The sequence below is a fragment of the Cotesia typhae genome, unplaced genomic scaffold (assembly GCF_013202065.1).
Source record: "Cotesia typhae breed Kobodo isofemale line unplaced genomic scaffold, CoteBio_Ctyphae scaffold_45, whole genome shotgun sequence".
NCBI classification, from domain to species: Eukaryota; Metazoa; Arthropoda; class Insecta; order Hymenoptera; family Braconidae; genus Cotesia; species Cotesia typhae.
Window position 1 is genome coordinate 1,735,245 of NW_027423777.1, and position 241,734 is coordinate 1,976,978.

Consider the following 241,734-nt stretch of genomic DNA (forward strand, 5'->3'; position numbering starts at 1 on the left):
CATGATTAGTTGGTGAGAAAAACTTAAAACAATTTAGGCTGAAGGAAATTTGTAATTATCGTCGGAAAAAGTAACCCCTCTGACGGTACAGACTCCCACTCAAAGTGATCTCACCCCTCTGCCTACGCCTCTCTGGTTGCCCCGGCAACTTGGCTTGGGGTTGGCTACTAGGTCTCGTATTCGCCGCCCTTGTACCCCTGCTAGATCTCAGAGCTAGTGAGAGAGTGGAAGACTGCCTTACAGCATCACGAGGGCGATACTCCTCGACCGTAAGAGCAACAAAGAGAATGAACTCCCTCGGTAAAGATACTTCAACGCAAGCCAAGCGGATTAATGTATTTCGAATAATTCATAGGACCCTGTACATACTTCGTTGTATGTCCCGTATACTGTATATATACGTTTATTACCGGCACCAGCCAATTTATGCTTAACCTCCTCTTCTGAGAGTGTCACGCATTATAAAAAATCCACCTTCTATGAAAAGGTTGTTATGCTAGTTGAATTTTAAGTGGTTAATACATATATCTATACTTGATAATTTTCCATTTTAAAATTCCCATGAAAGCAAATTTCAATTCACCGTGATATGATGCATGGAGTTGTCGTGAATTATCGCAGTCACTAATTTTTATTTGAATCCTCTTTTGGAGTACTTGAAGATAAGCAGTATGAGACTTATTTGAATAAGTAACTTTTTTGTGCTCCGTGCAAGCCTAATATGTCAGAAAGCTTTCGCTGTAACGACGTAGAGATCAGATAATGAGGCAATTAGCGGGGAAAATCATCTTTCCATGTTGCAACAAATCCTTCCGATTAAAGCATGTGTAAATTCAGTTAATTCAATGCAATTTAAATTAATAACAAATTAAGAATATAAGATTCATACTGGTAAGATTAACATAGACTATTTAGTTTATGTAACATAACTTGAAAAGAAAATATAGTTTTATTATAAACTATGAAACGGGTTTCCATATTAGATGATAGACTATGTCGACAGTTTTTGAGAGGGAAAGGTTGAAAAAGCTTGTCAAGTTACTAATTCTCGAGATATCCGGTAAATATGTTTGCGTTATATCAACACGAGCCAAATCCTTGTACGTCATTCCCGTTCCTCGTTAATAAATTTAAAAGCTGGGTAAAGCAAACACGTGTCAAGAGATTATTTATAATTTATATATTGTGAAAGTTACGTGTATGCCTATCTACATACATCAGAAAACAACAAAAGTACATTAATAAGTAATATAACTATGTTCGATAACAGCATTAAAATATTTATATAAAACCGCATTGGACTTGAATAGGTCAGTTAAAAGTTTCAATCTATTCTTTAGTTCTATTTTTTCACCCTCTATGAATATTTGAACTATAAGCTAGAGAATATATACTTAATAAAGCTTTTTTTAACTAAACACCATCGAAAGACACATCAGTTTTAGAGATAAATATCAAAAAACGGTCACGCTGATAAAGAGGGAATTGAATCGACAAACTGTGAGTAGAATGATACTACTAAGATGGTGTTATTTTGAGTTGAGTAACATAGCTTCCTCTCTTACAATAAGACCTGGAAAACGCATTGGGTCCTTGTCTTGTCACAGTTTGTCCTCTGTGTAGATCATCAATGCAGCTGTCTTGCTTGCACGTTTGCAAAGGATTCTGGTTGGTACCACTTTGGTATATCTGGCGTCGCCTCTTCCCCAACACCCGCGGGCATCCCATGCCAACCAGCGAGACTGGGAGCCGCTTTTGCTTAGTGCGCGTCGGGCGGTGGTACATCAAAGCCTCCTAGTTCCCGCTCCGGCCTTTGACGGTTACGTCGCAGCCGTTCGCTCAGTCGTCGTTCGGTAGCGCGAGTGCCCACCACTGCACGCGACGTATCAGTGTCATTTTAGGACGTTATTTTGGTGCCGCGAGTCTAAAATACCCCTCCGGATGCATTGGACAAAACAGTTAACCAGCGTTTCGCTGGGCTCTAAATCCAGGATTTATTGTCCAGCTGTTACATGGACTACTGGTAAACAAACCTACTGCAGTGTGAGTCCGTTGCTGCGATTATGTCGCCTCGTAGTAGTGGCAAGAGTGCGCGTGGCAAAGTCGTTAGAAAAGGGCGGAAAGTGTGTAGTGGCGGTACTACTACGGTGGTGCCGCGACTAGGTGAACGAACGACAGCACCTACCCAAGAGCGGGAGCGAAGAAACGGAGAGACGATGAGAACGGACAAAAAGCCCGTCGCCGTAGTAGTTCTCGAGACAGGTCGATGCACCGCGACGCGCACGCGCCAGTCCCCAGATTCCAAGGCACTTGGCAGCGCCCTGATGCTACGATTTATGGATAAACCTCCAACGTCCATTGCTGACGCTGATGCTGATGCCGCTACTGAGACGAATAATCGAGATGTAGACAAACATCTTGATTACAACGATAATAATGACTCAGACGAAAAAAACTACCAAGTAGTTGAGGATAAAAAATTAAAATATCCCAGGACAATTAACAAATCCGAAGATACGTTTAACTACGATGATAAAAAAATATTCGACTCACCAATTTCTCTAGAGTCATTCAATTCATCTAAGTATTCAGCATCTGAAGCATCGTCGATTTCTGTGAATATTGACTGTCTAGAGAAATCAGCATCAAACTGTTGTCCAATTACGAGCATTACGCATACGCCTCTCGAGACATTGAAGAATGCTTTAGAAGGTTATGACCATAGTCGTATTTATTTAGCTCATGTATCTTTTTTGGATTGGCGAGATCTGCCGGGTAAACGTGCTTGCAGTGAGAGAGTATGGGTGGTTGGTGCTGCCGATCACGGTGGTCGTCATCGAACAAGATTGCTAGTAGCTGGTCGTTATTGGAGGCCAAAGTGTTTGACTAATGTTAATATGGTTACTCAACCAGTTGTTTATGCAGGTGGTGGTAGTGGATCGTTAACAGTAGATCTCTTTTTATGGTGGTTTCATCGCGAATTCGCTACCACTGCTATCGCTATGCATCCTGATGGCGCTATTCTAGTTGCTGAGTCCGCTGATTACCTCCCGCCGGAGATAGAATGCGTCTCAGCTGATGGATTGATAAGACTATTCATCGTTCCTAAAAACTACTTAGAGCCAAAGATTGTCGCTAATGAACTAAGGATCCGTCTGGCAGCAGGATTGCTTACTAGTATCAGAATAGATCTTAATAGTAACAGAAAAAATTTAACGGAACGCGTGTGTGGATTTACACTGAAAGAAGCGTTTGCTGAAATGCATCGGGCGTGGCTTAACATACGATCGGAGACATTTGCCAGGTGTTGGAAGCTTTTACATAAACAGTCAGATGCAACACCACCTCCTTCAGGCCCATCACTATCTACGCAACTTCATCGAGTTAGCGATCACACAGAAGATCGTCTGATGATTGCTGAGCTAAGGGGACTAGCTGTTGAAGCCGGTCTGGAGGTCGGAGATTCGGAACTTGAGCGGTGGATACTTGACGAAGAGAGTGAGTTTGCTAAACGGGTCAAGAAGAATGAACTCGATGAAGAGCAGACAAATAACAAGGAGACTGTAGCCGCTGTACCAGCAAACGATGAGTACGATGACGAAGAACCAGTAGATAAAGACAAGTACGATAGAGTAGATGAAGAACCACCCACCTCTGAAGAAACCGTCCAGCTCCTATCCCGAGTTCTCTTGTGGATGGAAAGAGAACCACTCGACCCAGGTCTCTTACTTGCGGTTAGGTCGATGCGAGATACTGCCGCCGTAATGGTAAGCATGTATGTAGATGATGGTCTATACCACCTTGACATATGCGCTCGTTGTAACCGTTTCTTGTGATCGATTTACCGGGCCCTCTTGTCTTGTCTTGTCTTCCCTAGTTCTGTACTACCTTTCATCGTACTTGCCGTATAAATTGGGCTAATTTAGCACTCTGGCTCATTCAGGGGGTGCCAACATCTCACGATCATGTCAACGAAAGAGACTCTCGAAGCAACTGGGACTGGCGAAATCACCCGCCGCTATTACCCCTCTTTCCTCCTTGTTTTCAGTAACTGTTTTCAGAACTTACGGGAACCCATATTATACTCAAGAGCCTTGAAGTAGAGGGCGTAACCAAGCTTTCGTAAATTGATCCTTCACTCATTTTTCTTGCGCGACCCTTATCCTGCAGTCTTTTCCAGCGTTGCTCATATTTCAGCGAAATCAAATACTCGACTAACTTTTATCTTTTTTAAATCAATCAAAAATTTTACTGATTTTTAATTTTGAACATTTTATCTGTTTTAGGCGAGCAAGATGGGACTTGCCGGCACGCATCCAAGTGGCTTACCCTTCTTTTGCGGAAACGGTGACCACTTAACGCAACCACCGCCAGCACACATGGGGATTCCACCTTATGGAGCGTTAGACGCGGGGAAGGCGGCTGCGGCTGCCGGTGAGTACTGGCCAGCACCCCAACACGGTCCATCCTCACACCCTGCACACTGGAAACGACTTCTTGCAGCAGCAGCCTCCACAGGTCAGCCACGCTTCCAACCGCCCAATCGTTTTGTTTCATATTTTGTGTTATTATTTTATGTTTCCCACACTAAAACAACCACTGCTTTCATCAACACACATCATCATTCATTCATTCATTCATTCACTCATTTTTTTTCGATAATACCGAAAATTTTTGTTTGTTTTAAAGAAAGATTATTTTTGGGTGGTGGTGGCTGAGGTGGAGGTTGTGTGTCCTATTCGAGCCTTCCTTTCCTCTCCTAAATTAATGCGAATTCGCGTGGTGTTTATCGGATAAAATAAACGATTTCTCAAGTAGACAAAATCTTTTGAACGTCAGGCAAGAAATATCCCTCAACTGTGTTTTCAATGTAAATTCAACAACTATGATATCTCTTGATGTTCATCAGCTCGTCGAGAATGAAATCAAACGTTATGGAAATTTCGCTTTATTCTCCGCTTACCTGTCTCTTCTACTCCAGTAAAAGCTTTTAAGTGCTTGTAAATATTGATGTATTTTAACATTTTTTTTTTTTTTTTTTTTTTTTTTTATATAACGTCCTAATTGAAAGAATATTCCATATCGAGTCAAGTAGCGAAAACGTCGTCAAAAGGAAATATTTCATGAGAGAAAATAAAAACCGAGGTTATAAGTTGATATCTGTTGTGTATGTTTAGTATACGTGAATGTATACTAAATAAAAAAAGGAAACGAACGAGAAACTGACAGAAGGGAGAATACTTGCAAACTGGCCTCAAGTATAAGAACAAGAGACTTCACCATTAGGCTAATCAGTCAGGCATGCAGTTTTTTTCCGGCGTCAGGTCAACGAGTTTCAATGCTTTATTTATACATATTCCTTTTTCATTCTTTTCCCTCTTGTTATCTCTCTGCACTCCACTTTGCTGGAGTAGGGTAGTTTCATCTCATCTACGCTCCAAAGTATGTTCAGTTCTTTAGTAAATGTATTAATATACATATATAGACAATTTCAAATAATTAAGTTATGAACATTTATACTATATTTTACCCAAATCATTAAGCTTCGCGGATATCATTTCACGAAATTAATTTACTCTCTTTGACGGCACAAGATTTGGGTCACGAGAGTTTATATTTATAAAGACGAACTTTTTCCACTCGGTACTTACAGATTGAAATCCTGACTGGAAGTAAATCAAGATTGGAACAGTGATTACGCACGAAAATAATACGCGCTAGCGCGTTAATTTCAAGAGTGAAGAAATCAAGACGTAAATTTAGAAAATAGTAGAGATGAAAAAATGAGAGCAAAATGATCTAGCTTACAACTAGAGCCATGTCGTATTATATAGTATATGTAGATAGGATTGATAACGTTTATGCGAGACTACGAGCTCATACAAGCTGCGATGGAGTTCTTTGTCTTGCAAACAAGGGAAGGTTTCTCCCCTTGTCAACCCTCTTTAGCCGACCATCATATACATATCCCCGACGTCAGAAATTCTCACAATATCTTTCCCTCTCACTCCGGATCTCATTTAGTTGGAAATGTCTCTTTCTCACGGAACTACGGCGTTATAACTCACCTTTTCCATTGTCCTTTCTCAAGTTTTTACTTTTTTCCCTGGCCTTATTCCAATTCTACATTACCTGCCTTTGCTTTACCCCTTGAGTCACTCGGAATACTTCTAATTAGCCAGCAATTTTCGATATCCGTTTATTTCCAACCACTGAAGTGCCTGCATTGATTCCCTTAATTTCAGCATCCTTCTCCAGCTTTTCATTACTATTGGCTTACAATACTCCTTTCCACTTCACACACTGCTATAAAAAACAAAAAACCTGAATCTAGGCATAATTAACATGTCGTAGAGCGAGAAAGTCTGCGTTATAATTTTCTTCGGATCCTTTGTTACCTTCAACGATTTCATTTTATTTTTAGAATCCTTTAGCTTTGACTTGCTCCTTTTCTTTGGATTGTGATTTTCCGTTTTCAGAGCTGTAGCTTGATCGTACGCGTACGTAAATGCAAAGAACAGGGCAGAGGAATCTGCAGAGATGGAGAATCGGGGAGTTGCCTCGTGGCACTCCTTGCACCGCACAATTACAGGGCAACTAATTCCACTTGGCTAGTCCAGTTAAATAGCATGCCGAATGCAAATAACGAGCAAGAGGCATTACACAGACACTTTAGCTCAAGGCGTATCTGAGCTTCGTTATAACAACACTAAAGTCCTCCAAGACTTGCTGAAACAAAGCTCTACTCCACATTGCACACTACACATTAGAACCGCAGCTAATTTACAACCATTGAAAATTGAAAATCAGTTATCGAACTATTGTTTGTGCTTGCTAATGATTAATTATTTTCACGATTACCATCAACTGGATTTTATTTTAACGATGATTTACAAGCTCTGCCTCTTGAAACAGGTTTTGAAGCTGTGCAAAAACGGCGCGTGTGCGTGTTGACTTACCAGAACTTAAGTCTAATTACTCAAGTATTTTTACGTGGGTTTTTGTCGTTTTATTATTATTATTTTTTTTTTATTGTTAATCTGTTCGACATCCGTCCGCTGATCGTCTGTATTATCTTATCCGCTGTATCGTATATCAGAGTTAGGTGTAGCCAGTACACCAGTGCTGTACAGCAGTAGCCGTTTTACACAGCGGGATTCATTATCACCCTTACTCTTGCGGGACCACGGGACGTCGGGTAGCCACGTGTCTGCAAGTTGTGTTCTCCGTCTGAAATATACCTTCAACTAATGCAATTACCGTGTATCAATGTACAAATACACAAGATAACATGAATACATGTATATGTCCGATATGATATGATGTGGTTATAATCTAACCCACTAGAGCTTATCTAGTTAATAGCTTGCTCGAAAAATATCCGGGAATGCCGTGTGAAATAAAGGAGTTTGACACATTACGCAAATTCAAATTACGGAGCGTAAAACTCTCTCGCTTAGATTTCGCAGCGATTGTTGATTCATTTTATAACAATAAATAATGGATACTTAAGGGATAATAAGTATAATATAAAATAAAATAGTCCAAGTTTACTGTGACTCGAACAGTGTCGTTGGGTTCCGCTCGATTGAATCGATAAAACACAGAGTTAATGCAATTATCGCGTACGTATAGATATCCGTACAGCGATCGCGGTTAATTTTTTAAAATATAACAGCCTGGATATTTATGTACTCTAAGCAAAGGCTAATGGCATGTACAAGATGATGGAGAAAAAGAGAGACGGATAAGAGTAGATGGGTGCGCCTGAGAAGGCTACGGTAAATTATCTACATCCACGTCCAGTATGCGGAGAGCAATAACTTACTGATTAATGAGTTCCAAATAAAGTCTAAGGTGGTTAACGCACTGGTAATAGCCGGTGTTGTTACCTGTTCTTTTAATTCACACTTGGTGATTCTTATAATGACGATGATGATGATGATGATAATAATAATGATGAGCAATGCTTAGCTAAGTCAGTTGATAAATATCTTGTGGTGAAAAGTCTTCTTGATCATTGATCCTAACGCTCGATTAGACTCGTCTAACTAGAGGTATGATTGAAGAAATTTTCCGGAATGGGGACCATTAATGCTACTGCTTCCTCTGGCTAAAGTTAACGACGGGATCTAATAAAACGCAAGTGGAAAAGGAGCCGGAGCTGGAACAGGAGGATGGTTAAAACGGGCCAAAGGATCAAGGATCCAAGTTAGAGTACGGAATGAAACGGAAAATGGTTTAAAAGGTAAAAAACCTGACAAAGAGTAAACGATTGCTCGCCGGAATCTCGATCGTTCGATTCCTGGAGCTGCTCACGGGAATAAAACAGTAATTTTCCGGGTGGTGAAACCTCGATAATGGGGCTCCAGACTGCCGAGTCGACTGGAAAGTGATTAAGCACACATGACAGAGTCTGGCGGACTTGCCAAGATATTACCAACGAATACAGCTACCCCTTCATCTCCCGTCTTGTTCATCGTTCTTCGTTCATCATCTGGCTCTCATCTACTCTCGTTCACTTACCAGCTTTTACTTTCCCGATTCCCCGGCTTGATTCAGTACTTTATTTCTATTCACACACTTGTCGCTAAATTTGAGCACTAATCCCTATTATTACGGCGGTAAATAATTGGCCAGATTACGGAAAAACATGCATAGACTACCCACACGTTGTCCGTCATCTTCATACAAATTTCTGGGCAGCGATAACGACACTCGTTAACTCTTGACGAAGCCAATTTCAACAAAACTACTGCAAGCCCTCAATGTTCTGGATTCTTTGACACAATACCCGCACCGATATCAATATACAGACACGTCAAGCGACGTCTAAACAGATAACATTTCAAAGTTACCATTTCTAATAGTAATGATGAAATCATTATTAGTCAAAAAAGCTGTATAAACATTAACCAAACGAATTTTTAGCGTTTACATTCGGTCATACGATTTCACAATATTTATTTATCAAATCGAGCGTTAACCCCTATATATCTACGAGCAAATAACAGTCACTCATCTTTTCATTTGATCCGACAAATTTTCTTTGATGTTCTCACAATATTTGCACTAAATTTTCCGTTGCACCAACTCGCTTTCTCTTCCATACCTGTAAAAAAAAAACTTGATTTCATCCACATTTTTTAACTGGAGTCATAAGTCAATATTTTTTATTTAGCGTGTTAGTTTTTAATTTTTTATTTTATTTCCGCAGGTTTGACGAGGGCGCCGATGTATCCGTTCTCGACGGGCCAGTATCCGTACCCTATGTTAAGTCCAGATATGACGCAAGTTGCATCGTGGTAAGTGTGATAGTCAATAATCCAATAGCAATTTTTATCATTTTTAACCTTCAAAGTTCATAATCTCTACACTTATAACCTTTCTGATCTTATCAGCTATACATACATCCGGAGAAAAAATAAAAATAAATATTTACTAGCTCTGAAAATCAGGCAGAAGTGTCCCTAAGCAAAAACTGGTTGGTCATCTTGTCTGACCATCCTTTCAGTTCCAGTCTATTAGCTCGTGTACACCCTCTTGGCTAAATTCACTTATAAACCTTAGTCCCTCCTTGTTATTTGGTTTCTGCCTGAACCACCCCAAATTGAGATTTTCCACGGATGATTAGTCCTCCGTCCTCAATTACCGTTCCCTCCATTTTTCTTCTCCTGCTCCATCTATCCATAGTTAATAGTTTATAAATTGTCGATAACATACAAGTTACTCCCCTTCCTCTAGAAGTAAAAAAAAAAAAGAAAAAAATAACAATAAACTAACCTTAATTAAAATATTCAACAGGCATACGCCAAGCATGTATCCTATATCTCCAGCAAGCGCAGGGTTTAGAAGTCCGTATCCTACAAGTTTACCAATCACAAGTTCCAGCTTACCCAGGTATGTGCTAATTTAATTAAACCTACTGTTTAGCGATATAATTAATTCCACTATGGTATTATTTGCAGTGATCTTTATCGGTTTTCACCAACGGGCCTTATGCCTCCTCATCCAGGACTGAGTCCGCACGCACACGCACTAGCGTCTCACGCGTTAGTATCTACAGCGCCTAAAGCGGATCACTCTACCTTGGATCATAATCACAGGTAGCTTATAATTATTAATTATAATTATTATTTACATTAACATTGTATCATTATAATAACGACAAACTATTCTTTCAACGCATTTAAATTTAGTATCCGTGACGGTAAATATTATATCGTGCATAACCGAACGTTACAATGGCTCCATCCCCGAAGAAAAGGTCAAGTGCGATATGAATATGATAAAAAAAGTGACCGATAAATCAAAACTTAATTATTAACCGTCGATCCAGTCGCAAATGATAAAGAAGATAAAGTAGTTACAAAAGAGTGCCGCAGGGGGTAGCACGTCCTAAAGCAATAGCTTCCCTATCACAAAAGTTATCGAATAGTCGACTTGGTTGGTTCTCTTCTCTTGTCGCATTTCAACAGAGCGACTGCGCTGTTTCCGCGTATTGATCATTACCCTCTTAACAGATTTATAATTTGTATTAGTACTTAATCTACGTTATTGGTTTGTATTTATTCCCGAGGCACTTAAGACATCGCAATGTGTGCTCGTTGCCAGAGTTACCATTGTCTTTGGGTAGATACCTCACACATATATGACTCCTCATACTCAATGCGGATCTGTGTCTATAGATGCGACACAGACAGAGACAGATACAGAGACGTAGACATAGACTCATCGTATATATATATAATATGACATTTCCGTTGAAAATTACGAGTTTGCTATTATTATGATTGTCGAATCGGAAAGAGGGGTGGTCTCCCAAAGGCTCAAGGCCTTGTATTACAATGTAGTTGCATTTATCACTTCAAGTAGTAACGTTCGTCTCTCAATATCGTATTCACATTGTTTAAATATTAATCGGCGAATAAATATCGTAATTTCATTACTCCCGTTAATTGATTATTCATTTTCATCGTGTTTGGTGCGACTGAGTCAATGACCTACGGTATAGTTTCCCGACCTGAGCGTACCGGTAGAGGACTAATTGCGTCTTACCATTATCCACTTGGTCTACAGACAACCTGGACTCGTGTGATTAGTACATCAAAGAGTGATTTGTTTCTTTTATAAGTTAAGATTCAGTGAACAGGACGACATTTGCATCGTAGCTTAGCGACAGTAGCGCCACAGCCCGCCAAAAAAATGCTATTTTCACCCCCAACGAGAATTATACATTGGATATATACAATATAGACTATAGGACTGAGAGAGTCGTATAGCGAGAGATGTAGCTGTAGAGAGCCATGAATTGCAATGATGGGCCGTGCACCCGCACCGTCCACCCCCTAACCCCCCAACCCACGGATAATCAATCGTAACACCGCTGGGTTATTCGTGCTACGACGACTCACAAAAGACTTTTCTTTACCATTAACATTTTAATCCGACACAACAATAACTTATTAGTGTGAAAATAAATTTGGGTAGTTTCATTTACAATTGATAGTGTAACGCCGTAATCATATGTATAGATTTGTCGGTAGATATTTATGGTGCGATATTGTATAAATATTTGGATATTTATGGCAGTCGAGTGCAGATTTGTCAGTAAAGAGCTCGGATAGTAATAAGCAAATGTGATAGTTTTTGTTGATAATTATTTATTTATTTGGATTTGGCTGAAAAGATATATATATATATATATATATATATATATATATATATATATATATATATATATATATATGTATGTTTATAGACTTAGACATCTTTTATGATAATGATGATATATATATATTTTGTCGATATATTTTTGTGATATTGTGATATTTATTTAGTTAAAAATAAGGTTTTTAACAAATAACAATTGCCAAATTTAGTCTGTGATTTATTTTAAAAAGTATTTAAGTGGTCAATTAGTGATAAATATATGTATATACCTATATTGTAGATAAATAGTGAATAAAATGGCAATGGAGTCGGAGTGTTTAGAGCCCCTGAATTTGGTAATAAAAAAAGATAACAATAGTAGTAGTAATAGCACTACCAGTAGCGAATCAGTTTTAGAGCCGGACGATTTGTCATTATCAAGCACAACTACCACGGGTACAGTTACGGCAAATAAAAAGGAGGATATTGTTATTGACGGCGATGATAACAAAGTTGTAGATGATGCCAAAGTATTGATGCAAACAGATCCAGAAAACATGGCGATTGAACAGTTGACGAACGGGAACAAAAAGATAACCGACAGTAATCTCGCGATAGCTGACCATAAATTATTGACGGCGTTGCATATGAGTAATCTGATGCAGCTTAATCTCGGGAATTTGAGAGAAACGACACCGGAGTCGCAGGTTCAGGTTCCTCCGCCGTATGGAACTCAATATTATTTTATGCAACTTCTAGCGATGGTAGAAGCACAGCAACTGATGTGCCAACAAATGAACTGGTCTTTGCCTCAGCATTTGGTCAGGAGTCCCATGAGATTACCTACCCAGGCCTATTTTGATAACCCCGCGGTTAATTTGAGCGAACAACTGACCTCTAATTCGTTGTACGCGGCTAATGTTAAGCATGAAAGTGACGTCAAAACGGCTAGCAAACGGTACGATTTTTTCCAGGTTCGAAGTTTTGATTTTAAAAAGATTTTTTATTATTCCAGGTCTTCAATGGATCAAAAAAACTCGTCGTCTTTGTCTTCGGATATCACAAAAGCTCAAGATACTGGACAACAAAACAATCAAGGTTAGTTTTCTTTCTAATGATGCGCGCGCATCTCGTATGCCGCCATTTTAGTTTCTTACGCGTCGCCATCTTGTTAAACAAAAACTTTCGATGTTTTTCTTTGTTTTTCTTCATTTTACAGCTGAGTTAATAATTTTTTCATCAATTATGCAATGAACTAGAAAAAAATGATCGATTTTGCTTACAGATAAGAAGAAACCCCATATAAAGAAGCCTTTAAACGCTTTTATGCTGTATATGAAAGAGATGAGAGCGAAAGTGGTGGCAGAGTGTACCTTAAAAGAGAGTGCTGCAATAAACCAAATTTTAGGAAGACGGGTAAGAAATATTATTTATTAAAAAACAAATAATTGGTGATTAATTAAAACTTGATAATTTACAGTCGATAAAATGACTTGATTTTGTTTTTAAAAATTAGACTTTCAAATGATAAATAATTTTCTTGCATGAAAAACGCTTTCGAAAAAAAAGAAAAGCTTTACTCAATTATTAACAAAAAAGCAGAGAAAACATTATTAGTACAAATAGAGCATTGTAGGTGGGATCTATGGAATATATTATAAATAAATCGTTTAAATCGCGAGGGCGTTGAGGGTGGGCGAGGGTGGTAATTAGGAAAGTAAGTTAGAGTACCTCGTATGAAGCTAGTGAGCACGGTGCACGCTAAAAAAATAAAGATAAAAATAAATAAAAAAAATCTGAGACTTTGAATGACTATTCGATTTGGGGCATATGACACGCAGTGGCATTCGCTAAGCCGTGAGGAGCAGGCGCGGTATTATGAGGCGGCCAGGCAGGAGCGCCATCTCCATCAGCAGCGCTACCCCGGCTGGAGTGCCAGGGATAACTACGGATACGGCAGCAAGAAGAAGAAGAGGAAGAAAGAACGCTCCGCAGATCCCACCGGAGGTACCACTTTCCAGTGCTAGAACAGCAGGCCCTTAATTAATGATAATAATAATAATAATAATAATAATAATCATAATAATCATAATAAGAATAATAATAATAATTAACTATTATTTATAAATAGTAACCTCAATGGTATTTTATTGAAACGATCAAAGTCTCTGCGTTTCTTTTTTGTTATTTTTTTTTTCTTTCTTATACATATGTATTTACATATATGTATATATGTATGTATGTTTTTTTTTTTTTTTTTTTTTTTTTTCGTTTTTTTTTCCTATTCTCTTTGATCAGCGGATTATTTATATTGTTTTTATTGGATTGGATTGTCTGTGGGAATTGTGGAATGTGGCAGCATTTAATAATAATAATAATAACCATAATAATATTAATATTATTAATAATAATGATAATAATGTTGATTATTTAAAATGAATATAATAAACCCGCGAATGCAATAATTATCTCTGGCCAACTCCCTGAAGCGGTTTTGATTTTATGATAAATTTTGTTAAGGACGTTCATGCGTGGGATTAACAGATTTAAATTTTTAAATGTTTCTGATTTATCACTTATTTTTAAAGTAATGACTTCGTTCAAGTTTATTACTCTGATAAAAAAATCAACTTGATCCAAGAGAGAAAATTTTAAACTCAAAACATCATTCTGAAGAATTTTATTATTTTGAATCAAGAAAAAAAATTGAATTTTACTTTATTCAAAAATTTTTCTACTTGATTCAAAATAATTAAATTCTTTAAAATGATGTTAGTATTTAGTGTTTTTCCCTTGAATCAAGTACATTTCTTCTTTAATAAGAAGATTCAGGTGATTTTCTTCTTTAATAAGAATTTTTATAAAAAAAAAATTAAAAGAAATAAAACTTTAAATTTTAAACTCTTTAGCAGTAAATTTTAACGCATTTATTGGTTTTGTTCATGTTTCTTAAGTTTTTAGCAGTTTTTATGCAAAAAATTAAAAGTAGATATATTCTTCCTCAAAAATTTAAATGAAAATGAGTAAATTTGAACGCATCCAACGTAAAAAAGAACTCGAATTGTTCTAAGAATTGAATTGTCAAATAATTGGCAGGCGCCCAACGTAAGAACGTCCTTAACTGAGAAAAAAAGGGGTAATAACGGAAATTACTGTTTTATTTATAATTGTAATTGGAATTAAAAAATAACGGGCGGGGAGCATAGGCTGTTCTTCTAGCACTTTAAACGGAAAGTAGGACCCCCACCAATGTTATTGTCGAATGCTTTTTTAAATCCTTAGTTTGATTCTAATAATGAGTAATTGCTCGAGGGTGGCGGAGTAGATAGTACTTAAACCTAAAATAAATAAAATAAATAATTTTACATATTACAATACTTGATAATATAAATTAATAAAATGAAAAAAAAAAATAAAAAGTGTTAATTTGAAAATCGTTAGCCGCATAAACAATAAGTGTAATTGATTCCAATTGGTTCTCTCGGTAGTGGCACGCGCTAGGGCGAGAGGAACAGGCCAAGTATTACGAATTGGCGCGACGTGAGAGACAGTTGCACATGCAGCTGTACCCTGACTGGTCTTCCCGCGCAAATACCAACCGAACTAAGAAGAGGAAGCGCAAACAAGACACAAACAGTGATCCTGGAGGTACCCACATACCTCACTCCACACATTCTTACAAAATAACCCACCACACCCACCACCCACCCCTTAATTTATTATTATTATTATTATTATTAATACATATACCATATATCATATATCATATCTTATCTATATTATCATATTATTATAATATTTTATTTAAATTATTATATTATATATAAATATACTATTGCTACACTACATAATGTTGCATGTTTTCCCCATTTCGGGGCTAAAGGTCAATTGTATCACACATACGTACATACATATATGTATTTTTATTATCATAGATACTCTTATTGTTATTATATTGTTATTACTTCAACCTAGCTTAATACTTTTCATTTTTATCATCAAAAATCCTGTTTGTTTTGTTAGAATTCGATAGCAAAAATTTAAAATGAAAATGGGCGCCAATTCCGGGCCACAGAGAGAGAGAGAGAGAGAGAGAGAGAGAGAGAGAGAGAGAGAGAGAGAGAGACGTGATGACGCCCAAACATCAATCTGACCCAACATGTGAAGCTAATTTTTTTTGAATCACTGAAACCTAATTCAACAAATAGGACCATGATAAAAACGAAAAAACTGAGCTAGATTGTGGGAAAAAAAAAAAAAAAAAAAAAAAAAAACGAATTATCTGAGGAACAATCTTAGCGAACATTAACATTATTAATTATTATTAATATTAATATTATTAATATCACAACAAACATACGTTGAGAAACAACAGAAAACGCTTTTAAGATTCTTCAGATTCGTCTGTTGTTTGTCAACGAGAACATACATATATTAATAACGAACAACCACGACAACAAACTTTGGGGACGCTGGCCATCTTGCATTTACAGGGACCTAATTTATCCGCAATCAGACAATCCTAAAGCGTTTTTTATTTATCTATTTTTCACGTCTTTTTTATAATCCTGTTGAATTTTTTATATATCCTTTGATCGTTTCAATGTTTATACCCTTTTTTTACGTCCTTTTTATTTATTATTTTAACAAAATTATTATTTACATTTACCTTCAATTATTATTTACACCCGTTAAATATATCCCAGCTAAATTTTCGTTCACTGTTTACCTACGACGCTTTTATCCAATTATTATATCCACGCTTACTATCGCGAACAGAGTAGTTATAAAATTCAAATTTATTATTTATTCATTAAGTATAAAATACATTGCATGCGCTTTATTTACTTTTTTGGGAATGCTTTCTGTAGCTACTGACCAACTGATTGGGCGCCAAATTGGCCTCAATTTTATCAGTAGTTAAGAAAGCAGCCTCAACAAGAGCTTTACAAATAGTTATCGATATTTCCGTAGGGTCTTGGTAGTGCATGTCATTTCTTATTATAAATAATAATTATTTGAAATAACGTCTGAACTTAAAAGCTCTGCTTTGTTCGACGAATTTACACCTACAGCGAACGAAAATTTATGTTGCTTCTTACCGATTACTTATCAGGCACTATTGTGACTACTTTGTACTAATATATCTTTGATTTGTAGGTAATAATATGAAAAAATGTCGCGCGAGGTATGGATTAGATCAACAAAGTCAATGGTGCAAACCTTGCAGGTATGTTTTTGACCATTTTTTATTTCATTAATCGTTAGTTATTATAATATATGTTTAATCTAAGTTTATTGCAGTTAATTACATTTAGGGTAATACAGTTTTGTCGGTTATTCCATCTTAAATCCGACGTCATCCATGATAAAATAATTCTAATGATTCTTATTGTCACATTTAAACGTTTTGCTTTATAAAAATATTATTTATTTTAGTATAATATAACCGTCAGAAAATGTGTCTTCCAAGAAGAAATAACTTTAATAATTGCTTGTAAATACCTATTATACATAGTTTGTAGTTTAATTTTCGTGTGAAAAATATACACAAAAAAAAAATTAACTTGATTCAAAATTCTTGAACCAACAATATAATTTTGAAGAGGGTAATTGTCTTGAATTAAGTAAAATTTCAAATCAAGAAAAATTTTTTTAAATCAAGAATTTTTATACTCAAATCAAGAATATTGAGCTCTTCAAAAATATATACTTGATTCAAGAACATTTTTTTTTCTGTGTAGTAAATATTAAACGCGAGGGGTTGGATAATAAAAAAAAAAAAAAAAAATCCGATACCTCTCACGCTTAAATATTTCGCGTTACTAAAACCATAAGGGTGTATCTCAAAATGGCATTGCAGAACCAAAAAGGCGTTTAAAAAAATTTTTTTTTCCTCCAATCAATATAAAAATAGTAAAAACATGAAAATCTATGAAGAAAACAAAAACGAAATTTTTTATGAGTGAATTTAGCAGATATCTGATAATTTTTTAATAATTTACAAACAATTTATTCGTTACAGAAGAAATAGTATAAAAAATGCGTATGGAAATTTTTACAATGTTTTTCTATGCAATTTAAAAAATTTTTTTTACAACCATTAAGTTAAAATTAATCTAAAAATTCTCAAATTATCTGTCTGCTACCTATTTTTTCAATTTATAATTAATTATAGATCAGAGTAAATAATAAATGTTACGGAAGATAAAAAATATCACACTACAACTTAATTTGAAAAAATATTTATTTAAGTAAAAAAGAAAAATTTTGAATTTATTTTTGATCTACTCTCAAGTTTCTTATAATTTTAATAACTCTAAAATTTATCATTAAAAATATAAATAATTCAAAAATGAAAAAAATACGATTTTTTTCTTACTCTGACATATAATTTATAATAAACCGAAAAAATAGGATACGCCCTTATGACTTAAAAAAATTTTTTTCTTAAAACCATAAGGGCGTATATTAAAAAATTTTTTTTTTCGTTTTTTCCATAAATTTTAATTTTTTTACTATTTTTACATCGATTGGAGCAAAAAAAAATTTTTTTATACGCCCTTATGGTTTTAATAACGCGATTTGCACTATTCCAATCGATTTTCACACGGAAAAATTATTAGAACCAGCAACGGTAATTGTATTGTTTATTAAAATTAGTGCCCTAAAAACTCCGCATCTCCCAACTGGGTTTTAACGACGTCATTAAGCTCATTAAAGGGGTGAAGAAATGAGTAGCCAAAATTAAAAAAAAACTTTCTTCTGGGAGACATATTTTCTGATAATTAAAACAAATGATGAATAAATTAGAGATAATAGATGTTATTATGAATTTTTTTGGAATTGTGGGTGACTTTGCGGGACTTAAGGTGGGAACAATAAATAAATAATATTTTGCGAGCGCCCCTTTAATGGCTGGTGGTTGGTTTTGGCAGCCCAGTGGAGCATGGAGCGGGGATGGGCATCCACGCGAGCATAATCCATCACGGTGTGGGAAATAGCGCGGGGACAGGGGTCGGGGCTGGAGGTGGTGGTAATGTTGGGTCAGCAAGTGCCCCAACAAACACAAACACTGCCTCCAATGCCTCCTCGCCTCAGCAAGAACCCACTTATGTTAATCTCTAGTCAAGCCTATCGCCTCCCTACTACTGCAACACTTCTTCTTAAACAGTGGTCAGTCCCGACTTAAACCAACGGACTTGTTTTCTCTTAATGCCGTTTTTATAATTAACAAATTTTAATTAATAATTCGCTAAAATAATTACCAAATTCGGCCATTTTGTTTAAACTGGCATTAAGTGACGATCCAAGTTCCGATGCTCGCATTGTTTCTCATTGTTGTGGCTCTTTACAGCTTATTGTTGTTATTTATTATTATTATTATTATTATTATTGTCATTATTATTATTATTATTATTATTACTATTTTTATTATTATGATTATTATTATTGTTATCTTTATTTGTCCTCGTTTAGTTGAAGATTTTATTTTTTCACTCAGTGTCGCCCTCAGCATGGCTAATCTGTTATATATGTATCACATTTTTTAAAATATTATATTTATATGTATGACAGATTTTATCGGTTTAATCAAACAGTTTGATAGATTTTATATTTATTATTATTTAATTTTCGCATGGCAATTATTATTACTATATAATATATACAATTTATGTGTATCAATATTTATTCGATCTGTGCTTTGGAAGTTCACTTTTAAATCGCTAGATGCTGATGCAGCTAATTTCCAATCCAGCTATTCGTCGAACTTTACACTTTTACTTTACTCACAATTTTTAAAAGCTGAACTTTCAAATCGTGTATTGCGTTAAATATTGTTTTCAAATTTAAAAACTAAAAAACCTACTTAAATATTTTGAATTTGTGCTTTGAAAGTTCACCTTTAAAATTTACTCAATTAATAATTTGAAATTTGTAGTTTTTCCCGCGAAAAAATTGAACTTTCAAATCACGTGTTGCATAAAATACGCAAAAGTTCCAAATAATTTTTTTAGGTTAAACAATGATTCGATAGATGGCGGCAAAAAAAAATTGAATTCAGCGCCGTCTATCGAGTCCTGTAACTATTTTTTGGAACTTTTGTAAAACTAGCCGGGTATTTAGTGGCTATTGTTAATGCCATTGTTTTTCGAGCGCGTTGACTTGAAAAAATTTTTAAAATATTTACTAAAATATAAAATAGTAAAATTAAATGCTCTGTAAATAAAAACTAAGAGATGAATAATGAGAGCCAATGGCAGAGCGGTAATGTCTCGACTGTAGAACTGAATAAAATTTGTGGGTTCATAACCTCAACATAAATCCAGTCCAGTCCATTCCTTAGCAACAAAATAAGTTTATTAATTTTTGAAATGGATTTTTGGTGTTTATTTTATTTTATTTAAATGTTACATGCTTGCAAAATATTTTTCAATAATTAATTTATAATTTAATTTAATTGATTTTATTGAGCATGGCATTGCGCAGCGAGTGGACACAATAATATTTTTAATTATCTTATCGTATATCAACGCATGATATTATTTTTAGATAGTTGTGAGGTGGTAAAAAATTAAAATAAATTTGTTTTTTAATTTAATTTTAATGTTAACAAAAACAAATCACTTTAAGATTCTAAAAATTTTATTTGCTTCCAGGCGTAAGAAGAAATGTATCAGATACATGGGTGAGGGAGGAGATGGTGACGTTGAAGGTGACGGCGACGGTGAAGATGATCACTCGGAAGACAACTTAGGGAGCGTCGGAGAAGCGGGGACTCCTGAAGATGACGAATCGCTGAGTAGTCCTGGTGGATTGTCCGCGTTATCCAGTTTGGCGAGTCCTTCGTTGGTGCTGCCATCACCGGCGAGCTTGGCAAGTCCGTGTCCGTGTCCGCTGACGCCTCCAGTGGCGCCCCAGTCGTCGATTTCGATGAATCAAAACCCAGTGCCGGTCCCGCACCGCAATCCAGTGGGAACTAACCCACATGATATAAACAATCCACTCAGCGTTAATCAATTAACTGGTCAGTGTATAAAGAGTGAAGTTAATCAGGCGCCCTCGGGTCCTTCTAATCCGGCGATCAGTGTTACGTAGCCCTGGATGGCCCCATGTGACAAGACTCTTCTACGATTCGGTGTCATCGGGGTTTATATTTTTAAATTTACTCGAAATGTAATGATAAAGATTAATATTGTTCTCTACTTGTCTCAGTACTGAGCTTTTCTTCTTTTAATTTCTCTCCTGAAGCTATGTTTAAAACAATCTTCTTTATTCGATTTCTTCGAATTGAAATTTTATTGTTTTCTAAAGATTAATTTTTAATCTTAAATTTTTTTTTTGTTTATTTAAAAACAATTAAATTCTAATTAAAAAAAAATTTTTTTTTTACGTTTTAAAATTTTTTTAAGTGCACAGCTTGATAGTGAAACAAGTAGATCACAAAATAATTATTATAAAAAAAAATTATAAATAATTTTACTATCCGGAATTTTTAAAAAGTCCGGAAAGAAAAATGAACGTACCAGTTAATTATATAAATATAGATATATAATTAATAAGTAAAATAATACAGGTTAAGTTAGATAATAAAAACTGTAAAAAAAAATACTCAGGACCAAGTGTCTAGCTGTATAATCCACCTCTCGACGCCTCGTGCAATTAATATTTAAAAAATGACAGTGACTGATTTTATTAAAGACAACTTGAGGTTGATTTTTACAGCTTGTAGTCCTTGTTATGTTGTGATGCCAATGACTGATTGAGGTCATGTTCCTGTGCCAGGTACTATATTCTATTGAATTTATAAATTGAATTTAAAATTATAATTATTAGAGATAATTATTATTAATAATAATAATAATATTATTATTAATATTGTAATTAATAATAATAATTTTTATTTAATATAACATAAGTTAAGAATTATTTTAAGTTAAGTAAGGTTAAGGAATACACGTGTCAAAATACCTTTTTCTGTATGTAATTTGTTATTTTTTTAAAAGTCTATACAGCGATTTTTAATTAGCTCGTAAGACAATTATTAATTTTTTATTTTATCACGTCGTTTATTTTTTTTTAAGTACCGAGTCCTTTGCCTACAAAAGAAAATGATGATGATATTGCGTAAAGAAGAAAACAATTGTAATAAGGCTTTTTATACTGACTATTTGATCTCCAGTTTTAAATAATTTTAAATTATAAATTCTAAGTGCATTTTGTTTGGATATTTGAATTAAATTTATAAATTTTATTTGTTCATTGTAATCGGAAGAAATTTCTATTATAGTTTTTAACCGTTGCTGAATTATGTTTGCAAAAAAATTATGATTTTGTGTAATAGATTTGCTAATTGTTATTTTTTTTAATTTTAGTTCATGAAAATTATGGTAATAAAAAAAAAAAAAGAATTGGATATTAAAATGTAAATGGTTTCATTTGTTGAATATTGGCGACTGGTTTTCGCGATTTGCTTCGTGCAATTATTATTAATTAATTTTTTATGAATTTTTTAGACTTTTATTGATTAACTTGTGTCAAAATAACCTAATTGTCTGGTTATCTGTCAAATTTTTACTACAGTAGTATATTTTAACCCTAAAAATTTTAATTTAGCCTGTGATTTTAAATCATAAAAAATTTATATTTTGTATTTTTGTTCCGTCATAACCTTTTTATCTGAAGTAAATGTCTAAACAATCGAATTAACCTCAAAATTAATGAGAAAAATTTCGGTTATTTTGACTTGAGTGGAAATAATTTAAAATATTCCCTCCATTTCCTCATAAAGTTTTTTTGTAATAATACTTGAAAAAAACAATCAATTTTTCCCAGCTAAATAACCTAAAAACAAACAAAAAAAAAATTGCATTAAAGCGCAATTAACCAAACAACCAAAAAGGCAATAGAATAAAACCGATTACATAAAAAGAAGAATATAAAACAGGCAATGTAAATAAAAATACGTTTAAGATGCATTTATTGATGATGGGGAAAGTGCAATGGGGAATTTTATTAAAACAATTGTATACGGTAAAATACAAAAAATAATCAGATGACTGATAACCTAAAAATGTGTCACAATAAACCGAAAATCTAATAATATAAACGTGCCATAACATCATGCCAATATTACTGATAATAATTAAACTAAACAATTAAATTTGTTTTTTAAAATACAAATATCTTTGTCTGTCAGACTTAGCATTTATCAAAAAAAAAAAAAAAAAAAAAAAAACCCCGAGGTGTGTATTTTATTTTTTTATAATTATAATTATAATCATTAATTGTAACGCCAATATTTTTAAATGTTTATACTTGACAATTGATGTAATAGAGGCCAAAATACTAGATAATAAATTGTTTTAAATTTATTTCTTCTAAAACCTTAAAATAAATTTATTGATAAAGATATTAATGCACACTCCGGTGAGCATCCGTATAAATTTTTTTATATAAAATAAAATAATTATTCAAAGTACTGACAGACGGGAAGAAATAATGATAAATAATAACAAAGAAGACTATTATGAAACAAACTAAATGTACTGATGTGTGTATGGATGCCCGCTAAAACTCTGTGATGCCAGTGACATTAGGCCGGAATTAAATTCCTCATAAATAATAAAACTTTAATTAATATAATACTAATTAATAACAATAATAATAATTAATATGAGTACTGAGACGATAATTAACCGCGGCCGTCACTTTAACAATGTAAACAATATAATAAGTGAGGTTAGAACGTAATCTATTGGTTGCGTTTTTATCCCGAATAAAATGGCCTAGTGTAGTTTCAAGCGGAGGAAAATGAAACTAAAAGTAAAATAAAAAATGATATATTGTAAAACACGAGCCGTGTTATAATTTAGTGCCTCGAAACCCGAGACGGACATGAATGATGATAGTGTCTGGCTCTGGTGTTTAGAGAGCGCTTTGTATTATATTGTAAAGTATATGATGTAATGAGACAGTTATACTGCGTTGTACAGTGTTTTTTAAGTATCTAGTTTATAGTGTGTAATTGAGAAATTAAGAAGACAACTGCTAAAAAAATAATAAATAAAATAATAAAAATAAAACTATTAAAAACACACATTGTATTTACAATTAAATAAGTGATCTGTATCAAAAACACTAAATGAAGATAAATTCATTCTCATATAGCCTGTAATCCTACTTATGTAGATGCTAAAAAAGTGATTTGTGTCATAAATCTATTAATAAAATTAGAAATTTCAGATTATTGTACATTTTTAAAACGATTACTTTATTATTTTTATTCATTCATTTATTTCTTCATTCAAAAAATCCATAGAATAGAATTTTGTTATAATTCTACAAGCCAAAAATATTTTTTCTGCTGTTAAAAAATTTATTTGGATTAAAACTAATAAAAAATACCATAATTTTATTAAAATATTTTTTTATTATCCAAAAAAAAAAAAAAAAATCCAGTACAAGAGATAATTACAATAATGACTTGCCGCCCAACAATTAAAATTATTGTTCCAATTACTTCGAAAAGAATGAAATGCTCTTTATATTCACAGCATTAATGGTATAGACACAAGGAACTCTATAATTACAATTACCAACAAAAATGCTCGCCAACCTCATTATACTCTCACACTTGGCTACACAAGCGCCACCTCCCCCGGCTTGGTCCTTCCTCCCGCCATTATCATTATCATCTACGTCATCAAGATAATAAGACCTGCCGAATTTGTCACACTCACTTGGATCGAACATGTAGAATTTACCATAGTGCTGCATAACCGCAACTGCTAAATTGCTGGTGTGAAGAATACCCGCGCAGTGGTTTCTGAAGAAAACTCCAAGTGCTTGAGCCAAGTCATGCACCACTAGAATTCCCGCCGTCTCGTTGCTGCTAACACTGATGCTCACTCTAAAATCTCCTATAACGAAGCTATCTAACAATTCTTTAGCCAAAAGATTTCTCTTCTCAGATTCGGCATTTCTGATCCTCGCAGAATCTCGGTGCAGAACATCACCATACTTGACAATCGCGTCGACAAGTTCTGGCGTCCAAGTGCTTGGAACATGAAGAACTGCCACTGCGTTTGCAACTGCAGCAATCGCAGTACTCTGGCGCCCTCTGTACTTTAAATCAAACTTATAACTGTTCATGTGAATGCTTCCTTTCAAGACACTGAGGTCTTTGTCTACAAAGAAAAATTCACTGGCAACTTTGACATCAACAGTCTGCTTTGTCCCTTCGTCTACAAACGCTTGAAATCCCACCGGACCGGGAAGAGTTTCAACAATCAATGTATTGACAATCACTCGAAAGATTTCAAAGCTTCTAAACTTGTCTTCTTCATCAATATTCTCCAGAATAACATCGTAGAGAGGTTCTAAGCACGCAAACCACATCACGCAAGCAAATCCTTCTTCGGAAAGCCCAAAAGTCTTCAAGCCTTGGTTGTTTCTGGCTCTAGGGTCCCAGAGAAAGTAGACGCCATGTTCCATCCAGATGGAAACCATGTAGCTGCCTACAACGAGGATTCCTGCACTGTTGTCTTCCCAAAACTGTTGGACCCCTTCTTGAAGCAACGGAGGCGCTGCTTGAGGAGGCAACTCTCGGGTTTTCTTCTTTCCTCTAGCAGACTTTGGCTTCTTGGTCTTCTTCCCTTTAACTTCAGGCTCAGGAGGCTTGACCGCCACCAATCCTGTAACTGCAACATCTACATCAGCCGTCAAAGCGTTGACACCAATGTGAAACACTCTGACAACGTCTCCAGGCTTCACTTTGTCCTTGGTGATCTTCAGTGATTCTCGATAGAGCTTGTTCCCAATCACCAAGATTTCATCAAGAGTCTTCTTGGTCCAGGTCAGCGAGTTCTTTACAACGGCCATTGCAAGCGCTACCACGCAATTGGAAGCGGTTTGGCGGTTCCGGAGCGACGGAGGAAAGATATCGGAAGATTGGTTGATTCCTGCTTGAAGAATAGCTCTCGCTGGAGGGAGTTCCCGGTACGCATTCAGAGCTGGAAGATTGGAAGGACGTACCACTGAACTAGGGTCATGTTTCCAAGGCGGAAACTTGTTCCAATCAACCACATCTATCGCGTGGATTTCGTAGTCTTCCTCTGCGTCAACAAGTCCAGAGAAGTAAACAGCCAACTGTTCGGTTGTCTTGAATCTTAAGACCTTCACTTGATCGCCAGAATCAGCTGGGAACTTTGAACTCGGTAGAACAGCGAAGAAATCTTTAGACTTCCAGATTCCGATGTTGACGTCTCCGAGTGTCAAAGCTCCGGAACTGAAGTTTTGGAAGAAGCTTTCCAAGCCTTCCTTCAAAGTCAACAAGGTGGAAGAAACTTTTCCAGACTCAACGCAGTCGCGTATCGTCAAATCTAGTCGTCGGTTGGACAAGAAGAATTCAGGAATCACTTGATTTACTCTAGGGTTGACAACAGTACCAAGACACTCTACTGTTTTGGTGTGAAGTTTATCAGCAGTCACTACCACTTCGTCGATGATTTCCTTGTTCCATTGCTTTGGCTCGTAGACTTTCGAAAATATCACTGCCATCGCAGCCAGAGCTGCCGTTTGGTTTCCGCGGTTTTCTTGAAGAAACTTTTCGTCGTTAAGCGACACACTCCCTAGAAGCTGCCAAACACCTTGAGAGACCTTGGGGAAGTTGTACCAAAGCTCCTCATCAGACGTGGTCGGCTTAGGACGTTCATTTTCGGCGACCCGTGTTTCATACTCGCTTTCTAGGTTCACAGAATCCAGAACAACATTCCCAGCTTGGTCAAATATCGGCTGAATGTTTGCCACCAGGGCTGCGATGTTCATGAACCAGAAGACCGTGGGATTTTCCTTAGTTTCTTGATCCAAACGTGGGTTGAACGTGAAGAAAACGTCACCCTCTTTCCAAATCGGCACCATAACCCCATCTTGCCGAAGAATCCCCGCAGAGTTCTTGGCTAAGAACCCCTGGAGCATGGTAACCAAGTTCTCCAAGGTCCCAGTAACGTTTTCTTCCGCTTCGACACTAATTCTATTGACACCAATATCAAACTCTTCAATTTCACTAGGCAGGAGGTAAACTCTATCCTCCTCTGGCAAGTTTTCAACGTTGTTTTCTGCAACCTTGACTCCTAACTTGACAATATCATCAACGACTTCTCTGGTCCATAAGAAAGGACTGTACAGCTTGGTCATTCCTAGTGTCACCAAAGCAACAGCAGCTTGGGATTTGTCATCCAGATCAACAGATCCGTACAAACAAGCACTGTCTTCATCAAGTTCCACGAAATCACCCAAAGAAGGCTTCGTAGGCTTCTGCTTGTCTGCTTCTATTTCTTCGGGAGTCATAGTCTCACTTATCTCCCCAACTTGGAATGAATGAATGAAAAACTCTCCAGAGCCTTCTGCATTTGCATGAATTCTCCGAGCTATTTCTTCAGGATCAACTGCACGAACAACACAAGCAGCTTCTTCTTCCTCAGAATTTTTTTCTCCAAGTGGTCCACGAGGATTTGCATCGAAACAATAGTAAGTAGTTTCCGTTCCAGCTTCCTTGCCCTTTGTCTTCGGAAGAACTTGATCGTGCTTCCATATTGCGACCACTAGATCCCCGAATTCTACAATACCGTACTGGTGCTCAGTGAAGAACTTGGTGATTCCTTCTGCCAAGGCAGAAAATTCAGAATTACCAACTACGACTGCTTCACCAATATCAAACTTGACTCTCCTCTGGTTGACATAGACTTTGCGTTTCAAGTTTCTTAAAGAAATTTCCTGTTCTTCCTCTTCTTCTTCTTCAGGTACACACCACTTGAAAAAAGCGTCACCATCTCTCACCACCTGATCAACAACAATCTTAGTCCAGTCCTGAGGCGCCATCTCTTGAGCAGTAACCAAAGCAACGACAGGGATCGCGATTCCTTGCATACCAGCGCTTTCAAAATCCTCGTCTTCATTAGAAATAGTTCCCTGAAGAACCCAAGTCTTTCCCGCTTCCCCAGGCTCAAACTCCCTCCATTTTCTCGTCCCAGGAACATCATCAACGACACTTACGCTGTTTATGATAAACCGGTCGTTTTTATTCTCTACTTTGTCGATAAAATTATCAGCTAACAAATCAACTGTAGGGAATCTTATAGCACAGCATTTTCCACTTTTTTTAACCTCCGTATCTTTCTTCTGCTTACGCTTAGGCTCTTCTCTGACCCGATCGCCATTTGCATCACACTGCCGAGGATCGAAGGAATAATAGCAGCCATTTTGCGTCCAAACCGCCATGGCCATTGAGGAACATTGTACAACGCCATCTGTGTTCACCAGGAAGAACTCCAGCAACGCTTGCTTCAAATTTAGGACATCAGGAACCTTGGACGCCAGAGTACCGGTGACAGTCATCAAATCTACGTCGACAAAATGGCTTCTTCCTTCGATTTGTATCTTCCGATCGTTGAAATCGATCGTACGCCTCGCAGAGTTAAGAATCTTAACCTCCAAGTACAAGGCGTCACCTAGCGATAGAATTTCGTCCAGTTTAGGACGTAGCCATGTTCTCACGGGAGTTATTTTCTTGATCGCTAAAGCAGAAATACAATTGGCGACATTTTGCGCACCTTTTCCTTTGTATACTTCCGCAGATTCATGCGTCCAGCCGTCCAGAATGGCTCGATCTTGCGATAACTCGCGAAATGTAGACGGAACATTAACCTCAATGTCATAGTAATCATAGCCCGTATCAAAGTTATTCTGATCAATCAACGGATCTTGGGCAAAAGTCGTCTCGATATTGTAATTCGATATCGTTATTGCCAACGGCTCTTTATTAACGACATCTTTCTTTTTTACCTTAAACCTATCCATCAATTTCTTCTCCCCTTTCGTATTACTCAAGCGGACATTTTTATTAACCGTTAATAGACCTCTATCTTCAGGCAATGAACGATTTATCAGATTAATCTTAACTACAGTTATTTTATCCACAGAGTAACGTGAGTAGTTGTGATTTAGATTCGTTAAAAACAATTCAACGAGGTCATTAATGTCCTTTGAAATGATTAAGCACGCTTCTTTTTGCCGGCCATTTTCGTCACAAGATGTCGGACTAAAGTACCAGAACTTCCCCTCCACAGTGTGCCGCCATATTGCGACCGCTGCGCCAAAACTCGTCAGAACTCCCGCTTCGTGATCTTGGAAGAACTTTTTTATCCCGTCACCAATCAAAGGACACCCGGCAGACTCGGTGAAGAAATTGCCGCACACTTTGTTTGGCTCGCAAAGAATATTGCACTTGTAGTCGTCAATAAAAAACTCCGGGTACACCATCTGTGTCGTCATCAAGGTATCTTTTACCTTGTTACGCCATTGGCTCAGGCGGAACAGTCTGTCGCCATTTTCCAGCACTTTGTTCACATGATCCACCGTCCAGTTTTTGGGGTTAACTAGGCGGCTAAAAACAATGGCGACAACACAACACGTGGTTCCTTGCTGTCCACGGCTTGCAAATTTAAATCGCTTGTCAAAAATTGAATAATTACCTCGCAATATTGCCATTTTTGAAGAAATAACCTGGAAATTATTCCACTTATGCGGATATTTCTTCTTTTTGAAATTTTGTTTTTCTTCTAAAATTTTAAACTCCATAGCACTTTAAATTTATCAGAAAAATTTTTATCGGGAAGAAATGAGGTTAGGTAACAAAAAAACATCGAAAAAAATTGTCATTAATAATTTACTTATTACAGCTTTGTAGATAAACCATAAAATAATATTTACATAAATAATAAGTTTAAGAAGATGATGAAAAATATTTATATAAAACAATTTTTTTTTGTTATGATATAATTAAATAATATTATTCTGTCATTTTAACTAAGCTCATTTTAACTAACTATTTTTAATTTATTTACAGTATTAACTAATTATAATTATGTATCTAATTATACTAGTCTAAACAGATCATTATAACAAGTTTAGCAAAAAATATCTACACGTAAAAATATAATTCGTATATTTTTATACATATATATGTTTATAGTATATATTTATATTTATTTATTTATTTATTAATTAATTATTATGTATATATTCATATTCACACACTAACAAGTGTGCGTATAAACAATATCATTGTTTTCAGGTTATGAACATCAATGAAGCCGTTAGCTTCAATAAAACATTTTTTAAAAATGTGTGATTATGATTAAAGCTGACAATTAGTTTTTTCACACATTTTTTTCTAAAAACAAAAACAATTACGTAATGTATAAATACATTAAAATTTAATATTGTTCAAACGTATCTTCATTTTAACATGATTTATAATTTTTAGTTTGAAATCAGCGTACATAACAGTCTCATTGATACAATTAATTCCACAGTAATTATTTATTATTTTGACTATTCTATTATTTACTATACAGTAAATTTATTATTATTAAAAAAAACAAATTGTGACAAGCAGTTTTCATTTCTTCATTTTGGCTAGAGTGGATTGTATTGCTGTTATGAAAAATATATATGCTAGTCTATTTCTTATATATATATATATATATATATATATATATATATATATATATATATATATATATATATATATATGTATGTATGTATATTTTTATTTAATACAGCATGTTTTTATATTTCCATAAGTAGATGTACACATAAATTGTGCTAATTACGGCAGATTATTTTTTTTTTTGTTAATTATAACCTTTTTTTCACAGTCTGCGTTTTTATTTGAACAATGCACAATTTTTTCTAACCTTCAAATTTTTTAGAACAAACTTTTTAACCTAAAATTCTTTGTCGATGGCTATTCCGATGGTTTTTTGACACCAAAATTTTTAAAAAATTATTTTAAATTAAATTTTTTTAATTTTTGAACAGTAATCATTGTTTGTTTGTCAGAAAACCTGCAGAATTTACATAACCTATTATCATAAAAAATTGTTTCAAAACATAGTCTTCAGCTTAATATTTCAACTTACTATAAATAATATCATTTATTTATTAAATATTATCAGAAATATGGATTGAAGGTTAAAAGATAGACTGCAGATCGTTTTTACTATTTTTTTTTTTTTTATAAATTCGACAAAAATATTAATAAGCATTAACAGTAACGGAAGATTAGAATTTTAATTTAATTTAAAACTTATTAATTAATGCCTTGTCATGTTTTGCATCAATTGTTGATCAATTAAAATTTATCAATTAATAAATATTAAATATTTCCAAGAGAACTCTCTATTTTAATTAAAAAAAAAAAAAAAAAAAAAAAAAATCTAATATTTAGTGCTAATTTAAAATCTGATTCTACTTTGAGCTCTCCAATTGTTTGTGTTATTGGTCCCACAAAAAATTCCACGATCTAAATAAAGATTTCTAATTAGGATAGGTTCAGTTCTTTAAACCCCGATCACCAATTATTATCATCGTCATTGAAAGAAGAATTTTAAATGACCGAGGAACATCTGTGTGGGTCTAGAGGAGTGTGGAACAAATTTTTTAATTTTACTTTAAGCAGACTTATCGAGAATTAAAACTGTACGATTATGTTATGTGTTAAGTGTAAATTTTATAAAACAAGTATAACTTTACACGATATATAAACGGAAAAAATTTATCAAACAATTAAAGTGATAGTAGAGTTCCTGGAAAATTACCATAATATAACGATAAACTTTATATATTTATGCTTTAAAATTATTATCATTCGTTTATTTATGTTTATAGTTTATAATTTTAACTATCATATTACAAAACCACAAGAACTCATACGAGATTTGTCCGTCGTTTTTTTTTTTTAACCGGCACTTTCCTACTTAACGTAAACCAAAATGATATTGGTAATTTTAATAATAATAATAATAATAATAATAATAATAATAATAATAATAATAATAATAATAATAATTATAATTATATACATTAAAAAATATTACCCCTTTTCTAAACGTAAGTAGCTTCGTAATTATTTAATTTACGAGTATTAACTATCACGGTTGGGATGCTTGGCAAGAAACCTTCTTGGCCAGGGCAAAGGCCAATCGTATTGTCTGGGTACTGTTCCACCAACATTCTTTTCGAAATATCTGAACAATCGGAACCACCATAACCGCGCCAAGAAATTATTTGGTCCGTATTGCTGGAATAAAAAATATTTTTTATTATTCAATTATGAAAAGAAGAAAACTTGATTAGAGAAAATCATTTTAAAAAATTGATTTTTTTTTTCTTTAGTAGAAAAAAAATTTTTCTTGATTTCAGTCAATTTTACTTAATTCAAGAATTTTTAAAATGAACCAAATTTTACTGAAAAAAAAATTATAATTTTTTAATATCACGGAAAGAACAAGATAACACTGAATATCATCTCAGATTATACTTAGTGAAATAAAATTTTAGATAGTAGCTAGTACTATCCAGATTACAATGAGTATAATCCAGATATCACCCAGTATAATCTGGATTATACTAGCTACTATCTAAAAAAAAATTTTTTACCTAAAATATCACTGAGCATAATCTGGGATGATAACCATTATTTTTATAAAAAAAATTGAAATTTTTGATATTGTTTGTTTTTACATGTACACGAAAAGAACAAGATTACACTGGATATCATCCTAGATTATACTGAGTGAAAAATTTTTTTAGATAGTAGCTAGTATAATCCAGATTACTATGAGTATAATCCAGATTATAATGAGTATAATCCAGATTATAATGAGTATAATCCAGATATCACGCAGTATAATCTAGATTATAATTAGTATAATCCAGATATCACGTAGTATAATCTAGATTTTTCTAGCTACTATCTGAAATTGTTTTCACCACAGATATCACTGAGTATAATCTGGGATGATATCCAGTGTCATCTTGTTCTTTTCCTGTAGAGTATAGAATAAAAATTATTAAATCGCTCTATGGATAGAAAAATTTTATTTATACAAATTTTTAGGATTAATATCATAAATTTGCTATGAAATGAAATAATTAAAAAGAAATATTTATTAATAAGAAATTTAAAAAACAAAAACTTGGTGACTATAAAATTTAACAATTACCAAATAAATAAATAAATACCTTTAATTGAGCGTTATTAGCTAATGTGTGATAAATATACCACAAACGTGTTGTAACCCAATATGCAATAATAACGTCAACGGTGTAATGACAGTGGGCAACTAAAACCATAGCAACACCAACGAATGCCGTAATTCCAGCAATCCAGTGTAATGGTTGAAATTTTTTTGGTGAGTCTAAAAATGAGAATTATTGAATTAAAAAATGAGAATTAATTTAAAATTAATAAAAATAATTGTAAGAACTTACATTCTTGAATAATCAGGTAACAAAGTACAAGAACAACGGTGTGACCGCTGAAAATAAAGTCACCGCAATAAGTATGTTTGCCATTTATCGACAATCCAAACCCAGATATCAGCTGTAATACACGTTTCGTGATAATAAGCGGCGTTGTGTGATTCAACTTGGGACTGCAGTAATATGTTTTGCTGGACATTGGCAGGACTGTCACATAAAATGTTATACTTCTCATCATATACAGCATACCCATCAGTATAAATATTCGTCTGACAACAATAAATCTGTAAAAAGTGTTCTTATTATATTAAATTGAATTAACTGAAATCGATAGTTTTTAAATAGGCTACACAAGCATTTACTTAGCGCTTGTGCTTATAAGTTTTCTATGACATCCATCATAGTAGGTAAACAATGAAAACATCTACAAATTTTTAACTAGGTCGTACATCAATTTAAAATGAATCTTTGAATATATCAGTCAATTCAAATATTACTTTTACAATTGATCAGATAAAAATTATCACAACTGTAATCAAAAATATTCATTTCATTGCGTGAAATGTTGACGTTATCAAACAATTTAAAATATTTTTTTTTTCTCTTGTACTGACATTGAAAGTATTTGCATAAAGGTATCAAAGTAACCTGATAATTATATTTAATTGTGAAAAGGCAACCTTCAATTAAAAAGTTAACAATAATAAATTAAATTGTTTAAGTTTTAAAATGAATTGAGTAAGAAAAAATATTTTTAATGTAATTTAGTTGTTTAGACCATTCTTAATTTTTTTGACTGTATTTTGATTGTATTTTGATTATACATTGATAAAAAAATTAATTTGATAAAAGAGAAAAAATCTTAAACTAAAAAATTGTTCTTCCCTCAATTAAATTTTACTATATTTAAAAATTTTTTTGCTTAATTACACGGAAATAATAAGATGACACTGGATATATTTCCAGATTATACTCAGTGATATCTGTAGTGAAAAAAAATTTCAGATAGTAGCTAGTATAATCCAGATTATACTGCGTGATATCTAGATTTTACTAGCTACTATCTTGATTATACTGATTGTAATCTGGATTACATTCATTATAATCTGGATTATATTCATTATAATCTGGATTATACTAATTGTAATCTGGATTATACTAATTGTAATCTGGATTATACTCATTGTAATCTGGATTATACTAGTTACTATCTAAAAAATTTTTTACTCAGTATAATCTGGGATGATAACCAGTGTCATCTTGTTATTTCTGTGTAAATGATCCTTCGGACATTTTTTTTTTTTCATTAATTAATCTAAAACCAGAAAAATATTTTCAAAAATTTGTATTCATAATTTTAAAAATTTTCTAAAGATATTTTTTTTTTTTTAATTTTTTTATAATTATATTTTTACTAAGAAAAATTTTAAAAATTTTCAGATGTCTGCTAATTTAATTTTCATTCAAATAAATATGGTAAAATTCTTTAAAATGATTTTCTGGGTTCAAGATTTTTTTCTCTTGAGTAAACTTAATTTTTTTATCAATGTAAGCTCTTGTATTATTAATGAGGATAAATATAAACTTCTACTTAAAATGTAAAAAAAAAAAAAAAAAAATTACCTATGCTTATGGAATATTACTAATAACACAGCAGAATTAGATACAATAACAATTAAAACTTCCGAAACATCAAGTGCCCAATTTTGCACTTCAATATTATCTAATACAATATCCGGTAATGGACCATACACATTACGATCTGGTACGCGTTCGTGTAACATTGCAAGTGATGTTGTTGTTAGTATAAAATTAAAAACCATAAATAAAAATGCTGAAACAAAAGAAGAAAACAATTAATTATCGAAAATAAATCATTATTATCTTTTAAATGATAAATAAAAATGAAAACTCACCAAGAACGGTTTTCCATTTTTCTTTGGGAAATCGCGGCTCTTCTCTCAACGGCGGAGGAATATCAATCTTGACAATTCCGCTGCCATTTTGTAAGCCACCGGTACGCGTACTAATATTATCTATTTTATCATTATCATCTTCGTAATAATCACCACTGGAACCGACGGCGCCCCACCGGTCTTTACTCTTAGCAGGCGCTCCTGGCAAAAGCGGTTGTCGCTGATAAACATCACTGGACTGTGCCATTCCACTGGTACTTCCATCAACTGCAACTTCAACGTCCCTGTCGTGATTCTGCTCACCGTTGCTGCTTAATGGTCGATCAAAACTACCGTAATCACTGTGTAGACTCGTTGCTTTATGGTCCAATACCATCCTGGAACATTATTTTATAATTATTGTTATTTTTTTTATGTTTACGACTGTATTATTATTTTTAATTATCAGTTTTATTTGAGTTATATGTAAACACCGCTACCTTGAAAATGATATCTTTCATTTTAATTAGTTTAGTTTTTTCATACGTTTTTTTTAATTTTTTAAGTTTAAAAACGTTTTATATTACCAGTAAATTGAACTAATTGTAATTCGTCTTTTTTCAAGACAAAATGGCGGTCAATTTTAAAATGACCGCGTGTAATTTAAAATTTTTCAGCCTCTCCAGAGAAATAATTGAAAATTTAAAACAAAATTTCCATAAAACGATGCTTTAAAGAAAAAATAGCCACAAAATTAATAGAAACTGAGTTACTTCTTTTTCCCCGATAAAATGGCGGTCACATCTAAAATGGCTGCCTGAAGTTTTGAAGAAGTAAAGAATTTTTATCTCTCAAAATAAATAATTGCAATAAAATTTTCATAAAAAATAGCTTCTAAGTTCATAAGAATTGAGTAATTATTTATTGTAAGTCAAAACGGCGGTCAATTTTAAAATGGCGGCGCGCAATTTCAAATATTTTATAAATTTTAACTTAAAAAAATAATTAGTTACAATTAAACTATAAAATACTTTTTTACAGGAAAAATAACTGCTAAGTTTATAAAAATTGAGTAACTTTTCTTCTTAAGACAAAATGGCGGTCAATTTTAATTTTGAAATGGTGACCATTTTGAAAAACAGCCGCGCGCAATTTAAAACTTTTTAAAACAAGTAATTGCGAACAAACAATATAATTTCCATAAAAAATACTTTGTGCAGTAAAAATAGACTATAATTATCCTAGTTAACGGGAAAAGTGAACCGGAAGCGATTATCGATTAAGATTCGTTCTAATTTTAAAATAACTATAAAATCTCAACACACTGTAGATTGTCGCACAAAAATAATTCAAATTGTAATAAATAATAAGTAACAGTACATTTTACGAAATATGAATGAAGACTTATTTAAAAGTAGGCAGGAAGACGTTTTGCGGTAAATTAAAGTAGCTGTTTTCTATATTTAAGAGAGTTATTTACCAAGTATGTGGACATGCACATTGTTGTGGGCAACACATGCTACTTATTTCAATGCACTCATTATTTTTTTTGTTATAGCTTATTCTGCAGGCGAATTTGTGCACTGGAGTTAAATATACTCTTGTCTTCATGGTTATTTTTTTACAAACTTCTTGTTTAAACTAACAAACTCCAATTCGAGGTAAAATTTATTTTTTTACATAAATGGATACAACAACCTGTTTTTATCAACATAACTTAAATTATACGAACTTATCAGCTCGGACATTGAATACAACAAAAATGAGTCAACACCGGTGAGATAACGACCGCTTAAAAATTTATATTTTCACGATATAGTATCAATATAGATACGAGGATAAATTTAATTTAAGTTAATTTATATTTGTGTAGATTTTAGATTGTTGATGCAATGTTTTGTTGAGTACAGGTGAATTATGTAACAATTATCACGGCGTAACGACTTATAGAGTCATGGATGTTGTAACGTCTATTTAAAAGTTTTAAATACAATAACTAAGTAATTCATGTCTGTTAACTTATAAACGAATAATATTTAATTTTACTAGTGACAATTGATACCCATTACTCATAAATTCATAACTCATAATTTATAATAAAAATAATATATAGGCATATGGCGAGAGGCGTGTATTTGTGCTAATGTAACTGTTATTTATGAGACAATATATACATACATATGCGAGTATTGAGAATTTGCCAGAAGAAAAAAGAAAAAATACATAATATATGAATTATTTTAACGCAGATGGTTAATACAAATACTTGCTCTAGGACAAATTAATAATTATCAAGGATTTATTGAAATTATAATTATTCTATTATTAGTCAAGTTTTTTAAATTTCAAGAACGCAATTGTTTCTTTACAATTTAATAATTCATTTTACTGTTACAAATTTTTTAAATTTTTTAAAGAATTTTAAAGTTTTTTTTTTTTATTTTAAGTTTCCCGCTAATTTAAGAATTTTAAATTTACCGCTAAAAAAATTGAAAATTTTCAAAAATCGCGAAGTTAATGTTTTGATCGCGGTTGGTGTCATTTGAAAGGGCTTGACCAAACTTAGATTTTGAATACAATTTGGACCGATTCCGACCGGTAGATTTTGAGGAATCTTAAAAAAACTACAAAAAAAAATTTTTTCAAATCAAGTTTTTTTTTAATAACTTTTAAACGGCTCGATCGATCAATTCCAAAAACTAATCAGCTTTTAACATCGAAAAACCACGTCGATCGCCACCAAGCCGGTCAAAATCGGTTGATTCGTTCGTGAATTATCGTTGACGAAAGAAATCGAATAAAAGCGTTTTTTTCGAATTTCACCGAAATTTCCGATCTTATTAATTTGTGTTTAAAAATGTATCATAGAATTTGAAAAACTGCGTCGGATGCCGCCAACCGCGTGAAAATCGGTTCATAGATTCAAAAGTTATTGTGGTTTGAAAATTCAAAAAATAGTGTTTTATTAAACTTGTATCAGACTTTTGAGCTCGGAGAACTCAAAACTACATGAAAATTATATTTTTGAGCTCGGAGAGTTCAAAAACAGAATAAGCGCAATTTTGAGGGCTTAATTACGAAAGTAGCGGGAAGTTGCAGGGATGGTTTTCAATATCAACCGTTGTCCTAATTTTTTAATTCTATTTTCGCGAATTTTTTTGACAGGAATTTGGGGATCGGATTTTTTTTATTTTATTAAGGGTACATTAAAGATTATTACCCTAAATTTCTACTAAAAAATATTTAATTATTACAAAGTTATCAACAATCTCGTAAAGCAATAGAAAAAATTTTCCCCTCCATAATCGGTTCGAGAACTCAAGAACGGATTATCTGAAAATCAAAACCTAAATTGCTTTTTAATCAGTAAGAATCTAGTTATTGTCGCACGTACGTAATTTAAAAAGTTTTTATTTTAAAGATTTTTTTTAGCCGGGTTAAAACAAAAAAAAAAACAGTAAAAATAGTGAGAAAATTTTCAGTCACCATTTTTTTAAAAATGAAAATTTATAAAATTCCGTACGTGCGACGATAACTACATCCTTACTGATTAAAAAGGAATTTGGATTTTTATTTTCAGAAGATCCGTTTTCGAGTTATCGAACCGACCATGGAGGGGAAGATTTTTTCTAGTGCTCCACGAGATTGTTTATAACTTTGTAATAATTAAATATTTTTCAATAAAAATTTAGGGTCATAATCTTTAATATACCCTTGATGAAATAAAAAAAATTTGATCCCTAAATTCTTTTATTTTCCCTGTCAAAAAAATTCCCGAAAATCACCTCTTTTTTTCTATCTTGTACCAAAAATTTAAGGATTGTTTTTTTGATGATATTCTATTTATATTTGAGAGTAAAAATTAACAAATTTACTAAGATCAGGATTTTTTTTTAATTAAATTTAAAGTCTACAAAATTTACACTTTTGCAATTTTTCTCGTAATTTTTGTAATTAAATTTATTTAAAAAAAAAACACAATTTTTTCTTCCGATTTAGAAAAAATAGAACAATTTAAAAAAGTGAATTTTTGAAAAATTAATTTTAAAATAAACTTAATTCACTTTTGAAATTTCAGACTTTTGCTATTATTTTGTCAAATTTTGAACAATTATATTATTTTTCTTTTTATAATTTAGAAAAACTAAATTTTGGTGTAAGCTGCTTCTACTTCAGATTTTTTTTTGCTTAAATTTTATCAAAAAAAAAAAAATTATTTATAATTTGGATAAAACTGAAATTAGCAGACTGACAATTTTTTTTCTTTAATTAAATAGATTAAAAAAAATATTTTTAAAAATTGCATCAATTTTTTGCTCATTTCTACAAGTGGACTTTTTTCAAAATTTTCTTTGTAAATAATAAAATTTGTCTATTAAAAAATAACCTGAAATTTGCAAAAATTTCTCTTTCTTCATCATTCTACCTTTTACAAACTTGATGATTAATACACAATTCTAAACTAGTCCTAAAACAAATCTAACTTTACGAATTAAAAAAGATAAACCTAAACTTAACAACACAAAATCAATTTTAATAATTATATCAACAAATAAAAAAAAAAAGATAAGTAATAAAATGTAAAATCTAAAAATAAAAAATGCCGTACTTAAAATTTCAAAGTAACTCTGACTCATAGCTACTTGTAGCCTAAAGTGTCTAAATTAAATGAAAACGTAATTTTAATATATTCCGGGTGTGTCTTGCATCAGTATCATCGTCATTTTTATGACTATTATCATGACAATTGCCACTACAATTATTCATTGAAGGAACAATTAGATATAAATAAAAAAAAAAAAAAAAACAATAAACTGCAACCTAGATAATAGTACCAACAAACCGTGAAATCGATCTACTTACGGATCAGCCGAGATAGTCTGCACACGTTGCATGTTTACCAGAATAAATAAACCAGATATTGTCACAATAACAATCGAGAATCCTCACTATCTACATCAATTTATTTATAAATATCTTTTATTAATATTTAATAAATAAATTAATCTTCACAATTACTCTATCATATAAAACAATCCGATTCCTATTTCTTCCCATTCAACATTCCTTCCGACTTGTCTCTTTATTACTTATCTACCTCATATTGAATATTAAATTATATTCTTCATTATTTAGAAAAAAAAACGGATTATTTTGATAATAAATTAGAATTGAAAATAATGCCAAGATCAAGTGAAAGGACAAGTTAACTGCAAGGTCTTTATCACAGTTCACAGTAACCAAAATATCCACAATTCACAAAACACATCGTACGCATAAATATTTACTTCTTCCGTCATAGTCAGTTACTGAAGATATATTTATGTTTTTATTTTTATTTTTATTTATATCTTCATTAATTAGAAGAATACTGAGTGTAATAAGTAATAATGTACAAAGTCTTCTGAAGCTAAAACTCGACTGAAGATTATAAGACTCGACTTGCACTTAATAAATTGTATTGAGGCTTAAGTTATATATCAAGTTATGCTAGATGTAATGTCGAAGCCGATGATGCGAATAAACTGCGATGGATAAGGATATTATAAAGTATTAAGTATAAAACATACACATACACTAGCACAAACACATACAATAACTGTACAGTTAAGACTTTTTAATCCCGTGCCGGTAATAAATAGATCGCGGTATGTGATGAAGAAATGAAGAATAACTTTGATTGTGCTAAACTAAAATACTGGAATCCTCAGATACTGAATTAAATACTAAATACTGTTGACTATCACGGTCGTATCGCACAATGTAACATGTAACTACACACACATGGTGATTTATGGTATGTGTGATTGTAATAAGTAACAATAAACAACTGGAAGACTATATATTATAATTATTGTTTGTGTAAATGTGTACTGCTTGGCTGAAACTCTCAGAGACTACTCACTACTTAAGTCTATAACTCCATATGAGTCTACGTACGTAGACGGACTGGTCGAGTGTTCAGTTCTCTTATCATCAATACATTTACGATTACATTCCGATTTCTTACGCGCTCACTACTGTACATGCTTTTATTCATATATGTATATATGTATTTATGTTCTACCTTGCGACACGTTGGATTTATAGGTACATGTAAGGAGAGTGAAGCTAATTTGGTTTTCATTATCGTTTGATCGGTGTTTTAGATATCGTGAGATTTTGTGGTATTATTTGATTTTTACTTTTATTTTTTTTAATTTAAATTATGAATTTTTTAACATTAATTATTTAAAATATTTTTTCGATTAGAAAAACATAAAAACTATCTTAATTATATTCTTCTCTAATTTAAAAATATATCCTTGAATTTTTTTTTTTTTTTATTAAAAAATTATTCTAGTCATCTTTTACAATTTATAATTAATTTTAAAGATACATTAAGTATTATTTATAAATTAATCATAAAATATTATTCCTATAATTTAAGAAAATTTTTAAAATTAAAAAAAAATTAATCTATGTTTTAGAATAATAAAAAAATTAAAAAATACTGATTTATGACCCTGTATATATTTGAAAATACTTAATAATTATTAACAGACTGTGAAATAATTTTTACACTAGCTGATTTAATTATGGAGGCCGTACAATTTCATTTAAAAGTGAATGTAAGCTAATTGACAGTTGATATAATTAATTTAAAAATACGTCTGCGGTATATCATTATTTATTTACTATTTTTTTTTTTTTAGATTAAATTTATAGCAAAAAAAAAACGTTTTATTTACATTTATTCCCAGCTGAAAGCGTAACTTGATAAATTTTGTATCTTGCAAAGCTTTATCGAAAAAAAACGATGGAACTTAATTCTAGTATTATCTACGGATTACAGAATTCAATAAAATTCCACTTTTAAAATATTCTATGATTTTTTAAATAAAAATCTATTTTACCAAAAATTAAAAACGAAAAATCAATAATTAATTAATTTACCTAGAGCATTAAAAAATAATTAGTTTTCTCCATAAAATGATAAAATAAAAACTAAAACTAATTATAGATATCGCTTATTGCTTAAAACAGATTTTTATCGTAATACGATATAATTAAAATTAATAATCTAATAATTCTCTAATTACCAGACACGGAATTTTTTTCTTTCACCAAGGTCTCAAAAACCTTTTGTTATTTTAAATTACATCAATAAAGAAACTTTACCTTGAAAATTTCTTCTCTACTCTCCATAAATAAATCTTTAAAAAATCTAACTTGATTTTAAAATCTCATACTATTATACTAGTAAGTACATAAGTACATACAGCCCGATGCACTCATGTAATTGATATTTATACTTTACTAGTATATCCTCAGTACTCTATATATATGCCTATTTATGTATTTAAATACATATACATGTCACATGTGTCAGTACTAGTTGAACGAATAGAAGCAATATACGAGTGACGACGTAAATTGGAGCAATACGATCAGACATTTTCATGTATTAGCTCTTCATATATCACGTGTTATGTACTCAACGATCGATATACACTAATTTAGTTATTCATTTTGTTATTACAATCCACATTGTCATCAGTCATCACACAAACATGCGTACTCATATATATATATATATATATTTAAAAATATTTTTTTATTTAATATAATATAATATGGGAATTGTGAGTGATGATTCATTTTTATTTTATCGGGTAATTATTTTCCTTGTGCGTCATTTTTTAAGACTAACGCTCATTAATTGTAACAAGTCATAAATGATTAAATTTTTAGATTAAATTCTCTGAAACTTATAAGAAATTTATTAGAAAATTAAATTTTATATAAAAAATTTTATAAAACTAAAATCGGACATTTTTTTTTTTGACAAATAAAAATCGATTTGTAGAAGTTGAAAAAATGATGCAATTTCTTTGTCTCAATTTATTTGTTAAAAAAAATTTGTCAAACTGCCAAATTTTAGTTTTATAAAATTTTCTTAACTCAACTGTTGAATAAAAAAAAATAACAAGTTATAAGTAGATAAATAAATAAATATATCAATACCTTCCCTAGACATCCCCATACCTTGTAATTACAGAAGGCAATTCAACCTTGACAGGTAATCTTAATTTATGCATATTATTTATAATTTATAACAAATAATTGACAATTATAAATAAAAATCAACAAATATAAATAATTATGCACAGAACACAAAACTCACTGTGCTGTGCAATAACTGAAAAAAAAAAAAAATAGAAAAAAATAAATATTATTAATTAATCAACACGTTTTTAGTGCGTGCGCAACAATCATGTGATTTTAATAAAAAAATATGATGAAGCACTTTGATATTTAAAAAAAAAAAAAGTAAAATGCAAATAAAGTAAAATTCAATAATAATGAATAAAAATAGTTACTAAAAATATTAATTTTAATTGTAATTGAATATGAATAATTAATAAATTATTAATTATACGTTTTTTACACAAACTAACCAAACAAATAAAATAAAAATGACGATGAATAAAAACACTTTGTTAGCTGGATCGCAATTCGGAAGCTGATCTATAACGCAAACTCACTAAAGTTAATCACTGACATTTTTTTTATTAATAACCGTTAATCACGGTACATAATCACTCTACATACATATAATATAATGTAATGCAGTGTAGTTTTTATATTTTAATTATTTTATCGTTTTTATTAAAAAGTTTCATTTAATAAAATGGCACTGAGTTTTGTTGCGAAAGCTAACACCGAATTATTATTAACTTTTGTCTATATATTAATAATATACATTGTACATTGCAAACAACTATTTTTCTAGTTATCGAAGTCCGTTTCACTCACACATTGGCGTCTAGTGAGTTATTGTTTATTTTTACATTGCTGCCAATCATTTTAAGTGACTGCGATTGCGCGGTTATTTTTTTAAATTCCCTAGATTTTACGCGGGAAATTTGAATTTAAAAAAATAAAAAAATTTTAAACAATATGAATATTTTTAAAATATTTTTTATAATTACAAAAAGATAATTACGATAAATTACCAATTATTGAAAAAATAATTTTTAAATTTCGCGGGAAAATTTTAAAAATTTTAAAAAGCAAAAAAAATATTTCTTAAACTTAGAAAAAAATTAAAGAGTATATTTACCTCAGTAATGCTTTTCTCCAGCAATAATCAGTCTCAATTACCAGTAATTGCAATTTCATTATATACGTAGATGTTGCACCGGACATGGAAGAGTCCACAATTAATTACAGTAATTAATGATAATCAATAAATTAATACTTATTAATTAGAATAAATCGATTAATATATGTAATTAATTTTCTACAGTAATTAATGGATTTATATGATTAAAATTACACACTAAAAAATACCCTTATAAAAGGGCCCATACAAACACAATAAAAAAATAATCTGAAATCTGAGGTATTTTTGTTTAATTTAATTAATTGTTAACAATGATATTAATCGTGAAATAATTATAAATATGTTTAACGTTGATAAAAGGCAGTGGTTGAACCGCTTACGCGGATTCACTACTGACGAAAAATTCAGGGCCGATAGTCGACATACCTTGCGAATAAGGGTCAGTAAGAGCGCAAGCGCTTGCTGATAGATCGAATTTTTATCCCAGCTTTACTCACCGATTTCTCACATTCACGATAACAATTCCATTGTATTATTATATGTTTTGCGTAGTATGTAGGTAAGAAAATATATATATTGACTTGTGACGTCATTAGACTTTTCATTCACGAATGTTCCACGCCCACGCGACACGATAGTTATATATTTTTATACTGCGCTAATATATCATTAGATTGACTTCTTTTTTATTAATGATTTTCCCATCGTGATTTATTAATATTATTGGATATTTTAATCGGGAGATTTCAGAAGTTTATTGACTTCAAATCATTATTATTTTAAATTTCCGCAATCCTGCAATAAAAACCTAATTCATCGATTAGGAATATTATCAAAAAAATAAATATGTATGTAAAATTTTTACTATTTAGATTGAGAGATCACAATTATGTCAATTTTTGGCAAGCTTACCTAGAAAAAAAGTTTATTTGAATCAAGTAAATAATTTTGAAGAAATTCTTGATTTGAGTAGAAAAATTCTTAAGCTAAGAAAATTTTTCTTTGTTTAAGTAAATTTAAATTGATTTCAAAATTTCAAAATTATTTTCTTGGTTCAAGAATTTTTCTCTTGATTCAAGTTAATTTTTTTTTCTATATATAGTTATTTTTTTCCACTGCTCAAAAAACTATTGCCGCATGCAAATTTTCAGGATACTGAACTTAGCCGTCAGCTGTTATAATTTAAAAAATTTTTTTAACAAATAAATTACAATAAAAAAATGCTTCTAAAAATTTATAAACTTTTTTCTCACGGGGAATAGTCTCCCAGGAATGTGTAAAATTAATTAATTAAGACCGTATCATATTTCTATGTCTCCGATAAGTTAGAAGACGTGAAAAATTCCAAGCTTGGACCTAAAAACTCATAAGTTTAAAATTGATTTCTAGAGAAAAAATTGCGAAAGAAAATTTATTAGAGAGTTTACGTACTTTGAAATTTCTGTAGATTTTGAACTAATCTTGATTAAGAATTTTGATTTTAAACGAATTAGTTGACGAATATACACTTTGCATAGATTGAATCATTTCAAATTAAAATTCATAATCAGAAAAGAAACTTTAAATTTGGTAGATTTTTTTTCTTATTTATTAGAGATCCGCTAAGAACGGAATTCCCGAAAATTGACTTCATACACAGAAAGAAAGAAAGTCTTGAGTCAAACGTAAGTTTTCTTAAATCAAGAAAATCTTAAGGAAGATTGAAAATTTCTTGAATGAAGTTAAAGTTTACTGAAAATTTATGACACTGAAGTTGACAGACATTAAAAAATTATTTTAAATTCAATGACAATTAAATTATCATAAAAAAATATTAATCAAAAAATTCCACATTTGAAAATTAATAAAAATTACAAGTGAAAATTTATGACTTTAAAGTTAGCTGTCATCTGACCAATTTTTAATTTTATTTAACAATTAAATTTATTGTAAAAAATTATTTAAAAAAAATTGCATTTTTAGTTTATTTGAATTTCTACAAGTCCATTTTTTTAATAATTTTTTTTTTTTGCTATTATTTATTTGTTAAATACAGCTAAATTAATTTTCAATTGATTTGTTACAAAAATTTTTAAAATTGTCAGCTGACGGCTAACTTCAGTATTGTAAAAATTGTTATTAATTATTGTTTTAATTATCATGAAAATTCTTCAGGTATAGATTAAAAATAAAATTCAAATATTTCCCGCCAAAAAATATATCCGTTTTTCAAAACAAATAAAAAAACATCCTCAGAAAGTGCTGCCACGTTTAAGAATGACGTTTCTGCGTCCACGTTGTCAAACGTCACTCCACACACTCACACTGCAATCTAAACCACGCATGCGTCAATTGTTAGCCACTGACTGAAAACTCAAGCAACAAAAGTAACTCTCGGACTGTCGAAAAAATAATCTATTTACTCCAGTTTTATAACTAAAAACCACCGTAATTTTTTCTCTAATTACTTAAATAATAACAAAGCAAAAATGACTAGCAAATCAAAAGCTTTTACTAAAGAAGAAGAACTTTTACTCCAAGATTTTTCTCGCAATGTATCTACCAAATCATCAGCGTTATTCTATGGCAATGCTTTTATAGTATCGGCTATTCCTATATGTGAGTACTTTTATTTAATTAATTAATTATTTATCTAATTTCAAAGAAGAAATTTTCAATTTTTATTTTATCATTTCATCCTTGTCACTATAAATTATTAAATTTCTTCTTTTTATTTCAAGCTGGCATTTTAAAGTAACCTAACTTCATCTCAACTCAACATATTGTTTGTAAATAAATTTTAATTATTAATTAATAATATAATTTTTGTTACAGGGTTGTTTTGGAGAATTCATCTGATTGATTTATACTCAAATGCTATTTCATTTGTATTAGTTACATTAATTAGCACATATTTAATGTCATTGGCTTACAAAAATACTAAATTTATCTTGAAGCACAAGGTAATTTATTTTATTTTTAGTAAATTATTTTTTTTTTATACTGAAATTAATATTTGACAATTTTTGATAAATAATTTAATATCAAAATAATTAAAAATAAATTCTACATATGGAAGTTTTATTGAAGCTTGATTTCAAAAAATTTGACAGTTTTTGGAATTACTAGTGACAGATTTAGTATTAAAAAAATGAAAATGAAGTTAGCCGACCTTTAAAATTTTTTAATGGAAAAACTTTCAATTAAACAATTAAAAAAAAAATTTCACCTGTAAAAAACTTGAAAAATTGTAAGTGCAATTTTTTAGAAATATATTTTTAGTTGTAATTTAATTAATAAAAAAAATTAAAAATTTTAAGACGTCTGCTAACTTCAGTGTCATTAAAAAAAAAAAAAAGAAAGATTTAAAAAATTTCTTCAGTAAAAAATTTTAAAAACTTATTTTTTTTTTAATTTACTGAATAGTGATTATTTTTTTAAAGCCTAAAAAATAGTCAGTATGACTTTCAGATAATAATTCAATTTATTAATATTTTTTTACTAAATCACAGTTATAGTCTTCAATCTTCTATAGTAATTATTTATAATTAATGAAATAACACTAAAGTTAATATGAGACTGAAGTTAGTAGACACTCAACAATTTTTTGATTTTTCTTGAAAAATGAACTAGACATAGAAAATTATTTATAAAAATGTCATTTACAATTTTTCAAAGGTTTTAAAAATTAAATTTTTAAATAAAATTTTCTTACTATAATTTGTTCGTTAAAAAAATTTTTAAAATTATCAGATGTCTCTCAATTCCATTGAAATAAATATTTAATTTCAATTATTGTTTTTAATATTTATTAAGGAAGTCCTTTCGCTCCAGTTGAGTCACAACAACTGTAGTAGTCAATATTCGATAAATTAAAATAAAAAAAACCCATAAAAATTCCTAAAATTAAAAAATAGTATACGAGGCATTAATCGTTGAAATTTTGAAAATTAAAAAAAAAAAATAGCTAAATACAAAAATTAATTTGACTCTTGTTAGCTGTTAGTAACCTGTCCGTGATTTGGCAATGTTATATTTCGGTTGTTTACATTTTAATTTGCACAATATAATCTTAACCACGTTTCAATTTTTGCAGTCAGTGTAAATAAATAAATTAATTAAAAATATTTAGTCATAAAACCATAACATTCTAATGTCTCATGGCAAGAATGCTAGTATTTTTTAATTATTGTTTTATTTTTCAATTATGAAATATGAAAATTTGTTAACAATAAATTAACTAATAAGTATGAATGAAAAACATAAGTGCGTTAAAGTTTAGTTTGAATTTATTGAATGGTCTGAAGCTCGCGCGCTACGCAACGTTGCCAAATGTTCTGACGGCATTTAAATGTAGATTACTTAAAAATTTTCTGTGATTTTATAATTTTAATTTCTCCATAAATTCCACGGCAACCTATATATTTTATTGCAAAAAATCAAACCTGAATATTTCGAAAACCTTATTTTGAGTTTTTTTTTTTTACCCCATCTAATCGGTAGTTAATACCATAATTCGAGAAAGTTGTTAATGTCTGACTTTCTCGTAAGACTCGAAAAAAATACTAACATTTTTAGAAATTTTTTTTTCAAAAATTTCCACGGTGAAGAATAAATTAAACTTCACTAGTAGATAAATAAAGACTTAAACTATTAGATAAAAATTAATTTTATGCATAATCTAATATTTTTTATTTAACATTGGCTTCCTTAATAACTAATTACATTTACTTACAAAAAATAAATTTTAGATTGCAGTAAAAAGAGAAGATGCAGTAACCCGTGACATGAGCAAAACCCTGGCAGAAGACAAAAAAATGAGCAAGAAAGAAAAAGACGAAAGAATACTTTGGAAGAAAAATGAAGTTGCCGATTACGAAGCTACAACTTTTTCATTATTCTACAACAACGCTCTTTTCTTAGCGGTTGTTATCTTCACGTCTTTCTACATCTTGAAGACATTTACACCTGCATTCAACTACATCTTGTCTGTCGGTGGAACAAGTGCGCTGCTAGCTCTCTTGTCTACTGGATCGCAGTAAAGAAATCTATTTAAATTTATTTAAAGTAATATTTGCAATTAAATTTGTAATTTTTGATAATAAATATCTAAATTGTTTATAAACAATTATTTTATTTACTGGTACCAAATTGCAATTGTAAATAATGAGGTCACAGTTGGATTAGGTTCATAATTGTCACTTTTGTTGTACGTAACGATAAATCTTGAAGATATGATTTATTATTTGGATAAATAATGCAAGTAATGTGAATTATGTTTTATGTTACTATTATTATAGTATATAATGCTGTTGTATTGCCAACGATTTCGTCAATCGACAAAAAGTACCGAGAATAATTGTAAACAATTTACACATGTGTTAAATGTTTTTAGACAAATTGAAAGGTACGTTTCGTATGTTTACAGTCTATAGTTCTAGCCAAATAATTTTTATAAAAACTTTCCCAATCATGACGGGATTCCCAGTAGCTAAAAAATATTACTTTTAATATTTATTTATATTTTTTACGACTTACATTTAATTTTAAGACATTAATAATAATAATTGTTATTATTTTATTTTAAAATTAATTTTTTTCAGATAATTACATATTTCTTCTTAAATATTATTAAAAAATAAAAATTAAGTTAGCCGAAATTTCAAAATTTTTTATTGAAAAAATTTCAATTAAACAAAAAAAAAAAATGTCACATGTAATAAAACTTAAGTGCAATTTTTTATAAGTATCTTTTTAGTTGGAATTTAATTAAAAAAAAAAAAATCAAAAATTTTTAGACGTCTACAGTGTCATATTAAAAAAATGTTTTCAAAAATCACAAAATAGAAATTTTTAAATTTGATATTTTTTCAATCGTAATTTAAATCATGGTTTTATAAAACTTAAAAAAAAAAATTATTATAAAATAAAATTGAAAAATATTGACACAAAAAAAATCATAAAAATCAATTTAATTCCGTAAAAAAAATCAAAACTAATAAAAGTAACATTTATTACCCCAACAAAATATCATCATCATTAAAGTTGCATATAAATATCTTTGCAGTTGTTTTTCAACAAACAAAAAATATAATATTGTTATTGTTATTGAACTTTAAAGACCGATTTAATTTTTAATACGCGCTAAATGTTTTTCTGTATTATACTAATATATTTATTTTTCGTTTCTTCATCCCTCGTGTCTGAAAATAGCCCACAAAGTAGCAGTAACAGTCGGCGAAGAAACAGAATCAGCAGAAGAGGAAGAAGAAGAAGAAGAATATAGTATAGTAAAAATCAATTTTAAGAACCCGTGCTACCGCTTTTAAGCTTGAAGTCAACTGGGATTGGCTGGAGCTTAGAATTACATCGGGTTTCGAGCCGTCATTACATACGCAACCGCTATATCCGCGGTTTTGAATATTACGGAGAACGGGTCTCTCATCGGGCCAGTCTCTAACACATCCAGGCCAAAGTACCTTCTGTTTAAATTTGTTAAATAAACCAATACATTAATTATTAATTTTTAATATCAAGATGGTATGTTCTATTGATGATGATCTTGTAAGTCGTCGGTTTGGTAAACACACACGTTATCTTCGCTACTCTCTACTTATTAATTTTATTTATTTACTATTTTTTTATTAACAATCTTCGTCGCTCTCTAAATCTAAATTGCTTTACATATTTCTTCTTTTAAAATTAAAAGAATCTTTAATTTATAAATTATTTCTTTTTTATATTCTTCTTCTGTGAACAATTGGTTGACGCGGTATTTTTTAAATTTCTTTTATTAAAAATAAATACTGTGAGAGTTTACCAATGTAACGACTGTCATATTTAATTATTAATTAATAAATAAATTAAGTTATTCAAAATTTTTTAAATCAAATTTATAATCTCAATTCTACGCATGACTATTCTATTTCTTCTTTTTAAAATTTCACTAATTGGCAATAAAATTTAGATAATATAAAATTTTAGTAAAATTTTTACTAATTAATTTGTTTTCTTCTTTTTTTTATTGAATAATTAGGCCGACGAATTGCCTGCGGAACAAATTGCAGGTGAGTAAAAAAATAAATTTTAATTAAGTGTGTAAAAAATTTTCTAAAATATTTCATTTGCAAATTGTAAAAAACTAAAATTAAAATTTAATTAAATTTAAAAATAAAACGCGGGCATTAACATCAGTCTAAAAATAACTTTAAAGTTCTAATCTCTTTACTAATTCTAGCTCAGTTAAACGCGTACATAGAATATTATTTTATACATATAAAATCTAAAATTCAAGTTGTTTTTTAGTGAATCGGATAAACAAAATAATTTGTTATTTAACAAAGTTAAAATTATACAAGAGTGTAAATTATTGCTTGGCATTCATTCAAATTACTTTTCACTTTAACTTAATTTTATTGATTTCTGTTTTATTAATAATAAATCATTTTTAATTTATTTGGTTTAGTTTTACGCAAAGCTTTTGACAGTTTCGACCGGGACAAGAGTGGAAGCATCCCTACTGATATGGTAGCCGATATCTTGAGATTGATGGGACAGCCATTTAACAAAAAAATCCTCGATGAATTGATCGACGAAGTTGATGCCGACAGTAATTATTTTAAAACTGAAAAATGTTTTAAAAAAATTAGTTGATAGTTAATTGTGTGTTTTTTTTTTTTTTTTTTTTTTTTTATATTTTATTTTAGAGTCCGGGAGGTTGGAATTCGATGAATTCGTTACACTTGCAGCTAAATTTATCGTTGAAGAAGATGCTGAAGCTTTAGAAAAAGAACTTCGTGAAGCTTTCCGACTCTATGACAAAGAAGGTACAATTTTAATTATTCTACTTTTTTTTTAACAATTAAAGTTTATAGAATATGATTAAAAATAATTGTTTGAAGAAATAGTTAAAAATTGATTGAAGAAATAATTTTTAAAAATAATTATTTGAAGAAATAGTTAAAATTAATTGAAGAAATGATTTTTAAAAATAATTATTTGAAGAAATTTTTAAATAATAATTATATGAAAAAATAGTTAAAAATTAATTGAAGAAATAATTTTTAAAAATAATTATTTAAAAAAATAGTTAACAATTAATTGAAGAAATGATTTTTAAAAATAATTATTTAAAAAAATAGTTAACAATTAATTGAAGAAATGATTTTTAAAAATAATTATTTGAAGAAATAGTTGAAAATTAATTGAAGAAATGATTTTTAAAAATAATTATTTGAAGAAATAGTTAAAAATTAATTGAAAAAATAATTTTTAAAAATTCTCAAAAAGCCTATGGGTTAAATTTGTTTAAAAAAAAAAAAAAAAAAAAATTGAAACATGTGTTCAAACATTAAAATATAATACATAAGAGTTTTTCGGAGAGAGAAATTTGAAACCGAGCCAAAAAAAGAATCAAGTTAAGGCAGCGCGATGTATAATATAAGAAATGGATGTACTGGAATGAAATGAAAGATTAAACGTAGACGGAAATAGATTCCTGCTCCAGAAATATACTTCAAAAAAACTTTCTGTTGAAAAGAATTAATTTGACACATTAAAAATGACTATTTTCAATTAAATTCATATTATCCGGAAGAAAATAATAATTAAATTAATTGGATTTAATTGTTAGCGTTAGTTTTCTTAAATAGGTTGCGTAACAATTTTATTTATATTTTACTCCCAAGTTTTAAAAGCATTGAGTTCAACGCTCACGATTATTATTCAATCTGTCTGGTTGATTAATTAGTTAAATGTTCCATTTATTTTAAATAAATGAAGCTTCACCTATTTTCATTTATCATTTCATATTTAGCGCTAAAATTTATGATTTTTTGTTTTTAGGAAATGGGTACATACCAACAACATGTTTGCGTGAAATTTTGAGGGAGCTGGATGACCAACTGACTGATGAAGAGCTAGATATCATGATTGAAGAAATTGACTCTGATGGCTCTGGAACTGTTGACTTTGATGGTATATATTTTTCAATTGTATTATATTACAATTGTAAATTTTTCTTCATCTCATAAAATCGAAATATTAAACAAAGTATTGAACTAAGTAATTTAAATTTAACATTCTACCCTCCAAAATTGCAAAATAACTCATGTATGACATTTCAAGTTCATTAACAAGAACTTGGCATTGTCAACACCTATCAACATAAATAAATAAATAAAATTATCATCTTTTTAAACTCTTAACAATAACTTAAAACAATAATATTTACATCTGATAATTTTTTCTTAAAAAAAAAAAATATTTAAAAAATTCCTACATATAAATTTCTTTTTTTAAAAATTTTTTACCCTAATTTACTTGTTAAACATTGTCAAGTGTCTGTTATCTTCATTGATTATTTTTCCAAGCTTCATACTAATAAATAATTTTATTATTTCATTTCTTCAGAATTCATGGAGATGATGACCGGAGAATAAATCAGCCGCTGCTTTTTTTTAATTATTTACAACCCGTTAAACTACATAAATTAAAGAAGAAATAATTAATAATTTATTAATTGTTTTGGCATTACCTTTCATACGTATTTATTTTTACAACAATCTAGAAGATAAAAACAAATTGTTAATAAAAAATAAAATATTTATTAAAATAATAATAATAATGATGATAATAATAAATTAATATTTATTTCCTAATTTTTATTTCATTACTTTATTTATTTATAACTTAAAACTATTTGATGTTTATGATCACAATTTTTATTCCTAATATAATTGACATAACTATTAATCATAACTTTAATTAACTATTTAATTAAACGGACTAGTTAATTAAAAACATGACTTTGATTATGAATTTATGATTTTCGATTTATGAAAAATGATTTATGACTTTGTACGATAAAAAAAAATTGTATTCGCAATGGCCGGTATGAGTTACGTGAAGCATATAATTTTTCCATTTTTTGTATAGTACTTTTTTCATTTAATTTAACATTTTTTACTACTTAATCAATAAATTTAAATGAATTTTATTCACTAGATAAATTCACAAGCGTCGCTAGTTTAGAATTAAACTTAATAGTATCTTCTTTATTTACAATTTTTATATATATATATATATATATATATATATATATATATATATATATATATATATATATATATATATATATATATATATATTTTTTTTTTTTTTTTTGCTTAAACGCAAAAAGTAAGTTCAGCTAAATAACGTGCTGTTAAATAAATTTGACTAATTAAATTGAAAGAAAAATAATTATTTTACCTTATATTTATACAAGCGTTTGTAAATCATCGTCCTCGACCTCCTTGTACAAGGAGGAAGACAATATATGTCACATTTTAAATAGACTAGGGAATTCATTACTAATTTCACGTATCAGTTTCTGATCACCTTGACTCTCGGGGCCTTCTTCGCAGAATATTCGCGTGAAACATTTCAGCAGGTCTTCTGAGCGATGTCGATGATCGTCGTAACCGGTAGTTCGTAAAACACGTCTGCATAGTTCTAAGTAAAGTCGTCGCTGTAATTAAAAAATATAATTTAGAATTAGTTAACATTTTTTTTTGTAAAATTTAAAAAAAATTATAAAAAAATTGACTTATTTATTTTTTCATTTTTCAAAATGATTTTTTTTTTTTTTTTTAGACAGATTAAGGGTAAAAAAAAATTTGATTTCAAAAAAAATTTTGTAGAGATTTTTGGATTAAAAATTTTTTTTTTTGAATCGTTCTTTTTTCGATGCGCAACATGAAAAAAAAAAATTTACATATAAATTAAAAATTTAATCTTTCTTCACGGAAAGTATAAAATGACACTGGATATCATCCTAGATTATACTCAGTGATATCTGTGGTGAAAAAGATTTCAGATAGTAGCTAGTATAATCCAGATTATACTCATTATAATAGAAAAATCTGAATTATACTGCGTAATATCTAGATTATAATCAGTATAATCTTGATTATACTGGCTACTATTTAAAAATTTTTTTCTCTCAGTATAATCTGGGATGATATCCAGTGTCATCTTTTTCTTTCCGTGTTCACCTTAAAATTTTTGATCAAGAGTCAAAATTTCAATTTGAGGACTTTACAAATTCAAAAATTATTCTGAAATTCATTTTTTGAAAATCTAATTATTTTTTATTAATAACACTGAAGCTGGCAGACATTAAAAAATTTTTTAGAATTCAATGACAATTAAATTATTATAAAAAAAAATTTAATAAAATAATTCCACGTGTAAAAATTGATAAAAATTACAAGTGAAAATTGGTGAATCTCCGCTTCTATTTAATTACTTTTTCATGAAATTAAAAAACTAAATATTTTAAAGCAAAACTGAAATTAAAAGAAAAATTATTTTTCCTTAGACTAGGTAATTTTTGCTTTTTTAGTGTAGTTTACGACACTAAGAACCTAGTTTCAATTTCTAGATATTACTAATCTTTTTCATTTTGATAAAAAATTTTTTAATGTCTTCCTTTATCGATTATGGCTAAAAATAAGTGGATCCCTACTTAATTTCCTTCGCCAATAAAAAAATATTTTGTGGTTTTATGAAACCACGATGCAAGTGAAACTTTTTTTGGATTGTTGACATTCAACTAAAAATTTAAATTGATTAAACAAAAGGTTTAAATTTAAACATTTAAAAAATTTAAAAAGTATTTGAAGCATTGAACTTTCAAATTTCGAATTTTTTTTTCACTTAATCCCGACTCCGTGGCCAGGTATAATGCGACATGCGATAGATGAACGAAAAATTTTGGAGCGATGGAAAAAAAGTTTTAAAAAAAAAAAAACAGTATAAAAATTACCTTATCTCCTGGTGGAATGTCAAACAGCTGCCTGAGCACAATATCAATCAACACCTTGATATCATTAGTGTAAAACAAAGTCGCAGTGACCTCCATTGAAAAAATATCAATAAACAGCTTCAACACCGAGTGCATCGGAGCCGGCTGGTGATCAAAGATCCTCACCGGATCCTCTTCACGGTTCAACAAAAACAGAATCTTCTGGGTAAAAATTTTGGCATTAGTCCTTTCTCTCAGCGCCATCATAAAAATATTCTCATTGACATTCGCGTTGCTGTTGCTCGTCGCATTAAAATTAAACTGTAAATTATAAGCCAGGATGAGATTAGTGAACAAATCAGGAATCTGGTCTTCCAGGTCAGTATCAGGCGGATCCTCGATACCATCTAGCAAAAACGCAATGAACTCAATACCCAGATATTCCAGGTGGGTGATAGGCATGGGTTCAGCCATCGAGAAGATCATAGTCATCAGCAGCGAAGAGTAGTTTAACTTTGGGACATTCCTGGGATTGCTGGTCATGTCCCTCGCGAGTTCCATAGGAAGAACGCTGTTCAGCATGATTCCCACCACCACCGGATCTAAACTACACATCACCCCAAAAGACTGGAGCAACAATTGCCTGATGGTCCACCTGGCCTCCATCTGATAGTACTCGATCAAAGTCATTATTCCGTTGTACTGATCCTGTCTCAAAGCATGTCTTGAAACACTGGCATCAGCGTTTGTTAAAATCGACGTCAACTCCTTGATATACTCGACGATTATCGACTCGTCTTCGTAAAGCATCCAGCTTCGCTGTTGGGAGTCTTCCTTGCAAGAAGTCAGTTCGTCAAAAATAATCTTCAGGCGCGTCGAGTCGTAGGTGTCCTCGATTCGCATCTTCGAGTTTATCAGCGGCATATGCAATTGACTCAGCACGGTATCAAAGTAATGAGACACTGAGCCAGGGAGAAGTTGCTGGAGCCCAGAAACCACCACAGTAACTGCTAACTTGGACATTTCGTAGCTCAGCTGTGTGTTTTTTCTCACTTCGTCCAATAACTTGTAAGCAGCACGCGCATCTATTTCAAAGCTGGTATTATTCGGCGAAGTTCGCGTCTGACGATTCGGGTTTTGCTTTTCCGAGTCAGGAACTCGAGGAGGTTCGGCTCTGGGAGGTTCTATTGACTTTGGTACGCTATGCTCTGGTCTGGGCAAAGTCTCTCGAAGCTCTGAAGACAACTGCCGGGGAAAAGATGGTCGACGTTCGGAATTCGAGTTTCGGCGGTTGAAATCCGGAATTTTTTGCAGCTCTTCCGGAAGAAATGACTTGGCACTGGCGTACGAAGCGCTTGGTGTTGTTGAGTTCTCGGGTTTTGAAGAGGAAGATGAAGGTGTTGTGGTGATAGTCGTGGTTGGGGTAATTGTCACTGGGGTTTCTTTTATGGGAGAAGTGCTGCTGAAAATTGGAGGCAATGGTGCTGGCTTTTTTGGCTTTCGACTCACTTCAGCTTGTCGCTTCTTTTCTACAAGGCGCTGCACTAGGTCTTGCTTGTCTATGGGTAATGGCGCTCCTGGTTTTACAAATTCGCTGCGCAGTTTGTCGATACATTCTTCCAAAAAGTCTATCATGAACTGGGGTTGAACCTGAAACAGATTGACAATTAGTGTTTTTGTTCTTGAGAAATTTAAGAAAAAAAAAAATTATGAGTTTGAATGAACTATTCATTTATCAATGTATGGGAAATTTTTTTAAATCTTATCCAAAGATTTTTTAAATCAATCAGAAAAAATTTTGAATAAAGTTACATTCACTTAATTTAATGAAAATTTCTTCGTTTGAAAGTTTTTCTGCTTAATTTAACACAACAAATTCTTTACTATAATGACCGCTTGTATTTTTAATCAACTTTGATTTAGTTGTTTTAATTTTTATCAATTTCTGTTTATAATTTATTTTTAACTAAGAGCAATTTGAAGGCAACTTGAACTGTCAATTGACAGGCAATATTTTCTTTTTAATTTAGAATATATGCATTTTACACCCGCAGTAATTGGTACAAATGCATACAAATAGAGGTGCTTCTATTACTGCGGATTATTGAAAACATTCGCAGTAATACAAGCATGTTCATTTTTTTCGTAGCAATTACTGCGTCCTTAAATAAATAATATTAATTGATCAAAATTCAATTTTTAATGCATAACTGATATTGAAGAAGGGTTATCTTACTTTTATATGCAAAAAATTTTAAATTTTAACCATTATATGTAAAGAAAAAGATCTTTTAGAAGCTCCTCTTTTCGTACAGAAACTCACAGAAAAGCTATAGTTTACTACCTGTTAGCCAGTTAATTTTAATTTATTAATAACAAATTGAATAATTGTTGTACGTGTAAAACTAATATGCAAATATTTTCTTGAAGATTTCAATTACAAGAAACAATTTTTTTTAATTCAAAAAGCTCAAGTACGATTTATTTATAATTATAATACTGAAGTTAGCGGTCAACTATCAATTTTAAAAATTTTTTGAACAAATCAATTACAATACAAAAATGCTTTTAAAAATTTTCACTTGTAATTTTTATTAATTTTCACATGTGAAACTTTTAAATTAAATTTTTTTTAATAATTTAATTGCTACAAAATTCTAAAAAAATTTTTAATGTCTGTCATTTTTAGTTTTATTAAATAATTCTAAAAAAATTGTGACATTTCTATTACATTAAAATTAGCTGTCACTTGACAATTTTTTAATTTTCTTTAATAAAAAAATTTGTTGTATAAAATTATTTTTAAAAAATTGCATTTTTAATTCAATAAAATTTCTACATGTTCATTTTTTTAATAATTTTTTTTTTTTCTATAATTTATTTGTTAAAAAAAATTAAAACAATTGTGAAGTGACAGCTAAATTCAATGTCATATAATACTGAAGTTAGCGGTCAGCTGTCAATTTAAAAAATTTTTTTAACAAATCAATTACAATAAAAAAAATGCTTCTAAAAATTTTTCACTTGTAATTTTTATTAATTTTCACATGTGAAACTTTTTAATAAATAAATAAATAAATAATTTTGAGATTTTAACAAATTAATTGTTAAAATAAACGAAAAAATTTTAAGAAATTACTGTCACAACTTTTTAAAAATATTCTTCTTAATAGTGACTTAATTGTTTAAAAAATGATTAGAAATTTACTAATTTTATTTTTTAAAACTTATTTGGGATAATATTTCTGATTGTTCATAAAAAAATAATTTTTTAGAAAATTGTCATTCAGAAATTACAAATGTCCGAAACCCGCATGTTCTCAGCTCCCTATATGACAAGGTCACCCGATAAACTGACTACAAATTACCCACGAATAAACTAATAAATGAATAAACGTTATAAAAAAACAAGGAATTAATTTACCTTGACCGTAGTTACATAATTTGATGGAATATAACCAAGCTGACCGGTATTGTTAACAACTTGCCACCAATTTCGTTGTTTGGTATTAGTTTGATGTAATATAAAATGATCATTTTCACGGAAGCTCAGTGTTTTGGCAAAAGTTGCTTTAAAATCGTACAATGCTTTGAGCATTTCATAATTTTCTGAAAGAAGAAATCACATAATAATTATTTAACCTAAAATAATAAAATGATTAAAAATACTTACCGAGTCTGATATAATTGTCGTCCATAATTCCTGATTTATTTATTTGTTAAAACAAACAAACAAATAAATAAATATATATGTAAGGATCTTTTATTATTATTTTAAAGACAGACAACGCCCAGATATCTAGGATGGATATCTAGACTAATAAAAATTATTAAGTCTTAGTAGGAGACACAGACATTTCACTTTCATTTTTTTACTCCTGTTTGCAAGTTTGTTCTTGTTTTTATCTCGGATGTATCCTTAGTCCTTTCTCCATTTCTATCTCAGTTTTTTAGGTCCGCTGTTGGTGGTGTTTGTTTCCTCAGTGTCACGATTGACAGTGGTCGTGCTACTGAAATTCATTTTTAATGTATAGTTATAGTTTTAGTTGGTTACTTGTGTTTAGGGATCTATACACGTATATATATATATATAGATATATATAGATATATATAGATATAAGGTATATATGAAGAGAGTTACTCTACGCAAGTCTTGAGTAATTATTTGTTATTTAAATTATTTCACTTTTATCAATAATTTACCCTCTTTACTTTTTTTAAATCTTTAAATAATCTTTCAAAAAATTTTTTTTCTTCATAAAAAAAATTTATTAAAATTCAAATTTTCAATTGATCTTTTTATTATCTTTTCATTTTTGATTAATCAAGACAAAAAACTGGTCTTTTAAAATACGAAAAGATACCTTTTTAAAAATCAGCTCCTCAATTATAAATAACATTAAAGTTGACAGACATTAAAAATTTTTTTAGAATTTTTTAGCAATTAAATTATTAAAAAAAAATTTAATTAAAAAGTTTCACATGTGAAAATTAATAAAAATTACAAGTCAAAATTTTTAGAAGCATTTTTTTGTTGTAATTGATTTGTTAAAAAAATTTTTTAAATTGACAGCTAACTGTTAACTTCTGCATTATATTTTTGAAGTTTATATTATTTATTTGAAGTAAGACCTACCGAAAAAACCGCAGTAATACCCACACTTAACTTATCCTACTTAACAATTTTTTTTATTCAACAATTAAGGAACACAATTTAACTTAAAAATTAAATTCTCATGAAGAATTTTTTTACTTATTTTATTTTATTAAAAAAAAAAAAAAAAAAACTATTGCAATGAAAGTTACTGTATAAACACATGATAATATTTATTACTTATAAATAACCATATAAAATATTTTAAAATGTATTTTCTTAACTTTACACCTATCAATACTTAATAAAAAAAATATTCAACTTTGGAATTAATTTATAATTTATAAATTAACTAGTCACGACAATTAATAATTTATTGTGCTTCGAACATTCCAACACTAAGTAATAAATTACGCCTCGTAAAGTGTAAAGCGAGAACAGGCGAATTTTTAGTGGGGAATGTTCTTAGTAAATATGAATCTGAGGTTGATTTAACATCAGGATTGTGAGCGACGTTGACATCATCAAGGACCATTTCTTCAGTTAGCTTTGTAAAGTCCCACAATCTAATCGTACAATCCAATGAAGCAGAAGTTAATATTGTGCCATCACGACTGAATGATAAGCACTGAATAGTACTTGTATGACCAGACAGAGCACCTACAAGATGACCATGCGCTAAATCCCAAACTAATACACGACTATCAGCACCAGCCGATGCCAAGAAACGGCCTTCTGTTGAAAATGATAATGCATAAATCGGCGCCTTGTGACCGGTCATTAATCGGACTTGGGCGCCCGTGACACAGTCCCATAATCTGACAGTCATGTCACTGGACCCACTTGCGACGTAATTTGAATTTGGATGAAATTGGACAACCTTAAAAAAAAAAAAAAAAAATTAATTATTATTATATTGACCACATGAAAAAAAGTAAACTGTAAAATTCGGGTTGCAGTCAACTATGAATTTTAGGACACTTTTATGATAATTTTATGACAGTTTTAAAACACTTTTATGACAATTTTAAAATACTTTTATGAAAATTTTAGGATATTTTTAAAACAATTTTAGGATACTAAAAGTGTCCTAAAAGTATCCTAAAAATATCATAAAAGTATTTTAAAACTGTCCTAAAATTATCATAAAAGCATCCTAAAATTGTCATAAAAAAATTTTTTACAATATTTTTTCTCCGAGTAATTGCGACAATATTTTTCTAAAATCGAAATTTCATTTCGGTTTGGTGTCATGAATTTGTCATAAAAATGTCCTAAATTGTGTCACGTTTAGAATCCTAAGCTTATGACTCTTTTAGGACAATTTTTTTTTACGCGGGAGAGGAAAAAACTAAAGCTACATGTATATTAATAGAATCTTTCAAATTCACAAAGTCTCAATAAATTAAAAAACATAAAAACGAAAATTTTTACGCTAAAATTAATGAAAAGACGAACACTCATTTAGCCGAAAAAACGGAACGAACTTTTTTTGAAATTAAATTAATTTTAACTCTTGAGGAATATAAGATTTATGTTTATCTATATTCAAGAGCTCGGTGTTTTATAATTTGCAAAATTGTTTTTCAGCTGATATTCTATTTAAGCTAATGTATTTTATAAACTTTGAATGTAGCGGAATTTCAAATTTTCTAGAGTTTTGATAATTCAAAATGTTATCGATCTGACTGGTTGACCGCAACCCTAAAATTCATTCGGATTCCGGTTAATTTTTATAGTTTCAAACAGTACACGGAAAAAAGAAAACTTGAAAAATTACATTATAAATATTAATAAGTGTCTCGTCGTATTCAAAACTAGAAAAATTACAGTTCGAAATAACATTTTTGTATTTCAAACTTTGAATGTTAATTTTCAAAGCTTTCAATGTAAATATTACATTTTAGTAGTTGTCACTATAGTAAATAACAACTCTTTCATCTTGAAAAAATTACAATTTCAAACAATAAAAATTGTAGATTTAATACATAGCCCATACTATGAGGAGAAAGGGAACTCAGATGAAGAGAAGGGGGTCTAACTCTAGGAGAATTTAACATTTACAACAGTAAAAATTATACTCTTAAAATATAAATTTTACCAGTTCAAGCAATTCAATAATTTATAGTTTCATTTTTAGCGTTGCGTTTAAAATTTACCATTTTACTTTGTAAATATTGACGTTGCTTATATTAAAAATTTAGTAACTATTTTATACTTTTTACATGTCATGTGATTATTTTTTAGGTACAAAATGATAAATATCAAAGTCAAAATTCTTAATTATTGTACTTTAACATTTCAGATATTCACATAGCGAATATTACTATTTGAAAGGATATTTTTTCCCATGTAAAGAATAAATTGTAGCATTTAAATGATAAATATTACATAGTGATTATTAAAATCACGATATTACTGTTTGAAATGGTAATTTTTATCAGTTGATCATTACTTATTACAAATCGACTATTATTTATTACAGTTTACTTTTTTCCGTGCATTGATAAATTTAAAACTGAAAAATAACTCACATCTACATCAGAATAATGTCCAGCAAAAATCCGTAAGGGTTGATGAGAATCAGTAACCCACAACTTAGCGGTTTTGTCATGTGACCCAGTGGCAAAATAATATCCATGGAGTGAAAACCGTACTGACCACACGGGAAAGAGGTGTCCTTTATAACACACAACACACGTCCAGGTATGTAAAGACCACAATCGAATTGTAGCGTCTTCAGAGCAAGAAAGCAACAAATTGCGGTCTGGACTGAAGGTCAGGCTGTAAATGGGCCCACTGTGTCCATGCAAAAGTTTCACAGTCTCAGCGGTTCGTTCGTCCATCATCCGAACAAGAACGTCATCAGCTTCTCGCTCGATATCTGCGAGCGCTTCGGCGGATTTCATGGACTTCAACTTTTGAGGTACCAGGCTCCACACTTTGAGAGTCGAGTCGCTGAAGCCTACGGCCAATAAACTGGAATCCTCTGATATTTCAGCAGAAGTTATAGTATGGACTGCGTTCAGCAAAGTGTAGAAGCAAATTGAAGGCAGCGAGTCGGGTCCTAAAGCTACGCGCTTTGATGCTTCGCGAAGAGCTTTTACTTTTTCTAATTTATCTACGTCCTTTAAATTTGGCAGAAACATACGACCAACAGGCGGAGCATTGGGATCAGACTTTGTTTTCTTCGAAAACAAAGGATCTTTTTTTGCTTTCTTCTTTTTTGGTTTATCGCCTTCGCCGCCGGCATTTGCTTCATCTTCTTCTTCCTCTGCTGGCGCTACACATTGAATATCTGGCTCTTTTAATAATCCGTAGTATACTTTTGCTTTGTTATCCTGTCTGGTAGCTTCTCCAAGTGTAGCACCTGAAGTAGCTTCGATCTGTTGTTTATTCCTTGCTGTTCCTTCGTACATGTCAAAGTATAAATGTTCTTGAATAATGTTCAACAGAACGCTGTGTTTCTTCTCTTGTAAATGCCGTTTTAATATCGACAAAGTATCTCGAGATATTCTGATGATAAACTGATTCGACCTGAATGAGATTATAAATTTTTAAATCTTTTTCAACTAAAAATAATAAATTATTATTATGATTATAATAATAGTATATACTTGAATGTATCAGTAAATTCATTCCCAGCCATTTGCTCTCGCTTGGTGACATTTGAAAGCCGCATTAGATCATTTTGATGGTGATCATCCAGACTGGGGCCATATTTCTCCAACAATTGCTTAGCTTGCTTCGAATGATTGTTGTAAACTAATTCCAAGTACATGTGAACGAGTACTGGGTACAATATTGTTGCTAATTCATGCTAAATTTAATCAAAAAAAAAATTTTTAATATTTAATAAGTACAAAAACAATTTATGGAAAATTTTATGATTCTGAAGTTTAGAAATATTTGATAATTTTTTTATTTTTTTATTTTTTTATATATATATATTTTTTTTAATTTTATGACAGATTGTAATGACATTAATGTTAGCTGTCACTTGACAATTTTTTAATTTTTTTTAACAAATAAATTTGCTCCAAAAAAATAATTTTTAAAAAATTGCATTTGTATTTTTTTTAAATTTCTAAATGTCAATTTTAAAAAAAATTTTTTTTTTATATAATTTATTTGTTACAAAAATTCTTAAAATTATCAACTATCTGTTAAGTTAATTTTCATCAGATTATAGCCGTGAAAAAATTCCAAGTGTAGAAATTGTAAACAAGACAAGTGAAATTTTTTTATAAAATTCAAATAAAACAAAATATCTGTTAATTTCAGTTTCATAAAATTTGTAATTTTAAAAAATAAATTAATACCTTATAGACATCTAAATAGCTTTCAACAAATTTTTTCAATTCTGCATAAGCTTTTTCGTACAACACCGGATCACCTTCACTTTTGTAAGCCGCAAGTACACTGTTTACTTCTGTGTCGGTCTGTGGTTTCTCATCACCCGGAACGTTTGTCAAATTAGCCTCTTTGCGAAACAGTTCTTCGGTTTCCTAATTAAATAAATATTTCATTAGTTTACTCAGATAAATTTTGTTATTTTACTTATTTTATGTTAGGTAAAAATTGTTTATTTACCTTTAAATTATATTTTTTGAGGAGCTGGAGCATAGCCAGCAGAGTATTTTTATCTTCTTCCATTTTTAGGAGTTGTTTTTAATATCAGTAGATTTTTAATTAAAATTTATTAAAAAGAAATTAATTGATATAAATAAAAAACAATGTTTATAAATAAAAAAAAAATTGATAACGATATACACGTTACGATGGCTGAATTGTAACTGGCACTGGCAGCAATAAGTGAGGTTAAGCTTTCATTGTGAATTTGTTAAATTGGAGGGGAAAATTATGGCGCTACGTGTAGTTTTTGAAATTTGGCGCGAATAAATTAAAAAAAAAAATATAGTACTTACTAAGATTAGACATCTGATAATTTTTAGAATTTTTTTTTTAACATAATACTAAAGTTAGACATTAAAATTTTTTTTTTTTTATAATTAAATTAAAACAAAAAAATATTTTTTAAAAAATTGCACTTATAGTTTTTTAAATTTTTTACAAGTGAACATTTTTAAAAAATTTTTTTATAATCATTTTTTCAATAAAAAAAATTATAAAAATTTTTAAATGTCAGCTAATTTAATTTTGATTTTTTTAGCAAATAAATTTTTTTTTCTTTGCACGTAAAAATTAAAAAAAAAATATTAATGCAATTTTTAGAATTTTTTTTTTTAACATAATACTAAAGTTAGACATTTTTAATTTTTTTTTTTATAATTAAATTAGAACAAAAAAATATTTTTTTAAAAATTGCACTTACAGTTTTTAAAGTTTTTTACAAGTGAACATTTTTTTTTTATTTTTTTAATAAAAAAAAATTCTAAAAATTTTTAAATGTCAGCTAACTTAATTTTAATTTTTTTAGCAAATAAATTATAGTACAAAATTTTTTTTTCTTCACACGTAAAAATTAAAAAAAAAATATTAATACAATTTTATAAAGATATTTAAAATAAAATTACAAAAAATATAAATGCTTACAAATAATTTTTATTAAATATTTATAAAAAGCGTGCGCTCAAAAAATTAATATATAATATATATATATATATATTATTCGCAAGGCCATAAATTCATGTAAATATATTCAATTGAAATTGAGTATTATTTTAGCTTGTAAATTTGTAAACTGGATAACGCGGCGCATAGTGTCCTCGAAGACCCATAACTTGATCAGATTCTCCAGCATCCCTGAGACTGCGGATAGACCAACCGTATTCTTCATAAGCCGGTGGAGCTGCATAATAATTAATTTAAATAATAAAACAATCAATTGTTATTAATTTCATACACATGTCCGGTTATTTCAGAGAAATGTACTTACGCAAATTGGGGTATGAATTATGGTTTGTTTGTAACTGAGCGGGAGAGTCAGAGTTATAATCAAGTGGAGCTGAGGGAGGTGCTGGGTTTCCATTTTCAGGGGAAAACTCAGGATATCCACTCGGGTACCCACCGTAAGTTGGATCTGCACCTGGATTTCCTGGCATCGGAACTTTACTTGGACTTGTGGGTGGCATCACTGAATTTTGGTAACTTGCCAGTGGAATTGTGCCAATAAATACTAGCATGTTTTGTTTTAAATTTCTGTGATACCTATTCACGACATTTAAAAGTTATTTCCTATAAAATTAACAAAAAAAAAAAAAAAATCGGATGAAAAATAAAAATAAATTACCATCCAGCAACACAAGCTTCAATTTTGAGATTATACTCTAAATCAATAATCCCACAGTTTGTAAGATTCGAGGGCGGTAAAGGAGGTATATCTAGCTTTTGTTGATAATCTGAAGTTGCATTACCTTCTACCGGGCCTTTACTTACTTCAGCGATCACAATTTTCTCCGTTTTTGTCTCAAACCGCGGGTTATTCGCCTTAAAAGTTACTATCTTCCTCAGAATTAATTTAACCGTCTCCACGACTATTCCAGACTGGTTTTCAACATTCACGCGGATCATCATTGACTGACCTGGAACGTACCCTTTTACTGGCATCATTATGCTTACTTTAAGGGGAAGAGACCCGCAGCAGAGGCAGCAAAAAGTTTTTGACATTTCTAAATTAACTGGCTCCTAAAATATTTATAAATTATTATTTATTTCTTCATGAAGAAAAATATAAAAAAGATTTAAATTTATAAAAAATAATTACAAGTGCTCTAGCTTCTTTGTTGAGATCAAAGTTAGACACAACAGTAAATGCTATTTTAACTTGGTGATCAAATTTCCAAGGACGGTCTATCGAAGCTTTGACGGTGTAACGAACGTATCCGTGGTCATGCTCAAAACTGCTGGGTAAATTAGGCGGCAGTGGACATTGAAATGGATACGAATGTTCGCCTATAGGTAATTCTATTTCTGAGCCTGTCAAAAAATTTGTTATTAATTGATTCAATTCAAATTTTTCATATCTTATGTTAATATTAATTTAAAAAAAAAAAAAAAAAAAAATACCTGAAGGTGATCCGAGTAAATAATACTCCATATTAAAATATTCTTCATGCCCAGTAACTGTCTGTGTTTCATTATCGTACTTTCCTTCGTTGTTTAATTCTTGTCTGTCAGTCGCCCAGCAAACATTAGCTTCTCCTTTTACTTTGACAGTAATTCCTGTTAGTGTAAATTATTGTAATTAGTTATAAAAATTCTTACAAATTGTAATTGTTATATGATATTAAAGTTAGGTGTCACTTGATCATTTTTTAATTTTATTTAATAAAAAAATTTCTTCCGAAAAATTATTTTTAATTTATTAAAATTTCATGAAAATAAATTTAGCAGATATTTTATAATTTTTATAATTTTTTTAACAAATAAACTATGGCAAAAAAAATTAGGACAAAAAAATTGACATTTAGAAATTAAAAAAAATTTTAAATCCAATTTTTTAAAAATCATTTTTTAGAATTAATTTTTTTGTTAAATAAAATTTAAAAATTCTCTAATGGCTGTCATAAAATTTCTAAATGTCTATTTTTTTAAATGAAAATAAAGTTGGCCGACATTTAAAAATTTTTAGAATTTTTTTTTATTGAAAAATTATTTAAAAAAAAAATAAAAGAAAAAATTTCACATGTAGAAAATTAAAAAAATTACTCGCAATTTTATAAAAATGATTTTTTGTTATAATTGAATAAATAAAAAAAAAATTAAAAACGTCGGCTAACTTTAGTATTGTTTTTTTTTTTAATGGAGTAATTTATTTATCAGAAAAGTTATTAAATATCTGCTAAATTAATTTTCAAAATTGTTATTAAAAAAAATTTACCCCGAACTTTTTTTACAGCATCCAAGCCAACGATCACTCTTCCAGTGACCATTTGTCCAGGATAATATGTACTCCAAGGATTGTCAAAGACAATCCTAAAATCCTTGAGACCCATTTAGCTTCTTGTTTTTAATAACAACTAACGATTATCCAGTTTACAGTTTTATCGCATTTTTTTATTTTTACATTATCATTCATCACACATTTATGTAACTGATGTTTTGTTGATGATTCATTAGTTCCAGTTGAATAAAAATAAAAATAAAAATCGGCAATTGTCAAAATATAATTTAAAAGTGTGTAAAAAATATATGTATAGAGTTTAAATATTAAACATTGTGCGTAGAGTTAATTAGAAATATAATATACGTTCTATATTCGTCAACTGAGCCGCAAGTGCGAATATTATACACGGCTCGACGGGTTCACATGCGCGCATGTCCGCATGCTACGTTCCTACTAGATTATTACTATTATCAATGATGTAATATACACATATAAGTATGTCACGGTTTTTGCATTTTTTCTGTTATCCACTATGTATTAAATTATAATTATAATTATACATTTTAAAAAATATTTAGTTAAGCTTTAATTAAATTTACAGTCATTTCTTCTTGAATTTTTGAATGACACTGAAGTTAGCAGACATTAAAAATTATTTTAAAATTTTATAATAATGTAATTACTAAAAAAAAAATTAATTAAAAAATTTCACATGTGAAAATTAATAAAAATTACAAATGAAAATTTTTAGAAGCATTTTTTTATTGTAATTAATTTGTTAAAAAATTTTTTTAAATTGATAGCTGACCGCAAACTTCAGTACCATTAATTTTTATTTTCTTCTTAACATATATAATGTCCTTTTGTGTTAAAACACAATTTCTTCTTTCAACGAATAATGAGAATTAATTTAGTGGATATTTATTAATTTTTATAATTTTTTTAACAAATAAATTATGGCAAAAATAAATGAGAAATAAAAATTGACGTGTAGAAATTTTAAAAAATTGTAAAGCAATTTTTTTGAAGTTGTTTTTTAGAAAATATTTATTTGTTAAATCAAATTAAAAAATTATCAAGTGACTGCTGAAAAATTAATTAAAAAAAAAATTAATTCAATAAAAAAAAAAATTATTTTAATAAAAAAAAAAATAATTAAAAAAAAATTGATTTAATAAAAAAAAAAATAATTTAATAAAAAATTTTTTCTTAAACAAAATTAGACATTAAACTTTAATGTCATCAACAAATAATATTACACAAAGTGAAAAAAGTATTTTAAAAAAGCGCGCTGAAAATAGTACTGCCATCTAGTGGTATAACAATTACAAATGTACAGTGTCAAACACTGAATTATTAGTATAGCAAATTGTACAAGTCAGTCCAAGTCTTTAGAATCTGATGCAATAGACATCGTTGGTCAAGCTTTTTAGTTAAAAATATAAATCTCAATAAGTTTATTAATTATCAAAGTATTTGATCCCAAATCTTAGTAAATATGGAAGAAGAAGATTCGGTTAGTAATTATTTTTTCCCACAATAATTTTTTTTACTACATAAACATTGGATTTGAGATTTATAGTGCCTATTGATTTTTATAACCTTGTTTTTGACATAATTTTATTATAATTTTCATTTTGATTAAAATATATAAACTTTTTATTATGTAACTACCAAAAAATAATTAAATTTATATAATTAGTAACTTATTAAATTTTATTTTATTTTTTTTTTTATCAATGGCTCCAATAATTAATTTTTCGTGTGATGTATACTTACTTGATTGTGTGTTGGCAGATATTTGATCCTACTCTCAAGAAAAAAAAGAAAAAAAAGAAGACTACCTTCGATTTGGATGCTGCTAGCGGAGAAGCTGGTAGTGGCAATGAAGCCAACGAGGGTGTTACCGATAAGGAAAACCAAGAACCGGAGCAACAATTGCCCGAGGATGATGATGCCTTGGATTTGGAAAATTTCGGAAAGAAAAAAAAGAAAAAGAAGAAGACATTTAATTTAGACGATGGAGAGAATGCAGTGTCTGATAATAAAAAAGAGGTGAAGTTTTATTTATTTGATTTTTTATCAATTTTCAGATTTTAAAATATTTTATTAAATTAATTTAATTTTTAAATTAATTAATGATTTAATTTTTTTAATTATTATTTAGGATGCAACGGAATCAAGGATCGAAGAGGTAGCAGCTGATGATAACCTTGATTTGGATATGGACTTTTCCAAAACGAAAAAGAAAAAAAAGAGTAAAAAAAAAGATTTCGATGAATTGATAGCAAAAGAAGACAAAAAGGATAATGATGAAAAAGACAATGGTATATATCTATTTTTCACTCTATGTATATGTATATTTTTATATTTATATATATATATATATATATATATATATATATATATATATATATATATATATATATATATACACATATACATTTCTCTAATTAAATATAAATACTATTATTACCGTTATATTATTTGTTAACATGCTGCACTCATTCTGAGCAAAGTGCAGAGTATGGTAAGACAGCTGATGAAAATTGTTAATTGTCTTACATATAAAAAAAACATATATATGTACATAAATATATACATATATAACTTATTCTATACAATGCACATGCTTAACTTAGTTTCTACAATTTTTCTTTTCTTCAGTTTTTTTTTTTTTTTTTTGATATTCACCAATTTTTTAATTGGAAAATAAATTAAAAATTTTAATTATTTTATTTAACTAAAATATGCAATTTTTTACAGTGGAGGATACAAGTCTGTGGGTAGGATCGGATAGAGATTACACTTATGATGAATTATTATTACGAGTTTTCAATATCATGCGTGAGAAAAATCCTGATATGGTTGCTGGTAAAAAACAGAAATTCGTTATGAGACCACCGCAAGTCGTACGTATTGGTACGAAAAAATCATCGTTTGCAAACTTTACTGAGGTAATTATTTATACTTGAAAAAATTTTTTATTTTTGATTGGAATTTCGTAAGTATATTTAATAGATTACATTTTCATGTGTAGAATGTTTAGTTAATATTTATATAGATTAAATAACATCTGCAAAGAGAAGATAGATTTAAGAGATTTGAGAGCAGAGAAAAACATAAAAAAAAAAAAAATTTTTTTTATTTTTAATAATTGATAATTTATGATTTGTAATCACTATTTGTACGGTAATTAACGGTAATTCCAACAGTCTTAGTCCACGTAGACAAGTACTAGGTTCAATAAAATTGAGAAGTGATATTTAAGGAAGTCCTTTCGCTCCAGTTGAGTCGCAACAATTGTAGTAGTCAATATTCGATAATTTAAATGAAAAAAACCCATAAAAATTCCTAAAATTAAAAAATAGTATACGAGGCATTAATCGTTGAAATTTTGAAAATTAAAAAAAAAAAATAGCTAAATACAAAAATTAATTTGACTCTTGTTAGCTGTTAGTAACCTGTCCGTGATTTGGCAATGTTATATTTCGGTTGTTTACATTTTAATTTGCACAATATAATCTTAACCACGTTTCAATTTTTGCAGTCAGTGTAAATAAATAAATTAATTAAAAATATTTAGTCATAAAACCAGAACATTCTAATGTCTCATGGCAAGAATGCTAGTATTTTTTAATTATTGTTTTATTTTTCGATTATGAAATATGAAAATTTGTTAACAATAAGTTAACTAATAAGTATGAATGAAAAACATAAGTGCGTTAAAGTTTAGTTTGAATTTATTGAATGGTCTGAAGCTCGCGCGCTACGCAACGTTGCCAAATGTTCTGACGGCATTTAAATGTAGATTACTTAAAAATTTTCTGTGGTTTTATAATTTTAATTTCTCCATAAATTCCACGGCAACCTATATATTTTATTGCAAAAAATCAAACCTGAATATTTCGAAAACCTTATTTTGAGTTTTTTTTTTTACCCCATCTAATCGGTAGTTAATACCATAATTCGAGAAAGTTGTTAAGGTCTGACTTTCTCGTAAGACTCGGAAAAAATACTAACATTTTTAGAAATTTTTTTTCAAAAATTTCCACGGTGAAGAATAAATTAAACTTCACTAGCAGATAAATAAGGACTTAAACTATTAGATAAAAATTAATTTTATGGATAATCTAATATTTTTTATTTAACATTGGCGAAAGGACCTCCTTAAGAAATTTGAGAGAAGAGAAAAACATAAAAAAAAGTAAAATAAAATTGAGATTTGAAATTTAAATAAATTTTTTTTACAGATTTGCAAAACTCTGCATCGACAACCGAAACATTTGTTAGACTTTTTGTTAGCTGAATTAGGAACAAGTGGTTCTGTTGACGGTAATAGTCAGCTTATTATTAAAGGAAGATTTCAACAGAAACAAATTGAGAATGTTCTGCGTAGATACATTAAAGAGTATGTAACATGTCATACTTGTCGTTCGCCTGATACAATTTTACAGAAAGATACGAGACTTTTCTTCTTGCAATGTGAAACTTGTGGATCAAGATGTTCTGTAGCCAGCATTAAATCTGGTTTCCAGGTAATTATCATTGTTATTATACATATCATTTAATTTCTTTTAACATTAATAATATTTGTTTATCAATTACAGGCTGTTACTGGTAAACGAGCTGCCATTCGAGCTAAAACAGCTTAAGAAGCTTGCAATAATTTGTATGTTATACAAATATCATTGATTGAAGAAAAAAAATCCAAGTCTCTGTTAAAAATCGTATTGTATCAGTAAATAAATTTTTCAACTTTACCGAATATTTTTTTTTTGCAATTTTTTACAAACATAGAAATTTTTAAATTAATTAAAATAATTAATAATTAAGAATTATAATGAATTGAAATAAATTATCAAGTGATGAATAAAAAAATTACTACTGAGTATAATCATTATTTTTATTAATATTTTATTTTTAATAAAAATATAATTCTCTGTCAACTACATAGAAGAAAAATATTTCATATACAAATTTGGAGATTATATTTCTCAAATTCATAAAAATAGTCATTAAAATTTGTAAAAAATGAGTAATAAAAATAAGCGATATTATAATATTAAAAATTACATAAATTAATTTTTTTTTAATAATTATTCAACTAGTATATAAAAAAAAAGTATGATTACAAAATAGAATATGATTATACATACATAGAAAGAATAAGATGACACTGGATATTATTCCAGATTATATTGTGTGAAAAAAGAGTTTAGATAGTAGCTAGTATAATCCAGATTATAGTGAGTATCATCCAGATTATAGTGAGTATAATCCAGATTATAATGAGTATAATCCAGATTATAATGAGTATAATCCAGATTATAATGAGTATAATCCAGATTATAATGAGTATAATCCAGATTATACTATCTACTATCTGAAATTTTTTTTCACCACAGATATCACTGAGTATAATCTAGGATGATATACAGTGTCATCTTGTTTTTTCCGTGTCTAATAGAATAAATTTAATTATTAACTAATTTAGTAATAGTAATATGTACTAACAACGAAGCTAATTCAAGATCTTCACTGTACTGATTTTTTAATGGAACACTACGGTAACCAGTTCTTAAACATTTAACTGGATAAGTAGCTTGTCCAATAAAATTACAATCGCCAAAAACATCTTCATCTTGAACTAAAAATCTAATAAACGCAAAATTAACATTAACAATATTAAATTCACAAGATTCATTCCATATTGGATTAAATCCATTATCAGAAATAGTTTTAGTTGTTAATTTATTACCATTATCATAATCAGCGCCTATTATTTCAACTTCAACATAAGGACTAGCAATATTACTTTTACCAGATTTGTGTAAATGTCTAGCTCCAATTACAACTAATTTTATTCTCATACCTTCAATGTCTTTAAATATTTTTTTATCATAAGCACTGTAATTGTCATTAAACATAAAATCAGGTTTAAGAATGTATCCGGTGAAACCATTTTCACGGAATTTAGCTTGATTCAATTGCATTGATTTATCACCTGTTTGATAATTAAGAGCTACCATTTGACATCCAGCATTCCACAATGGTATTGGATTATAATTAGATGAATCAATACGTTGGCCTTTTGGATAAACACGACTAAATTGAATTTGATGATACTTAACAAAATATTTATGCTCCGTTTGGCAAATTAATTTTTCCGCTTTTGTTTCTGGAAAACTGCTCATTTCATTGTAGACAAAATTTTTTTTATTTATACGATCAATATCAAACGGAACTGATCTAAAATAAATAATAAGATTAGACATTTCTTTAGCAATTCTCCAAGCTCGTTCAATTTCCTTGCTTTGATTTTCCCTTAAATTAGCATGCTGAGCAGTTTCATTGATAATTTTCATCCACTCTTCAGCAGTTTCTTCAGATTGAGTGGCAGCTTGAAATACCGTGCACAAATTTTGATTTTTAATTGTAATAGGATGCCAAATAATTCCCTCTCTATCAGGAATAGCTGTTTCAACTTTAACAACAACACCAGTAATATCAAAAGATCCTTTTTGTAAATTACCAAGCATTGAATCAGATTGAATAGTCAAATCAATATTATTATTACTGCAACTGCTACCATTAAAATTATTTCTGTCCTTAGTTTCTATTTCTTCAACATAATTTTCCGGAAACCAGTGCTGTTTTTTGCCGCCATAATCACCACGCCACCACCCACCGTCCTGCTTATGTACATTCGTAATGATAGCATGCTTAACAAACGTTAGTTCATCATCACGGCTGGCTTTGTAGTCAAAAATAGCTTTCACAGTAACTCTGGAAATAAATGTCGCTGGATCAATGTAACCAGGAATTCCATAAATAGGACAATTGCCATTGCCATCACCATTGCTCTCATTACCATGACCATTATTCCCATTGTACTCTGATTCCGAAAGGATTTCATCAACGTCGCTGCGTCTGATTGAATTAGACAGCCGTGTTTTTTTGTACAACGGATTGCGTTGATAATAATTAACTAATTCGACCAAACTTTCAAACTGTATCGAACCAACAGTGTACAAACGTCCTTCCAATTTAATCCGACAGTGTTTAATTTTATTTTCCGCGCGAAATGATATCGCGTAAGTATTTAATTCTTTGTCACTTGGACGCACTAAAAATGAGCCATTTGTTGGCACACGTTTTAAAATATCTTCAGCAAGCGTGCGCGTGCAATCAGGATGCCACCATTCTTTTTCTTCATGCTTGCACGGTTGTGGAACTGGTTCTCGTAAAGTTATTACAAATTCTTGACTGCGCAGTGAATTGTTCCGATAATGCGTTATTAAACTGTATAAACTATCAAAACAAACACTGTCAATTAAATAATATTGCGTTTTTCCGTATTGCTGTTTAAGTTTAATGCGACAGTGATTAACTTTATCTTTTCGCCAAAATGACAAGCAATAATCGCCGACAAATGTCACGCACTCGCGTACTAGAAAAGTACCGTCTCCTAAACGTGAATACCGACGTAGTAATTCATCAGCTTCTTCTCGTCCACGTGCTAATTTACCGTGGAACCATTTTTCTCCAAAATGTAATTCATCATTTGGTACACCCTCTAATCCTTGACGATTAATGTTCAATGAAGACACTATGTCATCTTCTTCCTCAGTTTCAACTTCTGAAGTTTGGGAAAATGTGTCGGTATAAAAAAGATGCTTTGATGTTAATATAAAAAAATGAGGGTACCATTTATCGTCCGCCGTGTCATGTAAATACAGTATACCGTTTTTTATGGTATTACGTAGATCCATTTCATAACTCATGTTTGTTTGATTAGTGCTGTTATTACTATTAATACTGCTGATATTACTATCACCGTTACTGTTATTACTAATACTATTGCTATTACTATTATTACAAAAACTACTACTACTATTACGAGCTATAAATGTTGACTCGTCGACTCCGTCGGGGAGTTTTTTGTGTTTTAAAATTATTTTACCGCGTAATGCGTAAGGCGATGGAAGACATGTTTCATTTTTTTCTACTGGTTGCGTTAATAACATATCGCCAAATACTTCTTGCATTGCTGCGGCCATTCTTCGTTGTTGTGGTAATGTACAGTTGTCTTCGATTGATAAAATTACTGGATATCTGTGAAATATAATAATATTATTTTATTATTACTGATTATAGAAAAAAGAAAAAAAATTTTTTTTTTTTAAATTAACATTAAAAAAAAAAAAAAATTAACATTTTTTTTACAAGAAATTAATTTTTTAAAAATTTTCAACAATTTTATTTTTTAGCTGAAGAAATCAAAATTTTTATCACAGTAACTTTTTTGTTGAAAAAAAGTTTTCTAAATGTGGGGAAAAAAATAATTTTGGATGAAAACTTTCAAAATTGTTTTTTTCCCACATCTAGAAAACTTTTTTTCAACAAAAAGTTACTGTGATAAAAATTTTGATGTCTTCAGCTAAAAAATAAATTTGTTGAAAATTAAAAAAATTAATTTCTTGTGACAAGAATTTTTAAAAAAACATTTTACGGTAAAATAAACTAATTTAATATTAACTTACTCAGATGTGACGAACGCGTGTTCTTTAATTGTCTTGATAACATCTAAAAATTTAATTTTCGTTGTCAAGGTATGGCCGTGAAATATAAATGGCATGCCATCAGGACCGTCCCAACAATCCAGTTCAATGCATCTACAACCAGCTCGCAATGCTCTTATGTAAGCTTGACAGCTACTTTCACTGCTTATTTGATCGCCCATCAAATATCTGCAAAAATAGATTTTTTTTTTATATAAATTAAACTATAGATAAATAAATAGTTTAATGCAATAGTAAGAAGAAATAGTAAATAATCTGTAAGAAAAATGATTAAAAAAATTTTTTTTGTATACGTCCTTTTTGACTCTAAGATAAAAAAATTCGAAAGCCAAAAGGACGTATCATTTTTTTTTTTAATAATAATAAATTATTATTCTTCAAAAAAAAAAAACCACTGGTAAAAATAATTAATCTTCTACTCATTTTATTTGAAGAAAATATGTATTTGATTAAAGAAGAAACTAAAATATCAATTAAACAAGATACTACTTCAATGCTTTCTCCACTATCATTATATTTTGCTTCTGAAAGTAAAAAATAATAAATGTATATTACTTATAAATCTAAACTTTAAAAAAATACTTTAATCTTAAAACAAATTCATCAGTTGTTACCATCATCAAAGCACAGATTTTTGTAATATCGATGGTATTTTTTTGGAGCTGTGCCTGACGTACAAAAATTAATAAAAATGAAAATTTTGCTATTGAGTCAAATACATTTTTCTTCAAATAGACTGTTACTATTATTTTTTTTTTTTTTAATTCTAATCCATATTATTTAAATAAAATGAGTCATTATTTTTACCGGTGTTATTCTTTTTTTAAGGCTAATAATTAATTATTATTAAAAAAAATGATACGCCCTTTTGGCTTTAGAATTTTTTTGTCTTAGAGCCAAAAGGGCGTATACAAAAAAAAATTTTTTAGTCACTTTTCTTACAGATCTAAATGTTATAAAAATTTTTAAGTTAGTGGGAGTGACAAAAAAATTTTTATACGCCCTTTTGGCTCTGCAGAGCCAAATATGGCTTAAGCTGTTGAGTTTGTTTATTTAAATAAATAAATAAATAATTACGTATTGTGTGAAGATGCTATCCAATAATGTGACAATGGTCGTGTCATATCATGAGTCACACTGTCGAACTCATGATTCCAAATATCGTTGTGCTTGGAAAATAAAAAATTAATAAATTCTAACGATGTAAAGTATGGATCCTGCACATGACGCTGTGGATCTTGTAAATAGTCAGTCATAAAATGTGAAACATCATGACTATTATTCCCCAAAAGTTGATCATGCTGTTGGTGAGTTAAAAAATTTTGAAAATCTTGTAAGCTAAATGTATTTTCAGTGGATGAGTAACTTAACAATTTTTTCCAGTCGGGAAATGTCGTGTAGTCAATTAATAATTTATAAAACAAAACAACAAAGTCATCAAATCCTAATGCAGTGCGATTACGTGTGTCGACTTGTTGAAAGACTTGACGCAATTTATTTGTTGATATTTTACAACTAGCTCGTGGCATGAAACTTTTAATATCCTTGAGCGTTACCGTTTCATCAGTATTTTCCATGAAATAAAATTCTTTCCGTAACCAACGTTCAACTTGCAGAGGGTAGGGTGCTTTTATTGTATCTTGCACTAGATATCGCAGGCCTTTTACCCATAATTCACACTCTTTTTCGCTTAGTGCTGAGGCTGATAGTGTCTTCAAGCGAAATTCAGAGCCATAATATATAATAAAGCACCCGAAATACTCAGTTCTTTTAGAATCTTCAGGCCATTTATCAAACTCTCGTGAATTTTTTCCAACAACTACGTCCTTTATTTCACGAATTTCAATGAACCCATCAAAAGTACGCTGAGCTTGAGATTGAGGTTTTGCCCACATAACTTGACGCGTTTCTCGGCGTATCATTAATGTTTTCTTCTCTGGTTTTTTACGCTGGAAAAATTTTGTTACCAATGTGCCACGTTCTAGCTGGCTTATTATTTGCTCCATTTCTGGTATTATTCCGCTCATTTTGTCCACTTATTTATTCCAACAAAATCTAAAAGTTATAAATAACTATTACGCTGAAATTAGCCGTCAGTTGTTGATTTTAAAAATTATTTTGACAAATCAATTATAATAAAAAAATTCTTACAAAAATTTTCACTTGCAATTTTTATGAATTTTCACATGTGAAACTTTTTAATATTTTTTTTATAATAATTATTAATATTTATAATATTTTTTTAAGAATAATAATAAATAAATTGCTATAAAATTCTAAAAAAATTTTTAATATGTCACCTTCAGTGTCATAAATAACTTACAGTTTTCTTTTTTATTAAAAAATAAATAAATTATCATAAGTTGAGCAACAGTTAGCTCAGTGATGATTATTTAATTTGATTTTTTGCACGCATTTGAAATAAACAAATTCACAGTATATAAATTTAATTATTTATGTTAATTTTTAATTGTTTAAATTAAAATATTAATGAGCAAAACTAAATGCACTACCTCATCACGGAAGAAAGAGTTATTTTTATATAAACCGAGTGGTTTTATCGAAAAATTATTTTTTTTCTCCTCGGAAACATAGATATTATCATGCGCAACGATAGTTTACTGATAAATATTTTTTTTTAAACAGATAAAATGTAATCATAAAAAAATTTTAGATAAAATATATCCCACAATATGGTAATGTTTAAATATCATTTGTTAAAATTAAAACAATATTGAAATATTGAATTACAATAAAAACTTTATAACAATATGCTCGATATTATTGTTATAATTATTCAACAATATATTGAGACGTAAGAAAAACACAATAAGTCAACTAATAATTAATTTATTTGAGTAAAAAAAAAATATCATACATCGCTTCATAAAATTTTGAGTAGAAAATAATTAAATAATTAAATTAATAAATTATGAAATAAAATTATACGTACAATTTATTTATTAACTTTATACTATAAATAAATTTTTAATAAAATCGTCTCATAGCGAAAGTCGTCGTCGGAGATACTCGGAAATCTTCGGTTTTTTTCTTTAAAGTTCAAACTTGTGCCGCCATCTGTTTGCGGGTGGAAGTGTTACTTTTTTAAGATTGATAAATTACCGACTGTTTTTTAGAAAATATAATAATAATAATAATAAAAATAATGTAGAAAAAAAATTCAAGTGTCAGTTAAAACAGTTCATATACACTTTCATTCGTTAAGGTAGTACTACCCTTGCCAGAGTTGTTTTTTTAAGATTTTTTAATCAAAATTATGACATTAAAGTAAGCTGTCACTTGATAATTTTTTATCTACCTTCAAGACCATTGAATGATTTGAGCCATCTACTTTTATTCTGTAAGTTATAATTTAATCTATATACTAAATTGGTAACTTTACCTTGATTCATTTTTATATATTGTATATTTATTTAAATTAAAAAGTTATAAATTTATTTTTCAGTATTATTCAGTATTATCATAGCGTTATAAGCATTGAACAAAAAGAAGTTTATCGTCAGGTAAGAAATACTTCAAATTAGGTGTAATATTTCTTCCATAGCGCTATATTCTACTTCCCCAGAAATACTCAGAACAGATGGACAATTTGACGGGTAGTGTTTATTTTTAATACAATCTATCAAGTTGAAAGCTTTGTCGAAGCACAAATGTATTAAGCCCAAGAAGTACTTCCTCACCTGAAAAGAAGAAAATAAATTTTTAAAATTTATAAATAAACTAGACGACCCGGTGAACTTCATATCACCTAGATATATTTATAAAAAGTCTAGTCAAAATTTAAAACAAAATTTTTATTTACATCAAATACAACACAGTTACTTATACACTGCATCAATTTAAAGCTTTCTGATGTAATGTATTTTTGTTTTTTTTTTTTTTTTTTTTTTTCTGCGGTGGGTACACAGAAAGAAAGAAAGTCTTGAGTCAACTGTAAATTTTCTTAAATCAAGAAAATCTTAAGGAAGATTGAAAATTTCTTGAATGAAGTTAAAATTTCTTGAACGAAGTTAAATTTTTTTAAGCCAAGAAAATTTCTTCTTGCTCCAAAATAACTTCAGTCTTCCTTATAATTTTCTTGGTTCAAGAAATTTTAACTTCTTTCAAGAAATTTTTAGTCTTCTTTAAGATTTTCTTGATTTAAGAAAATTTACAGTTGATTCAAAAAAATTTTTTTTCTGTGTAATAATTTTCCGGAGCATGAAATTTAAAAATCTGCTCTCGGAATTTTTTTTTTGGCGTCCTAAAAAAGTTTAAAAATAGTCTTGGTTTGTGTAATATTTAAGATTTTAAACGACAATTTTAAGAAAATTATTTTTTACACTAGACGATAATTAATTAAATTGTAGAATTAACAAAACTTACGCGGTCACTTTCAAAATGAACGATACAATTGATGCCAATCTGTTTTCCCAGAGATTTTTCGAAGGCTTCCAGGATCTCTGTCTGCTTGTAAGTACCCTCTAACTCAATTTCATTTTCGCTAAGTATTAAAGATATATTATATTCATCAAAAAGCTTAAGAGTTTGATTGAAATACTTGAACTGAGTGTTCAACGATTCAACAGCACTGGCACAAGTCCCGTGTTTTGACCATTCGTGATTCCAAAGGAAGTTCGAGTCACTGTAGTTTAATACGTTTATCCATTTTTTTTCGAGTTCTGGCATTATAGTCTCTATTTCAGCAGGATTATATTTCCGTGTACAGTTACAAAAATCTGGAGCTCTTCTCGCAATTCTTGATGGCCATAGACCATGGATGGACCATTCGTTTTTTATTGGAAATTTGCAAGATGCCCTTCGATTTTTTTTCAAATGTTTGTAACATACTGTAGGTGGCCAAGACAGACTCAACACTAGTGTGTCGAAATTCATGCTTATATTGCGCTGGAGTGCATTTTCGTGGCAGAATCTTATTTTGGTTCTTGGTTTTTTTTTTCTGTAAATTTAGAATTTTATTGAATTCATATTTCAATTCTATAAAAATTTTTTAAGGTTTTTAAAATTAAATATCTAATATTTAAAAAATAAAATTAAAACAATTCATTATAAATTTGTTAAAAAAAAAATTAGAAAAACGGTTGACCCTGGCAACTTCCCGCTACTTTCGTAATTAAGCGCTCAAAATTGCGCTTATTACGTTTTTGAACTCAAAGAGTTCAAAAATATATTTTTTATGTAGTTTTGAGCTCTCCGAGCTCAAAACTCTGATAGAAGTTTAATAAAACACTTTTTTTTTAATTTTCAACCCGCAATAACTTTTGAACGAATCAACCGATTTTGACCGGCTTGGTGGCGATCGACGTGGTTTTTCGATGTTAAGAGCTGATTAGTTTTTGGAATTGATCGATCGAGCCGTTTAAAAGTTATTCAAAAAAACTTGATTTGAAAAAATTTTTTTTTGTAGTTTTTTTAAGATTCCTCAAAATCTACCGGTCGGAATCGGTCCAAATTGTATTCAAAATCTAAGTTTGGTCAAGCCCTTTCAAATGACACCAACCGCGATCAAATTGGCCAAGCCGTTCAAAAGTTATGAGAGGTTTACATACATACACACATACATACATACATACAGACATACAGACACCATCGCGGAAATATTCAGGGAAGCTTTCTAGGACCTCAAAACGTCAAGATCTGATGAAAACTCGATTTTCGGAAGACAGGGTAAAAACGATAACTTCCCGATTTTTGAAAATTTTCAATTTCCTTAGCGGAAAGTTAAAAAAAGACTTGAAATTTTTTAATTACAATGCAAAATTTTAGTATTTTTTCAATTAATTAAAATTACTTGCTTATTTTAATGAAATTATTAAAGAATAAGAAAATTTTTAATTAGATCATCATTGAATAATTTAAAAATGAATCTCACACGGAAAAACTACGTTGTAAAATTTATAGAAAAGTTTGTAAAATTTACAAAATTCTATCTATAAGTCGACTCATGTAATATTTACAGTACTATGTTATTTTCACGTGGTAAATTCTGTTATTATAAATCTCTAAATTTAATAAATCGAGTCTGTAAATATAATATAACTTTTTCTGTTATTATTACTGGAAATTTATTGTAATTAATTAAAAAGCATTACTTGAGTCAGCATCATTGCAAACTAATTTATATCACGGTTTTGAATTTTTTCAAAAATTTTAATTTTTCTGATTTTTTACAGTGTACTTCAAGACAAATTATTTTTTTATAATCAGTAAAAAAAAATTTCTTCACATATAATAAAAATTTTAAATTTACTATTAACAAATTATTATTTAGATTTTTAATCAATAATCAAACATAATTTTAATTCAAGAAGTTACTCTGCAACGATCACATAATATTATTATAGCCCTGAATAAAAAAAAGTATTGAGACAAAGAAAAAAGTATTGAAAAGTATCGGATTGACTGGAAAACCAATACTTTATTCTTTGTCTCAATACTTTTTTTTTAATCAGGGAGATTTCATAGAATTTATCTGTAAATTTTACAAAAACATACGTAGTTTTCACGTAAACTCACAAGTAATAATTACATATTTTTTCTGTAAATTTTAAAGAATAGATACTGTGGAAATTTTGAAGATTATTTTCTGTAAATTTTACACAGTTGTTTTTTCCATGCATTTTAAATAATTATCAATAAAATAAATTCTATACCCGTTGGCTTTTAAAGCGACGATTGTGAAGAAACAAATAAAAAAAATTACTTTAATATCCATTAAAAAAAAAAATATATTTGTAAGTGTTCAAGCTTTAAAGATATCAAAATGTACTAAAAAAAACAAATCGTTTCAGATCAATTTATATATCCGATTCTTCAAACACATCAATCATAAATACGGAAGTAAGGGACCATGGGTGCACTGACAGCAGCTAATTTTCTTCGAAAATGTGAGTAATTATTCCTTTTATTACAATATCAACATACAAAAATTTTCACCTTGAATTAAGTTATTATTTACAGAAAAATAACAACCATATTTTCTATGGTTCTTCGAATGTTTTTATTTTTTATTAAATTATTATTATTTATTCGAATTTAATATTTGGAATCGTAATTAATTTCTTGCGAGGACAGTCAGTCAATTGCGGACGTACTCCGTCACAGTGGATTAAGTTGAATGTTTTATCAAAGCAGAGACTTACTTCATGTAGATAGTACTTAGATATTTTCTAAAAATTTAAAATTTGTTATAAAAATAAGATTTTTAACTATTTTACCTAAAAATAATTTTAAAACTTACTGCCATAAATTTACAAGCCGTCATTCCGTGCTTGCCAAAAGTGCGTTCGATTGCGGCTAAAATTTCTTTTACATCATACTCATTTCCAATTGTAATGTTGTTGGATTCAAAAGCACCCTGTATGTCATACTTGTTGAACAACTCGAGAGTTTTATTAAAATATTTATACTGAGAGTTTATTGCCGGAACACTATTACCGCAAGTTCCGTGGGAATACCAGACTCTTTCCCACAAAGAAGTGTCGTTCATTGGACCTACGCTGATAAATTTGGCGTTCAAATCAGCTCTAATTTTCGCTAATTGGTTTAGACCAAATGTCGCTGAAGAGTTTCAATTTATGTGCTTATTAGTGCCTCTCATTTCCGGCCATAATCCGGCGACAATCCAATTTTTTTCTTTTGGAAGCGAGCATATGCTCGATTCGTTTCCTAATTTTAATATATAACACGCGGTGTCTGGCCATCGTGCTTTCAAAATATATACATCAATTTCGTGTTTCTTTGATGGAGTTTAATTCTTTGGAGTCATTCAGATCAGATTGTCGCTGAAAAAACATAAAAATCCTTTCGATTTATTTTGTAGAAATGTTTTGCTTAATTTTTACTTACCTTCCGCCCACTACAGCTACCAGTATTAGAATTATTATATAAATCTTCATTGTGGTTTTTTGGAACTAAAAGTACTTCTAGAGGTTTATTGATGGTTTCGATAACACTGCAGGTTATTTTTTATTGTTAGCGTTTATATTTAAAGAAATACGGATTGAGTTCATATAATAGATAAATTAGTTTTATATTTATTCATTGATATCATTCAACTTATCATTTCTAGGCTAATGATGTTTTGGAGAGATTTTAAATTCATATTTTATCAGGAATGTGATATGTTTTTGATATAGAGTATTTTATAAGTATACATTTTTTATACCAATGAATATTTTTATAAAATTTTGAAGTATACCTACACGGCAAAAAAAATATATTTTTGCATAGGAAAAATTCCAATGTTAACATGGGAATTTTTTCTTTATTAACATGATAGAAATATCCATGTGACATAGGAAAAATTCATTTATCACTAAAATTTATGTAACTTAATTTAATAATTACAAATTTACATAACAATTTTCTCATTCGAGGAATTTCAGATAATTTAAAAGTAAAACAGTGATACACAGTCGGTTTGTGATAAAAAAAATTCGAGGAAATTTTTTTCAAATTTTGCTTTACATTTCGAAAAAATTAAAAAAGCAGATTATGGACGATGTAGCTTAAATTGCCATAACTTTTTCAAAAATTGACTTATCGGGACGTTTTTTTTTTTTAATTTTTTTTATTAAATGTTCTTTTTGGGAAAAAATATAAAAAAATTATTCAAACCTATCTTCATCGTTATTTTTTAGATTTTCCGAAAAAACTCCGAATTTCTCGATGATAAACATTTTTAATTTTTTTTTTCTTTCTTTCATATGAAACTTTGACATTTTTTACAAATATCCTGAAAATTTCAGAATGGTGTTTTTTCGATTTCTATTTTTTTTAAATTGAAAAAAAAAATTTTTTTTTCATTTCGTAAATGAATTTTTCCTATTTCACAAGGATATTTCTATCATGTTAATAAAGAAAAAATTTCTATGCAAAATTAGAGAAACTCCCTATTTTATTTTTTTTCGCCGTGTATAAAAAAATTTTCATCGAGTTTATGAAATTCTATTGAGATTTTTCAGTGAAATAAATTATTTTTGCTCACTCCACTGGATATATTATAAAATTGAATTTTGAAATCTAGAGTAATAGATTTTTTTCCATTAAAAAAAAAAAAAAAAAAACTACATGATTCAAAAAATGAATACATAAAAATATGAAATTTTTCCAAAATTGCATTTTTCAGTATGATAAATAATTAAACAAAAAATAACATTAATCTATTTGTTTATTTTGCTTCCAACAAATCAGTAAAAAAGATTTACAAAATCTAAATAATTTACAATATTAACTTAAAACTAATCTTCTGTCACACTACGTCCTAAATATTTAAAATAAATTTCAATATTTATTCAATACTGAAATGATTTTTAATAAGTCTTCCAACAAGATGTATCGCACGGAATGTTTTATTAGGCCGTAGGCGCTGTCTGAGTAAGTAAAATGCAATTGCTTTGAATGCCATCAGTATAAAAACAAGGGCTGCAAAATCAACCCAAAACACGCAGTGTTCCATGCCTGAAAAAGAAGAAATAAATTAAGAAATATTTAAGAAAATAACGGGAAGAAATATACACGGAAAAAACGACTGTGTAAAATTTACAGAAAATAATCTTCAAAATTTCCACAGTAAATATTCTTTAAAATTTAAAGAAAAAATATGTAATTATTACTTGTGAGTTTACGTGAAAATTACGTATGTTTTTGTAAAATTTACAGATAAATTCTATGAAATCTCCCTGATTAAAAAAAAAGTATTGAGACAAAGAAAAAAGTATTGGTTTTCTAGTCAATCCGATACTTTTCAATACTTTTTTCTTTGTCTCAATACTTTTTTTTATTCACGGCTATAAGAATATTATGTGATCGTTGCAGAGTAACTTCTTGAATTAAAATTATGTTTGATTATTGATTAAAAATCTAAATAATAATCTGTTAATAGTAAATTTAAAATTTTTATCATATGTGAAGAAATTTTTTTTTTTTTACTGATTATAAAAAAATAATTTGTCTTGAAGTACACTGTAAAAAATCAGAAAAATTAAAATTTTTGAAAAAATTCAAAACCGTGATATAAATTAGTTTGCAATGATGCTGACTCAAGTAATGCTTTTTAATTCATTGCAATAAATTTCCAGTAATAATAACAGAAAAAGTTATATTATTATTACAGACTGAATTTATTAAATTTAGAGATTTATAATAACAGAATTTACCACGTAAAAATAATCTATTAAGTTCTGTAAATATTAGATGAGTCGACTTATAGATAGAATTTTGTAAATTTCACAAGGCATTTTTTCCGTGAAAGCTCTGAATATTAAATTAACAAATCAAATTTAGAAAAATGTTATTTCAAATTGTAATTCTTCTAGTTTTGATTACGACGGAACCGATTTTACATTTTATACTGTAATTTTTCGAGTTTTCTTTTTTCCGTGTAGGTTAAGATTTTCACAACTCAATAAGACCCCAACGTACCACTCCCAACAGTTAAAAGTCGGCGATATAACAGCAGTTAAAACTGACTCTGAATAATAATAATAATAATAATAAAAAAACTTTGTTTTTTTTCTAAATTATTCATTTTTTTTTATGTATTAAAAAAAAAAAAACATATCAATAAAATCAAATAGAAATTTCGTTCAAATAAATGAAAATTAAAATGGTTGACTCTGTTTATAAATATTTTCCAAAAATTCTAGCGTACTAATGTAAATTCTATCTTGATGCACCTAAACTAAATTTTAATATTTGTCGTAAAAATATTTAATGTTTTATAGCTCATAAAGAAATTTTTAATATTTTTTCATTTCAAATTAACTAATAATAAAAAACCTTTGTTGTAATTTTTTAATGAGAATGCGTACATAAGTATAAAATATTGCTCTGTAGTTCTTTTGTCATCAAATAAATCATACAAATATAGTTTGAACATTATAACGGGACACACTTCTCGGCTTAGACATCAGTTAAAATTACGTTGTTTGCGGTTACTCATCTGTGACACTCGTCTATATAAATATATACATTTCTTCTAGTCAAAGAAAACCAATTTGTAATAAATTAAAAAAATGAAATTTTATAATAAAACTGCGAAAATTCTAATTTTACTTCTTTTGTTAATATCGCGTGTTGAAAATCTAACTAACAATGTAATTCATTCACTTCACTTTTAGTGAAAGTCAATTAGAGAAATTTTATCATAACAATGCATCTAAACAATTTAGTACGATTAAATTTTATCTCATTCTTGGAAGAAAAACATTAATCATAATATTAAACTTACAATAGAGTTTCTCGTACACTCAGTTACATTATGAGTAAGTTTAAGATCAGCCGCAAAGTGCATAGATTCAATGACAGTCAACTTTTGCTGTATAAGGTCTTCTTGCATAATGTAACAGGACATCTTCTTGAACTCCCGGAGCACTCGCGGTTGTCCGTTGATTGTAACAAGGCCCCCAGTTTCTAGGCATCTTAAAAATGAGATAAAAACAATTTAAATAAATTATTAATTGAAAATTCGAAAAAATTGCTCCATAGAGCTAACGTTAAAAATTTAATATTAATTTCAATTTTGATACTTTCGTCAATTTTTTTCACGTACAAATTATATCGTATCAAATTTAGATTTTTATTTTTTAATAAAAAAATTGATCGCTAACTTTTAATGAATTAAAGTTTTTTTTACTATAATTTATAATTTATATTATTAAGAGAATAAGAAAAATTTTTGTCCAGGGTAGTCGTATGATAAAATCGGTTTTTTTTAGTGAAATTTAGTGTCATTGCAATCCGTTTAAAAAAAAAATCGTCTTAAAATTGTCGTTTGTTTAAGATCTTAAACGTGACACAAACCAAGACTATTTTAAGACTTTTTTAAGACGCCAAAAAAAAAAATTCCGAGAGCAGATTTTTGAAATTTGAAAATAAGACAATATCACAGCGACAGTTCCGGAAAGTTATTATAGATAATCTTAAAATAATTTTAAAATAATCTAAAATTCGTCTTAAAAAAATCTTAAAATAGTTTTAAAAAAATCTTAAAAAAGTTTTAAAAAAATTTTTCAAGACTATTTCAAGATAAGCTAACAGCGACAGAGCCCCAAAAAATTAAAACGAAGCGTCTTAAAAAAGTCTTAAAATTGTCCGATAATAAGTTTTCAACAATTTCAAATTCAATTTAAAAAGAGCGTATTCAAAAATATAGCAGTTAGAAAGTCATAAAATCGTCTAAAAATTAATTTTCACAACAAATTTGAGAACCAAATTTCAAAAATCTGCTCTCAGAATTTTTTTTTGGCGTCTTAAAAAAGTCTTGGTTTGTGTTACATTTAAGATTTTAAACAAACGATTTTTTTTTACATGAAAAAAGTCTTGACTTGAATTTGTGCCTTTTCAAGGTTTTATATCATTCTCACCGATAGTCAATTTATTATGATAAGTATTTAGATTACATTCGAAAATACTCTATCTCTAGATACATAATTAAGAAATTTCCTTGCATCTTGTGAACTATTGACACTTTTAAAGATATAAGCTCATCCCGATGTTACACTCATCGAGACCTTTCATTTGAGTACCCACATCAATTTTTCATATATTTCATATATTTATATATATATACAGGGTGTCTCTGAAGTGGCGGGAGTAATTGTTGGGGTCGATAGAGAAAAAAATACTGAATCGAAAGTTCCTGAGCCAAAAATTTTTTTGGGCCATAGAATTTGAGTTATGAATTAAAAACGATAGCCAATCAGAAGCGCGCTATTCGAGAAATGAAAATGAGCGGGGAAGTAGAGGAGACGCGAGAGTGAGATGCTGCAATAGCAGCTTACTCGCTCACACAAAGCCGAGCATGAGAGGGGATTGTGACGCTATGAGCCGAGTACGTAAGTGTGAATGAGTGGATGTATGAGGTCGCAAGCGGACGGCTTAATGTATGAGTGTGTGTCCGTGTATCGCAGCATTATTGGAGGCGTTGTAACGCTGAATTAAAGCTAACCGGGTACTCTAAGACAGAGGAAAAAATTTTAATTTTTATTTTTATTCGAAAAAATTTAATAAAAAAAAAAATAAAAAGGCCCAAGATTTAACCAGACCCACAGAAACGGAGAGTAAATTTTTAATTCTCATTTATTTTGCTGGGGATTATTTTCAAATACAAAAAAAAAAAAGGCTAAGATTCAACTGGAATCCAAAAAGAGATGGATGAAAAAATTTTATTTTTTATTTTTAATCAGCAAAATTATTTTTCTTTAAAAAAGAGCCCAATCTCGACTGGAGCAAGAAAAAATGATTGAAAAATTTTATTATTAATTTTCAATCAACAAAATTATTATAAAAAAATAAATGGGCCCAAGTCTCAACCGGACCCAAACAAACGGATAAAAATTTTTATTACTAACTTAATTTGCTGGAAATTATCTTTAAAAACGAAAAAATGCCCAAGACTCGATCGGATCCAAAAAAATAACAGTACAAAAATTTTTTCCTTATTTTCAATCAGCAAAATTGTTTCTTTTAAAAAAGGCCCAATCTCGACTGGAGCAAAAAAATGATTAAAAAATTTTATTATTAATTTTCAATCAACAAAATTATTTAAAAAAAAAAAATAGTCCGCAGACTCAACCGGACCCAAACAAACAGATAGATAGTTTTAATTACTTATTTATTTTGATGGGAATTATTTTAAAAACGAAGAAAATCGCCCAAGACTCGACCGGACCCAAAAAAAAAAAAATAAATTGAAAAATTTTGTTTTCATTTTCAATCAGCCAAATTAATTTCTTTTCGAAACAAGGCCCAATCTCAAACAGACTAAGAGAAACTAATTAAAAAATTTTATTTTTTATTATTAATCAAATATTATTTAAAAAAGAAAATAAGCCACAGACTTAACCGGACTTAAACAAACGGATAGAAAATTTTTATTACTTACTTAATTTGCTGGAAATTATCTTTAAAAACGAAAAAATGCCCAAGACTCCATCAGACCGAAAGGGAGATGAATAAAAAAATTTTACTATTCATTTTTAATCATCATAATTAACTTTTTTATAATAAAAGGCTCAATTTCGACCGGACCCAGAAAAATGATCCAAAAATTTTATTTTTTATTGTTGATCATCAAAACTAATTAAAAAAACAAATGAGGCCCTAGACTCAACTGGACCCAAACAAACGGATAAATAATTTTTATTACTTATTTATTTTGCAGGAAATTATTTTTGAAAACGATAAAAATGCCCTAGACTCGACCAGACCCGAAATAAAATAAATTGAAAATCTTTGTTTTTCTATTTTTAATCAGCAAAATTATTTTCCTTTGAAAAAGGGCCTGATCTCGACTGGAGCAAGAAAAAATAATTGAAAAGTTTTATAATGAATTTTTAATCAACAAAATTTTTTAAAAAAGAAAATAGGCCCCAGACTTAACTGGACCCAAACAAACGGAAAGAAAACTTTTATTCCTGTTTTTTTGTTGGGAATTATTTTTCGAAACAAAAAAATTGCCCAAGACTCGACCGGACCCGAAAAAGATAAATCGAAAAATTTTATTTCTAAATATTAATTAACTAAATTATTAAAAAAAAAAAATAGACCCAAGACGCAGCAGGACCCAAATAAACGGATAGAAATTTTTTATTACTTGATCACCAAGATTAATTTTCCTTGAAAAGAAAGGCCCAATCTCAAACAGACTTCGAATAACTGATTGAAAAATTTTATTATCAATTATTAATTAACAACATTATTCTTAAAAAAATTAATAGGCCCCAGACTCAATCGGACCCAAACAAACGGATCGAAAACTTTTATTTCCCATTCATTTTGCTAGGAATTATTTTTAAAAACGAAAAAATGCCCAAGACTCGACCAGAGCCAAGAATAGAAGAATGCAAAAAAATTTATTTTCTCTTTTCAATAACAAACAAAAATTTATTGAACAAAAATCAGCCTAATCTTGACAAGACGATAAAAACTGATTGAAAAAATTTATTATCAATTATTAATTGACAAAATTATTTCAAAAAAGAAAATAGGCCCCAGACTCAACCGGACCAAAACGAACAGATAGAAAATTTTTATTACTTATTTCTTATGCTCGGAATAATTTTTGAAAACAGAAGGAATTGCCCAAGACTCAACCGGACCCAACCAAACGGATGGAAAACTTTCATTTCTCATTTATTTTGCTGGGAATTATTCTGTAAAATAATTTTTCAATTAATCGTCAGGTAAAATGTCAAAAATAAATTAAAACAAACATTGAACTCAAGTCCCAATAATTTTGATATTTTAATTAAAATTATTTTTTAATTAATTGACAGGTAAAATGTCAAATAAGGAATTGAAAAAAAAAATCGCTCTCGAGTCCTGATAATTTTGATATTTTTATTAAAATTATTTATCAGTTAATTAACAGGTAAAATGTCAACTAATAAATTAAAAAAAAAAATTGAACTCAAGTCCGAATAATTTTGATATTTTAATTGAAATTATTTATCAGTTAATTGACAGGTAAAATGTAAAAAAATATACTAAAAAAAAAATCGCTCTCGAGTCCTGATAATTTTGATATTATTATTAAAATTATTAATCACTTAATCAACAAGCGAAATGTCAAATGATAAATTAAAAAAAAAAATTGAACTCAAGTCCGAATAATTTTGATATTTTTAATAGAATTATCTATCAGTGAATTAACAGGTAGAATGTCAAATTATAAATTAAGAAAAAATTGAACTCAAGTCCGAATAATTTTGATATTTTTATTAGAATTATCTATCAGTGAATTAACAGGTAGAGTGTCAAATTATAAATTAAGAAAAAAATTGAACTCAAGTCCGAATAATTTTGATATTTTTATTAGAATTATCTATCGGTGAATTAACAGGTAGAATGTCAAATTATAAATTAAGAAAAAAATTGAACTCAAGTCCATTGTTTGTCCGGTTGATTCTGGGCCCTATTTTTTTTTCAAAATAATTTTCTCGATTAATAATAAAAATAAAATTTTTCAATCAGTTTCTTCTAGTCCGGTTGAGATTGGGCCTTTTTTGAAGAAACATGATTTTGGTGATTGAAAATAAGGAAAAAATTCTTTTAATTATTTTTTTTGGGTCCGATCGAGTCTTGGGAATTTTCTTCGTTTTTAAAAATAATTTCCACCAAATTAAGTAAGTAATAAAAATTTTTATCCGTTTGTTTGGGTCCGGTTGAGACTTGGGCCCATTTATTTTTTTATAATAATTTTGTTGATTGAAAATTAATAATAAAATTTTTCAATCATTTTTTCTTGCTCCAGTCGAGATTGGGCTCTTTTTTAAAGAAAAATAATTTTGCTGATTAAAAATAAAAATAAAATTTTTTCATCCATCTCTTTTGGATTCCAGTTGAATCTTAGCCTTTTTTTTTTTTTTGTATTTGAAAATAATCCCCAGCAAAATAAATGAGAATTAAAAATTTACTCTCCGTTTCTGTGGGTCTGGTTAAATCTTGGGCCTTTTTATTTTTTTTTATTAAATTTTTTCGAATAAAAATAAAAATTAAAATTTTTTTCCTCTGTCTTAGAGTACCCGGTTAGCTTTAATTCAGCGTTACAACGCCTCCAATAATGCTGCGATACACGGACACACACTCATACATTAAGCCGTCCGCTTGCGACCTCATACATCCACTCATTCACACTTACGTACTCGGCTCATAGCGTCACAATCCCCTCTCATGCTCGGCTTTGTGTGAGCGAGTAAGCTGCTATTGCAGCATCTCACTCTCGCGTCTCCTCTACTTCCCCGCTCATTTTCATTTCTCGAATAGCGCGCTTCTGATTGGCTATCGTTTTTAATTCATAACTCAAATTCTATGGCCCAAAAAAATTTTTGGCTCAGGAACTTTCGATTCAGTATTTTTTTCTCTATCGACCCCAACAATTACTCCCGCCACTTCAGAGACACCCTGTATATCAAAAATGCATATGGGTACTCAAATAAAAGCTCTTGATGAGTGTAGCATCAGGATGAGCTTATATCTTTAAAATCATCAATATTTAAGAAAGTACAGCGCAATTAAACAAAAGTAATTATTTAATGAAGCAAAATTTTATTTATTTATAGTTCACAAGTCACGGCAGTCACATAGTAACTACAAGGTTGCTAGTATCTAATTATTTTGTGCTTTATCATTAGATTATAAATTATAACAATTGTACAAATGAGTTGAGATGATTGGTTTTTATTTTGCAAGCTTCTTCACGGTGTGCAATTAAATTTTTTTCCGTACAACTACTCAATATAATAGAAAAAATAAAACTAAAAAAAAAATCAAAATATTGATTATAATTAACGACCGTGATATTGAACATATGTGAACAATGTAGGACGCAAGATAATTATTGCCGATATAACAATATTAATAGGAGTTTAATTGGTATCGTGACTAATAATAATGAACAATAAAATGAAGATTAACAAACTGCTGTTATTGTTATAAAAATACCATAATTGACACGGATAGATTTCATATAAACAATGAGTTCGCACATAATGAGTTTAATCAATAATGTATTGTGAACGTCACTGATGAGGTCAAGGGTGAAGTTGCTATTTAATTCCCAAGATCAACTATAGTTACATTTTTATTAACATTTTTCCACTGTCTGGTGGTGATAAAAGTGTTAAAAAATTGAATATGGAAAAGTCACGTTGTACGCACGGTTGTTAATTTTTAATCTTTGACTTAAACTTTTCAAAGTTTAAAACATAGCTTATGATTATCATTTTCTTTACGTACTTGTAACCAGCTAGGACATTTAGGAGCGTGGATTTTCCTGCTCCCGATGGACCAAGGATTGCTGTAAGTTGGCCGGAACGAAATTGCCCACTAATTCCTCGTAATATTAATTTTGTACCTGAAAAATCGGTTGATTTTTAGTATTTGTTGGAAGATATATTTTTTTTTGCATAAGCATAAAAAAAATAGAATTTTTCTGACATTTGAATAGTAGTTTTGAAAAAAGTTCTAGGGATATAAGCGTGGTGAATCTTTTCTGAAAGATACACAGAAAAAAAAAGTTTCTTAAACCAAAAAAAATTTGAGAAAGGCAAAAGTTATTTTGGAGCAAAAAGAAATTTTTTTGGTTTAAAAAAATTTGATGTCATTTAAGAAATTTTCAATCTTCTTTAATATTTTTTTGAGCCAACAAAATTTACCTTCCAGTCGAGATTTTTTTTTTTTCAGTGTATTTAAATGACACGTTAAAAAATCGATTAATTTAAAATAATAAAAAAGTGTTCAGTATAATTAAAACTCGGAACATTTTGATAAATTCATTATTTTGACCAAAGAATTCTTTTATTTGTTTTTTTTCAAAATTAGAATTCAGATTTGCGCGCGCAAACGCGGGCCTGACTATAGACTTTGCATATATTTTCATGCTTTGATATATTTGACCAATCACGTTACGAATAGATTGCTTACATGATATATTTTCATATTTTTCAACTAAATTATAAAAATGGATTTTTTAATAACTAAATTATGACAAAAAATATTTTTAAAAAATTAAATGTGTAATTTAAAAAATTTTCTACATGTGAAATTTTTTCTTTTTTTTTTTTAACTAAAATTCAAATTTGCGCGCTCAAACGTGCGCATAAATTTAGGATTTGTGTATAGTTTTATGCTTTGATATATTTGACCAATCACGTTACGAATAGTTTGCTTGCATGATATATTTTCATATTTATCATCTAAATCATAAAAGTGGATTTAAAAATTTTAGAACCCTGAGTGTAAAAAGATCGTTAAAAAATAAATTAAGAAGAAAAAAAATTTTTTCTAGGATCGTATGAAGCTATATAGCTCTTAATTTCTTCTTAAGAAAATATTTTTTCAAAAATCGATCGAGTCAAGGATCGAAAACTTATTATTTCCTCAGTTCCTACAAATCTCTCTGTAATTTAAATATCTTTCAGGAGTAAATTTACTATACTGATAAAAAAGTTGACTAAATTCAAAAGAAGAAATTTTGAACCCCGAATTCCATTTTGAGGAATATTATTTTCTTGAGTCAAGAGAAAAATTCTTGACTTAAGATCCTCTAAACTAAAAAAAAAAAAATCATATTCTTCAAAGTAGAATTCTGAGTTCAAGATTTCTTCTCTTGAATGAAGTTAATTTTTTTATTAGCGTATCCTTATACCTCTAACGTTAATAACTATTTATAAATATTGATTCGTATTAAATCTAATTAAAAAATATTAATTTGCTATAAATATTAATTTTTCAATTTCAAAAATTCTTTGACGATGTTATTATTTACTGATAAAAAAAAATTAGCAAAAAATGTCATTTTAATTGAAGTATTATACTAAAATTAATAATTATATATTTATTACTACGCATTAATTGATTGAATTAATTAAACACGATTCCGTAATAAAATCGTCGTCAAGAATGAATTATCATCGGAAACAGCAAAAGAACAAAAATGTAAAAAATGCATTTTTTATCAATTAAACTTCCTTAATTCTAAAATACTTTAAATAGCGACAAATCAGAAATAATTAAAATGAAATAAATAATTTTATTATTCTTATTATTTTTGCAATGAATGAAAAAAAATAATATGTCTATAAAATGTTAAGTATCTATAGAATTTAAACTTATGACCCGGCTTCCGTGTATCTTTATCTCCACATTTACTTCATATCAGAAGATATATAAATGTATGTACTCTCATTGACCTGTATATGCATAAGAATACTAATTTATATTATAACTATAACATTGAATGCACAAATATTTAAAAAGTCAAAAAAAAGGAGCCTTGAATCCGTAAACTCGTTCATTTAAAAATTTCCGTCGATTTAAATTGATTGACGCACGACTTTTATATATTTTTCTGGCTTCTTGTATTTCAAGAGCATTAACAAAATAACATCGAAGCGGAAAAATGACACACGTAGGCAAAACGTACGTGGGTGTTCGAAGGGGTCTTGAATCACAATGGAAAATAATATGTCAAGGATGTGATAAGAATATAAATGTACTTTTGTAACAAATACTTTTCCGTCACCCGGAGAAAAGAAGAAATCATTGCTAATACTTACTAAGCAAAGCAGAAAATTTTATTTGTTGAAAAATATAATAATTATAATGAAGAATATTTTACACAAGATTGTTAAGGTTTGACTTTTAAAAATATTGTTATTTTTAATAAGTTAACTGAATTTATATATTTGACAAATATTTATATTTTCTGAGATATTTAAAATAAATAGTTAAACATTCAGCAATGTGTTTCATCTGCGATAAATCATGCAGATCATTAATAATGACAATCAATTTGTTAACCAATTATGAAAGTAATATTTTATTGATTAATATCAAGAGATTATAAGAAAACAATTAGAGAAGTAATTTTGAAAATATAAAAATAATTTTTGATTACACTAAAGGGATCAGGAAAAGAAGAAACTGAATGTTACACGGAAAAAAATAAATAGTAAATGCAACATGATGCAGTCTTGGTAAATTATAAAGAAATTAAATTTTTCTTATTGTAATTTTCTTGAAATAAAGTTTTATAAGATTTGGCAAAAAATAATTTTAAAATTAATTTTTTTCAAATCAAAAAAACTTTTTCTTAACAAGAAAGTTACTGTAAGAAAAAATTTGATTTCTTCAGCTAGAAAATAAAATTGTTAAAAAAAATTTCAACAAATTAATTTTGACAAATTAATGCTCATTTTTTTCAAAAGAAAATTTTTCCCTCCGTATATCAGTAAAGTTTAGACTGAAAGAATTCAAAGTCATTGTAAAACGGATTTATTTGCTGAAAATTTTGTTTCAATTAGATTGGTTAAGTTCCACCCAACGATAGTGCAATGTTAGAGTAATTCTCGGCAAATGCTGCAAGTTCAAAGGACAGATTAATTTACTTATTAAAATAGAAAGTAAGTTCTCCCAGTTGGAATTATTCGTGACACGACTTAATTCATAGACGTCGACGTTAGGCTCTTTCGATCCCCGATAGCTCTTTAATTCGGCAAATTTCTTACCGACTGCCCTTCACCAATATGATGCTGATTGAATTTTAACCGGTGCACGGAAAAAACGACTGTGTAAAATTTACAGAAAATAATCTTCAAAATTTCTACAGTATATATTCTTTAAAATATGTAATTATTACTTGTGAGTTTACGTGAAAACTACGTATTTTTTTTGTAAAATTTACAGATAAATTCTATGAAATCTCCCTGATTAAAAAAAAAGTATTGAAACAAAGAAAAAAGTATTGGTTTTCTAGTCAATCCGATACTTTTCAATACTTTTTTCTTTGTCTCAATACTTTTTTTTATTCAGGGCTATAAGAATATTATGTGATCGTTGCAGAGTAACTTCTTGAATTAAAATTATGTTTGATTATTGATTAAAAATGTAAATAATAATCTGTTAATGGTAAATTTAAAATTTTTATCATATGTGAAGAAATTTTTTTTTACTGATTGTAAAAAAATAATTTGTCTTGAAGTAGACTGTAAAAAATCAGAAAAATTAAAATTTTTGAAAAAATTCAAAACCGTGATATAAATTAGTTTGCAATGATGTTGACTCAAGTAATGCTTTTTAATTAATTACAATAAATTTCCAGTAATAATAACAGAAAAAATTATTTTATAATTACAGACTGAATTTATTAAATTTATAGATTTATAATAACAGAATTTACCACGTAAAAATAACATAGTCCTGTAAATATTACATGAGTCGACTTATAGATAGAATTTTGTAAATTTTACAAACTTTTCTATAAATTTTACAACGTATTTTTTCCGTGTTATTAATGACCTGAGTATCTTCAAGCGGACAATAAAAGCTACATTTTTATTTTTTAGCTGAAGAAATCAAAATTTTTCTTACAGTAACTTTCTTGTTAAGAAAAAGTTTTTTTGATTTGAAAAAAATTAATTTTAAAATTATTTTTTCCCAATTCTTATAAAACTTTTTTTCAAGGAAATTACAATAAAAAAAATTTGATTTCTTCAGTTTAGAAATAAAATTGTTAAAATTTTTTAATGTATTAATTTCTAATTACATTTTTCATTTTAAAATAACAATTTTTTTCTCTGTGTATATTTTGTACTTTTGATTAAAGTTTAAATTATTATAAAATAATAATTGTAATGATCATAAATGAAAAGTTATTAGAAACATATGTAAAATGATGATTAATCGGTGTTAAAGTAATAAATATATATATATAACCAGTTATAATATTGGAAATATTATTTTACATGTCACATGTGTCATTTAAATATACATATGTTCAAGTAGTAGCAGTACATAAATGATATAGAATTTGAATAATTAAGTTTATAGGCATAAGACACTACTAAATGATTGATGGTGATAATTAATAACTCGTTGACATATTTTATTATGATTAAATAAAATCATTTAATTGAATTCAGTTATTCAACTTTTTACACACTGCTATAGTTTAAATATCTCTTTTATTTATTTATTCTATATTCATTATTTATATTTAGTAGCTTACGGTTTAGAACCATTGAGTTTCTTAATTAGCATTTTAAATCCGCGAAACACGTGTGATATCAGAATTCAAGGTCATTATGTAATAATTATTAATTATAGATTTTTAAATATCTTCTTTGTAAGAAATTTATTGATTTTATAATTTTATCGTTCTGGCTACTGTAGATTTATTGTCTATTGTATTGATTATTAATTTTTTTCCTTTTTTTCCGAGTGAGATTTAAAATTTTTTTTTTTTTTTTTTTTTAATGATTTGACTGATACAAAAAATTCGAAAAGGTCAATGTTTAAAACACGTTTGACCGAAGCCCATTAATAATAAAGTAAGTCCTTACAAGATTTTTGAGTTCTAAAAATAAGTTTATCCTCATGCATTAGATTAAAAGGCCTGATTGCCAAAATAAAACGATCGATTCTTATTCAAATTTTCATGCGCAGAGGTCAATAACTACCGAACTCGAAGAATGTAAAAATAACTAAACAATATGAAACGAAAGAAGAAATGAAATAAAAAGTGAATAAGGCACTGACCTTTTCTACCCGAAGGTACTGAATACGTAAGATCGCAGAACTCGATATCGACCGGAGGCATTCTAGTCGCGTGTCCAAAAGGTACGATACATGCATTAGCCTCCAGACCTTTAGATGTTTCATCCATTACGATCTTGACTTCCTATTTCTAGCTTCGTGCTCCTTAGACTTATTTACGGATTAACAGTTTGGTTTATTGTTTCTCTTCCTCATTAATCGCGACTCATATTACTTGACTCTTCTCTTGCTCCCTTGAAAAAAAAAAAAAAAAATTAATTTCATTAATTGCTGTAACAATCTTCATTTTCTTAATTAAAAATAGTTTTTAGTTAACTTCTCTGAAGAAATATTTTGGATCAATTTAAAATCAAAATTACGATTGAAATATCGAAGATACAAAAAAAAAAAATACTTTCTTGTAAGAAATTTTACTCTTCACAAAAAAAGTTCCCATAAATTTTCTCGTATTTCCAATATTTCATTTTTTCGTGAATAAAATTTTTGTTTAACTGCTTCATATAGTTTATTCACAAATATACATGGAAAGAACAAGATGACACTGGATATCATCCGAGATTATACTCAGTGATATCTGTGGTGAAAAATTTTTTCGATAGTAGCTAGAAAAATCTAGATTATACTGCGTGATATCTGGATTATACTCATTATAATCTGGATTATACTCATTATAATCTGGTTTATATTAGCTACTATCTAAAAATTTTTTTCACTCAGTATAATCTAGGATGATATCCAGTGTCATTTTGTTCTTTCCGTGTAACATTTTTAAAAATTTTTTGATTAAAATTACAGCGAAAATATTAAAGATTTTTAATTAAATTAAAATATTAAACTAAAAAAAATTATTACTTTCTTGTGGGAAATTTTATTTGATCACAATTTTAATTTTTTCGTTCAGCTGCTCCATTTAGATTATTTATATTATAATAAATTAAAAAAATTTGAAATCAAAATTACAGCGAAAATATTGAAGATCCAATAAAATTATAAAAATATTTTTTTACAAGAATTAAAAATTTTTTTAAAAAAAGTCATCAATTTTTTTTACATCTCTTAACATTTGACAAAAATAATAGATCAAACTTCAATTAAAAAAATTCGCATGAAAATAATCAAAAATTGTTACTGTAAATTATAAAAATACGCACGGTAAATTTCAGAAGATTTTTCCAATTTTTTTATTAATTTAAAAAAAAATATAACATTGAAATTACTATGCTATTATTGTGTCAACGGATCAATCAAATTTTTTAGTAAAAACAAAAAATTGACATGCTTGTAATTACCATAGAATTTTTCCAACAATTTAAAATTTATTGTGACAAATTGTCTATTATTATTCATTTTTAATTAATTATTTACAAAACAGCTAATTTAAAGCAATAAAACAATTTACCTCAATTTATTATCGGAGTGATAGAAGCAGAATGCGTAGAATCGATTTGTGTTATAAATTGTGCCGACGACCCGATGACAGTGCACGAGTTTAATATGTATTATGATTATGATTATGATTATTATTATTATTATTATTATTATTATTATTATTATTATTATTATTATTATTATTGTTGTTGTTGTTGATTATAAATACAGAGAAGTCAACTGTAAGCGGCGCGAACACTTGGTGTAGACTGAAGACTGAAGAGACCGCGAATAATTGTACGCTCACGCGTTCGCGTTGTCTAAGTCTGCGGTTAGTGGGCTGCGCAGTAAGCTTTTACCATCTGTCTAAGTATGAGGAAAAATTTTATTAAGTAGCTTTTAAATTAGCGGGGGTGCTAGATTTTTATTTAAAAAATTACAAAAGAAACATTACATAAGTTCAAATTTTACTTAATAGTGGCAAATGATATACTTTTAGGATAAGAGATAAATTACGTGAAAAATACAGACAATTTATTTTTGTACTAAAGTATATTACGTATGTTTGAATTTTATATGAGAATTTTGCGCACCTTACTTACGCAAGTAGTCGAGTGTGCTTTGTCGATAAGCCTGTATGATACGATACGCTTATTTTAGCTTACATGTAACTATTTTTTTATCATTCATGTAGCGTAGTAGATTTATGTTAGTAAGAAGCTTTTGAAAAATTCAAAAATTTATTTACATACTTTTGATTAGTAGCTTGTGTACTGATGCTATTTTTATCTTAAATAATGATTTTTTTCCATGGATTTAAACTTACATAGAAAAAAAAGTTCATTTGAGTCAGGAAAATATTTTTTCTTCCGAATTATTTTCTTGAGGGGAAAAAAATTTTTTTTTGACAAGAAATTTCACTTATTCCAACAAAATTAATTTTCTTGATTTGAGAAATATGTATCTTGATCCAAGAAAATTTATTTGAGCCAAGAAAATCTTCTTGTCTTCAGAAAATTTCTCTCTTGTTCCAAAAAATTATATATCTCGATGGAAGTAAATTTTTATTAAAATTTTTATCTGTAAAAATTACAGTTTCAAATAAAATTTTTATAGAGTACAATTTTAAGTATTAATTTTTAGTTTTTAAATGTTTTTCTAATAAATTTTGGATGAATTTTATTTTTAAGCTGTAATTTTTTTCAGTTTTTTGCTTGGGGTGGCTATCAATTAAAATTTATACTTAAAAAAATTTTTTTTAATAATTTAATATCAATTTTGAAATTAATTTGCTGTATGCATGAAAAAAATGTAAGAATGTATTTTCTAAGTAAATAGAAAAATAAATTTCTTTCGGTCTAGAGGAACAATTAAACATAAAAATCTAAGCTTATAAGCTTAAGTATACTTAATGAGCTTTCAGATTCATTGTACAGAAATTCAATAAGTTATCTTGTTCAAAAGTATAACACTGAAATTAACAGGTATTAAAAAATTTTTCGGAATTTTATCGCAATTTAATAATTAAAACGTTTCACATGTGAAAATTAATAAAAATTACAAGAGAAAATTTTTAGAAGAATTTTTTTATTGTAATTAATTTGTTAAAAAAACTTTTAAAATTGACCGCTAACTTCTGTATTATTCAAAAGTTATTTCAAGAAGAATCAGTAAAAGTTTAATAGTTTGAATTTTTTGAAAATTTTTAATTGCTGTCGGAAAATGACTCGGAACTGAGTTGAAAAATAGCAAAATTTCGTAAAAGTTTAATTATAAAGACAAATTCATTATTAAAATTTTTATAGAGCTCATTAAAAAGTGCATTCAAATTTGCAAATTCCATTAGAAAAATTAATTTAATTTAATAAAATATTTGACAGATAATAAAATATTTAAACGATGTTAATGAATATTCATAAATGTAATTTCATTATAATTGTTTTAATGATGTACAGCTTTTTTTTTTATTTTATTTTAATAGCTTGTTGAAGTATTATTTAATATTTATGACACTGAACGTAGTAAATATTTAACCATTTTTGAATTTTATTTAATAAAATAATTTGTTCTAGAAAATTATTTAAAATGTAAAAAAAAAACTTGAAAAAGTTCTTTAAAATTTTTGTATGCGGAATTTTTTAGTCGATTTGTTTTTAAAAAAAATTATCAAGTGTTTCTTAATTTAATTACAGGGAAAAAATAAAAATAAAAAAATTATATACATTCAACTGTAATGTTGTGCGTCATAAACAAAAACCGGAAAAATTACAGTTTCAGATGATATTTTTTTCATGTTCTCAATTTTAATTGTTCAAATTGAATTTTAATTTAAAAAATATTTATATTTATAATACTTGTATATTCAATATTAAAACAAATTCTTTAATCATTGCATACAATCAAGCGAGGTAATTTTTACACTTCTTTTTTTTTTATGACGATCAATAAAAAAAAATAATCAAGTTTTTTTTAAATTATTCTAATTTAGATTTAATTTAATTTTCAATGACATTTTCCATAAATGTTTCACGTTTCTAACAAATATTTCATGACAAACATGTAAAGTAGGTCAATAGTCAAGTATAAACTTTATTTCTTTAAATAAAGTCTCAATCAAATAATCACATAATTAAAAATTACTATTTTTGTTTACTTTTCATCATTTTAATTTATACACGGAAAAAATACATTGTAAAATTTATAGAAAAGTTTGTAAAATTTACAAAATTCTATCTATAAGTCGACTCATGTAATATTTACAGGACTTAATAGATTATTTTTACGTGGTAAATTCTGTTATTATAAATCTCTAAATTTAATAAATTCAGTCTGTAATTATAATATAACTTTTTCTGTTATTATTACTGGAAATTTATTGTAATTAATTAAAAAGCATTACTTGAGTCAGCATCATTGCAAATTAATTTATATCACGGTTTTGAATTTTTTCAAAAATTTTAATTTTTCTGATTTTTTACAGTGTACTTCAAGACAAATTATTTTTTTATAATCAGTAAAAAAAAATTTCTTCACATATAATAAAAATTTTAAATTTACTATTAACAGATTATTATTTACATTTTTAATCAATAATCAAACATAATTTTAATTCAAGAAGTTACTCTGCAACGATCACATAATATTCTTATAGCCCTGAATAAAAAAAAGTATTGAAAAGTATCGGATTGACTAGAAAACCAATACTTTATTCTTTGTCTCAATACTTTTTTTTTAATCAAGGAGATTTCATAGAATTTATCTGTAAATTTTACAAAAACATACGTAGTTTTCACGTAAACTCACAAGTAATAATTACATATTTTTTCTGTAAATTTTAAAGAATATATATACTGTAGAAATTTTGAAGATTATTTTCTGTAAATTTTACATAGTCTTTTTTTCTGTGTAGGCTACGAAAATAAATTAATTTTTTATTATTTTGTGGAAAGAAATAAAATATAAGAATATGATTTTTCAAAGTAAAAAATCCATTTTTAAAAGTTTGCTACAAATTGCATATTCAAAAAAAGATACAAAATTTTAAAAGTTAAGAAGTTATATAAAATTATATATATAACTTTTAAGTTAATTCATATAATAAATTTTTATTGTTTTATTTTCTAAATTGTTAGTTCAGTTCATCGAACACTTTAACGACTTCTGGGCAAAATAGTAAAATATAGTACTTGTACTGTTAGTATTTGCTGTAAACATGGTCATAAAAAAATACACAATGCTTTGTAGTTTGTAGCTGTAGTGAGTGATGTAGAAAGATAAAGCTGTATTAAATTACTATTACCATCACTGTTACGGAAGAAAACAACTGAAAAGATAACGATTATTTTAAAGATGCAGCAGATGTTGACGCTGATTTATTTTAGAAAATTTTACACCTGGGAGATTGTTAACATGTATCGCTAGCGGGTATGGAAATTATACCCCATAGAAAAAACATCTTCTGAAAATAATAAAAATAATAATAAATATTTGAACCTACGACTGTTATCAAACATTTTTTAAAGAAGGATGCTTCTTATACTTTATGCGAAATTTAAATTAAACTAATTAAAAAAATTAAACAAGGTTTTCAATCGGCGATAAATTGTATGAAGAATTAATACTGACAGTCTAATTGTTAACAACTTATGAAATTAATATTTCATGGGTGGATATCAATAGAATATAAAAAAATAATTTGGAAATAATTTTGAAAATAGAAAAATAACTTTTGGTCACACTAAAAGGATCAGAAAAGAAGAAACTGTAAATTAAGTACCCAAAGTTCCATAGGGCGGCGCATGGTCGTTTTTGTTGTCCGCTTGAAGATACTCATTTCCAAATTTTTAACAATTCATAAAAGTAATATTTTGTAGATTAATATCCATAAATTATAAGAAATTAATTAGAAAGTAATTTTGAAATAGTAAAATCATAAAAAAAAAAAAATAAAATAAACTTCAAGTTAATTCCCTAAAGTTCCGTAAAGTGGCGCATGGTTGCTTTTGTTGTTCGCTTGAAGAGACTCATTTTTCCAATGTTATATTCTGTTTGCAAATCCATTTGGTATCATTCTGAAAGCAAATTTTATCCTTCAGAAATTACCTACAATGCTTGAACAAGCTAACAGTCGTGTGGACAGAAAAGTCCAGCAAAAATCTTGCTCGGACTCTGTCAACGACTCTTTGTAGGCACTGGTTGAAGTTCAATCAGTGTCATATTGGCAAAGAATAATCATTAAAAAATTTGCTAAATTAAAGGGCTATCGGGAATTGAAAGATTCCTAGATTCAAGCTCATGGTTAACTATTAATATCAGATTAATATCTAGTATATTGATCTGATTTTTGAAATTGCGGCATTTGCCGAGAGTTGCTCCGACATTGCAGTATCGTTGGGAGCAACTCAACCAATCTAATTGAAACAAAATTTTATTTCAGCATTATAAATCAATTTTATAATGGCTTTGAATTATTTCAGTCTAAACTGTACTGTAATATAAATGAATTTATATAATCTTTATTTATTTATATACTTTCGTTAAAAGATTTAGTACATTTTTTTCAAAAAGTAATATTATTTTCAAAGTTAGTTTTTAATTGGCACACGGAGAGAAAAAAAGAGATCTTATTTTTATGTAGAATAGTAACCATTACTATGTTACATAGTAACGGAAATTTTTTTGAGAACCCTGTGTAAAATTGCTGATAAAAATCTTGGAAATTGTGATTAAATTATAAACAATCTCTCATTTGATGCAGAATTAAATTCTGAAAATAATGTTGTTATTTTTTTATTTTTTGATAAAAATTTCAATTTGTGATTAACAAAAAAAAATTAAAAATCTCAGTTTTTTGTAAATATTTTAATAACTATAGGTGATATCAAAAATACGAAAAAAGATCAAGTAAATAATTTTGAATTTCATCTTCTTGATTTGAGTCGAAAAATTTTTAAACTAAGAATTTTTTCTTCGTTTAAGTAAATTTTACTTAATTCAAGAATTTTTCATCTTGATTGAAGACAATAATACTCTTCAAAATTATTTTCTTGGTTCAAGAATTTTTCTCTTGATTCAAGGTAGTTTTTTTTTCATTGTTAGCCTGCCGATTTATGGATCTTACCAGAAACAGTCTCGTTGTAAAATGCTTCACGAAATACACGTTCAATTTTTATTACCAGTAAAAAAAATGTTATCCTTCCCGAAGAATAATAAAATCTAGAAAAAAAAAATAAATAAGAGCAAAAAAAACTTTCGTTTCAAACAAGTGAGTTTACTTGATGTGCATACGAATAATAAAAATAATTGTTGAATCGTTTCGCTTATTAATAACTTCCAAACAAAAGTGTTATGTTACATAATACAACAGTATTTTTTTCCCCGTTACGAAATCGCACTTGTCTGGTAATTAAATAAAAATATAATTTGTTTTTCATTATTCTCTATCGACTATCGATTACATCAATCAATTAGACAGGAATTCATGCGTCAGATGTACGAATATTAATAAGATAAAGTTAAATAAATATCAAGACATCAATAAACGATTCAATGTTCAATGTTTTTTGCATGAGCCGTTAAGTATTGCATGACTCAAAGAGGCTGTTCTTCTCTGAAAAAAACATATCGTATGGGGTACAACGCTCATTTAAAATCGTAAAATCATTTATATTGTCGGTATGATACATTTATTTATATCCTGAGGAACATTAAGCAGTAAAGATGCATCATAAAACATACTCAATTCATCAAAAAAAAAAAAAAAAAAAAAAAAAAAAAAAAAAAAAAATTGCTGAAGAGTTTGCTTAAGTTAATTGCAAAAAAAGTTTATTGAAGAAGCTTTAAAATTTGTACAACTGACAATATTAACAGGCAGAATGTTCAATGGTCTTGTTTCGTGCTTAAAGTCACATTAAGATGGCACTAGCAAATCTGGTACTTGATAATACATATAAAAGTAGCTGATTTTATAAATTCGTATCAGTTTTAAAATTAACTAGAATTCAAATTTGCGCGCGCAAGCGCGCGCCTTACTATAGCGTTTGCATATATTTTCATACTTTGATATATTTGACCAATTACGTTACGAATAGTTTGCTTTCATGATATATTTTCATATTTTTCATCATCTAAATTATAAGAGTAGATTTATATATTTTGAATAAACAAGGCGCAAAATAGTTTCAATTATTATTAAGAGCTCTACTTTAATAAAATTAAAAATCAATTAAAATGAAAATATCATAATTAATTCAGTTTATAGGAAGGTGTTATAACTCTGGAAAATATTTAGGGTTAGGTTGTATTTCTTCTTATGTATAGTGAAAAAAAAGTTTTTTTCCACCCAGAATACAAAGTATTTTTATCCAAGTTTTTTTTATATCCAATATAAGTTTTTTTAATATAAAAAAACTGGTATTTTTCGCCTGCACGGAAAGAACAAAATGACACTGGATATCATTCCAGATTATACTCAGTGATATCTGTGGTAAAAAAAAATTCAGATAGTAGCCATAAAAATCTCGATTATAATGCGTGATATCTGGATTATACTCATTATAATCTTGATTATACCCATTATAATCTGGGATTCTATTCATTATAATCTGGGATTATATTCATTATAATCTGGGATTATACTCATTGTTATCTGGATTATACTAGCTACTATCAAAAATTTAATTTGCTCAAATATGATACTGAAGTTAACTGTCAGCTGTCAATTTTAAAAATTTTTATTACAAATCAATTATCATAAAAAAATGCCACTAAAAATTTTCACTTGTAATTTTTATTAATTTTCTCATGAGAAATTTTTTAATTAAATTTTTTTTTATAACAATATAATTGCCATAAAATTCTAAATAAATTTTTAATGTCTGTCAACTTTAGCGTCATTCTTAAATTTAATTATTATAATTTAATTTATTTGATTTTCTTAAATTTAATTATATAATTGATAAATTAATAATTATTAATTTATATATTATAATAAAAAATTTAATCAATAAATTCGGAAAAAATTCTGAGCCAGACAGATGAAAAAAAAAAAAAAAACGTGAATTTTAAGAAAAAATATTATTTATTTTATAACAAACATTTTTTATATAAAATACAATTATCATTAACGTCGATCAGACACATTAATATATCTTATCAATTATTAATCAATCTTCTATACAAACTACATGAAGAATAATTCTAATTAATTAATTAGAAAAATTATGTAATTATCGCCGTTTTTTATAAAGTTTTTAAAGGCACCAAGAGTATTCCTTCATCACAAACTTATCAATCAACTTAGCATTCAATCCCTTGCGACGGTATTTGGTTGAGTTATTTCAATAATATTGTCATTGAACAATTAATATTAATATATATTTATTTATAATTTACGACGACTATCTGGCAAGATAAGCTCGTAATCTTTACCTATTTCAAGCATTTTTCCTCATAAAAAATTATTTTTACAAATTTTCAAATAATAATTTAATATTCAATTTACTTTGTTCAAATTATCTCCAATTATTTGATTTTAAGGTAGTTAAAACTCACAGCCGTCAGCGAATTAGTGACCGATTAAAAAAAGGAAAAATTACACAAGAAATTTACATAAGTTTAAAATTTCTTAGAGTTAGTTAGTTAGAGTTAGTAAATAAATAATTACAATAGATAATTTTACACGTTGAAGAGCTTCATGCAATATTTTTGACTTTCGTAATATTTTTACAAAAACAAAAAAAAAATACAGTCACTAAAATTCGGTATTTTTTTTTAATATTGTACGAAGCGTTCATTATTAATTTTTAAAAATTATCCTTATCGAGCAGCCTTAAGTTTCCAGCGCAAAAACAAGTAGGCCGCGATTCTTAGTACCAGGAATATCAAAATAAGAGCAAGGATATCGAGTGTGAAGTCTGCGTCGAGCATATCCAGTTCTTCTAGCGTCGTCGTTGGTTCTTTGAAGTGACAATATGGCTGGAAAAAAAATTTAGTTATAAAATTTTTTTAAATTAAATTTTTTATGAAAGATAAATTATTTACCTGGAAACATTTGAGCTTAGACCGTGCAAATCCATAAGTAGCTAGCGCAGTTCCTTCGAACCCGTATCTGATGTAACTCAAGTACGTGATCCACCTAAGGTAGACAGGAATGGCGTCGAAGCTGACGAAGAATCCGGAGAACAGCAGGAACGGAACTGACATCACTGGCGCCAGGAACACGCCGTTCTGGACATTCATCGCAGCGCCCACTACCAGTCCTACTGATTGCGCTACGTATGAAATCAGCAAACAAGCGCCTACGAACATGCTGAACCTCATCGCGTCCACTGGTTGACTCGTTAGGAAGTAGACGATACATAGGTACATCACGCAGAAAATTGTCTGAAATAATTAAGGATTTTTATTAATTATAAATATTATCTTTTGAAATTATACTTATGAATCCGCTCACACTAAAAATTTTTGTTTTTCAAAATTTGAAACAAGTCTTGAAATTTTTGTTTTAATGAATTTTGGAGAATAAAAATTCTTCTTTTTCAAAATAAAAAAAGAAATATACATTTATTTAGTAAAGTAAAAATTTCTTTTAACTCTAAATTTTATTAAAGTAATTCGTTTAGTTTCAAAATATTTCGACTATATTTGCGTTTGCGTCTGCGTAAAAATGTAATAGTTTTCTTGACAAGTGAATCTTGACTTTGGAAGAAGAAATAAAATATAATATTCTAAACAAGCTTATCTATAAATTATATTGATAGATAGGTAAAAAATTATAAAATCAAAAATATAAATTACTCGTGTAAAAAAATTTTCTTAAAAGAGTCTTGAAAATGTCGTTTGTTTAAGATCTCAAACGTGACACAAATCAAGACTGTTTTAAGACGACAAAAAAAAAAAAAAAAAAAAAAAACATTTACGAATTTGTTATGAAAATTAATTTTTAGACATTTTTTAGACGATTTTACGAGTTTTTGACCGCAACATTTTAAGTACGTTCTTTTCATATTAAATTTGAAATAGTTGAAAAATTATTATCCAACAATTTTATGACTTTTTTTAAGACGCTCCGTTTTAATGGAGTTAATGTTCCAGGGCTCTGTCGCAGTGATCTCATTATAAAATAGTCTTTGAAAATTTTTTAAGACTACAGTCGAGTTTCGTTGTGAGTCCTATTTGTTTTCTTTCTTTTTTTAACCAGGCTAGCGTTAGTATGAGAGAGATACTAATAGGACTGATAACGAGACTCGACGGTATTTAAAGACGCTCCATAATAGTTTTCTGGAGCATTGTCGCTGCGAGATCATATTAAAAGTCTTAAAACAATCTTTTAAACAATTTTTAAAGACTATTTCAAGATGAGCCGGAACATTAAAACGGAGCGTCTTAAAAGAGTATAAAAACAATCTTGGTTTGTGTCACGCTTAAGATCTTAAACAAATGCTATTTTTAAGACGATTTGAATTGTAAGTAAATTTATTGTTTTAAATTCATAATAGGGCAGATAGTTTAAGGTACCCGCGGGTAATAAGGCCTAAGTGATAGAAATGCTATTTAAAATAACCGCTTCCGCTAAAGGCTTTTCTAGTAGAAGCATCTAGCATATAAATGTCGCTACAAGTTTATAGAGTCCCGACACAACGTTCTTTATCTTCTATATTTCATCATCCTAAATATGCTAAAGTAGCGCAAAAGAATTCCTAAAAAACGATTTGATTAAATGGTAAACATTTTTTATAATTTTATATTTAATAATTAAAAATCATTGTTCTAATTTTTATCAACATCTTAAAAAGTATTGTTGCTCAATTTAAGTGATGATTGATCTCTAATACCAATTATATCAAGTATAGTATAACTATTTCCAGTATGTATAATAACCCTTAGGCCTTATTACCCTACCGTAGTAAAATAAGGCCTATTTGCAAGGTTTTTGAAAAAATTTAATTTTGTGTTTGTTTATGGTGAAAATTACCATTACTCCATTATATTTTATGGCTAATTTATTAAGTTAAAAATTAATGATACATTGCAATAATTAAATGCAATATTTTCGATTTTTTTTTAAATCTCCCTTAGCTAGGCTTTATTACCCGCCGGTATCTTATTATCTTTGGTCGAAGCTTACGTTGGAACAAAATTATGAAATTGAAGATTTTTATACTAGAATAATAAATTGTCTTCTGATGTTAGTATAAATTTTGAGGCCAAGTTTAAATGTTTTGACTAAATTTATGTAACAATTTTTGTAAAAAAAATTACCTGGAATGGAAGATCCGAAATAGTAATAGCTAAGTAATAAGACTTAAGCGAGTACCACCGGTTAAAGTTCTCTTTCATCAAAACCGGCATCTCCAATGGAAACGACAATATTGTGATAGTCATCGAAGTGTACATCAGGAACAACATGTTGAAGAACAGGAACCCTAAGTTGCTGAGGACTTTACCACCATCGTTTCCGATGTCATAGTAGAGCGCGCCGATGAGAAGTCCCACCAAGATGTGAGCGAAGAGACGGAGGTACATGAGCGTCCAGTCCCGACGACTGAACAGCAGTGTGCGTTTTAGAACAACCCAAAACTGCGTCAGCTCTGAGGTAGGGTATCTTTCTGAAGTGAGGACCATTGTTTCGTCCAACAAAGACGTATTTACGTCAATGTTGTCTTTCTTGTCCTCGACGGTGATCACCAGGTTGTCACCGTGCTTGGCAATCTCATTGGTCACGTAGTTAGGGATTACTGAGCTGTTGGTGAGATTGTCGTTCAAGTGGAGGTTATCCTTGCTATCCGCGAACTTGTCTTTGATGTTGCTGGCGTCATTTTTGTCGATCATGGGAATCATCTCGTGCACTCCCAAGGCCGACTTTTCGTCCTTGAGGCCGTTTTGAAGCGCGTTGTTAAGGTTGTCGGATTTTGAGTCAGGGAATGGAAATCCGTCGCGGATGTCATTCTTGCCGTTTCTGATCGCGTTGACCATCGTTGATATGTTGTCTCCATATTCACCGCAGGATACTTCAATTACTAAAAGTTTAAAAATTTTAGTTAGTTTACGTTTATCATGAAAATAATTAACTTCACGAAAAGAACAAAATTACACTGTATATTCTCTTATATTATACTCAGTGTAATCTGTGGTAAAAAAAATTTCAGATAATATCAAATATAATCCAGATTATACTAAATTATTTTGAGTTTAATCTCCGATTTGACCAAGTAATTTTTCTGGTTATACCGCGTAAGATTACACTGGATATAATACGAAAAAATATCCCGTATAATTTGAATTATACTCAGTAGAATCTTGGATTATACCATTTTTTCAAAAATTGTGATATTCAACTTTTTTCTTTTTTAATTTGTAAAATTTGTGAAAATTATAGTAATCAATTTTAAAAAAAAATTTTTTTTTTAAATATATCAAAAAAATAAAATTGAAATTTCGTTCAAAAAAATTAAAATTAAAATGGTGACCTCACTTGAAAATATTTACCAAAAATTTTTCAACCCCAAATTATCGGAAAAATTGTCCTTAAATTATCCTTAAATATTTTCTATCCATGCATTGCATTGCATTTTTGAAAAATACATAAAAAAATGAGTAATTAAAAAAAAAAATTAATCATCACAAATTTAACAAATTTTAGAAATTTTTAAAATAATTAATCAAATCAATTGCATTGAAATTTATGAAAATTAAAAAATTTGCTAATCTATCACGAATTTTTTTTTTTTTTTTTTTTTTTTTTTTTTTAAAGAATTTGTTGAAGCTGTGATCCTTTAAATTAAAATAGATTAAACAAAATTAAGTGTGAAATTAAATAAGTATCGAATTATCGCAAAAATTTGGTCTCCGATTTCTTATTGGCTAAAAAATCAAAGCGCGCAATTTAAATTTCTAGTTCCACTCTTATAATTTAGATGAAAAATATGAAAATATATCATGTAAGCAAACTATCCGTAATGTAATTGGTCAAATATATCATAAGCATGAAAATATATGCAAATTTGAATTCTATTGCGCGCGCAAATTTGAATTCTATCTAATATGGCAAAATTTTGAGAAATTTTATGACTCTCTCTGTGAGAATATGGCTACAGCGCCACCTACTGTGTTGTTTTGGATTAAAATTGATTACAAATTGCTACTTTACCGGCTAGTAGCTCTAATGAATCTCAAAAACGATAAATTAACATAAAAAAACAAAGAAAACCTACTGAAGGACGCCGGATTGTGGTAGCTCGGGCAATTGAGTCCCTGATAGCGCAAAAATGGCACCAACTGCGACGTAGAACCTTGATAAACACATTTCCCGTCTGCTAGAGTGTACAACGCGTCAAACATTTCAAATAATCTGGCACTTGGCTGATGGATTGTGCAGATTATCGTCCTTCCACCTCGAGCGAGTGTTTTCAGCAATGAAATACATTGGAAACACGACGATGAATCTAATCCACTGAAAAAAAGTCAATCAATAAATTAATTAATTATAATTATTAACATGGATAAATGAGTGCGTATATTATTTAATTAAGTATATTTTTCAACGTGAAAGTAAAGATAAGATAGAGAATCAGCACACATGAATCACCACTTTCTCTCAAAGCATCACAATAGTAAATACTTTTACTTTTAAATGTTATTCTCTTTGTTTCAAACAATCTTCCCGACTCATGACCTCAAATATCAACGAGATTTATTCAAATATAGACTTTCATTATTAATAATTGAAGACTATTCTTAGAAAGCCAGGGGATTAATTTTTTTTAGTAAAAAAAATTAAAAAATAAGAGCGTAGATGCTAATTACCTCGTTGGCTCATCGAAAAACATTATCGGGGGGTTGTTTACCAGCTCCAATGCTATGGACAATCGTTTCTTCTGACCTCCACTCAAGTTCGAGGTCATTGTGCGACGGTGCTCCGCCAATCCCAGTGTTTCAAGGATTTCTTGGATCTGGGGAATGAGTAAGTGTTATAATCATTTTTTTTAAATAAATTTAAGAATTAAAGATTTGCATCAAACTGCTTCGTCTAGCGAAGATTTAATGTAAGGTAATTTTAAGGGGCACAACCAGTGTGACAGCATAAAAAAGCCGATTTTTGGGAATTGAAATAAAAAAAACTCCTGCATAAATTATTTTAAAATTTAAGGGTACCCGGAAAGAACAAGATGACATTCGATATCATTTCAAATTATACTCAGTGATATCTGTGGTGAAAGAAAATTTCAGATCGTAGCTAGTGTAATTCAGATTACAATGAGTACAATCCAGATATCACCCAGTATAATCTGGATTATACTAGCTACTATCTGAAATTTTTTTTTCACCACAAATATCACTGAGTATAATCAGGTTATACTGAATGAAAAAAAAAAAATTTCAGATAGTAACTAGTATAATCCAGATTATACTGGGTGATATCTGGATTATACTGGGTGATATCTGGATTATACTCATTATAATCTAGATTATACTCATTATAATCTGGATTATACTCATTATAATCTGGATTATACTCATTATAATCTGGATTATACTAGCTACTATCTGAAATTTTTTTTCACTCAGTATAATCTGGAAAGATATTCAATGTCATCTTGTTGTGAAGATAATTAAATGATGTTCAAGATAAATTTGACAGATTTTATTTATCTGTTAAATCTGGAAAATTATTTTTATAAAATCTACGAAATTTAAAATTTCTTGAAAATAAAAAAAATTTTAAAACACCCACAACTCGTTAACTAACTGGCCAATTTTGCTCATATTCGAATTTGATCTTAGTATTGATTCACAGAATAAGCTCACAAAATTTCATGACGATCGATTGAGAACTGTGGGCGCAATCTTGCTGACATGGCACTTTATAATATATATATTACGATATGAGACCGGCTACAATAGATAGATTTCTAAAAAAATCTACTTAAAATTCGATTTTGTGAAAATTTCACCGGTTGTGCCTCTTAATTTAGTACACTTGTATTTTAGCGTGTGTACCAACTTCATCTTAATTTTCTGCTCTACTGAGGTTAACATCAATTGTTGAATACAAAAATTACTTACGACTTCTTCTTTTTCAGCTTTGTCGACTTTGTTGCTCAATTTCAAACTAGCGGCGACTTTCATCGCTTCTTCAACGGTAAGATTACCATGTAATTGATTATCTTGCATGATATACGCGGATAATTTTCTGAAACTACTCAAATTTCTCTCGTGTCCGTTCATCGTTATACTACCTTCCATTCCTGATGATCTGCAAAAAAATACAGCCACATTAATAATTAATAAAATGAATGAAAAAATTATTCAGGGTCCAGTGGAAAATAAAGATCCGTAATTGAGAGAAAAAACCGGTTTCAAAAATAAAAAAAAAAAATCGAAGGTAAAGTCAATGACTTTGAAAGTGACCCTTGCTCTTGAAATTTATTTTTTTTATTTATATTATTGATTACAATGACAAAGTGAGAGATATTTTTATCCAGAAACCGGTTGCTTAAACTTTCACTGGGCTTATCAATCTTTTTATTATTTTTTAGTTGGGGACTTTATTTAAAAAGCATAATTTTATCCTTGAACGGTCATCTAATATTTTTATTCAATATACGCTTGAGGAAAAAGCCGTGACATTCGGTGGGCATGTATTTAGTATGTATTACATTTGACAGTAAACATAAATGTATTGCCTTGACACCGTGTAGTTGACCTATAGATCTACGTGCATGTAAATTAAACTAGGAAGCCCTTGTCGTTGAATACTAATTGTTTTTTTATTTATTATTTTATTGTAGAATTTTTTTCTATTGATAATTCCATCAGTTTTTTTTTTTTTTACGATCATAATTGCCGTAATTATATAATTAATGACTAATTTTTTTAGATAAAAAATTGAATAGATGTTTCCTTTTTAACAATGAGGCATTTTATAATATAATCACTATTATTATTTTTTTAATAGTTCAAAAATAATTTTTTTTTTAAGCGGCAATTTTAAAAATTTTTTTTTTAAGCGGCAATTGAAAAATTTTTTTTTTTAAGCGGCAATTTTGAAAAATTTTTTTTTTTAAGCGGCAATTTTAAAAATTTTTTTTGACTAAAAATAAGAAAGGAATTTTTTACAACTAAAAAAATTTAAGAAATTAAACAAGTTTTTTTTTCTAATTACTTAAAAAACTCTACTTAAATAATTAACTTAATTTTTATTAACAATTATTACAGAGCAATGACTAATGTAATTGTTAAACGTAACAAACTGACGTAATACTAATTGTAAAATAAAATAGAAAACGTGATTATTGCAATATAACTTATATATTATCATATTTAAAGTATTAACTTTTCCTTATTTTTCAAACATAAAAAAACAGTACAGACACGGTAAAGTCTCTGTTTTAAATTATAAATTGAAAGTGAAATTTCTCAACTTTCAAAAATACAAAATTTCATTTCACTTGATATTGAGAATAAGTTTACTTTTAATTTTATTTATTTTATTTAAACAAATATTATATTTTATTTGGAATATATGTCAGTAACTTTAGTATATTGTTTTTATCGCGTATCATTTCCCGTTTACTATATAACCGGAAATCGCGACTTGTCATCCGTTATTGACGTAATTGTTGCTTTTTATTACTTGTTTTGATTCATAATAATAATATTATAAGGTGGGTTGCAGATCTTTGTATTGAGTTTCAAATTTTAGTGGTCGAAAATTTCCAAACTTTAGCTAATTCTAATTTATTAAGAAAATAATTAATGGAATAAATTTAAAACTTAATATTTAATAAATTCAATATTCAGATAAATAATTACCAACAATAATGCTTAGATATCTAGAAATAAAGATAATTTTTTATCATTAAATGCATCAAATTTAAATATTGCATAGTCTCGTGCAATTTAAATGTTAATTTTTGAGCCGTGATTTATCATTCTGTTGTTACATGTGGTTCATGTGATAAAATTCTATATTTCGTTTTATGACTGAGTATTTGGTTTATTAAAATATTACACGTATGATTTATAAGCCTATATATTTATCAGTATCTATAATTTAAATATTTATTTACATGGACTTTGTATGGAACGATATCCATATCCCAAATTCTAAATGTCAACAAAAATCATTTTTATCAGTTATCAATTTACATTCAATGTTATCGTAAATTGCTTACTTTTTATCTATACGCTGGCAATAACCCAGTGTAAAGATACGAGTCTTTATTTTTTATAAAATCTCTAATAATTTTTTTATCTAAAGAACAGTAAAAAAATTTTTCAATATTCTATTAAAAAAAAAAAAAAATAGTGCTTAATATTAAGTTTAAAACTTTCTAATACATTGACGGATTTTTTTTTTGTGTAGTGTAAAAATGCAACGTTTAGTTTTTGCGTAAAAATCTAATTGAAAACTAGCAACCCGCAATTAATAATGTGATTAAATTATGTGAATATAATATATGTAGTTTAAGCACTTTTTTAATAAATTTAAAAAATTAAAATTTATATCACAGGATTGATTATTAATAATTTAATGAAAAAATTTCAAGAAAATAAATTATAGAACCAACAAACTACTCAAAACTTTTTTAAAAACTTAACAATAATTATTGACTATATCAACAAAAAATATATAAAATTATAAATAGGCATAAATTTACATCAAAACTTTTTAATAATACCAAAACTAAATATAAAAATTCTTTTTAAAATACAAAAATATCAGACACAAAATTTTGTTTTTTCTCTTAATCATTTAGATGATTTATTTACTATCGTTGAAAAAAACATCAAACCGTAAAAAAGCACAAATTAGAAAAATTATTAGTAGAAAAAAAAATTTACATGCACGGAAAGTACAAGATGACACTGGATATCATCCCAGATTATACTCAGTGATATCTGTGGTGAAAATTTTTTTAGATAGTAGCTAGTATAATCCAGATTATACTGGGTGATATCTGGATTATACTCATTGTAATCTGAATTATACTAGCTACTATTTAAAAAATTTTTTCACTCAGTATAATCTGGGATGATATCCAGTGTCATCTTGTTCTTTCCGTGTGTATCAAGTAAATAATTTTGAAAAATATTATTTTCTTGATTTGAGTAGAAAAATTCTTAAACTAAGAAATTTTTGTTGGTCTAAGTAAATTTTATTCGATTCAAGAATTTTTCGTCTTGATTCAAAAAAATTATATTTTTAAAAATTATTTTCTTAGTTTAAGAATTTTTCTTTTGATTGAAGTTAATTTTTTTTTCAATGCAATTTTAATTATAAAAATCCATTTTATAATAAAAATATGTTCTTTACAAAATCTTCCTTATTTTCTCAATTATATGGATTAATATTTGACATATAATGAAATTCAAATGTACGAAATGAAATAAATAAAAAAATTTTGGCGAGAACTTTTAATCTATTCAAAACTACTCTAAAAACTTATCACAATAAATTATCTATTCTATCTATCTATAAAAATTTTAAACCTTGAAAAGTCACAAATTCAGGTCATGACCTTTCCAATGATACTAAATTTTACTAAAAAGAACTGATATAATTATATAAATACGCCGGATAGAAAAATTTCATATTTTTTCAATTTTATACACAGAAAGAAAAAAGTCTTGAGTCAAGCGTAAATTTTCTTAAATCAAGAAAATCTTAAGGAAAATTGAAAATTTCTTGAATAAAGTTAAATTTTTTTAAGCCAAGAAAATTTCTTCACCAAAATAACTTCAGTCTTCCTTATAATTTTCTTGGTTCAAGAAATTTTTTTCTCTGTGTAGATCAATTGAGAAGTTCAAAATTGCCAAGTTCTTAGTGGGAACTAAATAATTGAAGTTTTCTTCTTTAAAATTAATAAATATTTCAATGTCGATTTTATGGAAAAAATATCTATTTATTTTATGAAAAATCCCAATATAAAATAGAGATGGATATATGAGGCATCAACTTATTCGTAATGTGATTGGTCGAATATATCATAAGCATGAAAATATATGCAAACTCTATATTTAGGCGCGCGCAAATTTGAATTCTAATGATTAATAAAAACGATAACTTACTTGTATCCAGTAAGAATGTTAAGTAAAGTAGATTTTCCAGCGCCAGACGGTCCCATAATTGCCGTAAGTTCGCCAGATCTCAATCTCCCACTTACAGATTTGAGAATAGTCTTCTCATCTTAAATAAAAGAAACAAAAAACAAAAATTAATTTTTTTTAATGAATTATCTTAAAATTAAAAATAAAAATCCATTTTTTGTTAGTATTACACCTTTCTATTAATATTTTATTCAAAGAGCCATAAACTGGCATTAAATCTTTTTGATGACTCACAAGATCTAGCAACATTTAAGACTGAAAAAAATTGACCGCAATTTAGCAATAAATTTTTTTAAAATTCAAGGCATCTCCATTATTTATCACTTATAGTTAGCATTTTGTTAAACGCAAATAAAAAAAAATTCTGGATGATGGAAAACTAAGTTTAAGGTCTAATTATTGCAATAATTCTTCTAAAGTTACTAAAATAAATCACGATTATGAATCATGGCTAATGTAATACAAGTATTGCAGTTGAACTGGAATGTAGGAAAGTTCTGGATGGAGATAATCGTAATTCAACGAACCGCGAATGTAATTCCGGTCTTATGCCAGACAGATATCTCTTGCTCTTTTTCTACTGGTACGCAATTTATTTACATGTGTAAATATGTGTGTATGCATAAATATTTAATGGAAGTTTATTAAAATCTAGAATATGAAGTAGGGAAAGAAAGTGAATTTATTCCGACGATGATAATCAGCCCTCGGGCGATTGCCAAATCACGTGTAATGACTATTGTAAACAATATGTGAGCCCTGACCGCATTTGCTATCGACTCGAGGTCTTGTGATCAATCTTTTATTGCATTTATTTATTTATAATTCATAAATTAAGTTATTATTTTTAATAGCTCTTGTTTATTTAATCAAAGAATGGAAATTCGCGTTTTCTCAGTGATGTAAACAGAAGTTATACATAAGTAATGGAAATTTTATTTGGTATAGTTTCACGGAAAAAACGACTATGTAAAATTTACAGAAAATAATTTTCAAAATTTCCACAGTATATATTCTTTAAAATTTATAGAAAAAATATGTAATTATTACTTGTGAGTTTACGTTGAAACTACATATGTTTTTGTAAAATTTACAGATAAATTCTATGAAATCTCCCGGATTAAAAAAAAAAGTATTGAGACAAAGAATAAAGTATTGGTTTTCTAGTCAATCCGATACTTTTCAATACTTTTTTCTTTGTCTCAATACTTTTTTTTATTCAGGGCTATAAGAATATTATGTGATCGTTGCAGAGTAACTTCTTGAATTAAAATTATGTTTGATTATTGATTAAAAATCTAAATAATAATCTGTTAATAGTAAATTTAAAATTTTTATTATATGTGAACAAATTTTTTTTTACTGATTATAAAAAAATAATTTGTCGTGAAGTACACTGTAAAAAATCAGAAAAATTAAAATTTTTGAAAAAATTCAAAACCGTGATATAAATTAGTTTGCAATGATGCTGACTCAAGTAATGCTTTTTAATTCATTGCAATAAATTTCCAGTAATAATAACAGAAATAGTTATATTATAATTACAGACTGAATTTATTAAATTTAGAGATTTATAATAACAGAATTTACCACGTAAAAATAATCTATTAAGTCCTGTAAATATTACATGAGTCGACTTATAGATAGAATTTTGTAAATTTTACAACGTATTTTTTCCGTGCTGATATGAAATTCTGATTATCTATTAAAGAAAAATTTTTGTTTTCAGCAATTTTTGCTTCTAAATATTAGAAATTACATGTAGTACAATTGTACACCAGATTATTTTTCTTATAAAAACATAATTTTTTGTGATGATCTGAGGATCATTTTATTTAATAAATAATTTTTCAATTATGCAAAACTAGTAATTTTTTAATATCTTGAATATTTTATGACTAAATCATCAACAACAGACACTTTTAGGTAATATAATGAATAAAAATCTTCAATTATATTACATACGTTGGATAAATCTTTAAACCTAGTAATTATCAATTATATCGCATTTTTTTCTAATAAAAATTGTATTTAGTTGAGCATCATAACAATAATGATGCAAAAAAAGCTTTCTAATAAAAAAATAAATTCATTTTATATATACATTTTAAATACCGGTCTGAATGCGAGAAAATCTAAACTCTAGGCCATCTACTGAGAAATTTAAGAACTAACTTTTTTTTTTTTTAATTAGTTTAATTTTTACTAAAATTAGAGAGTAATTTGTAATTTTACAATAAAATTAACAAATTGTGAATTTTTTTATTAAAATTTAAGTTAAGAATAAAAATAATTAATTTTCACTAAAAAAAAAAAAAAAAAAAAAAAAAAAAAATAAATAAATAAATAAATTTTCAATTAACATGTAAAAATTTCTGGTTACTAAAAAACTTCCAAATTCTTCGCGAAATAGCCAATAAAAAAAGCCATAAAACTCTAAAAATTTTTAATTTCCATGCCGTTAGGCCGAGTCGCTAAAAAGCGATAAAAAATATCAGGTCAGTGGCAAAAATTCTAGCCGTAATATAATTAAATTTTAGCGATTTTTTATCGAAATAAATAATAAAAATTCTAAAGACTAAAAAAGATACATTTAATGATTTTCGCGATGACGACAACACTGAGTAATTCTTCTGGCATGAAAGACAGCATTTGATATCTTAAAATATTACTCTTGTAATCTTACTTGCACAATTAGTTAATTAGTGAATAGCAAGTAATAAATAATAACTGAAAATTTACTCTAACAATATTCGCATTGAATATTACTTAAATTGCAAAAAACAACTTGTAATATTTTTCATAGCAAAGAGGGATAGTGAAAAAAAAAAAATTACTGTTATTAACATTTATAAGACTGTCATGTTGCAACAATCGTGTGTCCAATCTATCACGCTAGATTAGCAGTACTCGATATTTTTTCCTTCAGTTTTTACTTTTAATATTTAAACCGTCATATCACTATAAATAATATTTACATTTTGTAATTTTTGTTTCGTTTATCTTCCATGTTTTTATACGACTGCTTCTTAGCCAATTAATTTAGCGGTTTTAAAAATAAATAAAAACGCTACTGACAAAACCTGTTCTTGGTTCACCGTTCATTTTTTATTCACTTTTGTTTTAATTATTTGTAATAAAGTACGTCTAATTTTAAATTGCAAGACGTCATCATTCTTATAAAAGACAAAAAATTCTTTTTAAATTAATTTTAAGACTTATTAATTTTATTACAAATAATAAAACAAATTTTCTTTCTATAAAAATCGGTATTCATTTTGAATTTCCCGCTAAAAAAATTGAAAATTTTCAAAAATCGGGAAGTTATTGTTTTTACCCCGTTTTCCAAAAATCGAGTTTTCATCAGATCTTGACGTTTTGAGATCCTACGAAGCTTTCCTGACTATTCCCGCGATGGTGTCTGTATGCCTGTATGTATGTATGTATGTGTGTATGTATGTAAACCTCTCATAACTTTTGAACGACTTGGCCGATTTGATCGCGGTTGGTGTCATTTGAAAGGGCTTGACCAAACTTAGATTTTGAATACAATTTAGACCGATTCCTACATATAGATTTTGAGGAATCTTAAAAAAACTACGAAAAAAAATTTTATCAAATCAAGTTTTTTTTGAATAACTTTTAAACGGCTCGATTGATCAATTCCAAAAACTAATCAACTCTTAACATCGAAAAACCACGTTGATCGCCATCAAGCCGGTCAAAATCGGTTGATTCGTTCGTGAGTTATCGTTAACGAAAGAAATCGAATAAAAGCGTTTTTTTCGAATTACACCGAAACTTCCGGTCTTATCAATTTGTGTTTAAAAATTTATCATAGAATTTGAAAAACTGCGTCGAATGCCGCCAACCGTGTGAAAATCGGTTCATTCATTCAAAAGTTATCGCAGTTTGAAAATTCAAAAAATAGTGTTTTATTGAACTTCTATCAGACTTTTGAGCTCAGAGAGCTCAAAACTACATCAAAATTATATTTTTGAGCTCTTCGAGTTTAAAAATTTAATAAGCGCAATTTTGAGCGCTTAATTACGAAAGTAGCGGGAAGTTGCTAGGGTCAACCGTTTTCCTAATATTTTTTTCTTTTAATAATGATTTAAGTCTAGTCTTAGAAAAAAATTAATTCAATAAAATTGTTCAACAAAAACACTTAATAACTTTAATTTGCGTTTATGAGTAAGAACGATTAATAGAAGAAATGAATTGCTCATCCAATACAAAAAATTGAAGACTCGAAAATTATAATTCTTAACATTAACATACAAAAAAGTTTATAATGTTTTTTTTCTGTTAATTACATAATTAAAAAAAATTCTAGAAGTTACATCTATCAACTTTATAAAATTATTAAAATTTTAATAACTTTATTTAGTGACTACCTATTTTGAAACAGACTTTTTAAGCAATAAACTTGCGAAATAATGACGAAAAAAGTGTAAATATGAAAGTGAAATTGACTTGTTAAAAAATATTGCAAATAGACGCTTAAATATTTGTTTATGCTACAATAGCTGTATAGATACTTGAACAATGTTAACTATGTAAACTAAGTTTTATTTATATAGAATACGATTATTCAAAATAAAGAGTTGTGGCACTACTGGTGTTTAGCAAGTAAAACTCGGATATTAAACATTAATATGTAAAATGTAAATTTAAAAATTTGAGTGCAAGAAACAAGAGAGTATCCGTGACATAACTTGAACTAGAAAATATGAAGTAGATGGGGGCGTATTTACTTCCGTCATTCGCAAACCTACTTATCGCGAAAAAAAAAGTTAATTTTAATAAAATTTGCAAGTTTTTTTTAACAAATGTATCTACTTTTTAAACTGCGTTTATAATAAAGAATAATTGTACGCTCTAGTAATGTAATAGAACATTTTCACTGTGGTCAATGTCACATCAGAAAACCTGTTTTTAACTGAAATTATTTAAAATAATAACTAGTGTGAGATCTAGATAAAAAATTTTGTCGGCTTGTGAGATTTTTTTTTTATTTTAAATAATATTTTATTGAAGGTTGAAATATCAATTAATTATGTTTTTTTAATCACTCGGAAGATTACTAATTATAAATTCAGATGAGGGTTCTTTCGCCGAAAATATATTTATAAATTCCTTCAAAAAGATTTTCCTTGTAGGAAATTTTTTTCTCGAGATTGGGCTTAATGTTGTAGAAGAATTTTGTTTAATCGTCGGAGTGAGTTTTTAATGATTTTTAGAAAGTATTTTTAGGCTTCAACAGGTTTTTCAATAATTACTGAGACGAGCCGTTTTATAGAAGACTTGTATTTTATATTACTATATTCCATCTAAATTTTTTTAAAAATTTTAAACATTTGAAATTCCCGCTTTTTTTACTTTAAATTTTAAAAATTTGAATTTCCCGCTTTTTTTACTTGCGAACGCCAATTTCTACTATAGTACTGTAGTATTGACGTCATCAACAGTAGCGCCATCTCTTAGTATCAAAGTAAAGTTTTTTTTTAACTTTTTAATATTTATCAAGTATTCATTCATTTTTTTTATAAAAATCCTATAATTAAATGGCAGGAAAAGTTTCTTGACAATTTTTAATAAAAAATTTTCAAATATAAAATTTATCTACAAAGATGATTTTTAAAATGAAATAAAAAAAATCTAAGTTAAAAAATAATAATTACGTAGTATATATTGACTTTATTAATACTGATATAGACTTTGAGATCAAAGGTTGCGATATTCTATCATCTACATAGTAATTATCTAAGCTCGCATCGATGAAAATTCTAGAAGAGGTTTTTAACTAAAAAATCAATTAATGATTACATTATAAATCTATCAATGAAATAAGATTTTAATTTTATGATTGAATTATTAAACCTGAATGAAATAATGCAAGTTAGGTAAGAAGATTTAGTCTCTAACTGCAAATTACATGTCCATTCATATTTATGTTGAGAAAATAAATGTACGACCGACAACTAACTGTACTAGATTATCGGTCATTAAAAAAATATTCATTCTCTTCTAAATAAACTTTTTTTTTATGAATGAAAATTATTTACTTTTCTATAATTGAATTCAAATTTTTAGTGACAGAAATTAATTTTTTAATGATCGTTAAAAAATTTTTTGCCGTCTATATTTTATTTCAACGGAATCCCCCTGTCAGTAGAAATTTACAAAACTTTGAATTGCCCGGGATTCGAACCTTGATCTTTCGCGCATGAGTTTTGACCTCTTTCCGTCGAGCTAATGTAACCTTTGGATGCTAACTCATCGACTTGTAATACATATTTTTATATATATTATGTTTTATCATTGATTTTGTTTATCTATTTTGCAAAAACTAATTATTTTTTGTATTTTTGTAATTATTAATAATGCAGAACGCAATACGCTTTTATTGATCCAAGCCTTCAAGTTTATATACTTATATAAATCCTATTTTCATTTTTGATAAATTATATTTTTAAATCTTGAGTTTTAGAACATTAAACTCTTGTTTAAACAAGAAAATTTCTAAGCGCGGTTTTGAAATTAAGAAACTCAGGTAATTGAATTTTAAATAACGGTTCTAAGTTTACCATCAGGTCTTTCAACTTTAATAATAATAATAATGAATGCATGAAATAGACCCGTAAAAAACTGAAAAGTTGGTACTTACTTCCTTTACGTCCTTCCCGCACTTTGTATGTTAAATCCGTAAATGCTAAGTCAACAGGTGGCCTTTTTGGCAAATGTGTGATTGTTTTTGGTTGAATCGGCACAATTTGAACCCTTACAACCGAGCCTTTTCTCGGTTGCATCAGGATTCCATTGGCGTCATCGTCCCTTGAACTATTTCCCTCTAATTTCATTTTTAGATTTATTTATTAAGAAATTACTTAATAAAAAAAAAAATTCTTAGTTAAAATTCTCTATTTATCCTAAAAAGTAATTTTTCTTTGATTCGCTATCACTGTCGTACTCGAATCATTAAAAAACTCAGCCACCTGAAAAAAAAAAAATTTTTAGTATTATTATTTTATAATTTTAAAATTTAATAATAATAATGATAATAAAAATCTTTATTTATTATCATTATTATTATGATTATTATTATTATTATAGATAATAATTTTAAAATTCAATAATAATAATAATAATAATAATAATAATAATAATAATAATAATAATAATAATAATAATAATAATAATAATAATAATAATAATAATAATAATAATAATAATAATAATATTATTATTATTATTATTATTATTATTATTATTATTATTATTATTATTATTATTATTATTATTATTATTATTATTATTATTAAATTTTTATAAAAGAAATTTCTTCACTAAATAATTAAATCTTACATTATATTTAATCACAAGTTGTGGTTAATTATGGTCACAAAAAATAATTAACGATTTGAACATAATACTTTTATGAAACCGAAAAATAAAAATCACAATTCACATCTATGGTAAAACAAATATGTGAAAATAAAATAAAATTCTTCGTTAATTAAACTAAAGTGACTCGTAGAAATAAAAATATAATAATCGTGATTAATAAGTGTATAACTGCAGAGCGAACGCACGGAGCGCTCGGTAACTGCGACGTTTAATACACCGCGGCTGAAGACGGACTGAGTACTGAGGACTTTTATTATATTATGGAGGACTGAGAATGGAACAGAGAGATTAGATTTAATGGTGAGGTAGAGGAGTAGGTACTGTATCAGTATACAGTAAGTCTCTACATATAGAACACATACAAGACGGCCGTCACCGTTGACCGTCGATCTGACTCGCGAATTTATGTTTTATGATCAATTAGTGGTTTGTGTGGATACAGATGCGTATGTTGCTTCATCAAATTTTTAATAATTTTAAAAATTATATATTTTTTATAAAAATCAAGTGTTTGAATTTTTTTCAAAATTAAAACGATTGAAATTTTTGAATTATCAGTTTTACCAAAATTTTCAATTTTGTGGTAATTAGATTTTCTGTTCAAAGATTTTACATTCGTTTAATTATTTAAAAAAATTTTTTATTTACGAACAAAACAGTAAAAATTTTTTAAAACAGTCACGTTTAAATACTTGAGAATATTTTCCGTGAAAAATAGAAGCGATGCTGTGAATATTGATGAAAAAATTACTTAATAAATAAAAAATTCAATCAATGACTTCAATAGTTAATAAAAAAAATTAAAAAAAAAAAAAAATTCAGAAGATTCATCGATTTGAAAAATCAATTGTATGTAAAATAATTTTTTACTGAAAAAACTCTTGTGGGTACTCGACATAGACGAGTTAACTTTTAGACCTTGAGTTATCCGTTTCAACGTATTATTATTACATATACGTATTAATAATTGTCTTCGTATACTTTGCATATGCATGACAGATAATTTTTAATGTTTTATAGTGCATATTACAATTTTCACGCAAGATCCGTCGCCTTCTACTTTCAATTTAATTACCGCGGATGTTAAACGATAATTGTTTTTGTTTTTTTTGCTTCAATATTTAGATTACTTATTAATGTACTATTTTTGATGATTAATTATTGAAATTGCATTGATGGTGATATGATAAAATTATACAATCGCACATGTATCACACGCGTCATACTTTGCGCGGTAAGAATCGATAATTGTTTATTTAAATCATAGTAATTTAAATAGTTATTCTTTATAAATTTGGATGAGAATATTTTGCTCATTGATTTTTATGAAAAAATTTTCGCGCTTTAAGTATGATAATAGTAGAGACTTTTTTTTTTTTAATAAGAAAATTTTTTGTGTTTATTTCAAGTACGGAGGAATGTTTTATGCACTTCAGGCTTTTTTCATATTAAATTTTAATTTGATCCATTAGTTTAAAATTTATTCATGAAAATCTTAAATAAGATTCACGATAAATTCTAACTGAACATATTAATAAATTACAAATTTATTATCTACAACAAATCTATAATTAAAATTAGATTTTAAAAATTGAAAAAATTTTTTTAAGATTCCAATGTAATTTTTTTTGGTTTTAGTAACTCAAATCATTTCTTTAAAAAATTTTAAATGACAAAAATAAAAAATTTTGCTAAAAATATTTTTTTAAATAATTGTATAACATGATCAATAGGGTAAGTGTGGGTATTACTGCGGTTTTTTCGGTAGGTCTTACATCAAAAGCATTTTTATTAAATTTTTCAAAAATAACAATAACTTTTTTTTTTAAACCAAAAATTGACTCATTATTGACACGTACAACAATTATTTAATTTGTTATTAATAAATTAAAATTAACTGGCTAACGGGTAGTACGGGTAGTAGTAAACTATAGCTTTTTTGTGAGTTTCTGTAAGAAAAGAGGAGCTACTAAAAGATCTTTTTCTTTACATAAAATGCTTCAAATTTAAAATTTTTTGCATATAAAAGTAAGATAACCCTTCTTTAATATCAGTTATGCATTAAAAATTGAATTTTGATCAATTAATATTATTTATTTAAGGACGCAGTAATTGCTACCAAAAAAAATGAACATGCTTGTATTACTGCGAATGTTTTCAATAATCCGCAGTAATAGAAGCACCTCTATTTGTATGCATTTGTACCAATTACTGTGGGTGCAAAATGCATATATTCTAAATTAAAAAGAAAATATTGCCTGTCAAAAATTGACAGTTCAAGTTGCCTTCAAATTGCGCTTAGTTAAAAATAAATAATTTTAAAAATAAATTATAAACAGAAATTGATAAAAAATAAAACAAATAAATCAAAGTTGATAAAAAATACAAGCGGTCATTATAATAAAGAATTTGTTGCATTAAATTAAGCAGAAAATCTTTCAAACCAAGAAATTTTCATTAAATTAAGTGAATGTAACTTTATTCAAAATTTTTTCTGATTGATTTAAAAAAATTCAAAATGATTTTTTTAAAATCAAGATTTGTGTTTCTTCGATAAAGCTCATTTTTTTAATTACTATAAAAACTCTGCTTGTTATATTATACATCATTATTCCGATCATTATTATTAATTGATATGAATTCAAATTATTTCAGAAATACGTTTTTCTAATCCATTCATTTTATTAAACAAATAATTATCTTTCAAGCGTATTTTATTAATTTCTTATATGATCCCAAAGTTGTTTATCATTGAATTTCATCCGCAGTGATAGGCACGCAGTAATTGGGTCATTCGCAGTAATTGGCACGCAGTAATAGAGACAAGCTCCTTTTATGCCCGCAGTAATACATACATATGAACTTTTTTTTTAAATGCTTATTATTTGAAGAAAATATTAGTTTATCGCACTCTTGATTTTTTTTTTTTTTTTCGAGTCAATGATGAGTCAAACTTTGGTTTAAAAATAAAAAATTATTGTTATTTTTGAAAAATTTAATAAAAATGCTTTTGATGTAAGACCTACCGAAAAAACCGCAGTAATCCCCACATTTACCCTAGAGTGTCTAAAAAAAAAAATCGAATAATTTTTTTGTCAATAAATATTGAGAAATCGTCAGAGTATCTCTAGAAAAAGATCTTCTGAAAATGTGAGCTCTTAATATTAATATTTATAGATAGCGTTTTGTAATTTTCTATTTCCTATTTAAATAACACTAGAAATTTAAATAGCGCGCCAAAATTTTAACCAACAATATATTCTTTTTAACTTTTGAATTTTTTAACGTGATAACGAGCTACTTTAAAGGTAAAACCAAACTCGTTCTTACGGGAAATTAAATACTCTAATTTTATTTTGCAAAATTTTTCTGCTACGCATTTGTCTTTGATTTAAAATTATTTAAAAATTTTTAGTAACTTTGACCTTCAAATTAAAAAAAAAAATTTCTTATAATCCTCACAACCGATAATTCTTATCACTTATGTATAATGACATTTATCTAGTCATTAAAATTCTTTTTTACTCAAAATATGTAAAACTCCTTACAATTTTCGACAGAAGATAAAACACTAAACTCAAATTTAAATGTTTTTAATAAAAAATTAATTACTCGTTGAATAAAAATAAGACATTTCATAAAATAAATGAATGACACTTATTGAAAAAAAATTTTATTACCAATTAATTTTTTTTTTTTTTTTTAATAAAAATTCAATACTCAAAGTATCAATTAATTATTTATTTACCTAAGGAAAAAAATAATTTCCAACTAATGAGTCACAGTGACAAGTTAATGAATACATATGTATACAAATTAAAATGTCAGAATTAAAGGAGAAGAAAACTTTATCATCATCCTGAAAACTGAAATCCAAAGGTTATCATCTGCACTATAATTCTATAAAATAAAATATTGCGACCTTTTGCAATGTCACTAGAGACTATTTTTTGTTACAAGTTACAACATTCATTATTATTATAATTATTAATGTATCATCAACATTATTTTGAAAGACTTTCAAGATTTAAAGATTTGAAAATTTTTTTATTTGATTCGCTTAAAAATCCATTATATTTATCATTAAAATTTATTCATTATTTCAATTCAAATAGATCTTTTGTCTTTTTTATTGTTACTGGAATTATAATAATATTATTTATTGACATTACAGACCAGTATATCAATATGATTATTATTAAAAAATTTTATGACACTAAGTTTAAAGTCCGGGATCGCAATACGCGTACAGCTCATTCTAGATTATAATAATTGCATCAATAATTTAAATTATTAATAATAATTTAAAAATTTTTATAAAAATTATGTTGAAATTTTTAAATTATAATTTTTTTTATTAAAATGATAAATTATATATTTGATAATAAAATTAAAAAATGAGTAAAACTTTCCATCGATAAAATTAAAAAACATTTTTTTTTTTTTTACATTTCTGATTTGATAAAAAATAAAACATGAATCAAAGTTTTAATAATACCGATTTACAATTCGAAACCTTGTATCAAAAAATTTTTAAATATTCACGAAGAAGAAATAAATACCAACTGAATAATCTTTCATATTTTTTGCAATCAGTAATATTGAAATTAATAAATTATAATTTCTTCCGTGAATTTTAAACCTTCAAAATTTATTATAAATAATATAATACTAAAGTTAGCGGTCAGCTGGCAATTAAAAAATTTTTTTAATAAATTAATTACAATAAAAAAATGCTTCTAAAAATTTTCACTTGTAATTTTTATTAATTTTCACAAGTGAAACTTTTTAATTAAATTTTTTTTTTTTTTATTTAATTGCTACAAAATTCTAAAAAAATTGTGACATTAAAGTTAGCTGATAATTTTTTAATTTTATTTATCAAATAAATCTTTTCTAAAAAACTACTTTAAAAAAATTGCATTTACAATTTTTTAAAATTTCTACATGTCAATTTTTTTTTCTCATTTATTTTTTCCATAATTTATTTGTTAAAAAATTCTAAAAATTAATAAATATCCGCTAAATTAATTTTCATTATTTGTTGAAAGAAGAAATTGTGTTTTAACACAAAAGGACATTATATATTGCAAAAAGAAAATAAAAATTAATGATACTGAAGTTAGCGGTCAACTGCCAATTTAAAAAATTTTTTTAACAAATTAATTACAAAAAAAAAATTCTTCTAAAAATTTTCACTTGTAATTTTTATTAATTTTCACATGTGAAACTTTTTAATTAAATTTTTTTTAATAATTTGTATGCTCTAAAATTCTAAAAAAATTTTTAATATCTTTCAACTTCAGTGTTATAAAAATTAAAGCCATCAATAAATAAATAGAATAAAAAAAATATTTAATAATTAATTTACAACTTCACTAAAATATGACATTAAAGTTAACTGTCACTTGACAATCTTTTTATTTTTTAAACAAAAAAAAATTTGTTTTAAAAAATTATTTAAAAAAAAATTGCATTTTTAATTTATTAAAATTTCTACAAGTCCATTTTTTAATTATTTTTTTTTTCTATAATTTATTTGTTAAAAAAAAATTAAAATAATTGTGAAGTGACAGCTAAATTTAATGTCATTAAATAATCCAAAAAAAATTGTGACATTTCTTTAGCTTCACATTAAAATTGTCAAATAAATAGTTTTATATGTAAAATATTTTTTACTCTAAAATTAAAATTAAAAACTGAAAATTTTCCAACGCTATTTTGCACAAATTAAGTAATAAAAATAAAAAGATAAACAAAAGTACCTGCGGTGAAAGGACGTGCTAATGGGAACCAGTTGTTGATCATTGACCGTAAAAGAACTACGCGATCTTGACTTTCGCAGAGAAAGAGAAAGACCCTCAACCTGACCATTTAAACATCTATACAAACATACAAATACATATTTATTATTATTATTATTATTATTATATTATTAATCTACAGTAACGGATTAAGAGAACAAAGGAAATAATTGTTAGAGAAGAAAAAACTTACCGCAATGACCGGAGAAATTTAAATGTCAATTTGGTTAACAATAGAAGAAGTGCTGTCAACAATAAGAAGAAATACAAAAAAAAAAATTAGAATTATTCGATGATTAATTAATAACTTAAACGAGGTCTGATTAATTAATTTTTTATTTACCTATAAAACATAAATTTATAAACTATAAATTTTCTAGTGACCGATAGATTAAAACTGACACACTCGTTAGATGTTAGATGGACTTCACTTGATCAACTAGTGGATTCTTGGATTAAAATGTATTTTATAACATAACATCGTTGAATAATACATCGAGTACGGGCACGGTGTAATGAGTGATTGCCTTGAAAACTAAACAATTATGGCGGATTAGATACGAGAAAGAAAAGATAAATATAGCCAGAGGCTAAAACTACATACATAGAGGCGCAATGAGAGTTAAGAGTCAAATTAGATAGAAAAAAACAAGTACCGGTAAATGTTTTGGGTTGCGATAAAGCTACATGGAAAGTTATCTACTGAAGTATTAGTATTTGAAGGTAACTTGCCGACAAAATGGAGATAATTTAAAAAAAAAAAAAAAAAAAAAAACTGAATTTTTAATTAATGAAGACAAAAATTAAAAGTTCAGAATTATTATCTATAAATTATTTTGAAAATATAGTTTTTATATGAAAATTAATGTAGTACATGTAACATTCTGGATTTTTTCCAGTTAAATGTTTTTTTAGGTACAAGGAAAAAAAACGTTGTAAAATTTATAGAAAAGTATGTAAAATTTACAAATTTCTATCTATAAGTCGACTCATGTAATATTTACAGAACTTACTATGTTATTTTTACGTGGTAAATTCTGTTATTATAAATCTCTAAATTTAATAAATTCAGTCTGTAATTATAATATAACTATTTCTGTTATTATTACTGGAAATTTATTGTAATTAATTAAAAAGTATTACTTGAGTCAGCATCATTGCAAACTAATTTATATCACGGTTTTGAATTTTTTCAAAAATTTTAATTTTTCTGATTTTTTACAGTGTACTTCAAGACAAATTATTTTTTTATAATCAGTAAAAAAAAATTTCTTCACATATAATAAAAATTTTAAATTTACTATTAACAAATTATTATTTAGATTTTTAATCAATAATCAAACATAATTTTAATTCAAGAAGTTACTCTGCAACGATCACATAATATTCTTATAGCCCTGAATAAAAAAAAGTATTGAGACAAAGAAAAAAAGTATTGAAAAGTATCGGATTGACTAGAAAACCAATACTTTTTTCTTTGTCTCAATACTTTTTTTTTAATCAGGGAGATTTCATAGAATTTATCTGTAAATTTTACAAAAAAATACGTAGTTTTCACGTAAACTCACAAGTAATAATTACATATTTTTTCTATAAATTTGAAAGAATATATACTATGGAATTTTTGAAGATTATTTTCTGTAAATTTTACACAGTCGTTTTTTCCATGTAGATTTTTTTAGAAATCTAACTATTGCAATTGTCCTCAAGGTGAAATTTTCACCTGATTTTGCTATCATATGTTATAATTAGTCGAGTAGGTTCCAAAAATACCATTGGTTAAAAAATTTATATATGTAATATAACCAGCCTTGTCATCAGGATATCTCAAAAAGTTTTCAACCGATCTTGATGAAACTTGGTACACATATTCTTTGAGTAATTACCAAGGTCAAGTTCGAAGATGAGCAAAATCGGTCAATTAGTTTAGAAATGGCGGCAATTTCAATTTTTCAAAATTTTGTAAATTTCAAGTTTTGTAACTTTAAACGTGAATTACTTTTGACTGACAGAAAAGAGCTCATTTCTTGAAACTTCATGGTGAAGCTGATTATATTACCTTCAATTTGACCTATAACACTTATACTTTATGAAAATTTTTATTAATTTTATAGGCCATTCAAAAATTTTTAAATAATGAAAAGATTAAGACATGTAAAACTGAAAAAAACAAAAAAAATTGTTATTTCTTCTTGAAATTATTATTCTTCATGAAGAAAATGAACAATCAAAATACTTAGTTTTTGGTATATTTTGTTTTTATTTATCATTATTACACGTGTACATTATTAAAACGTTTACAACGTTCAGGATAATTTATTATTCCAATCGTTTTATTTCTGTCATAAAAAATTATATTACATGAAAAAGGTATCATTATTAATATTATTATTATTTTTGGTATTGTTTGTGATCGTATGATTAACTGACACTGTTTTTTTGTTTTTAAAGATCAAGGTCGTATAACAATTTCATTAATTTAAAAATACAAAAAAGAAACAATTATCAAGCTTATAAAATTTGACTATTTAATAATTATTATTCATCAAAACAATATAAAATTACCACCACAAGTTTATGACATCCATGATAGCAATCAACATTAATTAATAGAATTCAATAAAAATAGCGTAAAAAATAAAATTCAAGCATTTAACATTTCATTGAATTTTAAATACTGGGTTTCGCTATCACAAAATATGTCTACTAAACAATTAAATATAAGAAGTAATTAATAATAATAATAATCATCTGCATAGTTTATATTTGAAACATAAAAAAATATTCCGTGCACCATATAATTCTTACTTAATTAGGCAAGAATTCTACAACTTAGTTTATATAATTATAAATTTAATAGTTAATAAATAAAATGAGATTATTTTTAGTTAAAAGTCTTCTACACTAATTAATTACGTAATTGATAAAAATAAATGTCTTAATTAATTACTAAAAAAAATTAATGATTTTCGATGCCTAGTTAAAAAAATTTATTTCTAGATTCATTCGCACTTTTATGTATATTTAGTTTTTAATTGTTATTATTATTACGCAAGACCTCAATTATGTTTTTCATTTTTTTTTTTTCAATCCTCTGGACGTTTTTGCATTTAAATTTAAATTAAAAAATTATTAAATAACAGGAAATTTAGAACACCTTTTTAAACTATTTTTAAATTCTTATTTAGAAATTTCCAAAAGAAAAAAATTTTTTTTTTTTTTTCAATTTAAAAAAAATTTTTTTTTAAATATTTAAAAAATTTTTCTGAAAGAAGTCTTAACGAAATTTTAAAATTAAAAAAAATAAAAAAAAAATCTTTTCAAAAATTTTAAATTATAACAAACTTTTTCATAAAAATCTTAAAATTTATGAAAAAGTTTGTTGTAACTTAAAATTTTTGAAAATATTTTTAAAAAAAATTTTTAAAAATTTCGTTGAGATTTCTTTTGGAAAAATTTTTGGAAATTTCTAAATAAAAATTTTAAAATAGTTTTAAAAGGTTTTCTAAATTTCCTGTTAAATAATTTTGTAAAAATGTGTTATATAAAGAAATATTGCTAATATGTAAATATATTTGTATGTAATAAATGCTTAAAGAAGCCATGATCCATGGCGAAACGTCGCTGAATTGAGAAAAAAAATTAAGATAAAAAGAAATTGATCCGTAATAACCTGAATGATTTATTTAATAAAAATTTCTTACAATTAAATTTTTCATCAAAAAATTAAATTTAACTAAAAATAAATTTTTTTACCACCGCCAGGATTCGAACCCCGGTTCGGCGACTGCAAAAAAAGACGTCCCTACTTAAAGTCGCAGCTTTGAAATTTTTCTTGCTTAATTCGTCCAGAGGATCAATACCGTTATTTAATAATCAATAAAAACGTATATATATTAAATTAATTCGTTGATCTCACAGAAAATGCAACTTCTTAAGCGATAATTAACCAGGCAGCCAGTGATTGGTCAATTTAAAATGTGATGCCGGTTTACCAGTACTCGAAACATCCAAATACCCACGATATGATTTATATTGAGACTGCGAATAAATAATGAGTAGTTGATTAATCGTAAAAATCCGCGATTAATATTATTATGATTTCCACTATATTATTTATTAATAGTTAATTAATTAACTATAGCGAGTATACAATCACGATTGCTTAGTAATTACTCTATTACCAAAAGAAATTTATTTATCTAATTTACGTCTATTAATTCAATTAGTTAATCGAGTATGCAACTTTCAATATTTTTCATTAAAAATCATAATTATAATAATTAATAATAATTAAATAGACTATTTATTTATATATAGATTAAATTAATATATCTAGGGACTCCAGATGTTGATTAATCGATCCCTAATTTATCGATCGTGAGACCGTGGAGGGAAATAAAGTCTTATTAGGCTCTTAAGGCCTCTGGCGAGTTATTTTTTCGTCAAGTACACACTAATCTTTTCTTTTATTATATTAATTATATATTAATTAATTTTTTTCTTTAATTTAATTTTAATGATCTCAATTAATGAAAAATAAGTAATTACAATTCCGCGTTCGAGTGCAGTCGTCAAAAAAGAAAAAAAAAAAAACAATTAGGATGTGTCTTAACTTCTCTCTCCTCCAACGATTTCTTATTAATTGTTTAATATTATTATTTTATTTTATTTTATTTATTATTATTATTTTTATTATATTTATTATTAATAATTTATCGCGTATTATTTTTAAAAATGTCTTCAGAACATTTAGAATTTCAGTCTTCGACAAATTCCTCTTGAAAACTTTTGGCGGGATTTAATATTTTTAAATTGATTGATTGATTGATTTTATTCGTTACTTTAATAGTTGGTAATTGTTTATTGTTTATTGTCGAGTGAGTTTAAGAGAGATTAGCGGAGAGATCTAAGTTTTAGTCTTAGGACAAAGTAAGTTGAGATCCTGAGAAGCAGAAGAAATCCGATGAGAGCGACGACGTCGATCCAGTAAACCGCGTCCAGCATCGCCATTTCCTCGAGGAATTTCGTCGGAGATCTGAAGTGGCAGTATTCGATAGAGCACTTTAGACGGGGTCGGTTGTATCCAAAGACGGTGATCATCGCACCCTCAAATCCATACCTGATGTAGGATACGTAGGACAACCAACTCAAGTAGTTGGGCATCGCGCTGAACTTTATGAAGAATCCGGAGAATAGGACTATTGGTACTGAGGATACTGGTCCTATAAACATTCCACTCTGAAAAAAAATGGTTAATTAGTACATAGAAAGAAAAATTTTTTGACTGGAAGAACAACAAAATTCTTGGCTCAAGAAAATTTTCCGGTGCCTGAAAATTTAATTTAAGGAAAATTTGACTTTTAAAGTTTTGCAGAGTTTTGAAAACTTATCAAGTATTTTCTTTACTTAGTTAGGGATAGAGACTTTCGAAAGGTCTTATTCAGAGTTGCAAAGACTTTTCAAGAGCTTTTTTAGAGAATTATTTCCACAAAGGAAACAATAAAGTGCCTCGTTAAATTAAAACGATTGAGAGTTTCTTGCTTATTATTAAATCATAATTTACTGACAAGAACAAAAATGTAATTTTCTAAAATTTTAATAGATAATAGAAATATGTGGGTGAATTAATGTTAATACACGGAAAGAACAAGATGACACTGGATATCATCCCAGATTATACTCAGTGATATCTGTAGTGAAAATTTTTTTAGATAGTAACTAGTATAATCTGGACTATACTGGGTGATATCTGGATTATACTCATTATAATCTGGATTATACTAGCTACTGTCTGAAATTTTTTTTTACTCAGTATAATCTGGGATGATATCCAGTGTCATCTTGTTTTTTCCGTGTAAGTTATAAAAATTTAAAATTACCTCTACACTCATTGCAGCACCAATTAGTAGACCAATAGACTGCGAAACGAAGGACGTGAGAATGCAAATATTGAGATACATTAAAAATCTGTAAGTCTCTAATGGCTGGGACGTCATGAAGTAGACAATCATTACGTAGACTATTGAAAATACCGTTTGGAACGGCAAATCGGAGACTGTTCTCGCGAGATAAAAGGCTTTCAGTGAGTACCAGTAATTAAGATGTTCTCTTACAAACACTGCCATCTCTATTGGAACTGAAATAACAAAAATCAAAGTTAAAAACTTCTCCGACAATTTTCTATTTAAAAAAAAAAAAAAAAAAAAAAATGTTGCTTACAAGTAAGTATCGTAGGCATCATGGCAGTAAACATCAGAAACATAACAGTGAAAAATATACAACCGGCATTACTGTACGCTTCTCCACCTTCGTTACCGATGTCGTAATAAAGCGCACCAATAAGTAGACCGACAATAATGTGCGATATAAGCCGCACTCTGGTTAATGTCTGTAAAAAGGATTTAATTAGTCGATTTCTTCTTTGTTAAGAAGATGATGAGCAAAAGAGTGGAGTTACCATATCACGCATTTGCGACAAAAATGTCCGCTTAAGAAGAATCCAGAACTGGGTCCAGCCATTGGTCGGAAACCCAACTTTCTGCTCTATGCTTTCGGCGCTGTCTAACAGAGAAGTGGTGCAAGAAACCGGCATGTTAAGCACCATTGCACCTCCAGAGCCTTTTGGAATACCATTGGGAATAAGCGAGTTGCCGGTAGCAGCTTCTTCAACTTTTGTTTGTACAGTAGGTGGCGATTGCTTCGCAATGTCATTCGCCACCATCGTAGTAGTAAATGTCGACTGGTGGTGTTGGTAATTGTTGCATTTACCGTTGTTTACTGCTGTCACTAATTTTTCCACACATTCTCCGTGCTCACCGCAGGCTACTTCCATCACTGCAGAGAAGAAAAGTTTTTTTATATTAATTAGTAATTAGTTTATGATATGGGTCATTCCATGTCAAATTGACAAATAGTTGGTATCGATCCCTTTTGATTTGGACAAATTTTGGTCAGAAGTTTTCTTTTATCATATAACAAAGTTCTGCCAAAGGAAAAAAAATAAAAAAATTTTTTTCAAAAGATATGCAAATTCAAAATTTCGTAATTTTTTCAGTTTTTCAATTTTGTATTTGTAATATCTCGAAAACTATTATAGATACAGGAATGGCTTTTTGTTTGTTTGAAAAGGGGCACTTAGGGCTATTGAAAAAAAAATTTTGGAAAAAAGTTTTGAAAAATCCCAAATTTGTCAAGTTTTGAATTTTTGAAAATCGTTAAAAATGAAGCTTGCAGTTAAAATTTTGATTCAATTTTTTTTTTGTTAAATACTTAGTACTGATCTTATAAGATCCTGAAATTTTTTGAACTTTTTTTCAAAAGTGAATTTTTGAATTTCCAAAAAAAAATTTTTTTTTTGTTTTTTGTAAATTTTAATTAAGGTAAAGTTATGCAGATACATAGTATTGTAATTTTGATCATTAAAAATGAAATTAATCTATTTTTTACTATTTCCACGTCATGCATTTAATTCTTTAATGATAAAAATTACAATACTATGTATCTGCATAACTTTACCTTAATTAAAAGTTGCGAAAAACGAAAAAATTTTTTTTTGAAAATTCAAAAATTGATATTTTTGAAATGAATAAAAATACCCTTCTAAAAATTTCAGAATCTTTTAAGATCAGTACAAAGTATTTCACAAAAAAAATTGAGCCAAAATTTTAATTGTGAACTTCATTTTTAACGATTTTTGAAAATTCAAAATTTGACATTTTTCAAAATATTTTTTTTTCAATAGCCCTAAGTGTCCTCTTTCAAACAAACAAAAGTCCATCTCTGTATCTATAATAGCGTTCGAGATATTACAAAACAAAATTGAAAACCTGGAAAAATTGGGAAATTTTGAAATTGCATATCTTTTGAAAAAAATTTCTTTATTTTTTTTCCTTTGATAGAACTTCGTTATATGATAAAAGAAAACTTCTGACCAAAATTTGTCCAAATCGAAAGGGATCGATTCCAACTATTTGTCAATTTGACATGACCCACGTGCATTTTGTTTTTAAGTTGTAAAACTTTTAGTAGCTTACCATAATCAGCGGGATTGTGGTAGCTGGGACATTCAAGGCCCATTGATGATAAAAATGGTACTAGTCCACCCACGTTTCCTTGGTATATACATTGTCCTTCGGCTAGTAAGTATAAGTTGTCGAACATTTCGAATAATCGCGCGCTAGGTTGATGTATCGTACAAATAATTGTTCTTCCTAAAACAGATAGTTTGAAGTTAGGTATTGGAACAACTGTTTCATTTAATAAAAATTATAGAACAGTAGGTTATTTATGAGAAAATAATCGGAAGGAATTTTAAAGAAGTTTAAAATTAAAAGAAGAAATAATTTAGTTAGGATGGCTATCGGGATTGTTTCCAGTTGTGAAGAAATTTTCTTTATTGACCGAACATAAAATTCTTGAAGTGACCAAAGTTATCGACCGAAGATAAAAATATTTTGAGTCAAGAATTAAAAAATCAAGATTTAAAATTTTTGAATTTTATTTTTCAAATAATTCTAAAGGATCAAGATGAAAATTTTTCTTTAAAGGTCTATTACAAGTAAATGATTAAAAATAAAAATGAAATAAAAGGACACACCTCCTCTACTTAAAGACTTGAGCAAACTGAGGCACTGGAAGCAAGACGAGCTATCAAGACCAGACGTCGGCTCGTCAAAGAACATTACTGGTGGATTATTAACCAATTCCAATGCAATTGACAGACGTTTGCGTTGACCGCCACTCAGGCACTGGGTGTGCGTATTGCTGGCGTCGTTTAGGCCCAGGGTGTCAATTATTTCTTCGACGACGACTTTCTTCGCCGAGGCGTCCAGGTCCTTGCCCAACTTCAGATTTGCAGAGACCATCATCGCCTCGAGGACCGTCAGATGAGGCAACAATCGGTCGTCCTGCATTATGTAACAGGACATCTTTCGAAAGCGTCTCAGATTACGGTCCTTGCCGTTTATCAGTATCGATCCGTTCAAGTTCGACGTTCTATAAATATAATTGATCATTCAGTCACTGGTCAGCAAGAAATTGACCAATAATTGGACGGTAATTCAGGAGAGTAGTTATAATTAAAGTAACCACAAATCGGATGAAGGAAGGAGATTAATTGACTTACTTGTATCCAGCTAACACGTTCATCAGAGTACTTTTTCCTGCTCCAGATGGACCCATTATCGCTGTTAATTCGCTCGACCGAAACTTTCCGTTGACACATTTCAGTATCGTTTTATAGCCTGTTAATTAACAATCGATTAATCGATTAGTAAGATTCTTTCCTTATTCAATTTAAACAATTAAATATATTTATTTATTTATTTAATATATACCAATCAGCAACATATTTAATTTCAAAATTTGAGTTTTGAACGCTCTTATACATTACGGTATACGGGATATCCAAAAGTTTACCTACAAATATTTTTATATCTCAGAAACTTTTCTTAAGATCTTTTTAAAAAACTAGAGTAACGTTAACTAACAACTGAACAATTTTTTAAAAATAATTTCATTGATAATTACCACACAGTTTCACAGATATTTATTAATAAGTAATGAAAAATTTACCAGGCTTTAGCCGAGGAAGGGATACGTTAATAAAGCTATGGCAACAACGCAAGTTTTGTGAGCCGCGAAAAAAGTATTTTAAAAAAAGCGTGGGGTGCTTTTTAAGATATTATCAAAATGATAATCACTCTACTCATATCTGTCGATAGAATATTTATATCTATTGACCCATGCACCCCACGCTTTTTTTAAAATAAAATACATTTTTTTTTATTTACACTATTATTAATTACATTTATTGAAATTTTTAACACTATTCTTAATTTAAATTTATTAAAACTTATTTTCTATTTTTTTAGTTCGGTTTTCTATAAAAACCGTGTTTTTTAGTTTTTTTTTAACTATTATTTATTTTTCTACTTTTTAGTTTGGTTTATTTATATTAGCTTGTTTTTTTAATTTTAAACTATTATTTGGCAACTAACTTACCAGCATGCACTTTGTTAATATTAGATAAATCGTCTAAAGATAATGGTCGGAAAATTGAAATTTCTGCCTTATCGACTATAGATAAAAATTATATAAATTAACAAAAATCTTATTTTGCAAATTGAAAAATGGAATAATTTTATCAAATTAGTGTATTGTCATCGGTCCTCGATAAATCTACAAAGTTTGAACGAAATCTGGCCGTTTAAAGTGCGTCAAAATCGCGCCCAAAGAAGTCGGTTACAAACATACAAACATACAAGTGAAGCTAATAAAAAGCGTGTAAAAAATACCTCTTTGTCTTCCTTCAGAAACACTGTAGGCCAAATTTTTGAACTCGATGTCAACAGCAGGTCGCTTAGGTAAATGAGTCAGTGAAACAGCAGGTCGCTTGTTAATCTGCCCCGGGCTCACCCCCGTGTGATTCTGAATTTTCCTAGCTAGGCCGCCACTCGTGCACCCCGTTCCCGCGTTTCCATTCACGGGGGCTTGGCTCATGCCATTGCAACTGCAGTGTAAATTATTTTGAGATCCTCTGCAAAAATTATCACAGTATTAAATTAATTAATTATTCAGTAAATTGTTTCATTTATTCACACAACGGATTACTTAAGCCTACAGTTATATTGTATTCGAGAGATTAAACTCGAGTTACTGAATTTTGGCAGCTGTACAAAATTCCTGATGAAAAAATCCAGTTAAATAAATAAAATATATTATTCTATAAAAGTTATTCACGTGTTGCCAAAATGTCTAGCTCAACTTGGCTCTCACTAACAATTCAAATAAAATACTACTTCATTTTTTTTATTTATTATAAAAATGATCAAATTTAAAAACTAAAATTCTTTTTAATTTTTAATTTTCATTCATTTTTTTTTTTATTTATAAAAATTAACGAAAGAAAATTTTAATTAATTTTAATTAGGACATAAGGTAATAAATAATTAATAAAATTTAAGTTTCAATTTTTTTTTGTATCAATATTTAAAGAATTTATACAAAAAGTATTTTATTTATTCTATAAAAATTTGCAAGTCACCGTTAAAAAATTCTAAAACATAAAACGAAATTAATTGATTAATTTATTCGGATGAATTAAAATTTTTTTCTATGAAATTTGGTATTCACTCAAACTCTTCAAGGTCGTACTAACGAGCAAATAATTTTATTTTCAAAATTCTTAATACGATATTTGAAAAAATTAATTATTGTAATTATAAAATAAAAAAAAAATAATAGATCAATAAAACCATTAATTATTTGAATGATAGATAGAAGCCGATGGTACAAGAAACCCGTCGAGGTCAACTATTATATAAATTTATTCTGAGACTCGTTTGCTCGCTTGAATATTAACATAAAAACGTGTGTTATATTATTATTATTTTTTTTTTTTATTCTCAATAGAAAAGTGGATGATTTGATGCACTGAAGTAAATTTTACAAAAAAATTTATTAATTTACTATAAAAGGATTTACTAAAAAAATTATTACATTTTGTAATTTTAATAAATATTAATAATTTTTTTTTTCTTTTTATTACGTAAATTTTTTTAAGCTATTTTTATTACTTCTCAAAATAAATAAAACTAGTTAGAAAAAGTGAAAAATAGTTCATTCAAAAATTGTTTTAGAAAAGCAAAATTTGTGAATTTTATTTTGTTAAACAAAATTTTTGCTAATTATAATATTTTTTGGTTATACGCTTTTATATTAAATTTATTCATGGTTAAAAACTCGCGAGAAATAAAAATTAAGATATTCATTTAAGATCTCTTTTAAAAGCCAATATCTCAAAAACTACTAAAATTTTTATAAAAATTATAAGAATATCAATTTGTGGTAAATTTGCGTAAAGGTTTCTGTCATATCCCGTATAAAAAAAAATTATCTTAAAATTGTCGTTTGTTTAAAATCTTAAACGTGACACAAACCAAGATTATTTTAAGACTTTTTTAAGAAGCCAAAAAAAAAATTCTGAGAACAGATTTTTGAAATTTGGTTCTCAAATTTGTTATGAAAATAAGACGATATCACAGCGACAGCTCCGGAAAATTAATGTAGAGTCTTAAATTAGTCTTAAAAAATTTTTAAATAGTTTTAAAAAAATCTTAAAATAGTCTTAAAAAGTCTTAAAAATCTTAAAATGGTCTTAAAAAATCTTGAAATAGTCTAAAAATAACATTCTAAAATAGTCTCAAAAAAATCTTGAAATAGTCTAAAAAAAAATTCTTAAAATAGTTTTAAAAAAATCTTAAAATAGTCTCAAAAAAATCTTAAAATAGTTTTAAAAAATTTTTTCGTGACTATTTTAAGATGATAAGCTAACAGCGACAGAGCCTCGGAACATTAAAACGGAGTGTCTTAAAAAAGTCTTAAAATTATCCGTTAATAAGTTTTCAACTATTTCAAATTCAATTTAAAAAGAGCGTACTCAAAAATGTAGCGGTTAGAAAGTTGTAAAACCGTCTAAAAATTAATTTTCATAACAAATTCAAGAACCAAATTTCAAAAATCTGCTCTCAGAATTTTTTTCGGCATCCTAAAAAAAGTCTTAGTTTCTGTCATGCTTAAGATCTTAAACAAACACCAAAAATACAATTTTTACCAATTACATCAAATGTAATAACATGAATAAAAAATAAATTACTTCTTTTTTTTTCTTCTTTCCAACAAATGAACTTACTCAACTATTTACAAGTAAATATTTATTGACTTATTCCAGGAAGATAAAAATAGTTAACAAAAAGATATTTCCGTTATGACGCATGTGTCACTATTTGACCTTTCTTGTACGCTATATTCTAACAATTTAATCCTTAAGCGCGATAAAAATGTCTAGCTTCCAAAAGCGGCTCATCGAGACAATGAAAGACCTTACTCGAAGTCAAAAAAGTACGTTTATTACTATCACTTCTAGATCCGTTGACTCTGTATGTAATTATTTGCAATTCATAAGTTAGTCATCGGACTCACAATATAAAAATAATAATAGAAATTCAAACAAGAGAAAATAATTTCAATCATCGATTATCTATGAAGGTCAAGGTTTATTGTCTTGCATCAATTTTTTTTTTTTTTACTATTAATTTTAGTTTGTAAACTCTCGTATTGATTAATTAGGAGGTAAGAGTAGTTTTAACATAAATAATTAATTTTAATAAATTAAAACTAGCAACTTGCGATCGCTGTGCGACTGCCGACATTTACGGATTGTGAATAAAAAAAACTTTGCTATGGCAAGATCAATTACAAATAATTTAATGCACGGAAAAAATACGTTGTAAAATTTATAGAAAAGTTTGTAAAATTTACAAAATTTTATCTATAAGTCGACTCATGTAATATTTACAGGACTATGTTATTTTTACGTGGTAAATTCTGTTATTATAAATCTCTAAATTTAATAAATTCAGCCTGCAATTATAATATAACTTTTTCTGTTATTATTACTGGAAATTTATTGTAATTAATTAAAAAGCATTACTTGAGTCAGCATCATTGCAAACTAATTTATATCACGGTTTTGAATTTTTTCAAAAATTTTAATTTTTCTGATTTTTTACAGTGTACTTCAAGACGAATTATTTTTTTATAATCAGTAAAAAAAAATTTCTTCACATATAATAAAAATTTTAAATTTACTATTAACAGATTATTATTTAGATTTTTAATCAATAATCAAACATAATTTTAATTCAAGAAGTTACTTTGCAACGATCACATAATATTCTTATAGCCCTGAATAAAAAAAAGTATTGAGGCAAAGAAAAAAGTATTGAAAAGTATCGGATTGACTAGAAAACCAATACTTTTTTCTTTGTCTTAATACTTTTTTTTTAATCAGGGAGATTTCATAGAATTTATCTGTAAATTTTACAAAAAAATACGTAGTTTTCACGCAAACTCACAAGTAGTAATTATATATTTTTTCTGTAAATTTTAAAGAATATATACTGTGGAAATTTTGAAGATTATTTTCTGTAAATTTAACACAGTCGTTTTTTCCGTGTGGACAAATGTAACGGAAAAAATTTATAAAATCAACAAACTATTCAAAACTCCCCCAAAAACTTAATATAAACAATTAAGTATTTCTATAAAATGTATGAAACATTTGAAATGCACAAATTCAGGTCAAGATCTTTTTAATGATACTAAATTTAAATTAAAAAATTAATTTTATCATATAAAAATACGCCGGAGATAAAATTTTTTCTCTTCTCTTAATTACACAGATGAAGGTAAGGAATTTCTTCTTTTCTTCTTTTCAAAAGCGTTATTTGTTTAAAAAATGAATAATTACCCTAAGACAGCATTGTTGAGATTCTCAAGATGCAATGAAGGTGGAGGCGATCTAATTGTCACCTGGTTACTTCCCTCTGCAATAAATTGCACTTGCTCATCTCCATTGTATCTTGGTACGCTTCCAATTGTTAAATTTGTAATGTCATCCATTATTTTTTAAATACTAATTATCACCTTGTGTTTTCCTGAAAAGAAAAAAATTTGATTATTTAATCGTTTTACTAATAAAAAATTTGTTATTGAGCATTATCCATTAATTAGAATTTAAAAAAATAAATGATTAATCGTCCACGTGAGCTCAAACATGAGCGTGCATAAAGTAAATTAATGTAGAAATCGTGGAAAATTGTTTGTAAGATAATATTTTTTTTGTGACGTAAAAAGTAATAAAATGATAAATTCTGCTTGTGTTTTTTGTTTAGAAACTGAAATTACAGATGGATAAATTGCGTACTTGCATTTACACTTGTGTTGATATAAATATAGCGTCTTATTTGCCTGCAATCTGTCATTCAATTGAGATTGAGATTGAGGAAGTTCGCGAGTCCGGTGAAGGGTAATTTCATGTTTTAAGCTAACAGGAATTTTAAATAGATCCGGTTTTTATAGAATCTCCGAGTATGTAAAAAGTACGTCATTTTTTCGAACATATCTACGAGGAAGAGAGATTTAAATTTATAGATTTTTAAATCATGTTCAATATTTTAGTACCGTTTTATTACACGCTATTTATTAGCTTCACTTGTATGTTTGTATGTTTGTAACCGACTTCTTTGAGCGCGATTTTGACGCACATTAAACATTGACGCACATTAATTTATATAATTTTTATCTATAGCCGATAAGGCAGAAATATTAATTTCCAACCATTATCTTTAGACGATTTTTCTAATATTAACAAAGTGCATGCTGATAAGTTAGTTGCCAAATAATAGTTTAAAATTTAAAAAACAACCCTGATAGCCAGCGCTTTCTCAGTAAGTGTTGACTCCCAGCAGTTACGGTTAAGTTATACATCAAGTTGGCGGTAATTCTTCACTCAACAACAGTTGTAAGCAAATTGACAGAAATCTACGGCCGCAACTTGAATACAAGTTAACAATCAAACTTGTAGTTAAATTTCCTTTCAACTTTACTACAATTTGAAGGAAATACTTGTACAGCAAGTTTTGACGTCTATTTGCAGAGTAAGTTATAGGTAACTAATAGGTAATCGCTCGCTTTGCCAACTCTTTCCGTCAAGTTTGCTTCAAATTGCGGACGTAGATTGACAGTAAGTTATAGGTAAGGTGGCTATCAGAGAAGCTATTATAAATAAACCAAACTAAAAAGTAGAAAAATAAATAATAGTTTAAAAAAACTAAAAAACACGGTTTTTATAGAAAACCGAACTAAAAAAATAGAAAATAAGTTTTAATAAATTTAAATTAAGAGTAGTGTTAAAAATTTCAATAAATGTAATTAATAATAGTGTAAATAAAGAAAATGTATTTTATTTTTAAAAAAGCGTGGGGTGCATGGGTCAATAGATATAAATATTCTATCGACAGATATGAGTAGAAGGATTATCATTTTTAGAATATTTTAAAAAGCACCCCGCACTTTTTTTTTAAATAAAATACATTTTTTTTTATTTATACTATTATTAATTACGTTTATTGAAATTTTTAACACTATTCTTAATTTAAATTTATTAAAACTTATTTTCTATTTTTTTTTTAATTCGAATTTCTATAAAAAGCGTGTTTTTTAGATTTTTTAAACTATTATTTTTATAGACTAGAATTTGAATTTGCGCGCGCAACGCTCGCGCCTAAATATAGAGTTTGCATAAATTTTTATGCTTATGATATATTTGACCAATCACATCACGAATAAATTCGTTTCACATACATTTCATCTCTATTTTAATATTAAGATTAAGTTTTGGGGTCTAGGACTCAAAATCTTGTTTAAAAATATTCTCAGCCATAAATTGAAATTTATGTCACTAAAGTAATAGAAAATATTATTGCAATAGCAATTCTTAATTATACATTAACAATTAGGTTAAAATTAATGTCATTATAATCATAAATGATATTATATCTCGAGTGTATTATCAAAAAATTGTCCGTCAATAGGTCACTTAAACTGGCAGAATATTTTTAATTAATGATCAAAATTTGTATGTTAATTTTTTAACCTCATTATTCACGTGCTTGTGAATTTGTCAATTTATAACTCGCTCTGTATAATTTTTAAAATTGAATTAAAAACTAATGCATATTCAAAATTGTTAAAATAAAAAATTGAAGATTTTTTTAAAATGAATTATTTTGAACCGAACAAATTATTTGTTATTATTAATTAGAGAAATTGATAAAGGCTTTTCTGTAGAAGATAAAAAAAAAATTTTTTTTAATAGTTTTTGTGTGTTCTATATTTTAGTAAGAATTTGAATTCTAAATTGTTATAATTTTTTCTCTCGAAATTTTTGGGTTAATTAAATTTGTAACATTGTTGGATGGTTTTATTTTCTTTATTCGCAAGGGAATTTTTTTAATTAATTAGAACTGAGTATCTCGAAGCAAGAGTGAAATTCAAAAAGTTTTTTTTTTTTTTTTTTTCAGTGTTTTAAGTAATAAATAACAGAATGATGCACTTCTTTGTTAACATAAGAGTATTCTTTAAAATATAATAAATCTTTGAAATTTATGTTCTTTTCAAGAAGTATCACAGTATATTCCTAACAGACAATTGGATTATCTTTCAAAATGTGATTCACTTCTTTAACATATCATTGGATTATCATTCAGAATGTGACGCACTAAATTCCACAAAGATTTATCTTTGTAAATTTTAGTAGCTCATTTTATTTTTTAATTTTCTACTAAACATAAATCATTGCAATATTTTTATACCGTCAAAATAGATCCAAGTATTCATTAGGTGCATTATAAAAAATTAACGAGACCATTGTAAATTCCAGCCTGACACACAGAAAAAACAATTAGAAAAAAACGGTTGACCCTGAAGGCCATCCTTGCAACTTCCCGCTACTTTCGTAATTAAGCGCTCAAAATTGCGCTTATTACGTTTTTGAACTCAAAGAGTTCAAAAATATATTTTTTATGTAGTTTTGAGCTCTCCGAGCTCAAAACTCTGATAGAAGTTTAATAAAACACTTTTTTTTTAATTTTCAACCCGCAATAACTTTTGAATGAATGAACCGATTTTCACGTGGTTGGCGGCATTCGACGCAGTTTTTCAAATTCTATGATACATTTTTAAACAGAAATTGATAAATTCGGAAATTTCGGTGTAATTCGAAAAAAACGCTTATTCGATTTCTTTCATCGACGATAACTCACGAACGAATCAACTGATTTTGACCGGCTTGGTGGCGATCGACGTGGTTTTTCGATGTTAAGAGCTGATTAGTTTTTGGAATTGATCGATCGAGCCGTTTAAAAGTTATTCAAAAAAAACTTGATTTGATAAAATTTTTTTTTGTAGTTTTTTTAAGATTCCTCAAAATCTACCGGTCGGAATCGGTCCAAATTGTATTCAAAATCTAAGTTTGGTCAAGCCCTTTCAAATGACACCAACCGCGATCAAATTGGCCAAGCCGTTCAAAAGTTATGAGAGGTTTACATACATACACACATACATACATACAGACATACAGACACCATCGCGGAAATATTCAGGGAAGCTTTCTAGGACCTCAAAACGTCAAGATCTGATGAAAACTCGATTTTCAAAAAACGGGGTAAAAACAATAACTTCCCGATTTTTGAAAATTTTCAATTTTTTTAGCGGAAAGTTTAAAATTAATTTGAATCAAGAGAAAAATTTGAGAAAAATTTTTAAACCAAGAAAATAATTTTGAAGAGTTTTATTGTCTTGGATCAAGACAAAAAATTCTTGGATCAAGTAAAATTTACTTGAACCAAAAAAAATTTCTTAGTTTAAGAATTTTTCTACTCAAATCAAGAAGATGAAATTCTTCAAAATTTTTTACTTGATTCAAGTGAATTTTTTTTTCTATGCATAAATCAGAAAATCAAAAAATTATGGAGTCAATTAAAGCACTACCCAACGTCTGACTTGCATAAGCCCAAGCTCAATAAACAACCCTAAATATTTAATCGCGGTCGATGCAAATTACTCTCTACTTGAAAACAAAAGCTAAAAAGTTTAATCGACAAGTAATGACACCGTCGTTGCTCTATTAAAATTAATCATTCATAAAACGTAAGAAAGTTTTTTTAAGCGCTAAAAATTTCAAAGTTCAAAATAGTTTTTTCCAAAGTAAGAATTTTATTGCGTTAAAAAAATTTTTTTAGTTTCAAAAATTCATTTTAATATTTATTAAAAATCACAGGTAATAAAATTGGACAAAAACAATTTTTTTTAATGCTCAATTTTTTCATCGGTGCACATTTGGTCTTTCCATAATTTTTTTTCGTATTAAAACAAACATAAGTACAGTATAGTAATACGATGTGAATTATTATCAGGAAACAAGAGTAGCGTGACAATTATGCAACTGGAATTTCATTCTTAATATTACAATTACGGACATGAAAAGACAAATTTATTTATTTTTATAATTTATAGGCCGCAGATATCGATTGCAATCATTACTTTTGTTTTTATATAATATCACTTGATACATTGACCTTACACTTGATCCTGTTTTAATTCTCGATCATCTGGTTAACATTAGACATGCGGTGTTCTATTACCGTGCGACTCAATGACTAAATTCAAGTTCTCTGACCTCTTAAAAATTTTTTAACGTGCCAAAATTTATTATTTTTAATTTTCCTACTTAAAAATAGCGGCTTTTTTTTTATCATTGTAAATTATAACATAAGTGAATTTTGTATTATGTAGGTATGTACCGAGAAATCGCGTGTCGAGTTTAATAAAAAAAAATTACCAACATAAGTTCTTTACTCATGCTGCTCGAAATAATCTATTGCATCGACGAGCTTCTATATATACAATATATAAATTGCGCAAGCGTATTTTGATAACATAAAGTCAATCGAAAAATGATATGATAAAAATAAATTATTATGCTAACTAACTCAACAAAGGAATGTTTACTTATTGTGTGCATAATATGCAATAACTGATAATATTAATGACAATAATAAAATATTATGATCATTATTTCAAAATTTGCAACGTTAATAGCGTTAAGAAATCTGTTATTACGATGGAATTCGTTAGAATTATTATTATTATAATTCTTTGTGTAAATTAATAGCCAAATAAGGGAAAAACTTTCGAATTTTAATAATAAACATCATTATAATTCGTGAGATAGATAAATAATTAAACAAATACGATGCTTATGACTGCACAGTAACTAAAAACTAATTTTTTAAATTTTATTAATTTTTAAAAAGAATTTACTAAATATTTTATAAAAACTGTATTAAAAAAATGAATATCATTTGAATTAAAGGCGCGCAATATCCTAGTAGCCTATCGAATCCGGCCCGTACTTACCGAAGCATTGAACCGGGTTCGATCCCGACGTACAGCAATGAATATTTTTTTAATACTTAAAGGTATTATGCTGCTTAGCCCAAAAAATATAATTTAAATTAATTTATATTGTAATACAGTTTACACCAAGAGAACTCAAAGTCATTGTGAAATAAATTTATTATTAAATTTAAAAGAAAATTTTGTTTTTTGTTAATAACAAATTGAAATTTTCATCAAAAAAATAACATTATTTTCAGAATTTAATTGCGCATCGAATGAAAGATTGTTTATAATTTTATCACAATTTTCAAGATTTTTATCAGCAATTTTACACAGGGTTCTCAAAAAAATTTCCGTTACTATGTAACATAGAAATGGTTACTATTCTACATAAAAATAAGATCTCTTCTTTTCTCTCTGTGTGCGAATTAAAAACTAACTTTGAAAATTATATTACTTTTTGAAAAAAATTTACTAAATCTTTTAACGAAAGTATATGAATAAATAAAGATTATATAAATTGATTTATATTACAGTACAGTTTAGACTGAAATAATTCAAAGCCATTGTAAAATTGATTTATAATGCTGAAATAAAATTTTGTTTCAATTAGATTGGTAGAGTTGCTCCCAACGATACTGCAATGTCGGTGCAACTCTCGGCAAATGCCGCAATTTCAAAAATCAGATCAATATACTAGATATTAATCTGATATTAATAGTTAACCATGGGCTTGAATCTAGGAATCTTTCAATTCCCGATAGCCCTTTAATTTAGCAAATTTTTTAATGATTATTCTTTGCCAATATCATACTGATTGAACTTCAACCAGTGCCTACAAAGAGTCGTTGACAGAGTCCGAGCAAGATTTTTGCTGGACTTTTCTGTCCACACGACTGTTAGCTTGTTCAAGCATTGTAAGTAATTTCTGAAGGATAAAATTTGCTTTCAGAATGATACCAAATGGATTTGTAAACAGAATATAACATTAGAAAAATGAGTCTCTTCAAGCGAACAACAAAAGCGACCATGCGCCACTTTACGGAACTTTGGGGAATTAACTTGCAGTTTATTCTCTCCTGATCCTTTTATCCCAACATGAAATTGAGATTAAATATATGTGAAACTATTTTATTCGTAATGTGATTGGTTTAATATATCACAAGCATGAAAATAAATAAATTCCACATCAATATTTAGGCGCGCGCTTGCGCGCGCAAATTTAAATTCTAGTCTTTTTCTGAAAATTAAGAAATTAAGTTTGGAATTCTTTACCGGCTGATTTTACACAATGAAAAATAATTTAACTTCAATCAAAAAAAAATTTCTTGAACCAAGAAAATTCTTTTGAAGAGCGTGTCATTATTTTGAATTACACGTACAATTTATTGAACGCAAAAGAATTTCTCATTTCAAAAATCTTCGTACTTAAATCAAGAGAATGAAGCACTTAAGAAATAATTCCTTGATTCATAAATTTTTCTCTTGAATCAGATTAATTTTTTTTTTTTTTTTTTTTTGGTGTACTTATTAATTTTGTGTTGAATATTAATCATTGTTATTAAAATTTGAAGCAACATAATAATAACAATGAGTAACAATATTAAGAATAAATTTTGATGATTAATGACAAAATGACGTTGATGTTAGGTCTTCATATTATTATAATTATTATTTGATATTATTAGAGAGATAAGTAATCTAAATCTGCTTCGATTGCATTGGTCAGTAATTAGCCGTCTAATTAATCTATTAAATGGTAATTGCATTGTTGATTAGACGTCCGCGATTACAATTAGATGCGTGAGTGATAGTAAATCGAACAAACTAAAATGGAAAAAAAGGAATTTGCTTTGTGGATGTGAATGTGTGTATAAAAATACAAAGGTCGAACATAAGTATGACGGCGTATAACGGAGAAAGAAAGATCGGGTGGGAGAACGAGCTGAACAAAGAGATGAGTAATAAAGAAATTAGTAGGCAAGTAGTCATGCTTCTGTATCACCGAGGATCTCGGAGATAGGTCAAGGATACCGTGTAAACTTTTTTATTTTTATATCAATATTTTATTTATAATAAATAATAATAAATGAGTAATATTTATATTAAAATTTTGGTTTCTATTTGTAAAATCGGAACGAAAAATTTTTCTGAGTTTAAGATATTTTATTGGAATTTTTTATTGACAATTATTATGCTCCTAAAATTTTTTATCATGATTTCAAACCAGAATATATTTGCAATAAAATTTTATTATTTCATTCATGGAACATAACTTCGTTTAGAAAAATCTTTTATTAAAAAATAAAAATCTAATCGAATTTTTTTAAGGTGTTACAAAATTTTTACTTAAATTGGATACTAAATTTTTTATTACCAATTAAATTTTTTTTTTTTTACTGCGCTGTTAAAATTATTTTCTTTAAATTTCAAGTCCAAAAATATTGCTCCGTTTTATTATCAATGACATTCGAGCATTATCTCTAAAAATGTTGATTTAATTTAGATTTCAAAGATAAAATTAATCCAACTTCAAATTTCGGTTCATTAGTGCGCTGAAAATAATTTGTCCATAAAAAATTTCAACATACACTATTTTTATTGCGGTTATTATTTTTACTTTTTTTTTTTTGTAATAACATTCTGAATATACTTCCAATCCCTCATAATAATGAATTATTTAATGAGCAAATAAATCAATAAATCACAGTGGCAAAAAAATACTGTGACACTTTATTTGAAGAAAGCGAATACCAAATTATTTTATTCTATTTTTATTTCAACCTTATTTGATTACTGTCCATCCAAAATATCGATACTTGAGTTAGAACTTTTCGTTATTTTCTTTTTTCTATTTAAATTATTCGATTAATTAGGGAGAAACAGAAAAAATTAAATTATTTTACCAAATCTATTAACATTTTTCTACTTTTTTTTTATTTTTATTTACCTAAAAACTTTTACTAGTTTCTGCTTCATTAAATTTTATTTGCTCATAATTATTCTTTTGTATTTTTAAAAATTTTGCTTCAATGATTTTGTAGCTCTTAATATTAATATTACAAAATAAAAAAAAAAATAATAAATTAAAAAAAAAATTGAAGTGTAAAAAAAAAATTTGTCTATAAAATTCATTTTACAAAAATTATTTTTTAAAGAAAAAAAAATTAATTTAAAAATACTCCAAAAAATGAAAGATTATTTGTCATAATTTAATTATTTAAATCTTCTTAAAAAAAAAAAAATGTTTCTTTTTTTAAACTATTAAATTAAAAAACAAAGAAAAAAAATCAAAACTAAATTGCACATCAAATATTCTTCTTTACAATTTTACAAAAAATAATTTTTTATTTTTGTAATAAATTTTTTGAATTTTTGATTTCAAAAATAAATTTTTTAGCGCCAAAAATTTAAATTATTTAGCGCCAAAGATTAAAATTTTTTAGCGCCAAAAATTTAAATTTTTTATAGAAAATGAAATAAATTAATTTAATAATTATCAACAAAAAATTCACCTTCAATATTTTGCTTCAAAAAAAGTTGTTTGTAGATTTTTAATCATTAATATTTCACGAAATTAATTTTTTATTTTTTAACAACTCCGTATAAGAGCTTAAATACTTTTAGCTATCGGCAAACATGCATTATCTTACAGAAAAATGTTTTTTTGTGTATGTTACATGTTCTTGCAAACAGAGATCAATTATCAACCCAAAGATAGTCTTCCAAACATTAAAACTGTCTGATATCTGATGTCTGCTGTCAGTTTTCATTAAAATTATCATAAAATTCATCATCTCATTAATTCTCATAAAAATTTATAAAATTCAAACCAGCAGTCATCTATTTACTATTTTTCAATTTTGCATAAAAAAATAAAATAGTACAAAGAAACCATTCATAAAAAATATCATTCATCGTTTTTTACAAATTTTTGTCTTATCCCTAAAAAAAATTTTTTTTTATGATGAATTTGATCTTTGAATTAATACCTTGATGCAAATATAATTTTATAATAAAAGTTTTTCAATTTTGTTGGAAAAATGTATAGATAGTTTAACTTGATGAAGTTTTTTTCTGTTGTCGGAATAAAAAGATATTTTTAGACAAAAATTCATGTGGAGAATCTAATCCATATTAGATTTGAAGTAAAATAATGAAAAATTTGTTTTAAATTTATAAATATGAAAATTACCTAGTAGGAAAATAGACACTGTATAAAGTTAAACTTTAAATTATTTCTGGAAAAAAATTTTATTCATTTTTGCAAGAAAATAGACAAAAAAAAATTAAATTGAATCAAGAAAAAAATTTTTAAAACAAAAAAATAATTTTGAATTCAAGACAAAAAATTTTTGAATCAAGTAAAATTTACTTAAACCAAGAATGAAATTTAATTTAGCTGTCACTTGACAATTTTTTAATTTTCTTTAACAAAAAAATTTGTTCTAAAAAATTATTTTTAAGAAATTGCATTTTTAATTTATTAATATTTCTACAAGTCCATTTTTTTAATAAATTTTGTTTGCCATAATTTATTGATTAATTTTCTTTTATTTAATTTAATTTTCTTTAACAAAAAAATTTATTCTAAAAAATTGCATTTTTTATTTTATTAAATTCCTACAAGTCTATTTTTTTACTAATTTTTTTTTGCCATAATTTATTAATGAAAAAAAAATTTTTAAAAAGTGACAGCTAAATTTAATGTCAAAAACCAAGAAAATTTTTTTAGCTTAAAAATTTTTCTACTCAAATCAAGAAAACAAAATTCTTCAAAATTATTTACTTGATTCGTTAATTTTTTTTTCTGTGTAAAAATATATTTTCATAATATGAATTAAAAAATAAATTATTTTTTTTAAAAACCAAAAAAAATTACTTTAATTTTCAAAAGTCTGTTTTATCCTAAAATTTTCATGACATTAAATTTAGCTGTCACTTGGCAATTTTTTAAATTTTCTTTAACAATTAAATTATAGCAAAAAAAATTATTAAAAAAATTAACTTGTAAAAATTTAAGTAAATTAAAAATGCAATTTTTAAAAAATAATTTTTTTGTTAAAGAAAATTAAAAAATTACCAAGTGACAGCTAACTTTAATGTCATAAAATTTTCCCCCCTTTAAATAATGAAAATGGAGTTGCGGACATTTCAAAATTTTTCTAAATTTTTTATTGAAAAACTTTCAATTAAAAAAAAAAAAACTAGAAAAACTATAAGTGCAATTTAAAAAAAATATATTTTTTGTTGTAATTTAATTAATAAAAAAAATCAACAAACTTCAGTGTCATTTTAAATGAATCAATAGCAAAAAACTTACAACACATCTGAATAAATCCATAAAATCTTCATAACCTACTCCAACTTCCCTGCGCGCACTAATTAACAGTAAAATAATACAGATAATAAATCAAAAAAGTAAAAAACAAAACATTCAACTGAGTAAATAGCTTAAATGATTTCTTCTCTGAGTTATTTACTCCTTATCGCACAAGATCTGTATATTATGTCATATATTTATGATGTATATATATATGTGTATTAAAGAGTATTGTCCTAGTGCTTGACACAATGCATCCGTCACTCCCGACACCACTGACACCACTGACACCACTGACACCACTGACACTACTGACACTATGGAGGTAGAACCACCACTGAATAAACTAAAACTGATCGGGAGTGTTACATGAGTAGAATGCCCGCTGCTTATACCGCGTGACAACAGAATCCGTTCTTGTTCCTTTTACTTCTTACTTATCTTTTCTTCTCTCCAATACATAATATTTCAACTAATATTAACATTAATATTCATTTCTTCACTCCAAAAAATAAATAAAAAAACATTTCAAATTAGATTATTTAATTTACGCACAAAAATCTAAATAACTCCCAATAAAAATAATGACACCGTCAAAATCAGCTGCTCGACTCTCGAAATATTGTTCTACATGTGGATTATTCTGAGGATGTGCACCCACGTGACAATTCTTCCCAAAACCCGGGACTCTGAGTGCAAACTAGTCTTCGTTAAAAATTAAAGAAGAAATCATAAAATATTTTTGAGAATTTTTTTTGAAGAAGAAAGGAAATTTTTTTTATTTCTTCCCAAATTTGTTGGGAAGAAATAATTGATTTTTTTTAAATATTATAAAAATTTGTAAAAATTTACGGCACTGGATTATGCGCGGAACAAAGAAAATAATAATAAGAACGCGAATCGTTTGGACGCTTAAGGGGATTCGACCGAAGTGACTCAGGCTTAGAGTTAGAAGTGGGAGTTAAAGAGAGAGACGGAGATAGTTAATGTGGTTTGAAATAGAAGGTAAGGGCTACGGCCGGGGTCGATACTCGAGCACTAAGCGACCGCGGGTGCACGTGCACTCGCGAGTTCGCGTGCACTCGCGAATATATAGAAGTCTTGCGATGAATAGAAGTGAGAGGCGCCTTTCTCTTTCCTGTTGAAGGTATATACGTGTTTATATGACTCTGTAAGTTCCAAGTACATAGATTCGACTCCCTCTTTTTTAAAGGGGAAGTTGCTTCTATGCTATAAAGAAGAAACAAAAAAGAAAGAGAAAAATTGTTGCTGTCCTTTTTTGCAATAATCTTTAATTTTATGGAGATTCTAGTTGAGGAAAGATCCTGGAAAATCTTTGTTTGATTCTGGAACAGTTTAGCTGTCGGGAAAATATTAGATTCAAGAAAAAATTAAATTATTTTGGAGATTTTGATTCAAAATATTTTTATCGTAAAAAAATTTTTTTTTATAAAAATTAGTATTATTTTTATTTTTTGTTTCAATGAAAAATTCAAGAGTATAGAGTGCTCCACGTAAAAAAAATATCTAACGAGGAAATCGATGAGTTAAAGAAAAAAAATTTATTTTCAATAAAAGCTTTGACTGTTCTGTTAACAAAAAATTTTGCTAAAATTAAAAATAATAGTTTAAAAAAACTAAAAAACACGCTTTTTATAGAAAACCGAACTAAAAAAATAAAAAATAAGTTTTAATAAATTTAAATTAAGAATAGTGTTAAAAATTTCAATTAATGTAATTAATAATAGTGTAAATAAAAAAAAAAATGTATTTTATTTTAAAAAAAGCGTGGGGTGCTTTTTAAGATATTCTAAAAATGATAATCACTCTACTCATATCTGTCGATAGAATATTTATATTTATTGACGCATGCGACCCCATAATTTTTTTGTGGGGTGCATGCGTCTGTTTGTTTTGTTTTCACTATTTCCACAAAAATAAATTTTATAAAGATTCTTAAATTTTTAAATTCTACAAAATAAATTTCGACTCTAGATCAACAATTCCAATGTAATTATTTTCCAGCATTGTTATATTTTTTTATATTGGGCATCAAAAGTAGAACAATTAAAAAAAAAAAAAATACTTAGTCAATTTAAAAATTTTCCAAAATTTTGTTAAATAAATTAAATTAGACTCCCATTTCATAATAATTTCATTATTTATTTAAATAATATACCCATAATCTTATAGAATTTTTTTTTCTAATTTTCATTGCATGGAAAATTCCAGATTTTTTATCCTAAGTAATGAACGTCAATTTAATTTGGGTTGCTTGGTATCTCTCTACTCTATTCTATCGTGTAGAGAGTTTTAGGTGAGGAGGAGGGGAGAAGACGATGGAAGAGCAATTGAGTTTATAATTCATGATTTATGGTTTATGATTTACGATGATGCGATTAGATTGAGGTGGAAAGGAAAGGAAGTAACTGTTGATACACATGATTGATGTATGATGATGATAAGATGATAAGGGTGTAAGAAAATTGAAGAATAAAGATGTTTTTCGGGATTTTCGATTGGTGATGATGAAAGGTAGATGAATTACGCGGGTTATTTAGTTCGTAGTATCAATTTCTATGATGTTGTTATTGGAGTTTTTATTACTCCAGAGATAGTTAAGGGGTGACCTTATTTTTCGAGAACACGGACAATAATTACAATTAGTATTACGGATTGTTATTTATTATTTATTCAGATATTTTTTTTTTTTAATTAATTTTTATTTCGAGTCGGTTTTAACTGCTATGACCATATAGCCCACTTTAACTGTTGAGAGTGGTACGTTGGGGTCTTTTTGGGTTGTGAAAATCTTAAACTACGCGGCAAGGGTCAAATCTCAACCAAGTTGATTTCTAAGACCAGCTTGAGATTCGAACTCGCGCCTGGCCGGTGCGTTAGTTCGAGTACTCTATAGGCCGTGCGCTTTTGACTACTCGGCTAACGTCGCGAGTTATATTTAGTTATTTTTTGTTGTTGCAGGTTTAATAATATTAGGAACAAGATTTTTTTGAACATTTGGTTGTGACAATAAATCAACAAAATAAAAATTTATGTAAAATGGATTCCTAATAACAATAATAGTAATAATGAATTAATTAATAAATGGAGATTCAACACAAGCTTGGTACAGCATGATTGTGAAATTATTATGATTAATAAGCTAATTTTAATTGACAAATACAATTACATTTACTTAATTTTTAAAAAAGGACTAGAATTTAAATTTGCGCGCGCAAGCGCGCGCCTAATTATTGATGTGGAATTTATTTATTTTCATGCTTGTGATATATTAAACCAATCACATTATAAATAAAATGGTTTCACATATATTTAATCTCAATTTCATGTTGGTATAAAAAGATCAGGAGAGAATAAACTGCAAGTTAATTCCGTAAAGTTCCGTAGAGCAGCGCATGGTCGCTTTTGTTGTTCGCTTGAAGAGACTCATTTTTCCAATGTTATATTCTGTTTACAAATCCATTTGGTATCATTCTGAAAGCAAATTTTATCCTTCAGAAATTACTTACAATGCTTGAACAAGCTAACAGTCGTGTGGACAGAAAAGTCCAGCAAAAATCTTGCTCGGACTCTGTCAACGACTCTTTGTAGGCACTGGTTGAAGTTCAATCAGTATGATATTGGCAAAGAATAATCATTAAAAAATTTGCTAAATTAAAGGGCTATCGGGAATTGAAAGATTCCTAGATTCAAGCCCATGGTTAACTATTAATATCAAATTAATATCTAGTATATTGATCTGATTTTTGAAATTGCGGCATTTGCCGAGAGTTGCACCGACATTGCTGTATCGTTGGGAGCAACTCTACCAATCTAATTGAAACAAAATTTTATTTCAGCATTATAAATCAATTTTACAATGGCTTTGAATTATTTCAGTCTAAACTGTACTGTAATATAAATCAATTTATATAATCTTTATTTATTTATATACATTCGTTAAAAGATCTAGTAAATTTTTTCAAAAAGTAATATAATTTTTAAAGTTAGTTTTTAATTGGCACACGGAGAGAAAAGAAGAGATCTTATTTTTATGTAGAATAGTAACCATTTCTATGTTACATAGTAACGGAAATTTTTTTGAGAACCCTGTGTAAAATTGCTGACAAAAATCTTGGAAATTGTGATAAAATTATAAACAATCTTTCATTTGATGCAGAATTGAATTCTGAAAATAATGTTGTTATTTTTTTATTTTTTGATGAAAATTTGTTATTAACAAAAAAAAAAATTTCAGGCTAAGTTTTACTGTAACATAAACTAATCTACATTATCTTTTTATTTTACATAATTCTAGACAAAAGATTCAATAAATTCTTTTCAGAAAGTAATATAATTTTTAAAGCTAGTTTTTAGTTGCCATGCTGTTGTAGCTGTTGTAATTGTTAGCTCGCTGATTTTGTCACCAAAAAAATAATAATAATAATAATAATAATAATAATAAAAATAATAATAATAAAACGTTGCAAGTTATGATAATTATTTAACAAAAATAATATTATACAAGTCAATTAAATGTATTTATCGCATTGCGTCATGCATACTTAATTCTTGATTCCTTGCTGCAACATATTATAATACATTCATTCATGTATTATTATTATCATTATTATATTCCTACATCCATTAACACAGAAATTAATAACCTTAATTAATTACATTCATAAACTTCTTAACTTGACTCTATAATTAAATGTAATATATTATAAATTATAACTAAAGATATAAATTAATGAACCCAATGAAAAAACTCAAACAATAACGCAACAATCTCTGTTATTTTTTTCCATTATTAAATCCTCTTATTTTTATAGAATACTGTCCATAAAAATTAATCGCCAACTACCCAGTTGCTCCATATATATATCCATAATATTTCTATAGAACAATAGTAATAATATTAAATTAACTTCCAGGAAAATAATTTGCCGAGTTCAATGAAATCTAATAGAGTGTTCGGTTCACGCCTGCGTTGATTAAAAAAAATATTAGTACTTTAATATTTCTTTGTTTAAACTAAAATCGCTCACAGTTTGTTCAGAATAATAAATTTAAGATAGAGACATTATCACATATTGCTCACATACGTCACATATATGATATATAGAATACAAATAGGAAGAACAAAGAGATCGTATCAGCAGACTTTGACATTTCTATCGTGTTTGTTTTTGTTTTACTGTTTCATTTTCTAGGACAGTAAGCACTAGTCATCGTTTAATCGTTTCCTCGTGTTCTAGTACGCCTGCACTGACAACGCACTCACATTTTTCTATTACTTTATAAGCATAGTAATGATAACAGACTTGATAATTAATTACTCAGCGGTCCGGAGTCCAGAATTATGTTAAATTGGTTTTTAATCCTTTTTTGTTTGTAGAATCAATTTATATTTAATGATTTTTTTATTTATTTCAGAAAAATGATTAATAAGGAATATCATTTATTTAAAAAAAATTTTTTTTAATTTTTTAAAATATTTAAAAAAAATTTTTTTTATGATTGAAAAATTTTTATATGCAAAATTTGGCTCCGGAGGACTAGGATCGATTCCGACTTAGTTCAAAAATTCAGCATATTATTTTACATAATAATTAGTTCATTTTTTTTTTTTTTTGGTTTTCTTATAACAAATAGAATTATTAAATGGAATAAATTATGTTTATTTTTATATTTAATATATTTTGGTCACAAACAAATTTCGTTGTTTTTATGTTGATAAATTAAGTTAACAACTATTGTTTGCTACGATTTCGATGTTCAATCGTTGGAAATTTATCGACTGCACGTAACGTAAAAAGAATCACATATAACTATATTATTGAACAATGTTAAGTTATCAATGGTTGGTTGCAAAGAAATTTTTTAATTATTAAATATCCAATGTATGTTTGATAATAATTTTCATTTAATTAATAAATTTAGTAGAAAAAGAGAAGCAAAATAAATCCTGTAACGCATAATAGGATTACATAAAAATTTTAGAGTAGTTATCATAAATGGTTTAAATTTCGCGCTGGATAAAATTTAATTACTTAGTTATTTTCTTATGTACATGTTATCTAACTAATTAATTTCTAACTAATCAGTTTCTTTATTTCGTTTTTGGTTTATTTGTTTTCACAATCTAGTGAAAATTATTTCTATTTACAATTTATAAATTTTAAGAGTATGTTTGTCAATAATCACTGTAAAATAAAATAAAAACTTTGAAAGTTTCTGTGTAAAAAAAAAATCGTCTTAAAATTGTCGTTTGTTTCAGATCTTAAACGTGACACAAACCAAGACTAATCTAAGACTTACTTAAGACGCCAAAAAAAATTCTGAGAGCAGATTTTTGAAATTTGGTTCTATAATTTGTTATGAAAAATAATTTTTAGACGATTTTACGACTTTCTAACCGCTACATTTTTGAGTACGCTCTTTTTAAAGTGAATTTGAAATTGTTGAAAACGTATTATCGGAAAATTTTAAGACTTTTTTTAAGACGCTCTGTTTTAATGTTCCGGGGCTCTGTCGCTGTTTGCTCATCTTAAAATAGTCTCGAAAAATTTTTCTTCAAACTTTTTTAAAACTATTTTAAGATTTTTTTGAGACCATTTCAAGATTTTTTAAGACCATTTCAAGATTCTTAAATAGTTGAATTGTAAAGTTTACAAACACATATTGTATAATTTGCTCCATTTTATTCGACTTTTTAAGTTTTTTTGCTTGTTTGTTTGTTGGATAAAATTTACAATAGTAGATTGTAAAAATTACGAAGTGAGAAGTATAGTCCACCGTTACTATTTAATTTAATAAAAATTAAGATAGTGAAATAGTAAAAATTCTTTCAATTTTCTTTCCATGTCGATGGAAATTTTTATTCTCAACAAACCTTCGTAAAATTTTTTCGGACTTTTCCCTAAAAATTCTAAAAAAGATTTATCTTAAGTTTTAAAAGACTTCTAAAGACTTCTTCAGAGTTTTTAAGAGAAGAGTCCGAAAAATTTTCACCAGGGAGGGTTAATATTATCGATCAATAGACATGATTTGATGAAAATTGCCGATGAATAAGTATAACCCTCCAGTTAAAGTATAAGACTTTAACTGGTCGTTTGGATACTTACCGACATCACGGCACTTGTCACGATCAAAATGACACTGGTCAGCCCAAACCTGAGCAATCTTAGCCAATTCATCGTCCCACTCTAGGGGTGGAATTATTCCAGCCCAAGGTTGTGGTCCAGGGTTACCCTGAGATTCTTTTCCGCTGACTAAACTATTCTTTTCGCGCGCAATCTGTTGTGGACGTCCAGGATTTCTTGTTTTTCGTCATCTTTTACTCCGGTTTACTGGAATTTTCCACACGCTGCTGCTGGTGTTGGGGACTTGAATGATCACTTTCATTAGTAAGGGAGAAGGGGGTCAATTGAACCAAAAAAAAATTAGTAATTTTTTACTATTCGAATTAAAACGAAATAATAATTTTTTTTGTTTTTTTAATGGTAGTTTATTAAGTCTACTATCATTATCAATACATAAATTAGTCAATAAACAACGTGAATTTTTAAAAATTATTTATTTATCCAAACGCGTCGAATAGTTCAATTGATCTTCGCTCGGGGGCAATTGAACCACTGCTTGGGTTCTATGATTTCTTCATGATTTCTACTACTTACCCTATATTTACAAGTAGTATGTAAATCTCCATGACACGTTTTTGGATGACATTCAATTTTGGCTGCCAAAATGGTGCAATAAACTTTAGCCATTTTAAATGCAATTAAATTAAAATTCAGATTAAAAAAAAATTTAACTGAAGGATTAGAAAAGATTTTCGCTATTTGTAACGAAAAAAAATTGAACATAATTTTTTATAGTTACACTTTACTTTCCAAGGCTCAGCAATTACTGCGGACAATTGTTTGCATACAATATATTTATTATCAGCACAAATAGTTTTCAATAATTAATTTACGGTAATCGACTGTCGTACTAATTAACATGATAAACAAACTTTGACATAGTTCTACGAAAAATAATTATTATAATTTATTTTTCCCCTGTTTTATTAAACCTGTAATAAAACATAATTGTATTTTTTATTAAACCTAAAAAAAAAACGGAAATTTTTTATTTTGTTTTTTTTTTTTTTAAATAAAATACATTTTTATTATTTACACTATTATTAATTTATATTAATTGAAATTTTTAACACTATTCTTAATTTACATTTATTAAAACTTAGTTTCTATTTTTTTAGTTCGGTTTTCTATAAAAACCGTGTTTTTTAGTTTTTTTAAACTATTATTTATTTTCTACTTTTTAGTTTGGTTTATTTATAATAGCTTTTTTTTTTAATTTTAAACTATTATTTGGCAACTAACTTACCAGCATGCACTTTGTTAATATTAGATAAATCGTCTAAAGATAATGGTTGGAAATTTAAAATTTCTGCCTTATCGACTATAGATAAAAATTATATAAATTAACAAAAATCTTATTTTGCAAATTGAAAAATGGAATAATTTTATCAAATTAGTGTATTGTCATCGGTCCTTGATAAATCTACAAAGTTTGAACGAAATCTGGCCGTTTAAAGTGCGTCAAAATCGCGCCCAAAGGAATCGGTTACAAACATACAAACATACAAACATCTATACATACAAGTGAAGCTAATAAAAAGCGTGTAATAAGATCAATTCTTTTCTCTCCGTGTAGTTACGGACAGTGTCTCGGATAGCTTAACTAGTAGAGCCTCTAGTGTTTAACCAAATGATCCGGGTTCGCGTCGTGGTCCCCCCTAGTGATGTGAAATAACCGTCATTTTTTACTTCGGTCCAATCACGAGCAATTGACGAGTAAATGCTTGTCAATTAACGTCATATTATTTCTGGTCAGTCAGAAATATTTTTGAGCATTTATGAAGAAAAATAACAAAAATTTTTCAAATTTTAATTAAATAACCATTAACAATAGTTTTTAACATTCTTCAGCTGTTAAGACACTTGTAAACTTTGATTTTTTTGTCAAATAGAGAGGTTTTAGGGAAAAAAAACCCGCCTGGAACATCAAATTAGATGTGAATTGACCGTCAAAAAATTTTTTGTCAATTTTTCGTGACATTAATTTTCTGTAATAATTATTATTTATTATTGACTAACCAATACAATTTTGAACCGCTAACTAATCGAAGTTTAAAATACAAATTTTCCTATAAAATTTATTTATATGGCGGGATGACAAATTTAGCTATGAATTATGGCTACTTTCTACCCTACAGCTAACAAAAATAATTATTAATTAAAATCACTTTATTTTTATATCAAATAAGTTATGAATGACTGTGAAAAAGCAGTTTAAATCACCTGTAAGAACTTAATTAATATAATTTTTCATGATATAAAAAATGTAAAAATATAAAGAATTATAAAGGTATTTATCATTATCATTCATCGCACAAAAGTATTATCTAAAGTGTCTATACAATAATAATTAAATGTTATTCAACACATTTTCATTAGAAATAAAATTCCAGTGTAACTTTAAGTTTTCAGTAAACAAATTATTTATTGCTGACACATTTTTCCATCAACTAAAAGACGAAACTTCTGAATAACAATTTTATTTATTCAACAGTAATATATTGCTACCCGGAAAAACTTTTCATCTTTTTATACATGTCAATTACAATCGATTACTTTTATCTTCGATAATCGAAGTTTGTAAATATTTATCGTCTTTATCTACACCAATTATTACTCATCATTATTATCATTATTTTACTATGTCATCTATATTGTACTAGCTATTGCGTTTTTTTCAGTCACATTAATGTTTCAGCGTAATTATGTCAATCGATTTACTTTCCGAAGTTTCCTTCTTCGAACGATAACGAATTTTGCGAAATAAGCATAAAATTTTTAATATAAATTTAGATCTTTTTATGTTTTTATCACTTATTTTGATAGAATTGGAATAATGAAAATAATACAAATAAAATAAGAGGGGATAAAAAGTCCTGAGTTAAATCTGGGGATTCCCAACGCTGTTCATTCTACTCGCTTAAAAGCGCCGCACTCATTAGCTCATCATTCATTCCCTGTTTCTATCGTGACTCGCTAATTACATAACAGTACAAAATGAAAATTTATTTTTTTATTCTTTTAATAAATTTTTATTTTATTTTAATAAATTCTCTGGTAATTGAAAAAAAAATCGAACATGGTAATTATTGAAATTTAAATTTAAGTCGTAAAAATTTTGTTTAATTATTATTTTGCATTGTAATTTATTTAATTTTTATTAATCGAAAAGTCAGTTTTTAATTACCATATTTTTGTTTTTGCATTAAAAAATTTATGAAAAATTTACAATACAGTTTTTCCCGCTAAAAAAATTTTGAATTTTTTTGGCGGGAATTTTAAAATTTAAAAATAACATTGGATTACATGAATTTGTTTTTAAAAATTAATAATTAGAGTGTCCTAGGATTGTAACGCGTCAAGAATGGAAGGCAAGAAACGTAACGGAGCATCAATTATTATGGACTCGGCCAGTTCCTTACGTAGTGATCCACCACGGTGGAATTCTCCATTATTGTTACGACATAAAAGAGTGCTCTTTAATCGTAAAATCTTATCAAGATCTGCACATCGATACCAATAAGTGGATTGACATTGGATACAATTTTGTCATCGGAGAAGATGGAAACATCTATGAAGGTCGCGGATGGGATTTTGTGGGCGCTCATGCTCCGGGATTCAATACTCAAAGCATTGGAATTTCAATTATTGGAGATTTTTCACGTGGGTAATTTAAATTATTAAAAATAAATGTTACAAAATAATCAAAAAGTGATATGAAATTCAAGTTAGCTGTCACTTGACAATTTTTTAATTTTTTTTTTTTAATAAATTTGCTCCAAAAAAATTATTTTAAAAAAATTGCATTTGTAGTTTTTTAAAAATTCCAGATGTCAATTTTTTTATAATTTGTTTTTTTGCCATAATTTTTATACTACAAAAATTCTTAAAATTATCAACTATCTGCTAAGTTAATTTTCATAAAAGTAATAGACATTTTTTCAATTCTCGATTTTTTTAATAAATTAATTGTTAAAAATTTTTCTAAAAATTTGTCAATAATATTTTAGAATTCCTGCAAATAGAATATTTAAGAAACTATCTAAAATTACTTATTTATTAGTAAATTATAGTTAATAAAAAAAAAAAAAAAAAAACATGTTTTAATAGCAAACTAAATTAAAAAGTGAAAAATAATTTTTTAAGATTCAGAATAAGTTTAATTCAAGGATCAATCAACAAAAAAATTAATTTCATTTAAAAAAGACCATTCGGCAGCCGAAATGGAAGTAGATTTCATTTTAAAGATAATAATAACAATAATAATTTCTTATTAATCAAAAAAATTACAATTAGATTTATATTATAAATCTATATCATATTTATACCATAATATAGCAAATAATTCTGACAAAACGGCTGCAACAGTAAAACTGTTTCTTTAAATGGACTAAAATGAGTAATATTGAAGCTATTCTCACTTCTAGGTAATGAAAATTTAAACTTAATAAAAGAGTTTTACGATGAAACTCACCGAATTTCGATATCTTGTCTAGTTCAGTAATTATATCAAGTTAAAGTAGTAAAAACATCAATTTTTACGATTTTCAAAATTTATCGTTCAAAAATTTATATATATACGACATAACGCGGGGCTTGTCAGCACGATAACGTCTACAATTATCTATCGATCTTACTGAAACTCAACATACTGATTCTAAGGACGATTAAGAAGGTCGAGTTTAAATTTGAGCCAAATCGGTCAATTAGTTTAGAAATTACAGCATTTTTTAATTTTGAAAATTCCAAATTTTTACCGCTTTTCCTTCAAATAACTTTTGAACGCATTGAGATATTTGAATTCTGTAAAATGTATATTAATGCTGAAAGAATAAGCTTAAATTTACATATTTATATGTATTTTTAGGCCCATAAACATATATTCTGAGATCATTTTAATGAAATTCTTAGTAGATTTTTTTTTCTTAAATTTGTTTTATGAAAAAAAAAATTTACTTCCATTTCGGATGCCGAATGGCCTTTTTTTTTTTTTTTTTTTTTTTTATTAATAAGAACGTAACGTTAATTTAAGTATTAAGAAAAAAATAAGTCGTATTTTTAACTTTTAAAATAAAAACGCTTTTATTAATTAAAAAATTCAACAAATTAGATTCAAATATTTTGTGTCTGCGTTATGGGCATGCAATTAATGAGACAAAAAAATTTTTTTTTAATTTTTTAATGCATTAAATTTGTTACAGATTTTAACCCAAATAAAAATGCACTTAGAGCGCTGACTGAAATAATAAAATGTGGAGTGTTGCTAAACAAAATAAGTATTAATTATCAAGTGATTGGACACCGTCAAGCCCGAATCACTGCTTGTCCTGGTGAAGTTTTTTATAATTACGTTCAATTAATGCCAAGGTGGACATCTACACCTGTATCTGTTTACGTCGATGCTAATACTTACAATCATAGCAATAAAAGTAATAATGATTCTAGTCTGAATAATAAAATCGATGAAAAAAACTAGAAAACTTTGGCTGAACTTTATTTCTTCTTTGCAAACTCATAAAATTATAATTTATATTATCTTATATTTATTGTTGTTCGTTGCTGACATTCTGGGGGTCTTCACGAATGTAGAGAGTGACCATACGGTTGACAGCAAAATCATAACTGTCACTTTCACTGCGTACGCAAATATCTATACTTGAGTGGCCTTCACCTTCTAGATCTGGGCTATAATCTCTTACCTAATAAATTAATAGGATTATAATTATGATCATTGATCAATATTGATAATTAATGATTAATTATGATAAAAAATGATTGGTTTTAATTTTAAAGAAATTAATTACCTGAATGGGTATGTACTGTTTAAAATGATAGTTCAATTCTGGGATGCAAACTTTTGTACCGTAAGGAATTTCCGAATTTATGTCCATTGCTGCTGTTACGTATTCATCTCTGCCGTCTAAAAAATCCTTAAATAATTATTGTTTATTAGTAATTAATTAATAATTAACTATTTACGGATTATGAATAAGAAATTTTTGCTTAATGATTTTTTTATATTTCTACTCATACTGGAAGGTAAAGTACCTAGTACTTGAATAGACTTTTCGAATTATTGTAATACAAAATCCGCATATTTATTATAAGTAATATGTGCATGTCATAATTGAGGAGCTGATTTTCAAAAGGGTATCTTTTCATTTTTCATTAATCGAGACAAAAAACTGGTTATCTTTAATTATAAATATTTTTATCGAACTTTTTTAATTTTGCTATAAAGTGCTATCGGTTATAAAGCTACAATTCGATTTTCATTTAGGAATCTTTATAATTCTCGGAGTAATTAATATATAAAAGTTAAAAAAATTATTTTTTAAAATATGAAAAGATATCCTTTTGAAAATCAGTTCCTCAATTATTCAATTATATTTTTCTTAACTCAAAAGTTGACATATCTAGAATAGCCGATAGATGCTATTTTTTTTTACACGCTTTTTATTAGCTTCACTTGTATGTATGTTTGTATGTTTGTAACCGACTTCTTTGGGCGCGATTTTGATGCACTTTAAATGGCCCGATTTCATTTAAACTTTATAGATTTATTGAGGACCGATGACAATACACTAATTTGATAAAATTATTCCATTTTTCAATTTGCAAAATAAGATTTTTGTTAATTTATTAAATTTTTATCTATAGTCGATAAGGCAGAAATTTTAATTTCCAACCATTATCTTTAGACGATTTTTCTAATATTAACAAAGTGCATGCTGGTAAGTTAGTTGCCAAATAATAGTTTAAAATTAAAAAAACAAGCTATTATAAATAAACCAAACTAAAAAGTAGAAAATAAATAATAGTTTAAAAAAACTAAAAAACACGGTTTTTATAGAAAACCGAACTAAAAAAATAGAAAATAAGTTTTAATAAATTTAAAATAAGAATAGTGTTAAAAATTTCAATAAATGTAATTAATTATAGTGTAAATAAAAAAAAAAAAAAATGTATTTTATTTTAAAAAAAGCGTGGGGTGCATGGGTCAATAGATATAAATATTCTGTCGACAGATATAAGTAGATTTTAAGTAAAAAAAATCTGAAAAACAGTTGACCCTAACAGCCATCTCTACAACTGCCCGCTAATTCCATATCTAAGCGCTTAAAATAGCAATTTTATGACGTTTTTGAGCTCTTTGAGCTCAAAAATATAATTGATGTGTTATTTTGAGCTCTCCGAGCCCAAAAATATAGCTTTTCTAAGCTTTTGAGCTCTTCGAGCTCAAAAGTCTAATAGAAGTTTGATAAAATTTTGTTTATCGCTAAATTCGAATCTATTTAAAACTAATTCGAAAATTAATTATAATAAATTAGCTATTATTAAAAAGTATACGAAACATTGAAAAAGTACAAATCCAGGTCAAGACCTTTCTAATGATACTTTTCCTTATTCTCTTTTCATGTATAGATTATAAATTTTTAGTAAATATCTTTATACTTGCAAAAAAAAGTGGAATAACAAAGATGCTATTTTTTATAAATGTAAAATTTTTGAAGAATTTTCAATATAAATAATACAACAACATTTTTTAAATTATTTGAGATTTTTTTAATTAAAAATAAAAAATTTACTAGATATTTATAAAAAGAAAATTGAGTTTTTTAAAATATATTAAAATTCTAAAATTTTATACACTATTTTTCCTTGCAAAAAATAAGTTAACAAGTGATTTAGTCATAAAATACTAAAATTTAAATTACCTGAAGAGTTTTCAATTTTTTTCCCCTTACATCCAAATAATCAGAAGATTCATCGCTAGCAAAATCAGGGTAATACGCAGTTAATGATACATTGTAATATGGACAACCGATGCACTTTAAACTTGGGCTCAAACAAATTTCTAGAAGTGCAAAAAAATGTGTAATGAACTTGTTAATTGATTAAAAAAAATTATTATAAAAAAATTACCAGCACATTGAGTTAAAAAAAAGCTAATAGCAGACAGAACAATTATCTTAACACTTTCATTGCTACTTAAACGAAACATTTTGTAATTATTCAAAAAAATATCGGTAATTTTTCAATAAGAGTTATTAACAGTATTGTTGTCAACAGTTGAATGATCATTATTACCTTGATTATAAATCATAATTATAAATTGAGTTGTGTAACTGTATTGTTCTCAATTATGTGACATATTTTTAATTTAAAAATGCTTATGTTGCATGTTTTTATTTCACATCATTTGTTTCATAATAATATTTTTACTTTTATAACTTCACAATGATTATTTTATATCACGATTAAATAAAATCATTTTTTATGATATTAATTAATAATTGTTTTTATTTTCGTTAAAAATTCAATTTTTGCAAAAATTGAAAATTTTAAATCTAAGTGAAAAATTTAATTTTGTACCTTTGTTATTTTACAATAAATTTATTCAAAGAATAAATAATAATAATAATAATAATAATAATACTAAGAATTTTTAATTTTTTTTTTAATTTCAGATCGGAGGGAGAAATCAATCTACCCCCACCAGTCAGGTCCATTTTTTTTTATATTGCGACTTCAGCGCCATTTTTCTAATTAAAAAAAATTTTTTTTTTTTTTTGGTTTTCATTTTTGTGTAGTTGATAAGTAATAGAATAAGTTTAATAAAAATTTGAAAGCATTAGTCATTACCAGGGCCTGGAAGTTGGGGCCAACAATTAAACTTAAAAATAGAGCAAATTTAAATTAATAACTAGAGTTAAGTACGCGCGCAAGCGCGCGCGTGCATGTAGTCACGAATTAGATATATTTTCATGCTTAATATATATTTATTTAACCAATCACGTTACGAATAGTTTGTGCAACAACATATATTTTCATATTTTTCATCTAAATTATAAGTAGTGATCACAAGCAAAATGACGATCGCGAGCAAGTTCAAGCGCTTAAATACTATATTATATTTTAAGCATAAAATGTCAAAATAAAAATGAGGTTGGCATCAAAACACCTGGGCTTGAACAATACAATCTGACATCAACGACAAAACTATAGAATAAAAATCACAAGTACAGGATAATGTGAAATATTTACAAATGTTTCATGAAATTTCAGATAATTTTTAGCAAAAGTCTGTCTTATTTTTTCTGTCTAATTTTTTTTGTCTTATTTTTTTGTATTATTTCTTTGTCTTATTTTTTTGTCTTAGTTTCTTTATTTGTTTTCTCTTATTCTTTTTGTCTTATTTCTTTGTCTTAGTTTTCTTGATTGAGATCATTTTGTAAATTTTTTTGGGCTTGACTAGGCAAAAAATCATCTAATACTTTTTTTGTAGAGAACATTTTGCTCTATAATTACCACCGAAGACTTGAGCTTAAATCGATCAGCAGGAAAAAATTAAAATGTAAAACCTAATTTTTTAGTAATTTTCAAGTTTTTAACCGAAATTATTGTGTAACATTTTTTGAGCTTGTCTGAGCCAAAAATATTTCGAGATTATTTTATAGAGAATATGTTTTTCTATATCTATCAGCAAAAAGTTAAGCCTAATAGAAAAAAGTGTAAAAATATAAAAATTATATTTTTTATAAATTTCAAGTATTTGACCGGAATTATTTTAAGTCAACTATTTTTTTTTTTTTTATCTACTGTTGTCTATCACACAAGTATTAAAATCCGCTTCTAAACCTTTGCTCCTCTTTCGTCTAGACTAAATCTGTACGCGGAGACTTGTTTTTTTTTTTAGATGTTTTGAGATGTTTTTTTTTTTTTTTTTTTTTTTTTTTTTAAATTATATAAAAAAAAAAAAAAAATTAAAAAAAAATTGAATTTCACAATTTTCTAAAAATTTATAAATTTTTTTGAAAATTTGTTATAATTGTGATAATCAAATTTTTTTTTTTTTTTCAATTGTTCATTTTTTAATGTATTTTTCAAAAAAAAAAATATCTCAATAAAATCAAGTAAAAATTTCATTTTCAAAAAATGAAAATTAAAATGGTGGACCCGACTTGTAAATAATTACTTTTTTTTACATTAAAAGCTTTAAAACTAATTGAAAATGTTTATTTGGACTTTGATATCTATATGAATTTATTCGAAGGTATTTTGTTTATTTATTTATTGTAAATTAAATTTATTTAATTTTTATCTATGAATTTTTTAAAGAATTTTTTTGTAGAAATTTTATATATGTACTGTAAATTAGTTTTTATGGAATTTAATTTTTATAAAAGATTATGATGTATTCAGTAATTTAAATACTGATCTTAAATAACCTGAGCATTTATTTATTTACTAATTGAAAAATTTATTTCCAAAAATTCCCATGATAATTATTGTATTTCCGCGGGAAAATAAAAATAAAATTTAAAATTCCCTATTTTTTACTCCAAACAATAATTATTAATTAAAATAATTAATTAATTCACATGTTTAATTAATTAATTTAAATTGCAATTAATTAAAATTTGTAATCAAGTTTGAAAATAAAAAAAGTTAATTGACGATTAAAAGGGGTAATATAGAATCAATTATTACAAGAAGGTAATAAATTTACAAAAGACAGGTATTTAGAAGTTTAGAAGTAGTCTGATGAATATTTTATCAGAAAGTAAGGTTATTATTCTAACTGTCCGGGTAATGAATTATTAAAGAGACTAGACTAGGCCACGTGGAGGACCTATCTACGAGCTTACAACCCCACAACTCACCACCACCGTGAGTTCCATTTCATTATTTCATTATTATTGTCATGCGATGTTATATGTCAGACAGTTTTGTGCCGGACATTATCGAGTTGCATTCGTCGTCGATATTCTTGCCCTTACCCTTTGCAATACTATTTTTTAAAATAATTTGAAAAAATTATTTATTAAAATCGTTCATTTGAAAAATTGTGATCTAGTTAATTCTTCATACCGCAAGTGGATCTATCATGAAGAAAAAAAATGGCGGTAACTATTTACAGTTTCTTGTATTGTGTGCTGGATAAAATTTAAGAGAATTAATTTACACTGCTGTTAATACAATATACTATTATTATAATACAAACAGTTTTTATTGAGAATTATGATGTGTGATAACAAGTATTAATGTGTCATTTTTCTCCGAGCGACTGACAGCTCAAATATTATAGTAATTAAGTTTAATTGATTGTTATTACTGGTAACAATCGAATGAATTCATCGTTTTGTAATTATTCGCAAACAAGGTAATCATTTTATTTTTACTTCCTTATTATTGTTACGAATTACACATTTTTATTGTGAGCCAAATGTTTAAAAATCGCATAAAAAAGTAAATGTATTTTTTTTAGTTTTAAATTATTAAATTAATATAACTTCAAGTAAAAAATCTTATTAAAAAAATGATACACGATTTTAAGCAAAAAAAAAAAAATATACTAGTGATTTAATAATTAATCTACCGCGAAAAAATTGCTTAATTCGAGGAAAATATTATTTTTAAAATTTAAATTTTGCCGCGAAATATTTTTTCAACATTTTAAACAACCTTGTATAATTTTTGTACATTATTTATATTTTACTCGAAAATTTTGAGAAAAAAATCATAAAAATTTTAAATTTTAATTCTAAAATATATAAGAGATACAAAAATGTCATAAAATAAGACACTGGTAGGTAATAAGGCCTAGCTAAGGGAGATTTTGAAAAAAATCGAAAATATTGCATTTAATTATTGCAATGTATCATTAATTTTTAAATTAATACATTATCTATAAAATATAATGGAGTATTGGAATGAACATTGGGAAAATAGGGAAAATCCCTATTTTTTTCGCCGTGTAAACGTTTCTTCTTTTTTTTAGTTGCTCAAGGTAGTCAAAAAATTATTAAATGTTTTAAATTTATTTTCGAGGGAAGATACTGAAAATATAATAATGATATAAGAAGTTTTATTGTAGAAAATTCAATTTTATTATACGCTTTATATCGTCACCATAATTAGAGTTTAAAATTCAGAAACTTAAAAAAACAAAATTTTTTTGCCGGGGAAAATCCCTATGTTTTTTTCACTGTGTATACTAATAAAAGACAAAACGATCTGAATAGTTTAACGGCGTCTTACGGTACACTGCTGTAAAATTCCTCGGAACCAAAAAACTGATTTTCTTGAGTTTAATTTCTTCCTTCGAGTAAAGAAGAATACTTCCAAGTTTTTACAACTTTTTAAATTAAAATTATGAAAAATATTATCAAAATCTTTCATTAAATCTTTGAAATATTAAAATCAAATAAATTAAATTTTGTATTAAAAAAAAAAAGCATAATGAATTTTTAATGACCGTAAAGTAAATTCATGTTTGTACAATAACATCATTATTATTAATATTTGTTTGAGGGCAATTAATAAATAAAAAAGATTGATGTAAACTTTGACATATTTGTTTAGTAATTTTCAATGAACCCTGGGCTTAGCTTTGAGGAAAAGTTCATGAAGGAATCGGCTAAATTTTTTATAAGGACATATACTCAATCAATACTCTAAACCAAATGCCTTTATATGTCTACAAAAGTGAACAAACATTAAATTCGTGTCAATGCCTGTCCTTAATTTTCAACGCCCAGCCGGCCTTAATAATAAAAAATAAGTCGTGAATAATAAATTAATAAATATCATGATAAACTTGCCTGAAATATTCCACTACATGCGTCCTTGTTTATATACAGTTACAGATGCAAGGTGATAATCTGATTCTGATAACTTCCTATTCATTAGAGTTTTATTTCTTCTTTAGGAGAATAAGAGTAATAAGGCCCACACGGAAAAAACGACTATGTAAAATTTACAGAAAATAATCTTTAAAATTTCTACAGTATATATTCTTTAAAATTTACAGAAAAAATATGTAATTATTACTTGTGAGTTTACGTGAAAACTACGTATTTTTTTTTGTAAAATTTACAGATAAATTCTATGAAATCTCCCTGATTAGAAAAAAAAGTATTGAGACAAAGAAAAAAGTATTGGTTTTCTAGTCAATCCGATACTTTTCAATACTTTTTTCTTTGTCTCAATACTTTTTTTTATTCAGGGCTATAAGAATATTATGTGATCATTGTAGAGTAACTTCTTGAATTAAAATTATCTTTAATTATTGATTAAAAATGTAAATAATAATCTGTTAATAGTAAATTTAAAATTTTTATCATATGTGAAGAAATTTTTTTTTACTGATTATAAAAAAATAATTTGTCTTGAAGTAGACTGTAAAAAATCAGAAAAATTAAAATTTTTGAAAAAATTCAAAACCGTGATATAAATTAGTTTGCAATGATGCTGACTCAAGTAATGCTTTTTAATTAATTACAATAAATTTACAGTAATAATAACAGAAAAAGTTATATTATAATTACAGACTGAATTTATTAAATTTAGAGATTTATAATAACAGAATTTACCACGTAAAAATAATCTATTAAGTTCTGTAAATATTACATGAGTCGACTTATAGATAGAATTTTGTAAATTTTACAAACTTTTCTATACATTTTACAATGTATTTTTTCCGTGTTGTGACAAGAAATTAATTTGTTGAAATTTTTTTTTAACAATTTTATTTTTCAGCTGAAGAAATCAAAATTTTTCTCACAGTAACTTTCTTGTTAAGAAAAAGTTTTTTTGATTTGAAAAAAATTAATTTTAGATTAATTTTAAAATTATTTTTTCCCAAATGTTATAAAACTTTTTTTTAAAAAAATTACAATGAAAAAAAAAATAGATTTCTTCAGCTTAGAAATAAAATTGTTAAAATTTTTTAATATACTAATTTCTAATAACATTTTTCATTTTTAAATAACAATTTTTTTCTCTGTGTATATTATGTACACGGAAAAAACGACTGTGTCAAATTTACAGAAAATAATCTTCAAAATTTCCACGTGGTAGATGAAATTATTGAATTTTTTCAAGTAATTATTTGTTGATAATTTTTTTGCAGATTTGCAAATGAATCACACAACACTAAAAACGTGGTTAACACGCGGGGAACTTGAAAAACTTGAACATGTAGTTTTAGAAGGTCGTGGCGCCCGATTGCTGGGTGAATACTCGCCTGATGTTAAAACAAGAGCTTTTTTACGATCACTTCCTAATTATTTGGTACGTAACTTTAAAATATTAATCAATTAGAATTAGTAATTAAATCAATTAATTGTATAATAATAATCAAGCAATTTAGTTAATTAAATCAATTACTAATGATTAATCGTAAAAGGCGGAAAATTTTTTAATTTGAATTTTTTAATTTGAATTTTTGAAAGGGCTACAATTTTTTTCAGACTAAAATTAGTCAAGTACATGATGCAGTAGTCCGAGGATCGTTAGAAGACTTACAGAAATTCTTGACTGATGAACCAAAAAAAAAGTATGCCTTTGCCAAAGATCCTTCTGGGACACCATTGCTTATCAAAGCGGTTTACTTTGGAAAACAGAACATCATAGAATGGTTGATTGCAAATTATCCGAATACTGTTGTTCAGAAAGACAGGGTAAGTATTTTTGTGCTTGACACTAGCTTGAAAATTTGAATTTTTGACTTCTGACAAGTTTTATAAATAAATTTTTACAAGCAAAAAAATTTTATTTTCATTCAAGAAATTTTCAATCTTCCTTAAGATTATTAAGATTTTCTTGATTTAAAAAAATTTACGCTTGACTCAAGACCTTTTTTCTTTTTGTGTAAATTAGAAATGATTTTTCATTTATGGTGCAATAAAATCTTGGAAAACGTTAATATTCATGCCTAACATCATCTTCTCAATTTAATGGATAAAAGTTCTAGTTTTGATCCCAACAATTGTCGAAAATTTAGTCGAAATTTTTTTTATAAAATAATTAACCAAGCAGAAAACCTTTTTTTCCTTTTTTCTATAAAAAATTATGATAATTTAATTGTCGGTAGATGAGAAGAAATTAATATATCCGTAAAATACAGTGATTTGATAAAACTCATAAATAAACAGGAAATAACAATAAAACTTCCCCTGAATAAAATTTAGTATTGCGTGACTTGAATAATCATAAAGTGTAACCACCTGATATGGCCCCAGTAGCTTCGGCTCGTTTTAACCCAACAAAACCATTTGATTTTCATGTAGGATGTACGAAAGCAATCTTATACCCCCACTCGTACTCAATATTACCCTCACTTAAGTTATTTTATTCCTCGGTATCAATTGCTCTAGCAATAGACATAGGTATGAACGTCTAAAGTCTTGAGGTACGTCTTCTACCCAACAATGTCAGTTTAGTTATTCTTACTCCACTTGCAAAGTTTGCAGTTTGTATGTTTGACTTTTTATAACTTGCTCTACTTCAATTTACTCACACTTGTTCTAATAACAATAATAATTATTAATAACAAATCATTTTATCTTTCTTCTTCTTCTTCTTATTTTTCTAGGAAGGAAAAACCGCGCTTCACTACTGCGGAAACTGCAAGGACCCAGAAGCGATATGGGATTTGCTGGTTGAAGCTGGATGCGACACTAGTATCTGTGACAAAAGAGGCCGTCCTGCATCTTATTACCTTCAAAACCCCCAAGAAATCGAGCTCACAGAACCAGACAAGATGGACGACCACAAATTTTCAAAAAATGAAGGTATAGCTTCTTCTATTACTTGATCAATCTAATTTTTTTATTTCTTATGTCAATGTGTGAAAAATTATTCCGGTGAATTGCTTTTGCAATGACCTGAAAGTTCGCCCTTGAATAAAAAGCTATTATTTATCATCAGAAATATATGAATTTGTATAAATGGCTATAAGAGCAATAAAAGCCTAGTAACATGTTCCCAATGACCCCGCGGAAATCGATAATGTGAATTTTTTATATTCTTCAATCGATATTTTTTTCTATTTATATGAAGGGCGACTTAAAAGGTGATTTTTATTAAGATTTCACACCTACATTCAGTCGATGAAGTTAATTTAATTTTTTTTAAAGTTTAATGTTTTGATATATTAAAATTTTTTATCAATTTTCAGTTAAATACTTCAAATATAATGAATTTTAAAACTTGAATATATTTTAAAGATTTGATATTCAAATTTTTAAAAATTGAATTTTGAATTTCCCGCCTTTTTTAAATTGGTTATGACGTCAGAAGCGCTGACGCCATCTGTTATCACTCATGAGAACTCTGAACTCTGGGACGGAAAATTAACTTGTTTTCTTCGTTTCAAAAATTTTACATTCAGAAAAATCGAATATTAATATTAATATATTGTCATTAAGTAAAACGGAATATATATTTTTAAATATTTTAAATAAATAATTTGAATTTCAACAAAATTAATTTAGGTTGAATTTTAAAAACAGTTTCAATTTATTTTAAAATTTCTTTCAGAAAAATTGTTTGAAATAGATAAAGAAATATTATTTTGCAGTTCTAGATGTCAAACCATCGAACATCAGAATTTGGATCCACAACCGCGATATCAAAAAACTTCAGCAGGTTCTTTGGGAAGGACATGGCTCGAAATTGCAGTGTGAGATCAGCAATAATCCTCGTGTCAAAAGATTTTTAGAAGCCGTACCTTACATAATGGTAAATTTAATTTTTCATCTTTCAAATATAAATGATTGAAGAAAAATTGGTAAAAACTGTTCAATTCTTGTAGGTAACGATAAAACAAATCCACCAGGCGGTAATTAACAATGACTTGAACACCCTGCAAGATAAAACCGCAGAACCAGTCTCTCCTGTGATTCTTTGCGCCAAAGATAGCAACGGGCTCAATCCTTTGCACAAGGTATGGTGAAGAAATCTTTCTTTGATCAATTAATGAAGAAATTATTGATGATCTGTGTCTTGGAATGATTAAATAGGCTGCTGGTCTAGGTTACATAGACATTGCGACAGAAATTGTTGAAAAGTATTCTCAGGCAGTTCTAGCTGTAGATAATGAGGGTAAAACGCCTCTACATTACGCCGCGGCTCTGAGAGACAGCGGGAGCATGTATGATCTTCTGGTAGAATATGGAGCTGATGAAAGCAAGCTTGATCATGTAAGAGCTTTAATTTATTTTAAGTTCTTGAATAATTATGTAAAAAATCATTGTAGTCTTTAGAAAGTTCAAAATTTTGGAATTTGATGAATTTTTGGTTGATATTGAAGAATTATTTAATAAGAGCAATTGTTTTGAAGCTATCTGATGGAGATTGATAGAAAAAATTACCAGAAGCGTTTCTAAAAAACGCGATTTTGATATTTTAGAAACAAAAAGCGGCGGGCTTCTACAGAAATCGTCCAGGAGACATCGACCTCTCGAATTTAGTGGTAATTCCAGATGCGCCGCGAACATCAGGAACTGAGTACCCCAAGAACTGGGACTGGAGAATCCTGGAATCCCAGGGTTCACTGCGTTCAAAAAAACGAAGCAGCAGCGACAGCGCGATTGGAAGCGCAGAAAGCGCAACCAAAAGTGAAGAAAACTCGGAAATGATTGAGGTATGATCTTCTTTTTACTTGTTAGCTCAAAAGATTTGGTAAATTTTGTGTGGGTTTGAATTTGGTTAAAAAGAATGGAAATTAAGAAAAATTTACTAGAACAGGAGGGCGAGAAAGCTGATGAACCACCAACTGAAGACGCTCCTGAAGAAGCTGAAGCTGAACCTGAAGAAGAAGAAGAAGCTGAACCAGAACCAGAACCAGAAGCTGAAGCTGAAGCTGAAGCTGAGGAAGAAGAAGAAGAAGAAGAACCAGAAGCTGAACCTGAACCTGAACCTGAAGAAGGAGAAGCAGAAGAACAACCAGAAGCTGAAGAAAACGAAGAAGAAAAAAATGAACCAAGCACTGGGGATTCAGGTGTTGAAGAAATACCCGCCGACGAAGATCAGGTGCGATGAAAATCCACCCGATTACGACCTAGCGTACTCATAATTACAAATAATAACAATAATACTTAAAATATGAAATTATTGACACAATAAATGAATAAATAAACATTTATCGCAACAGAACCAGTTTGTAGATAATTGATTGATTAACGAACTGGAGATCCACAACCTTTAGAACCACCTTATCAACATAGTTCAAAATTCACGAGATATTTAATATTGCAACCCTTGTATTATGTGAAAGCTCACACCGATCGATAGAACATAGAACATGAAACAACAGTAGCATAGACATTCATGACACACACATCCATTCTAGACATTATATGTCATGTCACGTGTGTAGATCAAATCAAGATCGCGAAGACGATATATAGTTTATAGGCGTACAGGTGTATGCTTTTACAAATAACACCTATCCCTATTACATATCGATTCCCGGTCACACATGCGCAAAAAATGCTCACGCTTTAGTGTATTTTCTGATTTGTGCTCCAGGTTATTGTTGGTGAGCATGAAGAACTGCCTGAAGTGGAGCTTAACGACGCGGGCATGCCCGAAGATCCAGAAGTTGAAGATCTTCTGGTGAACGGAAACATGGAACAATTAGCATCCTTGGTGCTGAATGGCGAGGGGAGTCGGCTTCTTGGAAGACAATCGGGAAATCCGGATCTTCAGGCTTTTATTGACAATGTTCCTTCTTATATTGTATGTATTCTTCATTTTTTGATTCTAATTTTTGAATTTTTATGATTGTCGTCTTTTGCAGGGAAAAATTCACGCAGTTCACATTGCAGCAAAAGAAGGCAATTTGAGAGACCTTCAAAATGCCTTGGATAGACGCAAATTTGCTATTGCGAGGGACAATGCTTCGCCTCATGGTGCTACCGCTCTTCATGTCGCGATTGTTTTTGGACACACTGCTATCATAAGGTATCTGTTGAAAAACCTTTTGTTTTTGATGATTTTAAGGTCAAAAGTGTGCTTTTGACTTTTTTGATTTATTTATTTATTTATTTACTTTATAACATCTCAACAGCCCAAAGGCAAATTACAGAGAATTCTAAGTTACAAAATGTAATACAAGAGGCGCATTATCGATTATCAAACTAATTTACAATTATTGAGTTATAATTTAAATATTCCATAACAACAGAAACTTAATAGAAATTTTAATACACTTATACACTAATACTGGATGAAATTATTCTATAAAATAAATTATAATTAATATAAAGATGTAATTTACAAACCTAAGTGGTTTAGTGTTACTCTTTTCATCTAGTGTTAACTACCAGTGATGCAAGGGCACTGGGACTGATGGATGAAGAAGATTCAAGCAGGTCAAAATTATTATTTTGACGTACAGTAAAGTTACAAGCATCAATCAATCTATATAATGGCGATGATAGAGTGAAATTGTTTTTAATTCTTGGTGGATAGAAAGGCTGATCAGAGCGTAGTAATTGATGAAATTTTAAGGAGTTTTTGCTTTTTAAAAGAAGAAATGCTCAGTTTTGAGCTGTAAATATCAGTAGGAACTGTCATAATCATTCAAAAGCTTAAAAAGATAAGAAATCACGAGTTACTTCATGATTAATTCATTTTAATGCATATTCATAAACAGTTTAACCTTCTGCTAGGTAGAACTGATGATGGTATCTCTTCCATATCGATCGTCAGTTTCCGACGTATCTATCTCGTATATTATTTTAACATTTTTTTCCATAATACAGTGAAAAATGACAATGGCGGGTAATAAGGCCTAGCTAAGGGAGATTTTGAAAAAAATCGAAAATATTGCATTTAATTATTGCAATGTATCATTAATTTTTAAATTAATACATTATTTATAAAATATAATGGAGTAATGGTAATTTTCACAATAAACAAACACAAGTTTAAATTTTTTTTTAAATCTTGCGAATAGCCCTTATTTTACTAAGGTAGGGTAATACGGCCTGCGGGTCATAAATATTGGAAATAGTTATACTATATTTGATAAAATTGGTATTAGAGATCAATCATCACTTAAATTGAGCAACAATACTTTTTAAGATGTTGATAAAAGTTAGAACAATGATTTTTAATTATTAAATGTAAAATTATAAAAAATGTTTACCATTTACTCAAATCGTTTTTTACACGGCGAAAAGAACGAATTTTTGCATAGGAAAAATTCCTATGTCAACATGGGAATTTTTTCTTTATTAACATGATAGAAATATCCATGTGACATAGGAAAAATTCATTTATCACTAAAATTTATGTAACTTAATTTAATAACTACAAATTTACATAACAATTTTCTCATTCGAGGAATTTCAAATAATTTAAAAGTAAAACAGTGATACACAGTCGGTTTGTGGTAAAAAAAATTCGAGGAAATTTTTTTCAAATTTTGCTTTACATTTCGAAAAAATTAAAAATCCAGCAGATTATGGACGATGTGGCTTAAATTGCCACAACTTTTTCAAAAATTGACTTATCGGGACGTTTTTTTCTTTCAAAATTTTTTTTATTAAATGTTATTTTTGGGAAAAAATAGGAAAAAATTATTCAAACCAAGATATCTTCATCGTTATTTTTTAGATTTTCCAAAAAAACTCCGAATTTCTCAATGATAAACATTTTTAATTTCTTTTTTCTTTCTTTCGTATGAAACTTTGACATTTTCTACAAATATCCTGAAAATTTCAAAATGGTGTTTTTTCGATTTCTATTTTTTTTAATTGAAAAAAAAAATTTTTTTCATGTCATAAATGAATTTTTCCTATGTCACATTAAGGTATGCCAAAATTTAACTTCCTCGATGGACCTCTTAAAATTGGAATTTTGAGTTCCGCTTTTAACAGGAGTTGTGTTTAGGCATTTCCTGACATATTTCGAGCGTTAAGGATTTATTTGATTTTCATAGAATTTTTTACCAGAAGTTTTGTTTAGGCATTTTTACTGGAATTTCAAAATTTCAAAATTTGGCCAAACAAAACTTGTCCCTAATTTTAAAACTTAATCTCAAGATTTCGGATTGCAATTTCTTTTTAGATACCTAGCAGGAAGATTCCCCGAAACTGCTCACGCAGTAGATGTAGATGGACGAACACCTCTGCACTACGCAGCGACTTTAGCAGATAATGGGCACTACTACAACCTACTCCTCCATTTGGGCGCCAATCCTCTCACCAGAGACAACGTAAGTATTATCCAACATATAAACTAAATCCAAAAAATCTATTTGCCCAAATTATTTCCCAGTTTGAGCAAAAAGCCGAGTACTACCGGACCAACCAAGAAGACCTATCGCACAAACGGCTGTTACGGGACTTTGGCGCCCGCGAAGAACTCGCTGATGAGATGCTTTCCGACAAAGGTAAGATTCCTTTAATTTAATTCTAAATAAATAATTGCAAAATTGTTCAGACACTCTCACTAAAAATTCCCAAGCTCACTGAAATTCACAAAAACCCTTGACAAGCAGATCCTAAAAATCTAACAGCGTAATCTGCCCCCTGATAGTTGCGGGCGGCGACGTATACTCCTCACGACGCGACATTAACGAAGCAGACACCCTGACAATGTTGGAGCGGTGCTTCCGTCTGCTAGTGAACAATCGGAGGAACTCGATCCCGAACACTCCGGCAGCAAATGCGGGTACAATGCTAGGCCGTTGTATGAAACGCCCAATATTTGACAAAATAAAGCACCGTGTGACTCGCATGGACCACAATCTGTTTGACGTAATATGGCCGTCTTTGCAGAAATACCAAACGCTTAATAACAGCAACTATAACCACTATTCCCAGAGCAGCCAAGCATCTAGCGCCCTTAGCAGCAGATCTATGGCAGACATCGACAGCGACTTGGACATGATCGTTGTCGCTCCAGATTTCGAGAGCTACTACGTCTTTGCAGAGCTCCTGGACCCGCTGATCAGGAACCTCCACTGCGTGACGGCAACAGGGGAGCTGCCTGACCAGCCCGAGCCTAGTTTCTTCTCCGAGAGCTCGGAGGTTGACGAGAATGCCAATATCAGCGAGAACATCTCGTCTATCACTGGGTTCGACATTGATCCCAGCAGGAAGTACATTTCTGCTGGAACCGTCGACGCTTGCAGGAATCTGGAGGCTTTCTCGCTGCCTTTGATGCTGACCATCAACCAGCTGGAAGAAACTGAGAAGCAGATCACCGGGGTGCTGATCAGCGCTGAAGTTTCCTTGGTCATGGCTGAAGGCAGCAGCGAAGACGAAGGAGGAACTTACTACACCTTGAACGAAGTCCTCGAGCGGCCTAGTGACATCAGAATGCGCCTCGCTGCTGCAGGACTCCTCGTCCCGATCAACGAAACTGAGGCCAGTGATGAAAAACGCATGCACGGACGACACTGGCCGTACGGCCGAGGTGTCTACGTCGCCAGCGCTGGAGACCTAGCTGTCTGGGTGAATGTCCGGGATCACATCAGGATTATCGCTTGTACTTCCGAGAACAAGCCTGGACAAATTGGCAAGGCCTATGTCAGGATTGCTAAGGTCCTCACGATCCTCGACAAGAAGCTCAGGTTCAAAAAAGATAAGAAATTCGGCTTCCTCAGCGCCAGACCTTCTGCCGTCGGCAACACGCTCAAGTTTAGCGTTATTATTAAACTACAAGGCTTGTCCAGGAAAATGGAACACCTGAAGGGACTCTGCATTGTTCGTGGTCTCAAAGCTATGGAAACCATGCGCAGCGACACCTTCAGGATCAGCAACCAACAAAGTTTGACTATCACTGAATTGCAGACCCTACAGGACTTTATTAATGCCGTTGTCAGTATTATTAGCTTGGAAAAGGAAATGATTTTTAATAATTCCATGAACATTGCGTCGCTTATTGTTAATATGTTCAGGAAGAAAAGCTCTGCACGGAAATTTAGGAGTTAAAGTGCTTGAAGCTGTAATTTTTTAATATTTTAGTTTATGGAAATTATTTTAATTGGATATTTGTATTAAGATGTTAATTAATCTTTAATTAGGATAATTTATTTTTTTATGTTTAATTTTAATTTTAGGGATCTCACTTTGAATAAATGGCTGTTATTTATATAATTATGGATATCTGTGATAATTTAGGAGCTCAATTTTATTTATATTTAATTATTGTTAATTATATTGAGGTGTGATAATTTAAGTTAGATTATAATTATTATAATGATAATAATAATATTGGAAAGATGCGAGAATAATTGAAAAATTCAAGTATTTAGTTAAAAAGGCGGCGATTTTCTACTGGATTTTATTTTGGGTTAGTAATTGTTGAAAATTTAACTTTTTTTTTATTTTATAACGTTATTTTTGAAAAATTGTAAATTTTTACTTAAAATTATTAGTTTTTTTGAAAAAATATTGAACTTTGAGAAGCGGCATAAAATTATGTCATTAAATAAATCGCGTTACTGATGCCATTAGGGCGTATAAAAATACAATTTTTCTTTCAAGTTCAAAAAAAAATTTTTTTTGGACTTAGAAAAAAAAATTGAATTTTTATTATACGCCCTTATGGCATCTGGAACGCGTTATATTTGGGAAGAAATATTTAAAGGAGTGCTAAAGATACCACAAGTGTAAAATTTTTCATAAAAAGCCTTATTTAATTTACGTAATTAATTTTTTTATGCAAAGCCGAATTAGACAAAAAAATACAGAAATAATTTTTAACTAATCATTACTATCATATGCTCTGAATTTGTATTTTTAATTGCGTAAAGTTTTCAATTTGTTTTTTTTTTTTTTTCATCACTAAATTTTGAAATTTGAACGTCACTTTTTAAAAAGTAAAATAAAAACTGTAATTTTTCATAAGAGTTAATGCTTAATTCTAAAATTTTTAAAGCTTAATATTTTTTTTACTAATTTTTTAAGCTTTTCAAAAACTTAGCTTCATTAAAAAAAAATAATTTTAAGATAAAAAAAAAAATTTCTTGAGTCAAGAAAAAAATTCTTGGTTAAAAAAAAACTTTTTTAGCTCAAGAATTTTTATATAAATAAATTAATTGAATGAATATTTTTGTTTATTTGAAATTAAATTAACATGTATGAAAAAAAATTTTAGTGAAAGTTGAGACGGAAATTAAAAAAAAAAAATTAAATAATTTTCATTATTGAAATTAAGAATTCAGATCATTTAATAGCAATAATAAATAAAAAAAAAATCAAATAAAATTCTGTATTCAATATTTGACTTAAAAATCTTTTATTTCTAAAAAAAAATTTTTTAAACTTGAAATTAAAAGACAAAAAAATAAATTTATAATATTTATAAAAATAGCGTTAAAAATAAAATGCTTTAATTGTTTGGCACGAGTCATTGTCACAAGAAGAAAAAACAAAACGCACATATCTTTCCAACATTGTTGTTATTGTTCAATCATCAAAATTCTGTACAAGCTAAAAACATTAAACATTTGTATATCTAATCAACAGGCCAGTTCTCCAATTACTCACTAAAGAGTAACGATCTCACGCTTATGTATTTTGCACGATAAAAATTATTGAGCTTATAAGCTTGCAATGTGAAGCTTGTCTGCTCCGAATTTAGTTTTATTTACTGAGTTTAGCTGGTATGATTCAGTTATTATATAATTGTCTTTTCTTTGTTTTAGATAGCAGTGATGATTTTCCAATATTTCGTGAAGAAGACGGACGTTATTTGGCTTCCTGTAAGTCAATATTAATTTATTCATTTCTTCTTTTTATACTGATGGTCTTAATATTTATAATTATTCATTATTTGACAGCGTTGGGCACACCGTTAATTAAAGGATTGACTGAAGTAGTTCACAGGCGTCCCAAAAATCCAGTCACTTACTTGGCGACGTATTTAAATAATTTTGCGACTCATACAAATGGAAACGACTATTCTTCTCCGGTAATATAAAATACTAAATTTTTAATAAAAATAAATTATAGTTTAAAAAAAATATAAAAATAAATATAAATATTAAAAAAAAAATAAAAATAAATATCAAAATATAAAAAAATATCATTTTTAATAAATTTAAATTAAGAATAGTGTTAAAAATTTCAATAAATATAAATTAATAATAGTGTAAATAAAAAAAAAAAATGTATTTTATTTTTAAAAAATTGTGGGGTGCTTTTTAAGATATTATAAAAATGATAATCACTCTACTCATATCTGTCGATAGAATATTTATATCTATTGACCCATGCACTCTACGCTTTTTTTAAAAAATAAAATACATTTTTTTTTATTTAGACTATTATTAATTTATATTTACTAATATAGCTAATAATAAAAAGCGTGTAAAAAGACAAAAGTAATAATTAATATCCAATACAAGATTGGTATTAACCTTAATGTTAGCAGAGTGGTTAAAAGCGCACGGTCTAAAGAGTACTCGACTAACACACCGGCCAGGCGTGGGTTCGAATCCCTAGCTGGTTCAATGTTAAATAAAAAATATTAGATTATGCATAAAATTTATTTACTAGTAAAGTTTAATTTATTCTTCACCATAGAAATTTTTGAAAAAAAAATTTTAGTATTTTTTCCGAGTCTTACAAAAAAAGTCAGACCTTAACAACTTTCTCGAATTATGGCATTAACTACCGATTAGATGGAGTAAAAAAAAAATCAAAATGCCTCATCTATTGTTCATTTTTTAATTTTAGTAATTTTTTATGGATTTTTATTTTAATATATCGAATATTGACTACTACAGTTGTTGTGACTCAACTGGAGCGAAAGAACTTCTTTAATTAAAAAAAAAAAAAAAAGATTGGAATTGCCATATAAAAAATAAATATTGGCAAAAAAATTGTTAACAACTTATAAAACTAATATTTTATAAATTAATATCAACATATCATAAGAAAATAAATAGGAAGTAATTTTAAAAATACAAAAATAATTTTTGATTATAATATAAGGATCAGAAGAGAATAAACTGCAAGTTAATTCCCCAAAGTTCCGTAGAGCGGCGCATGGTCGCTTTTGTTGTTCGCTTGAAGAGACTCATTTTTCCAATGTTATATTCTGTTTACAAATCCATTTGGTATCATTCTGAAAGCAAATTTTATTCTTCAGAAATTACCTACAATGCTTGAACAAGCTAACAGTCGTGTGAACAGAAAAGTCCAGCGAAAATCTTGCTCGTACTCTGTCAACGACTCTTTGAAGGCACTGGTTGAAGTTCAATCAGTGTCATATTGGCAAAGAACAATTATTAAGAAATTCGCTAAATTAAAGGGCTATCGGGAATTGAAAAATTCCTAGATTCAAGCCCTTGGTTAACTATTAATATCAGCTCAATATCTAGTATATTGATCTGATTTTTGAAATTGCGGCATTTGCCGAGAGTTGCTCCGACATTGCAGTATCGTTGGGAGCAACTCGACCAATCTAATTGAAACAAAAGTTTATTTCAGCATTATAAATCAATTTTACAATGGCTTTGAATTATTTCAGTCTAAACTGTACTGTAATATAAATGAATTTATATAATCTTTATTTATTTATATACTTTCGTTAAAAGATTTAGTAAATTTTTTTCAAAAAGTAATATAATTTTCAAAGTTAGTTTTTAATTGGCACACGGAGAGAAAAAAAGAGATCTTATTTTTATGTAGAATAGTAACCATTACTATGTTACATAGTAACGGAAATTTTTTTGAGAACCCTGTGTAAAATTGCTGATAAAAATCTTGGAAATTGTGATTAAATTATAAACAATCTCTCATTTGATGCAGAATTAAATTCTGAAAATAATGTTATTATTTTTTTATTTTTTGATAAAAATTTCAATTTGTTATTAACAAAAAAAATTAAAAATCTCAGTTTTTTGTAAATATTTTAATAACTATAGGTGATATTAAAAATAGGAAAAAAGATCTTTAGAGAGGAGGAAATTTCTGAAAAAAATTCTTGACTCCCGGAACTCTAGCTTCAAAAACAACAATTTTTATTTAATTAGTTTAATTATTTAATACTTAGTATTTATAATGAAATAATAATCATACAAATACCAATTTTTTATCAAATAATAATTAATTAATTGATTTTAATAACTTACAGAAAAGTGATGTATTAATAATATCTTCTGAAGAAACAACTGAAGAATATGACCTGGACAGCGGTAATTTAGATGATGGATATCCAAAAAGTCCAGAGTCTTCAATATTGCCGGAGTCTGCATTCATGGAGACTTCTAGAGTAATTTAACTAAATATACTACTAATTACATATTTTATAAATTTAATTTTAATTGTTATTTTTATTAAACAGGATGAGCATGGTCAAAGTTTGATCCACTACTCTGCAGTGAGAACTCATCCTAAAAACGGTTTCTTCCATCTTTTGCAAGAGCGGCAAATAAATATCGCACTGAGAGATGAGTTGTATCGCACCGCGCGAGATGTTGCTGAAGAAGCTAATTTTTATGACAATATTGAAGAAATAGATCGGTTTGTTGTCTATTTATCGGCACGAGGTATGATAAAATAATAAACAATTTTATGAGTTCATAATTTTTGTAAGTTAAGAAAGGTCTTAATAATTTTTATAATTTATGATTGAATAATTATAATTTTAGGAGAGACGGATAAATTAGTAGAACTTTTACTGGAAGGATACGATCATATTCTGGACACTGAAGATGATGGTATTAATATTCTAGATATTACTGCTGAGCGAAATCGGCAATCTACTGTTCAATTTTTGCAGACTATTGAAAATTATATTGTAAGTTCAATATTTTTTAAAGTCATAAATACAATATTAATTTTTTTTTTGTTTTTACTACACGGAAAGAAGAAAATTACACTGCATATTCTTCTATATTATACTCAGTGTAATCTGGAGTAAAAAAAAATTTCAGATAATATTAAATATAATCCAGACTAGAATTCAAATTTGCGCGCCCAAGCGCGCGCTTTGACTATAGCGTTTGTATATATTTTCATGTTTATGATATATTTGACCAATCACGTTACGAATAGTTTGCTTACATGATATATTTTCATATTTTTCATCTAAATTATAAGAGTTGAATTATATAATCCAAGATTCTACTGAGTATAATTCAAATTATACGGGATATTTTTTACACGCTTTTTATTAGCTTCAACCTGTATGTTTGTATGTTTGTAACCGACTTCTTTGGGCGCGATTTTGACGCTCTTTAAACGGCCAGATTTCGTTCAAACTTTGTAGATTTATCGAGGACCGATGACAATACACTAATTTGATGAAATTATTCCATTTTTCAATTTGTAAAATAAGATTTTTGTTAATTTATATAATTTTTATCTGTAGTCGATAAGGCAGAAATTTTAATTTCCAACCATTATCTTTAGACGATTTATCTAATATTAACAAAGTGCATGCTGGTAAGTTAGTTGCCAAATAATAGTTTAAAATTAAAAAAACAAGCTATTATAAATAAACCAAACTAAAAAGTATAAAATAAATAATAGTTTAGAAAAACTAAGAAACACGCTTTTTATAGAAAACCGAACAAAAAAAAATAGAAAATAAGTTTTAATAAATTTAAATTAAGAATAGTGTTAAAAATTTCAATTAATATAAATTAATAATAGTGTAAATGAAAAAAAAAATGTATTTTATTTTAAAAAAAGCGTGGGGTGCATGGGTCAATAGATATAAATATTCTATCGACAGATATGAGTAGAGTGATTATCATTTTTATAATATCTTAAAAAGCACCCCACGCTTTTTTTAAAATAAAATACATTTTTTTTTATTTACACTATTATTAATTACATTTATTGAAATTTTTAACACTATTCTTAATTTAAATTTATTAAAACTTATTTTCTATTTTTTTAGTTCGGTTTTCTATAAAAAGCGTGTTTTTTAGTTTTTTTAAACTATTATTTATTCGGATTATATCCAGTGTAATCTGGAGCGGTATAACCAAAAGAATTACTTGTTCAAATCGGAGATTACACTGAGTATAATGCAAAAATAATTTAGTACAATCTGGATTATATTTGATATTATCCGAAATTTTTTTTTTACCACAGATTACACTGAGTATAATCTGGGAGGATATGCAGTGTAATTTTGTTCTTTCCGTGTAGCACTAAGAAAAAATTTCTAAAAAAAAAAAAAAAAATAAGAAATTAATTTGTTGAAAATTAAAAAAATTTTTATATTTTTAGCTGAGAAATAAAATTCTTTAAAATTTTCAACAAATTAATTTCTTGTCAAAATAATGCCATTTTTTTCAAATTTTTTTTTCTTAATGTGATATAATGAAAATACATATGCCAACAAAAAAATTTGCAAAATTTTAATTAATTTTTGTAATTAATTAGACACAAAGAAATGAATTGCATCGAGTTATACGAGGTGGAGATTTGGAGTCGACGCAGAAGATATTTCAGAAAAACGGCGGGGGCTCGACTTTGTTCGCTATTGGTAAAAATACACTGGGAAGGTGTTCTTTGCATATCGCAGTACTAGGAGAACATGTCGATATCGTTCGATATATCGCTGAAAACTATCCTGAGACGCTTCGCATCGGAGATAATGTAATTGTTCATTTAAAAAATTTTTAATAATTTTTTTTTTTACAAACTTGAAAAAAATTGAGAAAGTAAAAAATTATTTGTTGTTAATAAAAATAATTTTTTATTTCAGATGGAAAGAACAGCGCTGCATTATGCAATGGGTGTACCTTCTGTCGAAATATTAACGAGTATTTTGATAAAATGTGGTGCAAAGCGTATACAAAAAGACATTGTAAGTTGTTTTTTTAAAAAAATAATAAATAAAACAATTTTTAACTTCTAATAATCAATTATTATTTTACTTTTTAGAAATCTCGTCAACCGTCTTACTACTTCATGGATAAAACAGACATCCAAAGATTGCAGGACGAAGAACAAACGATGTCCAAATAAAATTTTTCTACTGATTAAGTCATTCATTAATTTATTTATAATTTCATCAACTACAAAGTCCAATTGTTTGAAATTTTTCTGTATTAATTTAATAAAATTTGTGTACTGAAAAACTTATTTTTAATCCAAAATTTCTTCCGTAGTATCCAACCAAGGAACAGGATTCACGTATGCTGGAGTAGCTTGTTGATCAGCTGAAATCACAATTGCTAACATAAATTTAATCAACTCTTCACCACTAGCATTATTTGTTAAATTTTATTACTCACTCAATGAGTACTGCGCCGCGGTGGTAAGCTGAGCTCAATATTGCCAAATTTTGCATGTTTCTTATATTTAAATAAAAATTTTTTTTTTTCTTTTTTTTTTTTTTTTTTTTTTTGTTATAAAGCGATTCGAACGGAATCACTACAAACACGGAAAGAACAAGATGACACTGAATATCATCCCAGATTATACTCAGTGACATCTGTGGTGAAAAAAATTTAGATTATACTCATTATAATTTGGATAATACTCATTATAATCTGGATTATACTCATTATAATCTGGATTATACTCATTATAATCTGGATAATACTCATTATAATCTGGGATGATATCCAGTGTCATCTTGTTTTTTTCGATTAAGTTACGGTTAATTATTACGTGCGATTGGTGGTTTAATGTTATTTGTTACTGAAATCTATGAAATATTGACAGCTGTTATAAAATGTAATGCTTATTTATTTTTCAATAGTTGAATCTATTAAAAAATTAACAAAAGAAACAACAAGTTTTATATTTTAGTTTTAAGAATTAATTGCCGGAAGCAATTTTAACTCTAGCTTAACGACAGCTGCATTGTTAAATTGCTTGAATATTTTGTCTTTGTCCTCATATTTAATAAAGCCCAATGATTGACCAGTTCTTCTCAACAAATCAGCAGTCCAGTTTTCGAGAGTTGCGTTGTGACTTGCTGAAGATATCCGACCTATGTGAATAGGAGTGTGCTTGGTGTAATCATAAACTTTAGTTGTTGAGTCGGGCTGTTCAAAGACCAAAATCTGAAATTCAAATTTTTTGTAGCTATCAATTAAAAACGATCCAGTTCATAAGTATTTTCCTTATTAATTTCTTATCCATATTAATTTTACCTTGGTAATTATTAAAATAAGGTATCGGTGGGGGCAATAAGGCATAGCTAAGGAATGTTTTGAAAAAAATCTAAAATATTGCATTTAATTATCGAAATGTATCATTAATCTTAATTTTAATACATTAGCCATTAAATACACGGAAAAAATACGTTGCAAAATTTATAGAAAAGTTTGTAAAATTTACGAAATTCTATCTATAAGTCGACTCATGTAATATTTACAGAACTTAATAGATTATTTTTACGTGGTAAATTCTGTTATTATAAATCTCTAAATTTAATAAATTCAGTCTGTAATTATAATATAACTTTTTCTGTTATTATTACTGTAAATTTATTGTAATTAATTAAAAAGCATTACTTGAGTCAGCATCATTGCAAACTAATTTATATCACGGTTTTGAATTTTTTCGAAAATTTTAATTTTTCTGATTTTTTACAGTGTACTTCAAGACAAATTATTTTTTTATAATCAGTAAAAAAAAATTTCTTCACATATGATAAAAATTTTAAATTTACTATTAACAGATTATTATTTAGATTTTTAATCAATAATCAAACATAATTTTAATTCAAGAAGTTACTCTGCAACGATCACATAATATTCTTATAGCCCTGAATAAAAAAAAGTATTGAGACAAAGAAAAAAGTATTGAAAAGTATCGGATTGACTAGAAAACCAATACTTTTTTCTTTGTCTCAATACTTTTTTTTCTAATCAGGGAGATTTCATAGAATTTATCTGTAAATTTTACAAAAAAAAATACGTAGTTTTCACGTAAACTCACAAGTAATAATTACATATTTTTTCTGTAAATTTTAAAGAATATATACTGTAGAAATTTTAAAGATTATTTTCTGTAAATTTTACATAGTCGTTTTTTCCGTGTGGGCCTTATTACCCGCAGGTACCTTATAATAAAAAGCTATTAAAATGACCACCTATTACCTGATATACACAATCGCCGGTCAAAATCGCCGAGACATAAGAGGTTTCATTTTCCCTCCAAGCTCCCGAAAGTCCTACTTGTTCAATCCAGCGCTTAACATCTTCAGGATAGTCACTTCCATTTTCCAATTCGATCAGAACAGATTCATCCGCTTTTATGGCGCACTCTTTGAATGAAAAGCACATGTAATTATCTATGTAGCGATCATCAATACCTAGCACGCTTCCAGTTAATTCATTGTAATTAAAATTGATTTTTTTGGAAGCTTGAGCTTCAATTTCCGGAAAGTAGCCAGCACTAAAAGTCTCGTTGCAATTAAATATAGTAGTATAAGATTGTAGTCTCAAGTAATCTATAGAATCGTTTTTCACGTACTTTCCGCCAGTTTCGCCGTGGAACAAATTGCCCATAAGTTCACCAGTAAGCTGATCTAAATTTACCTCATTAACAACATCGCCCGCTACTAATTGATGAAGAGAAATTTTAGCGCTATTTATTCCCGCGAAAAACGAGAAAAATACCAGCGCAGTAAGAATATTTTTGAAATTATTTTTCCGATCCATCGTAGCGCGTATTTAGATTCAGATTGAAGTCATCAGTTGCTATGTTAACTTTATATATCTCAGATTCATCGTTAGTTAATTGGAAATACTGACGCAACGTATTTTTGTTTATTTTATCAGTCATGACGATGAAGGTTGATGTTAAAAAATATTTTATCTACTTCAGAGTTAAAATCATCAAACTATTGCTACAATGTAGCGTTAATAATAATTATGTCTATTTATTAACAGTTAAATGAAAATTTTTAATCGAGGTCATTTTTATCCTCGCGTGATTATTTTTATTTCCTGCTCATTGTTTTTTATAAACTATATAAGTTATTATGTTACAAAATTATAATCCTGTCGAAGAACTGTTGCTGTTTGCAAATCGGCACAGAAAAAAATTCACTTGAACCAAGAAAATATTTTTCTTAATTATTTTCTTGAGCGAAAAAAATTTTTTTGGACACAAGAAATTTCACTTATTCCAACAAATTAATTCTCTTGCTTTAAAAAATACGTATCTTGATCCAAGAAAATTTATTTAAGTCAAGAAAATTTTCTTCTTTTGAGAAAATTCAGCCTCTTGCTCCAAAAAATTTTGTTCTTGATAGAAGTAAATTTTCTTGCCTTGAGAAAATTTTTCTCTTGCTCCAAAAAATTAAATATCTTGATAGTAAATTTTCATTAATATTTTTATTGACTAACATGTCAAATGGGAAGATGAAATAATATTGAATCATTTTTTTCATTCAATATATCTCTCTCGCACATATTTAACCGCTTCGATTTTAAAAACAAAACTTGGCAACATGGCTCGGCTGCCCAATTTCAAAACACAATATAGTAACTAACATTTAAAAATTTTTCTTAATTTTTCTTATTAAAAAAAAATTTGCCTGCCAAATTGATGAAAAATTTGACTTATGAATAGAAAATACTCGAATATAAATATTTTTAAGAAAAAATACTTGAAATTAAGGTCTAAAAGTTATAAAAAATTCAGCAAGGTTAAAAAAAATTAGGTTTAAAAATTACTGTGTTTTAAAATTGGGTAGCCGGGCTGTTTGGCGCCGCTTTTCTATGTCTTCATCATAAAACCATTTTTGATTTCATAAAAAAAATTTTTTTCTATGAATTCATGATACATAAAAATTTTCTGGAATATCTAATTGAAGCAATCTAAATTTTTCAACTTCATGGTCAAACTAATAAGAAAAACGTATAAATAAAAAAAAAAAAGGTGGCACCGCGCTCATTGAGTGAGTACTGAAGAGTTAATTATTAAATTATTTTATTCCACATAGAAAAAAGTAAACTGTAATAAATAATTAAGAATTTTGACTGTTTTAAATGTTAAATTTTTCCAGAGAGACCTTTTTCTTCTCATCTAAGTTCTCTTTCTCATAATATGGATTATACATTGAAATGGCAATTTTTACTATTTGAAACTGCAATTTTCAAGATGACAAAATTGTAATTTTTATATTATATATTATATTTAAAATTTTGATACCTGATTTTTTTTAGTATTGCTGAATTTCTTATAACTTTTAAGACCTCAATTTCAAGTATTTTTTCTTAAAAATATCTATACTCAAGTATTTTCTACTCATAAATCAAATTTTCTATCAATTTGGCGCGCAAATTTTTTTTTATCAAAAAAAATTTCTATAAACCTCAAAATTATCATTTACGGTGTTTTGAAATTGGGCAGCTGAGCTCCCCCTTCTTCTCATAGTATGGACTATACATTGAAACAGTAAATTTTTAAGACGAGAGAGTAGTTATTTACTATAGTGACAGCTACTAATCACTTATTTTCGATATTAAATTATAAATTGTGGCTTTTACTATAAAAACTTGAAACTAGAAAAATTAACTTGAATCCGAGTGAATTTTACAGTTTACTTTTTTCCGCGAATCCCTTAATTACTCACGCAAAAGACCTTGAGTAGCAGGTTTCGGACACTTTTTACTTTTCATTCGCCATTTTTCAAAAGCTTCCACACTTTTCGCGAGTCTAATCTTCTTATCAGCTTCAGCCTCTTGAATTTTCAATTTCTCTTCACTTTTCTGTGCTAAATTTTTCAAACCGAAACTAATTAAAAAATGTCAATTAAAATCTAAATATCCTCAAAATTACCTTCGATTTCTTTGTCCTTTTTCCTACACCAGCGCTTCAGACAAATTTCTTTAGCAATCACAGTTTTGTCCTCAATCTCTTTCAACCTTGCTTCCATCTCCAGTTCTTTTTCCTTGATCAATTTCTTCTTCAAATCATCCTGCTTTTTCTTCTCAACCCAGGCCTCGAAACTCTCTTTATCTTTTCTTTCACGTTCTTCTTTTTCTTTTAGGAATTTTTCTTCCTGAATTTTTTTTTCTTCTTCAATCTCCGCAATTTTCTTCTTTCGTTCCAAAAGTTCGCTTCTCTTTCTCTCGATCCATTGATCGTAAGCTAGTTTTTTCTCCGAAGACCGAGGACGCTTTGAAGTGCAGTTTGGTAAAGATGTTGATATTTGTACAACCTTGTAACCATTGACAGAGTACCTGTCAAAATGATTTAAATTAAAAATTTTTTGCATATAAAAGTAAAATAACCTTTCTTTAATGTCAGTTATGCATTAAAAATTGAATTTTGATCAATTAATATTATTTATTTAAGGACGCAGTAATTGCTACCAAAAAAATGAACATGCTTGTATTACTGCGAATGTTTTCAATAATCCGCAGTAATAGAAGCACCTCTATTTGTATACATTTGTACTAATTACTGCGGGTGTAAAATGCATATATTTTAAATTAAAAAGAAAATATTGCCTGTCAATTGACAGTTCAAGTTGCCTTCAAATTGCTCTTAGTTAAAAATAAATTATAAACAGAAATTGATAAAAAATAAAACAAATAAATCAAAGTTGATAAAAATACAAGCGGTCATTATAATAAAGAATTTGTTGTGTTAAATTAAGCAGAAAATCTTTCAAACCAAGAAATTTTCATTAAATTAAGTGAATGTAACTTTATTCAAAATTTTTTCTGATTGATTTAAAAAAATTCAAAATGATTTTTTAAATCAAGATTTGTGTTTCTTCGATAAAGCTCATTTTTTTAATTACTATAAAAACTCTACTTGTTATGTTATACATCATTATTCCGATCATTATTATTAATTGATATGAATTCAAATTATTTCAGGAATACGTTTTTCTAATCCATTCATTTTATTAAACAAATAATTATCTTTCAAACGTATTTTATTAATTTCTTATATGATCTCGAAGTTGTTTATCATTGAATTTCATCCGCAGTGATAGACACGCAGTAATTGGGTCATTCGCAGTAATTGGCACGCAGTAATAGAGACAAACTCCTTTTATGCCCGCAGTAATACATGCATATAAACTTTTTTTTTTTAAATGCTTATTATTTGAAGAAAATATTAGTTTATCGCACTCTTGATTTTTTTTTTTTTTGAGTCAATAATGAGTCAAACTTTGGTTTAAAAAAAAAATTATTGTTATTTTTGAAAAATTTAATAAAAATGCTTTTGAAGTAAGACCTACCGAAAAAACTGCAGTAATACCCACAAAAATCTTATTTTGCAAATTGAAAAATAGAATGATCTGATCAAATTACTTTTTGATTAATTTTCAATTCAATTTTCATTCAATTCCTAAAACAAAATTACCTCTGAACTTCTTCATCTTCTTGTTCAGCATTGAAGTCATTAATAATTTTTCCACGTCGCTCTGTTCGCGTTGATCTTGTCTTTGAAGAATTTACCGACGGTCTTGAGGACGTTAATGAACTCAATGAATTACAGCGATAAGTATTCAATAATTCATGCTTATTACAATTGTAACTGTTATAGTTATAATTACTATAAGAATTGCAATTAGAATAACAAACAGGATCTTCTACTGACAGACCAGCAAGTCCGTCGATTAAGTCACATTTCCTAAGCTCTCCGCTATTTTGTAAATCAAGATCCAAATTTTCGCTTTGAAAACTAGTCAAAGGCTCGGCATAAATTGCTGGATTAATCCGCCGTCTTTCTCTGAAATTTAATTAATTTAATTAATTTAATTCAATTAAATAAAAAAATAATTATTACCTGTGAGATATTTCCGTTAATGAGTTTACCTGAAAAATGTCTTCACCAAAAAATTACTCGCCATTTATTTCTCCATTTAAAAAAATAAGGTTATTTTTTTGACAAGAGAAGAAAATAAAACAAAAGAGTATTTTTAAAAATTAATTTATTATTTATAATTAATAAATATTTAATTGGCTTGTAAGTTATTTGGACTTTTATTATTATTAACTAATTAATAATATTAAATTGTATTATATTAAGGTTCGACAAGGATGTTTTTAAGGTTTATCTCGGTGGTGTTATTCAGCCTGGTTATCGATAAATATTCTTCAGTTATTTCGTCTGGTTTTATTTCAACAAAACAAGACTGGCGTTCTTGACTAATGTAACGCGACTCGTCGAGGTTAAAGTACCGACCAAGAACTATATTCAATGCCGATTCGTCGTAGGAATGGCAGCCTGAATAACGATACTGAGGCTTCTTATTAAATCGACATCCTACTGATTGCGCTCCTATAATATAGAAAAAAAAAAATTAATTAATTAATTGTTTAAAAAATTTATTTGTAAATATTATTTATATAAATTAGCGGTCATTTTTAAATTTTCAAATTTTTTTATGAAATAAATTAGTTATTATTATTTGTAAAATTTTTTATGGAAGAAATAAAAATTTAATCAATGTCGGGGTCTAAAAAAATTAATTCATGATTTTTGACCATGTTTGTGAGTAGAAATTGGAAAATTTTCAATTTTTTTAGCAAATAAATTTTTTAACTTCTGATAAAAGAAGAAATAAAAATAAAAATATTTTATGATTTAAAAAATTATTAAAAATTGAATTAATAATTTTTAACTATGTATATTTGCATAAATTTTTAAATTTTAATTTTTTTAGGAAATAAATTAAAAAAAAATTTTTTTTAATTTTTAAAAAAGAAGAAATAAAAAATCGATATTTTTGATGATCTAAAAAATTAATAAAAATTGAATTAATAATTTTTAACTATGTATATTTGCATAAATTTTTAAATTTTAATTTTTTTAGGAAATAAATTAAAAAGAAAAAAATTTTTTTAATTTTTAACAAAAGAAAAATTGTTTTTAAAATTATTGTAAATAAGATAAAAAATTACCTATAGGACTGATACAATCTCTGGTAAGTGCACATTGAACCCAAGGCAACATTATTTCTTCTCGAACATCGAAACTATTTTTAATGACAATGTGGGAGGCATGTATCAGCGGTAGGAAGAAGAAACTCTCAGCATTCATATGAAAGTACTCGTACATCTTCGGGTGCGTTAATGAACTAATAGCGTGTTTTGTTGGCCACGTAAGTATTCCATACTTTGGTAATAAATACTTAACTAAATCGGAATTATTTATCCGTACATTTGACTCCATATACAAGATATTACCTAGCGTATTTAATGCTGTCTGTAAAACAAAAAAATTTTCAATTAATTAATAAGAATAATTTTTTCAACTGAAGAAATTTTAAATGATTTACAATTACCTGTATGACTAGAGGCCGATAGGCATGTAATCTATCATCTTCAATGTGATTAGGAAACGGATCCAAGTCAAAAGTATAAATTATGCATCTCGTGGAGTTGCAATAACCTCGAAGATTTTGTAAAGTATCTTCGCCTAAACTTAACGCGTAAATAACAATATTATTATTTGGCAAAAATGCGTAACATTTTTCAAAAATCCGTAAAAATTGAGTTCATTTCCAGGCCGCAGTACGGTTACTATTGTTATATTGTTTTGAGTTGTTGGTAGTGTTATTGTTGCGCCTGAAGACGTTTGTTTGTCTAACCCCAAAAGTGCGAGGTACTTGGAATCTGTTACCAGACGTTTCTCTTCGACATCTTTCAGGTTTTCCTGTAATTTAAAGAACTTATTTAGTGCACGGAAAAAACAAGATTTAACTGGTTTCCATGTCGGATGGAAACTAGTTCCATCTATAGTGAAAAAATTGTACAGATGGTAACTAGTGCTATGTAGATTGTTTCCACTACAATCTACACGGTAAGAACAAGATTATACTGGATATCATCCTAGATTATACTGAGTGAAAAAATCCAGATAGTAGCTAGTATAATCCAGATTATAATGAGTATAATTCAGATTATAATGAGTATAATCCAGATTATAATGAGTATAATCTAGATTTTTTTAGCAACTATCTGAAATTTTTTTCACTACAGATATCACTGAGTATAATCTGGAGTGATATCTAGTATCATAAAATAAAAAAAAAAAAAAAAAAAAACTTTAACATTTTTGTAAATTATCAAAAATTACAAAAAAATTTTGTATTAATATCAATTCCAATAAATTTTATTTTATCAAATTTTTAATTATCAATTCAAGCTTATTCAGTAAAAAATTTAACGATTTTTTCGATGCAATAAAAATTTCTGGTGAAATATAAAAAAATTCCATTCAGCAGTGTCCAATAAAAATTTCAGTGGAAAATTTTCCGCAACTTATTAGTTTAAGTGCGACGTTAAAAATTCAACACCGTGTGCGCAAAAACACATTTTTAAAACGTGCAATAATAAAAAAATCAGTTCTTAAAAATATTGATACCGATTATTTACAAAAACAAACGCTGGAAATTTTTTTTGAAGCATATTTACTCAGAAAACTCTTAACAGTAAGTTAATTTTTTACCCTAAGTTTACTTTAAAATTTTAGGTTAGACATCTTTGAATATTCCGAGTAACATGTCGCAATTTGTTCTTATTTTTTTATAAAATTTCATTCGCCCAAACAATTAAACATAAAAACTCTGAAAACAAAATCAATAGGTTTGTTTGTTAAAATTTATTTTTGTTCTTTTTTAATGTAACTTATAAAAAAAAAAAAAAAATAAAAAAATAATGGAACTTACCTGGAAGCTTCTTAATTGTTTATGCGTTTCGGTAACTAAATTTTGTATCGCAGGATGCTGATTACTGACAGTAATAAATAAAATAGTAACTCCAACTAAACAAATTAGAAATAATAGCAGACATTTAGAGCGCATTGTTTACGTTACATTATATATCTAAAAAACCAGTCGTTTTCGGTATTTTATTTGTGTAAATAAACAGTTTCCGACTAAGCGACATGTCTAACCCATTATTGATATGTATTTATTAGCGCGCACAGAGTTTTTGTCGCGATTAGAGCAAATCACATTGTTTTGCAAATTTTAAGTGATTAGAGTATCGCGTATTTTTCATTGCTTCTAATCTAACCTTGAAACGTCAAAGTGACAGGATTTATTTATTTGTCTTTTGTTTTTTTGCTGTGCATTCACTCTAAAGGTTAGCGAGAAATTTTATTGATCTTTTGTTGGTAAGTTGCGTTTGCGCATGCGCCGATTTAAAACCGCGAAGCGGGAATTTTTAAATTTTATTGCATAAATAATAAGTTATAATTTTTACACTAATTAACTTTAAAGTTTTAAGAATAGTTTCAAAAACAGCTGATAGATGGCCTTGATTGTTATTTATCTAATAACAAGTTTAGTTTTTGGATAAACAATAATTCAGCAGATATTTAATCATTTTTAGAACTTTTGTTAACAAATAAATTATGACAAAAAAAAATTGACATGTAGAAATTTAAAAAAATTAAAAATGCAATTTTTTAAAATAATTTTTAAGAATTAACTTGATTGTTAAATAAAATTAAAAATTAATTGACAGCTAACTTTAACGTCAAAAAACTTTAACTTTAACTTTAATGTAAAAAAATTTTTTTCTTAAAAAATTGTGTTGTATTTTGAAAAATTAAATTGTATTAAATGATCAGTACTTTTTTTTTTAAGGTGGAAAAATTTTGATACAAGAGAAATCACTGAATAACATGACCGGACAACAATCCAGCAAAAAAGGTAAGTAATTTTTACTGCTGATAAAATCAAGTAAGTAAATTTTTTTAAGGGCTACAACAAGTGTGAAAATAAAAAAATCGACTTTTTTTTATATTTCGATAGGTTATACCTTTGAAAATAACGTACTAAGATTTTAAATCGAAATCTCAAATAGTTTTTGAGTTTCAGCCATTTAAAGAGTAGCCGATCGGCAGTTAGAATAGGATAATTTTATCTTTAAACGCGTTTTTCTCGAAACAGCATTTTTCGAATTTGTTTGTACCTATTTGGTTGTACCAAATTTTTTTCTGTATGTTCTGTATATATTTCTCCACACCGTAAAAAGAAAATTTGAATAATTACATTAAAAATAGTAATAAGTGTCCCGTTCTATTCAAAACTAGAAAAATTGCAGTTCAAAATAACATTTTTCTAATTCAGATTTTGAATGTTAATTTTCAAAGCTTTTAATGTAAATAAATCTTTCCTTTTTTTTTCCCATAATAAAATTGAGATGAAATGTATGTGGCATCAAACTATTCGTAACGTGATTGGTCGAATATATCATGAGCATGAAAATATATGCAAACGCTATAGTAAGGCGCGCTCTTGCGCGCGCAAATTTAAATTCTAGTAATAGTTTAAAGAACTAAAAACACGCTTTTATAGAAAACCGAACTAAAAAAATAGAAAATAAGTTTTGATAAATTTAAATTACGAATAATGTTAAAAATTTCAATAAATATAAATTAATAATAGTGTGAATAAAAAAAAATTTATTTTATTTTAAAAAAGCGTGGGGTGTTTTTAAGATATTATCAAAATGATAATCACTCTGCTCATATCTGTCAATAAAATATTTATAACTATTGACACCATGCACATTTTGAAAAAAGTGAGCAACGTAATAAGAAATTAATTTGTTAAAAATTATCAATTTTTCAGCTAAAAAATAAAATTGTTTAAAAAGAAATTTTTCCTTTCAGTGTATAGAAAGTTTTCTGTGCTTATTTGAATTATTATTTTTTGTAGAAATGATTATTCTTTGTTTGGTGTTAAAAATAGCTAAGATTGAACTTTAATATTTTCGAGTCATAACATAAGTTATTAAAAACATTTTTCGTGCAGGTAGAATGTACTCGTATGGGTTTAAAAATGTAAACTGATCACTTTCACTTACATAGGGATAATATTGAACGTCTACAAATAATTTTTACTAGAATTCAAATTTGCGCGCGCATGAATTTAGGATTTGCATATATTTTTATGCTTTGATATATTTGACCAATCACATTACGAATAGTTTGCTTACATGATATATTTTTATATTTTTCATCTAAAATTATTAGAGTGATATACTCACTTTTTAACTACTTCAAATTTCGTTCAATATTTTTGAATAAATTTTGGAAATTATCTTTTAACTGTAAATAATACTTCCTCGATTTTATATAATATAATCTGAATTCCTGTTTTTTGATTTTGACAGTTTGTAATCATTTAATCTCAAAACAAAAACAATTTTGGCGCATATTGTACAATATATATACTTCGTAAGTTTAATCTTATCAAATTTTTGTATAGACTCAGATACAAAACAATTGCGATTTAATAAAATTTAAGTAAAAAATTTGAATCATGTAATTTTTCTTTAATTTTTTTCAGTTTTTCATACTTTAAAAAAGTAATGTACTTTACAAATTGATGTGTGAAAAATTCTAATGAAATACCAATCAAATTAAATTATTTTTTCTATATTTATAAAACAAAAAATTAATTTTTTTAAAGTAAAAAAATCTTTTAAGTAAAAAAAAGTTTTTTTAAGTAAAAAAAAAATTTTTTTAAAGTAAAAAAAAAAATTTGTTAAACACAATTAAAAAAAATATATTATCGAAAGCAAAAAAAACTTTTTTTTTTTCAAAGACTACAAATTATGCTTTTCAAGAAAAATCTTCTTTATCAACCTAGTCTGTTTGAAAAATGATCATAAACACTCACACTAACAGACAATATCATCATCGGATAAGTTTAAACAGGCTTAGCCTCCTACCACTCGACAACTTGCCGGGTTGTATTGTACTTATACGCAGCATGTTGAACATTGTATGTTGTATATCAGTTCAGTCCAATCCGACGACTCGTAGAGTGACTGAGTGTCGCTGATTATCAGTTTTAGTTCGTGCTCGTGTTTCGATATCGTGCAATGTAATGTGTTTAAACAGTTTGCTCATCAGCTCCATAATCATTTATATACATATACATACATTTAACGAATAACCATCTCAAACTCAAGATAATGTCTTCCCGTAGCTCCAATCTTACCACACTCTAACACGCTAATGCTTAATCGGTCCGTTCTATTTATCGCCGATTAAGCGCTTTTCGTTATTAATTTTTAATTGCAAGTAAGTATATTAAATATCACCAGCAATGAATTAAAAAAAAATTTTAAACAATTTTTTTAAATGTTTATTTTGAAATTCAAAAGCAGAAAGTCTTCTTTGTTAGAGCGCGAGGGGTTGCTTTTAAACAGACAAAGAACTTCCCCTATCGGGATTTACCCGCATGTGCTTACTAACTGACCTGCTATATTCCAGGCTGAGACACAATAAAGAAAGAAAAAAAAAAAAACCGGCTTTAAATAAAATTATTTTGAGCAAGGCCGTGAAAATTGGTCTCAGTTTTAACTTTCAAGATTAGGAATCTTAATCTTGAGTTTAAGAAGCGGCTATATCTTTTTACGCTTCAATATGTAAGAAAATTAAAAGTAAAAGTTTTTTTACTTCGTCAAAAATTTACTTTTAGTTTTTCGGTTTAATATTTCGAATAATCTTGGGGTATAGTATAATTTACAGCCGTTAGAAAATTTTTGTCGCCTAATGTTGAGTATTAGTATTCTAAAAACTGGTTGTCACAAAAAACTTGATATGAGGAAGTCCATGAGGAAATTACTTGGAGATAAAATCAAAGCGAAGGTCGTTATTATTTGAATAAACAAATTTTTATTCGGCTTACTATCGGAGTTTGTTTCGAAAAATAATAATGGATTAAATAATAAGAAATTTTTTCTTTGTTTTGCTTTTGGAGCTCGACGCTCCCTGTTTTATAGAGAGATTTATGGTACAGGAAGTAGTTAAGGTCTTCGAATTTTAGAGGCTTTTTTATGACTACAGTGTTGAATATTTATTTTAATTGGATGTGGAGAAAATTTTATTAACGTAAAGTAATATTTGCAAGAAAAATCAAATGTTGATAATTTTAAGTAATTAGATTTTAATTTTTAGAGGAAAACACTCTTGATTTTTTTATGTTATGATAAAAATTTAATTTAATTTATATGTATATTTTGAAGTTTTTTTTTGCACGGAAAAAACAACTGTTTAAAATTTACAGAAAATAATCTTCAAAATTTCCACAAAATATTTTTTTGTTGTCTTTTGAATGTTTATTTTTGGAAATTAAAGTCACTAGAGACCAAAATCTTGACAAACTTAATAATTAATTTTGACAATTCGTTAAAAATTTTTTTTTACAATTTTAAGATTATTATCTAAAAATTTGTCTGTTTGAAATATAAATTTTTTTGTTTTTAATTAAAATTATGATACATTAAAATAATCAAAGAAATTACAAGAGTAAGAAAAATTTTATTGCGGATAAATTTTAATCTTAAAATAATTTTTTAAAGTTAAATTTAGTATGATCAAAGAAGTTTTGACACGAATTCGAGCTTTTTAAAGACTCTATAAGGTAAAAGGCCCAGTTTTCAACACTGACCTAGTTATTGACACTTTGCAATGTTATTTTAATTAAAAAAATCAACTCCAATACATTAATTAATCTAATTTGTGAATTGTAAATTTTAAGATAATTGTAAGTTCTATGTCCCCTTATATGTCATAGATCCCACACGGAATAAACGACTGTGTAAAATTTACAGAAAATAATCTTCAAAATTTCCACAGTATATATTTTTTAAAATTTACAGAAAAAATATGTTATTATTACTAGTGAGTTAACGTGAAAATTACGTATTTTTTTGTAAAATTTACAGATAAATTCTATGAAATCTCCCTGATTAAAAAAAAAGTATTGAGACAAAGAAAAAAGTATTGGTTTTCTAGTCAATCCGATACTTTTCAATACTTTTTTCTTTGTCTCAATACTTTTTTTTATTCAGGGCTATAAGAATATTATGTGATCGTTGCAGAGTAACTTCTTGAATTAAAATTATCTTTAATTATTGATTAAAAATGTAAATAATAATCTGTTAATAGTAAATTTAAAATTTTTATTATATGTGAAGAAATTTTTTTACTGATTATAAAAAAATAATTTTTCTTGAAGTACACTGTAAAAAATCAGAAAAATTAAAATTTTTGAAAAAATTCAAAACCGTGATATAAATTAGTTTGCAATGATGCTGACTCAAGTAATGTTATTTAATTAATTACAATAAATTTCCAGTAATAATAACAGAAAAAGTTATATTATAATTACAGACTGAATTTATTAAATTTAGAGATTTATAATAACAGAATTTACCACGTAAAAATAATCTATTAAGTTCTGTAAATATTACATGAGTCAACTTATAGATAGTATTTTGTAAATTTTACATACTTTTCTATAAATTTTACAAGGGATTTTTTCCGAGTGCTAAGAATTTAAAAAAAATTTTAATCAAAATTTTGCAGTGTCCAAAAATTAAAAAAACATTGAAATTTCTGGCAATTTATATTTTGACCTTAAATAACTTTTAAAGAAGTGAATTCATCAAAAAATTATCAGACTTTTTTTATAAAGCATTCTACAAAAATGTCAATATTGATAATCACGATCGATCTATTAGTTTTTGATAAAAAATTTCAAAAATAAAAAAATCCCATTTAATAAAAAATTGAACACAATTTTGGAGCAGTTTAATGTAAAAATTAAGAACTTTTTTTGATTTTATATTTTTTCTAATACAAAAATTATAAACAAAAAATAAACACTAAATTTGGGAAGAAGCAAACACCTTAATAATTAATCTATACTTTTTAAAAATTTAATTTGTTATTTCTTTATAAATTTTTGTAGAAAATTTTTAATGAAAAAAGAATCTTTGTTTAAATTATTTTAAACAAACAACTTAAAAAATATTAATTTTTGTTAAAAAATTGATTCATATTCATATTTATATTGTAAAAGACAATGAACTAATAATTTTTATTGCTCGTTATTCATTTTATTTTTAAACAAGCTTTCTCATAATATAATAATAAATTTATAGTCAGAGGAATGAATACACATAAAAATTAGACCTAAGGCAGAGGAAAAAAAAGTTTTTAATATGTTCAACTCTATAGTTAACACAAGAAGAAAATGAATTCCCCTCTATGCTTGAATAAGTATTCAACATATAATTCTTTTACCCCCTCTTTGAAAACTTAAGACCTTTCAAGTTCATTCTTTGGTAAGGACAACTACTCTTTAAACGAACAAAACTTCTTGTGGTCAAAACAATTTCAGCTCCAAATAATTTTATCTTTTTACTCGCAAAATTTACATGTCTGTATGTTTTTACTTCGATATTGAATAAAAATTTCATTCCTGAAAAAGTAATTTATATTTTAAACAAAAAAAACAAAATAAAAATTTTTATCGATAATTCGGAATTTTTTAATTGTTTTTGATAAACTACAAAAAAATATGTGATTATTCTAAAAATAACTTTTATCAAATAATTTCTTATCCGCGATATTAAAAACTGAGAAAAAAATAAATTTTTTGATTTAATTAAAAAAAAAATAAAATAACTAAAATACAAAAAAAAAATATTTATGTTCGTAAAAAATTAATTTTTTGTCAAACCCAAAAATATAAAAAAAACCTTTTTTTTTTTGAATTTTTAAATTTCAAGTTAAAAAATTTTTAAATCACTTTTTTTTTAATAAAAAGCTTGACAAAAATTATTTAATGTTTCTCCTAGCGAGAAAAAAATTTTAGTATCTATTTATATATAAGGGTCATAAGTGATCTTCATTTGAAATAAGAATGTCTAACTAAGAATAAACTAGAGAACGAATTCTGTCTTTTTTTTAATAGTATACTTTTCTTTTTCTTTTTTTTTTTTTTATCTACACGTGATCTTCCGAGCATTGGCTTTAGAACTAAGGTTTCTTCTTGTATTACACATATGTACATTTTATGTACTTACACATGTATCTTCTTTAATTTAACTAAATCTTAACTATTTCTTACTAATGTAAAAGAAAATATTTCATCATCTTCGCCAATCGCCCTCAGCAATAGATTCAATTTATTAATTCATTAATGACGACTTTGAATAAATAATTCATCGGTTTATTAACGGAACAATGTATAACTTTATAGTAGTTACGTTTGTATATTCATATCAGCGCTTAACTGATGAATTGTAATTGTAAGTTTTTACGTGAGAAAAAATAAAGAAATTAAAAAATGATTGTAATCGATATAAGCTGTCTTCAATCTTGCAATGCTAATTATAGTTTGTTTTTATTTATTTATTGCTAGAAAAATCGTTGAAATTTTATTTCAATTAACGATACATAGATAAGTTATCTTTTATTTCAACCTTGTCATTATACGAAGATACAAAGTGCGATTTTTTATTTTATTATTAGTGATAAATTTATCTTTGTCGAAAGGATCTTCATTTTTTTACGGAAAAGTAATATTTTATTTAAAAAATAAATTAAATTTTTAAGCGGGAAAAATTTTATTAATTTATTTATTTAAATATTATGACAGATATAAATTATCAAGCCCTAAAGATTATTTTTTATTTTTCATGAGATAACGCGTAACCTTGAAATGTGTGTGTATATATAAAATTATAAGAATTCATTTTATAAGATAAATGTATTTATATTAATTTAAAACGGCTAACACGATAATTCTAGATTATTTAACTTTTCTTGCAGAATTTATTCTGTTGAGTGCATGATAAACTCGGCATTCAAATCCGGTTTTAAATTTGACTCCTACACAGTTAAAATTTTCATAATAGAGTTGAAAAAATTTTTTTTGAATGTTTAATACTTAATGTAGAAATTTTATACAATTGTGTTGAAAAAATATAAAAATTAAATTTTTTTTTTATTTATTATTTAAAAAAAAATTTTTGATTTTTTTTTTGCGTACAGGGATAAAAAATTTTCATTAAAGATATTTTTATTTTAAAGAAAAAAAATTTTTCAAAACTTAATAAAAATTAAATTAGAAAAAAATAATTTTTTTTAGCTAAAGCAAAAGTTTGATGAAGCAAAAAAATTTTCCTGAATTTATAAAAAATTAAAAAAATTTTCTTTTTAAAAAATTTTTAAAATTTTGAAATAAATTTAATAGAGGCTGAAACTTTTTAAAACGAAATATAAACGAAAAGTTAAAGGAACGAAGAAAAGGCGTTTAGAATTTTTAACCTTTCTATATAAGGAAATGCCCCATTTAGTTATAAGATAAGACTAATAATACTTTTTTGATAACCAATAATGACTTATTATGACTAATAATGAATCTAATGCTGTTATATTGAAATTTTTTTCTTGGTTAAAAATTAAAAAAATCCACAATATTTACATTAATATTTTCCTTAGCTCGTGAATAAAATCACAAATAAAGAAAGATAAAATTTTCTGACCTGTCTAAATGAAAAGTGCAAATACTCCCAACTGTTTATACATTTAAAAATATATATTTATATTCACGAAAATTATTATTTTTTACGTTGAAAATTAGGTCATTATTTACAAGTGGGGTCAACCCATGCTGAGCCATGTTAAATATTTTTTTATTTTTGATCAAATTAATTAATCTTTTTTTTTTTTTTTTTTTTTTTTTTTTTTTTCAAATTGTTCGTTTTTATATGTGCTTTTCAAAAAAATATATCAAAAACAAAAAAAAAAGATAAAATAAAAATTTTATCCAAAAATATGAAAGCCAATTTTTTTTCCAATTTTTGAAGGAAAAAAAGCTATCGAAATTTTCATTTTTCCTTTTCACGACAGCAGAATCAAAAAATATTAATTTTTCACTTAGTTAAGGCCCAAAATGGGATTGACTAAAATTATAAATAATAACCAAAAATTTTTATGCACAAGTTTGAATCGTTGCATTAATATCTTCTCAAAAAATTTAACAGTAACCTTGATTCGTTTAATTAAAAATGTAATAATAACCTTGACTCGTTAAATTTCCTTAGAATTTTATTGATCATTGATTTAAAAATCAAACAAATTAGCTTGCAAGTGAATTTTAATTTAAGAAAATATTTTGAATTTTGTCATAAAGCCAAAATTTTGTGCAAATAATATAAAAGATAAAATTGATTATTTTTCGTGAAAAGCTGTTATATAATTTTTTTCTTGCCATTTAACATTTCGTTAAATTATTCAACTTTTTACATTAAAAAAAATTTTTTTTTAACTTTTGGTTCGATTTCTGTCTCAAGGATGTAATACATCAAAAAATTAAGAATTATTATTTATTGGAAATTTAATTTCTTAAAAAAACGTCTCAAAATTTTTTCGTATCTTTAATGTTTCAGCCAGAATATCGGTCCTAATTTTCATGCATAAAAATTTTTAAATTCATAATTGAAAGTCTGAATTTAAATAAAAAATTTAAATTTTTTTAGCGGGGAATTTAAAAAAATAAATTTAAATTTTTTTAGCGGGAAATTAAAAAAAAATAAACTTAATTTTCTATAACGAAAAAAAAATTTATTTATTTTCATTCAGTAACTAAGAACGAATAAAATAAAAAAGGTAATCGTAAATTTATAATTCCGATTAATCATCCAAGCTATGAATAAAACATTAGTTCCAAACATAATAAATGTATGTTAAAAAGCACATGGATAGTTTAAATTAACATGAATATTAATAATAACAAAAATAAAAATATATAAGATTAGATATATTTTATCTTTTTTAGAGTTTGGCGGTGAGGAGAAGAGGACTGAAAATAATAATAAAATAACCGAGAATCCAATCGGTCTGTCCGACGAGGAGTGACGATTATATGATTGTGTCAGTTTAAGAAACACGCGTTGTATTATATATATGTGAAAAAAATAAAAAGATCAACGGTTTCATTTAACGAACCAAATAAGTATTAATAAAATGAGGCCCTGGACGAATAAAACGGTGGCGCTGGGTGTCGTCGGATTAATTTGTTTAATTATTGGTACATTATTAAGTTGCATGTGGCCGCTGGTCTTCGAGGGAATCCTCAGAAAAGTAAGTGAGCTACTCTAATTTATTTATATTTTTAATTTCACTTTTTTTTTTTTTTTTTTTTTTTTTTTATTATTATTTGTTATAAATATATTATCTAGAGTAATTTGTAAGTCGATTGTAAGGACTGAGACAGAGTGAGTTATTGTGTCGCTGAATTGGAGATAAGTATTCAAAAGTGTACGACAATCGTCTTCAGACGGGTCACATGTATGACTGTTGCTGCTATTTCTAATTCAATTACCATGTTATATTAGTTTAACTCGACTAATCAATTCTCAACTTCATCCATTCAAACTTCTACTTTTTTTTTTTAGTCATTTTTTACAGATATTCACTCATGTTTACAGTAATAGTCGAAATTTAAATTATTTTTTAAATTTAGTTTGAAAGTTACCGCTAGGTGGCAATTTTTTCTCGCAGTTAGAGCGCGAAGAATTTTGTATATAATAAGAGACTTTTATTTTGTAATAAACCAATTTAAATTCTTCAAAAACTTGTGTTTTAGATTCTGTAATTTTTTACAGAATTTTTTTTTTTTTTATTTTCAGGTGAAATATTTTTTTTGAAAATTTTTTTCTTGAATCAAGTAGTTTTTTTTCAGTATATCTTAGATTTAAACTAAAGTCACAAATTTATTAATTTTGTTTAATTAGTTCAGGAATCGCCGCTAGATGGCTAATTCTTCTCGAAGTCAAAGATTTTTTTTTCTCAAAAATCAGATTTGAAGAAAAATTGTTTGTTTTTTTATTAGTTAAAAAATATGCTGATTTAATTTTACGAGTCAATTACTTGATTATGACAGAAGACTTTATCCATTCCACTCACAGATAAAGACTTATTGATAACTTCAAAGTTATACGATTATCGACTTTATTAACATTAACTAGTTTAATGTACACAGAAAGAAAAATTTCTTGACTGGAGAAAAAAATTTTTGGCTCAAGAAAATTTTCGTGTGTCTGAAGGAAGACCGAAGTAAAAATTTTTATTGAAATTCTATTCTTGGTGGAAGTAATTTTTTCTTAATTCAAATTATCATAAGTACTTGATACAAGAAATTTTTATACTTGATTAAGATTTTTGGATACTTTAAGGAAGCAGCGTCGGCTATTGTAACTGAAAAAAAAATTTTCTCACCTTGAGAAAATTTTTCTCTTGAATATTTGATACCCATTTTATATTATTTTAGCATGAAATTATACATATTCAATGAAAAAAAAATGATTCAACATTATTTGATCTTCCCATTTGACATGTTATCAACTCTTATAATTTAGATGAAAAATATAAAAATATATCATGTAAGCAAACTATTCGTAACGTAATTGATCAAATATATCATAAGCATGAAAATATATGCAAACGCCATAGTAAGGCGCGCGCTTGCGCGCGTAAATTTAATTCTAGTTCAATAAAAACGTTAATAAAAATTTACTTCTATCGAGATATTTAATTTTTTGGAGCAAGAGAGAAATTTTCTCAAGTCAAGAAAATTAACTTCTATCAAAAACTAAATTTTTTGAAGCAAAAAACTGAATTTTCTCAAAACAACAAGATTTTCTTATCTTAATTAAATTTTCTTGGATCAAGATAGAATTAATTTTGTTGGAATAAGTAAAATTTCTTGTGTCAAAAAAAATTTTTTTTTTTGTTCAAGAAAATAATTAGGAAAAAAAATATTTTCTTGGCTTAAGTGAACCTTTTTTCTGTATATTAATAATCTATAGATTCACATAAAAATTTTTTGAGCGACACAATTCACTAGAATTCATGAATATTTAAATAAAAATGGACATTGTACTTGACATTGACCTTGTTTTTAAGACTACATTCTTTGGACTTCTTTTAGCAGATAATACTCAATAATTAATTTTGATTATTTAGGAATTACCATTGACGCAAAATTCGCGGGGATTTGAACTTTGGAAAGATACCGATAAACTTCCATTGTTCATTGACTTCTATTTATTTAACTGGACTAATCCAGATGAGCTGAGAGAAGAAGGAAAGAAGCCAAACTTTGTACAAATGGGGCCGTATCGTTTTAGGTGTGTATTTTTATTTTATTTTTAATTCAAATTATCGTTTCAATTTTTCATTAGCAATTTCTCTGATAATTTTAATTAGAGTTAAAAAAAACCTTTTTTCGGCTTGAAATCACATCGCATTAGTATAATTAAGTTTTTATTGTAATTTATTTAATAATAATAGTATTTTACTAGTTATAAAATTGGCACGATCTCGTGTCCCAGTTGAATATCAGTTTAAATGAATTATGATTGACGCGATAATAGCAATAGCACACAAAAGTTAATAACAAAATAGATTAATTAAATATTACATCTAAAATTTATTTATTTGATCATTAATAGTCTCCATAATGATCAGATGTTTTTAAAAGAGCAGCCAGACGCGTATTGATAGAAAAAAAAGAAAATAAATTTTTTAAATTGTTAAAAATCAAAGCCCTTGAAATTCTTTCAAGATCCCGCGGCTGTAATGATTATTATAAGTTTTAATCTATGTAATGAAGTGTATCGTGCGTAAGGACAATTGACTGACGGTCTGGTATACGCGAAAGTTATTAATTAGTCAATTATTCAATAGAACACACGCATTAAATCGCCCACGATTTTTAAAATATTTAATATTCTCAAAGAGCTGAGACGACTGATGGCTGATTTAATTATTGTATCACTCATTAAAGAGTCAATACTATGAGGTTAAGTAATAATCAACTATTCAGAATCCTTATCTCTGTTACATTTATTATTAGAAATTTATTTCTCATTTCTTATTCATCATTCATTATCTTTATATTATAGTATGAAGTCTCAGTGTTCTCAATTTATTATTTTATCCAGTTATTTTATTAGCTATTTTCTTTAATTTTATGACTTTGTTATAGAATACTTAAAATAAATGCGGCAATAATAATAATAATAATAATAATAATAATTTATTTTTAATTTTTTTCTAAAAATAATTTTAAATAGACAAATCTAGAAAATATTTTTTTAGTAAGAAAAATTTTTATTTCTTCATTTAACAAATAAAATTTTTGTTACAATATTTCTAATTTTTTTCAAAAAAAATTTTTATCTCTTTTTATAATTTTTGTCCGAAATCCGTCGCGAAGAAGAACAATTTGAAAAAAAAAAAAAGTATTTTTCGATTTTTTATTTTATTTCGATTTTATCTAAAATAGATGGATTCCCACTTCTGCATGATTACCCAAAATTTTCTTTACTCTCTTGAATATTCAAATCGTAAATAACTATCGCCGCAAAAAATATTGAAACCAATTTACGATAAAGATATACTCATTAAAAAATTTTTCTTAGTCTTTTAAATATACACAGTAAAAAATTTTACGTCATTGCGTCAAAAAATTTTGTGTTAATCATTCAACACTTTTATGTGTAAATTTAACATTTATTGTGTTAAAATAACACAAAAAAGTGTTAAATATTTAACATAAAAATTTTTAACACAAAATTTTTTGACGTACAAAACAGAATAAATAAATAAATAAAAAAATTAAATTCGAATCTATTTAAAACTACTTCGAAAACTTATCATAATAAATTAGCTATTGCTGAAAAGCACACAAAATATTAAAAAAGCACAAATTTAGATTAAGATACTAAATTTAATTAAAAAAATTCATATTATCGTATAAATACGCCGGAAAAAATTTTCCTTTTGGTTTTAATTGTATAAATAATAATTATACAATAATAAAAAAAATTATTTTTAATTTACAGAGAAAGGAGAGTGAAGGTAAACGTAGTATTCCATCCAGAAAATAGTACTGTAAGTTATGACCAAATGAAATATTGGTATTTTGATGCAGAGCATAGTAATGGAACACTAAAGGACAGAGTTATCGCTTTAAACGCCGTTGCAGTTGTAAGTATCATTGATATGATTATAAATGATAATTAATAATTGATAATAATAAATTTGAACTTAGTCAGCCGCTCATACAATAAGATACTGGAACCCGATGATGCAAGGAACGCTGTCATACTTGCTAGCATCGTCGAAAATCTACATTAATAAGACTGCTGGCGAGTTATTATTTGAGGGATATTCGGATCAAATAATATCAATGGGTTCATTGATGGCGAGCGACGATTTCGAAGTCCCACCTTTCGATAAATTTGGCTGGTTTTACATGGTAATTTTATTTATTCAATTAGATAATTTCATAAAACTTTCCAGTATTTTATTTTGTTTCTTAATTAATGTCGTCTAAGATTTTCTACCGATTACCGCAATTACGCAGTTGACAAGCGACAAACGATACACATGCACAATTATTATTGATTACATAACTTTGGTTAATAATTGTGATTATGATGATGATGTGATATTGATACAGTGTCTAAAGGTCGACAATTATTTTATTGATATTTATCTATGACATTGATTTTAATTTTATTCAACTTTTGCAGAGAAACGGATCGACGTACTTCGACGGGCATTTCAATGTAGGGACTGGAGAAGATGACTTGGCTAATTTGGGAGTAGTCAAGTTATGGAATTATAAAGACACAATTAAGAATTTTCACACGCCTTGTAATGCTGTTGAAGGTATTGCTGGAGAATTTTGGCCGCCAAAACGCGGCACTGAAGATATCAGTATTTGGACTGGCGAATTGTGCAGGTAATTTTTTTTTCTAAGTTCAATTATTCTTATTCATTTGAAGCTAAAGGAAATTGATTTTTTAATAAGAAAGATTTTTAATTTTTGCTTATTTTGAAATTCATTAAATTTTTTTTTTTTAATTTGAAAAATTGCAATTTTCAAAATTATAGAAGCTTGTAAAAAAAAATTTACAGTTAAATTTAAAGTGAAAAAAATTTTTAGATAGTAGTTAGTATAATCCAGATTACAATGAGTATAATCCAGATATCACCCAGTATAATCCAGATTACAATCAGTATAATCCAGATATCACGCAGTATAATCTACATTTTTCTAGGTACTATCTAAAATTTTTTTTACTACAGATATCACTGAGTATACTACGTAATATCTGGATTTTACTCATTATAATCCAGATTATACTAGCTACTATCTGGATTATACTCATTATAATCTGGATTATACTAGCTATTATATGGATTTTTTTCTCTGTGTATTGCCGGTTTAAACTTTTTTTAGACAAATGAAAATTTAGCTCTGCTAGGAAATAAATAACTAAATAATTTATCGAATAGCAGAACGATTTTTTCTAAAATTTTTCTTTGTAACGAAGAAATTCATGAATCTGTAATTGTTGACTGTAAGTTGCTAGTATTACTAATATTAATATTAATACTAAGTCTTTATTCACAGAGTGCTAAATAACAGGTTTTGTGTTGATAAAAGGATTTGTTGATGTTTGACGATGATGAGATTTATTAATGTTAAAACGGCTTAATGAATATTTATCAAGAGTTAACGAATCATTTATTGGAAAAATTAACTGTTTAAAGAATAGGGATTAATAGCTGATAAATATTTATTGTTTTTTATGAATTATGATGATTTTTATCATGTAAATTATTTATCAAAAGTTATCGGTGATATTAAATATTTATTTGTACTTTAGATTAAAATTAAAAAATAGGTTTCAGATTAATGGAATTATCGATTTATAATTTTCTTTATCTACCAAGACTTTTGCAATTTTTAAATTATGTTTTTTCATTTTTTTTTATTTTAATGTTTTTACATTTTCGAAAGACAAATTTTTACGAAGTGTGTATCAAAAATTAAGATTCTTTAAAATTTTTTTTCTAATACTTTGAAACAGTGAAATTGTTTTTTATTTAAAAAATTATCGAATTATAATTTTTAACTTGATAATTTTGAGGTTTTTTTTAAATATTAAAAATTTAATTTTTTTTGAAAACTAAATTTTTTACTAGCTTAAAGTATTTTAGGAGATATTACCAAAAAATTTCAAAATTTTCTGCGTTTAAATATTGATATAAAAATTTTCAAATGTATTTTATATTTATAGATAAATTTCAAGAATTTTTTTTTTAATTCTAAAAATCAAATCAATTTTTTTTCCCTCTATACGGAAAGAATAAGATGACACTGGATATCATCCCAGATTATACTCAGTGATATCTGTGGTGAAAAAAATTTTTAGATAGTAGCTAGTATAATCCAGATTATACTGGGTGATATCTGGATTATACCCATTGTAATCTGGATTATACTAACTACTATCTGAAATTTTTTTTTACCCAGTATAATTTGGGATGATATCCAGTGTCATCTTGTTCTTTCCGTGTAGCGTTAAATGCAAATCTATTTAGAACTATTCTGAAAATTTATGATAATAAATTAATAATCGGCAAAAAAAATATGAAACCCTGAAAATTCATAAAGTCAGGTCAATATCTTTTCACTCATAATTAATTTAACTAAAAAAAACTATTTTATTTCATTTTATGAATACGCCAAAGACAAAAATTTTTTTTATTCTTTTAATTAGATAAAAAATTAAAGTTGAAATATTAATAATTTCAGGCCATTAACATACGAGTACTCCGAAGACGTAATGCACCTAGGAATAAAAGGCTACAAATTCTCATTGGGAGAAAAAAGTCTAGGAAACAATACCAAACGGCAGTATCCCCACGAACAAGCTAAATATTTTGAAAAAACAACAACGACTGAAGATTTCTTCAGCGCAGATGTAACAACGCCTCGCAATGCTAACAGTAATAATAAAAATATAAACGAAGATAATCCGGATGTGGTGAATATTGGCCGGTGCTACTGCAATGGAGAGTGTACACCAATGGGATTAATGAACATAACAGCATGTCGTTTTGGAGCCCCTGCATTCGTAAGTCTTCCACATTTCCACAAAGCGGACCCGATTTTGAGGAGCCAAATTAGCGGAATGAATCCCCAGGATGATATTCACAATTTTTACGTCACTTTGGAACCCAACACGGGAATTCCTCTTGATGTTGGTGCTAGGTTGCAAATAAATGTCCTTCTTCAACCATCTTTGACGATAAGCTTCTTCAAAGACGTGCCGAAAATTTTCTTCCCGATGTTCTGGTTCAATGTCCGGGGCGGAGTTCCTGATGAAATGGCTGGAGGGTTGAGACAATTGCTAATGCTACCGACCTCTGGGCTGTATGGCAGTATTATTTTGGCTACCATTGGAGCTACGTTAATTGTGATTGTTATTATTGTACAGTTTATTAGGAACAGCCCGCCACTGGTAAGTAAGTTCAAAATTTTTTTGTTTAATTTTAATTTTAATTTTTTTGTAGAAATAAATTTTATGATTAAATTCTTCGGGAAATTTTAGATTATTTTATTATCCGCAAGTCAGTGTTGGGAAGTAATAGTAATCTCGGTACTAATATTAATACCAATTTCAAATTTTCTAGCTACCTATTAATTTTTTTTGAAAGCAAAATTTAAAAAAATTTTCATTCTAATTTTTAATTCTTTTTACTTCTAAATTTTCTAAAAAATGAGTAGTATTTTCTTTTCAAAATTAAAAATATTTTCATTCTTTTTTTTTTATTTATAAATTTTCTAAAAAATCAATAGTATTTTCTCCGAATTACTATTTTTCAAAAAGTACTTTCATATAATAACAAATTTCAGGAAAAAAAAATAATTAGATACTTTATTTTTAAATTATCAATTTTTTCAGAAAACTAGGAATATTTTTGGTAATTATTTACAAGTGTCTCCATCCTATTTTTAGCCACATTTAGGTGAAAAATTAACGTTTTTCATTTTTTTTTATTCTGCTTGTTTTTACGGCGCATTTATAATTAAAACTCTCGTGAACGAAAAAAATAAAGATTTCGATAGCTTATTTGCATTTAAAAGTTGGAAAAAATTTTGGCTCTCCTGTTTTTGGATAAAATTTCTATTTTATCTATTTTTTATGTTTTTGATATATATTTTTTTTTGAAAAGTACATATTATAACAATTAAAAAAAAAAAATTGAATATCACAATTTTCTAAAAAATTTATAAACATTTTTGAAAATTTGTAAAATATTTTAAAATTGTGATAATCAACTTTTTTTTTAAATTGTGCATTTTTTTAAATATTTTTCAAAAAAAAAAAAAAAACAATAAAATGAAAAAGAGATTTCGTTAAAAATAAAAGAAAATTAAAATGGTATACCCCACTTGTAAATAATTACCATATTTTTTTTTTATAATTACATTTAATTAAACACAATTATTACAATTTTACAAAAAATACAAAAAAATTTACCAACTATTATATAATATCTCAAATTAAATTTCCGATATTTTGAATGATTATTAATTATGTATTTAATTCTAATCATTTCTTTTTCATTTTTGGAAATTATCATTTAAATTTACAAGAATTAAATCCGGTAATAAAAAAATACGAAAAATAAAAAAAAAAAGTAAATTTTTATCATTTTATTAAAAAATGTGCATTTTTAGAATTTGAGAAAAAATTAAATGATTCTTTTCAAATTTAGTTCTTTTACTAAAAAAATTAGATAAATATATTTTCTTAAATATCTAATTTTTTAAAATAAATAATATTGATTTTTTTAACGAGTAATTTTTTATAAAAATTAATAATTTTATTTTTTATTTTTTTTTTCTAATTATTGGTTTTTTGAAGAAATCAACATTTTTTTTTAAATTAGTATTTTTTTTTTATTAAATACTTTATTTCATAATTTGAAAAAAATAAAATATTAATTTTTACAAAAATTATTATTTTTATTTCATAATTAATAATTATTAATTGGATTATTAATTTCTTCTTTATTATTTTTGGAAAAAAAATATTATTATTCTTTTTTTTTTTTTTTTTTTTTTAACTAATTTGTCAAAAAAATCAATATCAAAGATTCTTTTTAACTTGTAATTACTTTTTAATAACATCATAAAAATAAAATATTTTTTTTTTCCAACACCTGTTCAGACTTAAAAATGTTAGCCGACAATCTTGTAATTATTATAAGCAAATACCATATAAAAATGTTATCAAAGCGAGTGATTAGTCATATCATGCGGAATTTAAACATTCTATAAATAATCTCACTTTTTTTTTAAAACAAAAAATTTTCGATTTTTATTAATCAATTTAATTTTTCAGCCGGGAAAATCAAGAAGAACGCAAGCAACCAACGGCACTAAAACGGAGCTTGTTTACATGGACACAACGACGCCTCCGGACGATCACGAGCGAAATGATCGGCCGTTGCAACCCAAAAATTGATTTTTTATTTAAAACTAAGTGATAAATTTAAGTTATTTTAAGTAAAAGACAATAGTTTACAAATTCAAGGCTCGTATTTATGTCGCTTGTCAGTAAAAATACTTGACCATGTTTATTACTTTTATTTTGTTTCATTCGTATTAGTATTATTGTTAATATTACTAATCAAGGCTGCTATGAATTAAATTTTTTTGATAAAGTATTTTGATATATAAATATATAAATTTTTAAATTACATTTTGTTATGATCATAGATTATGACCAACTTTAAATGATACGACTGAGGCGTGCCAAAATAATTTTTATGAAGAATTTAAAATTGTTTGCTGTTGACAGATCTCTTATAGTAGCAATTTTAGTAACTCGCGGTTTGTTACACTGCCTACGCTGAATAAAAAGAATATCTTGATGAAAAATTTATAAAATTCATTCAAAAATTTTTCTTCTTCAAGGTAATCTTCTTTTCAGTGTATGAGAATAATAATAAATATGTGCCAAGTTTATGATTGCCATTTAAATAGTTACCACAATTGATAAGTTTAGTTATCACATCCAAATATTCAAGTTATTTTAATCGACGTAAGATTTTACAGAATTTATCCTCGAATTTATTATATACTGTTAGTTATTAGTTATATTACTAGTTTTGAAAACGTCATTCCATGTCTTGTTGATGAATGAAATGATTTAAATTTTTAAGAAATGTTAAGCTGTAAAGAGTTTGAAAATACTCTATGTAACATTAATTAATGAATTTAAAAAATTTTATGTATATGTGAATAATATAGAATATTTTATAAATATTTTGACGATTAAATGTTTATATTCATATTTTTTATAAGCTATAAAGAATTGATTTAATAAAAGAATTGATTCATTTATAAAAGAAAAATGTTTTTATTTTTTTTTAACTACACGGAAAGAACAAGATAACACTGGATGTCATCCTAGATTATACTCAGTGATATCTGTGGTGAAAAAAAAAATTCAGATAGCTAAAAAAAAAATCCAGATTATACTGCGTAATATCTGGATTATACGCATTATAATCCAGATTATACGCATTATAATCCAGATTATACTCATTATAATCCAGATTATATGCATTATAATCCAGATTATACAGAGTGATATCTGGATTATACTCATTATAATCCAGATTATACTGTATGATATCTGGATTATACTCATTATGATCCAGATTATACTGTGTGATATCCGGATTATACCAGATACTATCTGAAATTTTTTTTTACTCAGTATAATCTAGGATGATATCCAGTGTAATCTTGTTCTTTCCGTGTAGAAAACTTTTTTTCAATAAAAAAGTTATCAGAAAAATTTTAATTCATAAAATTGTTTGAAATTTGCAACAAATTAATTTCTTCTCATTAAAATGCCCATTTTTTCCAAAAGAAATTTTTCCCTCAGTGTTTGCTAATAGTTAAAATAAATTGGTGAGCTAAGAATTAGACTACTACATTATGGTCAATATCTTAAATTTTTTCGAGACTTCTGACGTCTCTTTGATTGCGACTTTATCAGAGAAATGATAAAATGATGATTTGATAATGATTAGTCATCGAACTTCCTTTTAATAAGAAACCAAAATAAGCTTATAAAAAAAAAAAAAAAAAAAAACGGCCTAGTTTCTAATCTTTATACCCGCGAAAAAAGTTCTAAAACAAAAAAAACTAAAATTTTGGAGTGCTAACTCTTCTGCTAACGAAATCTCAGCACGTTCATTATCACGGCCACCGGATGAACGCTCGGGCCTTCAACGTGGACAGATTATGGACACTAAGTTTCAAGTTTCGACACATCTATAACATTCTTCTTCTTTATATTTATATTTATATGCATAATAATAACACAAATATAAGTGTGAGGGGACACACTTGGTTTGACCAAAAGAATATACTAAACAGAAGGTCTTTTGTGCTTCAAATGAATGCCACCATTATTTTGGCTCCTTCCTCACGCTGTTACGCATTGCTGTTTTTTGTTATCATTATTAAATATCAAGTATTAAATATTTTATGGCCTACTGTTGTGAAAATACAGTTTTGTTGTCGTACTATCATTAATCACCCTTTCGAACTATCGATTTTAGTACAGAAATAGTTTACTGCGTGTCTATACCGTTTGCTATTAATTATAATGATACCGAAAATGTCAGATACCTGACAATTTATTTAGGAGACGTAGTTTGTTGATAGATTATTGAAGGAGTAAAAACATACCACAAGCACGCATCAAAACTTTTCATCCTATTTTAATTTTTATTTTTTTTTCAAAACAAGTTTTTTTATTTGATCCGAAAATTGTTTTTTTTTTTTTTTAAAAAAAAAGGTTGCAGATCTTTTTTTAAAAATTGATTTTTTTTTCGAAATAAATACGTGAAAAATTCACAGAAAAAAAGGTTCACTTGAGCCAAGAAAAAATTTTTCTAATTATTTTCTTGAGCGAAAAAAAAAATTTTTTTTTTACAAGAAATTTCATTTATTTCAACAAAATTAATTCCCTTGCTTTAAGAAATACGTATCTTGGTCCAAGAAAATTTATTTAAGCCAAGAAAATCTTCTTGTTTCGAGAAAATTCAGCCTCTTGCTCCAAAAAATTTAGTTTTTGATAGAAGTAAATTTTCTTGTCTTGAGAAAATTTCTCTCTTGCTCCAAAAAATTAAATATAAAGATAGAAAAAAATTTTCATTAATATTTTTATTGATTAACGTGTCAAATGGAAAGATCAAATAATATTTCATCATTTTTTTTCATTCAATATGTATAATTGCACGCTAAAATAATCTAAAATGTGTATCAAATATTCAAGAGAAAAATTTTCCCAAGGTGAGAAAATTTTTTTCTCAGCTGAAGTAAGTTGCGCTGTTTCCCTAAAGTATATAAAAATCTTGATCAAAAATAAAAATTCATTATATCAAGTGTTTATGATAATTTGAATTAAGAAAAAATTACTTCCACCAAGAATAGAATTTCAATAAAAATTTTTACTTCCACCAACACAACTTCGGTCTTCCTTCAGACACCCGAAAATTTTCTTGAGCCAAGAATTTTATTCTCCAGTTAAGAAATTTTTCTTTCTGTGTTGACATCAAGTTTTGTTTTCACTATTTCCACAAAAATAAATTTTATAAAGATTCTTAAATTTTTAAATTCTGTAAAATAAATTTCGACTTTAAATCAACAATTCCAATGTGATTATTTTCCAGCATTGTTATATTTTTTTATATTGCGCATCAAAAGTAGAACAATTAAAAAAAAAATACTTAGTCAATTTAAAAATTTTTCAAAATGATGAAAGCTTGAAAAATTGAAAAATTTTATTTTTTTATTGTTTTTTCGATGCGCAACATGAAAAAAAAAAAATATTTTAATATTTTTTCATTAATTCAAATCACTGAAAAAATAATTATATTCATTTATTGAGTAAAAAAATCTTTGATAATAAAGAAACGATGCACTAATTATTTTCCCCACTATAAAAATTCTATAATTCACTATAATTCATTACAAAATTTTTTTTATTATTAATTTTATTTTTGATATTTTTTTATTGAAAAATAATTAATGATTCTGGTCTAATTGAATTATCTATTGAAGTTATGAGATTATAACATAACAAAGTTTAATTTTTATTCCACAATCTAAATAAATTTTCATTGCTAATTAATAAATTATTCATAAATATTAATTTAATGATTTAATATTAAAAAAAGATTGTTATATATAATAAAACTTGTTAAATCCCATACGGAAAAATTGTATACGACGCATTTTTTTTATATGCGACGTATATATTTTATGTGCGACGTAATATAGCGTCCTTTTTTTTTTGCCCGCGTAACTATTTTTTTTTTTAGAAGGGGATATTAATAAATTTTTCTACCATTGTAAAAATCTTGAAATTTAATCCAAGATTTATTTTAACTCTAAATAACTTTCAAAGAATTTATCACAAAATAATGAAATTTTTTTATACAACGCTAAATTTCTTAGACGGAAAAAACGATTGTGTAAAATTTACAGAAAATAATCTTCAAAATTTCCACAGTATATATTCTTTAAAATTTACAGAAAAAATATGTAATTATTACTTGTGAGTTTACGTGAAAACTACGTATTTTTTTGTAAAATTTACAGATAAATTCTATGAAATCTCCCTGATTAAAAAAAAAGTATTGAGACAAAGAAAAAAGTATTGGTTTTCTAGTCAATCCGATACTTTTCAATACTTTTTTCTTTGTCTCAATACTTTTTTTTATTTAGGGCTATAAGAATATTATGTGATCGTTGCAGAGTAACTTTTTGAATTAAAATTATGTTTGATTATTGATTAAAAATGTAAATAATAATCTGTTAATAGTAAATTTAAAATTTTTATCATATGTGAAGAAATTTTTTTTTACTGATTATAAAAAAATAATTTGTCTTAAAGTACACTGTAAAAAATCAGAAAAATTAAAATTTTTGAAAAAATTCAAAACCATGATAAAAATTAGTTTGCAATGATGTTGACTCAAGTAATGCTTTTTAATTAATTACAATAAATTTCCAGTAATAATGACAGAAAAAGTTATTTTATAATTACAGACTGAATTTATTAAATTTATAGATTTATAATAACAGAATTTACCACGTAAAAATAATCTATTAAGTTCTGTAAATATTACATGAGTCGACTTATAGATAGAATTTTGTAAATTTTACAAAGTTTTCTATAAATTTTACAGCGTATTTTTTCCGTGTAGACGAAATTTCAAACTTATAAAATTTTTAGATTCAAAAAAAGCAAATTAAAAAAAAAAATGATGTTAAATTAAAATTGTAAATTTTTCATTTATTCCCAAGAACTTGAGAGCTCTCAAGAAAAAAATAATTTTTTCAAGTCTCTTCTTTGTTGAATCTCTTAAAAAATTAACCATGACTCTGCCTTTTAAAAATCTGTTGATCCTTAAGGGGAATGACTAATAGTTAATAGTCTAAGGGCGGGAAAAAATATTTTCCCCGAATTTTAGTAGGTATAAAGCCTTAGACCCCAACATGAAGTTCCAACACATGCGAGCTGACATTAACATATGTGGATGTGAATATTGTATGTAATACACCAGTGCAACCAATGAGCTCTCAATGTTTTCTACCGGCCGGTTTGAACACTAGCTATACAATATACAACCATAAATTCAAAGGCTTAGTCAGTTCGTAGCACTCGAGGTAAACGCTTCGACGGTGTTCATTCCGTTACATTACATTTTGCAATTTTTTTACGGTTGTTTTTACGTTTCAATTAAATTTATTATTTATTTTTATAAAATGAGATTCTTTTTCTGTGTTCTCGCCGTTTTTGGGCTGGCACGTAAGTCGAAACATTAATTATTTTTCAAGTTCTTATCACTTTTTTAAACAGCTAATTATGCGCTTTTCATAAAAAACTGACCACCGTTTTAAAGTATATTTTATCGGAATATTTAAATATTCACCAGGAAAAAATAAAACTTTTTTGTCACGGCTTTAAAATAAATTGATAAGTTTGCATGGAGAAAAATGGTTTAAGTCGATGATAAGTTTGTAATTATTTTCTCAAGGACATTTGATAGCTATTGCTTTGATAGATATTTGTTATATTTTTTTTTCCGACACCTACGAACTTATATAAACGCATTGTTAATAAATATCTTTTTAAATTAACAAAATTTTTTTTAATTTATTTACTTTAGAAAAAAAAAACTGAAGATACTAGAAAATTTGAAAATTTTCAATTCAAATTACAAATTTATTTTTAAAAAAGTGTTTTAAACTAAAAATTATTTTTTTTTACAATTTTACATTTTCAGTCTTTTAAATTGGTGAAAAAATTAAACATTTTTTTTTATCTTACAACATAATTATCAAAACTTGTAAAATTAAATTTTTCAAAAATGTAAATTTTTAGAAAATGTAAATTTTAAAAAAATGTAAATTTTTAAAAATGTAAATTTTCCAAAAATGTAAATTTTTTACAACAAAAAAAATTTTGACATTTTTGATTTTGATTTTTTTAAATAAAAAAAATATCATTTTTATGAGTTTAAATATTATGGACAGTGAAACTAAAAAATTACCAAAATTAAAAATGTTTTTTTTTTTAAATATTAAGAAAAACGTTTTAAAAATTTTACAAAATTAATTTAATTACTATTTTGATACTAAAAATTAAAGAATAATTTTTTTAAACCATTTTATTTAATTTTTTCATACTTCAACTTTGAACATTGATCTAAATTTAAAAAATTTACGATATATATGCCCTAATTATCCCTAAGTCAACATTTCCGTGATTCAGAATTTTAATTATTAATTTTTGAATTATTTATTACTTGACTAGTGCTGATATGCTAACATAGGGCGTCTAAATGTGAGGTAAATACAATTTTAAACGCGATCCACATCAATCAAATAACAAGCAGAAAAAATACTTAAAAAATTGCCTGATAGGCTTTAAAATTTCCTTTAAAAAACTTTTTTTAAAATAGTAATTCACTAAAAAAAATTTTAATATAATTTTGAATATCGAAAACTTGAATCGTTTTTTAATTATAAAAAATTATTAATGCAAAATTGTTCGTTTTTACTATCCAAAAAAATTTTGAGTGTTAAAAAAATGAACTGACAATTACAGATCAAAAGTAGGCAATAAATACATAATAATAATTAGAAAAGTTCAAGCGAGCAATCGGAAATCGGGGATCCAAGATAAGAGGGTTAATAGTTAAAGTGACTACTCGAAGCAAAGCTAAACTTATGACTTATATGTTACACGTTGAAGTATGTGTTACATATAGTATTATACATAAAACGTAGATGGTCATAACCAACGTGAGTGGAAGAAAAATAATGTATTCATAACAGATTGTGGCTGAAAAATGTCCAGATGTTATTTAGACTTTAAATAGAAGATCACGTCTTTCGGGTATGAATCACTTTGACTGATTTTTTTTAGAAGTTGGTTGTTATTTTTTTTGGTTTTAATGTTTTCGCAGTAAATGTTTAAAGGGCCATTTGATAAAATGTAATTTTATATTACTATGTACTTCTTTTTGTTGGAAAAGTCGTTAAAGTTAACTCATGGGTTTTTAAATATAGTCCATTGAATGATTAAAGTATTTTAGATGTTTTTTTTTTTTTTTTTTTTATAATTAATATTATCTTAAAGATTTGTAGAGAAATTTTTAATGGAGGCTAAAATAATGGGGAATTTTGAATATTAAAAAGAAAATTTTAAATTTGCCGCTAAGAAAATTGAAAATTTTCAAAAATCGGGAAGTTATTGTTTTTACCCCGTTTTCCGAAAATCGAGTTTTCATCAGATCTTGCGTTTTGAGGTCCTAGGAAGCTTCCCTGACTATTCCCGCGATGGTGTCTGTATGTCTGTATGTATGTATGTGTGTGTGTATGTACGTAAACCTCTCATAACTTTTGAACGGCTTGGCCGATTTGATCGCGGTTGGTGTCATTTGAAAGGGCTTGACCAAACTTAGATTTTGAATACAATTTGGACCGATTCCGACCGGTAGATTTTGAGGAATCTTAAAAAAACTACGAAAAAAAATTTTTTCAAATCAAGTTTTTTTTTAATAACTTTTAAACGGCTCGATCGATCAATTCCAAAAACTAATCAGTTCTTAACATCGAAAAACCACGTCGATCGCCACCAAGCCGGTCAAAATCGGTTGATTCGTTCGTGAGTTATCGTTGACGAAAGAAATCGAATAAAAGCGTTTTTTTCGAATTACACCGAAACTTTCGGTCTTATCAATTTGTGTTTAAAAATGTATCATAGAATTTGAAAAACTGCGTCGAATGCCGCCAACTGCGTGAAAATCGGTTCATTCATTCAAAAATTATTGCGGTTTGAAAATTCAAAAAATAGTGTTTTATTCAACTTCTATCAGACTTTTGAGCTCAGAGAGCTCAAAACTACATCAAAATTATATTTTTGAGCTCTTCGAGTTCAAAAACTTAATAAGCGCAATTTTGAGCGATTAATTACGAAAGTTGGGGGAAGTTGAAGGGATGGCCTTCAGGCTCAACCGTTTTCCTAATTTTTTTCATAATTAATATTATCTTAACGATTTGTTGGAAAATTTTTAATGTAGACTAAAAATATAGGGAATTTCGATTATTAAAAAAAAATTTTTTTTTTAATCTGATTAATTTCTAGAAATTGTAATTAAATGGTAAAAATTATCGTTAATATGTTAAAAATCATGTTAAAAATAATGATAACAACAATAAAATTAAAAGAATTTAATTAAGTAAAATTAACAATAACCACTAAGGTGCGGCGACATAAAGATAACAATTTTTATAAATTTGATTACACCACATAAAGACCGATGAGTATATTGACAATGACTCACAGAAGAATTCACGACGACTCAGCAAATATCATTATGATTAATATATTAAAACTCATACACTTATAAGAAAAACAAAAATATGTACCGGCAAAATGCCTTTTAAATATTTATTGTTTGTTCACGTAAATCATTTTTTTGATAATCTTATTATTCGAAATATTAAATGTGTGTACAGAGTATAAATACTGCGACATCGTAATATTTTTTTTTAAAACGATTTTTTTCTTCCGCTGCTGTTTCAAAATTTTTTTTATTAATTATCTAATTTAATCTAATTTAATTAATTAATCATATGTATTATGCAATTGAAAGTTATATTATTCACGTCCGTAATTTTTAAAAACTTTCTTAAGATGAGTTCATAGCGAAGTGTCTTAAAAAAGTCTCAAATTTTTGGGATAATAAATTTTCAACAACTTCAAATTCAATTTGAAAAGAGCGTACTTAAAAATGTTGCGGTCAAAAACTCGCAAAATCGTCAAAAAATTTATTTTCATAACAAATTCGAGAACCAAATTTCAAAAATCTGTTCTCGAAATTTTTTTTTTTTTTGGCGTCTTAAAACAGCCTTGGTTTGAATCACGTTCAAGATTTTAAACAAACGACATTTTTAAGACACTTTTAAGACGATTTTTTTTACACGGGTAATTTATTATGATAATGACCTATTATATAATAATTCAGATCTTTTTTTCGTAGAAAAAATTTACTGTAAATTTGTTTTAGATTCTATGGGTATCTAAGTATTTCAAATAAATATTACAGAGACCCTGTCACGGGCCAGTTGCCGTTCTGTTGTATATAAGGACAAATAAAAATAAAATACTCGATAAAATCCATGACTTTTAAAATTCAAATTGACATCCACTCTTATAATTTAGATGAAAAATATGAAAATATATCATGTAAGCAAACTATTCGTAACGTGATTGGTCAAATATATCATAAGCATGAAAATATATGCAAATCCCAAACTCAGGCGCGCGCAAATTTGAATTCTAGTTGATAACTATAAATATTTCTATTCTTAATCCGCTACAAAATTTTTTAATAACAATGTAAAAATAATATTGTTATAAAGTAAAAAAAAAAACATACAGAGGTTTAACGTTCTTACACAACTGCCTTCACTGATGACCGTGGCGCAAATTTAATTAGTGGGTATCGATAGTAGATAGTGAACTAGGGCATATCAATTCCGATATACAATACGTGTTGGACGTTAATACTTTATTTTATGTATTTATTATTACTTCTCCATATGTAAGAGAGAGAGAGAGAGAGAGAGAGAGAGAGAGAGAGAGAGAGAGAGAGAGAGAGAGAGAGAGAGAGAGAGAGAGAGAGAGAGAGAGAGAGAGAGAGAGAGAGAGAGAGATAAGCAAAGGTTTTGAGTCATCAATTAAAATAGTAGAACAAAGAAATTAGTTAAAAGCCCCGGTATGTTATCATTAATTAGACCTACGCTTGACTTTATTCTCTGTCGCATTGACTACGGTCAGTTTACTCTCATTTTCTCATTGGTGTTTCGTGTTATAAATGAAAGTTGTGTGTTAATTGTTAAAAATTAAAATAGATTTCTTTTTGTTTTTTTTTTAGCTCAATGCTAAATATTTTTTTTCACACTTTTTTGTTTCATTTATAAAAAAAATTTTTTAATCTTACAATTTTTTATCAAGTTTTTATTTTTTTATTTTTTTTTTATTAATTTTTTTTTTTTTACACTCGAAAGACAAAAAATACTACCAATAATGGACAGACTTGTATTTTTATAATTATTATCGTAAATCACAGTAATATGAATAAATTAAAAAAAAATAAAAAATTTTCAATATGTTACACGAAAAAAATAAGATGACACTAGGTATCATCCCAGATTATACTAGCTACTATCTGGATTATACTCATTATAATCTGGATTATAATAATTGTTATCTGGATTATACTCATTGTAATCTAGATTATACTCATTGTAATCTAGATTATACTCGTTGTAATCTGGATTATACTAGCTACTATCTGAACTTTTTTTTTTTACTCAGTATAATCTGGAATGATATCCAGTGTCATCTCGTTTTTTCTGTGTACTTGAAAAATATTTTTTTCGTATTTTATGATAAATTTTTTATCTTACAAAAAAAAATGAAGTTTATGAAGGTACAGAAAACTCTTTTAAAAAAAATGCAATGATGACGTTATTATCAGTGCGGAGTAAAAGCTTACAGATGGTAAAAATAAAAAAAACAAACAAGAAATATTGATTTAAACAATAAAAATTATTACCTGATAAAAATAGATAATAATCGATCGTATAAACATTGACCATGACTCCAGATATAGAACGCAGTCATTGACGTAAAAGATACTGCAAGCAGTAGAGGAGTAAATAATAAAAAAAAAAAAAAAAATAAGAAGAAAAGAACCTCGGAGTGAAGAGGCAAACTTTAGATCTAATAATGTTATAATGTTGGTATTAATTTAACGCCAATAAATTTGTCACGCAACGTGACTCGAGGGTATTAAACTGACATTGATACAATCTGACTCATATTACACTTATTGTTAATTCATGTGACCAGTGACCATTCAACTGGTTTAGATTAGTTTTTTATTGCTGCTAATGTTGCTAAATCCTACTTTAAGTTTCATTTTATTTTATTTTATTAAATATGAACTATTCAACATTTTCAGAAGCCACGATGGGGACTGTTGCGCCAGACGCGGTGACCTTCTTTGACTCGACTATCCATGGAAATCTTACTAAAATTACTTGGGTGCATGCAGTCAACAATTTAAAAAAATTGAACGAAACTTTGGCTGACGGTGAGAATTTTTTAATTTCTTTGGCCTGATTTTTTTTTATTAATTAATCATATCAGTCAATAAAATTTATGATTATTTTTATTAGTACATAACACACTGTAAGAACTAAATAAATTTTTTTTTAGAATCGATAATGATGGTGGAAGCTGATATTGTTTTGGGAACTGTTGGAAATTCCTCAGAAATAATTCCAATAATGGCACATCCGCCAAATAACACCAGCGATTTGTCACTCGCTGATTTTTTGACAGCTATGGTTAAACACAAGAAGAAGGGTGTCAAATTAGACTTCAAGACTATCGAGGCTTTTAATGCTAGTTTGGAACTTCTGACTAAACATCGTGAAAATGTGGGTATTCATCAATTTTTACGTTTACTACATTGAAAAAAAATATTCTCTTCAAAATTGTACTTTTGGTTCGAAGTATTCATGTCGAATAATTTCAAGAAATTTATTTTTCAATTAAGAAAATAAAACGAGAAGAATAAAGAGTTTGCAATTTCTAATTATTCTTCATCAATCAAAATTTGGGCTTTAAATTCGAACTAAAATATACGTAGAAAGAAAAATTTCTTGACTGGACGGAAAAAACAAGATGACACTGGATATCATCCTAGATTATACTCAGTGATATCTGTGATGAAAAAAAACTCAGATATCTAAAAAAAAATCCAGATTATACTGCGTGATATCTGGATTACACTCATTATAATCCAGATTATTCTGTACGATATCTGGATTATACTCATTAATAACCCAGATTATACTCATTATAATCCAGATTATACTCATTATAATCCAGATTATACTGTGTGATATTCGGATTATACTCATTATAATCTGGATTATACCAGGTACTATCTGAAATTTTTTTCACTCAGTATAATCTAGGATGATATCCAGTGTAATCTTGTTCTTACCGTGTGGAGAACAAAATTTTTCCTTTATTCAAATTATTATAAATACTCGATACAATAAATTTTTGTATTTGATCAACAGTTTTTGATACTTTAAGGAAGCAGCGCCACTTACTTCAGCTGAGAAAAAAATTTTCTCACCTTGGGAAAATTTTTCTCTTGAATATTTGATACCCATTTTTATATTAATTTGGCGCGCTATTAATCATATTGAATGAAAAAAATGATTCAATATTATTTGATCTTCCCATTTGACATGTTAATTAATAAAAATATTAATGAAATTTTACTTCTATCGAGATATTTAATTTTTTGGAGCAAGAAAAACATTTTCTCATGACAAGAAAATTTACTTCTATTAAGAACTAAATTTTTTGGAGCAAGAGGCTGAATTTTCTCAAAACAAGAAGATTCTCTTGACTTAAATGAATTTTCTTGGATCAAGATACATATTTCTTGAAGCAAGAGAATTAATTTTGTTGGAATAAGTAAAATTACCAAAAATATCAAATTTGAAAAAAATTTTTTCATGGTTTTTTTTTAGATTTCTCAAAATCTACTTGTTCGAATCGATCCAAGTTGTATTCAATTTTTTATTAAAAAAGATCATCAATTTTTTTATATTTTTAATAGTTTACAAAATTTTTTATGACTTCAAAAAATACTAGAAACTTGACAATTTTTATTTTTTTTTTTGAAATATAAATTCTTGTAAAGAAAACTTCCACAAAAAAACTATGAATGCAATTTTATTAAAATAATTTATTTTTTGATAAAAAATTAGTCAAATTTCTGCTAATTCCAAGATTATAATAATTTTTTTTTTTATTTTCTTTATCATCATTAATAAAATTAACTTGACAAAAAATTTTAAATAATTAATTTACAGATGACATTCCCAGTATGGCTGAATGCAGACATTCTTCGCGGACCAGTTGATGCCGATACTGAACCGGTTGACGCAAAACAATTTTTATCACTCGCCAGTAAAACTTTACCAGAAAGTACTTTGTCAATTGGTTGGACTACAAAGTAATCAACTATTATTTTAAAAAAATAAAAGATCCAATTATTAAGCTAAAAAATAAATAAAAATTTTTTAAAGGTATGGAATCGTAAAAATGACATTTTCCGCCAACTACAGCGAGGCGCAAATAGATGAAATGATAAAAACAGTTTCGAACATATCCCAGCCGATAACTTATCCAGTACGAGCTGGTCTTGCAGCAGGTGACATCACCGTCTGGTCAAAACTCTTGAACAACACTGTGGATAAAAATGCCACCCTAACGATCTGGTCAGCAGAAGGCGACAAAGTGGACGTTGACCAGCTGATAAAGTTGATCCAAGAAGTCGGATACGACAGAGTGTATGTCGACGTCCCCGAAAAACTGCAAAAGCAATTGGCAGGATCCGCGACGGCAGCAAGCATTTCCACTTTCGTGTTACTCAGCTCTATTTTCCTGGGAAATATTCTGCTGGCGAGCTTGTTTTAATCAAGGATTAATTAATATTTAATTGTATTGTTTATAGCTTTAAGTATCCACTTACATTCTTCAATCACTTTACATTTATTATTATTATTATTATTAATATGATTATTATAATTTTAATTATTGTGTAATTATTAAGAAATAAAATAATTCAAATTTTTTACAACTTCAGGGTGATTTTATTTTTGACAAAAATGATTATTTTTTAAATTTAGATTTTGTAAAAGGGCGCAAAAAAAAATTGTAGTTTTGATACCAAATATATATAAAGTTTAATATAAACAAATAGAAAATTAATCAATCAAAAACAAATTACGTAAAAATTAAATAATAAAAAAAAATCACAGTGACAGACAACATTCAAATATTTTGAAATTTCCCGCTTTTTTTTTTAACATTGTAATATTTTAAAATTATAACATTTGAATATTTTTAAATTTCCCATTTTTCTTCAAATATTATAATTTCATGATAATTATTCAAGTTTTTAAATTTTATGATAACTATTTCTTAAAATAAAAAGCGAGAAAATAATAACGTGTACTTAATTGTTTTTTGGATATATTTTCTTTTATAACTTTAAAAAATTGTACAGTTAAGGTTTTACGCCGCTACTACCACAGAAAGTTTTTTTTTTACATTTTTAAACTACGAATATGTTCTTTTGTAAACTGGCCGAAAAAAAATTATACGTCCTTTCACCTTTAGATCATCAAAATTTCAAATTCTTAAAAGTAAAAGAGCGTATAATTAAAGCCATACGCCCTTTTACCTTAAAGATTTTTTTTTTCATCTGGATTATAATCATTATAATCTGGGATTATACTCATTGTAATCTGGATTATACTAGCTACTATTTAAAAATTTTTTTTCACTCAGTATAATCTGGGATGATATACAATGTCATCTTGTTCTTTCCGTGTAGATTTAAAAAAAATTTTTAGAATTATTTTTTTGGTTGCTAATTTTGATTTTTAAATTAAGTTAAATTCTTTTTATTAGAGCGTAATGTTTCTTGAATTTTGAACGTAATTTTCTAAAATATTTTGCTGATTTGTTCAATAAATCATTTAAATTCTAGATAAAAAAAATTAAAAACTCGTAATTCAGCAAGATACACAAATCTATTAAAATAAGCACTTTCAAATTAAATAAATAATTAAGTAAACAAACAAAAAAAAAATTTTACCGGTCATATAAAATTACGAGATCATTTAATGACTTTCTGAAGGTAAAGAGAGAGTATGTATGAATCAGAATTATATTATAAAGATATTTATTATTGATAATAAATAGTTGAACAATTTCAAGAAAACTCGTAATTAGAGAAATAAATAAGATAAATTTTTTTGCACTCGTAATTTGTAATGTGTGTAGTGTAATTAAGTTACCGTATAAGCAGTAAGCACCGATTGAGTGATCAACTTGGAAATAAGACAATTATGTCGTTAGTTACCGAGATTTATAGAGATTTTTAATTTTTACAAATTAACCCGGCACTTAATAATTTAATTCACTCACCGTCGGTCATTATAATTATTATTATTGTCGCGGTTGGCCTAACGGAGGCTGGGTGGTTATTTATATCAAGAAATAATATATTTAGTTGAGAAATTGAGTAAATAAATCGACATAACACCTTGTTGTCATTCGGATGACGTGAAAGTTTATTCCGTTATGAATATAAATGAATTATTAATTCTCTTAAAAATGTTCTTTTCATTTGAACGATTAATCATGAGATAATAACAATTTATAGATTGTTCTTTTGATTAAATCTCAACTGGGCAAAAAGTTATTGTTTTTATGCTAATCATTTCTGTTTGATAATAAATTAATAAAAGGTTTGCTGTCTTGAAAAATTTTGAAAAAAAAAACTACATCGTGAAAATAAAATAGGGATTTTCCCTATTTTTCCAATGGTAACATAGGAATTTTTTTTTTATTAATATGATAGAAACATCCATGTGACATAGAAAAAATTAATTTATGACATAAAAAAAATTTTTTTTTTTCAATTGAAAAAAAAATAGAAATCGAAAAAACACCATTCTGAAATTTTCAGGATATTTGTAGAAAATGTCAAAAATTCATATGAAAGAAAGAAAAAAGAAATTAAAAATATTCATTATCGAGAAATTCGGAGTTTTTTTGGAAAATCTAAAAAATAACGATGAAGACAGGTTTGAATAATTTTTTTCTATTTTTTCCCAAAAAAAAAACATTTATTAAAAAAAATTTTGAAAAAAAAAACGTCCCGATAAGTCAATTTTTGAAAAAGTTATGGCAATTTAAGCCACACCGCCTATAATCTGCTGGATTTTTAATTTTTTCGAAATCTAAAGCAAAATTTGAAAAAAATTTCCTCGAATTTTTTTATCACAAACCGACTGTATATCACTGTTTTACTTTTATATTATCTGAAATTGCTCGGATGAGAAAATTGTTATGTAAATTTGTAATTATTTAATTAAGTTACATAAATTTTAGTGATAAATGAATTTTTCCTATGTCACATGGATATTTCTATCATGTTAATAAAGAAAAAATTCCCATGTTAATATTGGAAAAATTCCTATGTTAACATTGGAAAAATTCATATGTCAATATACGAATTCTTCCTATACAAAAATAGGAAAAATCCCTATGTTTTTTTCGCCGGGTACTTGATTCAAGAGCTATATTTTTGACTGAAGAACAAAATTATTTTGAAGAGAACTAGTTGTCTTGAATTTTTTTTTTTTTTTTTACAGAACATTGAAAGAAAAGATTTCTTTTGAATAAAATAGATATTGTTGTGATAAAAAATTAGTTTGTTGAAAATTTTCAATAATTTTATTTTTTTAGTTAAAAAAATCAAAATTATTCTCACAGTAATTTTCTTGTTGAAAAAAACTTCTGTGCAAGAACATGTAGTTCAGTATATTTTAGTAAAGCTTACGAAAATTCTTTCTGAAACAAAGTTGGATACAATTTGATGAAAATCTATACCAAAAAAAAAAAAAATCTTGACGGTTGGTAAATTTTTTTGGCTCAAGAAAATATTAAAGAAAATTTCTTCTTGCACCAAAATAACTTTTGTCTTCCTTAAAATTTTCTTAGTGCAAGAAGTTTTTTTTTTTTTTTTCTGTGTAGGCGCAAATTAAAGTCAAATCCAAGTTTAAAAAAAAAATAACTAATAATTAATATTATTTTAAAAATTCTTCCCGATTTAGTTGCAAGAATTTTTAAATAAAAAAATTGTCAACCCATTAAATTGATAATTAATGAAATTAATTTTTTTATCCATTAATTATGAGCCTGTCAGCGAATTACTTAACAAATAATAATTTAATTACAACACGTGAATAATTAAATAAAATAATAAATTCTAGGCGACCTCGATCGCGTTTTAAATATTAACATAATATTTAAAGAAAAAAATAAAAAGAAGCTGACTTAGTGTCTTCCCTTGGACAGAAAAATAAAATGATTAAGAAGTCGAGTCCATTCACTCTTAGAGTTACTCTACCATTCAGAAATTCCGGTGACGTCTGAACAGAAACGTAACGTTTTATTGCGAAACTGAGCCCAAGATACGATCATACTTTTTCTTGTACAATGTACGGTCTCGTCTGGTCTTGTCTCATCCTAGTATACAGTATAAAGCTTCACATGTATGTCCGTCCGTGTAATATGTAATATATTTAAGTACATAGGTGTACATATGTATAATACAACTTATATTAAGCTCATATATATTAACGATTTTAAAAACAGGTTTGTTGAGAGTTCGTGTCGCGCGCTTTTTATCGTAACTCATCATGTGATATGAGCCTCCGGCATACGCGCACGCGGGTAAATAAACAAGTGTAATTCGTGATACACATTTATTATTTTTGTT

At 27.3% G+C, this 241,734-nt stretch overlaps 23 protein-coding genes across 38 annotated transcripts; 8 read left to right on the forward strand and 15 right to left on the reverse strand.

Moving 5' to 3' along the window:
- The first annotated feature begins 1,501 nt into the window (after positions 1–1,501).
- Positions 1,502–23,905, forward strand: LOC141536901 (uncharacterized). Its single transcript, XM_074257691.1, has 10 exons — positions 1,502–3,767; positions 4,287–4,518; positions 9,218–9,305; positions 9,805–9,900; positions 9,969–10,106; positions 12,668–12,750; positions 12,938–13,068; positions 13,494–13,659; positions 16,813–16,882; positions 20,313–23,905. Exons 1-10 carry the CDS (start codon positions 2,064–2,066, stop codon positions 20,749–20,751), a joined length of 3,147 nt encoding a protein of 1,048 aa, XP_074113792.1. The 5' UTR covers positions 1,502–2,063; the 3' UTR covers positions 20,752–23,905.
- On the reverse strand, positions 22,867–29,507 carry LOC141536895 (uncharacterized). The gene has a single exon (XM_074257679.1). The coding sequence runs from the start codon at positions 29,290–29,292 to the stop codon at positions 24,172–24,174; it is 5,121 nt and encodes a 1,706-aa protein (XP_074113780.1). The 5' UTR covers positions 29,293–29,507; the 3' UTR covers positions 22,867–24,171.
- A 135-nt stretch (positions 29,508–29,642) lies between these two features.
- Positions 29,643–44,267, reverse strand: LOC141536896 (phosphatidylcholine:ceramide cholinephosphotransferase 2). Of its 6 annotated transcripts, XM_074257682.1 has the most exons (7): positions 43,319–43,628; positions 42,906–43,059; positions 34,899–35,275; positions 34,606–34,816; positions 32,992–33,266; positions 32,743–32,918; positions 29,643–31,798 (listed from the first exon to the last, which is right to left on the reverse strand). In XM_074257682.1, exons 2-7 carry the CDS (start codon positions 42,956–42,958, stop codon positions 31,643–31,645), a joined length of 1,248 nt encoding a protein of 415 aa, XP_074113783.1. In that variant the 5' UTR covers positions 42,959–43,059; positions 43,319–43,628; the 3' UTR covers positions 29,643–31,642. The 6 variants fall into 6 exon arrangements, with proteins under 6 accessions (XP_074113783.1, XP_074113782.1, XP_074113786.1 ...); XM_074257681.1 differs by lacking the exons at positions 42,906–43,059; positions 43,319–43,628 and adding an exon at positions 43,984–44,267; XM_074257685.1 differs by lacking the exon at positions 42,906–43,059 and having other exon boundaries at positions 43,319–43,627.
- A 2,036-nt stretch (positions 44,268–46,303) lies between these two features.
- Positions 46,304–49,093, forward strand: LOC141536897 (translocon-associated protein subunit gamma). The gene is made up of 3 exons (XM_074257686.1): positions 46,304–46,584; positions 46,801–46,928; positions 48,717–49,093. Exons 1-3 carry the CDS (start codon positions 46,455–46,457, stop codon positions 49,005–49,007), a joined length of 549 nt encoding a protein of 182 aa, XP_074113787.1. The 5' UTR covers positions 46,304–46,454; the 3' UTR covers positions 49,008–49,093.
- A 1,269-nt stretch (positions 49,094–50,362) lies between these two features.
- On the forward strand, positions 50,363–53,624 carry Tpnci (troponin C type I). Of its 2 annotated transcripts, none has more exons than XM_074257688.1 (6): positions 50,363–50,505; positions 51,002–51,032; positions 51,431–51,574; positions 51,672–51,791; positions 52,810–52,941; positions 53,377–53,624. In XM_074257688.1, exons 1-6 carry the CDS (start codon positions 50,503–50,505, stop codon positions 53,403–53,405), a joined length of 459 nt encoding a protein of 152 aa, XP_074113789.1. In that variant the 5' UTR covers positions 50,363–50,502; the 3' UTR covers positions 53,406–53,624. The 2 variants fall into 2 exon arrangements, with proteins under 2 accessions (XP_074113789.1, XP_074113788.1); XM_074257687.1 differs by having other exon boundaries at positions 50,374–50,529.
- Positions 53,625–54,122: 498 nt separating this feature from the next.
- Positions 54,123–59,753, reverse strand: LOC141536769 (NCK-interacting protein with SH3 domain). Its single transcript, XM_074257492.1, has 4 exons — positions 59,427–59,753; positions 59,178–59,362; positions 55,775–57,403; positions 54,123–54,475 (listed from the first exon to the last, which is right to left on the reverse strand). The coding sequence occupies exons 1-4, from the start codon at positions 59,449–59,451 to the stop codon at positions 54,287–54,289; spliced, it is 2,028 nt and encodes a 675-aa protein (XP_074113593.1). The 5' UTR covers positions 59,452–59,753; the 3' UTR covers positions 54,123–54,286.
- A 779-nt stretch (positions 59,754–60,532) lies between these two features.
- Taf5 (TATA-box binding protein associated factor 5) lies at positions 60,533–65,141 on the reverse strand. Its single transcript, XM_074257513.1, has 5 exons — positions 64,941–65,141; positions 64,670–64,855; positions 63,965–64,167; positions 62,882–63,884; positions 60,533–61,227 (listed from the first exon to the last, which is right to left on the reverse strand). Exons 1-5 carry the CDS (start codon positions 65,001–65,003, stop codon positions 60,721–60,723), a joined length of 1,962 nt encoding a protein of 653 aa, XP_074113614.1. The 5' UTR covers positions 65,004–65,141; the 3' UTR covers positions 60,533–60,720.
- Positions 65,142–65,892: 751 nt separating this feature from the next.
- Positions 65,893–68,616, reverse strand: LOC141536803 (arrestin domain-containing protein 3). Its single transcript, XM_074257548.1, has 6 exons — positions 68,191–68,616; positions 67,377–67,532; positions 67,075–67,286; positions 66,601–66,995; positions 66,247–66,518; positions 65,893–66,159 (listed from the first exon to the last, which is right to left on the reverse strand). Exons 1-6 carry the CDS (start codon positions 68,303–68,305, stop codon positions 66,032–66,034), a joined length of 1,278 nt encoding a protein of 425 aa, XP_074113649.1. The 5' UTR covers positions 68,306–68,616; the 3' UTR covers positions 65,893–66,031.
- Positions 68,617–69,560: 944 nt separating this feature from the next.
- On the forward strand, positions 69,561–72,964 carry Eif2beta (eukaryotic translation initiation factor 2 subunit beta). Its single transcript, XM_074257596.1, has 6 exons — positions 69,561–69,712; positions 69,994–70,251; positions 70,364–70,523; positions 70,963–71,153; positions 72,450–72,734; positions 72,807–72,964. The coding sequence occupies exons 1-6, from the start codon at positions 69,695–69,697 to the stop codon at positions 72,849–72,851; spliced, it is 957 nt and encodes a 318-aa protein (XP_074113697.1). The 5' UTR covers positions 69,561–69,694; the 3' UTR covers positions 72,852–72,964.
- A 152-nt stretch (positions 72,965–73,116) lies between these two features.
- Sl (small wing phospholipase C gamma 1) lies at positions 73,117–80,052 on the reverse strand. Of its 2 annotated transcripts, none has more exons than XM_074257583.1 (4): positions 79,735–80,052; positions 77,859–78,836; positions 76,743–76,949; positions 73,117–76,314 (listed from the first exon to the last, which is right to left on the reverse strand). In XM_074257583.1, the coding sequence occupies exons 2-4, from the start codon at positions 78,806–78,808 to the stop codon at positions 73,674–73,676; spliced, it is 3,798 nt and encodes a 1,265-aa protein (XP_074113684.1). In that variant the 5' UTR covers positions 78,809–78,836; positions 79,735–80,052; the 3' UTR covers positions 73,117–73,673. The 2 variants fall into 2 exon arrangements, with proteins under 2 accessions (XP_074113684.1, XP_074113685.1); XM_074257584.1 differs by lacking the exon at positions 79,735–80,052 and adding an exon at positions 79,105–79,461.
- Positions 80,053–80,179: 127 nt separating this feature from the next.
- Positions 80,180–82,484, reverse strand: LOC141536836 (ribonuclease Oy-like). Its single transcript, XM_074257600.1, has 2 exons — positions 81,168–82,484; positions 80,180–80,482 (listed from the first exon to the last, which is right to left on the reverse strand). Exons 1-2 carry the CDS (start codon positions 81,675–81,677, stop codon positions 80,318–80,320), a joined length of 675 nt encoding a protein of 224 aa, XP_074113701.1. The 5' UTR covers positions 81,678–82,484; the 3' UTR covers positions 80,180–80,317.
- A 1,187-nt stretch (positions 82,485–83,671) lies between these two features.
- Positions 83,672–170,814, forward strand: LOC141536835 (peptidoglycan recognition protein 1). 2 transcript variants are annotated; one of them, XM_074257599.1, is made up of 3 exons: positions 83,672–83,689; positions 168,681–168,997; positions 170,536–170,814. In XM_074257599.1, coding segments are annotated over exons 1-3 (594 nt in total). In that variant the 5' UTR covers positions 83,672–83,687; the 3' UTR covers positions 170,811–170,814. The 2 variants fall into 2 exon arrangements, with proteins under 2 accessions (XP_074113700.1, XP_074113699.1); XM_074257598.1 differs by lacking the exon at positions 83,672–83,689 and adding an exon at positions 168,269–168,416 and having other exon boundaries at positions 168,671–168,997.
- LOC141536840 (ribonuclease Oy-like) lies at positions 83,702–84,981 on the reverse strand. 2 transcript variants are annotated; one of them, XM_074257604.1, is made up of 3 exons: positions 84,651–84,981; positions 84,043–84,605; positions 83,702–83,971 (listed from the first exon to the last, which is right to left on the reverse strand). In XM_074257604.1, the coding sequence occupies exons 2-3, from the start codon at positions 84,289–84,291 to the stop codon at positions 83,828–83,830; spliced, it is 393 nt and encodes a 130-aa protein (XP_074113705.1). In that variant the 5' UTR covers positions 84,292–84,605; positions 84,651–84,981; the 3' UTR covers positions 83,702–83,827. The 2 variants fall into 2 exon arrangements, with proteins under 2 accessions (XP_074113705.1, XP_074113704.1); XM_074257603.1 differs by having other exon boundaries at positions 84,043–84,981.
- On the reverse strand, positions 85,957–101,541 carry LOC141536839 (ATP-binding cassette sub-family G member 1-like). The gene is made up of 4 exons (XM_074257602.1): positions 101,263–101,541; positions 99,846–100,096; positions 94,545–94,662; positions 85,957–88,225 (listed from the first exon to the last, which is right to left on the reverse strand). Exons 2-4 carry the CDS (start codon positions 99,970–99,972, stop codon positions 88,018–88,020), a joined length of 453 nt encoding a protein of 150 aa, XP_074113703.1. The 5' UTR covers positions 99,973–100,096; positions 101,263–101,541; the 3' UTR covers positions 85,957–88,017.
- LOC141536830 (ATP-binding cassette subfamily G member 4) lies at positions 108,792–133,600 on the reverse strand. Of its 2 annotated transcripts, XM_074257589.1 has the most exons (11): positions 133,401–133,600; positions 133,251–133,302; positions 133,019–133,135; positions 126,514–126,841; positions 119,805–119,922; positions 115,797–115,986; positions 114,537–114,682; positions 113,945–114,183; positions 111,993–112,750; positions 109,773–110,114; positions 108,792–109,706 (listed from the first exon to the last, which is right to left on the reverse strand). In XM_074257589.1, the coding sequence occupies exons 4-11, from the start codon at positions 126,704–126,706 to the stop codon at positions 109,548–109,550; spliced, it is 2,145 nt and encodes a 714-aa protein (XP_074113690.1). In that variant the 5' UTR covers positions 126,707–126,841; positions 133,019–133,135; positions 133,251–133,302; positions 133,401–133,600; the 3' UTR covers positions 108,792–109,547. The 2 variants fall into 2 exon arrangements, with proteins under 2 accessions (XP_074113690.1, XP_074113691.1); XM_074257590.1 differs by lacking the exons at positions 133,019–133,135; positions 133,251–133,302; positions 133,401–133,600 and adding an exon at positions 127,212–127,480.
- Positions 114,558–195,195, forward strand: LOC141536828 (uncharacterized). 4 transcript variants are annotated; one of them, XM_074257588.1, is made up of 22 exons: positions 114,558–114,693; positions 115,814–115,872; positions 179,253–179,413; positions 179,593–179,802; positions 180,717–180,915; positions 181,704–181,864; positions 181,938–182,069; positions 182,146–182,325; positions 182,535–182,768; positions 182,873–183,157; positions 183,656–183,865; positions 183,927–184,090; positions 186,203–186,350; positions 186,413–186,527; positions 189,792–189,848; positions 189,927–190,057; positions 192,227–192,364; positions 192,437–192,641; positions 192,744–192,892; positions 194,491–194,706; positions 194,816–194,917; positions 194,995–195,195. In XM_074257588.1, exons 3-22 carry the CDS (start codon positions 179,261–179,263, stop codon positions 195,076–195,078), a joined length of 3,273 nt encoding a protein of 1,090 aa, XP_074113689.1. In that variant the 5' UTR covers positions 114,558–114,693; positions 115,814–115,872; positions 179,253–179,260; the 3' UTR covers positions 195,079–195,195. The 4 variants fall into 4 exon arrangements, with proteins under 4 accessions (XP_074113689.1, XP_074113688.1, XP_074113687.1 ...); XM_074257587.1 differs by lacking the exons at positions 114,558–114,693; positions 115,814–115,872 and adding an exon at positions 173,825–173,841; XM_074257586.1 differs by lacking the exons at positions 114,558–114,693; positions 115,814–115,872 and adding an exon at positions 176,093–176,501.
- Positions 135,298–159,754, reverse strand: LOC141536852 (ATP-binding cassette sub-family G member 4-like). Its single transcript, XM_074257620.1, is given in 11 exon segments — positions 135,298–138,142; positions 138,145–138,298; positions 138,940–139,196; positions 139,280–139,448; positions 139,518–139,894; positions 141,094–141,270; positions 141,657–142,054; positions 142,185–142,302; positions 143,356–143,597; positions 147,372–147,558; positions 158,187–159,754. Coding segments are annotated over 10 exon segments (2,220 nt in total). The 5' UTR covers positions 147,524–147,558; positions 158,187–159,754; the 3' UTR covers positions 135,298–137,966.
- Positions 170,806–173,419, reverse strand: LOC141536837 (uncharacterized). The gene is made up of 4 exons (XM_074257601.1): positions 173,261–173,419; positions 173,053–173,192; positions 171,139–171,264; positions 170,806–171,033 (listed from the first exon to the last, which is right to left on the reverse strand). The coding sequence occupies exons 1-4, from the start codon at positions 173,337–173,339 to the stop codon at positions 170,878–170,880; spliced, it is 501 nt and encodes a 166-aa protein (XP_074113702.1). The 5' UTR covers positions 173,340–173,419; the 3' UTR covers positions 170,806–170,877.
- Positions 195,064–201,889, reverse strand: LOC141537031 (uncharacterized). The gene is made up of 5 exons (XM_074257870.1): positions 201,855–201,889; positions 201,400–201,768; positions 199,858–200,261; positions 199,652–199,792; positions 195,064–195,272 (listed from the first exon to the last, which is right to left on the reverse strand). Exons 1-5 carry the CDS (start codon positions 201,887–201,889, stop codon positions 195,199–195,201), a joined length of 1,023 nt encoding a protein of 340 aa, XP_074113971.1. The 3' UTR covers positions 195,064–195,198.
- LOC141536834 (uncharacterized) lies at positions 195,784–198,366 on the reverse strand. Its single transcript, XM_074257597.1, has 2 exons — positions 197,166–198,366; positions 195,784–196,124 (listed from the first exon to the last, which is right to left on the reverse strand). The coding sequence occupies exons 1-2, from the start codon at positions 197,727–197,729 to the stop codon at positions 195,870–195,872; spliced, it is 819 nt and encodes a 272-aa protein (XP_074113698.1). The 5' UTR covers positions 197,730–198,366; the 3' UTR covers positions 195,784–195,869.
- Positions 201,890–201,953: 64 nt separating the features above from the next.
- On the reverse strand, positions 201,954–205,058 carry LOC141536832 (uncharacterized). Its single transcript, XM_074257595.1, is given in 5 exon segments — positions 201,954–202,320; positions 202,944–203,247; positions 203,327–203,499; positions 203,502–203,697; positions 204,713–205,058. Coding segments are annotated over 5 exon segments (1,065 nt in total). The 5' UTR covers positions 204,848–205,058; the 3' UTR covers positions 201,954–202,063.
- On the forward strand, positions 204,319–224,707 carry LOC141536831 (protein peste). 3 transcript variants are annotated; one of them, XM_074257592.1, is made up of 9 exons: positions 204,319–204,475; positions 205,637–205,702; positions 214,643–214,947; positions 216,832–216,995; positions 218,715–218,859; positions 218,924–219,130; positions 219,408–219,619; positions 221,483–222,191; positions 224,082–224,707. In XM_074257592.1, the coding sequence occupies exons 3-9, from the start codon at positions 214,831–214,833 to the stop codon at positions 224,202–224,204; spliced, it is 1,677 nt and encodes a 558-aa protein (XP_074113693.1). In that variant the 5' UTR covers positions 204,319–204,475; positions 205,637–205,702; positions 214,643–214,830; the 3' UTR covers positions 224,205–224,707. The 3 variants fall into 3 exon arrangements, with proteins under 3 accessions (XP_074113693.1, XP_074113695.1, XP_074113692.1); XM_074257594.1 differs by lacking the exons at positions 204,319–204,475; positions 205,637–205,702 and adding an exon at positions 207,801–208,086 and having other exon boundaries at positions 221,483–222,195; XM_074257591.1 differs by lacking the exons at positions 204,319–204,475; positions 205,637–205,702 and adding an exon at positions 207,803–208,086.
- A 4,710-nt stretch (positions 224,708–229,417) lies between these two features.
- LOC141536883 (protein FAM151B) lies at positions 229,418–238,017 on the forward strand. The gene is made up of 5 exons (XM_074257663.1): positions 229,418–229,577; positions 235,309–235,440; positions 235,566–235,789; positions 237,248–237,390; positions 237,464–238,017. Exons 1-5 carry the CDS (start codon positions 229,535–229,537, stop codon positions 237,852–237,854), a joined length of 933 nt encoding a protein of 310 aa, XP_074113764.1. The 5' UTR covers positions 229,418–229,534; the 3' UTR covers positions 237,855–238,017.
- Positions 238,018–241,734: the final 3,717 nt, after the last annotated feature.

What these genes read in the sequence shown, in the direction of transcription:
- LOC141536840 (XM_074257604.1), bottom strand. Translation starts at nt 84,291, where the DNA reads ATGAACGACACTTCTTTGTGGGAAAGAGTCTGGTATTCCCACGGAACT. An exon ending in CGGCTTGTAAATTTATGGCA is followed by an intron (nt 83,972 to 84,042) that starts GTAAGTTTTAAA and finishes TTAAATTTTTAG; the next exon opens with AAAATATCTAAGTACTATCT.
- LOC141536831 (XM_074257592.1), top strand. Translation starts at nt 214,831, where the DNA reads ATGAGGCCCTGGACGAATAAAACGGTGGCGCTGGGTGTCGTCGGATTA. An exon ending in TCGAGGGAATCCTCAGAAAA is followed by an intron (nt 214,948 to 216,831) that starts GTAAGTGAGCTA and finishes TTGATTATTTAG; the next exon opens with GAATTACCATTGACGCAAAA. An exon ending in TGGACTGGCGAATTGTGCAG is followed by an intron (nt 219,620 to 221,482) that starts GTAATTTTTTTT and finishes TAATAATTTCAG; the next exon opens with GCCATTAACATACGAGTACT.
- Taf5 (XM_074257513.1), bottom strand. Translation starts at nt 65,003, where the DNA reads ATGGAAGAAGATAAAAATACTCTGCTGGCTATGCTCCAGCTCCTCAAA. An exon ending in GCTATTTAGATGTCTATAAG is followed by an intron (nt 64,168 to 64,669) that starts GTATTAATTTAT and finishes GATTAAATTTAG; the next exon opens with CATGAATTAGCAACAATATT. An exon ending in GAATTTACTGATACATTCAA is followed by an intron (nt 63,885 to 63,964) that starts GTATATACTATT and finishes AATCTCATTCAG; the next exon opens with GTCGAATCAGTTTATCATCA.
- LOC141536828 (XM_074257585.1), top strand. An exon ending in ATGAAAGCAAGCTTGATCAT is followed by an intron (nt 182,326 to 182,534) that starts GTAAGAGCTTTA and finishes TTGATATTTTAG; the next exon opens with AAACAAAAAGCGGCGGGCTT. An exon ending in CGCTTCGCATCGGAGATAAT is followed by an intron (nt 194,707 to 194,815) that starts GTAATTGTTCAT and finishes TTTTTATTTCAG; the next exon opens with ATGGAAAGAACAGCGCTGCA.
- LOC141536897 (XM_074257686.1), top strand. Translation starts at nt 46,455, where the DNA reads ATGACTAGCAAATCAAAAGCTTTTACTAAAGAAGAAGAACTTTTACTC. An exon ending in AGTATCGGCTATTCCTATAT is followed by an intron (nt 46,585 to 46,800) that starts GTGAGTACTTTT and finishes TTTTTGTTACAG; the next exon opens with GGTTGTTTTGGAGAATTCAT. An exon ending in AATTTATCTTGAAGCACAAG is followed by an intron (nt 46,929 to 48,716) that starts GTAATTTATTTT and finishes AATAAATTTTAG; the next exon opens with ATTGCAGTAAAAAGAGAAGA.
- LOC141536834 (XM_074257597.1), bottom strand. Translation starts at nt 197,729, where the DNA reads ATGGATCGGAAAAATAATTTCAAAAATATTCTTACTGCGCTGGTATTT. An exon ending in CCGGCGATTGTGTATATCAG is followed by an intron (nt 196,125 to 197,165) that starts GTAATAGGTGGT and finishes TTTGAATTTCAG; the next exon opens with ATTTTGGTCTTTGAACAGCC.
- LOC141536803 (XM_074257548.1), bottom strand. Translation starts at nt 68,305, where the DNA reads ATGGGTCTCAAGGATTTTAGGATTGTCTTTGACAATCCTTGGAGTACA. An exon ending in ACAAAGAAGCTAGAGCACTT is followed by an intron (nt 66,996 to 67,074) that starts GTAATTATTTTT and finishes TAAATATTTTAG; the next exon opens with GAGCCAGTTAATTTAGAAAT. An exon ending in GAAGCTTGTGTTGCTGGATG is followed by an intron (nt 66,519 to 66,600) that starts GTAATTTATTTT and finishes TGTCGTGAATAG; the next exon opens with GTATCACAGAAATTTAAAAC.
- LOC141536839 (XM_074257602.1), bottom strand. Translation starts at nt 99,972, where the DNA reads ATGGATGAAACATCTAAAGGTCTGGAGGCTAATGCATGTATCGTACCT. An exon ending in AGTACCTTCGGGTAGAAAAG is followed by an intron (nt 94,663 to 99,845) that starts GTCAGTGCCTTA and finishes CCGATTTTTCAG; the next exon opens with GTACAAAATTAATATTACGA. An exon ending in AATGTCCTAGCTGGTTACAA is followed by an intron (nt 88,226 to 94,544) that starts GTACGTAAAGAA and finishes CTCATTTTTAAG; the next exon opens with ATGCCTAGAAACTGGGGGCC.
- LOC141536836 (XM_074257600.1), bottom strand. Translation starts at nt 81,677, where the DNA reads ATGAATTTCGACACACTAGTGTTGAGTCTGTCTTGGCCACCTACAGTA. An exon ending in TTCATTTTGAAAGTGACCGC is followed by an intron (nt 80,483 to 81,167) that starts GTAAGTTTTGTT and finishes TCTTCTTTTCAG; the next exon opens with GTGAGGAAGTACTTCTTGGG.
- LOC141536895 (XM_074257679.1), bottom strand. Translation starts at nt 29,292, where the DNA reads ATGGAGTTTAAAATTTTAGAAGAAAAACAAAATTTCAAAAAGAAGAAA.
- Tpnci (XM_074257687.1), top strand. Translation starts at nt 50,503, where the DNA reads ATGGTATGTTCTATTGATGATGATCTT. An exon ending in CGACGAAGTTGATGCCGACA is followed by an intron (nt 51,575 to 51,671) that starts GTAATTATTTTA and finishes ATTTTATTTTAG; the next exon opens with AGTCCGGGAGGTTGGAATTC. An exon ending in TGGAACTGTTGACTTTGATG is followed by an intron (nt 52,942 to 53,376) that starts GTATATATTTTT and finishes TCATTTCTTCAG; the next exon opens with AATTCATGGAGATGATGACC.
- LOC141536769 (XM_074257492.1), bottom strand. Translation starts at nt 59,451, where the DNA reads ATGGACGACAATTATATCAGACTCG. An exon ending in CGACAATTATATCAGACTCG is followed by an intron (nt 59,363 to 59,426) that starts GTAAGTATTTTT and finishes TTCTTCTTTCAG; the next exon opens with AAAATTATGAAATGCTCAAA. An exon ending in ATTATGTAACTACGGTCAAG is followed by an intron (nt 57,404 to 59,177) that starts GTAAATTAATTC and finishes AATCTGTTTCAG; the next exon opens with GTTCAACCCCAGTTCATGAT.
- LOC141536830 (XM_074257589.1), bottom strand. Translation starts at nt 126,706, where the DNA reads ATGAAATTAGAGGGAAATAGTTCAAGGGACGATGACGCCAATGGAATC. An exon ending in AACATTCTTACTGGATACAA is followed by an intron (nt 115,987 to 119,804) that starts GTAAGTTATCGT and finishes ATTTTTTTGCAG; the next exon opens with ATCATCAGGAATGGAAGGTA. An exon ending in CTAAGCTCAAATGTTTCCAG is followed by an intron (nt 109,707 to 109,772) that starts GTAAATAATTTA and finishes TTTTTTTTCCAG; the next exon opens with CCATATTGTCACTTCAAAGA.
- LOC141537031 (XM_074257870.1), bottom strand. Translation starts at nt 201,889, where the DNA reads ATGGCGAGTAATTTTTTGGTGAAGACATTTTTCAG. An exon ending in GAAGATGAAGAAGTTCAGAG is followed by an intron (nt 200,262 to 201,399) that starts GTAATTTTGTTT and finishes TCATTTTGACAG; the next exon opens with GTACTCTGTCAATGGTTACA. An exon ending in TGCTACTCAAGGTCTTTTGC is followed by an intron (nt 195,273 to 199,651) that starts GTGAGTAATTAA and finishes TTGTGATTTCAG; the next exon opens with CTGATCAACAAGCTACTCCA.
- LOC141536837 (XM_074257601.1), bottom strand. Translation starts at nt 173,339, where the DNA reads ATGTTTCGTTTAAGTAGCAATGAAAGTGTTAAGATAATTGTTCTGTCT. An exon ending in TTTTTTAACTCAATGTGCTG is followed by an intron (nt 173,193 to 173,260) that starts GTAATTTTTTTA and finishes TTGCACTTCTAG; the next exon opens with AAATTTGTTTGAGCCCAAGT. An exon ending in AACAGTACATACCCATTCAG is followed by an intron (nt 171,034 to 171,138) that starts GTAATTAATTTC and finishes TTAATTTATTAG; the next exon opens with GTAAGAGATTATAGCCCAGA.
- Eif2beta (XM_074257596.1), top strand. An exon ending in TGTCTGATAATAAAAAAGAG is followed by an intron (nt 70,252 to 70,363) that starts GTGAAGTTTTAT and finishes ATTATTATTTAG; the next exon opens with GATGCAACGGAATCAAGGAT. An exon ending in GCATTAAATCTGGTTTCCAG is followed by an intron (nt 72,735 to 72,806) that starts GTAATTATCATT and finishes TATCAATTACAG; the next exon opens with GCTGTTACTGGTAAACGAGC.
- LOC141536901 (XM_074257691.1), top strand. Translation starts at nt 2,064, where the DNA reads ATGTCGCCTCGTAGTAGTGGCAAGAGTGCGCGTGGCAAAGTCGTTAGA. An exon ending in ACAAGTTCCAGCTTACCCAG is followed by an intron (nt 9,901 to 9,968) that starts GTATGTGCTAAT and finishes TATTATTTGCAG; the next exon opens with TGATCTTTATCGGTTTTCAC. An exon ending in TGGACAACAAAACAATCAAG is followed by an intron (nt 12,751 to 12,937) that starts GTTAGTTTTCTT and finishes TTTTGCTTACAG; the next exon opens with ATAAGAAGAAACCCCATATA.
- LOC141536835 (XM_074257598.1), top strand. Translation starts at nt 168,332, where the DNA reads ATGAAAATTTATTTTTTTATTCTTTTAATAAATTTTTATTTTATTTTA. An exon ending in TGAAAAAAAAATCGAACATG is followed by an intron (nt 168,417 to 168,670) that starts GTAATTATTGAA and finishes ATTAATAATTAG; the next exon opens with AGTGTCCTAGGATTGTAACG. An exon ending in AATTATTGGAGATTTTTCAC is followed by an intron (nt 168,998 to 170,535) that starts GTGGGTAATTTA and finishes AATTTGTTACAG; the next exon opens with ATTTTAACCCAAATAAAAAT.
- LOC141536883 (XM_074257663.1), top strand. Translation starts at nt 229,535, where the DNA reads ATGAGATTCTTTTTCTGTGTTCTCGCCGTTTTTGGGCTGGCAC. An exon ending in CGCCGTTTTTGGGCTGGCAC is followed by an intron (nt 229,578 to 235,308) that starts GTAAGTCGAAAC and finishes CAACATTTTCAG; the next exon opens with AAGCCACGATGGGGACTGTT. An exon ending in GAACGAAACTTTGGCTGACG is followed by an intron (nt 235,441 to 235,565) that starts GTGAGAATTTTT and finishes ATTTTTTTTTAG; the next exon opens with AATCGATAATGATGGTGGAA.
- Sl (XM_074257583.1), bottom strand. Translation starts at nt 78,808, where the DNA reads ATGAGCGGAATAATACCAGAAATGGAGCAAATAATAAGCCAGCTAGAA. An exon ending in ATAGCATCTTCACACAATAC is followed by an intron (nt 76,950 to 77,858) that starts GTAATTATTTAT and finishes CTATTTTTGCAG; the next exon opens with ATATTTGATGGGCGATCAAA. An exon ending in CACGCGTTCGTCACATCTGA is followed by an intron (nt 76,315 to 76,742) that starts GTAAGTTAATAT and finishes TATATTTCACAG; the next exon opens with ATATCCAGTAATTTTATCAA.
- LOC141536896 (XM_074257680.1), bottom strand. Translation starts at nt 36,488, where the DNA reads ATGAAGACAAGAGTATATTTAACTCCAGTGCACAAATTCGCCTGCAGA. An exon ending in TTACCTGATTATTCAAGAAT is followed by an intron (nt 32,919 to 32,991) that starts GTAAGTTCTTAC and finishes TCTCATTTTTAG; the next exon opens with ACTCACCAAAAAAATTTCAA. An exon ending in CTAATAACGCTCAATTAAAG is followed by an intron (nt 31,799 to 32,742) that starts GTATTTATTTAT and finishes TTTTTATTCCAG; the next exon opens with CAATACGGACCAAATAATTT.